Here is a 247,247-nt window from a genome sequence, read left to right on the forward strand (position 1 = left end):
CGAACTTTTCAAACTTCAATTGTATCAAAACTACAGATATAATGAATAATAGAGATAGGCCATTTTGTACATATTCCAAGGGGAAACTTGATGCAAAGCATTATTTTTTACTGTTCCATTGCATTTAATAGAAAAAGAGGACTTTGTGGCAAATAAATCAAGATTTTTATAGAAAATCCACAGCCTTTATCCTTGTACTCTCATATTTGGCAATTTGATGACTGATAGATATAGGATTATTGCATGCAGTGCTAGCATTGATTTCCTTAAAACAAGTTTATAAATGTAGTTATTGGTTAAGACAAGTATAAATATGGTCAAAATCAAGTACACCTTTTAGGGTGCGCTCGACTTTTGTGACTCAGCACGAGGTGTTTTGGAATTTACAGGTTACTTAGAACTTTTTGTAAAAAATAAACACTAGCACATCATAGAAAATCAAGTGAGTAATTTATGTTTCAAATTTTATAACAAAAATCTCTGTATTAAAGGCTGTGGATTTTCTATAAAAATCTTGATTTATTTGCCACAAAGTCCTCTTTTTCTATCAAATGCAATGAAACAGTAAAAAATAATGCTTTGCATCAAGTTTGCCCTTGGAACATGTACTAAATGGCCTATCTCTATTATTTATTATATCTTTAGTTTTGATACAATTAAGGTTTGAAAAATTCGTACAAAAATGGCTACAGAAGGGTACATAAACCTTAATGTAGTTCATCCAAGATATATTTACTATGTAAACCTTCATTCGTATTTGGTATAAAAACACATAGTTTTGATGCACATTTGGACAATGGATTACTTCTAATTACATTATGAGCATGAGGCGTTGATGGTACAGCAAACCGCACACATGTTTAATTATGCGGTCGCATGGTCGTATGATTTACAAATAACACCAATAAGGGCGTGTGTGATCTAATACTTAATTTACGTTAAATGAAACATCTCTTAAATATCGAAGAAATTAGAAGACGAAGACGAAAAACAACCAATATCAGACAGTGGGGAATATAATTTATAACGTTTACATATCCCTAGCAATACGTTTTTCTTGATAGTCTGTATGTCTGTATTTCTTTTGTAGCCGATATTTTTGAATTCTAAATGTGTGTACAATTTTTGTAATTCTTTATAGTAAGTCACTGTTCTCTATCTTTATTTTAAATTGTCTATTTTAAGATATTGTATTAAATAAAGGCAACAGTAGTATACCGCTGTTCAAAACTCATAAATCCGTGGACAAAAAACAAAATCGGGGTAACAAACTAAAACCGAGGGAAACGCATTAAATATAAGAGGAGAACAACGACATAACACTAAAATGTAACACACATAGACAAAATCCCACGAGAATAACAAATATAACATATATATATAACATCAAAACCAAATACATGAATTTGGGATAGACAAGTACCGTGACACGTCTTAACGCAATGTGAATTTAAACTCAAAAATAAGAGAAAACAAACGACACAACGTTATAATGTAATACACACAGAAACGAACTATAATATAACAATGGCCATATTCCTGACTTGGTACAGGGCATTTTTAAAGGAAAAATGGTGAATTGAACCTGGTTTTGTGGCATGCCAAACCTCGCACTTTTATGGCCATGTGAAATATAACATCAAAATGACAACACAGGACTTACGTCGTGTAGTAACGTCATCACAATACCTGCTACATAAAAAACACACCTTAAACATTAATATTCAAATATAAAACTAAACTTTCTCATTGTGTATTTGTGTACCTTGTTATTCGACAGGTTTAATACTATAATGCAGTCTTGGATTATTATGTTGTGTGTTATTTATCCAGTAAAGGTTTGTTTAGATATTATGATTTTAAACAGCATTCATTAAAATAAAAATTATTATAGAAATTAATGAATGCGGTTCTTAAATTTGATATATGCATTTTTGTGCTTCCTTGTAACATATGTTCTTTTGTTTTTAAATTAATTAAGATAATAACACAATGTTAAATTTGATCACAATTTTATGGCTTCATACCTTTAATCACTTAAAACATAAGTTGTATTTTTATGACCATTATTACTTCATCCTTTGAACGATTTTCGTCTGTGTGGATAAAAATATAAAGAATTTTGCGCTCTTTTATATTCTTACGAAAGTAGAAGAGACTAGTTTTGACATTTTTACCTATCATGTCTGTTTGATTTGTTCACGCATCGTTGTCATCATAATGGAATTTGATGCGACTGTCATACAAGTGAGAGGTTTCGCTAGCTATATGACCAGGTTCAATCCAACATTTTCTACATAACCAAATGCAAAAAAACAAGTCAGGAATATAATAGTTGTTATCCATTCGTTTGCTGTCTCTGAGTTTTTAATTTTGTCATTTGATTAAGGACTTTCCGTTTTGTATTTCCTTAGAGTACAGTATTCTTGTGGTTTTGCTTTTTTTTTTTTGCAGTCACCGATTTCAAAAGAAACAATAAAATAAAAATCGACTGCAATAGTACAGATAATTTTGAATTAATGTCCTCTGACCTTCCTGGTTATGTTGCAAAGGCTAGTGGAAACATTTATACATCAACACGTTCGTTTAGAGTTTAGATTGCAAATTAGTGTATATGTGATTATTTTAAGTTACATGCATTATTTTATACCATATTTATTTATAAAATTTACAGAGAAAACGTAATTACAATTATGGCATTGACATTTGTTTTATTAATTACGTAACATTGAAATAGAGAATGTTTATTTAGGTTGTTTATATAAGAACATTTTACTTCATTAAGTAATGTGGGGGAATCATAACTTTTTATGTGGAACTCTAGGGATTTTAAAAAGTGGGACAATGGATTATAAACTGTATATATATATGTATGTTTGGCTATATTTCACTGTACTTTTTAACAGATATTTGGGGTTTGTAATGGGTACGCTATATGAGAGTTTCGTCTACAAAACACTAGTAAGTGACGTTCGATTCAAAATGTCATAAAATAAAATAAATCTAGATGTTGAATGCGTTTAGATGAAAATGAAATGTCTATAAAATAAGCTGTATGATTGTAAATATCTTCAAAAAATATATCTGGTTACAAAAAAATGAAATGCAAACATAGTGTGGTGTCACTTAAAGGAACAAGTATACACAAAAGTGTCCTTAAAAAATCCGAGAACCTGTAGGTTTTTTTTAAATAAGCTGAAGAGAATGTTTGTTTCGATAAACAAAACTTAAATTCCTCTTTCAAGAGTTATACTTGTCTATACGAGTTTTAAGCTAGAGACATGTTCGACTTGATTTTGTCAAATGTGTATGATAATTTATTAAAACTTATAGTCGCAGAGTACCGTGACAAAGCCTGGTGTCTGTCATGCTTTCAAGAGTTGTAAAGACAATGAAGCATTGCCATCAACTTCATTTTGCACCGGATCTGGGAAAGATGAAGAATGTTTAGGCAAGTACAATAGCTCTTACTCAACCAAACCTGATATCAATGTGAAATAAATGTGATGTTGGGTAAATATCAATGAAATAGCAACTCTACAACACGTATAACCAAAACAAATCGAAAGAGCGCAACAAAACAAGTTTTCACAGAAAACACAAGAAAAATTGTATCAACCCATGAAATTAAAGGAAATGCGCAAAAAAACTAACCAAAGCAATAAGGTTTATATAACAGTTTCTTACCTCAATTTTAGTGCAATGCCTTCAACACGGAGCAAGCACTGCAAATTCACGATTGAAACACATTGTTTACATGATATCTAAAGTTAAACAGAATCAATCAGGTGTTAAAAATACCGAAACAAGTGTACCAAACTATCCTTAAAATTGATATACAAATTAATGTTAAGTTGTTGGCCTCAACTTATGAAAATTAATGTTCACATTTAAATGCTTGTTCATAAATACATGTGAGTCCCTCATCAAATTAACATTTTAAACATTGCACTTTTATTATGATAAACCTCTACAATTCTCTATTTACACTATAAAATCATCGTCTATACATAACCTCTTTCACAGGAAGTGAGAAATGTTGTCCTTCCGAATGTGGACGCTGGATTTGCAGAGAACCGATTCAGGTAAGTGGTTGTAAACGTTTATTTACATATTCCTAATTTCAGTTTTTGTAATCAACTCATTTGATTTTGTCATTTAAACATCTTCGATTTGCGCTAGAAAACCTACACACTCAAATGAAACTTTATATCAGATAGAACAGTTAAAAACAATGACTTACGCTTTTTACAAATGATATTCCCTATTCATTGTGTTTGCTAAGTTTTGAATGTCAGTAAAATCAAAAAAGATACTGCATTTGATGTGTAAATGTGTAATTGCTGTTGCTGTTGATTTTGATCTTTTCGTATTTATTTAGTTTTGTTTATGCGCCATTTAAAGGCTTTGAAACATGTGTCATGCGAACGAAAAGCTTTTTAATCACAATGAGTATTTGTATAATTTACTCAACGTTATTAGAGACATAGATTTAATGTGAGGGTACCCACATTGTACCTACTTTGGCAGTTTTGTCACCTTCGTTTATTCATGATCCAGACAAGAGTTTCTATTCTTTGTTTACTTTGTAGATGTATCATTATTCGTTATATGGTTCCACGAATTTAATTTTTAATTCAAATAAAATCATACAAAATCGGTTGGAAACGATCTGTTTATCTGTAATGCGGATTCCCTAAATTGATTCCATGCTTACATTCACAAACTTAAAAATCGACACAGAAAACTAAAGACTAAGCACCACGAACCCTACCAAAAACTGGGGATAATCTCAGGTGCTCCGGAAGGGTAAAAGACTGACCAATGTGCGGCATATTTTCAACATGTGTATGCCTTGAATAGTTTAAACTTAATATACTAAAATTCTATACTACCATTACCTCCATATTTGGACCTTCTCAGAAATAAAATTTAGGCGCTACCATGTTTTTCTATACTGGTTGAATTCCCAAGTGATGTCTCTATGAGATGAAATACAAACATCATAAATGTTAAACAGTACGTTCACCAATAAACATATCTATAAATATTATATATCTCCCCAATAGAGGCGTGGTTTGAGCTGTATTTACAAAGTATAAAATAAAGAGAGATCAAATAGCTAATAAAACAAATGTGATATAAACGTTTCAGGAACCAAGATCAGCTTGTCGTAAGCCACCCTCCTCAAACTGTTCTCACCACACCTCAGTGTGTAATTCTGATATGCAATGTGCTTATGGTAAGTAGCTAGTGTACTTTTACATGCAACACGTCAGAATAAAACATGTTTTGTTTGATTGGAGAAACTAGTCTGTTGTTACAGTAGTACTGTTATTCTCTATTCATTTCATGCTGTCTTACAATCGAGTGTCATATTAGTCTCTTCTACTTTCACAAGAATATAGAAGAGCGCAAAGTTCTTGATATTTTTATCCACACAGACGAAAATCGTTCAAAGGATGAAGTAATAATGGTCATAAAAATACAACTTATGTTTTAAGTGATTAAAGGTATGAAGCCATAAAATTGTGATCAAAATGCATAATAAAAAAACAATACCGAAGGGGGGAAAACATGAATAAAAATCTTCATATCACTTCACACTAAACACTTAGTTACCGATTATTTGTGTTAGGGGAAAATTTAGGGGAGCACGATAATTTGTCTTCTAATATCTTTTAAATATTCACAAAATACACAATACTTTGTCCTTTCCGTTTCTACAATTTCAGAAACTATTTTTACAGAGATTTTAAATGAAGCAATTTGTTTATGATAATAATCTCCACCTTTCCAAAAATTTAATTAAAAATTCCTGTTATCAAAAGTTGTTACTTCCTTAAAATTTCCAAGCTGAGAAACGACAATAAGTTATGACCTAACATGTCGTTGACTTCAAATTATTCATGTGTTTAAAACATTATTTACTTTCTTTTAGGTTTAATATGTTGTGATATTGCTTGCAGAGCAGACTGTAGTCTTCCAGTAAGTATTATCCTCTTATCTTCCAAACACATCACTTTTCCCTATATTTTAAATTGGACCATTGATACTTAATTATTTTCATAATTCGTGTTTTGTGAATAGTGTCCTTATTTAAGTTGTTCAAGTTATTGTATATCCTTATTTGATTTGCAATTTTGTTGCATGACGTTTAATTTAAGTTACGTTCGAATTTTATAATATACAAGTGGAACATACATGTAAATAACATAACACTCAGATATAATAGAATCCATGATTAACCAAAGAGGAAGTGACGATGAACTGAATTGAGGAAAGAGAAAAGAAATCTTAACTGGACTTTTTAAAGAACTTATCTAAGCAAAATACATGTACATCATTTTTGAGAATTCCAAGGATACACATCTTTCTATACGTTAATTGCGCTTAATTGATAAGGTATAGTAGTATAATATTTTATCAGTTTGAGTGATGCTGATTATTAGTTTAACATATGGGATTCGGTTTAACATATGGGATTTAGTTTTACATATGGGAGTTAGTTTTACATATTGGATTTAGTTTTACATATTGGATTTAGTTTTACATATGGGATTTAGTTTTACATATGGGAGTTAGTTTTACATATTGGATTTAGTTTTACATATTGGATTTAGTTTTACATATGGAAATTAGTTTTACATATGGGATTTAGTTTTACATATTGGATTTAGTTTTACATATTGGATTTAGCTTTACATATTGGATTTAGTTTTACATATAGGATTTAGTTTTACATATTGGATTTAGTTCTACATATGGGATTTAGTTTTACATATTGGATTTAGTTTTACATATTGGATTTAGTTTTACATATGGGATTTAGATTTACATGTGGGATCTAGTTTTACATATTGGATTTAGTTTTACATATTGGATTTATTTTACATATGGGATTTAGTTTTACATATTGGATTTAGTTTTACATATGGGAATTAGTTTTACATATTGGATTTAGTTTTACATATGGGATTTAGTTTTACATATTGGATTTAGTTTTACATATGGGATTTAGTTTTAGTTTTACATATCGGAATTAGTTTTACATATTGGATTAAGTTTTACATATGGGATTTAGTTTTACATATGGGATTTAGTTTTACATATGGGATTTAGTTTTACATATGAAATTTAGTTTTACATATGGGAATTAGTTTTACATATTGGATTTAGTTTTACATATGTGATTTAGTTTTACATATGGGATTTAGTTTTACATATGGGATTTAGTTTTACATATTGGATTTAGTTTTACATATTGGAATTAGTTTTACATATTGGATTTAGTTTTACATATGGGATTTAGTTTTACATATTGGATTTAGTTTTACATATTGGAATTAGTTTTACATATTGGATTTAGTTTTACATATGGGATTTAGTTTTACATATTGGATTTAGTTTTACATATTGGATTTAGTTTTACATATTGGATTTAGTTTTACATATGGGAATTAGTTTTACACATTGGATTTAGTTTTACATATGGGATTTAGTTTTACATATGGGATTTAGTTTTACATATTGGATTTAGTTTTACATATGGGAATTAGTTTTACATATTGGATTTAGTTTTACATATGGTATTTATTTTTACATATGGGATTTAGTTTTACATATGGGATTTAGTTTTAGTTTTACATATCGGAATTAGTTTTACATATTGGATTAAGTTTTACATATGGGATTTAGTTTTACATATGGGATTTAGTTTTACATATGGGATTTAGTTTTACATATGAAATTTAGTTTTACATATGGGAATTAGTTTTACATATTGGATTTAGTTTTACATATGTGATTTAGTTTTACATATGGGATTTAGTTTTACATATGGGATTTAGTTTTACATATTGGATTTAGTTTTACATATTGGAATTAGTTTTACATATTGGATTTAGTTTTACATATGGGATTTAGTTTTACATATTGGATTTAGTTTTACATATTGGAATTAGTTTTACATATTGGATTTAGTTTTACATATGGGATTTAGTTTTACATATGGGATTTAGTTTTACATATGGGATTTAGTTTTACATATTGGATTTAGTTTTACATATGGGAATTAGTTTTACACATTGGATTTAGTTTTACATATGGGATTTAGTTTTACATATGGGATTTAGTTTTACATATTGGATTTAGTTTTACATATGGGAATTAGTTTTACATATTGGATTTAGTTTTACATATGGTATTTATTTTTACATATGGGATTTATTTTTACATATTGGATTTAGTTTTATCATAAACATAAACCTTACACACAACGTTAATATGTGTTGTATAGGTTTCTTGTCTGAAAGTTACCGACTTATTTTTCATTTTGTCGTTTTTAAATCATACCATTGTATATCCTATTATATATTTTTGTTTTCTCAATTTTTCAGACATACCTAGACAGAATGGCCTCCAGATGGTCTGGAAGAGGGTAGTGTTTGATACGAATTATTGTCTGGTTCTATTCTAAATAATAAATTTGAACAAATAAACAAGCTGTTTGCTTTCAAATATATTTTTGTTCAAAACATAAACAAAAGAGTAAAAAGCAAATTCACAAAAATACTGAACTACGATAAAATTCAAACCGGAGAGTCGCCAATCAAATGACAAAATCAATGTCAAAAGCTCAAACACATTAAACGAACAGATAACAGCTGTCATATTCCTTACTCGGTAAAAAAAAGTATTTCATAGAAACGCAATTTGTTCTATAAATTCAAAATGAAAGTGAGCGTCAATGAATTAGCAGCACAACAATTTCATGCCATCTTTTCTCTCCATACATCATTCACATTGGTGAACTTTAGTTTTTGTACAGAATATCCGTACCATTATTTTCAGCATCAAAAGGCAACAACCAATCAATCAATCGAGAGGTTTAAACAATATAAGGTGTCAGTTAAAGCGCTTAATCTCCTGAAGTGTAATGCACATTTTAAACCGGAAGCACGATGAAAACCCTATTAAAAATGAAATTATGCATGTTATGTCAATATTGCATTGAAGGATTTTAAGCGTAATACTATGCTAAATAAAGGCAAAAGTAGTATACTTCTGACCGAAATTCGCTATTCGGTTGAGAGAAAAAACAAATCCGGGTTACAAAATTTAACCGAGGGAACCACACTAAATACAAGAGGAAAACAACGAAACAACAGAAACACTGGAGTGCAACATAGAACAAACGAAAATGCAACACACACAGAGACGAACTGCTGTGGTTTCGTCTATTTTCGTGGTTACCAATTTTCGTGGATAAAGGCAAACTTTTATGTTCGTGGATGTTTAATTTGTGGTTTTGACATGGTATGCATACAAGTCTTTATAAAATTGGTCATTCGGTGAACATTTAATTTCGGTTTATCCACTAAATCCAGGAAAATGAGTCTCAAACGAATAATGGTGAATCCATAGTATAAGATGACAACTGACATTATCTTGACTAGGATCAGGACATATTAAGACAAAAGCAGTTTAATTCAATGTTATACATACATGTAGTACACAAGTAAAGTGATAATTGACGCAATCATAAATCAAGGTCCGGATAGTGATGTCATCATTTACTAGTTACTCTGGTGTATCTATTAATTAGCCTGGTATCTTTGATAATTATTCTTTTTATCTAATGTTCTCTATCCTTTAATTTTTTGTCCAGTCATACTGTTTATTTTTTAACCCATACGAATCCCTATTAACTATATAAGTATACGTGTCCCTACTTTTTATTATAACATTATTATTGATGATGGTGAACGTGTTACTCTACATGTAAATTTTAAGACGTATAAAATATTTATATGTCATTGATTTTAATGCATTAAAAGCTTATAGTACAAAATATTGTAAACATGGGTTTACTTAGTGACATTTCTTACAGTAGAGTTAACTTTGTACTAATAATTACACACTGTAACCTTTTTCTTGCGTTTGATTTATTTCTCAGATGAAATATTGTTATTCATGTTTATCAAAACAATATAAATTAATTAATTATAAATTTATAATTATAGAACACATAACAACAAGAATAAGTGCCTGTGTTACTATCATAGTATAATGTTAATACTCTTTTTGTTTATTACTGAATTGTTTATAAAATTTTATCAGCCTTTATACCGCACAATTCACATCACATGCATTAAGTAGATTATTTGGAATACAGCATGTATTTTGTTGTAAATGAAATACCAAGGAATGATAATTTCATGTTAAAACATGTTTATTTTCCTGCTACATCTTTCAAACATTAGTGTAACAGTACAATATCGAGTGATGAAGTATTGCTTTGTTATCTTTTTACGCCTCGTTCTCAAACCAGCCACCTGAAATGTGATTTGATTTAATATATATTTATTATAAAGCACGTTATTATTTCTTGAAGATCTCAACAGCTAGATTTCTACTTGGATCCCGTTACCCCCTACATCGACCGCCCATATAGATCATTCAACTATGTTTCCTTATGACAGACGACGCGTGTCATACATATTAGATTGGTACTTTGGTTTTTGCTAAAGCAATACAATGATACATCTCAAACAATGGTGCAACTCAAACAGCCCATGTTGTATATCGTTGACCCTCGGAATAATAAAGGGTATTCCCGGAATAGGTGTAAGTTTCATGTAAGTGTAGCTTTTTATGATAAATATTTTGTTGTTGACTTTTGCTTATCTTTTTCCGTTTCTCTGATTGGTCAAAGTGTTTTTGTTTGTTTTCAAATTTATTTAATGAATGGCTATTATTTATTTTGAATTTATTGACCCATAAAATTAATTTTTGACTTTTCACATTGAATAATCCGCGAATAAATTATTGCAATTCATTATAAATAAATTTCTATCAAAAATAAAGCTCAAAGAAATTTTTTTATTCTTTATATTAACAATAACAACGTACACACATGTTGGCGTATGAATACACAACGTCAGAGTGGGCGTGTCGCCACAAAAATTGACAACATTGAAAATAAAACTAGTGCTTTTAACCAATCAGAAGACAGTAAATACACCAAATTTATTTATTCTGTGATTGTCCATTTTATATCTTTTACCACTTTTGCAACGATTTCGACGAAATTCAAGTTTCATAACAATCCACGAAGGTTCATAAAATGATCATGTAAAAAAAATAATCCCGTTCTGTATTTTTAAAATGTTAATGTTATTCTATCATCACTGCATTGGATACATAAACTACATAAATGTCGTTACAAACAACGGTATATTGCTAGGTCTTCCAAGTGAAGCACAAAACATTTTTCCGCAACAGCTCGAAACTACAATCCCGCCCCATTTTCCGAATGTGACTACCAAATAGACCTATTTTAGACTTGTTTTAGATTGTATTAACATAAGAAACACGACGGATACCACAAGTGGATAAGGATTTGCTTGCTCTTCCGGAGCACCTGCTTAACCACCCACTACCACAGCTGTTGGAGAGGTTCGTGTTGCTCCATCTTTAGCTTTCTATGTTGGGATTTGTGTACTTTTGTTTGTCTTCGGTATCTTTCGCGTCTCATTGATTGCAAACCATTTGAGATTATACATATAGGTAGATGTGGTACGAGTGCCAATGAGACAACATCTTCATTAATTTTTAAAGTAAACCATTATGGGTCAAGATACGGTCTTCAACACGGAGTCTAATTGGCTCACATTGAAAACCAAGCTATAAAGGGCTCCAAAAAATACTAGTGTAAAACCATTCAAATACGAAAACCAACGGTCTAATCTATATTAATAAAAAAAAACACTAAGAAACGAGAAACACTTATGAAACACATCAACAAACAACAACTACTGAACATCAGATTCCTGACTTATGACAGGTGAAAAAATTATTTAAACTTTTTAATGATACAAAACTTTCACCCTTATCTGAAACAATATTGTGATATCACAACATAGAAAGACACACTATAAAATATCAATTCAAATGGCTTAACTCAATCAAAAGATGTAGTAACACAAATGAACGTACACTGAACGAATAAATTTGACCTATGATTCAATGTAAATAAAAAGTAAAATCTACATTTATAAGTAAAATACCAAAAGTAAGAAAAAATTATACTTTCGAAACATTGATAAAGAATTTATATTTTAATCATGAAAAATGTTAACGTATTATTCCATGGAGGTTTGACACAGTCTTTGTTTACTGAAAAATGTTAACGTATTATTCCATGGAGGTTTGACACAGTCTTTGTTTACTGAAAAATGTTAACGTATTATTCCATGGAGGTTTGATACAGTCTTTGTTTACTGTAAAATGTTAACGTATTATTCCATGGAGGTTTGATACAGTCTTTGTTTACTGAAAACTTAACCTTGGACTATCGCAGGGTTTACTGAAAACTTAACCTTGGACTATCGCAGGGTTTACTGAAAACTTAACCTTGGACTATCGCAGGGTTTACTGAAAACTTAACCTTGGACTATCGCAGGGTTTACTGAAAACTTAACCTTGGACTATCGCAGGGTTTACTGAAAACTTAACCTTGGACTATCGCAGGGTTTACTGAAAACTTAACCTTGGACTATCGCAGGGTTTACTGAAAACTTAACCTTGGACTATCGCAGGGTTTACTGAAAACTTAACCTTGGACTATCACAGGGTTTACTGAAAACTTAACCTTGGACTATCGCAGGGTTTACTGAAAACTTAACCTTGGACTATCGCAGGGTTTACTGCAAAACAAATATTACGCACATTTATCAGTAAAATAGTATTTTTTTTAAGAACACAGTATCGTGTACCTTACAAAATATTCTCAAAGAAGAAATTTCAAATATTCGAATTTGCCACTGAGCGAATTGGCACTTCTTTTCAGCGTTGGATTCATTTGCATACACCTGTCGTATAAATGTTTGCACCAGTCTATTGATTAACATGTATGCATGTAGTTTTACATGAACACCTGTTAACATTATGCAACATCAACATTTATTAATGAATATTGAACACAATACTTGTTTAATCAGTTCGATAACTTGTGAATATAAATACTGAGTACCAGTCATATGTTCTCTAACCTGGTTTTATTACAATGCGGTCAGTTTTGGTAGTGGTCTTCTGTGTTATTGGTAGTGTACAAGTAAGTAACCTTGTTTTATAACAATGTGGTCAGTGTTGGTTATGGTCTTTTGTGTTATTGGTAGTGTACAAGTAAGTCATTGATTCATTGCATTTGGGTTTAATATTGTTTTTTGTAGTTTGTTTTACATGTTTTAGTAAATATTTTATTCTTACAAGTTTCATCCCTTTCCTAACCTGTTGATTTTTGTTAATCAACGTGTGATTTTCTTTATCAGTTCTCAATAAGTCAAAATTCGAATATGACGTCAAATTTATGTTTTTCTCAAAATTTCATATTGTGACGTCATTTAAAAAGGCGACCATATCTCATGACGTCATATAGAAAGAACACAAAAATGATAATCATATGTTTAAGTTAAATAAAAACTGTAATTTGTAAATATAAAAGGCAGGGCAGAATTTACAAGAAGGCTTCTGAAACATTAGATAATAGGGAGGTTGCCATTGTGCTCCAGGGATATGGTAAATAATATTTTTTCGGACTTTTACTTTTGTACTTTGTGTACACTAATGACCTTTTAAATGAATTGGAATTAGTTGGAACCGCAAATATTTCAAATATTCGTACAAGTAATCCATCATTTGCTGACGATGTAGTTTGCATTGGTACTTCGCCACAAAGACTCCAAAATATGTTGAATTGTGTGTACGATTATTCACTTAAGTGGAGATTTGAGTTTAATCCTCGGAAATCTGTTATCTTAGGCTACAGAACTGAACTAGATTTTGTATTCAATCTAGGTGATAAAAGTGTTAACATTTCAACTGAAACCAAGCATCTTGGAATATTAAGGACGGTTGACTTATCACCGAGCACAGATATTCAGGATTCATGTAGGAAGGGTCGCAATGCTTATTTTGCTATAGCCGGTACTGGATCTTGTTTGTTAAATCCGTTAACTGTATGTGGCCTCTACAACAAAATTGTTATACCTGCGGTACTTTACGGATGTGAGCTATGGAACGGGATAAAACCAAAAGACATAAGGTGTCTTGAAACTTTCCAACATTTCATTGTTAAACATATCCAAGGCTTTCCGAAACGAACACGGTCAGATATGTGTGAATCTATGACCAACCTCGAGAGACTACCTATACTAGAGAAAAACGGAAATTGATGTTCCTGCATAAACTTTGTGAAATGAAGGCCCAATCACTTACCAAACAAATTTTCATTTATAGATTTTTTCAGTATTTCGGAGATACCAGTAGGAAACAACATGGATTCATCACAGATGTGACTAACATTTTATCAAAATATTCACTTTTGAATTTTTTGAATAGCTATATGTTTACTGGCTGTTTCCCAACCAAATTACAGTGGAAAAACATTGTCAATAGTGCGATTAACCAGGATGAGAAACATCGAAAGGAAGAGCGAATGCGTAGTGACAACGATTTTACACGATTTCTAAGATTGTCTGAGAACAATGGCTATGATTTTATATGGCAATATGCAAAATATACTGGCAGACTTCGAACAGCTAAACATGTAGCTTAACTTTGGTCTACTCCCCCGACTAGCGGAAACTGTAACTTGTGTGGACACTTTGTTCAAGATACACTTTACCATCAAATTAAAATGTGCACAGAACTTCAAACACAAAGACACTTGCTATATAAAAGATTATCAGAAATGACTAGTGACAATTTCTTATACACACTGCTTTCAAAATCAGACGAGTACGTGTCCTGTTTTCTGCTTGGCAATCACGAAGCTCTATTGGACTTTTTAACACCGGAGCATTGTTTAGACGTCCTTAACGAAGGATTTTCCTATCTTAAATACTGTAGACTGTAAATACTTTTGAATTCAAAATATTTAGTGACATTAATTCTATTATCTAATTTCAAAACTTTGTAATTGTACATAATTTATATGCATTTTGTCAATCTCCTTTAGGAGGAAATAAAGTATGATGATGTATCTATTTTGCACTATTACCGAACAAACTGCAATTAATATGTTCGGATAAAAATGATGATAACTTGAAAATCAAGAAAACATGTTTTTACATGTTACTATAAGCTGTCCTTGTTTTATGAATAAAATCTTGTTATAATCAAATGAGTAAATCAAAAGCCCAAATACATAAAACAAATCGATAACAACTTTAATATTCCTGACAAATGCTGTCCACTTAGAGATTGCCTTATGACTAATGTTGACGTGTGTGTGTGTTGCCTTTATGTATTTTTTTTAATGAATTACTGACTCATAAATGTATCCACTGATCTCCTCCTATTCGGACAACTTCGATTAAAAAGAGACGAAGAAAAAATCAAAAGTTGATGGATATCTTATTTATTATTTCATTCGTATTAACTGTTGTGTATAAATCTAGCTATATATGGAATATTATATCATATATATATTGAAATCTGTATGTATGATTTTATGTGTTGTAGTCGACCATTTTGAGTGATTGTCGTTTACCAAAACAGCGTGGAGGATGTAAAGCAAGTTTTCTTAGATATTATTTCGATGTTTTTTCGAAACAATGCAAAACATTTAGGTATGGTGGTTGTGGCGGCAATGGGAATAATTTCAGGACTTTGAAAGAATGTCAAGAGAAATGTATGGCTAAACCAAGTAAGTATTATCGTTTGTCTATCACCTTTAAAATTACAGCACGTGAAATATAGGTATGCTCCCTCCAATTATGACACATCATGATAGATCCCTTAATTAAATGTTGGAAAAATGGAATACGAAATTAGTACAAATAAACGAACGTCAATTGAACATCAAACCAACGACTATGAAAACTCGTAAAACAGTAGACTTCTTTAGTTAAAAAAAAATCGTATAAAGATCAATTATTTGCTGTAAAATTTTACCATTGTTGATCAACACAAATTGAGAATGGAAATAAGGTATGCGCAAATAAACTCATCATAAACTGGATTGAAATTTGGATTTGCACCAGACGCGCGTTTCGTCTACAACAGACGCTCGAACAGAAATAAGTTGAAAATGCCAAATAAAGAACGAAGTTGAAGAGCATTGCGGACCAAAATTCCTAAACGTTTTGCCAAATACAGCTTCTGTAAAAGAGGGACGAAAGATACCAGAGGGACAGTCAAACTCATAAATCGACAATAAACTGACAACGCCATGGCTAAAAATGAAAAGGACAAACAGACAAACAATAGTACACATAACACAACATAGAAAACTAAAGAATAAACAACACGAACCCCACCAAAAAATAGGGGTGATCTCAGATGCTCCAGAAGGGTAAGCAGATCCTGCTCCACATTCTGTAATCTATTCCTGAGGAAGAAAAGCCTTACTATTCCTAAAATTGAAAATTGAACAGTTAATTTATAATTACGACCATCTCAATAAAAATTCATTGCAATACAGAAGTGTTTCACGTCTCTCATTTTTCATATATACTAGATCGTTGTTTTTATTTTTGGAGCCCCTTATATAGCTTGCTGCACGGTGTGAGCTTGGAAGGATCCGCGTTGATGCCTGCACTTTGATCTATAATTGTTGACATTTGACAAATTGTTACATGGATGAAGAGTTGTCTAATTGGAACTCAAACCATATTTTTTGTCTATTATACATCAGTTAATTTGTAACACATACATTAAAGGGATTTTTACTTTCTAGAGTTCTGTCTTCATTGTTGTGGACCTCCACCATGTTGTAATACCTGTGATCGTAAGTAGAGATGTACTCAGCTTCATAGTTTGTATATAATGTGTGCGATAAGTCAATAATAAGTTTCGTTTATGAGTACCTCGTATTCGTCAAAACCAGTTATAATAACATGGCGCTGTTTAAATAAACTCATCATAGATACCAGGATTGAAATTTTGCATTTTTGACATACACGCGTTTCGTCTATAAAAAAAATCATCAGTGACGCTCGAATAGAAAATTTGAAAAGGTCAAATAAAGAAGGAAGTAAAAGAGTTTAAAACGCATTGATGGTACCAGGGTTATTTTTGTTTAAATATTTTTATATAATATTTTTTTGTATTTCCGCACGATCGTTATAGTTATATACATTGTATACGCAATAGTGGTAGTAAAAAATTTGTCAGGTAAGGCAACATACAAAATTCAAAGACATATAGTACCTAAAAGGAAAAACAGAAACAAATAATCGCAATTTGAGGGTTTATAAAACTAGCTGGTAACTTGGGAAAGCCTATTTGGTCTGTTACGATAATTTGTTTCCTTTTACTACCAAAATGCATTTTTCAAATTATTTCGTTTGATTAAAGTATACTTTCACTACTTCCTAACAACTAGGATACACGTACTTTTACTCTGTTTCAGAAATCTCGAATCCTGGGTTTTGTCCACTTGTACCACCGGGTACTATCGGTACTTGTGTTGTAGAATGCAGTAGTGACGAGGGTTGTCCAAGTGATAAAAAATGTTGCTCAAACGGTTGTGGACGTGTCTGTACCGTTCCAATAAATCCTAGTAAATAATGAGTGTATGTATTCTATTTTTTTAATCAATATATGCAATGGGTAATCAAATGAAATCAATATGAACATGGAAAAGAAATAAAATAAAATATGGTATTAACAAAAATGCACAATTGGTAAGGATCGGTTCAAAATATACAAAAAAAATAACCAAATCCTTATTTCGTTTGGTAAACTAAACCGTTTTCTAAGTAGCACAAAAAAAATGTTTGACAGCTGCGTACAAACTTGCTGTTTAGATTTCTGTTATTTTTATTTATACTCTACTACAATATATACATTTTAGCTGCTTAAATACAATTTTATTATATAATGTTATGCAATAAACATATATTCACCCTGCTATTAGTTTTTCAAATTATTAAATATGTAAATGTAAAAGAACGGCGACAGATACCAGAAGGACAGTAAAACTCATAGATCGAAATAAAATGACAACGCCATGGCTAAAAAAATAAAAAGACAAACAGACAAATAATAGTATAAAAAGACACAACATGGAAAACTAAAGACTAAGCAACACGAACCCCACCAAAACCTGGGTGTGATCTGAGGTGCTCTAAAATGGTAAGCAGATCTTGTTCCACATGTGGCACCCGTTGCTTTTGCTCATGTTATCACAAACCCGGTTAGCAGTCTCATTCGGATGGATAAGCACATCCTGCTGCACATATGGCATATAATCTCATGTATATACTTCATGGGGAAGACACGGGAATAGTCAAACTTTTCTAGGATATTTTTGTACGCTTCGACTTATAACAATACTGAATTTGTTCTATTTGATTCGATATATTCCTCCATTTCACGCTCGCTAATGCTCATTCTGAAATATCCACAAATAAAATGCCTAACCATGTTAGCATAGAGTATGGCATGAATGAACTATTTCTTTATTCAATTTTTTTAATAAAGCATGTTTAATTTTGTAGCAACCTGTCACATCGGAAAACACCCGCTTTGCATTTTTTTTGGAGCGTGGTCCTAAATAATGTCCTAAGGATTATTACTGATGGATTGCTGTTTGCTGTCGATGAAGTATTATTTCTAAAATAAATTGATTTTGATAAAACAAATGTTGTTTCTTAATCAGTAACAGGAAAGATTGAAGGAGTCTATCAACAGCAAACTTGACATAAAAAATGCACAAAGCACAAGTGACGAGTTTATATTAAACAGGTTCTATATTAAACTATCAGCTTTCCCATGGAAAACAACTGTGCCCCTCTTCTTGTCGGCCTGATCCATTACTCTTATGAGGCTGACTTCATACAAAACAAATCTGAGAAAGAAAGAGAAGAATGTAATAAATGTTATGAACCTCATCGATGTTGGAAAAACTGTTAAAATAAGGAGTCTTATATTTTGGACATAATGTACGCGATGAGTTCATTGTCAATTTTTGTCAATAAGTATGTCGTTTTCGTCAAAACCAGTTTATATCACATTCGCTTGATACAACAACTCATTGATGGTACCAGGCTTGTTTTTGTCTAAATATCTTTTATTTATAACGAATATATTACTTTTAGTCATGGCGTCGTCATTTTATTTTCGATTAATGAGTTTGAATGTCCCTCCGGTAATATGGTATCTTAATCTTCTCCAAAACACTGCACTACAGTGCATTTTGTTATTTTCTTACCATAGTTAATGCAATCGGAATATTTTATAGCCTTCAAGTATTAAAAGAGATGTAAATACTTGTGATAATATTTAGAATAAAGGTTATCTTGAACAATGGTTGATCATCCACATTTGCATCAATGCAGCAATTTTCTTATTTTGTCTGTTATCTAAAGTGACCCTAATCTAGACTCGTCATAGAAGGAACACAATTTGAACAATCTTCTATACAATCACTTGGTTTAACACTCTAAATCATTTGTATGCTGGTGGTTTAACTGTTCGTCTTTCTGTACTTACGAATTTAGATTAAGTCATGGTAGTAGCATTGCGTTGGGCTGGATTGCAATGCAGCAACACGGTCGTCTGTTGTAAACCATTGTACAATATTGAGACATTTTTGACAGACTTTGTATTCGTAGATGGAGACGAAAACCAAAAAGTAAAATCACAAATATACTGATCTCCGAGGAAAATTCAAAACGGAAAGTTCCTAATCAAATGGCAAAATCAAAAGCTCAAATACATCAAACCAATGGATAAAAATGTCATATTCCCGACTTATATAGACAATTTCTTATGTAGGAAATGGTGGATTAAATCTAGTTTTATAGTCAACATTAAATTTCATGATCCGATGAGAGTTTAAGCGATTTCATATAGCTTGTCATACATATTCACTGATCATAATGGTCTCCGGAGAGGTAAACGACAAGCGATCAATTACTGTGCAAAAAGTAAAATCACAAAAATACTGAACTCAGAGGAAAATCTAATCGGAAAGTCTATAATCACATGGCAAAATCAAATGACAAAACACATCAAAAACGAATTGACAAGAAATGTCATATTCCTCACTTGGTTTTAAAGCGCTAAGCCTCTCAATTAGATGACAGTCTCATCAAATTCTGTTATATTTACAATGATGCGTGAACTAAACAGACATAAGAAATAAAATAGTCAAAATATGGATTCGCTGTTAAATTAATTAAAGTCGTTTAAAGTCATTTATTTTCAACATATCAGAAAAATAAATTAGTCAGTTTTGTCAATTTTCAGACTATACCACAGCGGTTAGTTCTATTTGATTTTGACATTTTCTTGCAGTTAACTAACTTCAGCTCATTACTTTTCATACATTCAGGTTGAAGTGATCAGGCAAAATAACAACTCCTCAACAGTGTTACATAGACAGAACAGATCACATCTGACTGCAAGCGAAGTATCTAAACTGAATTTATTGATCTAAAAATTGACTGAAAGACTGAAAATAAGGGACTTTCCGATATGACGTTTCCTTGGAGTTCGGTATTTTTGTTATTTTACTTTACAAGAGCTATTCAGATCAACATTTGTTTACTACATGTTGTTGAACTTAAAATAGTATATTAGCCCTCACGTAATTCAAAAATACATGTGGTTACCCTTTTAATTTATGGTGGTGATGTTATTTGTCTAATTCATGTTTTATATGAAATGTCATCAATCATGGCGTAAACAAACACGGATCTTAAAACAAATGTAGAAAACATCTTTCATGAATATTTAACACAAAGGCGTTAACATTATTTTACCTGTCAATATAAAGATAAGACGATCTCCCGATTTTTTTTGTCTTACCATACGCATAATAATGTGGCCAATTTGGATATTAATCGTTTGTGTTGTTGGTAGCGTCAACTGTAATGGTAAGTCTTATGGGTCATGTTTCAGAATAATTCAATTTAAAACTACTCTAAATATCAGCTCCACAATGTTAAATCTTTGCCGGGATTCAAACTTGTGCTTTTGGTAGGCAACACCACATGTACAGTGTCCATCTCTCTAGAACTCTAGGCAACCTAGATTGAACTTAAAAATTCAGATTTCAGTGGACTTGTGTAACCTTTCCTCATCTGTAGAATCTAGACAACATGATATATTACGCATGCAATGTAATTGATTACAGATTAGCCAAATATCGATAGTGAAGGATCTAAGATTAAGTTAAAGATATATATAATGTTGGCGCCCTTTTAAGCTTGCTGTTAGGTGCGAGCTAAGGCTCTGTTTTTAAGACCGTACTTTGATCTATAATGATTTACTTTTATAAATTGTGACTTAGATGGAGGGTTGTCTCATTGGATTCACCACATCTTATATCTATTTATAAAGACACTTTATCTTATTTTGATTACGTTCTTCATTAGAAGTTCTGCATTGTTATCCGAGTTACTTTTGCTTGTTAAAGAAACAGAAGCAAATTGGAATCTGAATTGATAAAACTTTCAACTGAAATGGTGTCATTCTCATTAAATGAAATATATTATTGAAATCAAATATCTTAATGGAGTCAGGTAAATATAAATAACTTGTTTATTCTTCCAACAGTCTGTCAAAAAGGAAGACCAAAAGGTCATTGTGGACTAGAACCGGGTGGTGCATCATGCCAATGGGGATATTATTGTAGGGACTCAGTATGCTGCCCGATTCGTAAGTAGTCAAAAGGAAGTTACTCGATACCAAAACATTGTTTAGGGGATAGACTTTCGGTAGGATGGATAACTCCTATGTTTTAGGTCACATGCGTATGTTTGACCCTCTCTATTTTGATATTGATTAATAATCTCTGTTACATATTGTTTGCATTTAATAAGTACATACATATAATTGAACCAGCATCAGTGAGAATTGGACAGCTTACCCTCAGATATTATGAAGAGAAGAAAGGGTGCTTTATAGGAAACGTCAAAAATACAAGGCTAAGGTTTAATTACGTCAGAAAGGTATTTACAAATACATCACCGATGAAGCACATATATAAACAGTTAGAATTTGTATATTAATGCGAATTGCAGACTAAAACCCGAAATTTCACAAGAGGTTGTGTACACTCAGGTCTAGGCCCTCTATATTATGAAGTGTATGGATTTCAAATCCAAGTATGCACTATTCTAACGACGCATATGATCTAAGTATATTGTTATTTATGTTTTTACTAACATTTCACCGGGTACTTTAAAACAAATAAAGCAATATATCTTGGACAATTATCAAATAAAAGCAATGAACAAAAATTAGGTATAGGTAATTGCGCAATGGCAATACAATATGTTCATAAACCATGTATGGTATCATTTTGTTTCAATCGCAGGGTGAGGTTTATATTCAACATGTCTATTATATGGGAATATTTTTAAATACTGTTTGCATGTACCATCATATACAAACCACTATGAAATGAAATGTTGTCAAATAAGAATTGTGAAACAAAAAATGTCATATACATATACATATATTTGTAAACTACTATAAATAAATGCGCATTTCTCTTGCAGTATATACACACATGAAAAAGACGAAATGTAAAACGTATTAAAAAATGTATCTATCCATTTACAAGGTATAAAATGTTTCCGCTTTATCTGTTGTTGTTGCTTTTAATGATTGACTAATTTTGTATTTGATAGCTTGTAAATATGGCGATCCGCACCCGTCTCGTACCTGTGGAATGATTGTCGGATCAAATAATTGTCCGTATGGATATAATTGTATTGGAGGGCCTGCTGATGAATACTTTGCCTGCTGTCCAAATGGGAAAAGAGGTAGTTCATTATTTTAGTCAACATTAAAGATCAGGGCATACACATGTAGAAAATATCCGTCTCATTCCTATTTTTTTTTACCTTTGCGAAAAAGAAATGCATGTGAACGTCCCACTCAAGGATATTATTGTGTTCGAAACATCAATTATTAGGATGTAAAAAGGTAAATCACAAAAATACTGAACTCCGGGGGAAATTCAAAACGAAAAGTCTCTAATCAAATGATAAAACACATCAAATAAACGAACAACAACTGACTTGGTATAGGCATTCTCAAATTTAGAAAATGTTGGATATATAGTTTTACGCTTATATTTCGATATATTCGTGTTTACATGTTTTAGATATGTTTAATAATATGCTAAACATCAAATTGTACTTTTAACATTATTTTGAATAAATAAATATAAACCTATAACAGTTGACGTAATTTTATTTCACAGCTGGCTAATCCAACTCAATAATCGGCTACATTGGTATTTCAAAAGTGCATCATGATGTCAGGAGAAAAGAACAAGAATGCATGGTTGTTATTATAGATGTGAATAGCTTGTTAACTGACTGTTTTATCGACAAAATATATTATGTCAACCATTTCATCAATACACTATATTTTCAATTATGTATCTATCTGATAGCACTTGGTCATATTTCCGTATACATTTATTTAATGAAATTTATGGGGATTCATCTTCAAGAAGATCACTTTTACTCTTTAAGAAAAATGCTAGTGTTTAAATATTATGATGCATGGGTTCGATAGATAGACTTGTCAACATGTATGTGTTATCTAACGCATATCATCAGCCCAGTAGTTAGCACTTCGGTGGACATGAATATCAATTATATGGTTATTTTTATAAATTTACTGTTTGCAAAAGTGTGCATTATTCAAAATACTGAGGATTTTCTTGTCCCAGGCATAAATTAACTTAGCCGTATTTGGCATAACGTTTTGGAATTTTTGGTTCCCAATGCTCTTCAACTTTGTACTTGTTGGCTTTCTAACTATTTTGATTTTGAGTCTTATGCTGGCGTCACACATTGGCTTATAGACCGACGTGCACTAGACCTACAGGGAAAATTGACAAAATCTGTATACGTTAGGTGCACGCAAGAGGAACGCTAAGCAATCGTTAAACGCGCGTTGCATAAGTTTGAGGTACGTCGAAATGCATAGGTATTCGCTTGGTGAACTTTGAAACTCCCTGAACCTTTTTACAGCATACAAATTTTCATCTAGCTCAAGAGTTTGTGAAGCGTATACCTGTTCGCTACACGCATGTAATACATACACTACAAGCGCGCTGAAAAGGCTACAGATAAGTTTGAGACACGTTTAGGACACGTTGTATACGCTTCAAGATCGTTTGACTGTTACTTTAACGTATGCGGGGCGTGTTTTTAACAAACACCCTATAACTACACTTCCAAGAAACGCCATTAGCACGGATAAACATCCCAGATACGACCGTGACACGTCTCAAATATGTTTACGGGACGTTTTCCTTCGTAGCGTGATTTTTTTATCTACATTAGAAAAACGCTAGACATACTTCATTTGAACGCACGATATTCTTATGTACGCCTCTCGTACACCATAAACACGTTTAAAGCTCGTTGTACACACAATACTGATATGATTGGCAAGTTGAATGCGTCCAAAAGTACTACCGTATTGGCAGCTTACATGTTTTTTTATCACGCCCGGCGTACTTTGGCGCTATACCCTGATGTGTGACACATGTATTATGTAGACGAAACGCATGTATGGCGTATTAAAATATAAGCTTGATTCTTTTGATAACTACTAACGTCATTACTCACAAATTGTTTTATGAAATGTTAGATATTTATTGTAAAGTTTGATTGATGATCAATTTGTGATAGAAAAGAGGTAATACAATTGAGAATGGAATTGGGGAATGTGTCAATGAATTACCTACCCGACAATAGAACTGACAACAGCAGGTCACCAATAGGTCTTCAATGCAGCGAGAGACTCCTGCACCCGGAGTCGTTCTGCATCTGGCCCCTAAACAAATATATATACTAGTTCAGTGATAATGGACGTCATACTAAACTCCAAATTATACACAAGAAACTAAAATAAAAAATCCTAAAAGACTAACAAAGGCCAGAGGCTCCTGACTTCGGACAGGCGCAAAAATGCGGCGGGGTTAAACATGTTTTTTTTTAGATACATTTAGCCAATGTAGAAAGTACACGCATAACAATACGCACAGTAAAATTCAGTTGAAGAGAAGTCCGAGTCCGATGCCAGAAGAGGTAACAAAAGAATATAAACAAAATGACATTAAACAGACTACTAACAGTTACTGACAGACCTCAATTAAACTGATTGAAAGGTTATGTCTTCATCATATGAATATCAGACACAATCCCTCCCGTTAGGGGTTAAGTATTATACCATCATTATATGTATGAGAAGAACATAACCCGTGTCATGCCAATGCATTTTCTTTTATGTGCGGCCGTCCCGTTCAAAATATAAAACTTTGAAAATTAAATACATGTACCAATTAAAAGTTTGATTCAGATAAAGTTGTGTATTGAAAATAAAAATGGGATATTTTTTAGGGGGCGCGGTGTCTTAGGTCCACATAACATATATAATATGTATATTTCAAATATACATGTATATGTATCAACACTTCCTAAATAACGAGTTTGTAAATATTAGCCTGCGTGACGTAAAAACTACGAATAAAAAAAAGAATTAAATGAGGTTGAATCATTGATTTGTATATCAATAAATACATCAGGGATAGTTGAACTTATTTTGACAAAACAGAAAAAAACTTATTGCTAATAGCACCATTCTATTTCAAAACTCTTCTTATATGAACATTTCGTCCTTGAACATAATTACTTATTTATATATTGTCTACATGGCAGAAAATTCCTCTCTTACTTACCTCAACTTACCTCAAATATCTGTAAAAAAAAACTCAGAGGAAAGTCAAAACAGAAAGTCCCTAGGCTAATCACATGGCAAAATCAAATGAAAAAACTCATCAAATACGAATGGACACCAACTGTCATATTCCTGACTTGGTACAGGCATTTTCAAATGTAGAAATTGGTGGATTAAACCTGGTTTTATAGCGCTAAACCTCTCACTTTGTACGACAGACTGATCAAATTCCGTTATATTTACAATGATGCGTGAACTAAACAGACCTAATAAATAAATGGTCAAAATATGGGTACAGCAGTCATCATCGTGTTACAATTGCAAAAGAAACAATTTCGCGTGTCTGACGTTTTTTCAATACATCTCGTGAGGGTTTTTGTCAGATATTAACGCATGTTAAAATTAATATGTAACATGCAGGTTAAAATGTGTATATAATTCATTTTACAAATTGTGTTGAGGGAGATAATTGCAGTCATATCAAATATATAGAATAATATCCTTTTTTGTTTGTTTTTGAGACTGACTTTATCAGCAATAATATCAACGAGCTCGGTAGGGCGAGCTGACAATTGAGTTGATGAAGTCGGAATCAAAAAATAAAATGCCATTATTCTTTTTGTCGGCAATTTATCTTAACTTTTTTGGTTGAAAATATGAAGTAAAATGAAATATATTTTTAAAAACTATTTAAGGGGGTTCGCGGGTCTAAATCATTTATATAGGATTTTTCTATATTTTTCTATAAATGAACTTTGTCTTATAGTTAATAGAAAAATAAAATTAAAAAGTAGGGTGACCGTTCATTTGCGCTCACAATCTGCCTTTGAAAGAAGCATACATTTTTGTAAAGGTGTTTTTTTTCTGTTGAAGTAAGAGGAGAAATAAAGGTAATATCGAAATAAAAAAAAAAATTTATTACAGAAATCGCTAAAATTTTACAATAATTTAGTTTAAGTACAGCTTATATGGAAATTATATTAAAAATGATAGGTCACCGATGAGTTGAAAAAGATATTTCAATTTTAGAGCCAAAAAATGGCATTTTTCCACCAAAGGGAGATAATTTAGAACTTTTTCAATGATGTATACATTTTGAAAGTCATCTGGGGCCAACACGAATTGATTGTTTTGAATGATTTTTGTACCACATGATAAAGTAACAACTACAAAATGAAATAAATAAAATTTGTAATGAAAAACAAATGTTTGATTTTTTTTGAAATTTTTATACCCTCGAGCCTCCTTAACGCGGACAAAACAAAATGTGAGTCTTCTGTACTGAAACATGACGCATATTTCGAGTTTCAAATCCTGTCAATTATCTTAGACATATAAAATGGTAAGATCCAATGGGAAAATGTTCAAAGCGCCGATGAATTATATAATTTTCTAATTTTTTTTATAAATTCCTTGTAATGAAGGATATGGACAAAACGTTGCACACTAATAAGAAACGACAATAACTTAAACGTGGGCATGTCACTTTCGTTGTTGATGTATAATGTAATGTAATCCTGTATGAAATATGATAGCCCATAAAAGTTGTGGTTTCATAGAGGATATCCTGCAAGAATATAAATGTGTTGTCCATGAAGGTATAAACCATAATAAATAATTTAAAATTTGTTATCATTGTAGCAGTACTTTTCAATGCTCTTCATCTTCGTACTTTATTTGGCCTTTTTGTTATTCGAGTGTCACTGATGATTCTTTTAGAAATAAATACACAATTTCAATCTTGGTATCTATGATAAGTTTTTATATATAAAATTCGCATGAAAAACTAAAGAGACAGTGCAATACATGCAGAATACAAACCCAGCAATCTATATCCTACAAACAACAAACCCGCGTGTCATCTACAAAATAATCATCAGTTTCGCTCGAATAAAAATATTAAAATTCAAAATAAGTCTACTTTATTCAAGATTGTGGGGAACTTAACCGTGGGTTCAGGGAAGACATCGGGACCCACCAGGACAAATGGGACAGGCCCATGATGCCGTATGGGGGTACGAGAGATTACAGGTATGAAGAGGAAACACCTCGATCCCGATATAACAATGCCGGGGATACAGCCACCATCAAGGGAAAATGTCGAAAATTGACTCCATCATGAAAGGGCCCCGGGGTGGTGGTGGAAAGTCTCACGCCATACCTTTACCGGGTCAAAATGAAAACAGCAATGGTAGTGGCATATCATGACCGGATTACGTTGTGTAAGGATAGGGAAGTCCCCAATTGGTGTAAAAAAACTAACAGCCCAAGTAATAAGTAAAAATAGGATGGAAATAGAGGAGTTGGGATCCAAGGAAAAAAAGGTAGGAACATGTATTGCTCATGTCGGGGACCAGATGATGGGGGTCTAATGATCAGTTATGACGAGTGCAGGGAATGGTTTCATGGGCGATGTGTGAACATTACTCCCGGGGAGACTGACGGAATGGACGCCTATCAGTGTCCTGGAGGTTCGCTCTCCACAGGAGTGCACGTGTCCAGGATCTCCCTGCACTCAAGGTTTAAAAAAATCAGATGGGCAATAAGCAGGAAGACCAGAAACAGATCCCAGGGAATGGCAGCCCGCCATCCTCACCAGTGCAGCCCAGAAGTGGTGGAGGAGCTGGTGGTTATGGTATCGGAGAAGGAGCTGCGGGAGCTGGACCCTGAGGTACATGGAAGCTCTGGGTCCTTGTTAGAGGTAGGATTGGGGTCAGACGGGGGTCTGAGGGCGCCACTGAGGGAGAGGTACAGGGGAGTTGGAGAAGAGGGAGGTCAACAAGAGGACCAGAAGTCGGCAAGACCGCTGGAGGAGAGCTGCCAGAAGCAAGGCCATGGCAGGGTTCTCATCTCCCCTACAGACAGCCTCACCTCAGGGGGTCCGGGTGGATGCCCATGGTCATGAGGGGGGTGTCGGGCCCAGTCTGGCTTCCCCGCTCGGAGTGAGGTGTCAACATCTCACTTTGAAGGGCAGGGTGGATCAGTTGGGACTGAATTATCTTGTCCAGTTTCCGGCTGTGAAGCTCGGGGGCCAGGCCTGGAAGGACACATTCCACAGAACATGTGGCCGAGGTGTTCCGTGACCTGAGTGTTTCCGATCCAGGGTTAGTCCGATTGCGCCTCACTTCCCTGAGCACACTCTTTCGGGCCCAAGGAGTGCTGCGGTGGGGAACCCCATCCACTGGGTTATTAGCTAACTGGAGTCTGTGAGGCTGACTCCAAAGGACCTAAGTGCTGAGTGGGGAGCCATGGCCGCAGTGTGCAAATTGGCACAGTGGGAGGTACCGCCGACCTTCACGCTGTCTCCAATCAACTCCCCTGCAGTGCTCATGCACTGGAGGGCGCAGGTGGAGTTGATGGCTCTCTTACAGGGGCATCAGCGCCGAGTCTTTCTGAGGGAAGTCAACCTCAGCTCCAGAGAGCCGCCAAAGGGAAGCTCCCCCAGTGAGCAGGGGAGTCCATCAGCCAAAGCAGGAGTTTTCTGCAGGCTGGGGGCTCCAGTCGGCACACAGGGAGCTTCCAGGCCCATGGAGCAGGTTGGGGTGTTAAGTCCCAAGGGGCACCATCCAAGGCCCATACCTTCCCTCATGTCCCTCCCTACCCGGCCTGTACCCTCCCTCATGTCCCTCAAGGAGTAGGGGAGTGGAGCCCCAATTGTGCAGGGACCTTCCAGAGGCTTTTGACAGCCATATGCACCTATCTTTCCCTAAGCAAGATGGGGATGCCTTCCCAGACATCCTTGGGGGATTTTCTTCGGGTGCGGTTGACCCCTGCTCATGTGGACCCAGTCAAGCTGGTTGAAGGGGTTGCAGTCTTTTGTGATCCAAAGACTTGGCCCCGAGTGCCGTTGAAGCTGGAACCGGGATGGGTCGGGACGGTGGGAATCCATCCCAAGAGTACCGGGCAGTTTGAGGATGCTACTCAGCGCCGAGTTCATCAACTGGTGACTCATCCGAGTGTGTCTGTCCTGGGAGAGATGGGGGTGGATTTTACGATAGACGAGAAGCTGCATGTTCGTCAGATCTCCACTTTGAGATGGGCCCTCCAGTCGTATGGCTTCGACCAGCTTGTGGTCTTGCACATCAGGGGCGACCGACTGGACAGGGTTCACGGCCGTTCCCATCAAGACGTGTTGGAAGTTATGAGGGGCATTGCAGTTAACCCGGACCAGCTGATCCATCTTCACTGTTTCCAGGGGGGATGGCTCAGGTAAGAGAGTGGCAGCGCTCATACTGTAACGCCTACTTTGGGTTTGGAATGGGAGTTCATTCTTTTAGCTCTAAACAGAAGGACGCGTTGAGGTTGGTGCCTCCGTTTAGGATTCTCTTGGAAAGTGATGCCCCTTACTTTCCTCCGCCTAATGCACGACATGGCCACCCTCATTACCTGTATGAGGTGGCTAAGGCGGTGGGAAACGTGAGGGCAGACTCTCCGTGGGAGATTCTACGGGTGGCCCACCTCAATGGTGGCCGTCTGTATGGAGTTAACCCGTAGGCGGGCATCTCTCGCCTTGTAAATAGTTGTCATAAGAGCCCGTTGGCCATTTATAAATGAATTTAGAGCCCGTTGGCTCCCAATTATTTATGTTAAAGCCAGTTGGCTTCTAGTTAATAGATTAACGGCCCGTTGGCCAAGATGAAATAATTCATATATATATATATACATTTTGTCCCTGGCTTCACCTTTTTCATAAAGTTGGGGAAAGTGTAGTACCTCGGGGGTCGTCGGTGGTGCTCCACTGGCGGAGGAGACAGATCCGAAAGACGGAAGAGCCTCGTTCCGGATCTGGCAGTCGAAAACCTAGAATCAGAAGCAACACAAACGCTGAATCTATTCCATACAGTCTTTTCAGATAGTTATTAGTTTGTAGAAGCTTACAAGACTTTGACATATACAGCTAAGGATAATAATTCCTGGGGCAGAAAATGAAACAAATCGATTTTGATATATCCTTACCATGGAGAAATCAATTTCGGAAGTTGGGATTCCAAAACTATTATGGTGTTCTAGGTTTGTAAGAATGCTGGATGTTAGTATCAAATAATGGTACTGGCGGCTCGATCAATATATGCACTGTTACAATCTCATCTTTTCGTTGTCACTTTTTTTTAATTATATCATATGATATATATATATTTCTCTAACTCTTCGTCAATTTATCCCTTTCCGCGCCCATTGTATAACAAAATTTAATCAATGGTTCGTTTGATCTCAGTTCTTCATTGGTTAAAATCCGATTATGACGTCGCTTTTTCTTGCTTTCCTCTGAATTTTCTATTGTGACGGCATGAAAAAAGGCGACCATGCCTGATGACGTCACATTGAAAAAAAATTTTGCAGATCATTCGAAAAGAAGGAATACGCTTGCCTGCATATTGTTTGAAAATCATTATAGAAACAGATTCTACCACCAAATCTCGTGTAATACGATATTTATCCACTCTCGACAGTTAAATTTTAAATATCTAAAACGCTCGGCGAGCCTCGCGTTTTAAATTTCAAAATTTAACTGTCTCGAGCGGATAAATATCGTATAAATAAAGGCAACAGTAGTATACCGCTGTTCAAACTCATAAATCCATGGACAAAAAACAAAATCGGGGTAACAAACTAAAACTGACCGAAACGCATAAATATAAGAGGAGAACAACGACACAACACTACAATGTAACTAACACACACAGAAACGGACCAAGCATCAGACAAAATCCCACGAGAATAACAAATATAACATCAAAACCAAAAACATGAATTTGGGATAGACAAGTACCGTGACACGTCTTATCGCAATGTCAATTTACACTAAAAAATAAGAGAAAACAAACGACGCAATGTTAAATTGTAACACACACAGAAACGAACTATAATATAACAATGGCCATATTCCTGACTTGGTACAGGACATTTTTAAAGGAAAGAAAAAATGGTGGGTTGAACCTGGTTTTGTGGCATGCCAAACCTCGTACTTTAATGGCAATGTTAAATATAACATAGAAATGACAACATAATATTACAGGACTACAATACAAATAAATAGGAAAACGTATTAGACAAAGAAACACATGATTAATGAATAACAAAAAGCATCAGGTTTAAAATTTAATACGCCAAAAACACGCCTTGTCCACACAAGACTCACCAGTGACGCCCAGATATAAAAGATCGAAAGCGAAAAAAAGTACAAAGTTGTACAGCACTGAAGATCAAAAGTTGAAAAAGGTTGTGTCAAATACGGCTAAGTTGGCGATCCAAATATATAATATAAGAATGGAAACATATGAAAGATTAATTATGAAGAATACTTCAAAAATTGGAAAGATTTCTTAAATGAAGTATTTTATAGATACTATGTTAGAACGGTATAATAATACAAACAGGACAAAATTAAAACAGTAAGGTGAAGATCCACTAAACACACAATCGTTAAAATTTGATCTTCAAATTTTTAATCTCAAACATTTTCTCTCGTTGACTCAGTTATCTGTTTGTTCATGGGAAAGGTGTTTTGTAGTATTAGATTGAATGATACCAGAACAGTGGTATATTCTATAAGTTTATAGACATTATTGACATTCTGTATTTATAATACAAAGGATGGGTGATACATGTATGCCAGGAGACGTTGAACGGAATGGAATATCACACTCGATGCAGTGGTAGAATCTATATATATATTTCCGGGTTATATATATATAGGTTAATTTCAAATGCATTACTCGACTATGCTCAGATTGTTTTATCATGTTCACCAATTCAACCATGAACAACAGTATAAACATTCAAATTTTTAATCTCAAACATTTTCTCTCGTCGACTCAGTTATCTGTTTGTTTATGAGAGAGGGTGTTTTGTAGTATTAGATTGAATGATACCAGTACAGTGGTATATGCTGTAAGTTTATCCAATTCTTACAGTGACATTCTGTATTTATAATACAAAGGATGGGTGATACATGTATGCCAGAAGACGTTGACTACAGCTACAGTATTCTGTTCGATCTTTTTCGTTTTTGTTTTTATCGTGTTTTGGCTATTTTATTACTTATAGTTTCTGATGCATGCATCTTGGTATATGTTTGTTGTTGTTTTTGGGTTTTTTTTTCAGTTCAATTCTGTAGTTTTGATTCGACAAAGTGTTAATATCCTCTCGGTACCTTCTTCAACATATCGTTGACATCTGTTGTAAATCTGAAGTGTATAATGCGATGTACTGCGCACTGATAAAATGTCAAGGTCATATATACTGACCCAGAATGATAAAAAAAAATTAGATAAATCATGCTGGTTATTTTCCAACGACACTTTCGCTTCTTTCATTGCTCATCTAACTCTATTTACAATGTTTTTTTTTATATAATATGTCTGATGTTTTTTTATTACATCATTTATTAAAACCTACACAGTATAAAATCGAAAGCACCTTTCCTGGTAATTAAGCAATTAGTTATAAAGGTGGTCACATACTATTTTTTTACCTGTGTATATAAAGACGTTCTCCGCCGAATACCAGACACTTTACTGTTAACCTACAGATCATCATGTGGTCAATGTTGATAATGCTCAGTTGTTTTATTGGTTGTGTGCAGAGTCAAAGTATGTACAATATTCTCATAGAGGGGGGATTATGTATATTGGTAAAGACACTTCATTTTTCTTTAATTAATATCTTACCACTTTCTCTGTCAAAATATATAATTTGTAACCTTGATGAGAAAAGCAAAATCGTTACTTTAATCTTTAATCTTTGATGTTTTGTTTATTTAAATGTTTATATCGTTTACAATGTTTCATTTATGTTAATTGTAATAAAGCTTTTATGGTATGATACTAAAACATAAAGGGAGGGAATCGCTTTATTTTCATATGATGAAGACAAATCTTTCAACCAGTTAAATTGAGGTCTGTAGCTGGCATGTCAGTAACTGCTAGTACTCCTTTATTTCTTTATTTATAATTGACATTTTCATTCGTTTCAATCTGTTATCTATTCTTATCGAACTCGGACTTCTTCATAACTGAGTTTTACTATGTGTATTGCTGTGTGTTTGTTTATTCTACATTGGCTAGAGGTATAGGGGAAGGGTTAATATCGCACAAAACATGTTTAACCCGAACTATTTTTGCGCCTGTCCAAAGTCATAAGCCTCTGTTGACATATTCCCCATTTTCATACTCAATTTCATTTACAATGTTGATACATAAGTGTCTCTCAGTTGTTAATGTAATTATGCTGTATTTGTGTACAGTCGTAAATTAATTTTGGGTATTCGTTGTTATTCCGTGGTTAACATGTCGACACGTACTATTATATTGTTTATTTGTGTATTTCTCTGTCCTGAGTGTTCCTGCATTTATTTGTACTGTATTCCTGTCGTGTGATGTTGTTGTTTCAGCGGTATTTTTAACATTGAGATAAAACGCGAAGTTTGTCTAGCAACAAAACCTGGTTCAACCCACCATTTTTTTTCTTAAAATGTCCTGTATCATTACGAATATGGCAGCTGTTATCTTATAGTTTCCATGTATGTTGCCTTTTTTATCTTGTACTTCAGTGTTTCTGTTGTTTCGCTGTTCTCCTTGTATAATTGATGTGTTTCCATCGGTTATAGTTTGTAACCCGGGTTTGTTTTCTCTCAATTGATTTATGAATTTTGAACAGCGGTAAACTACTGTTGCCATTACTTGAATCTTTAACTACAATTATTTTCAAACGGAATTTTATACATTTTTGTACGTATATATTTATAGCAGTACCTACCTGCCCATTCGGAATACCACTACCTAACATCCATTGTGGTAGGGGACAAGGTAGTCAAAACTGCCCGCCTTTGTTTTACTGTAACGTTCACCCGTTGGATGCGTTTGCTGTGTGTTGCATGAAGGTCAGTATTATACACTTAACGCTGATAAAATAAGAAATTGATAAACCTTCGTGTTAGTTATTCCTGATTCCCGATAAAGCGTTTTGGACGCACAAAAACTGTAAAGTTATGATTCTATTCAGGATGTGTTTTTTATCGTTCAGTGGTAACTTTTTTAAATGATGTCTGTCATACTGTTTTGCTTTTGTTGAATGTTAAACCATGCTGTTTATTATGTTGATTTTGTCCGATTTCAGGGCCTTTAATACCTTACTGTAATGTAGCTGTGATGTCAGTATTCTTTTTTTGATATTGTTGTATTTACAATGATAGTACACCGCATTATTTTGTTATCAACATAAGTCTATGCCTTTCCTCGTGTTAGAATCAATTGTTTACAAATTGGTTAATTAGCATTTTTATAAATATCACTTGCTGATATTTAACATTATTTTGAATATCTTACTGAAACACATAACATTTATTTTCCAGCTACCTGGCTAACCTGGTATGTCAACGATGCATCGTGTTGTTTGTACAAAGTAATGATGTCATCATAGATGTATGGATCCTACTTGCTGACCATTTTGTTGACACATATAAATACATAAACTATTTAATAAACTTGACTTTGAGATAAAAATGATCGTCTATGTTTGTTAGAAAAATGGATTTTAGCATGCATGACATGAATAAAGTCTGACTAATTTTGTAATGTTCTACCGTGATAGTGGGAAGACAGTATTGAATGGTCATATGAGCACACATTCAAAATTATACTCTCAAACATTTTCTCTCGTCGACTCAGTTATCTGTTTGTTTATGAGAGAGGGTGTTTTGTAGTATTAGATTGAATGTTACCAGTACAGTGGTATATGCTGTAAGTTTATCCAATCCTTACAGTGACATTCTTTATTTATAATACAAAAGATGGGTGATGCATGTATGACAGGAGACGCTAACTACATCTACATTACTTATGTTCTCCTATTTTATTTTATTTTTGGTGTTCATGCGAGTTGCTTAGGTTGTATTATGTTTCTGTTTTCTCATGTATCATTTCTTCGTGATCAGTAGCTTGCAGTATTTCAGATCTATGACTGATTTCCCTTCTATAATCCGAACTGAACTGTGTGTGGATGGTTTCTTTTTTGGATAATCATAAGTCTTGCATGGCTTCAATGAACATTGCATTTAACATCAAATCAAACTACTTACCTTGTTTGTATTGAATACCTTAATGTCACAATATTCCATACAAACAATTGTACATTGCTGGCTCATCTGCATGTTCCACTAAAGAATTGTCCATTAGATTGACTGAAATTCTATCCGCATTGAAAGAGGGTCTTCAGAAATACTCTGAATCTGTTTACTCGCGTAGTGGTATTAACCATATGTAGATTCTTAAAAATTCTTAAGAACTTCTGCATAATTTTAAATTTCGGTCTTTTTTCTCAAATTAGTTCTATCTAAACTTGTTTTCAACCTTGTATGCCACCACTCTCCATGTGAAATTGAAAAATCGTCTAAAAGAAATAAACCACAATGCTTTTCAACATAAAAATGGTAGCATACGCTATAAATGTATTACTTTGGGATACCATTAGGAGTATTTTGTTAATAGTTAACACAAGGGTAAAAACTTGATACACAGATAAACAAGTGATCAGTATGCTGTAGTTTCTTTTTGACAACATTTTTGTTGAATTGGAGGTACACTTTTTCAACAAATTGTCAGCATTCCTATGCGAACAAACTGTGTGCCTCTCCTTATCGACCTCTTCATATTTTCATATGAATCGGAGTTCCTTCGGACATTTGTCAAAAGCAAGAAGATCAAAGAAGCCAGGTTATTTTATTCACTTTCATATAAATTGATGATTTTCTTTCCATTAACATTCAAAACTTTTCTCATTGGCTTCGCTAATATATCCCCCAGAATTAGAAATTAAAGAAAAAAACATACACGACTTCCTCTGACTCATTGTTATACTAATACCTCGAATTTGACATACACAGTCATCTAAGTACCAGAATCTATAACAAACGAGACGATTTTCATTTTGAAATTATCAAATTCCCTCATCTTTGTAGCAATATACCAACTTCACCTGCATATAGGATATACATTTCCCAATTTATTCGGTATTCAAGAGCCTGCAGCTCCTACTCAGACTCTCTAACACGTCACTAGTGTCTGAGCAAAATGTTGATGAACCAGGGGTATGTCAAAGAACGTCTCGTTTTTTATTAAATTCATCGGAAGGTACTTAGACCTTGTTGGTAAATATTCAGTTTCAACTTCACAAATGATATACGATGGTCTTGAAGTATAAATTCTGCGTATTGACGTTGTTTATTATCTTAATAACGTGTTATAATATTCTAGTATTATAGTATAATTAACTTCCGGTAATGGTGACACCCAGCGCTTTTCGTTGGTAAAGCAAAAAATGACTTGTTTTCTTCCTGTAAGCTAAATATACGCCATAAAAAAATATTTAATCAAGATATTCTCATGCACAATGTCAACAACAGACCTATCTACGTTTTCAAACTACCTTAATATCGGTGAAATATACACAAATTACCCAGCAGCATGCGTTCCTGATAAACTGAAAACGCCAGCGGCTGAAAAGGCAAAATTACTAAAGTTTGAAGAGATAGATGTAGATTATTATGAGCCAGATGCCAGAATGGTTGGCTTCCGGACAAATCAAGATAGAGTCCGTCATTGGATTAAGGCATTAAATGTATATGTTTTTGAGTATCTTGGTGACCACCCTGAAAATAAAGACAAATATCAAATTGACTGGACCCATGATCCTGTACAAGGGACACCTTCAAATCTTAAATCAATTGCCATTGATGTTCCCACCAAAGTAGACAAACATAATCCACTTATGTACAAATTGACACTGTTTCTTAAAACTGGAACATTACAAGTTAAGGGCACTATTATAAAACATTTGTCTCTCAGCATTTCTGAGTTTTAAGAGCTGTAGTTCACCACATAGTATCACAACAGTTACAAGATAATCATGATACTATGCAAAAACTCTCGACAGATATCTGTGCTTCTGACAATAATGATATTGATACAATTACCATAAATCATGACATTGATGATGAAACAGATCCCAAAACACTACTTGGGCACAATACTATAGATGTCAACTCTAACATAATTGATCTAAAACAGATAATACCTGAAGCTGAACTAGAAGCTATAGAAAATACAAATATGGTGGTTCAGTCAGCAATTAATACAAATGATATGAATGTGGCAAAACTTGACTCAAATTCTAAACCATCCTACCCACAGGGAAAAGATGTAAAAGAATCAAATGAATACTCTCGTGAAAGCTTTGAATCCATGTTGAAGACCGCAACTAATGATCTTCAAAATCAAATAACTATTGCAATAGAAAAATTATATGTACAGCTCACTCATTCTTTGAATGAACATTTAAAATCATTTAATGACACAATGAGAACTCAAAATGATACACGTGTACAGATTAAAGACCTTCTTTTGAAATCTGATGCCTCATCAGGTCAACAAAAATTTTCTAAAAGCCTGGATTTAAGTGGTAAATTAATTATAACAGAAAAAGAAAATGCAGAATTGAAATTCACGCTATAGCAACTGAGATATGAAAGTTTGACTGAAATTGAAAGTTTAAAATCTGTTATCAACGTTTTAAAAGGTAGCATGATTGATATAGAAAATTCAAGCTCTGTTGTAGTGGAAAGCTTACGTAACTCCAAAGCGAGTATGGTCAGTAGAATAAAAGCAAGAGATCAACAAAATCAACAACTCGAGGCTGATTTACGTAAACTCAAAACTGATATTGACAAGAAAGATGAACTCATATACTCATTCAAACAACACAACAATCATGAATTTCGCATCAACAAATATGAAAATTGGACACAAGTTCAACCTAAAAAGCCAGACTCCACTGAAACAAAGGCTTCTCTGAACAAACCTCAAGTCCTACTTATAGGCACGGTATGATACTAAACCCCTAACGGGAAGGATTGTGCCTGATGTTCATATGATGAAATCATAATCTTTCAGTCAGTTTAATTGAAATCTGGAGCTGGCATGTCAGTTAACTCCTAGTAGTCTGTTGTTATTTATGTATTATTGTCATTTTGTTTATTTTCGTTGGTTACATCTTCTGACATCAGACTCGGACTTCTCTTGGACTGAATTTTAATGTGCGTATTGTTATGCGTTTACTTTTCTACATTGGCTAGAGGTATAGGAGGAGGTTTGAGATCTCACAAACATGTTTAACCCCGCCGCATTTTTGCCCCTGTCCCAAGTCAGGAGCCTCTGGCCTTTGTTAGTCTTGTATTATTTTAATTTCAGTTTCTTGTGTAAAATTTGGAAATTAGTATGGCGTTCATTATCACTGAACTAGTATATATTTGTTTAGGGGCCAGCTGAAGGACGCCTCCGGGTGCGGGAATTTCTCGCTACATTGAAGACCTGTTGGTGACCTTCTGCTGTTGTTTTTTTTTTCTATGGTCGGGTTGTTGTCTCTTTGGCACATTCCCCATTTCCATTTTCAATTTTACTTCTAACACAAAAGGTATCCAGCCGGAAAAATTCTCCAGCTCTTACACTCTGCAAAAAAAAAAAAGAGGCTATGACATTGGCTGATACTGAAAAAGCAATAAGCCAGATTAAAGATCCATCAAATGTGGTGGTGCTGCATTCACTAACTAATGACTAAAGGAATATGCACCAGTATGTGTAGGCCATATGGAAAACTTAATTTTTCATATTCATGAGTCAATGCCCAGCTCTACAGTTGTAGTTTCATTAGCTACTCCAAGGGCAAATAACAAAAAATATCAGACTAATGTCGAACTTGTCAATACAATGCTAAAATGTGAATATATGGAGGATGATACTGTTACCCTCTGTGATAATGGTAACTTGTCACGTTTAGGAAAACCAGTTCCCAAGTTTTTTAGCCAGGGATCACTATCACTTATTTAAAGATGACATTGTTGTCCTGGCCAGTAATCTTAGATGGACCATTGATTCGTTATTGGACATTAAGCAATCAAGGTGTAGTAGTTTTTATAACCTGATAATGGAAGAGAACAAGGCAATTCCAACCATAGTGACCGTCCACCCTACAGACGACCAAGAAAATACACATATTTACTGAATAACAATTATTGACATATTGTCATTTTGTAAATTCTTGTAGTTATTCACTTGACTTTATTTTATTTGATTTGGGTTTTTTTTGTTTTGTTTTTTCTAAATATTAGTATAAAAAATAATAGTAACATTTATATATGTTCCAATGACTAAAGTACATAATAAAAGTACTAACCTTAGTAAAGGTATTACAAATAGAACATTTATATCTAACATAACAATTTGCACATGGAACATCGGTGGCCTCATCTCCGCAAATCTGAATAAATTAACAGATTCTATTTTTTTTAAATAATATAACAGCTTATGATATAGTACTGTTAACTGAGACACATATTGGCAAAGATGACACAATTTTGACAGACATATATAAACTATTTAATAAACTGTACTTTTCTTAAATAATTTGAAAAACGTGTTCTTCTTGGCGTCGCCGAACCGTGTCATGCAACTGAATCAATTTTCAAATACGACATACCATGCATTAAATGCCATGAGCAATAGGGTACTTCTTGTTTCATATGTTTTACAAACTGTCATTTTCGGTTGATTTCCTTATATTGTTTCTATTTTATTTTGATGATTAAGTGTTTGGTGTTTCTTTACCTTACTGTTGTTGTGGGTTTTTTTTATCTTGTTAGTATTATTTAACCGTTTTACATATTATTTATAAAAGACTTTATTTGGTTCTAAATTTTGGAGAAGTCTTCATTATTAATCATTCATATGATTCCATTCTAAATTTAATTTTTGAGCTGTGCATACATTCGGTGGAATTTTCGTCCCCGAGTAGTAAGTGCTTTGGTACTGGAATGAATTATAAAATACGTTACATATTTTCCTTTTAATAATAAAATTAATATTTAAAACATTGCAGTGACGTCATTCTATTGTTGTACCCATTCTGCATTGCAGTGATTGGACAAACAAGGGTTTGGATAACAAAAATAATTCGTGATACAAATTAATTGCGTAAACGTTAGAGTTAAGAACGGAGATTGAACAGGCTGATAGTATAAAAACCGTACCGTGTCAGGGCTGTATAGCCAGTCAGGATCGTTAAACACTTTCATTGTTGTAAAGTGGATTTATGCACAGGTATAAACTAGTACTTTGCACCAAATTTCACATTTATTGAAATACAAATCGTTTTTCTTGTTTGTTAAATCTTATCTGCTCTTTTTTAAAGCTATATTCATAGCTGCAAACGCTGTGTTATGTAAACCAGTTCTCAAAGATTCTGATAAATAAATGGAAAGATATGCATATATTTTCATGGACAGAAAAACACTGCAAGATTTAGGACACAAGCGTCCAGTTCCGTCTTCATATACTAGTACTGTATATTCCAAAAATATTGCGATGTTTTTATAATTGCGAAAAATGCGACATGGTTATAATCACTATAATTTAAACTCGCATTCAAAAAAAATTATATGAATTAAACTGGATTTTCCTCAATATCTCAAAATTTAAAATCCGCAATACTAGTGCTTCGCAATATGCACGCAATAATTCCTGAATTTACAGTTCCCTGTACGAATCTACAGCAATAATATAAAATCAAACTGCGGCAAGGTCTGCATAAAGAAAAAACTAATGCTCAAAATTCATTCATGAACTTTTAGCATCAACATTCAATAAGCACATTTCCAATACATCTGCTTTCATTGAAAACCAAATTCTCAGCTGAACCCCTGTGGACAAATAAGAATGAGTTTCATACACAAGAAAATCTTGCACTAAACTAACTAACTCGCCGGTGTCAAAAACATTACATATATCCACTTCAGGATTACCAATGTACTTAACAAAATTATATCTAAATGTTAGCTATTAAGGAAACAGTTGGTACGAGCCAATTATTATCACCTGACAATTAAAACATGAAAGCTTCAATACCTTTAAGGATAAAAAAATATATATACCTTGGAAGTTTAGCTTTGCTAATGTTAGCAAATCTGTATTTGCATTTAAAGAGCTCACAATATTTTAGTAAATACAATAACATGTTTAAGAAAAATTTCATCCTGAACCGCTGAATTGTCAAAATGCAGATTTAAATATACTGTCCCGCTGTAGTATTACATGTTTTTGGTTTTCATTCAACACACCGAGTTTCTGTACAAAAACAAATGATCTCTGTAGTTAGATTGTGCAAATCATATGTTATACTACTAGTAAAAAGTAAAATCACAAAAATACTGAACTTAGAGGAAAATCAATTCGGAAAGTCTATAATCACATGGCAAAATCAAATAACAAAACGCATCAAATACGAATGGACAAGAACTGTCATATTCCTGACTTGGTACAGGCATTTTCAAATGTAGAAAATGGTGGATTAAACCTGGTTTTATAGCGCTAACCCTCTCACTTTGATGACAGTCTCATCAAATTCCGTTATATTTACATTGATGCGTTAACTAAACAGACACAATAAATAAAATAGTCAGAATATGGGTACATCGTATAACTTATATGTGAGCTACGTTTTGGTTGTCAGTGAATTGTTTAACAAATTCATTTTAAAATTACCTGGAATCATTTCAAAGTCAAAATTAATCACTGCCTTAAGTTATCTCTAGGTAAAACGTTTTATCTTTTCTTCATTTGTCCACATCTGATGAGCAATTTGGTCAGAACAAAAATGCATAATGGATCCATAGCCCTTAAATGAACGAACTTGCATCAGTATAAGCTAACCTGTCAGTGACGAATGCCAAAAGCTTTTTAAATGACATATGATCCAGCTTAATTCTAGAGTCCCGAGTGAATCGCTCGTGTACCTATAAAGTGAGAGGTTTAATGCTATAAAACCAGGTCAAATCACCCATTGTCTACATTACCCAGTCAGGAATATGACAGTTGTTGTCCATTCGTTTGATGTGTTTTGTCATTTGAATTGTTGCCATGTGATTAGGAACTTTCTGATTGAATTTTCCTCGGAGTTCAGTATTTTTGTGATTTTACTTTTTACAAAGTGATGTGAATGTCTTGTCAAGATTCTATATATTACATGATGCTGATAGATAATGCAATGATTTTACCAATTGCCGCTTTAACTTTCCTTGCAATCGTATTACAAGGATTTACAAGGGCTAAAGCAATAAAATCAAAATTATTCCACATTTCGGGTTTATCCCTTTGTATATCACATACAAACCGAAGCCAATCTAAACCGTTCTGTGGCTTCACACCCTTTTTCATATTTTGTTCTTCGAGAAACCAGCAGACCATTAATCTGACAATACTTCAGATCCGAATCCTTTATTCAGATATACTATAATTTTGAATCCTTCGTAAATATTTTACTGGAGTTGTACCATTTAGTGACAATATAACAACCTAATCCCAACCCTAAGGTTAAGCCGCAAAATCTTGTGAAAGGTTTTTCTTCTTCTAGAATAGTAGATGAATACGTCTGATCTGTTTCATGATTTCCGGATGGCGATGGTCCTAGATATCATAACTATTTTAATTCACTTTTTACAGATAAAAGATATGATTTTTGGAGCATAATTGTTTTAGAATTAAATGTTATAATATACGAGAGTAAGATTTCAGAAGTACAAAATAATTCATGTTGCTTGTATACTTTTTATCTCTTCATTTGTGGTCATTCATTACGTTTAATAGAATTGTATTTGAAATAAAATCAACTCGCACTCAATGTCCTTAACCTTCAAGTGATGTTTTTCCCTTTTTTTTTATTCACTCTAAACGAAATGATACCATTGTCTTCCTTATAAATATACTTTCATGGTTGTCGTTATCCCTTTTGAGACACCGAATGAATGTGAAGGTATTCACTGAAAAAACATAATGTAGTTTGCATTGTGTCCTCGTGTGCCTAAACATCGGTTTCACAAAAAAAAGACTTAAGACTAATATTGGTCTTAAGTCATGAATTTATTCAATCAGTATTCTTACGATCAATCTCAAACGTAAGTTTCTTAGTGAAATCGACTACAGGTCTTTTGAATTTGGAGTCCTTAGTTTATAAAAAGGACAAGGTATATTATCAGTTTGAAAGTTTGCTTGATATTGATAAATTTAAGAAACCGTTATAGTTGAGGTCACAACATCAACATATTTGTCCTGGTGTTATGCTAAGTAGGTAACATTGTCCAATTTAGCCATTATTCTTTATGCTCTGGACTCTTATCAAGTGTTTTTTTGTTCTTTTTCAACTTGATTGTGTACGTTCTTAATATATAGTCATACATCAATATCGGCACACTACTAGTACTTGTGTTGTTGGGTTTTTTTTTTTATTGAATTAAATGTCAACCGAAGTTCAGCTATATACTAGTAATTTAGTTTTCGTATACCAAAGGGAAAATTTAACAGAGTTACGTTGTCACTTTCTACAGTGTTATAGAAAGAAATATATATATAAAAGAGTTTTGCACGTTTTACGAGGGTTATCCGTACAGTTTGGGGACTATCTCAATAAAATATTATTTACCCGTCCGAAATAAATAAAACACGTATATAACTAATTTTATGATTAAGTGTACAAAATTTTATTTCAGTACCTGCTTGAATAATCGCATTTTCATCAATTTTGGAATCTTAAGAAACTTTCACCCGGAGCTCTCAAACAAATATTTCTGACGTTCCGACGTTCGACGACGTTAACACGTTTTAACTTTTCTCAAAGTAGTCCCCTGCCAAAGCAATTCATTTGAATCCAAGTAAATCAATTTCTTAATGAGTTTTTAGAGAAGTGAGGGCCGGTGCATTGTCTTGGTGACTGTTGTTTAGTTTCCGGATCGTAGTTATTAAACCAGCGTATGTCGAATGTAATTATTTTGTCTAGAAATCGTATGCCACCACAGGAAACTTTTTTAATAAATTGTTCCATTCTTTTTGTTAAATGCTCTGCTGTACAAAGTCGCGGTACCCATCTATCACATTTAAATCATTTACTAAAATGTAGTTTGCTGTATACATGTACTTAGAAATGTCACAATTTTGTCTGCAACTTCGCGAACTGTTTGTCGCTGGTCACTGTTGATAACGTCCAGAACTTCATCTTTAATCGCATCTGATACCCGGAAAGATGGCCTTCCTTCCCGCCCATTGTCTCCAGATCGTCTTGTCCGTCCCTAAACCTTTTGTGTCAGTTGAATACCAATGAATGTCTAACTTTGCTATGTTTCTCAGACTGTTTTAAGAATTTATGTGTTTCTTTTGGGGCGTTTCCTAAGTCTAAACAAAACTTTATAACCGCCAGCTTCTCCACCTTTTCCGTACATTTCTTTTTTTTTCAGTGATGCCGATTCTGGATTCAATGATTCAAATTGAGATTTCTCCGCCATTTCGAAATTTTGACCATTCAAATTTATTAGGTTTAACGTCAAGACTATTGTCGACATCACAATATAAGTTTCATGCATATTTTCGTTGGTTTTTAAACTTAAAATAACAAAAATATGAAAACACCAGCCTGCATGTTATGTGATATTTTCGCTATGCTCTGGGTCCCTATTGCCTATATTCATATGAAGTAAGCGTTATTATTTCGCATATAAAATTAGACAAATATTGATCTAACGTGACTAGAATATAGTTCAGAATTAAAGATATGCAAAAAGAATTTACCTGACATGCTATTTCTACGCAGACTACAGCTTGTCCATGAACTTTACGGACAACCCCGTACATTATATACTGCCTTTTTTTTCTTTATACACTGTTTAGCAAATTAATAAACTTACCACAAATTTATCATCGTTTTTATTTCGGTTACGTAATTCTCTCATAACTGTTGATTTAAGATGGTGTTACTACACTTTTTTATACTTTACATTTCATTTTTCATAACTGCTGACGTCCTGATTCATAAACAAATTATTAATCGCTGATGGCATTTCTTTGAAACGAATTAAAATTCATCACACCTATAACGCATATCCCGAAAAATATATAATATAGCAATGCTATCATTCATTAAACAAATGTTAAAAGTGGTTCTGACGTCAGCCATGACAATCTAGTAGCACCATCTGTTTGCCAAAAATTATACTAGATTGAATACAAAAGACTGAACCTCGTTTTAGTAACTCATGGTTGTTTGTATGACAAACATAATTGCCCGCATCATATATAGAGACCATATATATATGAACTTTATTTAAAAATAATACGTTGTATCATAAATCTGTAATTTGGGTATTTCAGGAAGGATTCTTTATTATCTTACCTCCTCTACATTTCCAGGAAAATGATTGGTTAAAAGCGTCCGCGTGAAGACCATGTATATTCCATATTAGGATTTTAGGTAGGCGGGTCTTATTTCAATATACGGTTAGTAATGGAGTTACGAATTAGGCACTATTTGATTATATAAATGTATTGAAAGTTCGATTTAATATTGTTATATCAAGGTTGTTGATAATAAATTGTTATTGTTGACATTAGTTTTTGTGTGCAGACCAATGGAAGTGGGTTCTTAAAATTGAACACTTGAACACTTTAATATAGAAATGAGAAGATATGTGGTATGATTGCAAATGCGACAACTCTAGTCTAGATTCAACAAATAAAGATAGTCGGTAAGAAAAATTCGTTACATAGTGTGCTAGTGACCTAATACGATACATATACAGAGTCAGTAAATTTCATTTGGGGTTCGAGCGTCGCTCTAACCCAATATGGAAAATACTGATCCCGTATATATCATATTATGTCACTTACACCCTGACCTTGTATCTAATAATACATGTGAAAGTGACTAATCAATAAACTTCATATTTTTACCAACATTAATTTCTTTCGAGAATTATCTATTTATGGCAGACTTTTTTTTAATTTGTCAATTTAGGTCAAATTTTGGTAAGTTTCTAAACTCATAGTCAATAAATTCTGAACTAGAGGCTACAAGGAGCCTCTGTCTCTTACCTGATATTTTTTTTACAATTGATAAAATTGAGAAAGGAAATGGTGAATATGTCAAAGCGACAACCACCCGACCATAGAGCAAACAACATGATGCATGAAATAATACAAACGCCATCTCTAACTGCCATGTTGGTTGGCTGTCAATGCCATCAGACACATTTTTAAAACTAGATATCATAATGCTGATAGCGGTTAAGTTGTCAAGTTTGGTTAAATTTGTCTCCAAACATTTATGAAAAATTGTTAAATTTGACTTTAAAGGACAATAACTCCTTATAGGGTCAATTGACCATTTTGGTCTTCCATCACTGTATTGGATACCTAAACCACATAAGAGTGCTTACAAACAACGTATATTGCTGGGTCTTCAAAGTGCTCCACGATACCTCTTTCTAAATTATTTACAACTATTTTATCAGCAATCAAAGCCGGGCTTCAAAGTTATTGTGAAACTGCCTATTCTATAGGTGGCATGAATCAGATGTGGATACTAAAAAATTCCAAAGATCTTTTAGAGTGCGCATACAATCTGAGACTCTCTCGTCTTGGAAAAGTATTCAATCATTTGACTTTTTTCTACACTTTACACAAGTATTCCCTTATTCCAAACTAAAAGACAAATTGAAAGAGTTGGTATTGCATTGTTTCATAAAAAAAGATTGGCGAACGTAGATACAAAAATCATGTCATTGGGAGGGATAAATCCTACTTAGTAAAGAATCACTTGGATTCAAACCAAAAATTCTCTGAAGCTGAAATTATCAAGATGTTTAATTTCTTGATTGACAACATATTGGTTACGTTTGGAGGACATGTTTTTAAACAGACTGTCGGAATTCCCATGGGAACCAAATGTGCACCTCTTTTTTCAGACTTGTTTCTTTGTTATTATGAGGCTGACTTCATGAACTTCTTAGGAAGAAAGAGAAGAAGTTAGCAATATTCTTTAAGTTTACGTTCCGTTATATAGATGACGTTCTCTCACTAAATAATACAAAATTTGGTGACTATGTTGAACTAATCTATCCCATCGAACTAGAGATAAAGGATACTACAGATGCAGGTAAGTCTGTCTCATATCTTGACTTACATCTAGAAATTGACAATGAGGGTCGATTGAAAACAAAACTTTACGATAAAATTCCCAAAAGTTATGCCAAATACGGCTAAGGTAATCTATTCCTGGGATAAGAAAATACTTATTTTTTCGAAAAATTCAAAGTTTTGTAACAGAAAATTAATAAAGCTTTATCTTTGAGGATTATATTAGCAACGATGTTCTAACTGCTGTCCTGAGTATCGGCGTAAAAGAAAATAGCAAATGAAAAAAATGAAATATTGTATCAAATTTAACCAACAACTTTGATTTAACAAGAGTGCACACGCTGAAATGTCTCGCCTTCTATACTAATCATTGATATTATGTTGATAGTCCTAAGTATAAAGTTAAGCTTTATAACAACTGTCACATAAACTTAACATTAACCAAGATAACTAAACAAAGACCAATGAACCTTGAAAACGACTGTATATCAAGAATAAATCACCAAATATGAATAAACATAATAAATTCCAGAGTTTACTTATTGCCTAAAATCATGTTCGGCAATAGGATGAATAGTCATCATCAAATTTCAGGAAATAAGCTTAATGCCTGAAAATTTCAGGCAATAACTTAATGCCTAGGCATTAGCTTTTTGCCTAGGATTTAAGCTTAATCCCTAATTTCACTAATTGCCGCTAACACATATAGTTCGTTGTTATGTTGTACTGTGGCACCACTGTCCAGTGTTAGGGGAAGGGTTAGTATCCCGCTAATAGAATAATAAAAATATGAAAACGTAGAACTGAAACTGATCCCATTTCAATTTTAAATATTAACAGATAGATTAAAACACTTATTTAAAAATAAAGTTATTAATTTTATTAAATACATGTATATACATTACATGATTCAAATCACAAGACAAAGTTATACTTACCACACCATATTTGGCTTCCATGATGGTGTCATTCGTGTTTGTTTAAAAAAGAAGATGTGATATGATTGCCAATGAGACAACTCTTCACAAGAGACGAAACGGACTCAGACATTAACAACTATAGGTCACCGTACGGCCTTCGAATACTAGCAAAGCTGTTAGAGTATAGTCAATTATGAAGGCCCCAATACTTTAAATGTAAAACAGCGCAAACAAGAAAACTAACGGTCTAATTCATGTACAAAAAAATGAACGACCAACAAATGTGTAAGTTAACACAGCAACAAATGACAACCATTGAATTAAACGGGAGCTTTACTTGGGACAGTGGTGTGCATTTGTAACAGTGCAACATTAGAACTAACTATAAATATCATTTGAAACGGCTTAAATCATCATATGGATACAAATAGAAATACAACTGCAGAGTGAACGCGGCCGGGTACTTGTACATCCCAACAACAAAAATCCATTAAGTATAGATCTGAGAGTATTCGCAGCTACTGACATCTATTTCAAAGCTAAAACTTAGAGAAGTGGCTGGACAGTAGGAATGCAAATAAAAACAAAAAAATAGCAGTGTCTAGATTGTAAATAAAGCCAACGGTAGTATACCGCTGTTTGAAATTACAATTATCTCTATCCAAAATGAACTTGACCCAGTAGTTACAGAGGAAAATATTTTGTAAAAATTAACAAAATTAACAAAATTAATGAAAATTGTTAAAATTAACTATAAAAGTGCAATTACTCTCTACAAGGGGTCAATTGACCATTTTTGTCATGTTGACTTATTTGAATGTCTTACTTTGCTGTACATTATTGCTGTTTACAGTGTATCTCTATCTATAATAATATTCAAGATAAGATCCAAAAACGGCAAAATTTCCTTAAAATAACAATTTAGGGACAGCAACCCAACAATGGGTGGTCTGATTCAACTGAAATTTAGGCATACAGATCTTAACCTGATAAACAATTTTACCTGTGTCAGATTTGCTCTAAATGCTTTGGTTTCAGAGATATAAGCCAAAATCTACATTTTAACACTCTGTTTTATTTTTAGCCATTGTAGCCATCTTGGTTGGTTGGCCGGGTCAACGGATACAACTTTAAAACGACATACCCCAATGATGATTGTGGCAAAGTTTGGTAAATTTGGCCCAGCATTTTCAGAGAAGATTTTTGTACAAGTTAGGCAACGAACGACAGACAACAGATGCCAAGTGATTAGAAAAGCTGACTTGGCCATTCTGGAAAATCTCCAGACTTAAAATCTTTTAAAAACATTCTCCCTAGAACAGTTTACATAATTTCAACCAAGCTCTAAATTTCGCGGGTGTGTTCTAGTAGTACTGAAAACCATACCAAAAATCAATAAACCATGAAAATGAGGTTGAGAGACGCATAAAAACTGCAAAACCGACATGTACCCCTAACAATCATTCCATACAAAACATAAAGTTGAACTAATGATTTCTGTATCAGAGAAACGGACCTTCACCTTGATCAATGACCCATAAAATGATGTTGAGGACAGGTTCACCCCATCTGGCAAACATGTAAACGTTGCAAGGAATTCATATACAAATTATAGTTATCCTATTACATAAATGTATTTGTAATATGTTGGAAATTAACTTTACATATTTTTTCAAGTAGTTAGTTGCTCAACCTTGAAAATGAGAACAAGGACAATGGACATGTAACATACCGGACCTTCATCACATGAAGTATAGTCTACCTTCTGAAATCTTTAAACAAATACAGGATTTTCTGCTTGTGAAGATGACCTTTGGCTGTTTTCTGCTGTTGTCTCGTTGACTGTTTCCATTCTCAATTTTATTACAAGCCAGGCAAAATAAAAATATTTGTGTGGTTTCAGTTACATTCTTTTCAAAACTAGAGGCTCTAAAGAGCCTGTGTCGCTCACCTTGGTCTATGTGAATATTAAACAATGGACACAGATGGATTAATGACAAAATTGTGTTTTGGTGATGGTGATGTGTTTGTAGATCTTACTTTACTAAACATTCTTGCTGCTTACAATTATCTCTATCTATAATAGTACTTTCTGTGGAAAATGTTATTGAAAATCTTCAAATTTTAAGAAAATTGTTAAAAATTGACTATGAAGGGCAATAACTCCTTAGGGGATCAATTGACTATTTTGGTCATACTGACTTATTTTTAGTTCTTACTTTGCTGTACATTATTGCTGTTTACAGTTTATCTCTATCTATAATAATATTCAAGATAATAACAAAAAAACAGCAAAATTTCCTCAAAATTACCAATTCAGGAGCAGCAACCTAACAACCGATTATCCAATTCATCTGAAAATTCCAGGGCAGATAGATCGTGACCTGATCAACAATTTTACTTCCTGTCAGATTTGCTCTTGATGCTTTGGTTTTTGAGCTATAAGCCAAAAACTGCATTTTACCCCCATGTTCTATTTTTAGCCATGGCGGCCATCTTGGTTTGTTGGCCGAGTTACCGGACACATTTTTTTAACTAGATACCCCAATGACGATTATGGCTAAGTTTGGTTAAATTTGGCCCAGTAGTTTCAGAGGAGAAGATTTTTCTAAAAGATTACTAAGATTTACGAAAAATGGTTAAAAATTGACTATAAAGGGCAATAACTCCTAAAGTGGTCAAATGATCATTTTGGTCATACTGACTTATTTGTAGATCTTACTTTGCTGAACATTATTGCTGTTTACAGTTTATCTCTATCTATAATAATATTCAAGATAATAACCAAAAACAGCAAAATTTCCTTAAAATTACCATTTCAGGGGCAGCAACCCAACAACGGAATGTCCGATTCATCTGAAAATTTCCAGGCAGATAGATCTTGACCTGATGAACAATTTTACCCAGTCAGATTTGCTCTAAATGCTTTAGTTTTTGAGTTATAAGCCAAAAACTGCATTTTACCCCTATGTTCTATTTTTAGCCATGGCGGCCATCTTGGTTAGTTGGCCGGGTCACCGGACACATTTTTTAAACTAGATACCCCAATGATGATTGTGGCCAAGTTTGGTTTAATTTGGCCCAGTAGTTTCAGAGGAGAAGATTTTTCTAAAAGATAACTAAGATTTACGAAAAATGGTTAAAAATTGACTATAAAGGGCAATAACTCCTAAAGGGGTCAACTGACCATTTGGGTCAGGTTGAATTATTTGTAAATCTTACTTTGCTGAACATTATTGCTGTTTACAGTTTATCTCTATCTATAATAATATTCAAGATAATAACTAAAAACAGTAAAATTTCCTTAAAATTACCAATTCAGGGGCAGCAACCCAACAACGGGTTGTCCGATTCATCTGAAAATTTCAGAGCAGATAGATCTTGACCTGATACTCAATGTCAGATTTGCTCTAAATGCTTTGGTTTTTGAGTTATAAGCCAAAAACTGCATTTTACCCCTATGTTCTATTTTTAGCCATGGCGGCCATCTTGGTTGGTTGACCGGGTCACCGGACACATTTTTTAAACTAGATACCCCAATGATGAATGTGGCCAAGTTTGGTTAAATTTGGCCCAGTAGTTTCAGAGGAGAAGATTTTTGTAAAAGTTAACGACGCCGGACGACGACGGACGACAGACGACAGACGACGGACGACGGACGCCGGACGCCAAGTGCTGAGAAAAGCTCACTTGGCCCTTTGGGCCAGGTGAGCTAAAAAGGGTCGGTAGGTCAGCACTTTTTTTTTTTTTTTTTTAAATTTTGGATTGTCAAAATCTGGAAAATAATCATTATCGACTCCTAGGAGTGGATATTAAGAATTGAACGATGGACAGTCAGTGCATGATTTTTTTCTTGCTACCTGATTGGAGGATATTACGAGACGTGAATAATCAAAGTTTATTGATTGGTTAGGACAATCCAAACCTAGTAAATGTCCTTCAATCCCGTAGAGTATCGAATTTGTCCTCTCTATTTTAGCAATTAGATTTTGCCTGGTCATTAATCATGCATATTCATGATATTGGTACAAAGGTCTCTTTTATCTATAAATAGTTGAATCTTCTGGAGTTTCGTAAACAACAATGTTAAACAATAAATACTACTTCATAACGTGTGACCTCACGCGTGTGGTAAAATTTGTTGATTGATGCATGTGGCTATTCTTGTAAATGAATTAATCTACAAAGCGAGAGCACTTTCCATTTTCATCAGGTAAGAGTCGACTAGCCCTTTTTGAAAGGCTAATGCTTGTGTGTCTACTACATTTGAAAATGCCTGTACCAAGTCAGGAATATGACTGTTGTTGACCATACGTTTTAGATGGGTCTAAGCTAGGGACGGTTGGGTAACTGGAACCACACATTTATTTTTATTTAGCCTTATACACATATTGCAAGACAAGCTTAACAGCACACTACAGCACTGAAGACTAAATAAAAGCAAAGTGAACTTTTTATCATTTATTTCAAATTGTACATCCATTATAAAGATTTAAGGTCACATCAATGGTTTTACATGATAAATCTATCAACATAACTCTATTTTTAGCAATTTTATCACAGTATATTTATATAGAATCACTTTCAATTACTATTTGTGCCTGTATCATTTCATACAAGAGTAATTCCCCCTCAGTACATTAAACATCCTACTCTATGATTTTCTAACCAATAAATTAGTTAATGACATCCAAGATATTTGTCCCCCCTCATTTTTTAACTATATTTAACTGTGTTATATTTTATTGTGTTCAGCTTAAAACAGGAGAAAAAAGTGTCCAACATTATTATCATGAGAATAGTTCTCAAAGCATAATTGTTTCTGGTGTAAATCAATGTCCGTATAAAATTGCCAGACTGACTTCACCAAGATAAACTTTAGGACAGAAACAAAATTCGTCAGTTATAACCATTATAATCTTTAAAACCTTCATCCTTTGTCCTGTCTCTTGAACCAACACCTGATGGGTACAAATGAATAAACACTGTACATGTGTTTATATGTAAAATTAATTACAAAGCTTACAAAATGAAAATAAGCAGCATTGATGTTTTTTTTTCCAATATACATGGTACCTTAGGAAGGCACTACAAAAACAGATTAAGCACAAATAGAAACAATCTTAGAAATTCATTGTACCAAAAAGTATTTGTCATCTACCAATAGAATAAATTTAACACCCTTTACCTATACAGTAACTGTTTCAGGAGAATGTCAATAACAAAGGTTCTTCAGCTGTCTGAACTAAGCTAAATCATAGCGATTCCCTATATAAACAAACCAGTAGTAACATAATTCAGTCATATAATATATACAATTACATCAAAACATGTTGATTGCCATTAATTATTACAATGACCTTTGACCTAGTGATGTGACCTTTTGCTGCCTACAACAAAATAAAGCTTAATATATGGAGAGCCAAAAATACAAAAAAAGTATGATGTGTTTGTTATTCATGTACAAATTCTAAATTCCTTAAAAAATTTAACCTACATTAGCTTAAACGAGTACTTGATAAACGGCTTTGAACATGGTTCCACTACCAATAGGTAAAAAGTGTCAAAATCTACAAAGTGTTTCTTTTTCTTGACAAGAACATCATCCATTTATAAAGCTGTTTAAGTCAGTCAGATCAAATTCATAAAGCAATATTATTGCAAAAAAAAGTCAGTGAATGAAATGATTTGGAAAAAATATTCAAATTTTGATACTCAAACCCTAATATCCAATTTAAATTCCTCTTTTAGAAAAAAAAACCCACATTAACCCTATATTTTTTGGCAAAGTTTTGCCACCTTCCATCAACAATTCTAATATTTTCTTGAAAGTGAAATAATTCTAGTTTTTATTTCCCAGAAAACAAGACTTTCTACCTGTACCTAAACCATATGACTTACAAAGACACTATAGCCAAGAATAAACATGATAGAACGGTGGAATTGGGACTCTCATTTTCATCTTTACAATATTTTTGTGGAAAAAAGGGCTGGAAAGTTCAAACTATTTAGAACTTTGTAAGAGTGACATTGTAAACTCATTTATTAATTTGTCCAATTTGTTACTTATTAAAGAGTCACGACAAAAGACTCAAGGAAGTAACAGATTTATAGCAGGGCTTCCAACAAAAGACTCATATCATATTATACATAACATTGCATACATAGTCATCGGACCATCTCAAAACCTAGCAGTTTTTTTCATAAATAAAAAAATCAACTTTCGTGTTTAAATGCTTTTCAAATAATTTTGAATCCATATGCTGTTATATAACAACAACGTTTCAGTGTTTTTTTCTTAACAACAATAAAGGAAAAAGTAATCATATTAATTTGCCATATAAACAGCTCAGTTTTGAGATGATCACACAATTTGCCATTTTATTTATTTATACATCATGATTAATTACAGCAGTAATAAGAACAAAAAAAAACAGAAGACAAGGTACCATTTCACAGTTTGTGTAATACTTAGTCATACAAGAATCATCTCCCTTCAATTGACTTTATCATGAACTTTCGTATCGGAGGATCACATTTAAGTTATAGATCTACAGGTTTATTTTGTGCTTTTATCGTTTCTTTAAGATATCTGAAATATTTTTTGTAATTTTTGTACCTGCACTACTAAAATTAAACCAGTCAAAAGATATGGAATAATTTGCCTACCTCCCTCCACTTATTTTTTTCGGCATGTAGTTGAACCAAGTATTATTCTTTTGAAACCAATAGAAAAACTGACCAACACTGTAGACATTTGACCACTTCAAATCATATCTTGAGACTACAACTAATTACCACAAACAATGAAACCATACATTTTGTACAATTCAAAAACACACGAACAAAAATTGTTCCATGCTTAGGTAAAATTCATTTTAAAATTTAACAAAAAACATCATGTATATAAGATATTGGTAAAACATAGATCTCAATATTTTAAAATGAGGATAAAATAATAAAATCAAACTGCATAATATAAGAACAATATAAGAACAAAAAAGGCAACAAAAATAAAATTCCTTCAACATGTATAGTAAATATAGTAAATATAATTGCTCAACTGGTTAACATCGTTTTTGTACATTTTCACTTGAGAATAAATTCTGTGCTAATTATGGCCAAATTAACCTAAAAATATAATCAGATGCTGAACGGGTGAGGGGATATAAATAATTCAACCAGACCCAGTTGACAACTTAAATTGAATATTTGTAGGAAGATGGAAAGTACTTCTAATAAAATATACTTGGTGATGGTAGTCATGTAAAAAAAAAAAACAGAAGTGGGAAACATAAAAAAAAAGTCTTCACAATAATTTCCTGCATTAGAATCAAAATTGTGAAAAACATGTTCAGAAATTAGAGAAAGTAGAATGCTTATCAATTTTAGGGGAGAACAGCTGATCCTACATTTGGGAAAGGGAGCAATATAAATAACAAGTTGGTAGTGGCATTTTCCTTCATAGCATTTTTGAAGAATTAAAGGTAAAAAAAATATTATGGGTGGTTTGTGTCTAAAGAAAGTGCTTTCCCAAGGATTTAATTCTTCAACAGTCGTTTCATGATTCTTGAGAGAAAAAAAAAAAAAAAAAAAAAAAAATATTTTCAAGCATTTTGGCCAATTATTAACATGCAGAATTTCAATCAAGAATATGATAAAAATATTCATAATGACTTCCTTAAAAATAATATCTACCTAAAAATAACTCTGCTCAATTATATATACATTTTATCAGAGCAGAACGCCAAACAAATTTCAACATTACAAATACAAGTTTTTGGCATGGTAAGCCATCTGTTTAACAATAAAATATAGTTTTTTGGTTTTTTTTAAATCTTATCAACAAATAATTCTTTTATAAAAATGTACTGACTTAAATTTAATTAAAAATGTATCAAGAATTTGTCAACAAGGCCTTATCACCTTTAAATTTGGAAGACAAAAAAGGCTCGCAATTGATTCTTTAAAAGAGTTTTCTTCTATTCTATCAGAGTAACAAACTCCGACGAATAATGCTGATATAGAACAGGTTCACCATTTCTTCATAGGAGGATATTGGTCTTCATTCATATGAATAGTGAAGCATCATGTAAAGAAATTATATAAGAATTATTTTTTCAGGTATTAAAGGTAAAAAGCATTTCCTATAATGAACTTTAAGTAAAAAAAATCAACTGTGAATATACTTTAATTTATCCAAGCTGCAGTATTGGTTCAAAGGTACTGTCTTACAATAAAATGGTTTCTGCTGACCCTATCTTCTTAAATATTGTCCCTAACCCTTAAGATTTGTCATTTTTAACTTGCACTGTTAATCTTCCTCCTCTTTCAACCAGACAAACAAAATTTAAAATAAAATTTAAATTTTTAAGTTTAAAATCGTAAAAAACATAATATTTTTTAAGCCTGATCCAGCTTGAAATTAAATCAAATTTATTCTTTATATTTCTAGGACGGGGGTTTATCAGTAACCATAAATTTAACCAAAAAATTGGAAAAAGTGTTTGGTGGCCCTTGTATCATAAAATGTTTTATTTGTAGTCTTGTGTCTTGATAAAAATGAAATATCCCTTAAAACATAAAAGTGTATTTGACCTTAGTATCAATTATCTTAACAAAACAACATTCATTTTGCATGTGTATAAAAATATAACAAACTTTTACATGATTTGTAACAATTCTCCATGCATCAGGGTGGTAACCATTGCCATGACTATGGGGGAAGAAGTGTGTGGAGACGGAAATGGTCGTGAATAACAGGTCTGACATCTTCATGCTGAAAATAATAAAGACTTCATTAAAACAAACAAAGGATCAATGAAATATGTTAAAGACAGTGGTCTATTGCTATATATATTTACAAGTCATGATTATACTAATATTTTGTTTGATTTTGATGATTCACACATTTGTTCCACATTTCCTTTTGTTAACAAAGTAGGTTGTTTTCCAAAGTCAATCATCTGTCAACTTCAACAAGTTTCCTGAGTTTATTATTTTGCTATAAAATTAAAGTTCCTCTTCTGTTGGTTAAGAGTTTTACTCTTTGTACCTATCTTCTCCCTTTAATAAATACAGCTCCATTAATGCTGTCTGTACCTCTTACAAAAGGTAACCTGTATTTTGTTTCTTAAAGCTTCCCTAGATTTTTAATCGAGTTTTGTTTTTTTAAATGTGCCCCCCCTCAATCAATTCAATTGGCACAGACCTTGAATTAAGTCAAATGACTTAACAGACCTTCAAGAAATTCAAATCTTTCAACAGTTTTTTATTACAGAAAACAATGACCCATAACAAAACTGGACTTCTGATATATTCAACATTCCCTCCCCCATCTTGTGTATTTTTTCCTTCAATAGCCCCTATGCCTTCTTAATTACACAATCATCCCCATTCAAATTAAGTTCCCTGTCGGAAATAATACTTCATACAAACCTTAAACACTAATTCTTCTAAAAATGGTAACAAATTCAATAGTTCCCTGTCAGATGGTTCAACAAACCAACTTTCTATTGGTATACCATTGTCTAGCTGAAAATAGTCAAAAAGATCACTAGTCAAAGGGAAGTAATTCTAGTCATAAAAATACTGACTTAACAAATAATAATTTAGGCAAAGCAAATCTGACACCTTTATTTTGTTATTACAACCTAATCAGGCATTACCTCTATTAAACAAACAACTGTCTTCATATAGGGCTGTTCAGTATTGTGGAGCAAATTAAGACTTTTGCTTTTTTACTGAAATCATACTTCCAGAGTTTTCTCATCTGCATTGTTATGTCGCTAAGTGAATTTGTCTTTGGTGGAGCTTTCTCAATAGCAATCATATATGTAATTTTTTTGTAGTAATTCAATTTGAAATACAGTCTACAGTGTTCTCCCCAGGCCGTTTTAGCGTCGCGGTACCACGACGCTATATTTGCGACGCTATAATTATTTTCAGGATGTTACTTTTCTCGTTTCTTGGCAAAGCCATGTCCTAAATTGTGAACTTTCATCTAATTACTGCTTATGATCATAAAAAAATATATCACTGTTAATTGTAATCCCTTCAAGTCGGACAATAGAGGCAATCTAAAGTGATTACATAGGTGTTAATTGCCCTTTGGGTGATAACTGGTTGGATACTAATACCCCAAGCTGTCACTTGTCAGGGGTTAAAAAAAATTGTTACAGCTAGCTAGCCCAGGACTTATAGGCAGCAGGATTTTACTAGCCCTGTTGGAAGAACTGCTAGTCCATCAAAACTGACCTGCTAGCCCTAGTATGCCTTAAAAAATTAAGAGTTTGCTGCATAATACAAAGTAGGTGCCCTTTGTTTTGAAGGAGACATTATACACTGTATTTAATATTTTTTGTTGATCTGTTATTATTCTTTTGGTGCCTAACCTAACTAAGTTGTTCCCACATTCAAAGCAGACATTTTATTGGCTAGCTTGGGGCAACTAACGGCAATATTCACAGAGCATTGTCTGTTTTTTTCATCAGCAACAGCCAAGGTAATCATTGTGTCCCAGTTCTGCCAATTTTTCGGGAAGAGAATGCGTTATTTGTTGGCCAAATTGTTAAGATCAAAGAGAAAAAACAATAGATCAAAGGAAAATGCCGCCAAATAAGCATGAACATATGGCAGATTCCATGTAAGAAATGGAAATGTCTGTCAAAACGAATAAATAGATAAAAATAATAATTACTGTTATTTGAAAGATAATCTGTGAATGTTTTGATGAAAAATGATGTTAGATGAAATTATAAAAATAATTTTTGGATATGATTGTTTCTGTTTAAAGTAGAAATGATGAAGTTGAAAAAATGCAAAAATTTTGACAGAATTAACTCCCATTTTTTTTACACAATGTTTATGTGTTGCAATGCTTTATGTTGACACTTGTATACTGGTATTTACTAGTGTAGTCAGGTTATTCAAACATCCCTGTTCCCAAATCTGTTACTTTTTTTAGTCAAAAACATCTGTGATATATATTTTTTTTCACTTTCAAATATCTTGCTTTATAGCTCGGTGTCTGTCAATAAATCTTACGTCAGGAACATCGCTGTAAAAACTTTCAAAATCATTGTTGGTTCCAATATATGCCAGTTAAACTGTAAATCATGCTGTGCATAAGAAAAAACCCATGTTGATTCATTTATTTAACTTTATTCAAGCAATAATTTAAACTTATATGTTTCCTACATAAGATCTGTCTAACTTGTTTTCTTATGTCTGAAACATTTGAATGTGCTAACAATTTAAGTAATTTGACCTGAGGTGAAATCTTGTTAGATGTTAGGCTGCAGTATTTTCCAGGAGTTTTAAAAATGACTTTCAACTAGGATTTGATTTCCAATGTCAGTCAAAAAAAACAAATATATATTGTCTGTCAAAATATCTTATGTATGAAAAATCTTATGTCAGAATCAAGTCTGTCAAAATCTTATGTCAGAAACTCAATTTGTCTGTCTAATCTTATGTCAGAAAAAATAAAGTCTGTCAAATCTTATGTATAAAAAAATAAAGTCTGTCAAATCTTATGTATGAAAAAAATAAAGTCTGTCAAATCTTATGTATGAAAAAATAAAGTCTGTCAAATCTTATGTCAGAAATAATAAAGTCTGTCAAATCTTATGTCAGAAACATAACATTTAAGGCTTGTTTATTTTAAAAGGATGATGCTCATAATTTTTTTTGGGGTCAAATTGTCTTTATCTTTATTAGTAAAGCATATATTCAAAAACAGAAGTTCATTGCGTATGATTTTTGCCTAACATGCTTATGGGAGTTGTTTCACTTTCTTATATGGAATCTGCCATATGTGAGTCTCGCGCTAAAGACTTGACAGCCCTGCTGTCCTGGACACTATTATTTTTTTCCGCGGTTTTTCCCTGTCGTATTTAGCATTTTGGGGGGACGAATTTTCAGCCTCGTTACTCCATTCATCTACCGTTTTTCGTTTAGAAACTGACAAAGTTCCTGGGGTTCCCGTAATTGCCCGAGGCGTAAATGATCTAGTCCCGGGCGTCGGGCTAGTGGATTTTTTAACCCCTGCTTGTGACATGATTATTACCACGTGGTATGCAATCGACAAGGAGAAAATGTAATCAGAAAATCATAAAATAAATCAAAATATATGTTTGCAAAATGAAAATTCAAAGAAACGAACATTTTTTTCTCTTTCAAAAAGAGATTGAGTCTGATCTTTTTATGACTTTCAAAATATTAGTATTACTTTCTTTCTCTTCCTATTACTAGTTGTAAATCGAGAGTGAAAATTTTGATTTTAAATTATATAAGTTTTGTACTTTCTTAAGAAAGTGATCATGATCGGCTTTAGTTTATGTTTCATCCATTTAATGCATTAAAAACGCCATATTTATTCCCAATCTCTTGTCAAACATTGTTTTATTTTCGTATTTTTCATTGCTTTCGGCGGCCATTTAATATTTTAGTGTAAACTACGGATCGGAATCGGACCAGATCTGACAAAAATCCACATTTTACAAAATAACTACATATCCACAAATGGCACAGTAGACAGAAAACAATACCTAAAGAGAAAACTAAGTATTAACAGACTATTTATTAGATAACTTTGTGAAAAATATATATATCATTTTGATAAAAAGAAACAACTGGGACCATGAACCAATATATTTGATAGACATGATAAAGAAAGTTTTTTTAATTTAAATTTTATTGCTATATGATACTTTCTCTTTCCTTTTTTTATTATAAGAACCAGTGTTTTTTACCTACACATTTATGTTTGCAAAATGAAAATTCAAAGAAACGAACATTTTTTTCTCTTTTAAAAAGAGATTGAGTCTGATCTTTTTATGACTATATAAATATTAGTATTACTTTCTTTCTCTTCCTATTACTAGTTGTAAATCGAGAGTGAAAATTTTGATTTTAAATTATATAAGTTTTGTACTTTCTTAAGAAAGTCAAAAAATTCTCTGAAACTGATGTTATCAAGATGCTTGATTTCTTGATTGACAACATATTTGTTACGTTCGGAGGACATGTTTTTCAACAGACTGTCGGCATTCCAATGGGAACAAACTGTGCCCCTCTACTTGCCGACTTGTTTCTTTATTATTATGAGGCTGACTTCAAACAGGAACTTCTTAGGAAGAAAGATAAGAAGTTAGCACTATCCTTTAACTCTACTTTTCGCTATATAGATGATGTTCTTTCCCTAAATAATTCAAAATTTGGTGACTATGTGGAACGCATCTATCCAATCGAGCTAGAGATAAAGGATACTACAGATACAGTTAAGTCAGCCTCATATCTTGACTTACATCTAGAAATTGACAATGAGGGTCGGTTGAAAACAAAACTTTACGACAAAAGAGATGATTTCAGCTTTCCAATTGTGAACTCTAAATTCTAAGTAGCAACATTCCAGCAGCACCTGCATACGAGGTATATATCTCCCAATTGATACGATATTCCCGTGCTTGCATTTCCTATCATGATTTCCTTGATAGAGGGTTGCTGCTCACAAGGAAGCTATTAAACCAAGAGTTCCAAATGTTGAAGTTGAAATCATCCCTTCGTAAATTTTACGGACGCCATCACGAGTTGGTTGACCGTTATGGAATAACCGTATCACAAATGATATTGGATATGTTCCTTACGTCGTAACTACAATCCCCTTCCCTTTCCTGAATGTGACCTACCGAATTAGACTATTTACCGGATTTGTTATCACATAAGCAACACGACGGGTGCCGCATGTGGAGCAGAATCTGCTTACCCTTCCGGAGCACCTGAGATCACCCCTAGTTTTTTGGTGGGGTTCGTGTTGTTTATTCTTTAGTTTTCTATGTTGTGTCGTGTGTGCTATTGTTTGTTTGTCTTTTTCATTTTTAGCCATGGCGTTGTCAGTTTGTTTTAGATTTATGAGTTTGACTGTCCCTTTGGTATCTTTCGTCCCTCTTTTAGTGCAATTGTATCTATACACATATATTTTTATTTGGCCCAAGAGGAAAAAAATAATACTGGAACTATAAATGAATATAGAAAACATACACTGAAAATACTGTTATCATGGTTTTAGTTTAATTGTATTCTCAGTTATGAATTTAACAATATAGATACAAAGAATAGGGTGGAATAGAATATTTTATTCACCAAAAAAGGGCCTATAGCATACAAACAATATAATACATTTTGTAATAAACAATAACATATATAACAAAGGAAATAGAGCATTACCACGACGCGACAAATTACATTGAAAAAAATAAAATTTATTTTTTACGCCAAATGTGATGCTATCCAAAATTTCTGGGGAGAACACTGTACAAATTGAAATACAGTTCCTAAACCCAAAAAGTCCCGTAGATAGTACTGACCTGATAACCAAAGGCCTGTGGTGAATTATCAATGATAATGGTCTTCCTCAAGTCTCGCCCTAGAATCGTCAGGTCTTTGATGTAGTTGTTACCATTTATACACACACAATGTTCTCTAAACAACCGATGTCTGAAATCATATTGAACAAATCTATCAAGTACAAATTTATTACAATAATTCAAATTGACACAATGTTCACAAGACGATGTCTTAAAACCACAATAAACGTCCACATCATACAAATAATACAAACCTACAAAATGCAATTTAAAGTGATACAAAATGACTTGTGAAATATATGTTCAATCTCAATCTGCATAATGATGAGATATGTCACTTTCTCATTGTAGGTATTGAATGTTTATATATAGATATTCTGGTCTCAGATCGATGTACTGTAAACCAACCTAATTGTGCGACTAGAAATATAAATCGAATATCAATTGTTGTGAATATGTTAAACTAAGATGTTCTCCTATATAAATACATCAATAAAATTAAAACATCGTGAATATGAGTAGCTGTGAAGTCGAAAAATGTAAAGGCTAAATGTGAAATAAAATATCTGCAAAAAAAAAAATAAGTTGGTTGACAGTATCTTTATGTTATGGTCTTATATTATTATAATAACATAAACTGTTATCACAGTGATATGTCTCACCAATTTGTAATTTTGATAATGCAAACCATTTTAAGTCAATAGACCATGACTGAGGGGGTGGAGCCAAATAATCTCCATGGCATTAGATGTGGCAACGCTAATACATCTGCATACCAAATATCATTGACGTACCACAAGTGGATCCCCATAAACTGACCTAATCACAAACTAATACATGTAAAGTAAGCAAACCATTCAAAGTAAAGAGACCATGACTGAGGGGCGGAGCCAAATAATCTCCATGGCATTAGATGTGGCAATTGTAATACATCTGCCTATCAATTATCATTGACCTATGTCTGGCTTTTTGACTCAGTCAAGGGGAGACAAAAATTGTCCTTTCTTGTTTACAAGAGATTTTAGAAACCATGTTTCTGCAAGACTGAAGATTTTGTAGTTCTGAATTGATCTTTATATCTACATTAAACACAAGCAAAGCTTATTAGTGTATAAAAACATTTGAAAAATAAATTCATAAACTTTAATAATGCATCTCTAATAATCTATAATGGTGATCAAAGATAATTTTAGTAATCACTATTTCCTTTGATCTTCTTGACTGATAGTTTCCTTTTTCAGCAGAGTATTGATATGAAAAATGATCGCTAGAAACTAAGAGAGCACATGCTGCTGTCAATGAAATAAGCAACTTGTCATTGGTAAAATAGCAATAAACAGATCATCATTGATCATCACTGTAACAACTCAAGCAAGAAAGCCAATTTGATTGAGATGAGCAATGATAATATATCAGAAAACTCTCATGGAAAATCCATGCATGTAATAAAAGTTTCAGATTTCTCTAAAAGAAATAATTACCATCTACATATTGCTGGCAAATGTTGTTTAGTAACTTACTTGATCAACTTTTTCTCTGGATCTAACAAATTAAGTAGTTTATCAGCATAGACTTTCTTTGATGCAGTGAATAAGATGACTTCAAACAATTGTGATACTCTCTCTAGGAATTGCCTGAAGTGAGGTCTTGTCCGTACGTATACCTACAATCAACATACGTACATTATACTCTCTACATACTATTTTGATAATGTAAATTGAATATTATTTTGATACTAACATTTTAAACTATAATGTAAATTCAAATATCTTTTGTTACAAACTTTTTATACTATTAAGTAAATACAAGATTATTTTGATACTAACATTTTAACCTAAAAATGTAAAATCAAGAATATTTTGATACTGATATTTTATATTATATTGTGAACTCAAAAATGTATTCATGGAGTTAGGTCCCTTGTCTGTTGAAAATATTGATTTCCTGAAATGCTGCCTATAAATATAATATTCAGACAAAATAATAAACACATGATTTCACAGTACATTAAATAGGTGCTGCCATACATTTACATACTAAAAGCACAAATAGTGTCTACTCTTTTAAAACAATTTTTTAGTCTTCTTGGACTTCAGAAATTGGAATATTGTTCATGCATTATAACTAGACTAATGCACCGTGTTGATTGAGCATCTCTGATCATTCCCTTTCACTGAAGCCAAGAAAAATTTGATGATAATTTTCCTTGAACAAGGAGTGTTGACCTTTTTTCCTTGTACAATGATTGTTGTAAAGTTTCAAACTATTAACATTAAGAAAATGACTTTACAGAACTATATATTTTTTTATATGATTTAGACAGGATTTTTCTCATTTATATTGCAAAAATCAAAATCTTATTTTAGTCTAAAATGACAAAATCGCAATAAATGCACACAATAATTTCTAAATTTACAGTAACATGAATAAATCTAATGAAGGCGTTCTTGGAAGTCCTGTTAAGGTTAAGGTTCTACTCTGCAAGTATAAAAGAGGGACGAAAGATACCAATGGGACAGTCAAACTCGTAAATCTAAAGCAAACTGACAACGCCATGGCTAAAAATAAAAAAGACAAACAGAAAAACAACAGCACACACGACACAACACAGAAAACCAAAGAATAAACAACACGAACCCCATATAAATTGACTTCAGGATGTACATATTCAAGTGAGGGTTAGGAATTTGTGTCCTATGTTCAGACTCCTTGGGTTTTTCCCTTCAGTACAGGGTGAAATATTTTTCCCAATAACATCTACTTTTCTTTTCATATATTACTTCAATACCTAACCAAAATTTAAGCCGATTTTTTATTTCTTTTCTTTTGATTTGAGACCCAATTAATACCAATACAAATAGAAGCTTAAAGTTAGATTCAGCCTTTTCCCGGCAAACATCTTGAAAAGGATCCCCATAACCTATTATGCTATAATTATTTCTACCTTATTTTGTTCCTTAAAAATGCTCTTCCAACTTATGGTTTCAATTTTATTTTTTTAAATTCACCTACATGTAAGTACATCATTAATATAACTCTGCCACTTTCTGACCATTGTCTTACCTGGTAAGTAATTTCTTGAAATAGTACGGGAAAACTAAATGCAGCATCGTCTAATTCTGTTAAACTACAATGGACTAATGTTTCATCCTATAAAAAAATAATAGGCAATATTTAAATGCAGCAAAATCTTACACATGCAGATATTGAATTGCTGATAAAAGTCTATGATAAAATTTTAATAAAAATCTGACTTTTTTGTGTGAGAGTGCTCAACTCTTTATCTACCACTGATGGATATATATGTGGAATTTAAAACCGTTTAGTTCATATTGACTGATAAATCTGCTTGCCAGGTCACCTGTGTATTCGCAGTGACTGATCTATCCACTGTAAACAACCACATGCGCAGTCGCGGTGACGGATATTCCCGTAAAATATACCACTGTTAAAACCCTTTAGATTGGACAATACTTAGGGGGAATCACGAAATGAACGAATCAAATTCGGTTTTACAAATGAATAAACTTTTACCTCGTTCATTCCTTTTCATTAAAAGGTTGGTTTTTTTTTAATACATGTTTTTGTTTGCGGATTGCGATTGAAACAATGGCGGATGAATGGGCTTCATTCTTCTAATTGAAGAGTTTGAAGGTTTTACGCAGTCTGATATTGACGAAAGTGAAGTTGGAAGTGTCGACAGTGATACCAGTTTATCGGAAATAGAAAGCGAGTAATCTGAGGATGAGGAAACTTAGTTAGATAACGACATTTGGACAAATAATTTGTTTAAAACCCCCAGTCACGGAGTTTTCACAACCGTTTGGGGCAGCTTTTAATCTTGAAATCTTTTAATATAAAAATTCAAATAATTGAGAGTAAAATACATTTTCTATTTTTAATTTCTATACAGTAATTGGTTAATAATTTCATATTTAATTAGAGTGCTGATTACACCGTTTCTTACACTGCAAATTATCTCTGGTAGTTAACCTACAAATCAGCTGCAGTAGCTAACTAATAGTGTGATCGCCTGTTAAAAGATTAAATATACAGAAGTAGGCTTGGTATAACTATCAAATCTTCCAAAACTATCACACAATTAATATTGCAACTATTTCGAATGGAAGTTAACATATTTTTTGAATTTCTTTTATAGTCAATGTTCTTTACACCCCTTTTTTATGTGCTTTGCTCCCTCAAGCAAAGCAGGATGTGATAATTAAGTTTAATATATATATATTTATTTTTTTCAAGATAAAGCAATATAATGAACTCATACCAAATCTAGCACTAATGAAAATTCAGGTGAACTTCTGGTTTTCAATGGTAAAGCAGGCACCCTGGCCCTCAATTCTTCTGTTAATGGTGGCAAGTTCTTTATGAATACATAGCTGAAAAAACATAAGCAAACATAGCTACAACTGCAATATATAGTTTTTTTATGTAAACTTTTGTCTCCTGAACAAATCATCCAAACGCACACTAACTTAAACCAGGTGCTCCGCAGGGCGCAGCTTTATACGACCCCAGTGGTCGAACCCTGAACTGTTGGGGCAAATTTGGTCACAATATTCAAGCTTGATACCGTCTGAATTTTGATTGTGATCAAATTTTTGACATAATATAGGTTTTTGCCACAAAATTAATGTGGTTCAAGATCTAACACATCTATTGCACAATACTGTGCAATTGAATATTTCTTATTGAAACTTTTCAAAATTTGAAATTTGAAAAATGCTGAAAAAAAAAATCCCTTAAAAAAATGGTAAACTGAGATCCCTCTCCCCCCCAATTTATTGAAACACCCCCCCCCCCCCCCCCTTGGATTAATAACCCTTTAACTCATGCTTTCCTTTGTAATATTGAACCTTGTAGTACAATTTCAGAGAGATCCATACACTTCAACACAAGTTATTGTCATGAATTTTTGAAACTAGAAACATGCTTCTTTTTGGCCCTTAATTCATACATATTTTGGGCAATTAACCCAAAACTTAATCCCAGCCTCCCCTTTGTTATATGGTACATTGTGGTACAATTTCAGAGAGATCCATGCAATTACACACAAGGTATTGTCTGGAAACTAGAAAAATGCTTGTTTTGCCCCCTTTTTGGCCTTAATTCCTAAACTTTGGCCCCATAACCCCTTAAATGAATCCAAGCCTTCTATTTGTGGTTTTAAACATAGCGGTATGATTTTAGAGCAATTGAAATACTGGTAAACAAGTTATTATCCTGAAACTAGAAACTAGAGGCTCTAAAGAGCCTGTGTTGCTCACCTTGGTCTATGTGAATATTAAACAAAGGACACAGATGGATTCAAGACAAACTTGTGGTTTGGTGATGTGTTTGTAGATCTTACTTTACTGAACATTCTTGCTGCTTACAATTATCTCTATCTATAATGAACTTGGCCCAGTAGTTACAGTGGAAAATGTTAGTAAAATTTTACAAATTTTGTGAAAATTGTTAAAAAGTGACTATATAAAGGGCAATAACTCCTTAGGGGGTCAATTGACCATTTTGATCATGTTGACTTCTTTTCAGGTCTTACTTTGCTGTACATTATTGCTGTTTACAGTTTATCTCTATCTATAATAATATTCAAGATAATATTAATAACCAAAAACAGCAAAATGTCCTTAAAATTACCAATTCAGGGGCAGCAACCCAACAAAGGGTTGTCCAATTGATCTGTAAATTTCAGGGCAGATAGATCTTGACCTGATTAACAATTTTACACCCGTCAGATTTGCTCTAAATGCTTTGGTTTTTGAGTTATAACCCAAAAACTGCATTTTACCCCTATGTTCTATTTTAGCCGTGGCGGCCATCTTGGTTGGTAGACCGAGTCATCGGACACATTTTTAAAACAAGATACCCCAAAGATGATTGTGGCCAAGTTTGGATTAATTTGGCCCAGTAGTTTCAGAGAAGAAGATTTTTGTAAAAGATTACTAAGATTTACGAAACATGATTAAAAATTGACTATAAAGGTCAATAACTTTTAAAGGGGTCAACTGACCATTTCTGTCATGTTGACTTATTTGTAAATCCTACTTTGCTGAACATTATTGCTGTTTACAGTTTATCTCTATCTATAATAATGTTCAAGATAATAACCAAAAACAGCAAAATTTCCTTAAAATTACCAATTCAGGGGCAGCAACCTAACAACGTGTTGTCCGATTCATCTGAAAATTTCAGGGCAGATAGATCTTGACCTGATAAACAATTTTACTCCGTGTCAGATTTGCTCTTAATGCTTTGGTTTTTGAGTTATAAGCCAAAAACTGCATTTTACCCCTATGTTCTATTTTTAGATGTGGCGGCCATCTTGGTTAGTTGGCCAGGTCACCGGATACATTTTTTAAACTAGATACCCCAATGATGATTGTGGCCAAGTTTGGTTTAATTTGGCCCAGTAGTTTCAGAGGAGAAGATTTTTGTAAAAGTTAACAACGCAGGACGACGACAGACGCAGGACGACAATTGACGCTGGAAGAAAGTGATGGGAAAAGCTCACTTGGCCCTTTGGGCCAGGTGAGCTAAAAAAGGGTAGGGCTCAAACTTCTTTCAATTTTAACTGCCTTTTTTTCTATTTTTTTATAAACCCTTATATCAAGGATTTGTATAGTAAGATTACTATACAAATCCTTGCTTACAATGTATATTAATTAGTCAATGTTATTATACATGTAATCAGATTATGTATAAAGATGTTAAATTTATGTAAAAGAAACCAATGGTCAGCGAGTAAAAACACCAATGTTCATGACGATAAATATTACATAATACCGAAAAATAGATAAATTAACAAAATAAATAAAAATAAGTATGCGAACCCAAGGTGTGTAACATTGCATTGGTTTTGTCCATTGACACGGGATCGTCGATTAGGTTTTATCCATCATGTACCAAAAGTGTCATTTTATATGATTTTGTATCGAGATTCAGATTGATAAATACTTTATAAAACACAGGGCAAGCAAGATAAAAAGAGTAATGAGTCGAGTAAAAAACCTAAAACACAAATGGAGGATAAGGAGTATTAAAACTAGAGGGTCCAAGGACCCTGTGTCGCTCACCTGATATTTTTATTTACAATTGATGCATGATAAATGCAACTGTTGTACTGTCGTTTAGTTTCAGAGATATAATACTAAAAAGTACGTTTGAAACCTATGTTTTATTTCAGCCATGTGGGCAGGCAGGGTCATCATACACAGTGGTCCCTGGATATCCTAGTGGTGATTTAAACCAAGTTTGTTTAAATTTGACAGTTGTTTCAGGGAAGAATTTTGTAAAATTTATCTAACGAGAAATGCAAAGTAATGAGAAAGTTGTGAAGTTGTTTTGTTGTTGCGCAACCCCCCCGCTCCCCCTTTGCCAAAAAAACCAAAAAGGTAATAAAAAATTATCATATAAGGGCAATCTATCCTATTAATGATTTCTGCAAAATTCAGTTGATTGTGCAAGGGTTGTATAGCCAGCTGAGGTCGTTAAAAACTCTCTTTTGTTGTTGTAGATAGAAATTGACCTGATAAACAATTTTACCACATGTCAGATTTGCTCTAAATGCTTTGGTTTTTGAGTGATAAGCCAAAAACTGCATTTTACCCCTATGTTCTATTGTTAGCTATGGCGGCCATCTTGGTTGGTTTGCCAGGTCACAGGACACAATTTTTAAACTAGATACCCGAATGATGATTGTGGCCAAGTTTGGTTTAATTTGGCCCATTAGTTTCAGAGGAGAAGATTTTTGTAAAAGATAACTAAGATTTACGAAAAATGGTTAAAAATTGACTATAAAGGGCAATAACTCCTAAACGGGTCAACAGGCCATTTTGGTCATGTTGACTTATTTGTAGATCTTACTTTGCTGAACATTTTTGCTGTTTACAGTTTATCTCTATCTATAATAATATTCAAGATAATAACCAAAAACAGCAAAATTTCCTTAAAATTACCAATTCAGGGGCAGCAACCTATCAACGGGTTGTCTGATTCATCTCAAAATTTCAGGGCAGATAGATCTTGACCTGATAAACAATTTTACCCCATATCAGATTTGCTCTAAATGCTTTGGTTTTTGAGTTATAAGCCAAAAACTGCATTTTACCCCTATGTTCTATTTTTAGCCATGGCGGCCATCTTGGTTGATTGGGCGGGTCACCGGACACAATTTTTTAACTAGATACCTGAATGAAGATTGTGGCCAAGTTTGGTTTAATTTGGTCCAGTAGTTTCAGAGGAGAAGATTTTTGTAATAGATAACTAAGATTTACGAAAAATGGTTAAAAATTGACTATAAAGGGCAATAACTCCTAAAGGGGTCAACAAACCATTTTGGTCATGTTGACTTATTTGTAGATCTTACTTTGCTGAACATTTTTGCTGTTTACAGTTTATCTCTATCTATAATAATATTCAAGATAATAACCAAAAACAGCAACATTTCCTTAAAATTACCAATTCAGGGGCAGCAACCTATCAACGGGTTGTCCGATTCATCTCAAAATTTCAGGGCAGATAGATCTTGACCTGATAAACAATTTTACCCCATGTCAGATTTGCTCTAAATGCTTTGGTTTTTGAGTTATAAGCCAAAAACTGCATTTTACCCCTATGTTCTATTTTTAGCCATGGCGGCCATCTTGGTTGGTTGGGCGGGTCACCGGACACAATTTTTAAACTAGATACCCTAATAATGATTTTGGCCATGTTTGGTTAAATTTGGCCCAGCAGTTTCAGAGGAGAAGATTTTTGTAAAAGTTAACGACGACGGACGCAGGACGACGACGGACGACGACGGACGCCAAGTGATGAGAAAAGCTCACTTGGCCCTTCGGGCCAGGTGAGCTAAAAATGCTTGTTTTGGCCCCTTTTGGGCCCCTAATTCCTAAACGGTTAGGACCATCATCCCCAAAAAAAATCCCAACCTTCCTTTTGTGGTATTGAACCTTCTGAAAAATTTCATTAAGATCTGTTCACTTAAACTAAAGTTATTATCCGGAAACCAAAGTGTCTTCGGACGATGACGCAGACGACGACATCATACCATTATACGAACCCAAATTTTTTTTGGGGTCGTATAAAAACTAATGCATGCATTCCTCAGGGGGGCTTCTTCAATACTTAATTGTTACCCTGCCCTTTCCACATAATTTAAGATTTTAATAATGTATAGATTTTCATAGATTGTGTAGGTAAAAATGTAATCTTTTCCCATAGTGTTTGGGGATTTATGTGGTGTATAATGGTCTGTAATGTAAGAGTGGGATTCCAAAGTGCCACAAGAGAAAATTTGGTTGATAAAAACACATATTCATGCTCCTGGTACTTACGGATCAAAGGGTTGATTATTCCCCCATCACCCGCCACACATATTCATGCTCCTGGTACTTACGGATCAAAGGGTTGATTATTCCCCCATCACCCGCCACACATATTCATGCTCCTGGTACTTACGGATCAAAGGGTTGATTATTTCCCCATCCCCCGCCACACATATTCATGCTCCTGGTACTTACGGATCAAAGGGTTGATTATTCCCCCATCCCCCGCCACACATATTCATGCTCCTGGTACTTACGGATCAAAGGGTTGATTATTCCCCCATCCCCCGCCACACATATTCATGCTCCTGGTACTTATGGATCAAAGGGTTGATTATTCCCCCATCCCCCGCCACACATATTCATGCTCCTGGTTCTTACGGATCAAAGGGTTGATTATTCCCCCATCACCCGCCACACATATTCATGCTCCTGGTACTTACGGATCAAAGGGTTGATTATTCCCCCATCTCCCGCCACACATATTCATACTCCTGGTACTTACGGATCAAAGGGTTGATTATCCCACTCGCCCTCCTCATAGGATTCATCTGACACCTCTTCCTCTTCTTCCATGTGATGGTACTCATACGGCACATCACATTTGTTGTACATGTGGTTGTTATTGTCCTCTGAACATTCTTCTTCTTCTTCCTCCTCTTCTACTCTTTCAAATGGAGGCTCCTGGTTTTCTTTAGCTGCAAAAATATCAAATATTGCTTTAAGGGGGTTCGCGGGTCTAAATCATTTATATAGGATTTGTCTATATTTTTCTATAAATAAACTTTATCTTATAGTTAATAGAAAAATAAAATAAAAAAGTGGGGTCACCGTTCATTTGCGCTCACAATCTGCCTTCGAAAGAAGCATACATTTTTGTAAAGGTGGGTTTTTTCTGTTGAAGTAATAGGAGAAATAAAGATAATATCGAAATAAAAAAGAAATTTATAACAGAAATCGCTCAAATTTTACAATAATTTAGTTTAAGTACAGCTTATATGGAAATTATATTAAAAAATATAGGTCACCAATGAGTTAAAAAAGATATTTCAATTTTAAAGCCAAAAAATGGCATTTTTCCACCAAAGGGAGATAATTTGGAACTTTTTCAAGGATCTACACATTTTAAAAGTCATCTGGGGCCAAAACGAAGTGGTTGTTTTGAATGATTTTTGTACCATATGATAAAGTAACAACTACAAAAGGTAACAAATTAAATTTGTAGTGAAAAGCAAATGTTTAATTTTTTTCTGAAATTTTTATACCCTCGAGCCTCCTTAAACACAAATAAATATGTTTTTAACTATATAATTAATGTATTCATGGACATTCTTTAAAAAGTAAATCCTTTGTCTTTATAAAGTGTTCATAAATATACTGCTTTTGAATTAGTGTCTTCCCATGGATAAGTACATTTGTTTTTATATTAAATAATCTTACATTTTTTTATTACTTGTAACTTAAAACTTTCTAAAGTATTCATTTTTTGTTGCATCTTAATTCAACACTTGTAAGTGTTGTAGAACGGTTAAGCATTTTCAACAATCACATGATTTTCACTCACAAAATTTTATAACAAAATGTAATTTCTTTTATGGAAAAGGGGGCTAGATTCTTGCTTTATTTAATATTATAAGCAAATTTTCTGAAAGGGCACTTCTATTTGATGATTAAAATAATCAACATTTTTCAAGCTATCTGATACCAGTCTATAATATCTAACAAGTTGTTTTGAAAAAAGGAGGTAAACATACAAAATTCAAGTTTTGTCAAAATATTTTTTTTTACATTTCAATTATTAGTTCAAATTTAAAGTATTTGCATTGTTAGTTACTTATTCTAATTTAAATTATTTAAAAAGAATCATCATTTCAAGTGCATACCAAAGTGCTCCTTAGTAAGGAGTATTATAAATATAAAAGGTGAAACAGGAGATGATGCACAAGGTATTAGCGGTTTACTTTTTTTTCTCCATAATCATATGTTAAGAATTAGCATTTGTCAAGTCCTCTAATGTGAGGATGATCAGAAACAGGAAGTGAAGCAATCTTGTTCTTTAAATTTCATTCTCTGACATGGGTTATTAAAATAATTTGTTTCCCCCAATTCAGTTAAAACTTTGAATGCCTTTAAAATCTTTGGACATCTAATTTTCATTTAGCGTAAAATTCTAAAACAGTCTTAAAGTGTGAAAAACAGGGATGACTTTTCAAAGAATAAAGTTCCATAACTCTGCAATATCAAATCAGAAATTTAAAAAAGATGAAAGGGAGCTTATTGCAAAAGATGTGAACAAAGTCACACTGGATGCTGTGAAATGCCAGAAATCCATGTCAAACAAGACAAAACAAGTCTGAATATTTTTCTCATTGAAACATAAAGTGATAACTTATCAGTACACTGGCTGTAGTGAACTGACTTATGTGTATGATGATGTATTAGTCGGGGGAAGTGTCGTATTATACAAACTAGATGAAGCCGAGTCTGAATCCTCTTCCTCGTTGGTAAATGATGATGGTATATCTGTACACTGGCTGAAGTCTAATGATTTATGTACATGTAGATGTTTGTGATGATCTTCATCTTCTTCTCCGTCTGCAATGTAAAGTTACATATAAAGACCAACAAAAAATATAATAGTTACTTCGTATCTTCTCCATCTGCAATGTAAAGTTACATATAAAGACCAACAAAAAATATAATAGTTACTTCGTATCTTCTCCATCTGCAATGTAAAGTTACATTGCACATGATGCACTATCATCTTAACTTTGGTAAACAAGGCATATATACCAGTTAACATAAACCTATGGCAAGCAGTTTAGCTATTTTTTCGAATTTCAAATTATCTCAAATTATCTCATAATATATATAAGATTCTTTTATAACATACAAGATTTTTATAAGATATCTCATTTAATATATGAGATACTGTATCTTATATAATTTAATTTTTTAAAGCTATCTTATATATTATATTAGATATCTTAAAAATTTAATAAGATATCTTATAAAGTTTAAAAACTTTATATAAAGGGGGGGGGGGGGGGGGGGGGGGTTGCTCATTTCATGAATGGTCTATCATCAATATTGTTTTCAACAAATGCTCAAACTTTTGAGGAAATAGAGCAAAATATAAAATAACTTCTTATACAAAACAAGTTTTAATCAAGTTACATGACCGGCTCTGCTGGGCGATCTGCTTTTATAAGATCGGCGCCCATTAAAATTTATTCATCAATGTATGTTATATCGAAATTTGAATTTGTTCTTTGCCGAGGTCTGCTTTGACACCAATTTTGACAAAAAGCATGTTTTTGATCAACCTGCTAAGCGATCTACTTTTTTTAATTCAAATACTCCCATAAAATTTTATTCAATTGAATCCGGCTGCTAAAATTGTTTACCTCACTTTGACATAATTAAATCATTGTTAATAAAATGTGATCGTAGTCAGCATTCTTATCCGGATTTTACTACGTTTTGACGACAAACTATGAAAAAATTATAGTTGCCGTAATCCGTGACTGAAACTTTTCCGGAAATACTGATTTTTATTTTATTTTCCTGAATTGGGAATTTATATTCACAAACATTTTTTGGGGCCGCTGGCAGATTTAAGGGCCGCTTGGGCGGCCCTAAACTATATAGTGGAATCATTCCTGTTACCTAATCAAAATGATTAAAAAAAGCCTGAACATCAACACACCTTATTGACATACATTCTTGAATGAACTGTTCCAAAAATATACCCATTTTTTTCAGTTTATATGTGTATTATGTGCACATACATGAGAACTAAAGGGAACTATATTTCAGTGTGAATACATAAATTTAGTAGCTAACCTGTTGTGTTGTTGGGGAGGCCAGTGCCTTAGGAAAGATTTAGAACAAGTTCCAATCTTTCCAAAAACTAGAAATTAATTTGGTGTGACCTTAATAAGTTTTCACAGTCTAAATACCTACCAACATATGAATAAACTGGTGAAAATAATGTTCCACTGGTCCTTGGGGGACTTCCTGGACAAGGGGGGTTCTGGTTTTCTTGTACAGGGTAAAGCACTTCTGGTTTCTTCTTTCCTGTAACACACATGTATCAATGATGATAACACATTTCTATTTCCAAGGGCAATAACAGAATAAAATGTGGGGAAGAACAGACGCCCTTTTTATTTTTTACTAACTTCCTTTTAAATGTTCATGCTATCTGTCTAAAATAATCAGCAAAATGGGGACATTTCTTCTAATCATATGAACTGTTCAACTAGTTATGCAAGACCAATGGATAAATTAGAAATATAATAAACTGTTATCACAGAGATATGTCTCGCTTTTTTGTAATTTCGATAATGCAAATGTTGAAGTAATAAATAGCAACATTATAACATGTAAGTTTAGCAAATATTCAAAGTCAATGAACTATGACTGAAGGTACATGGCAAAACAATCTCCATGGAAATGAGATGTGCCAATGCTAATACAACTGCACACCAAATACCGTTGAATTATCATGAGTAGTTCTCTTTAAACAAACCTAAACACAAACTAATACATGTAAACTAAGCAAAATTTCAAGTCAATAAAACCATAATTGAGGGGGAGGGTAAAACAAATTCCATGGTAATGAGATGTGCTAATGTTAATACAACTCCATACTAAATTAGTAAATATCATTGACCTACCACTTCTGGTTCCCCATAAACTGACCTAATCACTGTCACAAACTAACAAATGAAAACTAAGCAAAAGTTTCAAAGTCAATAGACCATAACTGAGGGGGCGAGGCCAAATAATCTCCATGGAAATGAGGTATACCAATGCTTAAACAACTGCATACCAATAATCATTAACCTATGACTAGTGGTTCCTCATAAACTGACCTAATCACAAACTAATGCATTACAACTAAGCAAAAATTTCAAAGTCAGTAGACCATGAATGAGGGGGAGGGGCCAAATAATCTCCATGGAAATGAGATATGCTGATGCTTATACAACTGCATACCAATTATCATTACTTTACCACTAGTGGATCCCCATAAACTGACCTAATCACAAACTAATACATGAAAACTAAGCGAATGTTTCAAAGTCAATAGACCATAACTGAGGGGACAGGGTCAAATAATCTCCATGGTAATGAGATATGTCAATACTTATACAACTGCATACCAAATATATTTGACTTACCACTAGTGGTTCACCATAAACTAGACCTAATCACAAACTAATACATTGTTGACGTCGGAAACAGAATACCTGTGTCTCGCTTTTTGACTCCGTCAAGCGAGACAATAAAATTTAAGCTTCTCCCCGAAGTCAGCAGATAGGTTTAAAACAATCCTCACCTTTGACCCTCAAACAAGGTGTAGAGGAGATCATATCAGGCTCGCCTCCTTCTGCTCTACTCTCAAAAGACATCTTGTATTTCTTTTCTTCTGACACATCCTACCAATAGAAATTTGTAAAACTATGTAATAAATGTAGAGGTCAAGTTTTAAACTTATTCACATCAAATTCTAACATCACAAAAGAGCTTATGGCAGATTTTACAGTATTGTGTTCTGGTTGCTAATGTGACGGAGACAAAAATGAGTAACGTTAGAGACATTTGGACATGTCACATGAGCAACTACATCTTTAAAAGTTAAAATGTATGCACACAGTGATGTTTAATATATGCCTGGAGTAATAAAATTGTACAGTCTGGTTTAGAATTTCTAAATATACAGAATGTCATTTGCAGGTGTACTTTATATCAAATGAATACACAAGAAACCAATTCGTAATAGTAACATTAGCAACATCTACTATCATGACATTATGTTTTGTTGCGAACGTCTTTTTGATGGACGGAATACATTTAAGGTCCTCTTGTAACGATATTACATACAACTTACCTTCTTTGCTTCCCCATCATGTGAAGGAACTGACTCCGAATCTATTTCTGCAAAGGGCGATATCGTAACTCCTATACAGGAGAGTTACAGATATAAATATATGTTGCTCACGTGACACTGATTTGGACGGAAACCTCGAACAGTAACGTTCGCAAAAAATAAAACAGCCAATGATATTGATTCCTCAAGTCCTTTGACCCCCTTACGTCATCCAAATTTAATATGATTGCTATTTTCAATTATTTATAAAACCCGGGATAAAAATAACTACAATGGGCTGTCTGAGAACTAACAAGAAAATTGCGATCGTGACATACCACAATGGACGGAAAAGACGTGACGTTAGCAACAATATTATTAAATTACCTTTTTTAGCCTTTACCAATAAAAATCTGCCTTAAAGTTATGATTAAAACACAAAAGAAGACTTTTTATTAAAATATAAGTCCATGTTATTAGGCTCCACTTATAAATAATACTTCAAAATTCCACTCCAAATAAGCTGGATGTCAGTAAAGTAGGTCATGATGTCTATTCCATGTCCAATATTTTGAAATTGAAAACCCTCTAATTCTAACATAAAACACAAACACAGAGTAATTTTTATTTTTATTTACTCAGAAAGACACATTTTATTCAATAACATAATGCATTACTCCATTACACAGTCTGTTTCACAGTTTCAGCAATTGCTTTTTTGATGGATACAAAAAACAATAATTCCTTCTTATTGTAAAATCTGCCCTATTCAGTTCTTCCTCATTCCCTCAACACACATGTATACCCTTAAACTGTCTGCAGATAACATATTCCCTGCTGTATTTAACTTTTGGGTTTAATGCCCAAAAAAATATTGTGTTTATGGTTACCCGACCATCCCTATTTTTGGGTGCTATCCTATGTCATTTTATTCAAAATTGAAATCAAAAGTGAAAGTACAAAGTCGGAAACAGTTACACCTACTTTCAGTTTAAGACAAAAGTGAAAGAAGTTGCAAGATCATCTGTGCGCTTCAATTTTGAAATTGCATACTCTATAATAAAGCGTTTTTGCTATCTAGATCTCAATGGCAGCCTGCATGGCCAAAGGGTGCTATAAACAGTTTCGTATAAAAATCTAGGGGTTATTCCCCAACTTAAAATAGACATGGAGGGAAGTCCCTTTTTATCAACATAATTGGTGAAAAAGTATCATGTTTTTTGTATTTGGTTGTAAAAATATGTAAATTAACTTCAATTAAAACAGGTTGAATGATTAAAATAATTTTAAACCAGGTGCTCTGCAGGGCACAGCTTTATACGACCCCATTGGTTGAACCCTGAATAGTTGGGGCAAATTTGGTCACAATATATTCAAGCTTGATTCTGTCTGAATTTGGATTGTGATCAAATTTTTGACATAATATAGCAGGGGTTAAAAAATCCACTAGCCCGACTCCCGGGACTAGATCATTTACGCCTCGGGCAATTAAAATGTGTAATCCGATATGCCCGACGGACTAGTAACAAAAAAATCTTGACGTTTCCAAAATAGAAAGTGAAAAATCCCTTCATCACTATTCTATGTTAGCCATTTCGATCAATTAAGTCATCCAGGATTCCAAGAATTTGAACTGGTTTGTACAGATCCTGTTGTACATATTTTAAACATAGAACAAATAAGGCCGTGTTCCCATTGACCTAAACTCGGTGTTGTGTAAGTGTAACTCACACGTAAACTAAACAGAATTACGTTCCCATTGATAAAACTCAATGTTTACATGTAGTGTAAATCATGTTTTGTCTACATGCAGTCGATACTCGATGTAGGCCTTGTGTAGATTCAGTGTACATAAAACTAGGCATTTAAAACATTAGTTTCACCGTGCATATTCAAAGAAGAAACAACTTTTGAATAAAATTGATATTTATAGCAATTATTATAATAAAAGTTCTTTACAGAAATATTTGTCTAAACTTGATATATTTATTTGTTTTGTTTAGAAATAAAACTTAACGTACATGTAGCTTTAGCCCTTATCAAGACTCAAAGCAGCATCATTGCCGAACACATAATTCATTTGAAAATTAAGGTATTGTCCGAATAAACTTGACTTACACAGAAATATTTGCCACTGGTCTTTACTCAAACAACGATTCACTCATAAATCCTTACTTAAAAAGTGTGAGGTAAATGTACTGTTTGTGCAGTATCTCGGATCCGTGAAATTACACTTAAAAAGTAAAAAAAAAACATACTCCCCCACCCCCTTTGCCAAATACTTCTTGGAGAAGAGTACCATTTGAACAAACAGAAAAGATAGAAATCTAGTGATCCCTAATATATCAATCCTTCTTCTTCGTCTGTAAGCACGCTGTTGCAGCCTACGTTTTCTAATGCTTAATCGAGACATCTTTAGTATCCTTAAACTACTGCAAATCATCAAAATGGCTTTCATAAAGAAGCAACCATTTAACTTAAACAAAGGGGGGTATTTTTTTTATTTATCTGAGTCAGAATTATTTCCGCGCAAACGTTTTACGGGTTTGTTTGTTTGTTTTTTTTTTTATTTGATGCTGGTAATCAAATTTTTTTTTCTTCAACATTTAACACTATAATGTGTGAAGAAACTCTTGATTCAGAATATTTTTTTATCATCTATAGAACCAGAATTGTTTTCTTTATCCAATTGGGGTTTGGAATATTTCCATCCCCCCTATTCAGAGTCAAATGGTCGTTCCCTTACTGCTAGAAAAGTTGTCCGAAAACTTTTCATTCGATTCTACGTAATGGAACATTTAAATGACATAGAGTTTACAAGTGTGAACGAATCTTATGTACAGGTAATTAAACAAGGTGTATAGATGTGAACAAATTTAATGTGAAACCAATGGCCAGTACGTTAAACTAATTGTAAACAAGTTTACTGTACATGGAGTTTGGTGTGAACACGGCCTAACTCTGGCATGTCTGGGTGACCTCAGGTATCATGTGTTGATTCTCGTACTTTAAATATCGATTTCTCATACCATGGATTGAGGTATTGTACATTGCTTATCGTGCCGAGATTTTCAATTAACGTTATTTGGGGGTATGATGTATTGACATGTCTTGTTGCACAGCTCTTGAGCACGAAACTATGCAACAAAATATTTCTTAATATTTTGGTACGAGAACCCCAGGAACTTTGTCAGTTTCAAAACGAAAAACGGTAGATGAATGGAGTAACAAGGCTGCAAATTCATCACCCCCAAAATGCTAAATACGACAGTGAAAAACCGCGGAAAAAAAAATAATAATGTCCAGGACAGCAGGGCTGTCAAGTCTTTAGCGCGAGACTCACAAATGTCCATGCTTATTTGGCGGCATTTTCCTTTGATCTATTGTTTTTTTCTCTTTGATCTTAACAATTAGGCCAACAAATCACGCATTCACTTCCTGAAAAGTTGGCAGAACTGGGACACATTGATTACCCTGGCAAGGTTTGCTGTTGCTGATGAAAAAAACAGACAATGCTCTGTGAATATTGCCGTTAGTTGCGCCAAGCACGCCAATAAAAAGTCTGCTTTGAATGTGGGAACAACTAAGTTAGGTTAAGCACCAAAAGAATAAATAACAGATCAACAAAAAATATTAAATACAGTCTCCTTCAAAACAAAGGGCACCTACTTTGTATTATGCAGCAAACTCTTAATTTTTAAGGCATACTAGGGCTAGCAGGTCAGTTTTGATGGACTAGCATGACTAGCAGTTCTTCCAACAGGGCTAGTAAAATCCTACTGCCAATAAGTCCTGGGCTAGCTAGCTGTAACAAATTTTTTTAACCCCTGTATAGGTTTTTGTCACAAAATTAATGTGGTCAAAGATCTAACAAATCGATTGCACAATACTGTGCAATTGAAGATTTCTTCTTGAAACTTCTTTAAAAAAAAAGGAAGCCCTTCAAAAAATTTGTAAGGGTTCCGCGGAACCCAGTGTCTCGCCTATTTTTGCTGTAAATCACAGGCTCAACAACAATGAGGAAAAAAATCAATAAAAATATTCCTCTTGTTACTATTTTATGATTGTAAGAAAATCTAAGTCCATTTGAAAGTAAATTACAGAAAAAAACAGAGTAATCTTTTTACAAACTTTACTTCTGGATACAATCTTATGATCATAAATAAGGTTATTTCCAAGTTTGGTACAAACCCAGGATAGTTTAAGAAAGTTATTTAAATTTTAAAAACTTTAACCACAGAGTGAATGTAATGGTTCCCTGCAGAAAAAACTAAGTCCATTTATAAGTAAAATACGGAAAAAATTGAATTTTATTTTTACAAAATTTTCTTCTGGATACTATCTTATGATCATAAACAAGCTTCTGTCCAAGTTTGGTACAAACCCAGGATAGTTAAAGAAAGTTATTAAAATTCTAAAAACTTTAACCACAGAGTGAATGTAATGTTTCCCCGCAAAAAAAACTAAGTCCATTTATAAGTAAAATACGGAAAAAATGGAATTTTATTTTTACAAAATTTACTTCTGGATATTATCTTATGATCATAAACAAGCTTCTGTCCAAGTTTGGTACAAACCCAGGATAGTTTGAGAAAGTTATTAAAATTCTAAAAACTTTAACCACAGAGTGAATGTTTTGTTTCCCCGCAGAAAAAACTAAGTCCATTTATAGTAAAATACGGAAACTAGAGGCTCTAAAGAGCCTGTGTCGCTCACCTTGGTCTATGTGAATATTAAAGGAAGCAGATGGATTCATGACAAAATTGTGTTTTGGTGATGGTGATGTGTTTGTACATCTTACTTTACTGAACATTCTTGCTGCTTAAAATTATCTCTATCTATAATGAACTTGGCCCATTAGTTTCAGTGGAAAATGTTAGTAAAAATTTACAAATTTTATGAAAATTGTTAAAAATTGACTATAAAGAACAATAACTCCTAAGGGGGTCAATTGACCATTTCGGTCATGTTGACTTATTTGTAAATCTTACTTTGCTGAACATTATTGTTGTTTACAGTTTATCTCTATCAATAATAATATTCAAGATAATGACCAAAAACAGCAAAATTTCCTTAAAACTAACAATTCAGGGTCAGCAACCCAACAACGGGTTGTCCGATTCATCTAAAAATTTCAGAGCAGATAAATGTTGACCTGATAAACAATTTTACCCTATGTCAGATTTGCTCTAAATGCTTTGGGTTTTGAGTTATAAGCCAAAAACTGCATTTTACCCCATGTTCTATTTTTAGCCATGGCGGCCATCTTGGTTGGATGGCCGGGTCACCGGACACATTTTTCAAACTACTAACCCAAAAGATGATTGTGGCCAAGTTTGGATTAATTTGGCCAAGTAGTTTCAGAGGAGAAGATTTTTGTAAAAGATTACTAAGATTTACGAAAAATGGTTAAAAATTGACTATAAAGGGCAATAACTCCTAAAGGGGTCAACTGACCATTTCAGTCATGTTGACTTATTTGTAAATCTTACTTTGGTGAACATTATTGCTGTTTATAGTTTATCTCTATCTATAACCAGATGCTCCGCAGGGCGTAGCTTTATACGACCGCAGAGGTTGAACCCTGAACGGTTAGGGCAAGTATGGACACAACATTCAAGCTGGATTCAGCTCTAAATTTGGATTGTGATTAAATAGTTGACACAGCATAGGTTTCTGACACAGAATGAATGTGTTCTAATGAACTTAAAATTTTTGTTTCTCTTAGAGCAATTCACTATGCTGTTGAATATTAATCCTCTCAAAAAAATGTTTGAAGAAATTTTCTTTTTTATTTATGAAATTTCAAATGAGAAAAATTGAACCCAATTTTTTTAATCACATCCCCCTTTCCCTTATTCCAAAACTAATCTCAATTAAAATTTCTAATGGAGTTTGCAACAATAACTACTCATTTAAATACATCATAAAATATTAAGATGTAAAAAAACTGCTTGTTATCACTGAATGGTAAAGATTATTTTAATTTATCAGTTGGTAGTAAAAAGTGAATATACATTGTATATTGTATATAACAAAGATTTAAGTTGATTCTGGACAAAGAAAGATAACTCCAATTAAAAAAAAATCTTGCTATTGCACAATATTTTGCAATTAGATATTTCTTGCTTACTATTCTGGACAAAGAAAGATAACTCTAATTAAAACAAAATTTGATATTTCACAATATTGTGCAATTAGATATTTCTTGCCATTGCGCAATACTGTGCAATTGAAAAGACTTGCTATTACACAATACTTAATATAATAATTTTAGATCCTGATTTGGACCAACTTGAAAACTGGGCCCATAATAAAAAATCTAAGAACATTTTTGGATTCAGCATATCAAAGAACTTCAAGATTTCAATTTTTGTTAAAATCAGACTAAGTTTAATTTTGGACCCTTTGGACTTTAGTGTAGACCAATTTGAAAACAGGACCAAAAATGAAGAATCTACATACACAGTTAGATTTGGAATATCAAAGAACCCCATTTATTCAATTTTTGATGAAATCAAACAAAGTTTAATTTTGGACCCCGATTTGGACCAACTTGAAAACTGGGCCAATAATCAAGAATCTAAGTACATTTTTAGATTCAGCATATCAAAGAACCTAACTGATTAATTTTTTGTCAAAATCAAACTAAGTTTAATTTTGGACCCTTTGGACCTTAATGTAGACCAATTTGAAAACGGGACCAAAAGTTAAGAATCTACATACACAGTCATGACAGTTAGATTCAGCATATCAAAGAACCCCAATTATTCAATTTTGATGAAATCAAACAAAAGTTTAATTTTGGACCCTTTGGGCCCCTTATTATGTTGGGACCAAAACTCCCAAAATCAAACCCAACCTTTCTTTTATGGTCATAAACCTTGTGTTTAAATTTCATAGATTTCTATTTACTTATACTAACGTTATGGTGCGAAAACCAAGAAAAATGCTTATTTGGGTCCCTTTTTGGCCCCTAATTCCTAAACTGTTGGGAACTAAACTCCCAAAATCAATACCAACCTTCCTTTTGTAGTCATTAACATTGTGTTTAAATTTCATTGATTTCTATTTACTTAAACTAATGTTATTGTGCGAAAACCAAGAATAATGCTTATTTGGGCCCTTTTTTGGCCCCTAATTCCTAAACTGTTGAGACCAAAACTCCCAAAATCAATCCCAACCGTTCTTTTGTGGTCATAAACCTTGTGTCAAAATTTCATAGATTTCTATTTACTTAAACTAAAGTTATAGTGCGAAAACCAAGAAAATGCTTATTTGGGCCCTTTTTGGCCCCTAATTCCTAAAATGTTAGGACCAAAACTCCCAAAATCAATACCAACCTTCCTTTTGTGGTCATAAACCTTGTGTTAAAATTTCATAGATTTCCATTCACTTTTACTAAAGTTAGAGTGCGAAAACTAAAAGTATTCGGACGCCGGACGACGACGACGACGACGACGACGCAGACGCCAACGTGATAGCAATATACGACGAAAATTTTTTCAAAATTTGCGGTCGTATAATAATATTCAAGATAATAACCAAAAAGAGCAAAATTTCCTCAAAATTACCAATTCAGGGGCAGCAACCCAACAACCGATTGACCGATTCATCTGAAAATTTCAGGGCAGATAGATCTTGACCTGATAAACATTTTTACCCCTGTCAGATTTGCTCTAAATGCTTTGGTTTTTGAGTTATAAGCCAAAAACTGCATTTTACCCCTATGTTCTATTTTTAGCCGTGGCGGCCATCTTGTTTGGTTGACCGGGTCACGCCACACATTTTTTAAACTAGATACCCCAATGATGATTGTGGCCAAGTTTGGTTTGATTTGGCCCAGTAGTTTCAGAGGAGAAGATTTTTGTAAAAGTTAACGACGACGGACGACGACGGACGACGGACGCCAAGTGATGAGAAAAGCTCACTTGGCCCTTCGGGCCAGGTGAGCTAAAAATGGAATTTTATTTTTACAAAATTTACTTCTGGATACTATCTTATGATCATAAACAAGCTTCTGTCAAAGTTTGGTAGAAATCCAGTATAGTTTAAGAAAGTTATTAAAATTTCAAAAACTTTAACCACAGAGTGAATATTTGTTGACGCCGCCAACGACGCCGACGACGACGGAATGTAGGATCGCTTAGTCTCTCTTTTTCGACTAAAGTCGAAGGCTCGACAAAAATGGTTAACAAAAAATTCCCCCAACTTTTTGAACCCCACTTGGAGCAATAACCCTTAAACTCAATCCCATGCTTTCCATTGCAGTATTGAACCTTGTAGTACAATTTCAGAGAGATACATACACTTAAACACAAGTTATTGTCATGATTGTTTGGAAACTAGAACCATGTTTCTTTTTGGCCCCTAATTCCTACATATTTTGGGCAATTAACCCAAAACTTAATCCCAGCTTCCCCTTTGTTATATGGTACAAAATGTACATTGTGGTACAATTTCAGAGAGATCCATACAATTACACATAAGTTATTGTCTTGAAACTAGAAAAAAGCTTGTTTTGATCCCTTTTTTGCCCTTAATTCCTAAACTTTGGCTCCACAACCCCTGAAATGAATCCGAGCCTTCTATTTGTGGTTTTAAACATAGCGGTATGATTTTAGAGCAATTGAAATACTTCTACACAAGTTATTATCCTGAAACTAGAAAAAAGCTTGTTTTGGGCCCCTAATTCCTAATCGGTTGGTACCATCATCCCCAAAAATCAATCCCAACCTTCCTTTTGTGGTATTGAACCTTCTGAAAAAATTTCATGAAGATCTATTCACTTAAACTAGTTATTATCCGGAAACCAATGTGGTTTCGGACGACGAAATCATACCAATATACGATCCCAAAATTTTTTTGGGGTCGTATAAAAATTAGATTAAATTTACATGTTTTGAAGGGAGACAACACTGTAAACAGTCTGGTTTTTTGGCAGTGAAAATTGAAAACTTATTTGCAGCACCTGTAGCTCTTTTCGGAGCAGGCGAACGTACCCTGAAGCATGAATTTTTTGAAAGACCAGATAAAAATCTATGAAATTCATACAATTTTTATTATGAAAAATGTGCAGGTATCATGTCTTCATGGGTGTGCACATGACCTGATTTCAGGTTTTTTAAGCTTGAAGTAGGCAATGTTTTTCCCAGTTTCTCTGGATAAAACTTTTTTATACTATTAAAAGTACACTTTTTTATTCCATTATAAACTAGATATCACTGGAATCAGAATGTTCTCCAGTTTATGTATAATGGAATAAAAAAGTGTACTTTTAATAGTATATAAAATCCATGATCATATTTGAAAGCCAACCCTTTAAGTTTTACATACCTTGCCAAAATAATACTATTTGAGTTGAATTATGTCAGAATGAAAATAAATAATAAAGACTTTTAATCCTTTGCTTACTTTAATACTAAAATTGACCAAAATAAAGAGTCAAGTTCAAACTAGGAACTTGAAAATGGTCCATGCAATAATTACATGATGTAAATTGCTCTAGCGGCAGCCCTAGGACTAGAAAAATAACATGCTATTTTTTCATATGTCAAACCCATTCCTTAAAAATATACTTGTAACATAATTGTAAAACTTAGTTCTGTTGGAGTTTTTTGTTATAAGGCCAAAAAAAAATATGTCTGTTTACAGTTACCCAACCCACCCATTATATGAGCGCAGACCCTAAGACATTTCATTTCCGTCATAAAGTAAAATTTAATAGAACTTGTGTCAAAAGAACATGACAGCTGTTTTAAGGAAACTTGGTAAACTCGGCCCATGGACAACACATACCATGGCAAGACGGACTACACAACTCCAAATAATGGCACAAAAAATATAAATAAAATGGAAATACCGACCTACCTACCCTATTTATTTTGATGATGTAACCTTATACAGACATATATTTTTTTTGGCCTAATATTATAACTTTCATTCTTGCCACAAACCTGGTCTTCTGTTTGCACTGCTGTTCTTTTCTGTCGACCATTTTTCTTCTTCACTCCCCCTTTCTTTGTACGCAATCTTGTCATTGTACCAGACTTCTGTCTTAGCTGCATATTAAAATTGGTTTCACTAGACCCTACATTACTGAAATCTGAGAATAAAAAGGATATCATTTCAAGTCTAAAAATACTATAAATATTGGGCATTTAAACCTGTCAGTCTTGTGCTAATTTTAAGGACTGAATTATCCAGACTTTTTTTAAAGGGTCATCGTTTGCATACAGCAGAGATTTACTAGTGTTTATTTGAATTAGATGTAATATCTGAAAATAATCATGCAATAGACATGAAATGTCACTTCCGGTGATAATAAATATCAAACTTGTTAAATTTTATGGTCCCTATTTTCTGGAACGTTCGATTTACATTCTCCGGAAATTTCGGGTCCATAAATTTTACAAAGTTTAATATTCTATCCTTTTCAGAAGTGAGGTATTTTGGAAGTATTTGGAAACAATTTTGAAAACGAAATATTGAATCGTATCTTAATTTTTTCATCATTTCTTCTGGATATTTCTGGAAATGTTTTGCATCAATAGCATAAAAAAGGTAGGACATTGAAACTACATGTACATATATATGTAAAATTAATAAGCTGGCAATGTAGACTAAATGCCAAAAATTTTGTCTTAAAGTTTCCCCAAAAATTCTCTCATGGTCCAGATGTATAAAATGACTTCAGCGTTAGGACGTTGAACTCGTAGGAAGGCATAGCAAAAAGAGCCTTGCCAGACTTCATAATTATTTGAACTTCACATTACCATGAATGTTGATGCTTAAAGGTCCTGGGGAGAACACTGACTGTTACCTGCACCAACTGTTGTTTTTGTTATGAAGATTATGTCATTGTTTCTTGTACTGGGAGTGTGCAATAACTATGGTTATTTCTGTTTTCCCTTATTACCAATTACATAATCTATGCCTTTACAACAGAATATCTTGAAACTTACCAAACATTTTAACACTTAACCTGTGAACATTAAATTTGGACATACTAAGTCACATACACTATAGAAGGGTGTGTTGGCATGACAAAAATTGATTGGCTGATAAGATTTGACCCGAACCAAACAAACTGTTAAATTCTCAGTACAATATAGATCCTTATCTTTCGATGCATAGACACTTTTTTTCATCTTTATGATTTACCAAATATTAATTCATGGGCACTTTGATCATTGGAATTAACAAAAGAACAATTTTTAAATGAGTTGTACATTGTAAGTGTACACTGCAGTGATGTCACTAAGTTTTGAAGAAGCAGGCTGAATTTCTAAAATAGGCGGCAAGTACATGCGGACGGCGAAGCGGTTCGCATCGACGAGCTTGCTCGTCGCTACTACGGCGGGGGGTCTGGGGCCTGCTCAAGGGCCCCAGGATTTTTTTTTAAAATGGTGCAAAATCCTGCATTCTGGGGGTGTCCTAGACCCTTATTCAGACCTCTGAAAACATCATTTTTTACTGAAGATAATGTAAATGATTAACTAAAATTAGCAACATGATGGGAAAATTTTCTGTACATGTGATCACATCATTGATCATCTTGATGGACCAATATACATTTTTGTGCATTTTCCTGCAGGTTGACTGCTAGTAAATATTTTTGAACTGAAAGAATCCAAAAATCTTAGTTTGAATAGAAACATATTGTCTCTGGTTTGAATTGTCACTTGAATAATTTAGTTTTAAATGAAAATTGTAATTGTGACATTGAGAACATTGTTTTAATTTTATATTAAAAAAGTGTTGGTTTTGTTTTTACAAAATTAAAAAACAATATTCACTGACTAGTAGTCAGCTGGAGCTTCGATTTCAAAGTTAAAACTGTTACAGAGGTGCTATATTTTATAAAATCGTATGCTATCCCAAGGACGTATAACTAACATAATATACGTCCTTGGCTATCCCCAAAAAGATTTGAAAATTTAGACTAAAATTCCTGCATTCTGATCATACATTTTGTACCTGAGAGTGATTTAGATGCTTGGGAAAATGTTAATTTTGTCTTATTTTTGTTGTTGACTTCAATCACATTGATTTTTTTTTTAAATGAGAATCCGTAGTCCTGGCAAGGCTAATCTATATTATATTTTTTTCTGGGAAGGTGTCTTTTGTAAGACAACTAAGGAAGTCTGTTCTTGAATATATGTAAATAATACACAGGCAAGTGCCTGTGAAATAATAGATTATAATTTTATTTCAAAAATAATCGAATTTATTAAATATCTTGATCGATTTATTTGCGTACGTACTTAGTGACAAATGACCCCCTTTTTTCTCATATAAGACTTGTACACGTATTTCAAACATGTTGTCAAGCTATGATATATATGATATATTAATTTCCATAACATGCTATTGTCATCTTTGGCTTATTCCTTCTCTTGAAGCAAAAACCAAACAGGGTCATAATGTCCATCTCTCTTTTTATCCTTGCAAACATTACAATACTTACCGACTTTAAATAGACGACCAATCAGCGGACTGCATTTACGTGAACTATATTTAAAGGTAAACACTGATTTACATCCTTGTTTATCGCGACTTTAATCGTGGAAGCTGATGCATTGAACAATTATTTTTTAATATTAACCTGATTATCTTTTTTATCTTATTAATTTTTTTTACTCATGCAAAAATAGCCGGCGGGAAAAGGACAATAACCGGCGAAAATCGCCGGCTGCCAGCTTCTAACGACATCACTGCACTGTTGAGTAATTATAGAGGTGGCAATACCTCATGTTAACCTGTTTTAGCCTTTTTAAAGGTGCTGTTAACTGATATCCAAGATAACTTTAAACTGTTTTCAACCAAATGTGTTAACTGTAATCAGCATTTTTTTCTTTTGTTGTCGACTGTTTTTGCCAAAATCGAGGTGTTGTTATAATGTTAACATGTTAATGAACCCCCTATTGCCCCCATGTAAAATAGCCAATACTTTCTTAGGTCTTCAATCAGAGCTAAAACATTTGCATATTGACAATAATTCTTTACTGATGTAAAAACAGTTCCTCTACTCTAGCATCTAACAGGAAATATTGATAAACCTCATAAGACATTAAAATGTAGGTCAATTTTCATAATTGTATCTCAAGTCATAATTGGAAAACATTGTATACTGTTGTAAAATATTTCATGTTAAATGATAACACTGACCCAATTCTTAGAGCTCAGCTGACAAACTTTATTTGGGAAGAAAAATGTGAAAGATGTCTTGTTTACCCAAAACAAACCAAGTTGAACATAGCCCTGATCTAAGACAATATAAATATTATACACACATGGCATTGTCAGTTTATTTTGTATTTTTTAAATTCTTCAAAATTTTAACATCCGAAGTTGTAAACATTTCATCACAAGAGAACACAAAATGTCAACATTACAACACATGAGAGAAATTGGGTCAAACCAGATGACGTCATCTCGTGGACGATCAATACAAATTTTCAAAGCTGAGAAACTGCGGTTCCCCCGACATAATTTCTTCACCGACACTAACCTTTACATATAATCAGGCACATATGTACTGTGTATTAAATCATTCTCAAACACTTTAGTTGAAAATTAAAATCTACAAATGATTTAAAAGAACTCAAACATCAACTTTAATAATATTTCGGCCAAGGTCCCCAAACATGGCTTCTTGCCAAAAAGTGCAAAACTGATTCATATAATGAGATTGAAAGATGTCTGACAATTATATAATTTATAAAACGATAGTATTATTGTTATATAATGCAAATAATCATTGATCTAAGGCAGTCAATTATCTTACCATTTGATTTATTTTGTATTTTCCTTCGACATCATTTCGCGCGTAGGCCAAACGTCCCGGATGAGTAACCTGATTGCGCATGCGTTCTGTATCGTAAATATAAACAACAGCACGTGGTTTCGCTATTTAGACAGGTAATATTGAAAAGTGGGGCGCTGACTGACCTAAAAAAAAGGGGGGCCGCTCCAGTCATGCTTCAATGATTCCCTATATAATCAACCAAGGGGGGGGGGGGCGGGCCCCCAGGGCGACCCCTGGATCCGCCCATGAAGACGAAAGAGACATATTTATATTAATATTATCATCGACTCGATAATTCTAAGAACATGTTATTATATGATGCATATTTATGTAATAAAGAACTTCACAATAATAAAGTGAATACATGGTTTTCAAGTATAGACTATTTTAAAAAAGCTGGGCATACAAACATGTAATTTAAAAACCAGTATCTACTCTTTCACAAAATTTATCAAAGATAAGCTATATAAAAACTTACTATTTCCATTTCTGGAAGTAAAATAGAAATAAAGTTTTACAATCAGATCAAGGTAAACTTACTACCTATTTTTCCTTTAAAACTCTATTTTGTTTTGAAAAATATTTAGTTCTAAAAGATTTTAGATTAAGACAATCAATCTCTAAAATTAGAATAAGCGCTCATCCATTAAGCTGGGCCGGGTCACACATTCACGATTTTTACTGCCGTCCTTGACAGGACCATTCCCGATTAAAATTTGTCAAAAGTCTGATCAAGATCCTGTGAATCGTGGATGGAAATTCGATTTGTATCTTTCGCCAGGTAAAATTCGACCGAGTCTGTCACGACTGCGTCCCGATTCTACCGAATGTAATCCGACAGAGATCAGAAAGTGACAAGACAGTGAACCGACGCTGACGGAAGTTATCCGTTCGAAAACTGTCGGCATAATCGGGATGATCAGGTACTGTCGGAACGTAATCCTATCACGGTCCGCTCTATCGTATTGCAAACGGCTTTGTCTGGTCTCAGTCGTATTGTATTCTGTTATTGTCGGGACTTCTCCAGATCATTCCCGTTCCACAGGACACCGTCCCGAATACACTGAACATTGTTAGGAATTCGATCCGATACAGCAGAATCTGTCACGACATAGGCACGATTGTAATCCGACTAGACAAAATCGGCTGAGTTTCCCCGAATGTTACGGGACGCACCTAACTGTTGGGGTGCTTTGCCGAACTATTCGGACCCTTCCCGACCAGTAGGAATCTGTTACGAACTAAAACGACTGCGTTCAGACAATAATAGGACATTCCAGATAATTGAGGATACTAATCCGACTTTTTTACTTGTATCGCTGTCTGATCTCAAACGGGAGCAATAATCGACAATGTGTGAACCCCGCATTAAGGATTGAGACTGATAGATATGCCAAACTTTATGTGAATAGGACACTGAGAAAATGTTTATACTGTACTTTAAATAAAGTTGAAGATGAGATACACTTTGTAACTGAATGTCCACTATAAAATTGATAACAGAAATGAGTTTTTTACTGAAATTTCTCTAAATTGGAATAATTTTCAATCTTTAGACAATTTTTTCAAAGTTTTTATGGCTATTTACACAAGAAAATTTAAATGTGTATAAATGTTTAGGAAAGTATTTATCTAAAAATATAGAGATAAGGAGAAGTTCAAAAATAATAAATGCAAATGAGCCACAAATATACATATTTTGAGTGGTATATGATTTTAAATGGTATATTTTAAAGATGTAAATTGTATTATCTGGTTCTGTCCTAGCCTTTTATAGCATTTTTAATAGTATTAAACAATGTTGTTTTCTCATATTATATGTCTCTAATTTATGTCTAATCTTACGTACTTGAATGTAATGTCATGAAAGCTCTTTATAGGGACCTTTAATTGGAAATAAAATATTCTCATTCTTATTTTTATATGAGGGTCGTAATTCATGCAGAATCACGGTAAACATTCTTTCCAAATGACGTTAACGGTACTTTTTCAGTGGCGGATCCAAGGGGTTGGGGTGGGGTTGAAATCCCCCCCTTTTTTTGACGATCAATGCATTTGAATGGGGACATATACTTGGACTCCCCTTTTTTGTCCTCGGTTGGGACCCCCTTTTAAACTGGCTGGATCCGCCCGTTTTTAGTGCATGACGATAAAATGTACACTTTGAAAGTGTACATTTTATCGTCATGCACTAAAAACGCATTGAAGTTTCTTAAAGACGGGCGTAAAAAGATCAACTGATTTGAGGAATCACGTTAATTTGTTTCCAAATATAAAGTTAACGATGATTATTCAGGTCGGATCCAGCCATTTTGAAAAGGGGGGGTTCCAACTATATGTCCCCATTCAAATGCATTGATCGACCAAAAAAGGAAGGTTCCAACCCCGCCCCCCCCCCCTCCTTCTGGATCCGCCAATGATTATTTGAGACCTCTGATAAATCACAAGAAGGAGATTTTGACGAATGTCACGAATCACGATAAAATTTAAACCAATTTGACACTAACAGTAGCCGAACATGGCCGTTTAGCGTCTGACGGTATAAAGGGCATTACTACCCACATATAAACATGCATGTTTTTATCTGGTCATGATGGGAGAGATCCGTTTGCGCCAAAAATGCGTCCTTTTTCGTCACAACTTTTTTCTCTCCAATGCTACGTTTGCGCTACATGTTTTAAAATTACATGGTATCATTTCCGCCAAAAATAAAACATATGATTGTGCCAATTAGAAGAAAAATGACTTCCCTCCTCCTTTATTTGGGAATTGGAACCGGCTGTTTAAACCGGCAAATGTTTACTTTTCTGAAACATATCTTCTTCTTACTGCTGCTGCATGGGTATGTATCCTATTTAATTTATGTAGTAGCTTTATTGTAAATTCACTTTATTGTCCAAAAACACAAACATTGAAGGATGAAATGCATAAAACAGTTCGTAATAACTCCTAATAATATGAATGCCCATACGCGTCCATACGGAACAAAGCACTGTGTCATCAACATATGTTGCTAAAAGATCATTAGCTTGAAAAGCTTCTATTTTCTTCTCTATTGCCACATCTTTATCAAATATTCAGCAATGCAATAAATTTTATTCTCTTTCTGTACATTGACTGTCTACTGCATTTTAAGTCATTTCTCTACAGATGCTCATCTTCATAGTGAAATATCTCCGAACATATGATTCTTTTTAAGTCAAAAATAAGAATAAATATATATTAATCATTAATATTTATGATAGATATCTGTGCAGGTAAATTTTCGCAAATGAGTTTCGAATATTGGTGCAATTGATACATTTGAAAAACAAAATTTGGCGCAAATGATACCCTTGAAAAACAGTAATTGGCGCAAAAGGACTGCTGCCGTCATGATATATGTCTGAGTATTTTTTGCTGATTTTTAATTAAATAATATCGTTTAAAACGACTTTAATATCATCAATCTATGCATATGGTAATAATATTATAATAATTCAATTCAATATTTTATTATATAGGATATATGATAGTCTTTACAGATCATAACAAATTTTTGTTTTTTTTGTGTTTTTTTTTCACAACTGTAATCAACAAAATCAATGCTAATCATATGTATTTTATTTGTAATTGTAATTTGTATTAATTATGCTGCTCTTTATGGGCGTCTTGATTGACAAATAAAACTATTCTTATTCTTATTCTAATAAATAATGTATCATTGGTCTCGCATCTAAGACTGCCACATTATTTAAACTTTATAAATAGTACCTTGGTTTCAAATGATAGCTACAAGGTAGACAAAAACGGATGCCAAAGGAACATTCAAACTCAGAGTAGAAAATAAACTGACAACTGTCAACGTATTTTTGATCCACATAACAGAAGTTCAAATAGAAACTTTGTTATATAAAACAATGTCATAATATCTGTTCCTGTTGGGACAAATATTCTATGCCATTTATTCCGTTTGGAGCATTTTCTGTAATATTTATTCCAGTGGAAATAATATTCCAGAATATTGTTTCCATTTGGAACTTATATTATGAAGGAACTTCTATTCTGTGACACAACAACACAATAAAACGGAATCTGAATAAAAGGCAAATGCAAACCATAACATAGAAACTAAAGACTGAGCAACGCCGTGACACAACCCACCAAAAAACGCTAGGACGTTACGCACGTTATTGCGTCAATACTGTGTATTCAACAAGTCCACACTAATAAACAGCTTTTCTATAAAATCATAACAGTTAAGATATATAAAACTTATATCCATAGACTAGACAGGTAAATACTATTTCGAAAAAAAGTGCAAATTGTTTTATCATACTTTACTATGTTCTAAAATAAGGACAACATATTGACAAAACGTCAAAAATATGCGTGTCAGACGTAACAGACTATACGCATAATAACTTTAGCAGGGGTGTTTGTGTTCTTCAAAACAGTTTTATATCCACGAAAATTCAAATGAATGATATGCTTTATATATTAAGTATTACAATATTACTGAATATGCGTTCCTGTAACGATCAACGCTATTTTTTGGTAAAAACAAATAGTGGTCATTATGGTCAGATTTTGGAAAATGTTAAGTTATCAAAATTTATAGGTTTTAAAATATAAGATTATATGATATTTCGTTTGTGAAAATTATGCTAACAAATGTGCATACACAGACCATATCAGAATCGAATTTTTGCAGCACTCACACTTCATATAAAAATGCAACGGCTTCTGGCAAATGTCTTGCAAGATGTCCAATGTCGGATTTTGCCGCTTTTTACAAATAAATTGGCATTTGCGACGCTATTCATTGAAAAATTAGATTAGTTGCATGCTACATAGTGCTTTTCCGTAATTGTGCTTTAACTTTGCAAAACAGCTACATAGTTTTTAATAATTTGCGTAGTCAAAACGACTTCGTTTTCAAAGAAATGAAATGTCTTGCAAGTTTGTCCACTGGACGATTTTCATACGTTTTCAACGTTAATTGTCTATCCGGGGTACGCTATTTATGGTGGATCGCCGTCTGTATATTTCCTGAGACAGAATTTTCTTGATGGTCAGATACTATCAATAGGACCACAAAGTATTTAAAAAAAATCCGATGACTGGGGTTGTTCGTTTAGATGAGGTTCTGAAGTTGTGAAAAAGTTAGTATCACGAGAGGATAAAAAAAAATCCTCTTTTTCAAATTTTCAAATTTGGGAAGCGTAAAACTTCGATTTTTTAAAAATTTCTCTGCAATAAGATTTATATGTATAGAACTTGAAAGTAAAAATGAAATTGGGCCTAAAGCGAGCCATTGGCTATATACACCTCTCCACATCATACAAAGCTTGTAAATAATGTATATGAGATGAATTATAAATAACCTTTTATTTCTGACAATCGTTTCATTTTTTAATCTAATTGTACCGCTATTAGTAAATTAAATTTTATAAGCAAGACCCGTTAAACTTGTAATTCCCGACAAACTTTTTATAATAAAGCAAAATATAAACCCTTTTCGGATCTAAATGGGGAAACATTGCATTTTATTAAGTTTTATGTCAATTGGTCTCTGGTAGAGAGTTGTCTCATTGGCACTCATCATACCGTATATATCTTCCCATTTCATATAGATATATGCATTACCCAAATACGATATATTTTGTTGTTTGTTGCTTACGTTACTTTCAGTGGGAAATATTTCATGCATATTCAGTACAACTTATCATTAAGAAGTATCCATATTGATATGCAAAACAAAAATTACAAGCAAAATAAAAAAAACTTATCCCAAATAATTATTAATCGCCGTAAAACGTAAGAAATTGACGTTACCATTTGAGACGCAATATCGTGCTTAACGTCTAGGTGAGAAGGGTAGGCTTCAAATGTGATCAGAATCAAAGAGAGAATATACATACCAATCTGTCTGCAGCCAAAAAACACATAGTTGAATAAAAAATAGGCAATACCATATGTAACAAAAAAAAATAAACAATAGTCCATCACACATTACACAAAAAAGTAATGGTAGAGGAACATCCTACCAAAAATTAAGAAATATTTTATGTACTCTATTTATGTAAATTATTATGAACAAAACGCACTGATACTTTAATCAATATTTGCCATTGCAAAAGTTCTAACATGTTAGATTGCTACTATTAAATTCAGTCTTTACACAGAGGCGGATTTAGGGGGGACCAGCCCCCCCCCCCCTTTTTGGGAAAAAAATTGGTTGCTTATATAGGGAATCACTGAAGCGTGACTGGAGCGGGCCCCCTCTTAGGCAGTCAGTGGGCCCCACTTTTGAAAATTTCTGGATCCGCCACTGTTACATCAGAGACATATAATGTTTTTGTGGTAAAGTCTGTAAGAATTCTAGAGGTTTGAAGATCCATCACATGAAATGTGTGCAACCCCATTCTGGCAATCAACACACAGAGAGATCTGGTCAGACGGAGGAGGAGACCATCCAGGAAGCAAACCACAGTGATGATAGCCTCCCTGTGACCCAGGGTGAGGATGAGCACGAGGAACAGCCTACAGAGATAGAACAACTTGACGAGGCAGAAGAGATAGAGAGGATAGAACCAACAGTCCATAGAGAAGACGGGATAGAAACAACAGTCCGTAGAGAAGACAGGATAGAACCAACAACCCGTAGAGAAGAGAATGAGCAACGCAAAGAGAAGATCAAATGGCCAACGAATGCAGACAAAGCAGCTTGGAAAGCTCTTGACGAAGATTTGGAAAACATCTTAGAGGCAACATTAGCAGGCAGTGTAGACAGAAAGATAACAGCAATGACGTCCATTATTTACAGCGTAGGAAAGGACAGATTTGGAGTGGTACCACAAAGGAAACAACCAACAAAACAAGGCCATAGTAACCGGAGACAGAAGAAGATCAAGGAATTGAGAGGAGACTTGAGAAGGTTAAAGAAGAGGTTCAAAGTCGCCAATGAGAATGAAAGGTTACCATTACAGCAGTTAAGAAAGGAAACTAGGGAGAAACTTAAGACACTTACAAGAGCAGAAACTCATAGAAGAGATAGAAAGAAAAAGGCAAAGGAGAGAGCAACATTTACAGCAAACCATTTTTAGTATATGAAGCGATTATTTGGAGCGAGAGGATCTGGTAAACTGGAAAACTTGAGGGAAGAAGTGGAAGAACATCTCAGTAAGACCCACAGTGATGAGAGACGAGGAGAAGACCTGGAAGAATGTGAGAAATTGTTAACACCAGAGGAGCCAAAAGAACAGTTTGATGAGTCAGACCTGAAGTTCCCAGAAGGGCAGGACATAGTGAGAAGGGTCAGCACCAGGACCAAATGGTATTTCATATAGGGTATATAAGAACTGTCCCAGACTGATCAGAAGGTTGTGGAAGCTATTAAAAGTAATTTGGAGAAGGAGAAAGATGACAGAGTCATGGTACAAGGCAGAAGGATGTTTTATACCAAAAGAAGAGAAATCCAGGAAAGTTTTAGCAAGGAGAACGACGAGGTACCTGCTTGGCAACGAATATTTAGACATCGCAGTCCAGAAAGGAGGCATGCCTGAAGTATCTGGTTGCATCGAACACACCAGCGTTATTACACAGATTTTAAGAGAAGCAAAGGAGAAGAAACGCGACTTAGCAGTGTTTTGGCTAGATCTGGTTAATGCTTATGGGTCCATACCTCACAAACTAGTAGACCTGACATTGGAGAGGTATCATGTTCCACCAACTATCAGAACTATGCTGCGAGAGTATTTTGACAAGATTGAAATGAGGTTCACAGCTGGAGACTTCACCACAGCTTGGCAGAGACTTGAAGTTGGAATACTAACGGGGTGTACAGTATCAGTAGTCCTGTTTGTAGCAGCAATGAACTTAATTGTAAAATCAGTAGTGGGCCAGAATGAAGTTCAAACCAAGTAAATCTAGAAGTTTGATAGTGAGGAAAGGCAAAGTGCAAGATGAGACATTTGAGTTAGCAGGTGAAAAGATACCAACAGTTGGAGAGAAACCAGTGAAATGCCTAGGTAAAAAGTTTGATGCAACACTAGCAGATATGGTAAACATGGGTGAGGTTCAAGTGTAATTGGTAGAATGAAAGACGAAGATAGACAAAAGTGGGCTCCCAGGAAGATATAAGGCCTGGATATATCAACATGGGGTCTTACCAAGGATATTGTGGCCATTACTAGTTTACGAGTTCCCATTGTCCAAAGTGGAGGCCTTAGAGAGAAAGATCAGTGGATGCATAAGAAGATGGTTGGGTGTGCCAAGAAGTGTCAGCAGCATTGGATTGTACAGCACAGGAACAAAGCTACAATTACCAATGAAGGCATTGACAGAAGAGTATAAAGTTACAAAGACAAGACAGGTTATGACGTTGAGAGACAGCAAAGATGCTAAAGTGAGAGGAACCAAAGTAAAGATCAGGACAGGAAGAAAATGGAAAGCAGAGGAAGCAGTTAAGGAAGCTGAGACCAGACTAAAGCACAGTGTCATCGTTGGTGTAACAGCAGTTGGTAGACAGGGATTTGGTATGACAACAAAACCAAGGTGGGATACAGCAAATGAGAAGGGACGGAGGGAACTCGTGCAACAGGAAATACGACAGATGGAAGAAGAGAGTAGGAATGTTAAGGCAGTAGGAATGAAACAGCAGGGTAGTTGGTTGAATTGGCAAGGAGCTAGAAGCAGGGCTTTGACCTGGAGCGAGATTTTGAGTATGGAGGGATACAGATTGAGTTTTCTCCTAAGATCAGTGTATGATGTTTTACCAAGCCCCGTTAGGTTGATAGAAGACCCAACATGCACCTTATGCAAAGACAAACCAGCATATCTACAGCATGTGTTGAAAGCATGTCCAGTCGCACTGAAAGATGGAAGATATACATGGAGGCATGACAGTGTATTGAAAGCAATAGCAGCAAAGTTGGATACCACCAGGAGAAAGAAGAGAAAGATGCAGAAGAACATCACATTTGTAAATTTTGTGAGGGCTGGAGAAAAGAAAGACAACCAGGCAGAAGGTTTAGGGATACTTGGAACAGCATCAGACTGGCAGATGACAGCAGACATACATCAACGCATGAGTTTCCCAGCAGAAATAGCAGCAACATCGCTAAGACCAGATATAGTCATTTGGTCACAGGGAACTAGGCAGGCGGTCTTGCTGGAACTAACAGTCCCATGGGAAGACAGAATAGAGGAAGCTTATGAAAGAAAGATGGCAAAATACCAGCAGCTAGTAGATGATTGCAAACAGCGGGGATGGAGGACGTGGTGTATGGCAATAGAAGTCGGATGCAGGGGCTTTGCAGGACAGTCAATGTGGCGGGCACTTAGGACCTTGGGAGTGGTAGGAGCAGAGAGGAAGAAACTGATTACAGAAGTGTGTAGAGAAGCAGAAGTGGCATCACACTGGATTTGGAGGAAAAGAGACGAATTGTGGAAAAGTGCAAAGTGAAGTGATAGAACAATGAACAGTTATTGTGTAGATAATGGACAGATATAGATATACAGAACAGCATTCAGTTACAGAAGAACATCAATGACATCAGCTGAGACATCGGGGCCGTGTAGGCCATCCAGTTCCAGGTTCAGATTGATCACCCGATCCGGTGCACCTTTGGAGGTTGTTGTGGAATAGCGCCGAAACAGCCAAGGAAGGAGGACTCCACCTGATGATGGAATTGGATCAGCATTCCTTTCATGTTTACAAGGTAATGACACTGGGGTTTTATAATATTTTAGAACTTAACCACAAACCCGTCTAAGATATTGGACAGAAATTATTAAAAAAAAATCTTATCGGAAAATACAATGAGAAAGTATTAAAAAAAACTTGGCGAACACTAATGCAAAGAATGAAAAGGGTAGCCTTGTTACACTAAGAATACCAGCAAAGAATGAAAAAGGTAGCTTTGTTACACTAAGAATACCATCAAAGAATGAAAAAGATAGCTTTGTTACTCTAAGAATACCATCAAAGAATGAAAAAGGTAGCTTTGCTATACTAAGAATACCAACAAAGAATGAAAAAGGTAGCTTTTGTTACACTAAGAATACCATCAAAGAATGAAAAAGGTAGCTTTTGTTACACTAAGAATACCAGTTGTAAATAGGATATAGATCGATCTTTCCCTATTATTATTATACGGTTGATGATATAATTGGTAAAGATGCATGTTTGTACAAACCACATTCATTAGAAGACTTTGGCTTATAGAACTCTTATTATGATATGGGTGATATAGAAATTTGACACGCAAAATTGAAACTGCACATTGGAAATCATATAAGTTTCTGGTTCGGCTGTGGCAAAACTAGCAACCATGTAAAGGAACATTCATGAGGTCTATATATAGTATTACTTTCCATTGCTCAAGCTGGATAGGGAAATAAAGTATTTGTTATGCAAAGAGAGATAACCAAAGATTAACAATTGAAATGAAAATCGAGTTGCAATTTTTAATCATATCTTTCTCTCTTTTTCTCTCCATCTCTCTGCACAGTTTTTTTTTTTTTTTACCGTGAATCAGATCTACTGTATATACGTATTGGCTTGATAATTATTAGTACTATATCCACCCACTCAATGAGTCATGGGTTCAATAAACACTATTCCTCCAGTCATCCATCAAATATATAGATTACTGGGCCTCTAGTTTTAATTGATCATGTTAAAGTAGGGAAAACCGTAAAATGTCGCCCACTTGATAACCGACGGAGAGATTATTTTTTAAACACACGGGGTTGTATAGATCGATCAATGATTATGTATCAATTCCTAGTTAATTATAAAGTAATTCCAATAATCGAAGAAAAATGAGTCACTGCAACGCAATACAGCTACATAATCATCATGTTCACATAAGTACATCAAGCAAGGGACAAAAACGATGAAGTATCACTGTAAGCAAAGCGTGGCCACACGATGAAGTATCACTGTAAGCAAAGTGTGCCACATGATGAAGTATCATTGTAAGCAAAGTGTGCCACACGATGAAATATCATTGTAAGCAAAGCGTGGCGTCACGATGAAGTATCACTGTTAGCAAAGCGTAGCCACACGATGAAGTATCATTATAAGCAAAGTGTGCCACACGATGAAGTATCATTGTGAGCAAAGCGTGGCCACACGATGAAGTATCATTGTAGGCAAAGTGTGCTACAAACTGTATCATTGTAAGCAAAGCGTGGCCACACGATGAAGTATCATTGTAAGCAAAGTGTGCCACACGATGTAGTATCATTGTAAGCTAAAGTGTGGCCAAACAATGAAATATTGTAAGAAAAGCGTTGCCACATGATGTATTATCACTGTAAGCAAAGCTTGGACACACGATGAAGTATCATTGTAAGCAAAGTATGGCTACACGATGCAGTATCACTGTAAACAAAGTGTGGCCACACGAACTGTTTTTCAATCTGATTGATTGTAACTGTATTAACTTGTCAAATAATATATGCTGTAACGGTATGTATTCTGTTATTCAAAAGGCCACACATTAATCCTTGGAAGATCTCGCTTTCAGTCCGGGCAGTAACTGTCCATTAAAGCAATGATGCAACTGCCTTGATAACTTCCAAGTAAAAATTTATGAAGAAGAAATGTGAAATTACTATTTCACTATTATACTGTTAGTTATATATTCTAATATTCTATTCAACAGAAAGTTAACATTCCTATTAATAAATATACTCCTTTTGTCACCGACTTATTTTTTATTCGTATGATTTGAATTCATAATGAGGTTTTTTCGTTCGCCTACTAAACATGAAATCTGTAATGATAATCTACTTTTATCCAGTATGGAAATAGCGGGTGAAGTAGGGTAACCTTCTCCCATCCGGTCCATACCCATGCCGAGTATGGCGTCTCCATGGTATGGCATATATTTTGTCAAAAAGGGACATTTAAACCGATGACCCGCATGGTGGATGTTCTATGCTATTTGCATGTTTTTAAAGAACTTTTACGAAAACTCATTAAAGAGTGCAAAGGTGGTGTGGTTCGGGCAGTATTCCTACCACTAGCCGGCATATCCTCTTTTCAGTGGCTGATCACATTTTCCCAACCTATAGCTCAATATAAATGTTGTGATTGCAACGATACTTTTTTCAACAAGAAACCAATTAACAAGGTTATCAACCATACGGCCTCCAACAATGAGTACAACCCATTCGGTATAGCAAGCTATAGAAAAACAAAAACCAAAAGAAGATATTCAGCATCAAACGACAACCAACGAGTTACAGGATCAGGACTTGGGATAAGCAGAACCCGCGTGCTCGTCAGACTGAAATGAGCATGATGGAATCAGATATCTGTATGTTATTTAGATAGGGCTAAACAAGATTGAGGGCGTACCAACCCTCTCGTTTGCCTTGGACAATGATGTAACCGGACAACAGAATAGCATTCTATAAAACTCAGTTACAAAGGACTAAATTCAACAGATTGATATAAAGCAACAACAAACAAAAACGTAAAAAGACACAAAGTTGCGACCTGAGAGTACCCACAGTTACTGATAACCAGATCAAACGCTACTAATAAGAAAATCATGTATCTAAGATTCAAATATCAACCAGTACAAATCGAACTTCTAATGAATTTAATGTAAAGACGTCAGCAAAAAAATCTTGTGCAATGTCAAAATATAAGTAACTGCATGTAGGACCTTGAATTTATAGTTCACCATTTATTTTTAAAAGAACATATACCTACTACTTCTCTATTTATCATTGATTTGCTCTTGTACTGAATATGTATAACATATTTGCCACTTAAAGTTAAATGAAATGGGTTTTTTTATCTGTAAATTCTGAAAATTCTTCGGGCACGACAATTATGCTCAAAGCATGCCCTCTCAAACAGCGTATACGTCTTATAAACAAGGAGATGTGGTATGAGTGCCAAGGCTACAACTCTCCATCCAAGTCACAATGTATAACAAGTAAAACTGTTATAGGTCAAAGTGCGGTCTTCAACACGGAGCCAATGTTCTAACCGAACAGCAAGCTATAAAGTGTCCGAAACATGACTAGTGTAAAACCATTCGAACATGAAAACCAACGGTCTAATGTCTAATATTTAAAAAAACAAACGAGAACGAGGAACACCTTTGAACCACACCAACAAACCACAACCACTGGTATGGACAACAGTCTTCTGACTTAGGATAGGTGGATACAAATGAAGCGGGTTTAAACGTGTTTATTTTTAATTTATTTTCATAGGGATCATCCATACACTTATACACAAGTCTTGAAAGTTATTATCCTGAAACAAGAAAAATAATTGTTTTTTTTTCCCTTTCTCCTAAGCAGTTAGGACAATAACCCCGAAATCAATCCCAACCTTCCGTTTAAGGTATGGAACCTTGTGGTACAATTTCATATACATCCCAACACTTATTCTCGAGTTTTTGTGTGGAAACCAAAATGTCTTCGGAGGAAAATGTAAAAGCTAATGTCGTAAGCGGATGGTAAAGGGAGGATGTCTTAACACAGAAACACGTGAAACAAAAATCTCAAAAACGTTGCATGGAAAATAAAAATCTTGAAAAACGAATCAAGAAAAATAAAATCGTTAATATTATGTTATGGAGAAAAGTCCTAGAATTCTTAGAGATCATGCAGTCATTATTAACGAAGACCATACGTGCAGTCACCTTATAGCATCTGATTTGAAAAAAAATAATATCAACATAGTAATTAGATAGCAAGTAATATTTTGGGAGCACATAATTTAAATCAATCTCTGGACTGACTTTGAATTGAGTCCCGGTTTACATTTAAATCAAATCCAGGACAAGCACGAGAGTCCCGACATGAAGCAAGGAAAATAAATTGCACGCCGAAACTCAATACCCTCACCCCCCCAAAACAAATAAAAAATAAAAACAAAAACAAAAACAACAGCAGCAGCAACAAACTTAACTATGTGAATTACGTTTTTTGCTTTATCCTACATATTGGTCTTTTGATGTTGTCCTTAAAAAAAACTAAATGTTGTACAGTGAATCTTAATTAGTACTTCTCGCTCCGCTCCGCTCGCCTAATATAATTTGTCTCACTTTTAAAAGGTTAGTAGCGACCCTGGTTTAATTAAATAAGGCACTTGTGTATATATAATAGGGACATTCAAATGTCGAGAGGTGTTTTTTTTTTTTAAGTTATTATCATTGAACTAGTATACGTTTTTGAGGTTGTTGTCTCTTTGACACATTCCCCATTTCTATTCTCAATTTTATAAAATTAATTGGTGAACAGTTTTTGTCAGCTTTGAAATAATCCATCCACGAAAGAAAACAAATCAGTTCGAATAGTGAATATTTAATCACTTTATGTCACGTGATATGTCTTATAAGTTATCTCCTACATACTCAGTCGAAATGGATTGTTAGGCAAAATGGATTGTTAGGCCAAGTGCTGAAAATGACAGGAGTCTCCCAATCGTCCTTTGGGTAATGTATACGTCATTTTCATGCAATACTTGTCAGTCGAAATAAAATAATAGATGAGTTTCCCATTACATCAGGAAAAATATAGGGTAGGTAAGAAGGATTTTTTTATTTTACATTTTTTTTTACATTGGGACTATAAGAGAGAATTTCTGACATTAACAGTGCTTATTGAAAAATTACCCCAAAAAATTTAAGGCTATTAAATTAAATAACAGCACTGAAAATTATTATATAAGGGATAGCATTCGATTGATACATGAAATTTTACAGTATATAGAAGAGAACAATGTTTTTGGATTACTGCACTTTATTGATTTTGACAAAGCTTTGATTCTTTATGTTGGTCATTTTCCCCCACATTATGCATGTGAAATTGCGAAATATCTTAATATAAAAAGTAAATGCAGTATATGAAAGGATATTTTCTGTTATACATTTATTTGCTTGATAAGATTTGTGTGTTCATGCAATATTCTGTTTATTTAATACAGTTGGTTTTTTTTCTAGGCGGGGACTTTTGCAAAGGGGAGGTCAATTAGATTGAAAGATCTCCATAACGGAATTTTTCTAAAATCGAAATCATGCAAAAAATGTAAGTCAATGAGTTTACAAAGTAATGTGTGGTAAGAATTAAAGTTTATGTACATCTTTATCTATATAAATGTACAAACTTTTACATGTATTTGGTAACATTTATATAGAATTGGTTGATAGATACACCAGATACACATTTTCTGTTTTGCACTGCACATCATGCCTTGTCAGTGGTATTTTCACAAAACATGTTATCTCATTGGCAATCATACCACATCTTCTTTTTTTTTATATATAAGCATTTATTTTATAATCATTTTATTTGCTTTAATTTCAATTAGAGCCTTTTATTAGTTCTATAGTTTCATATGGGACTTTCAAAATAAAGGTATTTTGCGAATACAATCCAAACTATTAACATGACAAAGGATTGAAAGAATATATTTTTATACGATGCAAAAAAAAATTAATTTTAATGTTCTTGTAAAATATTCTAACAAAATTAAGAATATCGATATTTTTTTTTATAATGAAACAACATGTTTTGCAATTCAAAAGTAAATAAAGTATTTTAAATTATTAAAGCGCAAATTACACCAGTAAAAGGACCAAAGGCATGACAATTACATGTAATAACAACAATATAAGAGTTAAATTTACATCAAAAATAAAAATAAACCAAAACATTAAACACAACAAATGATGGTTTAAATTTTATTCAGTTCTTCGACTATGGATTACACCTTATCGTACAGAAACGAAAATACACGATATACTATGTCATAAGTTTTTAAAAGGAGGGATCTGTAGACAATTCCATGGTTTTTGTTATAGAAGGTCAGACAGAAGACACACCAGGACGCAGGCACATTTGCTTGTGATTCCTGCCAGAAAATTGACAAGAAAAGAAGACCTGCAAATTCATCATTCCAGAAACCATCAGGTAATACTATGTACCTCACATCACTCGATGACATACAGTTCAATATAGTAGCCAACAAAAACCCGTTACTTAAGGTAACACAGAATATGGCAATACTTTTCAACATTCCAAAATCGTATGTACAACTACTCCTGTATGAAATATTCCATATGGAATGTACACGGAATATAGTAGGAATATTGCTTTGAATTCCTACCAGAAAAGAGTGATATTCTAATCGGACAGTTGGAATCCACACGGAAAATAGCCGAAAAATTTAAATTAGCAGGAATTTCTTTGTAGGAATATTATATATTCCGACGGAATATGCAAATAAGCAGGAATAATTTGGTAGAAAAATAAAATTCCTACTAGAAAACCTGGTAGGAATTTTTCAAAATTCCACCCAGAAAAAATAAATTCTGGTAGGAATCTAAAAATATACAAAATGTAAGTGTATATTCACAAATACACAACTGGGTCAATGATCTTAGTTTGAATCTCAACAACAAAGAACAAAGGAAATTTATAGAATAAATTCATTTTAAAAATTTTTGAAATATATAGGGAAACAGCAATATATGCAAGCTAGAAGCTGTGTTATACATAAACATGCAGATAAACCCAAAATATGCCTAGATGAAATAAAGAGTTATGAACAAATAATGTATAAAATTATGCACTATTGTTGAATTAATTACTAAATTACTAAAAAAATTTGGCAGGCAGATAAAAAAATCATTTTGAATGTATAAGAATTACCTTCAGTCTTCATAAGCCATATGTTCTTAAATTTCTATATTGAAGTTGTGTGACCCTAGCTTGCTGCATTATGTTCCAACACAACTTTGCATTCTTTTCCCCTTCAACTTTTGAATTTGTGAACTGGAACTTGCTTGCATTTAACACTGCAAAATGTGTGTCATTAGCAAACAGAAATCCAGTTCATGTTAACTTTCCAGGTAGAAAGATTTTCTGGTAGGAATTTATAAATTAATTCTGGTAGGAATCTTGTACATATAGTAGGAACATTTATAATCAAATCAGATTTTCAAAACAGAAAAAAATCCATACAGACTTTTAAAATTCCACGGATGTAGGGTTTTGTAGTAGGAATATAAAACAAATCCAGTCAGAATTTTGTTCATTTCCCATGTACTCCTCCTTTCTATATGGAAACTTTGATTCTAGGTAGAATCCTACCTCATTCCTACTAGTGTCTAGGTTGCATCCTTCTACTTATTTCGTACGGGGACTGTACATATCGCATGTACAGGTTTTGTGATAACATTTGCAAATAGAAAAAATATGTATATATTTATTTTCTTAATCAAAATAGCTATAATTGGCATTCAAAGCATCTCTGAAGCGTGAATTTATAATTATACACGAGGAAACGCATGTACCAAGTCAGGGTCACGGTAAGAGGAAGTGAACTTGAACGAATATTTGACAATTGAAGTGCCCTTTGTCAAGGTTGCACATGCGTGACATTTCCCCAAAAGTACAGTGTTTAAAAAGTGACTACTGTTCAAACATGTGTTGAATTCATTTGCATAGAGATATTTTCTTAAAATTAACTGTTCTTAAAAACAGAAAAATGTGATTTAGAGGACTGAAATTTATTAGTAACACTGAGGTGTACGACCACACTTTACGACCTCACTGAAGAAACAAACGTTTGTAAGAGAGTAAAGCCTAACCACGACGTTAACCCCAACTCCTAAACTACTAAAGATAAAGACGTGCTTTAAAAAGTACCGAAAACCATAACCTGACCCCGACCCATCAGAAACTATGACTTTTAAAACGTTCGTGAAAATTCTTGATCGGAAAATACAATCGGTTACCCCCAAGACTACTTATCCTTATCCTTTCAGAGATAAAGTAAGGCTTTCAAAATACTGAATTTAACAAATTTTAGGTTTTGCGTTACTTTCTCAGTGTCTGATGTATACACCTAATATGTATGCTTTTAATCATAATCGATGTAACAAATAGCTGCAGGAAGCATAAGTTATCGTCCCGAGGATGCGGGTCAATAAGTTTTTCGGGACTACCATCTTACTCGGGATGAACATCTGTTTCGGGACTACAGTGGATTTAAATAGAGATTTTTTTTTAAAGTTAACTGTTCCAAAAAGATAAATATAAAAAAAAGAAGATTTGGTATGATTGCCAATTAGACAACTCTCCACCATAGACCAAAATGACACAGGAATTAACATCTATAGGTCACCGTACGACCTTCATCAATGAGTAAAGTCTATACCGCATGGTCAGCTATAAAAGACCCCAACATGTCAATTGTAAAACAATTCAAACGAGAAAACTAACGGCCTCATTTATGTACAAAAAATGAACGAAAAACAAATCTGTAACACATAAACAAACGACAACCACTGATTTACAGGCGAACTAGAGGATGGTAACTTATTGGTATGCATACCCGTCGAAAAGGAATGCACCTTACAGGTCATTTTGTTTTATTTCAATGCGATCGGAGAACGGGATCATGTTGAGATCATTAACCATAACTCCGAAACTACAACAGATAAAAACTTTCGGTCTTCAACATAGACTGAATCGTCGAAAATGACTACCCCTATTTTTCCACGTCAAGCAAAAAAAAAAACATAGATTCATGTCGAGATTTTGAAAAGTATCAGAAACCATAACCTGACCCCTCCCCCCCCCCCCTTCCCCCAACAACAACAAAAATAAAAATGCGGTCGTTTATTGGTATCACGTCGTCGTCGGCTGCGGCTTCGTGCGTTCGAAGACATTTGGTTTCCGGACAGTAACTTTAGTATAAGTTAATAAAAATCTTTGAAATTAAAACACAAGGTTTGAAACCACAAAAGGAAGGTTGGGATTGATTTTGGGTGTTATGGTCTAACAGTTTAGAAATTAAGGGGTCAAAATAAGCATTTTCTATATTCAAAACAATAAGTTTCCATACCACAAAGGAATAGTAAGGATTGGCTGGGGGGGGGGGGGGGGGTTATGGCTCAACCCGTTTAGGAGTTAGGGGGAAAAAAGAGGGGAAAACAAATGTTTCCTTGTAGCTGGAAAATTACTGAAGTTATAGTCTTTGGATCTTTCTAAAATAGATATTAAACCATTAAGCATTATATAAGGGATAGGATTCGTTTGATTTATGATAGTTTACAGTTTATAGAAGAGAACAATGTTTTTGGATTACTGCTCTTTATTGATGTTGAGAAAGCTTTGATTCTTTATGTTGGGGCTTTTTGCTATATATCTGCTAGTTCCCAGTACGAATTATTTTTTAATTGTTTCTAGAAACATCAAATACTGCGAAGGAAGTATATATATATAATATTATGATAATAGTGGAACAGAAACAAAATTCAACATCAGACTTAATAATCACCGGTCATTTTATACCACAAAAAGAAACTGCCCAATTACAGGACATACTTTTGAAAATATTACCTTTCAAATAATAGAGGTTAACCAAATTGGGACACCCGAAGTAGAAAACAGAGGGAGAGATTCTGGATGCATCGGCTACGGACCCCAGCTTGTCTGGCAAAACAACCGTTGGACGTCAGAGTAATCTCGGACTACTCTTGAATCTGATGGACTTTAAAATGAGAGAGATAAAACACAGTTTTATCCAAAACCAAAGGAATAAATCCTGAACTTCATACTATTCAATTAACACAGTTTCTTTTTGATTTAAGAATCGCAATGTACAATAAGCTACAACAATATATGAAAGACATGTTCATTTAGCTGCAAAAATTTCTTTACAACCTCCAATATTGTACCTGGGATGGCTGCACGAGCCTGATGAATCTAATTTGTTAAGCGAAATGTTGCGTGAATATATAAAATATAATAACTATTTTTATAACACTCTTTGATGTGTTAAAGTTACTTTTTTAGGCATTAATATAATCATAGTGTATATATCAAAGAGTTCAGTGGTAATAATTTTCCATATTCAGAATTTTTGTCGACTCTGCGCGCAGAAAGCTCGACATAGGGATAGTGATCCGGCGGCTGCGGCGTTAGCTAACGTCTTAAAAGCTTTATATTTTAGAATATGTATATGGATGCCTCGAAGTTTACGCCAGTCACATGTCCAATGTCCTTGACCTCATTTTCATTGGTCTGTGACTACTTAAAAAAAGAGATAAGATTTTTTGTAATGTTAAATTCTTCCTTATTATAAGTAACAGGATAACTATATTTGGTATGTGCGTACCTTGCAAGGTCCTGATGCCCGTCAGACAGTTTTCACTTGACATCGACCTCATTTCATGGATCAGAGAATAAGGTTAAGTTTTGATGGTCAAGTCCATATCTCAGATACTATAAGAAATAGGCCCAGTGTATTCGGTGTATGGAAGGACTGTAAGGTGTACATGCCAACTGGCAGGTGTCATCTGACCTTGACCCCATTTTCATGGTTCAGTGGTTATATTTAAGTTTTTTGAGTTTTGGTCTGTTTTACTTATACTGTATGCAATAGGTCTACTTTATTTGGTGTATGGAATGATTGTAAGGTGTACATGTCAAGCTGACAGTTGTCATCTGACCTTGACCTCATTTTCATGGTTCAGTGGTCAAAGTTAAGTTTTTTTAGTCTTTTTTTCTTTCTAGTACTATAATCATGCAATAGGTCAACTATATTTGGTGGATTGAAATATTTTATGATCTATATGTCAGTCACACAGATTTTATTTGACCTTGACCTCATTTTCACGGTTCATTGCTCAGTGTTAAGTTTTTGTGTTTTGGTCTGTTTTGCTTAAACTTTAAGCAATAGGTTAACTATAGCTTTTGTATGGAAGAGTTGTTATCTGTACAACCCTGCCTGGCATGGTTCATCTGACATTGGCCTCATTTTCATGGTTCATTAGTCAATGTTTAGTTTTCTTGGTTAATGTTAAGTTTATGCGAAAGCAAATTTACAGATCTAACACTGTTGGGTTGATGTTTAGACGAGTTGTATATACATTATGTACACAGCCATGTATCACCATCATTGATGGCGATCCGATGGATACATCTGTTGTAGAGTTGTCACTGACTCAGACGTACTTATAAATATAATTATTTTCTGTGACTGTATATTTGTAGGATCCTTTACTATAGATAATTTAGCTGATATGTAACAATAACATCTTCATGCCTTATATATCATGTACTGTAGTACGCCGCTAGATTATAACTGACGAGGAAAGGTAACACACATTATAAAAATTCAAGCTATTCTAACTCCTTAACATAGTTATAATACTCCAATAAGTAGTTTGAATGTATTTAATATACTGGAAAAGATATTTTGAAAATTTTACTTAGCCATGGTATTTTGACCCCCCTGCGGTATATTGAACCCCCTTCTATAGACCTTGAATTTCAAAAATTCAAGCTATTCTAACTCCTTAACATAGTTATAATACTCCAATAAGTAGTTTGAATGTATTTAATATACTGGAAAAGATATTTTTAAAATTTTACTAAGCCATGGTATTTTGACCCCCTGCGGTATATTGAACCCCCTACTATAGACCTTGAATTATAAAAATTCAAGCTATTCTAACTCCTTAACATAGTTATAATACTCCAATAAGTAGTTTGAATGTATTTAACCCTTTCCCTTTCATGCATTTTAGACCTTTACTTATCGAAAATACATTATCGAAGTTTAAATGAATACAGAATTCGCATCAATGGTCATACACATGCCATGTAGGGGTCAAATGAAAGATAATTGGTAAAATATTTCAAAAAAATTAAGTTTGACGATAATTCGTCATTTTTTGGTCACGTGGTATATTTCCAAAAGTCACGTGACTGTTGGAGAAAAAGTTAAAAAATACGAAATCCTTGAGCAAAAGTCGTGCAGAGACATATTGGTGGGCTAATAGGGTCAGGTTTTGATGGAAACACAATGCCTCGAGTCTGTTGAAGCCATATAAGTTATCATAGTGGTATAAATAGACGCATAACGTGCTATAGGTCTTGAAATATCGATGTCCGTAACATTCAAAATAATTGATTTTAGACGCTCTTTTTGTCCGATTTCAAACTTGGACCCTAGTTATTTGTCTAATTCGTTTTCAATCAATCAGCAGCCTTAACTTTGTTTTTACAAGGGAAAATTCATTGAATTACCAATGCTAGCTCGATCTGGGACACCCTTGACCGAGCCCGATGGAGCAAAGGGGGTAAAAAAAGGGGGGGGGGCAATTTTGCAAACACATTCTTTTAAAAAAAATATTCGTAGGTTTCCTTTTTGAAATTGAAAGTAAAGTTATGTTAAGTTACATTTAATATAGGAAATTGTTTTTCCAACTCCGGCAGTGAGATTCGAACTCTCAATCTTAGCGCCTTGAGATAGATCAGCGTACCCCTGCGCCACTGATCGACATTGTAGTGAATTTATCAAAAGTTAAGTATTTAAGTCTACCGCTACGAAAGAAATGAAAAAAAATAAAAAAATATAAAGATTCTCACCCAGTTTGTTTTCTTTTTGGAATTATGTGTTCAGATGATAATTTTTTGTTACCAAATGCATGATTTTTACGCAAATCTAGGAGGAATCCACTCTTTAAACTGTCATTTTTTCATTGAAATATACATGTTTCTTTATTCAAACAAAAGTGTTTTCAACTTAAGTATACCGCAACACTTACGAAACCATGTTTTGTTACATCTATTTCAACTTTGCAAAAAAAATTCAGAATATTTTAGCGGTTTTTGTCTCTTTTCTCATAATATCTTTAAGACATGACTTCAGATTTTTAGCGTAATTCAAGTTTGTGATTGCGCTGCTACACTAAAAATTACATTTGCAACTAGTGTACAAGTTAGAACTATTAGTTTAATACTATTCTTCAAAAACTCACTGCACAGTTATTGAAAAAAGACATAAATCCTCTTAAAAGAGCAGTTTTCTTTGCACTTCTATTTGAGAATATCCCTCAAAATTCGAAGAAAAATAAATGGTTTTTACAGAAAAATTACACATCAGTAAGGGGCGACTTGTTTATTAACTAATAATGATAGAGGTTTGATGCACATCAAATCACCTTGCTGGTTATCTGAGGATTAATTTGAGCCCTTAACCACATCTGTACGTCAGCAAATGGCGATTAAACATGTCTAAATGTCCCAAAAAATCTTGAAATTGGTTTCACCGGTAAGCTGTACCGGTGTGAAAGGGAGAGGGTTAATATACTGGAAAAGATATTTTGAAAATTTTACTTAGCCATGGTATTTTGACCCCCCCCCCCCCTTGCGGTATATTGAACCCACTTCTATAGACCTTGAATTTCAAAAATTCAAGCTATTCTACATGTAACTCCTTAACATAGTTATAATACTCCAATAAGTAGTTTGTATGTATTACATAAACTGGAAAAGATATTTTGAAAATTTTACTTAGCCATGGTATTTTGACCCCCTGCGGTATATTGAACCCCCTATTTAAAACCACAAATTAAAAAAAATGATAGCCAATAAATTGTAAATTAGATTATCTGCAATACTATTTATCAAATCAGGGGGTTTCAATATACCGCAGGGGGGGGGGTTCAAAATACCATATGTGAAAAATGACCCCGGGGTCAAAATACCCCGGGGTCACTTTTTAGGGGGTTCAAAATACCATATGACACCGGCGTGATATTTGTTCCGTTGAACAAATTTCATAGGTAATATGTTCCACCAGAATTTATATCACAGAAAATATGTTCCAGCACTGTAAAATTTGTTCCGGAACTAATTTCTTGATCAAATGGGAAATAAGTTCCGGAACAAAAAATCACAGCTCCATGAGTTTTGTTCCAATATTTAATGTTTTAAGAAAGTGAAATAAGTTCCTGTGATATTAAAAAAAAGAAGATGTGGTATGATTGCCAATGAAACAACTCTCCACAAAAGACTGAATGACACAGAAATTAACAACTATATGTCACCGTACGACCTTCATCAATGAGCAAAGCCCATACCGCATGGTCGGCTATAAAAGGTCCCTAAATGACAAATGTAAAACAATTTAAACGAGAAAAACTAACGGCCTTATTTATGTACAAAAAAATGAACGAGAAACAAATAAGTAGCACATCCACATACGACAATCACTGAATTACAGGCTCCTGACTTGGAATGCTTTGGGTCGGAGAGGGGGCAAGGTTGCAGCGCTGTATTTTTATTTTTTACCGATAACTTTAAGATCAAACAAAATGCACAAGGTGTGGCCGTCGATATGAAAAGAGAAGTGAAATTGACGCCTCCCCTAAAACATTAATCGCCTCCCCTTAAACATTAATCGAGTAGAGCTAAGATTTATATTGATTAAAGTAAAGTGAAGTCATTTTGCGTAACAAATTGTCGTTATCCGCACCCTTTAAGCAAGATTTAACTTCTAATCTTGGTATCGTATAATCGTATAATTGAACCTTTTAATCCGTCTATAATAATTTACCGACTGACCCATTTAATCCCTATTGATAATATATATTAGTTTTAACTTTTATGAAGTTTGCAATGTTGTTTTGAATATGACTGACATTTTGTGAATTACCTTACCTAAAAAGAGATATGGACTAAATGTACATTGGCACGTTAAAGATGTTATCAACTTGAACTGGTAAGGATAGCAATGGCCATGGTTTAGAACATTATAAAAAGAGTAAACATGAAAAAAATAATATTATCAAAGCAACGACAATACAGCTTATGTGAATGTTTATTAGGCTCCACTTATGGGCATTATGTTTTCTGTTCTGTCCGTCCGTTCGTCGTACCGTCTGTCCCGCTTCAGGTTAAAGTTTTTGGTCGAGGTAGTTTTTAAAGAAGTTAAAGTCAACATGAAACTTAATACACTTGTTTCCTATGATATGATCTTTCTAATTTTAATGCCAAATTAGAGATTATTTCCCATATTCACGGTTCATTTAACATTAAAAATGATAGTGCGGATGGGGCATCCGTGTACTATGGACACAGTCTTGTTATCATTCACACTCGTTCCTGGTAGAAGAGGGCTTAGAGGAGAGTTTATACGGTACTTGTTGGATCGGTTTTGCTCATTGTTGGAGTGCGTACAAAGACCCTTAGTTGTTAACTTTCACATTATTTAGTCTCATTGGCAATCATACCACACCTAGTTATTTTTTAATAATTAAGGACAAAACTTCTCTATGGTATCCCATGCACGCATCCTTTTAATTGGACACATTCATATCAAAAGCGTTGTACAGTCGTGTTTAACTACCCCTTGAAACACATGAGCGTTTATAAAAGGTTTATAACAGATTCGAGAATTATGGGTCAAGCTTAGAGAAGAAATGAGCTAAAAAAAATATAAAAATAAAGGGAAATTAAGGAAAAGATAGTGTTGGAGTGCTATTGATATATAAAGAATAGAAAATACTGGATAAAAACATAAGAAATAGAGAAAGAGGGAGAAAATACAGAAAGAATGCGCATCTGTAAGTAATAAATTTGTCCTGGTAAAACATGTCCTGGCGGACAAATATTACTGGTCTAAAAAGTCCAGGGTTACAGATTTACTAGTATTTTAAGTCCGATGTTAGTGATCTATGTCCTCAGACTAATTTTTCTAGGACCATGGACTTTATATACCAGTAATATTTGTCCATCAGGACAAAATTAAATTAGGATGACAACTTACTTGAACAAAGAAATACAAAATCGATATATAATAGTTTGGAAATGAATGTACAAAATGCGCTCGCTGATAGAAATGAAGTGTCAAGAGGATCTCGCTACTACAAAAAGCAAGTTAATGCACTCGTTACTAGTCTACACGAAGAGCTAGTCACTGATATTGAATGGATACTATCGATCAAGAAAAAATAATAAACCTGCAACTGCCCAAACACGTTTGACGAATCCTCTTCATAAAAGTCACGGGAATCGTTGGGTCGAAAGGTATGTAAAATCGACGAACACACTTTTTTTTCTAATTTTAGGTTATTACTATGGGTACTGTAATTTATATTTGGGATTCCTCTAAAAAGAAGTTTGGTCATGCTTCTATGGAGCTTAGCGATGGAACGTATATCAGCTGGTGGCCAAGACCAGAGGCACACAGTCTGTATACGGAAGTAAAATTAACCGACAAAGGACGACCTCCAGTAACAAAAACAGTTGTTGTGAACCCTTGCAAGAACATGCGCATGGATACACTTCCGGCAGTATGCGTAAGATTATGATTATGATGCTTTATTTAACACGCATTAAATGCATATGAAGGTCAAAGGCATACTTACAATTACAATTATAACTAATAACAGAATAATCATGACATTTACATCAAAAGAGAATAAGATAAAATATTGAATCCACAAAATAACAAATGACCTCAACTTGCCACCTGTTCTCTTGCCGGCTAGTTCAGTTGGATTTAGAATATATTTCATTTTATAATCAGAAAAATCTTTGTATTTGGTTAATAAATCATTCAAATATACGGGTCATTTTAAAAAAATGTCGAATTTTCAGTACACCATGCTAATTTTTTTTTTTATTTCTAATGGAAATTTCAGTTGTAATGGTTTAAATGAAAGCTTGTCGGATTTGTGATTCAGAACATTTATAATAAACACACCTTACATCTATTTTGATAAGATTAAACTGCATTTAAGTCCAATTTTGGGGGTATTTATGTGCGTACAGTTTCAGAAAAACACATTTCAAATGATTTTTTTTCCGATTTTCTGATCGCCTTGATATCTTTCTGCAAAAGGGACTTTTTAAGAACGTTAATTATTTCTCTAACGAAAAATCGTAGCTTCTTTATCATTGTATGTGACATATTATCTACAAACTAAATTGAATCAGCGTACGGGCATCTTCGCTAGCCAAGGGTTACGATCCACTCCCGTTCTCTTCACAGAACGGGAGTGGATCGCAACCCTTGGCTAGCGAAGATGGCGTACGGGAGGTTCGTGTCCATCCTGTACCGCTACTTAAATCAGCCGTTAAATTATCCTCCCTATGAATATTGAATCAGTCAGTGTTGATTTCAAAAGTACAAAGTAATCTACATTTTAAACGCCTCGTTTATTGAACGACAGTGTAGAGAAAAGAAATTTCAAGACTTTTAGTGAAAAAATAGTGTACTTTTTTTCATGTCTATGCTTTTACCAACCATTTTGATTAATTACACCAACAGTATACTTGTAAAAAGTGCAATAACGTGTTGGAAACCAAATTCACAATAGAAAACCATAATCACTTCACCAAAGGGAGTAGTTATTTCACAACAGCAATCAAAAACGAAGAAATTTGTCTATCCTGTTATGTCTATCCTATTACTATGGTTGCTATGGTTACATTAACAGGATAGATATTTGTAGACAAAAACGTCGTTAATTTTTTTATCTTAACAGGCGCGTAGCAACCCGTACGCAAAAACGCAGTTGCGTACACATCGAAAATTTGACAAAAATAAAAAAATGGTAAATCTAGTTAGAATAAAACTTAAAGTAAGTAATAGAATTAATTATAAAGTGTTATAAAAATATGTTAATAGTCACTTTGTAACTATATTCCGTTCCGGAAACTAGTTTTCTCTTTACATTTTCGGGACCAGCATCGTGATTGTGCTGCTGATGCAAACAATTAAAATAGCTTAGTCTTCGGGGTTTCAGAATACAATAAGTGCGTCTACTATGCCTCCTTACCCTGACATCTTTTCTGAAATTCAAAATGACTGATGAAATAAAACGTGATGTTCTATTAAGGGTAATATTTTTGCAACCTATTCGCCGTTTTTTTTTGACGATCAACGTGTTTTTTACTTTTTTATTTTATGTTCGGTCGTGCAAGATGGGTGCCTCGTTCATTTAATTATACGTGTCTCGAGATTAAAAGTGCTTATTCTCCATGTGCAAAATTTAAAGTGCTTGTTTTCCTTGCTTTGTAAAAATAAAAGACTCGTTTTTGGAAGTTGATAAAAAGAACTCTGAATTAATTTGAAGGTTTTCCTTGTAGATTTTGGGACTTCAAAAGTATTTATATACAAATGTATAGTTAAAGGTTTCCAAACTATGATGTTATAAACAAGGATTTATACCCGGGAATCTTTAAAATACTTAACATATATGCATGTATGTCGGTCTGGACGGCAACGATAGAACAATCTTTCAGTACCATGAGACGACTAAAGAAATACAATCGGAAAACCATTCGTTTATCTGGGCTTGTTCTATTGAACATATACCACGAACAACAAATTTCAACAGACACGGTTTTGGATAACTGGAAAGGAAATGGTCATAGACTTTCAGAACTAACTTTGAGAATTAAAAGCTAAGAAAGACTGCTTGTTCTCTTATAAAATAAAACATAGAGAAATGTGATTCGAGTTATTTATGTATTTTCTCAATAAAAAAAAACCCTTTAAGGCTTAGAAATTTAAATTTTCTCAGTGAATGTATAGTGGGTTGAGACTGATTAGGTAGCAATTAAAATATATGGTGGTGGCACTATATATTTTAATTGTTACCTAATATATAAATAAGCTCTACCCACCACACATTAGAAGGTTTTTTTCTCTAATTTTTTTTTTTTCAAATTTAATTATTTTCAAAAGTTGACTTGTTACTCATAAAAATAAGATTTCTGTGAGGTCATTTTCAGTCCCAGCAAATCGCGAGAATGCAGGATTTTGCACCATTTACTCTAGAGCTTCTGGGGGCCTTGAGCGGCCCCCAGACCCTCGCCGTATGACTTCTTTCCCCGGCATTGCGTACACATCATTTTGGCCTAGCTACGCCCCTGCTTAACATATAGGTGCAAAACGAATGAAATATTTCGTTGTTTGAACTCATCTTAAGGTTATAACGTCTTAATCTTCCGGCCAATTAAGAATTTGCACGTGCAATACTAATATCGGTAACAGGATAGACAAAAAGGTAACAGGATAGACTTTTATATAGTGACATATCAGAAACGTACGTTCCTGTTACCAATGAAATAAAGAGAAAAGTAAACTAACTTATGAGGGATTTACTTGATGTTGGGTTTATTTGAAAGGTTGAAAAAATGCCGAACAATATAAATTGCTATCTCAGACTTGCATTACTGGTGGTATTTTTTACAACCTTTGAAAACCAATTTTTAGAGGCATTATTCAGTACAACCTTGAAAATTGGCAAATATTCTATAATTTTACAGAATGAATATATATAAATTGGAAAACACTCTATTATTTTACAGAATGAATGTATATAGAAGTTTATTCTCTTGAAAACCATCTAATTGGCTACGTAAAATAAGCTTAACATTTTATCTAAACCTTTTCTTAATAACCCAAAATTTCTTTTGAAAATGGTAACAGGATAGACAAAATATTGTACCACCGATCAAAAAATGTTTCAAGATATTCTTGTATGACATTATTAAGATTGCATCTTTTAATATGTTGTTCTTAAAGAACTGTTTGTTTTGAGTTGCTTATGTAGAGGGTTGTTTGAATAAGTAACTTTTAATATTTTTTTCAATTTCAAAATTCGACATTTTTTGAAAATGACCCATACATGTATTAAATTTTTTTTTTTTTCACAATATCAATATTAGGGATTGTCAAATAAATGAATTAATGTTTGTATTCAGTTTTATAAAACCAAGGGATTTTACTCTGTTGATCAGGAGATGATAAAGGGTAACACATTAATTCAATGGATTTTATTAAAAGAAAATCATATTCAACCCATTCGCGATAAGTAAATCTAACCAGTGTATTAATTAAGAGAGTAACTTTCGCTTACAATCGGATGCTTTTTTGTATTTTTTTTATCCCTGTTTAGATTCTCCAACTATACAGATGCCTAGCGAGTCTATATACGTTTTTTAGGAAACGTAAAAGTTTCAAATACAATAAAAATGTCAGTTCTACAATGAGTCTGTAGTATTATAATCTGTCTTATGTAATTCATGATATTTAAAAATGTGGACCATTTTATTATGCTCTGTACTGATGATTTGAAAATATATGCAAAAAGGAAAACCTGTATAACTTCGACGTACATTGCAATTTGGCATTTTGTTTGTCAATTTTTGTATATCCGTTGTTTCGTTTTATTCTGTTCGTTCATTTATGAATTTATTTCAGTTTATCAAAGTACGACCAATTCTTGCAGATTCATACATTGATGACGTTGAAAGAATGGGTGATAAAGCTGATCACGTGGTCATGTTGAGAAAGAACCTGCTCGACGAGGATCGGGTATATCATTTCTGGAAGAAAACCAAAGAAGTTCATCAGCCGTACATCCTTGGAACTAATAACTGCGCAGACATGATATTTAGAGCACTAAGGATAGGTGGAGCCACTGCCTATGTACCAGATCCAGGTTTCGCCTACATTTGGACGCCACGTCGACTTTATAACTACGTCGAAAGATTCTCATTTTTAGCCATGGTTTTAAATTCTAATTCAAGACTAGGAGAATATTTCGAAATGAACGATATGCCTCGTCATAAAAGAAAACCCATCAAACAGGCTTACGAATCGTCATAGAGGGACGCCATTTAAATCGGGCATAGCGATAAAACGTGACAGATGGTCATGAAGATTGGAAAGGAAAACTTACAACTGTGATAGCAATGTGAAAGTTATCACGTCGTAAATCAGTATAGACACTACATTTTGTTTGTACACTCTCATAAAGTTTTACCTTAGTTCCTTGTAACCTTACAACCATGAACGTCATTCACGGCAAACATCCTTTTCGAGGGATTATTGATTGATAAAACAAAATATCTGGTGGAATTTTAATCTGATATGTACGTAATTATATTTGTTCCTGAGCAACACGAACCCAACTAAAACAACGGAGGTGATTTCAGGTAGACAGTTGATATCCGCCCTCCTAATTTTTAGTTAAAAAAAAATAGAAAATGTGTTATGATAGCCTATGATATAACTCTCCACCCGAGACTAAAATGACGTACACGTTAATAACTGTTACAGTAGTTCATCGCGGCCTTCAGCAATGCGCAAAACCTATATATACCGAATACATGGAATAGTAAGCTATAAAAGATTATAATCTATATGAAGCTGTGGTCACATCAGATTGAAACTTAGTACGTTTATTTGGATTGATGAAACGTTTATATCGTTGATGAAAAATTAAATAAGATAGCGCGATTGGAGCATGGTGTCCTTTGGGCACATGCTAGTACTCTTTTTATTTTTAATTTGTTGATAATGTTACATATATTGTTAGGGATTATTTTTAATGGATCTTACAAATGTATTGTATATTTTTGTATTTCTTTCATGAAGGTGTAAATAATACTCGGTAGTACTGTATTTTATGGTTTCTCTGCATACCAACGATCATGATTTAATTTACAATGCTTATCTCTTATACAAGCTTGACTACATAAAATTAACCAGATTTTGCACAACTAAACTCATATCGAAAGAGGGAGAATGATATGTTTATTTGTACCACGTGACCTATTTCGTATTTCATCTTTTTTAATAAATTTTGGTAAAACTGTTAAACGTAGTTTATTAAACAGAGTGTTACAAACAGTTTTTAATCTAATCAGCGTCCCCTATAATTGTATCCTGAACCATAGGTTGAACCACTGTTTGACGATCCACTAGGTTTTCTTCCTGAATACCCTACACCATAATTTACTTTTGGTACTCCCACATACTTGGTTCGCGGGTATGCTCTGCCTGAACTTCCACGCGACCATGCTCCACTTCCGGCTCCACTACTCACACGGGAAGCGGATCCTCCTCCTAAACCAACATAACTGACTCCGGAATGAGATGACGAACTTGAATGTGAGTGGTGGACTGAATGATGAGATGATGTATGACTTTGGCTTGAATGTGACACACCAGAGACGTGACGTGACGATGCGCTAGCGTGTGACGATGCGCTTGCGTGATGTGAAGATGTACTGGCGTGAGATGCCGATGTGCTATGAACTCCGGAAACAGAGCTACCTCCAATGTGGAAATTAGAATTAGATACGCCGGCTTTTTGTAAAGCCCCGAGAATAGCGGAGTTCAATCCCGAGTTGCTGAATGAACTGAGAGTCTGAAATAGAACATAACAGTTATTGAGTGATTTACTGCATATTTAGATTTTTGTATTTCCACGATAGAATTGAGACAGACAATGAAGCACTTTAACATTGTCACCAGTACCCACCCACCTTATAGATTCAGCATTCTATTTTCTCTTTTCCTACATTTGTTTTTAAAGAATTGACCTTTAGAAAGACAAATGAGTAAAGCATGATAAGCTTTAATTTGTATTTAATAGTTTAATATAAATCTTAGATTAATTGCTAAAAACTGGACTGGAAATGTATGATGTACCAAGTCAGGTATAAGACATTTGTTGGCATTTCGTTTGATGTGTTTTAGCTTTTGATTTTGGACATTTGATAAAGGACTTTTCTATTTTATTTTCCCTTGGAGTTAAGTATTTTTGATATTTCACTCTTCTTTTACATTATCTTCCGATTAATATTATTGACGCCACAGAACAAATGTCTTCACGTCACAATGTTATCTGTCGTTCAGTACCCCTTTCCAAATGACATCATGCCGGCTGGACTGTTCCTTTTTTTTTGTTTCGTTCATTGTGAAATGGCAGATTAATTTCGCATTCGTTCGTTCACATATCCCCTTTTTTTAAACCCACATTGACTAAACTTTGTCAGCTATCGTATAAAATTGAGATGGATCGACTTGTGAAAAATTACTAGGAAGACGGCATTCTTATTCCTTTCCTTTTACTTAATTTAAGATTTTTTTTTATCTCAAAAAATTTGCACACATTTTCAAGTGTCAGGGACTTGGGATTACTCGATCGGGTCCTACCTTATAGATCATCTATTCTAATTAACGGATCTTAGAGACTCAAGACGAAATATTATATCCTCCAATTTCTCAGCATTAATACGAGCGATACAACATTTATTATAGCAAAATGCAGATATGTGTGTCGATATTTTCCGGAATTAATTTCGCATACTTACTGAAGAAGCAGCAGCAGCTCCTGCATGTGTAATACCATCACGTGTATAACCTAGGGAGGTAAACAAAACAGCAGATCAATACGCGATACCAATTTGGTAAATGGCGCGCATCATCATCGTAATTAAAAGAAAATTTAAATAGTTTATAGACTGATCAAAAGATATCTAATTCTAATGCAACATCGTTTGAAACGTTCATTTTGGTTGGATAACGTCACCAATTTACATGGCATCAATTCAATTTTCACTAATGATGCTATGAAAAATACGCGCAAGCGCAGACAACTTATGACAGATTTGAAATGTATGATTTAAAGTTGTTTTCTGTCAGTTTCAATAGAAAATTGAAAACATAAACAAGAAGTGAAAGATAGGTACCAAAGGTTGAAACGTTCGATAGTTTTCAGAAATCAAACCGTTACTTGAATAGAACTTTTGAAGACGTTCTGAAAACGTACATTGCGTCAACATTAAAAAAACAATGATGCATTTTAGAACCAATTAGTACAGAAATATCGACAGCAGGTAGATGTTACCCACTTCATGGTAAGACATATTCCTTGATATCTAAGCTTAAAAAGGGAGTTCTTGTATTTGTTTTATAACTCAGTCATTTTAACATGAGAACAAACAATTAAAAAAATATAATATAAACTCAGCATAAATTTCGATGAACTTGATAGAAATAGATGTTCATAAACGAAACCAATCACGGTCAATCAAGTATCATCTAAAATACCATTAAAGTTAACTTTCCTTTTCGTTCTCATTGATAAGATTCAACTACTCTAATAATTAATTATCAAATTACGTGATATGTTGTATCCAATATGACATAATCGAACCGCGTTTTAAAGGAACCAAGTTGAACAATGACGCAAATTTAAATTTGACTTCTAAATTTCTGTCTTGACAGAAGCAGGATATAATGAGACTACATACGTATCGGTTCGTAGTATCTGTCCCGCAGTATTTATAAGTAGAAAAAGCGATTTCAAAGTGACTAGCTAAACGTACATCCACGAGTGCTAGATGTTCTATTGATCAGTGATGCTTCCTTCAACGGTTATTCTAAATGCGGTGTAATTACATTGCAAACATTTTACTGACATACGGAAATTACGTACCTACGTTCTTGAGGTTGTCAAATACTATGTGAATAGTACCTACAAATAAATAGTGTAAACAGATATGATAAACTAATATAATGTCATGTTACCATGGTGTCAATGTTAATGGACTATTTTAATATTCACCTCGAATGTGTAACACAACTGACGAGTTCGAACAAAATCTACATCTATTATCAAACTTCTAAAGCACAAGTTTGAGCTTTCTAAAAAGCTATGGATTGCTTCGCTCTTTCTGTTTTCAAGGTAGTATGTGTGCATGCATGTGATTGTTGAATTGGTATTGGAAATGTGGTATTACTGTAAGAGTGTGCGTTATGGCTTGAGCCAAAGCTATTGGTCAAACCTTACCTCTTTAAATCAAACTTTGAATTTAGAAAATTAATTACAAAACTTAGAATCAGTGACCATTTATTATTAATTGAAAAAGGAAGGCGTTTTAAAATTCCTCGCGAAGAGAGACTTTGCAAAAAATGCAAAGTACAAGATGATGAGAAACATATTTTAATTCCATTAACAGAGGAAGTAGTTCGTTTGCTAATCTCACTGATTATGACAAAGTTATATATAACCCATCAACACCAACACAAGTGAATAAACTAGGATCCTTTATAAAAAAAAAGTCAATGGATCTGAGGACAGGGGACCCTTTAATATTTACCTGAATTTGCATATATATATATATTCAGTTACTTAGTTATTGTCTTTATTTGTTTTTGTTGTTGTTATATGTCACAAACTGTAAAGTTTATATGGCAATAAAACTTTGAATTGAATTGAAAATTGAATTGAATTGAATTGAATTGAATTGTTAATGCCTCGGTCACACCTTACCGGATAGCTCGAATGTCCGTTGAACGTCTGTTAGGCGTCCGTTTTGTACGGTACTCGTCCGTTTCGTTTCTGTTTTGTATCCGTTACGAGTCCGTTACGTGTCCGTTATACATCCGTTGGAGGTCTGGAAGATAAATTCACCAACGTACTTCTACCGGACGTTTAACGGATAAAACGGATGTTAAACGAATGAAAAACGGACTTCTACCGGACGTATAACGGATAAAACGGATGATGAACGGATCTGAAACGGATAAATGCCAACTGAAAATTTCGCGTCACAAATGCTTATTATTGGTATGTCAGATTTCTTAAGGTTCGTGAATTCTTATTATTCATAATCGACCTTAGAGTAAGGGGGATTCTTCACGATCAAGCAGCTCTTATTCAGGTCAGACACTGACCTTTTGCGGTATTTTGAAGAATAAACCAAAACAGTTACAACTAAACATTTTGAATATTTATGCGATGTACATATATTATTATTGTCGCCTTTAATTTTTCCGTATATATTTTTCATCCGTTTTATCCGGTACGCTTCCGTTAGGTGTCCGTTTTATGCGGTACCCGTCCGTTGGATGTACGTTCTACATCCGTATTGTCCGGTACGTTTTCGTTTCTCGTACGTTGCATATCCGGTATGTGTGCGTTAGGCATCCGTTACACGTCCGTTTTATTCGGTCAGTACATCAACGAACTCCCAACGGATAACAATTTTGTCAACGGACAACTTTTATTTTCCTCCGTTAGTCGTCCGTTCGTGCTATCCGGTAAGGTGTGACCGAGGCTTATGCACACATGTTTTAAAATTTTTTTAATTACTTTTAAAATTTAATTTTATTATAAAAAGACACGAATCTTCAAGCCTATTGCCATAGGTGTGCCTTGAGGTGTACCTAGATTGTCTTAAGTTATAAAATACAGATAATGCATTTTTGTAAACATTGTATAGGAACATTGTTTAGAATAGCAAATCGTGCAAATTGCAAAGAAACGCAAACAATATTGAATGTATCTGTGAAATATATATTGCATAATAAAACGAACATGAACTAATGAAAGTTGATCGGAACTGAAATACGCATGGTTTATTGTCTGACATTAGATGTTTTATCCTGAGACGTGAAAAGTTTGTAGTTCTTTTTCTCATTTAAAATCAAAACCAATCATGTGATAAGTAATTAATTCAACTTGAAGATAGCAAAACACACTGGTGTCAAAGAATATACGTTGATGCAGTCTGAAAACAAATATCAACGAAAAGTTTCGAAGTAACCAACGTAATGACAAAAGAATAATAACAAAAAGTTCCGAAGTTGCATATCTAGTGGCAAACAAACACGACTTATATGTCAGGATATGTATTTCCCCTGTTTAATCAGCATGAATCTCTTGTTGAGCATTGTGCAGAAACTTTATTTGACATTTATAATCGTCCGAATATGTTGCAAAAGGGACAGAAAAAAACCCAATTAAACATAAAACGAGAAGGGTATTGCAGCGTACAAGTACCAGTGGTTTACTAAGATTAGGACAACTTTATTTGTTTACATACTTCAAACTGCTGGATCATCTGACGGAAAGGAGTGTATGCTTTGCTTTTAAGTAGCGTTCTTGTTCCTCGATCTTTAGTTTTCTCTTTTAGTGTTTTGTATATTGTTGCTGGTTTGTTTTGACTATTTTAGTTTACCACTGTGTTGCATTTCTTTCTTCAGCTTATGGACTTTGATTCCTTTTGTATTTTCTTAAATCTTATTTCTTCATCAAGACCGTTACATTTGACAATACAATAAAACATATGTGTACAATCAAACATGATACCGGTATAAAAATCATAACACGAACTGTAACTCTTATAAGACAGGAGATAACCTTACAAGACGGGAGATAACCTTATAAGGAAGAAGGGAGATAACCTTATAAGAAAGGGGGATAACCGTATACGAAGGAATATAACCTTTTTAGAAGGGAGGTAACCTACCGCTCCTTCCATCTGGTCCTTTGTCGCCACATGGACCTTTTTTGCCTGTTTTACCATCTCGACCATCCTTTCCATCTTTTCCGTTCCGTCCATTGTCTCCTCCCTCACCTTTGTCCCCTTTGTCTCCCTTTGGACCTTTGGATCCCCATGGACCTAAATACATTTACGTATCAAACAATTAATACATACGGGAGCAGTTTAATTTACGAATATAATTGTTTGTTTGCATTATTTTCTAGTGTTGTTTAATTTTCTGTATTTCTGTGTTGGTTGTATTGGATCTTTAGTCCCAAGATATGTGAAGTAGTATTGTCAATATATAGATAAGGGTCTGGTTCGGGATCCTCCATTTCTGTATTCTTTAAATTGTTTTAACATTTTTCTGTATTCTTTTTTTTTTTGTTTTTGTTTGCACTTTATTCTGCTGTTTCTGTTCATTCATCTTTTTTCTATGGTTATAGTGTATCAGATGTCACGACAATGACCTTTTTGAACTGTAGTGCACGTTCGGGTTTGTTCGAAGGTGACCGAGCAAGAAGTTTGATTTTTTTTTGTAAGAATGATAACTCGCTATATGAACTTGTCGTTTATCACACCATTCCTGTGATACGTTGTAAATGTAAGACGCCATTAAGGAGGTTTGCTAGTTCATTATTCTGGCATTTTGTCAGATTTTCGGAATCCTCTGTTTTTATCCATCATATTTTTTTTGTCCATTAACCCGCTTTTTTTCTCTTCGTATTTTCATTCCATATATTTTAATAAGCCATTTTTGAAAATCTTAAGGAATTTATTTGAATTATTCATTGTTTTTTTCAAATAGTTTCTCGATTTAGGTTCCACCAATTTATAACCATTATTTGAAATCCTTGTTATTTTGAAACTGAGTAGCGAACCTCCTTAAGGGACAACAACCCTGTGGCATATAAACCTTGTGACATGTTAACTCTGTGACATGTCGTAAATGTAAGAGGCCATTAAGTTAAAGCACGAACCCCGTGACATGTTAACCTTGTAACATGTCGTAAATGTAAGACGCCATTAAGTTAAAGCACGAACCCCGTGACATGTTAACTCAGTGACATTTCGTAAATATAAGACGCCATTAAGTTAAAGCACCAACCCTGTGACATATCGTAAATGTAAGACGCCATTAAGTTAAAGCACCAACCCTGTGACACGTCGTAAATGTAAGACGCCATTAAGTTAAAGCACGAACCCCGTTACATGTTAACTCAGTGACATTTCGTAAATATAAGACGCCATTAAGTTAAAGCACCAACCCTGTGACATATCGTAAATGTAAGACGCCATTAAGTTAAAGCACCAATCCTGTGACATATCGTAAATGTAAGACGCCATTAAGTTAAAGCACCAACCCTGTGACATGTTCACCCTGTGACATATCGTAAATGCAAGACGCTATTAACACTGTCGGCATTCCAATGGGAACAAACTGTGCCCCTCTACTCGCCGACTTGTTTCTTTATTATTATGAGGCTGACTTCATGCAGGAACTTCTTAGGAAGAAAGATAAGAAGTTAGCAATATCCTTTAACTCTACTTTCCGCTATATAGATGATGTTCTTTCACTAAACAATTCAAAATTTGGTGACTATGTGGAACGCATCTATCCAATCGAACTAGAGATAAAGGATACTACAGATACAGTTAAGTCGGCTTCATATCTTGACTTACATCTAGAAATTGACAATGAGGGTCGGTTGAAAACAAAACTTTACGACAAAAGAGATGATTTCAGCTTTCCAATTGTGAACTTTCCATTTCTAAGTAGCAACATTCCAGCAGCACCTGCATACGGGGTATATATCTCCCAATTGATACGATATTCCCGTGCTTGCATTTCCTATCATGATTTTCTTGATAGAGGTTTGCTGCTCACAAGGAAGCTATTAAACCAAGAGTTCCAATGGTGAAGTTGAAATCATCCCTTCGTAAATTTTACGGACGCCATCACGAGTTGGTTGACCGTTATGGAATAACCGTTTCACAAATGATATCGGATATGTTCCTTACGTCGTAACTACAATCCCCTTCCCTTTCATGAATATGACCTACCGAATTAGACTATTTACCGGATTTGTAATCACTTAGGCAACACGACGGGTGCCACATGTGGAGCAGGATCTGCTTACCCTTCCGGAACACCTGAGATCACCCCTAGTTTTTGGTGGGGTTCGTGTTGTTTATTCTTTAGTTTTCTATGTTGTGTCGTGTGTACTATTGTTTTTCTGTTTGTCTTTTTTATTTTTAGCCATGGCGTTGTCAGTTTGTTTTAGATTTATGAGTTTGACTGTCCCTTTGGTATCTTTCGTCCCTCTTTTAAGTTAAAGCACCAACCCTGTGACATGTTAACCCTGCGACACGTCGTAAATGTAAGACGCCATTAAGTTAAAGCACCAACCCTGTGACATATCGTAAATGTAAGACGCCATTAATGTTAAAGCACCAACCCTGTGACATGTCGTAAATGTGAGACGCCATCAAGTTAAAGCACCAACCCTGTGACATATCGTAAATGTAAGACGTCATTAAATTAAAGCAGTGTTTTGTGACATGTAAAGGTTAGTTAAAGTACTTACCTTGTGGTCCTTTGTCTCCCACGGGACCTTTGTAACCGGGTGTACCGTTTTTACCATCTATACCATCTTTGCCATTTACCCCTGGAATACCTGGTGCTCCCATTTCCCCGTTTTTTCCTGGTAAACCATTTGGACCACGGAAGCCAGGTTCGCCTGTATTGGATATTACAATTGAAAGTCTTTTTGTATCTTTTAAAATGTTCATACTATTTTTTTTTAAATATTATGTACTTTTTAGCTCACCTGGCCCAAAGGGCCAAGTGAGCTTTTCTCATCACTTGGCGTCCGTCGTCCGTCGTCGTCGTCGTCCGTCGTTAGCTTTTAGAAAGACCTCCTCCTCTGAAACTACTGGGCCAAATTAAACCAAACTTGGCCACAATCATCATTGGGGTATCTAGTTTAAAAAAATGTGTCCGGTGACCCCGCCAACCAACCAAGATGGCCGCCATGGCTAAAAATAGAACATAGGGGTAAAATGCAGTTTTTGGCTTATAACTCAAAAACCAAAGCATTTACAGAAAATCTGACATGGGGGGTAAAATTGTTTATCAGGTCCAGATTTATCTGCCCTGAAATTTTTAGATGAATCGGACAACCCGTTGTTGGGTTGCTGCCCCTGAATTAGTAATTTTAAGGAAATTTTTATGTTTTTGGTGATTATCTTGAATATTATTATAGATAGAGATAAACTGTAAACAGCAATAATGTTCAGCAAAGTAAGATTTACAAATAAGTCAACATGACCGAAATGGTCAATTGACCCCCTAAGGAGTTATTGTCCTTTATAGTCAATTTTTAACAATTTTCATAAAATTTGTAAATCTTTACTAACATTTTCCACTGAAACTACTGGGTCAAGTTCATTATGAATAGAGATAATTGTAAATTGCAAGAATGTTCAGTAAAGTAAGATGTAAAAACACATCACCATCACCAAAACACAATTTTGTCATGAATCCATCTGCTTCCTTTCTTAAATACTTAATATACTTAGGTGAGCGACACAGGCTCTTTAGAGCCTCTAGTTTTATATTTTAGCACCGATGCCTTTTTTCTTTCTTATTTTGCATTTCATATCACCCGCTCAATTGCGTTCTTCGTTTTAATAAAAAAAAAACAAAAAAAAAACAAAAAAAAAACCTATCAATTATTGATGAATTTACTGTAACGGTTATTAACTATAATATGTTCGTGTTTTTTTATGTTTGGTATACATGTATAACAGCTAACAATAGTACATAGTTTGAGCACGTGTGTCCATTTGGGCATTCTAATATAGACCGTGTCGACCAGTGCGATCTGATATACTATAGTACACGAGTTCCTTACCATCCACGATGTGTAACAATAACCGCATTGCACGATTCAAGCAAATGTGCTGTATGCCAGCCAAAAACACTTATTCGGCGAGACTTTACTGTATTGAAATCCTGTCTAAACAACACCGCTTTTCTATGTCATATCTAGAAGCATACTTTACAATACAGTAGTACATAAATAGTGTAAACTTCAGAACATTTTTGATGCATTGGTGTATGAGGAATACTTTAGACTGGGAGAAATAAACATTTTTAAAAACTAGGAATTTGATGTATTAGCAATTCATGAAAAGAAATGGATGATGGCTTGGACGATGCAGGTTTTGTCCGAAACGCTAAGGCGTTCGTAACAGAATTTCAAACTTTGATTTATTGTACATATACTGGTTATGTGTCCTGGCTGGAAGCCCCATATCCTTTCTTTTCTATAAACAGTGTTAACAGGGTCAACATGATGGCCCCAATAATATACAAGTGTGAGAAATACCAAGCTCTTAATCATCCATCACCCTGAATCTAGAAAGTTCCGAATGGATTTAACAGTAAAAATCAAAGATCAGCCAACAAAACTAAACTATAAAATGATAAAAGCCTAAACATATAACTTAGTACGACCACTGCCATGGTTTCTAGTACGTTGACATTTTAAAGAGGAGAGAAGGTTACAAGGAGGCGATATAAAATCATAAGTCTAATTGACTAAACCAACTTTACACAGAACCCAGACCACCTCTTAAAGACTAAACCATGGTCAACTTTACACAGAAAAACTAAACCATGGTCAACTTTACACAGAAAAACTAAACCATGGCCAACTTTACACAGAAAAATTAAACCATGGCCAACTGTACACAGAAAAACTAAACTATGGCCAACTTTACACAGAAAAACTAAACCATGGCCAACTTTACACAGAAAAACTAAACTATGGCCAACTTTACACAGAAAAACTAAACCATGGCCAACTGTACACAGAAAAACTAAACTATGGCCAACTTTACACAGAAAAACTAAACCATGGCCAACTTTACACAGAAAAACTAAACTATGGCCAACTTTACACAGAAAAACTAAACCATGGCCAACTTTACACAGAAAAACTCAACCATGGTCAACTTTACACAGAAAAACAATTTACAACTCGAACCAAGACCATCTCTTAAAGACCGTTGTTTGCTCGTATAAGAACAAATCAGGTATAATACTATAATCAAATTGTTCGGCATAGCTTAGTCTTGGCGACTGTCCGATTTTGTTATTAGTACTTTAATTTCTATTGTTATGCTTAAAGCGAACATTTGGTATGCTATGAAATCGTTGTATAATACTTACCTCTACTTCCAGGAACTCCGTCTTTACCTTTCTTACCAGGCCAACCATTCATTCCAGGCATACCATCTGGACCCTTCCCACCATCTTCACCTTTATTCCCTGGCTCGCCACGCATACCTCGGTTTCCCGGTTTCCCATCATCTCCGTTGTTACCGGGCATGCCTGGATCACCAGGCAAACCTTTTTCGCCGTTGTTACCTCTTGGACCTTGTAGTCCCATGTCACCCATTGGACCTTTATCGCCCAGTTCACCTTTTGCACCAGGCATTCCATCGGCGCCAGGATTTCCGGGTGTTCCATCTTTACCCGAAGAGCCTTTTTGTCCTTTTCTTCCTCTAGGACCTTCAGGCCCAGTCATACCCGGGTCTCCCATTGGTCCTTTTATACCCATATCGCCTTGTGGACCTTTCAAGAAGAATTAAAACACTCTGAAGTATTTCTTATTCAGTTCGGTGGCATTACACATGCAATTTTCACTTACATCAATTTCAACAAGCTTATATGTGAAACTCGCATGAAATCAGTTTATGTGAGATTCACGTGAATCGCATGTGAAACTTACGTGAATTTCACCTGCAAATCATATAAATTTTGCTCACGTGAATTTCACATGAATTTTTAAAATAAAGTAATTCAAATAACATCTAAATTTTCAAATTCAATTAAAATCATTAAAAACAAGTGAAACTGCGAGCTACTGCTCACTGATGATACCCCCGCCGCAAGTGGATAATATTAATAGTGTAAAAATATGCAAGTGTTCGGTAAACAGGAAGTTGTCGAGTGATGAATTTGAAAACGCATCACACGGTATAGCTGACTTATATAAATCCTGAAACCAAATTTCAGAAATCCTTGTATTGTAGTTCCTGAGAAAAATGTGACGAAAATTTTCAACTTGGCTATCATATGTAAAATCATACAAGTGTTCGGTAAACAGGAAGTTGTCGAGTGATCAATCTGAAAACGCATCACACGGTATAGCTGTATTGTAGTTCCTGAGAAAAATGCGACGAAAAAAAATATTCATGGGACGGACGGACTGACTGACGGACTGACGGACTGACGGAAGGACAGACAGAGGTAAAACAGTATACCCCCCTTTTTTAAAGCGGGGGTATACTTAATACAATTCACGTGAGTTTCATGTATAAGCTCGTTTGAGGTGAATCTCACGTGAAATGTTTCATGTGAACTTCATGCGAGATTCGTGTGAAATTCATGTGAGCAAATATTGCCTGTGTAGATAAATATAAAAATAAGAAAATATGATAGCCAACAGACCTCAATAGTTCGAGAGGCGCAGATTTTGAAATAGCGATAAAGGTCTATGGCACAACTACCATTAAAACACCAATGAACGAGGGTGTAGACAACTTTATGGGCAATTTTTCGGGCTTCATAAATTAGCAAATCCCCCTATCGTCTAGTCATAAAGGGCCTCGGTATGACAAAATATGAAACAATTCGCCTCTATACCTAATTGATAGGGATGCCGCTGGTGTTGTGTTATCCGATCTATTTCATATCATCTCCATTCTAAAAATGCATAGCCTTTTCATATGTTGCGTAGGTTAAAATGTAACTATTTCCTATATTGGTTGGACGAGAATTACATTCAGGCATATTCGTGAAAACCTCATATTTGCTTAGATCTCAGATCCCTTATGAAATGTTTACTGATTTACTTACATCTACAGCAAGTCTTTCGATTATAAAACATACAGGGATTTCATAATACAGCTAGAAAATGTGTCATATTTAAGCGACAAGTCCTATCACATTGTATATAAGAAGTGATCCCCCTTCAATTATCATATCAAATAAGGAACTTGTATCATCTGTATACCGAAGAAAAAAAACCAACATTCAAATTACAAAAATCATGAATAATAAAAGTAAATGGGGATTTTGTATCGTTTGTACTCAGAAGATACATTCAAAAGTCAATTCTAAACTAAAATACGCATATTCATGAACTGTGGAAAAAGAACACGTCGAGTTAACTTAATTGTAAAATGAGGAGGATACATAATTACAAACTAAAATGAAGGTTAATATTTATCCTTTATGCAATTACCTTTCTTGCCGTCAGTTCCTGGCATGCCATTAGGTCCTGGGTTACCCGCTGGTCCTATCAAACCGTTAGGACCCTGAAGTCCTGGAGCGCCATCAGTTCCCTTATCTCCTGGTCCTCCTTTATTACCTCTCCTTCCTTTCTGTCCTGGCATACCATGGTCACCGGGAACTCCCTTTTCTCCTGGTTCCCCTCGATTTCCAGGCATACCATTTTTCCCGTCTTTACCATTCATTCCCGGTGTTCCCATAGGTCCCTGGCCTCCCATCTCTCCTTTGTCACCTGATTCCCCTTTCATACCTCTATATCCTTTAGGTCCTCTTCCTCCGTCTTTTCCAGGTTTGCCTGGCATTCCACCCATTCCGTTAGGTCCTGGCATTCCTGGATCTCCCGATGAACCTTTGTCACCCGTTTCTCCTTTCATACCCCGATCACCTGGTCCTCCGTTCATTCCATTGTCACCTGGTTCTCCCTTTGTGCCCTGTTCGCCAGGGTTTCCTCTTCTACCGTTCTTCCCTGGTTGACCCATCGTTCCTGGATCCCCACTAGGTCCTTTGTCACCCATTTCTCCTTTATCGCCAGGTTCACCTTTTGAACCCGGTTGACCATTCATTCCTACTGGACCTCTTGGACCTCTGGCTCCCATTGGACCTGTTGAAAGGCATTGCATTATGCGTCAAGAAATAGAGAAAAATAAAAAAATCTAGATATAAAAAACTTTAAAAAAAGAACTTTGTTTTGAAAAACCATTGAAGGAATATTTATTCAATCAAAGTTTTTTGCAAAGGTGGCAATGAATACCAACTTAATCACATAAAGCACATACAAACCTAATTAACTGATGTGTGAACTATGTTGGGTCTGTCATTTGTTTTTGTTTTGCATTTGGGTGGTTGTCGCAAACCCACTTATCTTTATAGCACGAATATTCTCACTGTGACTATAATTAAAATTACTAATAATTAAGTTTAGCATCAGCAGATTTTTACCTTGACTGCCCGGTTGACCTGCTGACCCTGTGCTTCCTGTAGCTCCCCTCTGGCCTGGTTGACCAACAGCACCAGATATGTCAATAATCTGAATCGTTGTGTCAATCATTTGTTCTGAAATTATAAACAATGTACAAATATGTCAATTACCTGTATCGTTGTGTCAATCATTTGTTCTGAAATAATGAACAATGTACAGATATGTCAATTAACTGTACCGTTGTGTCAATCATTTGTTCTGAAATAATAAACAATGTACAGATATGTCAATTACCTGTATCGTTGTGTCAATCATTTGTTCTGAAATAATGAACAATGTACAGATATGTCAATTACCTGTATCGTTGTGTCAATCATTTGTTCTGAAATAATGAACAATGTACAGATATGTCAATTACCTGTATCGTTGTGTCAATCATTTGTTCTGAAATAATGAACAATGTACAGATATGTCAATTACCTGTATCGTTGTGTCAATCATTTGTTCTGAAATAATAAACAATGTACAGATATGTCAATTACCTGTATCGTTGTGTCAATCATTTGTTCTGAAATAATGAACAATGTACAGATACGTCAATTACCTGTATCGTTGTGTCAATCATTTGTTCTGAAATAATAAACAATGTACAGATATGTCAATTACTTGTATCGTTGTGTCAATCATTCGTTCTGAAATAATAAACAATGTACAGATATGTCAATTACCTGTATCGTTGTGTCAATCATTTGTTCTGAAATAATGAACAATGTACAGATATGTCAATTACCTGTATCGTTGTGTCAATCATTTGTTCTGAAATAATGAACAATGTACAGATATGTCAATTACCTGTATCGTTGTGTCAATCATTTGTTCTGAAATAATGAACAATGTACAGATACGTCAATTACCTGTATCGTTGTGTCAATCATTTGTTCTGAAATAATAAACAATGTACAGATATGTCAATTACCTGTATCGTTGTGTCAATCATTTGTTCTGAAATAATGAACAATGTACAGATACGTCAATTACCTGTATCGTTGTGTCAATCATTTGTTCTGAAATAATGAACAATGTACAGATACGTCAATTACCTGTATCGTTGTGTCAATCATTTGTTCTGAAATAATAAACAATGTACAGATATGTCAGTTACAGACTTTACCTGTATCATTGTGCCAATCATTTGTTCTGAAATCATAAACAGACATGACCCTCAACTTTAAATTTAACGTACTACTTCTACATTTACTTTGACTAAGCTGTTCTTACCCTTGTAAGTTTAGACCTAGTTCTCCTAATTGAATGACTAACACGCATTAAGAACAGCATTATATAAATAAACATAAATGAAAGAGTGATAGAGCAGATTTTTATCCCGAGAAAACGTCAACTGAGACGAAGCCGAGGTTGACAATGCTCTTTCGAGGGTTTCCAATCTGATCTAACATCCTCTCTGCGATGTGTTATCTAATTTATTATACTGAATGTTCAATCATTATTGTCAAGTATAATTGTTAAATTTAAATGGAAACTACTGTACTGTAACATCATGTAAATAAAAACGTTACAATTATTAGAAAAATTACAGAATAGAAGCAAATTTATTTTATAATGACATGTTATGAGGTCAAAACATAGAAATTCATCAATGTAAATTCGATTCATTGTCCTTTAAATTATCGATTTTTTTATGGTCTGTACGAGAGTGCCATTTAAAAAATTTACCCGCTCAGAAATGGGGTAGAGTAATTTTTTTCCTCATATTATCCAATCAAAATCTTTCATTTTAACGTGAAGTATACTAACAACAAAAGAATAACAGCGGACTTGAAAATCTGTTATTTACCGGTGCATACCTTATGTCAATGCTCAAAGTTCTTTAATCAGGAATGGAATCAAAGAAATTTACCTTGACTGTATCAAGCGATTACAATCTTATTCGGACGTTACCAATTGCTTTCTTTTTTTTGTGATCTTTCGGATTTTCGGATTTTAGTTTAGATGCTTCATTTTGCGTACTGAATAAATAAAGGCAACGGTAGTAAACCATTGTTCAAAAGTCATAAATCGATTGAGACAAAACAAATCCGAGTGATAAACTAAAGCGGACTTTGTCGATACCGAAGTAATGACATGTTTTCAATATTACCTAAACATGCGGTAGCCACGATGGCCTCTCGTATCGTAAACAGTGATGATACTGATGCAACATGGAAGACCAAACTTGGCGCTGACGCTATATTAACAAGCTGTGTTATGTCAACATCGGAGCCGACGCCTATGACCATTATGGTAACACCTTGAGCTTTCAATATATTAGCCTGTTGCACCGGATCTGGTTGACGATTATTTCTACCATCAGTAAGAACGATAACTAGCTCTCTGACACCATGTCTTTGTCCGCCATTTATCACCAGAAAACTGTTCAGCCGAACAAACTGAAATGTATAGGTGTTTATTATTTTTGTGAATACTAATTTTATCTTAGTATTGTGATTTCAATAAATAACAAAAACATTATTTTAAATTTGACGTTTCAGTTAAGATTTGATTCATATTTTGTTCAGTGGTGTGTCCGGAAACGTGATAGGTTAAAACCGCACAAACCATTCAACAATCAAGTCATGATGTTGTTTTCCTTTTGGGTTACAATCAATACAAATATCAACATTTTCTTCAGATTCTGAAAGGATTCTCTCTGAGTAAGGATCGACTCGTATGGTTGTACTTTTCAAAATTCAATGTTACAATTCGATCATTGAATTGCGAATGGTTTAATCTCACCATGATAACCGGAGGTTTAGTAAACAAACTATAATACAGTATCTTTAATCAATCACGTGATTTTTTTAAGTGTTGGATATAATAAAAATGATGGTGCTTTTTCGATGTATGCCTGGTTCTTGAGTCAACCTTTAGGATTCGGGACGAAGGTTTTTGTTTAACTGAAGCATGAACAGAATTTTTATCAAGATTAGTTTGAAAATGATCAATTGACCATTTAACTTCAAAAGAAGGGGGGGGGGGGGTATTTTTTTCTTCTAAAAAATTATTTTGATATATATCCAATTCAATGAATAAAAATATAGAGGTCAAGCAGAGAAAAAAACATTTTGAATCCACTATTCCCCATACAGTGTTAAATTAAAAAAAAAATGATTGAAAAAAGCGTCGAAAAAAATGAAGTGACCCGAACAAAGCCAAACACATGTACAAGACCCCAATATGCGGACATATCGTTAATTCGACTTAGGAGTTGGCAGATTTGCAATTTTGTTTAAGGTGCTTGGATAATCATATATTGTTGAAATTGCTGTCGTCACGATAAAGCAATATGACCATTATGCAAATTAGCAAAGTACCCCAAATGTTGCCATTCAGTTAGTACCCCAAATGTTGCCCTTCAGTTAGTACTCCAAATGTTGCCATTCAGTTAGTACCCCAAATGTTGCCATTCAGTTAGTACCCCAAATGTTGCCATTCAGTTAGTACCCCAAATGTTGCCATTCAGTTAGTACCCCAAATGTTGCCATTCAGTTAGTATCCCAAATGTTGCCATTCAGTTAGTACCCCAAATGTTGCCATTCAGTTAGTACCCCAAATGTTGCCATTCAGTTAGTAGTCCTCTGTTTGTCTACGGAGAAGCGTTGCAAGGTGAAGATTGTAAGTTCTGTGGTATATTTTTTTTTCGATAATGCGACCTTTCATAGAAACGATTGAATGATCAGATTGATGAAAATGCTGGTAAAGAATGTACCCCAAATTTTGAAAAAAATCAAAAACTATAATAAATGTTTTATATTTTCTAAAGTTATTTTGCATATTCCTACCTGTAATCCTAAGCCAATTGCTGTGGCGGCTCCATTTGATGGTACGATCCGATCTATAGCACTCACAACACCAGCTCGAGATGAGTAATCTTTGAGGTAAAAGTGATTTGTCACTTTGCTTGCAAAACACACAGAGGAAAATTGGGTTCCTGCATTAAAAAACAACAACAATTGACTAATATCTCTATTGGTTCATATTGTCTGGTGTAATTATTTGTAATATCGGAGTTTTTATTGAGCGGTCTTTAGAACAGATGATCAGACCCATGTCAAAAAAGCTTAATTAAGCGGTCTTTAGAACAGAGGGGTCAGACAAGCTTATGATTGTTTTTTTCCATGAACTTTATAATTGAACTCTTAAAATATGCTCTATTGTATTGTCTTGTATTGTTTTGCATTTTATTATATTTATTTGTATCATTATGTGTGTGCATTGCTGGACCTTTATGGTTGTAATTTTGTAATAAAGATTATTAAAAAATATTATCACAAATGGCATTAAATGGTTCGTAAATATACACAAACTTTAACTTTGTACCTTATTAAAAAAAAAATCGATTTGAGCATCACTCATGAATCTTAAGTTGGTACCCAACACCTTCGCTAAAATTTATTTAGCTGTTTAATTTTCATGAAATTTTAACAAATGATTATCTTTGACCCTATGACAAAAATATAAAAATTTCCAAAAATTTGAACAAACCATTTTATCAAAACAATTACACTGGTTACAGTTTGACAAACACTAATTTTGATCATTGAGAAGCTTAATTTCCCCTTAACAACACAACGTAATAAAAACGTTTAGCTGATTTTACAGAGTTATCTCCCTGTAGTGTTAGGTACCACCTTAAATGAAAACGATACACACGTCTGGAGTACAAAGTTCTACTCCCGGTATGTATAATGAGTGTATTGGGTCGATGCCACTGCTAGTCGAGGTGTGCTCCTCGAGGGTATCAGCCCTGTAAATCCGAAATTATGTGTTGACATGAATTATCATTGATATGGTCATAACTATAAATTAACTGTCAACAAAACTATGAATTTCTCACAATATTAAGAATCTTCTATCAAAATCTAACCTAAGGTGTATTAAGCAGATCCTTTCGGTATTTTGGGTCCATCATACACTCCAATTTGGTACTTCATTTTTATTTTTATTAATATTTTTTTTTAACTTTTTTTGATTCAAGCGTTAGTGGGGAGTCTTTTATACACGACACATGTGCCGATTAATTTATTCTGGTTTCTATGACGAGATTGCCTAGAAAAGTCTGGTGATTGTAAGTCTGGTATCTATGACGAGATTGCTTCGAGAAACTAGTGATTTTAATTCTATGAGAAACAAACAAGAATAATGTTTACCTCGACGTCCAATTTCTGTGAAAGAACCAACTATGTCCTTCATAAATTCTTTCATTATGTTAAAATTTTGTGGATTGTTATGGAAAATACTGTATGAATCATCGAACATGAATACGATGTCTTCTTGTCTTGCACAAGTAGGGGTGACTGGCCTTCTGCTGGTCTCTGTAAATAAACAAAATAGTACAGAGGATGGCTATCACGTTTTAATTTGTAATTGTGCAAAGGAATAGTTTTTTTCCCCTGTTTCCTGTTGTAAGAAGTTAATTGTAATACAAACATATTTATAGAGAATGGATACCACTTCTTCTTTACTGCCACACAAATAATGGATCTTCGTGTGTTCTTTAAATTCATGTAATACGTATAAAAGAATCACTGGAAGAATGTTGTTTATGTCTTGTATCTGTCTTAGACATTTTATCCTGATGTAATTTGTGTATCCATGCTGTCTTGTCATGCTTTAACTTTAAAAAAATGATTCATAAAAAATTCTAATATGTATAAGGCGTAAAACAAGATTAAGTCGTGAATCTGTCCAATACTTTGACATGTGATCTTATTAATTAATTGACAAATCAACACGGGTCATAAGCTCTCGTCTTATTATGCCTTTTCTGTACACTTCGTCAAATAATGATTGCCAGGGTGAGATAAGTTAGCATTAAAACAAGATTGAAGCTACCCCTTAACTTGACACGTGACCTGCACTATTCCTGAGCTAATGGCGGGCAAAGCGTTAAACGAGTAAACATGGAAGACAAGATCAGGTCTTGATGCTACAACTTACCTTGACACGTGACCTGTACTATTCTTGAGCTAATGGCGGGCAATGCGTAAAACGAGTCAACATGGAACACCAGATCAGGTCTTGATGCTACACCTTACCTTGACACGTGACCTGCACTATTCCTGAGCTAAGCGGGCAAAGCGTTAAACGAGTCAACATGGAAGACAAGATCAGGTCTTGACGCTACCCCTTACCTTGACACGTGACCTGTACTATTCCTGAGTTAATGGCGGGCAAAGCGTTAAACGAGTCAACATGGAAGACAAGATCAGGTCTTTACGCTACACTTTACCTTGACACGTAACCTGCACTATTCCTGAGCTAATGGCGGGCAAAGCGTTAAACGAGTCAACATGGAACACCAGATCAGGTCTTGATGCTACAACTTACCTTGACACGTGACCTGCACTATTCCTGAGCTAATGGCGGGCGAAGCGTTAAACGAGTCAACATGGAAGATAAGATCAGGTCTTGACGCTACACCTTACCTTGACACGTGACCTGTACTATTCCTGAGCTAATGGCGGGCAAAGCGTTAAACGAGTCAACATGGAAGACAAGATCAGGTCTTGAAGCTATGCGATTAAGTTGGTTGACATCAGTCTTTGACCCAACACCGACTGCCACGATTATGACTCCATAATTTTTTAGAAGTTGTGCTTGTGAGATTGGTGGTGGCGGTACATTGTTTTCGCCGTCAGTCAGCACGACAACTATCTCTCTTACTCCTGCTCTCCCACCACCGTTCACTGTATTAAAACTGTTCTTGTAAACATACTGAAAATACACAAATTTCAAGAGAATTTCACATGCAGTCATTTAAAATGTATTATTTTGTTTTAAATCTAATTACTAGTAGGTTACATTTAGATAGCGGTACTCGGTTTCCCATTGTGGACATTAATGACAACATAAACCAAAGAATAGTCAAAATAGCCGTACCCATTGCCAATGTCTTTACCTAACCTTAGCATCTGAGTTAGAACTTCTGATGTTCTATTTCGTTTGTGTACGAGTTACTTACATACAGTACTGGTGGAATTACTGCAAACACCGCCAATGTCCTCAGCCGAGGCCATCCATCATCATGTGTTTCGACCCCTAGCTCGGTACACTCTCAGGATGGGGGGTCCACAGTGGTGATCAATCACTGCGCATTGGTGGTGGGTTTCCAGCTACTACTATCTCTCTTCATCCATATCCAGCAAGATGCTTTCTCTGCTGCTTGGCCTAGTTTCTTGATTGCTGCTCTTCTATTCTGGCCAGTCACTCCAACTGCAGAAAACATTCTCCACACCGACTGTGCAGGGAAGCCTCTGCAGCCAACCTCAACAGGAAAGTTCCATGTCTGCCATCCTCTATCTCTGCACTCTGCCAACAGTCCATCATATTTTGCCCTCTTTCTTTCATTTGCTTCGCCACATCTCTCCTCCCAGGGAACTGTCAACTCTATGATTACTACTTTTTTACTGCTTGTAGACCAAAGTACCATGTCTGGTCTTAGGTTAGTTGGTACAATATCAGGAAATTGCATCTTCTTTCCTAGATCAACTTCTAACTGCCAATCCTTTGCCTGATTAAGCATTCCTGATATGTTCTTTTTACTTTTCTGGCCTACTTCACCCTCCTTCACAAACTGGATCTTGATAGGTTTGTCTCTAATGTGTTTCGCATCTTTCCTCTGTTTCTCTATAACTTCAGCAAGTTCCCGGAGTACTTGGTTGTGTCGCCATGTAAATCTCCCCTGTGTAAGAGCGATATTGCACCCTGAAAGAACATGTTGTAGAGTTCCTCTGTTTCCGCACAAGGGACAGTCTGGTGTTTCTGATAGTTTCCACCTGTGCAGATTTGAAGGTGTCGGTAACACATCATACACTGATCTCAGAAGGAACTGCAGTTGGTATTGCGGATATCGCCATATATCTGACCATGTAAGGGATCGTTGTTCCAAATCCCATCTCGACCAAGCACCTTGGCTCCCTAATTCTACTGTCTTTGCTTGTCTGTTTTCTTCTTCTCTAGATTTTATCTCTCTTTGGACAAGACTTCGTCTTTCTTGTGTGTTAGCGTTCTTCCAGTAGCAACTTTTTGATGTACCAAGGCCCTGTCGTCCTACTGCCACTGTTCCAACAATATCTTTATGCCTCAATCTACTCTCTGCCTCTGAAACTGCTTTTGATGCTGACCATTTCCGTCCTGTTCTTACTTGGACACCTGCTGTTCTTACTTTGTGATCTCTAGATTCTTTCAGTGTCATCACAAGGCGACTTTTGCTAACTTTAAATTCTTCCACTAGAGATGTAAATGGTAGCTGCAACTTTGCGGTTCTGCTGTATAGTCCTACAGTTGTAAAACTTGGAGGGACACCTAACCATTTCCTTAGATGTCTGTTGATGGTTCTTTCAAGCTTCTCAACTGTTGTTAACGTTATTTCGTACAGCATAAGTGGCCATGATATTCTTGGCAGGAGTCCATGTTGGTATATCCATGCCTTCAATTTTCCTGGTAGACCTGTCTTGTCGATGTTCCTCATTCCCTCTGAAACCTGTTGTTCAATTCTCTTGATATTGTTTTTGTCACTAAGAGAGTCATCATACCATTTTCCTAAGCACTTGATTGGATTGTCTATTATTGATGGAATGACTTCTCCTTGCACCTTCAGTTCGACTTGGTGTGTTCTCTTCCCTTTCCTTATAATTAGAGCTCTAGACTTCTTTGGCTTGAAAGACATCCTTGCCCATGTTACTGTCTCTTCCAAGGCCTTTAATACCCATCTAGCTTGTATATGGGTATCTGTAGTGATGGTTAAGTCGTCCATGAACCCTCTATTTGGTGGTTGCCTGATGTCAGTTGATGTTTTCGGGCCTCTAGTTTCTCTCTCACCAGATTTAATAATCATATTCATTCCCATGACAAACAATATAACTGAGATGGTACATCCAGTAACTATTCCTTTTTGTAGTTTCTGCCATGTTGTTGTAAAAGTGCTTGTTGTAAATCGCAGCTCAATCCCACTGAGATAACTTCTTATCACTTTCTTAAAGTGGTCGGGAATATGGTAATGATCTAGTGATTGTTGTATCAGCATGTGAGGAACAGTACCATAGGCATTGGCCAAATCTAGCCATACTACTGTCAGATCTTTCTTGTTCACTTTGGCCTCTTGAATAAGTTGTGAAATGATGCTTGTATGTTCAATACATCCTGAGAATCCTGGTATTCCGCCCTTCTGTACTGAAGTGTCTACATAGTTGTTATCTGTCATATATGATGTCATCCTTCTAGCCATAATAGAGAAGAAGATCTTTCCTTCTACATTTAGGAGGGAAATTGTCCGGAATTGTGTGATGTCCTCCGATTTTTCTTCTTTTGGAATAAAACACCCCTCTGCTTTCTGCCAACATGATGGTATCTTCCCTTTCCTCCAAACTACTTTCAGTAGCCTCCACAGGTGTTTCAAAATTTTTGGGCACTTCTTATATACCTTGTATGGGATGCCATTTGGTCCTGGTGATGATGCTGACCTGGCTTTCTTCACTACATCTGACACTTCTTTCCATGATGGTTCCTTAGTGTTCATTGGTATTTCTGGTTCTGGTACATTTTCTATCCTATCGCAGTTACCTAGATGTTCCCACTGCCTTTCATCGCTGTGTGTCTCTGATAGATGTTTTTCCACTTCCTCTTTTGTGCTTTTTACTGAACCCGCCTTTGTTCCGTCCAGTGTGGCTTTGGTAAACTTGTAGGGGTTGGCAACAAACATTGCTCTCTTCTTCCCTCTTTCTCTCCTTGCTTTTCTGATTCTTTCTGCTCTTTGTAGATTGTTTCTTCTTTCCCTCAGTATTGATCTTAACTCATTCAATCCTTCTTTTTCCTCCTCATTTGCTCTTTTATACTGCTTTGTTACATCATTTATTTCGGTTCTGAGTGTTTGTATTTCTTGTTGACGTCTGTTATGTTTCATGTTACCCTGAGTGCCTTCTCTGGTTTTGGTGTTACTAACTCCGAATCTATCTTGTCCTACTGCATATACAATAGTTGACAATGCTGATATCTTTCTTTGAACGTCTCCAGTAAGTGTGTTATCCAAGATCTTGTCTAGGTCTTCATCAAAGATCTCCCATCTCCTATCATCTGTTGGTGGCCATTGTATCTTTTCTTTCCTGCTGTCTGCTGAAGGTGTCGATGTTCTCTGCTGGTTTTGATTCCCTTGCTCCTCCTCAATGTTGATCTGAGTAGCTTCATTAGGTAAGAGGTCCTCAGCACTATGGTGTGCTTCCTGGCTGTGGTCCTCCGTCGTCTCATCAGTGTTAACTGTGCGTTCCCTTTGCTGCTTCCCAGATCCACACTTAGTTCTTGCCTGGTGTATCTTCAAACCTTTTAAGTTCTTGCAAACCTTCCCACAATGACACTTGGTTTCTGCCGTTGTTCCAGTCAAAGTCCGTTGGATTAGCCGAGTTGTTACCGTTTTGTCCTGCTCAATGGGTCTCTCATCCTCCCCCCCTCTCGGAAGACCCTGGGGGTATTGCTCTTTATTCTGTTCTGTAGCTTGGTATGGTGTTCCTTCACAGGAACAGTGTGTTGGGATGCCAACCCTTCACACCCTGATTTCAGTCTTCCCTGAATGCCATCTGTCTCTCCAGACGTCACCATTCTATTCTTGGTTGTCAGCTAGTCTTTCCCAGCAGTCACTGGTAGGTCCAGATTACAAGTTACTTACATACAGTACTGGTGGAATTACTGCAAACACCGCCAATGTCCTCAGCCGAGGCCATCCATCATCATGTGTTTCGACCCCTAGCTCGGTACACTCTCAGGATGGGGGGTCCACAGTGGTGATCAATCACTGCGCATTGGTGGTGGGTTTCCAGCTACTACTATCTCTCTTCATCCATATCCAGCAAGATGCTTTCTCTGCTGCTTGGCCTAGTTTCTTGATTGCTGCTCTTCTATTCTGGCCAGTCACTCCAACTGCAGAAAACATTCTCCACACCGACTGTGCAGGGAAGCCTCTGCAGCCAACCTCAACAGGAAAGTTCCATGTCTGCCATCCTCTATCTCTGCACTCTGCCAACAGTCCATCATATTTTGCCCTCTTTCTTTCATTTGCTTCGCCACATCTCTCCTCCCAGGGAACTGTCAACTCTATGATTACTACTTTTTTACTGCTTGTAGACCAAAGTACCATGTCTGGTCTTAGGTTAGTTGGTACAATATCAGGAAATTGCATCTTCTTTCCTAGATCAACTTCTAACTGCCAATCCTTTGCCTGATTAAGCATTCCTGATATGTTCTTTTTACTTTTCTGGCCTACTTCACCCTCCTTCACAAACTGGATCTTGATAGGTTTGTCTCTAATGTGTTTCGCATCTTTCCTCTGTTTCTCTATAACTTCAGCAAGTTCCCGGAGTACTTGGTTGTGTCGCCATGTAAATCTCCCCTGTGTAAGAGCGATATTGCACCCTGAAAGAACATGTTGTAGAGTTCCTCTGTTTCCGCACAAGGGACAGTCTGGTGTTTCTGATAGTTTCCACCTGTGCAGATTTGAAGGTGTCGGTAACACATCATACACTGATCTCAGAAGGAACTGCAGTTGGTATTGCGGATATCGCCATATATCTGACCATGTAAGGGATCGTTGTTCCAAATCCCATCTCGACCAAGCACCTTGGCTCCCTAATTCTACTGTCTTTGCTTGTCTGTTTTCTTCTTCTCTAGATTTTATCTCTCTTTGGACAAGACTTCGTCTTTCTTGTGTGTTAGCGTTCTTCCAGTAGCAACTTTTTGATGTACCAAGGCCCTGTCGTCCTACTGCCACTGTTCCAACAATATCTTTATGCCTCAATCTACTCTCTGCCTCTGAAACTGCTTTTGATGCTGACCATTTCCGTCCTGTTCTTACTTGGACACCTGCTGTTCTTACTTTGTGATCTCTAGATTCTTTCAGTGTCATCACAAGGCGACTTTTGCTAACTTTAAATTCTTCCACTAGAGATGTAAATGGTAGCTGCAACTTTGCGGTTCTGCTGTATAGTCCTACAGTTGTAAAACTTGGAGGGACACCTAACCATTTCCTTAGATGTCTGTTGATGGTTCTTTCAAGCTTCTCAACTGTTGTTAACGTTATTTCGTACAGCATAAGTGGCCATGATATTCTTGGCAGGAGTCCATGTTGGTATATCCATGCCTTCAATTTTCCTGGTAGACCTGTCTTGTCGATGTTCCTCATTCCCTCTGAAACCTGTTGTTCAATTCTCTTGATATTGTTTTTGTCACTAAGAGAGTCATCATACCATTTTCCTAAGCACTTGATTGGATTGTCTATTATTGATGGAATGACTTCTCCTTGCACCTTCAGTTTGTTGCCAGCAGAGTTTTTCATTTCCATTTCTTTTTTGTGTTTACTTTTTTATGTTTGAATTTGGTGTCTTGGTATTAGAAACGTAACTTGTGACTAATGACTTATAGTTTCTGTTGAGGACAGAGAAAGTTAGTCACATTTTACATGTATAATACAAAGACACTTATCAAGACCATCTAATTCGTCTAAACATCAGCCAAACAATGTAAGATCTGTAAATTAGCGTACGCAAATTTTTTGTTCTTCCCTCGCAGGGATTCAAACTTATGCCACTTATCGTGGTTCAATTCACCCTGCACTGTATCCGACACGCTATACCACTCGACCACCCAAAGTAGTCACTTTTTCAGACGTACTTATATAAATATATATGTTTAGACGATTTATTTATACATAATGTATTGCCAGCCTTGTATCACCATCACTGCTGGTTATCCGATGAATAAAATTTGTTGTAGAGTCGTCACTGGTTCAGATGTACTCATATATTATAATTATTTCTGTGACTACATTAATTTGTAATATCCTTTACAATAAATAATTCAGCTTATCTGTAACAATTCCATCTTCATGCCTTATATATCATGTACTGTATTACGACGCTAGATTAAAACTGACGAGGAAAAGGTGACACTGGACACCGAAAGCTTTATCATTTTGTAGAGCCAAGGTCGTCGAGTTGTCTAGCGCGTAAAGTGCAAGGTTTTTTGGTGCCACGATATCTCAGAAGCATGAGTTCGAATCCCGGCGAGGGAAGAACATAAAAATTTACGAAATCAAATTTACAGATCATACATTTTTGGGCTGATGTTTAGACGAATTATATATACAGAATGTATTGTCAACCTTGTATCACCATCACTGCTGGTGATCCGATGGATAAAATCGGTGTTAATTTCTGTGTCATTTTGGTCTCTTGCGGAGAGTTGTCTCATTGCCAATCATACCACATCTTCTTTTTTTATATGAAGAGTCATCTCTGTTTGAGACGTACTTATAATAAAATTATTTCTGTAACTGCATCTAGCATTAATTTGAAGGATCCTTTACAATAGACAATTCCATCTGCATGCCTTATATATATCATGTACTGTATTACAACGCTAGATTACAACTGACAGGGAAAGGTAACACCCGACCACCGAAAGCTTTATTATTTTGTAGACTTAGGTTGTTGAGTGGTCTAGCGCGTCGGGTAAGGTGCAATCAATTTAGCTCCAAGATATTTCAGAAGCATGAGTTCGAATCCCGGCTAGGGAAGAACAAAACAATTGCGAAAACAAATTTACAGATCTAACATTTTTGGGCTGATGTTTTGATAAACCACAACATGAGGTGCTAAATATTGTTACACCATATCCGGATTTCGACAATTTATGTCTATTCAGTGATGTTAGAAATCGAAAAGTATTTAGAAGGCCATTTAATTTACCTCAATTTAGGATAGACTCTTGAATTTTAAAGAGTCAAAATAGGATAAACGGATTATATAAACCGGAGGGGAAATATAATACAAGCCAAAGCGAAATAAATATAAACAAGTTTAAATTGAAACAAACGTTCAAACCTATAATGGTGTTGGATACAAACCGCAATTTTTATACATGTGCATGTAACACATTTCGTTGTAGAGGGGTATAAATACAGCACAAACAACATTTTCCAAAAGACCAAAAGAGTGAAAATATATATATATATATATATATACAACTCGTCTAAACATCAACCCAACAATGTTAGATCTGTAAATTTGCTTTCGCAAAGTTTTGGCTCTTCCCTCGCCGGGATTCGAACCCATGCTACTGTGATATCGTGACACCAAATCGCCTGCACTGCAGCCGTCCCGCTAGACCACACGACCACCTGGGCTCTCAAAAAAAGAGCTTTCACTGGCCATGTGTTACCTTTCCACGTCAGTTTTAATCTAGTGGCGTACTACAGTACATGATATATAAGGCATGAAGATGTAATTGTTACAGATCAGCTAAATTATCTATAGTAAAGGATCCTACAAATTAATGTAAGATACAGTCACAGAAAATAATTATATTCATAAGTACGTCTGAGTCAGTGACAACCCTACAACAGATGTATCCATCGGATCGCCATCAATGATGGTGATACATGGCTGTGTACATAATGTATATACAACTCGTCTAAACATCAACCCAACAATGTTAGATCTGTAAATTTGCTTTCGCAAATTTTTGGTTCTTCCCTCGCCGGGATTCGAACCCATGCTACTGTGATATCGTGACACCAAATCGCCTGCACTGCAGCCGTCCCGCTAGACCACACGACCACCTGGGCTCTCAAAAAAAGAGCTTTCGCTGGCCATGTGTTACCTTTCCACGTCAGTTTTAATCTAGTGGCGTACTACAGTACATGATATATAAGGCATGAAGATGTAATTGTTACAGATCAGCTAAATTATCTATAGTAAAGGATCCTACAAATTAATGTAAGATACAGTCACAGAAAATAATTATATTCATAAGTACGTCTGAGTCAGTGACAACCCTACAACAGATGTATCCATCGGATCGCCATCAATGATGGTGATACATGGCTGTGTACATAATGTATATACAACTCGTCTAAACATCAACCCAACAATGTTAGATCTGTAAATTTGCTTTCGCAAATTTTTGGTTCTTCCCTCGCCGGGATTCGAACCCATGCTACTGTGATATCGTGACACCAAATCGCCTGCACTGCAGCCGTCCCGCTAGACCACACGACCACCTGGGCTCTCAAAAAAAAAGAGCTTTCGCTGGCCATGTGTTACCTTTCCACGTCAGTTTTAATCTAGTGGCGTACTACAGTACATGATATATAAGGCATGAAGATGTAATTGTTACAGATCAGCTAAATTATCTATAGTAAAGGATCCTACAAATTAATGTAAGATACAGTCACAGAAAATAATTATATTCATAAGTACGTCTGAGTCAGTGACAACCCTACAACAGATGTATCCATCGGATCGCCATCAATGATGGTGATACATGGCTGTGTACATAATGTATATACAACTCGTCTAAACATCAACCCAACAATGTTAGATCTGTAAATTTGCTCTCGCAAATTTTTGGTTCTTCCCTCGCCGGGATTCGAACCCATGCTACTGTGATATCGTGACACCAAATCGCCTGCACTGCAGCCGTCCCGCTAGACCACACGACCACCTGGGCTCTCAAAAAAAGAGCTTTCGCTGGCCATGTGTTACCTTTCCACGTCAGTTTTAATCTAGTGGCGTACTACAGTACATGATATATAAGGCATGAAGATGTAATTGTTACAGATCAGCTAAATTATCTATAGTAAAGGATCCTACAAATTAATGTAAGATACAGTCACAGAAAATAATTATATTCATAAGTACGTCTGAGTCAGTGACAACCCTACAACAGATGTATCCATCGGATCGCCATCAATGATGGTGATACATGGCTGTGTACATAATGTATATACAACTCGTCTAAACATCAACCCAACAATGTTAGATCTGTAAATTTGCTTTCGCAAATTTTTGGTTCTTCCCTCGCCGGGATTCGAACCCATGCTACTGTGATATCGTGACACCAAATCGCGTGCACTGCAGCCATCCCGCTAGACCACACGACCACCTGGGCTCTCAAAAAAAGAGCTTTCGCTGGCCATGTGTTACCTTTCCACGTCAGTTTTAATCTAGTGGCGTACTACAGTACATGATATATAAAGCATGAAGATGTAATTGTTACAGATCAGCTAAATTATCTATAGTAAAGGATCCTACAAATTAATGTAAGATACAGTCACAGAAAATAATTATATTCATAAGTACGTCTGAGTCAGTGACAACCCTACAACAGATGTATCCATCGGATCGCCATCAATGATGGTGATACATGGCTGTGTACATAATGTATATACAACTCGTCTAAACATCAACCCAACAATGTTAGATCTGTAAATTTGCTTTCGCAAATTTTTGGTTCTTCCCTCGCCGGGATTCGAACCGATGCTACTGTGATATCGTGACACCAAATCGCCTGCACTGCAGCCGTTCTGCTAGACCACACGACCACCTGGGCTCTCAAAAAAAGAGCTTTCGCTGGCCATGTGTTACCTTTCCACGTCAGTTTTAATCTAGTGGCGTACTACAGTACATGATATATATATATATATACTTAATATACTACCCAATGCTTACTTTGTTGCATTTAACCCCCGACATGTATTACATTGAAGTCAACATAGGTTTATTGTCAGTTGACGAATAGAAGGAAGTTATTGCAGATGACTGATGGTCGATGTCATGTCTGCTATCCAGTTGTCAGTAAGTGTAGCCACATTGGCTTTTCTGATTTTACAGCATTAGAAATTACATTTTACAACCATTTTTTCACAAACTGGTTTAGACTGACGTTGGTGTTCGCCAAGCTTTAGCTTTTTTTCGTAGCGAGAACACATACATGTTATGATTTCCTACAATGAACAAACTGATGTTTTCGTCCACAATTTTTAATTTACGCTTGGAAAATTGTACCTTTATTTAACCGACGTTACTTTTCAATAAAAGCGATAATATTTTAACGAGGACCGCAAAGTAAACTGCAACACAAATAATGATTTAAGGGGGTTCGCGGGTCTAAATCATTTATATAGGATTTCTCTATATTTTTCTATAAATGAACTTTATCTTATAGTTAATAGAAAAATAAAATAAAAAAATTGGGTCACCGTTCATTTGTGCTCACAATCTGCCTTCGAAAGAAGCATACATCTTTGTAAAAGTGTTTTCTTTTTCTTTTGTTGAACTAATAAGAGAAATAAATGTAATATCGAAATAAAAAAAGAAATTTATTACAGAAATCGCTCAAATTTTACAATAATTTAGTTTAAGTTCAGCATATATCGAAATTATATTAAAAAATATAGGTCACCGATGAGTTAAAAGAGATATTTCAATTTTAAAGCCAAAAAATGGCATTTTTCCACCAAAGGGAGATAATTTGGAACTTTTTCAATGATGTTTACATTTCAAAAGTCATCTGAAGCCAACACGAATTAATTGCTTTGAATGTTTTTTGTACCATATGATAAAGTAACAACTACAAAAGGTAATATTTTTTTTCTGAAATTTTTATACCCTCGATCCTCCTTAAATGTATTCGTTCGCTTCCAATAAAAGCAAGATTCATGATATTTATGCGAATACTATTTTGTATCTAAATAGTAAAATGGTCGACTACAGGATACAAGTTCTGCTTCAGACGACAAATCACGGTTAGGTTTTGATTAATTAAGTCATTGAATACTGGTTTATCTAAAAGTTTTTAATCAATATTTGTAATTCATCTTCCAGAGCGTTCATTTTTAGTTTGTATAAACGAATGTAAATTAACGTAATAATGCAACTACGTTTCTTACGTCTATACTTTCGTGGACCGTCGGACTTAAGTGTATGGAAGCATTTCACTTTAGCATTTACCATCGCACTTTAGCGTGACCATCGCACTTTAGCATCCCCATTGCACTTAAGAGTCCTACACATATATAAGTAAGCAGTGAATGTGGTTGTTAAATTTGATAGATGTTTTTGTGCGTCTTTATTAAATATTTGTGTTTTTTTTTTTGGTTCTAATTGAGATTGTGACACAGTGATGACTGTTGAACCCCTATTTTGACAATTTTTCTTCTATGTCTGTTTTGTTCACACATTATTGTAAATATAATGGAATTTGATGCGACTGTCATACAAGTGAGAGCAATAAAACCAGGTTCAATCCACAATTTTCTACATTCGAAAATGCCTGTACCAAGTCAGGAATATGACAGTTGCTGTCCGGTCGTTTGAAGTGTATTATCATTTGATTTTGCCATTTGATTAGAGACTCCGTTTTGAATTCCTCGGAGTTTTTCTTTTTTCTTTTCGATTCTACTTTTTAGATGAATTAGTATATATATAAAACTACATTGCTGCAAAAGTGTAAACTTTGATGCAGGAATGCAGATAACTAATGTGAATTATCATTTAAAAGAACAAATTTATAGGATAATAACTTAAAAAATATTAATATGTTTACAAGTGTAGATTATTTTTGCTTAATTTTTTGTATGTTTTTGGATTTTAAGGTGAGTGCATTTTGTGAAGGAATCTACATGGAATTTTCCTATTTTGTATTTTATCCGGGAAAAACGTACGGTGACCCTATCTTTTCTCTCTTGATATCCTCAAAACCATCTTCTCGTATTTTTTTTTACCATTCTATCATTTAGTTTAGATTCTAATCACATAATGATGATTTTTCCTGTATAATCCATACAAAATGTGTCATTTGTCATAACCTGTAGCTTGAGAAAATGCGCGGTACGTATAATTTTCATTATATTTTTGATAAAATTGAGAATGGAAATGGGGAACGTGTCAAAGAGACAACAACCCGACCATAGAGCAGATATATCAATATATACTGCGTTTTGGCAAAGTATGAACGCATTCTATCATTTTCAATTTGGACGTCCATAACAAACCTATACGACAATGGAACTTATGTTTCCCGCCAGGTAAAATTTAAATGTTTGAATGTTAAAACCAAACTCATGGACATATTTTTCTGGCACAGTATTGCCTATTGGGCAGATATATTTTCATTAATTTCCTAAAAGCCACCTTCCTGTAAGCCACATGTTTATTACCTGTAATCCAAGTCCTATCCCGGTGTATTTGCCATGTGCTGACTGCAAAGAGTTTATTGCAGATATTACACCAGCTTTACTTCCATGATCTTTCAAGGAAAAACTGTTAGTGACTTGTCCGCAAAACCCTACTGCTGAGAACTGTGCACCTAAAATAATCAAAGGTTCGAAGATCTCAGAAAATGCAAATAAGTTTGACCTTCTTTATTTGTTTCATTTCAATTATATTTTTAAACGTAGATAATTTACTTTCTTCACCAGTATTTTGCGGTATTATATCGTCAGATCATAGATTTAAATGACCGTGTTTAAATGATTACCAGAAAGTTTAAGTTCGTCTGACATACGATATACGATGCGCCGAATGGGACTCTTGTGGTTTTGTACAAAATTCAATTATGTCATAACAAAATCATTTTTGTCTTACAAAACTATGTGATGCAGACTTGTTTTATGAGAACTTCAATTTTGTGATACAAAATTGACCTTTGTTACCTGATATGGAAATTAAAACACAAAAGTCAATTGTGTGAGACAAGATTCAATTTTGTAAGACAAAATTCAATTTTGTGAGAATTTTGTCTCACAAAAGTCAATTTTGTCTCACAAAAGTCAATTTTGTCTCACAAAAGTCAATTTTGTCTCACAAAAGTCGATTTTGTATGCAAATTAGTTCAAAGAATCCAAACTAAACTAATTTGCATACAAAGTTGACTTTTGTCGCCCAATTTCCAAATTAGGTAACAAAAGTCAAGTCTGTGATACAAAAAATGAATTTTGTCATGACAAAAGTAACTTTTGTCCACTGAAAGATAATTTTGTATGACAACATTTTAAATTTTTAGTATCATACAAATTTTGTTAAACTGAACTCATTTTTGCTGAACAAAACTCACTTTTGTCCCTACAAAATTGAATTTCGAGTACAAAACCACAAGAGTCCCATTCGGCGCCCCGTACGATAAGGAGTTTATTTCTTGAAATTAACTCGCAAACTGCTTAAATTCTTTTTTTATATTTTATCAAATGATATATATGAAAATATTGTAGCTGGAACTATGATGCTCTAGTGGATTCCAATGTTTGAGAAGGATACACGATATCAGTTAAACATACCTGATGATCCAATGTTTGAGAAGGACATCACGATATCTTTCATAAATTCCTTTATTCGTTCAAAGTTTGAAGGATGGTTTATCACTATACTGGCTGAATTATCATAGAGAAACACGAAGTCTACTTTCTTGCTACAACGACGTGAACCTAGAATGAAAAGCAAACAATACACATCGGAATAGATATCGCTTAACAAAAACATTCCAGAAAATGAAATTGTAAATTGATATTTGTCATTTCTCCCTAGTGTTTCATAAAGTGATTTTTGCGTCTTTATATTTTTTTATTTTTTTAGTCAAAAATACAAGGTAAAATCTAGTGAACAGAAAGACTGGAAGAGAAGAAACGGATCAACTTTCTTGAATCTCTCTGTGGCTTTCAATTGAGTTTGGATTGGCTTGGTCTTTCTTTCTTGTGTGGTTATCAGGTTTTTGTTAACTGTTGTTTGTACTTCCGGTGTTTTGCTTTTGTCTTTTTTGGCGATTTACTTTGCTCGCCAACTTAAGGTTCCTAATTGCATGAAAGCGGGTTTTTTTTTATTTTTTTCTCGAAAAATGCGGTTTGTTTTTCAGATGGATTGGTGTTATTATTGTACATGGGATTTTATCGTGATACGGAGACGAACACATTATTTTCAAAAGTATTCGAAATGAGGTCAGCTTGCACATATTCGTAGCTCTAAAATGCAGTAAAATTGGACACATCTGTACTGAACTCAATCATAAAATGTAAATAAATTAGTATTCAAATGGTAATAGTTGTACTTTATTTCGTATATTTAGGGGGAAACATGAATTTCAGTGTTCCAAAACTCATAACTGTTTTGTAAGCGAGTTTTATAAAAACCACAAAATCAATTAACCTAGACAGTCGTGAGTACAAATCCTGAACTAACCTGTTAACCCTGATGACACATGCCCACTAGTACGTGTAGACAGTATTGGTGCATATTTACCTCCGTATCCAGACACGGCTGCGGCATGGCCTTTATTCTTTGCATACAACCTTGTTGAGGCTTGTGCATTACTTTGGGCCCATTTCTGTTGTGAATTGTAGGATGGTTGCTGAGGATTTCGTTGACGATGAAAATAGCCTCCTATTACGAAATGATAAGGTGAGCAATTTAGAATCAATTTATTACTATTATATATTTTATCAATCTAGATCCAAACAATAAAAAAAATAGCTTAATATACAACTATATATATTTTTGTATATTTTTCGTAGTCAAATCATCAATCATTAATTTTATTGACAAAAATGATAGGTTAATTTAGTTTGATCTTCTCACATTTGGACAATTAATGTCTTTTTAGTGATGATCTAAGACGGAATATTTGAAAAATCAAAACCTTATACAAAGGTGAACCCTTTTGAAACCTTTCCAAAAAGTGAAAAACATCATTGCATGCGTCCAATTAAAGCGCTTTTCTGCAATTACCTTTATCAGAAACAATCAAGAAATTAACGTGAAACAAATGTGTTAGTCATCTTAAAATTCATGACGTGTGTTTTCGCCATTTAACGAAATTTACCTTTGATCTTACTGACTGATAATTTCCTTTGATCTTACTGACTGATAATTTCCTTTGATCTTACTGACTGATAATTTCCTTTGATCTTACTGACTGATAATTTCCTTTGATTTTACTGACTGATAATTTCCTTTGATCTTACTGACTGATAATTTCCTTTGATTTTACTGACTGATAATTTCCTTTCTCAGCACAGATTATCATTGACCAACGATAATCGATAAGTACATGTCTATAAAACTTGACGCCACTTTTGAAATCGTTATGCATACTACGATGAAAAACGACCAATATATGACTAAGTTATGTGGTTTTAAGAAAAAATATAAAGAATATAATTTTTGTTCAACCCCCATATGCTGATATAAAGATTTTGTTTTCCATGATAGCTCATACAATAACAATCATGCAGATTATACCCTCAAATTGTGAGATACCTTTTGTTACGGTGACCGGTTGTAACCGGAACTACTTTTTGTTATTAAAACAGAGAAACCTTTCTGACAACAATCAAATAGTTTAAGTCTTTCTCGCTGTAAAATGCTGAAGAATTTGAGACAAATGAACCTTTTATTATATTGTTTCTCTGTGGAATAATGACATTTCTTTATTATTTCATTTTATTTTATCAATTACATGATTGTTCTTTTCTTATCGTCAATGAAATAAAAAAAACATACTCAGAGAATACTTTAGATTGGTTAGAAGCCAGTGCTCCAATGCCTCAATAAAACGGTCAAGTATCAGACTCTGCCGACCAGGGACACAAGATTCCGGTGAAATAATGTTTAGTGTCACCAAGAATTAAACTAGAAATCTACCGCATATATTCTCAGGACAAGTGAGAGGTAACCTGCCTTCAAAGATACCTTTGTTAAGCGCTCATCAATGCTTATCACCTTAATATGATCCATACTAAACATCATAAAAGAGAGACGAAAGATATTAAAAGGGACATTCAAACAGAGACGAAAGATATCAAACTCACAAGTCGAAAACAAACTTACAACGACATGGTTAAAACAGTAGTATACAAAACACAACATAAAAAACAAAAGAATAAGCAACACGAACCCCACAAAACTGAGGGTGATCTCGAAGTGTAAGTTGATCCTGCTCTAAATGTGGCACACGTCGTGTTGCTCAGGTAAGTATAAATACGGTAAAGTCCAATTCTATTGGGAAATATCCATGATCATCTGTGAAACGGATATTACATAACAGTTAACAAACTCTTGATAGCGTCCGTAAAAGTTACGAATGGATAATTTCAACTTTACCATTTGGAAGTCTTGGTTAGCAACAACCCTCTATCTCAGAAATCATGATATGAAATTCAAGCCCTGGAATTTTGTAACTCCGTATGCAGGCGGATACAATGTTTAAAACTCTGTATAAATAGTCATAACTACTTAGACGAATTTCATTTTTTTTAAATGTGTTATTGAATGACTTAGTGCCTTTAAAGTCATATGAAACGAGTGAGTGGTGAAAAATAATGTTTATCCAATTCTTGAACCAATGCACGTATATATCATAAACTTAGTCCTCTGTGCACGATTTTATCATTATTTTCGCAAATATATCATATAATCGTTAATTTTTTTTCTCTCTGTTATGATTTAACAAATATGGCTGCTCATTAAATGCCGTGTTTTGAAGCCGAGGTTTACCGATTGTCACCTTATAGTAAACAAATCACAAAAAGCATGGGTATTTAGCACGTGTTTAACATGTATAACCAGATATTTGTTTATTTCAATGACAGATCCATGCGTATTGCGATCACCGGATTTTTACGAGGAGGGTTACGCTCGGGTCACTATGCATACAGCAAATATGTCGGGGGATTGCTTCCTGGAAGCAAGCAATTAAAAATAAGTTAACTTCTTCTAAATGTGGACAAATTAAAGAATTTTCCTCAGAAAAAAGTATATGTACATAAGTTGTATAATGAAAACTATCCATTTAGTTATAAAACACATATGCATATTTTTTTTTAATTTGAGATTTCTTATGACTTTAAGTAAAAGATTATAACATTGATTATATAATAGTTAAATCAATTAAATCTCGGACCTTAAATAAAAGAAAATTTGCTTTTATAGAAGTCTTATATGAAAGTGAGTTAAATTGGTGTACATGCAGTTGACAGCTAGTGCCCATTTAAGTTTAGTTATCCGCGGTATTTTTTTCAGTTGTGTATCATGATTAAGCTTGATTATATTAGTATTGGTGACGCTACTGGGGCAGCATATTAGTGATGTTATTTGAGTGCAATAGCATATTGGTGACGCTATTTGAGTACTGTAGCATATTGGTGATGTCACTTGAGTTCTGTAGCATATTGGTGACGCTATTTGTGTACTATAGCACATTAGTGATGTCACTTGAGTACTGTAGCATATTGGTGACTTTACTTAAGTATCATATTGGGACATGATACATACTTATATATTCGACTGGTCAAAATCTTTGTATGCTGTCAATTTGGATCTGGTTGCTAATGAAGTTGTTGTTCACAAAATATGAATCATAAGCTAATTGATACTAGCAAAAAGCTGTTATAAATCCTATCACATTTGGGCATATAAGCTTCATCCGAGATTGAATTTAAAAGATTTTACTCGTTTAACCATGACCCTTCATTTTTATGGATCTTTTAACTTTTGTTTCTTTCAATTAGTTGAAGACTTAAAAACTACAAGCATCCTTGTATCTCACGTTACATTGTATTTATAGATTACCGTTGATTTTCTCGCTTGAGCTGGAACGGTGAAATTGAGAAAAGAAATCGAGTTAATTTCATTGACAACCGGCATGTGCTCCCTTATTTTTTAGCGATAATTTGTCATATCACTCGAATCCGCTGGGAAAGGAAAGTCCGCAAGATGAACGGAAAATTTCGTAAAATAGCGATAAACTAATTTATCTATCTAGACTGTGTCTACATGGTTTCAAATTAAATGGGTTCAACATAGAACATTGCATTAAGACAAGTTACGAAAATAATGTTTAAAGTAATGTTTGTGAACTAAAATATCGACAGACCATGTATGCATTTAGTTTGACTAAGACCATCTGCAATAGCTTGCTTCGTCAGTAAAAAACGGTGTAAGAAAACGTCTACATTTCACAGACTTTCATTTATTGTGAACACAATTAAATTTCCATTATAAATAAACTAAGCCTAAGTAGGAAATAATGTAAAACATTATATGGTTGATTTCTTATATGTTTCATACAAGTGAATTATAAACATTTAATAAGGTAAATCCTCTCACATATGTTTAACGTTATGTATATATGCATGAACATTACAAACAATGCACTGATTTTAACAAACACTTTTCTTTTGTCAAACTTTTTAAACAAATTTATAAACATATATCATATCAACACTTGTTTCATGGCATTATATAAAACAAAACTTTTATTTAGATAATGTGTAGATAACTTTTACAAAAGTGAAGGCAGATATCAGTTTTAAACAAAGACAAATTAATCTTCGAAAAGAAACAAGACAACAACATGACAACATGACACAAAGAAAAGGATAGTCAAGACTAACAAAAAAAACTAACAAGTTGCATAAGAAGGGTGTGCTGTTCAAAGCAAAGTAGATTATCATAGTACTCTTAAAATATTGTGATTTGAGGGCAAAAAATGAAGTCATATGATTCAAAATGTAATACGAAGAGACCAATAAGAAAAAAAAATACATGATGAATAGAAAAAAATATTTATCACTGTCCTAAAGGGAAGATTCCAAGATAACCCGTTGTTTATATTTCTTAAACAACTTAACATCCTACATGGACACTAAACATCCTACATGGACACTAAACATCCTACATGGACACTAAAGTATGCCTACCTGCACTTGCCAAACTAAATTGCAGCAGTAAACTTATTAGTAATAGATCCATGATGAGGTGCACAGAAATTATACAGAACATTTTCTTTTATACCAGAAGTCAAAAAGAGGCACTATTGGGATTTTGATACAACAAAATAATAATACCAACATGATAATCATACTTAAGTCCAAACAGATAAAATATCTCATTGGCTGCACATACACATACGGCTGTTATGTATTAATACTCGTTTGAGAGGTATTCAACCAATGTCTAATATACTTAGATACGTGCAGTTTTCCCGCCCAACAGTTTCTGCATGCAGACATATCCCTTTAGAGCCTTTATTTCCATATCATGCCTTATTTACTCTTTTAGTAACCAATTATTTCAAAACAATACACAGCATTATAGAACGCCCAGCTGACACATAAATGTAAATAATCAAATAAAAAGCTGCAACCAATATTTGCATCTATCATATAGTATTTTACATTATAGGTTAAGGTTTACTCACATTGTGTAAATAATCTGTATTTACAACGAACATATAAGCAGAATCTAATTAGTCGTGTTCAACATTTATGTTTGGGGATAATCTAAATGTAACTGCTAGAGGTAATGAAAGAATTTAACCTTCACAATCCTAAAGCTATATAATTTTGTTGCTTGTACTTATGTTTTGCATATAACATTCACGTACTTGAACGTGTATTGATTAAGCTGATATTATCATTGAACCGTTGGATACTTAATTGCATGTTGTAATTAAATATGTTACTTCCTCTTCATCAAATTACTTATAAAAATACCCCCTGAAAGTAAGCTGATTGTTTCTTGATCCTATTTTTGTATGCTGTACTATCTTATACTAGTATTGTACCATTTAATTATTTGCATCATCATTCATGTTCTCTATGGTGGATCTTCTCATTCTAATATCATGTTCGTTAAGTTGGAATTGTTCATTCTAATCCAGCGAAAACAAGGAGCAATACTGGTCTTCATGACATTTCTTTATGTTATTATTTCGCGATATATAGGACTGATGCTGTCCGCCATGATTATCCTTTCGTTTCTCGTATTCTTGATTCTGCTTTTTTATACGCTTTAGATATTTATTATCAGGGAGGTATTACTAGAGGGGAAAACATAACTATTTAAAAGTCATAGGATGCAGTTTTGATCCCATGGTGTTTTTTATGAACATTTTCAAATAAGCTATAAAATGTAAAATAACAAAAGTACCGAAGAATATTCAAAACAGAAAGTCCGTAGTCAAATAGCAAAATCAATTGCTCAAACACACCAAACGAATGGGTAACTACTGTCATATTCCTATCTTTCGTCTAGTCAATTCAAATATGTAATAAAATTAAACCCTAAATGTGATTTTTTTCTATATTTACACAAATATCGGTTACTTGCACATGTCTAGCGTTTGGATACCTAACTTTTTGTATAATCATATGGAATGTCTTTTTTTAAATACATATGTTTAAAACGCTGTTTTGGAAACGATTCATTTCTTTTCCTGATTTTAGAAAAAAAAGAAAAACGTCATTTTGCTATTTATAAATCGAATTTAAAAAAAACATCGATAATTTCTCGATCTTTTCCCATTATGTCACAGTTCAAATGACGTCACGAAAACGATATTTCTTGTTAGCAACGTCATAAGCTCTCCTGCAACTATAACGGCGCGTTAGTCTTAACCATTTTTATCAAATATTTCGAAGATTTTAGCTACATGCTATTTTACCTCAGCGTCAAATGAGTGTTGTAACTGTCAATTACATACAAATTAATGATTCGATCTTTACAAATATCTAATCATTTATATATCAAATAAGGTCTTCTTGAAAGTTATAATATAACTGAAATTTACTTTAAGTATATAATACATAATGTCATTGATACTAAAAACTAATGCGAAATAAATTGTGTTAGCCTTTTAAATATTGATAATGAATTTGCGCGAGATCAATTCATTCAACATATGATAGATTGAAAGCACATGCAAATAATGACATTATTTGTATATTTCATTATAATACGTTAATTTGATTGGCCAACATCAATATCGAGTCATTCTGAAATTAACATTCATTCCGAAATAAATAAATTTGGTGTATAAACTGTCTTCTGATTGGTTAAAATTATTAGTTTTATTTTCAATGTTGTCAATTTTGATGGCGACACGCCCACTTTGACGTTGTGTATTCATACGCCAACATGTGTGTACGTTGTTATTGTTAATATAAATAATATAAAAAGTTCTTTGAGCCTTATTTTTTATAGAAATTTCCCTCATGCAAAGCTTTGATTCCTTTCACGGATTTGGCTATACTTTTTGGACCTTTTGGATTATAGCTCTTCATCTTTTATATAAGCTTTGGATTTCAAATATTTTGGCCACGAGCATCACTGAAGAGACATGTATTGTCGAAATGCGTATCTGGTGCAAGAAAATTGGTACCGTTAATTTTATTACTACCACTGGGTCGATGCCTCTGCTGGTGGACTATTAGTCCCCGAGGGTATCACCACCCCAGTAGCCAGTACTTCGGTACTGGCATGAAATTACGGATTTTTTGTGTTATTAAAATTTGCTGTTACAAAATATTAGAAGTTATTTAAAATTAAGGCATGTATCTCCCTCATGCAAAGCTCTGATTCCTTTCACGGATTTGGCTATACTTTTTGGACCTTTTGGATTATAGCTCTTCATCTTTTATATAAGCTTTGGATTTCAAATATTTTGGCCACGAGCATCACTGAAGAGACATGTATTGTCGAAATGCACATCTGGTGCAAGAAAATTGGTACCGTTAATTTTATTATTTATAATGAATGGCAATAATTTATTTTGGTTTTATTGAACCATATAACTAATTTTTGACTCTTCACATTTTACATAATCCGCTTTGCTGATTATTCAATGTGAAGAGTCAAAAATTAGTCAATGTGAAGAGTCAAAAATTAGTTTTATGGTTCAATAAATTCAAAATAGATAATAGCCATTCATTAAATAAATTTTAACAATCATGATCACACGAGCTTCTACAATAAAGTGTACAGGTAAATAATCGAAAAATGTGATTGTAATCGTGTTTTTATGATCATAGCAAAAAAATGTAATTATAAGTATGAAATGCATCTTTTAGGGGTTGCTGCTCACAAGAAAGCTATTAAACCAAGAGTTCCAAATAGTGAAGTTGAAATCATCACTTCGTAAATTTTACGGACGCCTTCACGAGTTGGTTGACCGACATTGGTTGGTAGAATTGAAGAAGTTCAAAGTGCATATTTGGAGGTTATACGTGAATAGATTTGTTTCCTAATAGACATATTCAAATAGAGTTAAAACTAGTTATCACCTATAATTCACCAGCACATACCTTCTTTCTATGGAAAGCCAACGGGGTCAACATTCCTAATTTGTAACTTGTCAATTTGTAACTTGTAACTGTGTGATTTGTCAATTTGTATATTGATGTTTTGTAACTTCTCGATACGTTAAATGTCGATTTGTAAATTGTCTATTTGTTTATTGATGTTTTGTAACATGTCGATTCGAAAATTGTCAATTTGTATATTGATGTTTTGTAACTTGTCGATTCGTAAATTGTCAATTTGTATATTGATGTTTTGTTACTTGTCTATTCCTTAAATTTCAATGTGTGAAATGTCATCGTTGAATTATGCTAACGATCATTATGAAGACAGACGGCGCCCGGTTTCTTCTTAGGTGTATAAGCCTCCTGTAAGTATGTGCACCGCCATATGTAATATATACCAAAGTAATTTAAATCAATTATGTACACCACAGACATATATATAAAAAAAAAGAAAGGAAACAAATAGATAAATGCATTTGTTTGTTTTATATGGCATGTATACCAGGGACTCGGTTTTATATAGAGGTGACCTCGAATAAACATGGTTGTTTACTGTACTGGTCACCAAACCACTGATGGGGTGTGTCACTTCCTGTATTAAGGTATATATATAGATGTGTCGCTGGAACAGGCTTCCTTATCAACTTCTCAAATGTATTACTGTCACTTGGTAGGAAATTTCTACTTAATATTTAACCGGGTCAAAATGAAATTAAAAAAAAAGTAAAACTAAATACATGAAATATAAGACGGTGCTTGAAAATTAATACTAATATTGTCATGGGCCGCAAATTTTGGACTAAATGTATAATTATGGGAGAAATGGTTTGACACCCATTATTCCTTAATATTATAACCTCAATATGAAAATTTCAGAAAAGAATGTAATCATCTAATGATGTTTTAATACAAGAAGCAAATTATTTGGCTCCTGAGTAAAGAAGATAAAGAATGTTTTATTATATCAAATTTTACTTTGCAAAACAAATTATACTGAACGAAAAATTATTTTAAATGAGTCACTTAGTTAATGTTTACTATACATTAAAACTGTATTGAATATGCAATATTTTGTAATAAAATCTAAATGAACCAGAAAACTAAACTGGCGAGGCCCTAAAATGGACTACCAATATTTCCAACAGATACAGATACAGATCTAGAATGATCATGGTACTAGATCGAAATATACTAGGAGGTGTCCCCTCTGGATATTTTGTTAATGACCATGATCGTAAAACTATGAAACTGGTTTTTTTACTGCACGCGTCACCTACACAAAATTGAGAATTGAAATGGAGAATGTGTCAAAGAGACAACAACCCGACCATAGAGCAGACAACAGCCGAAGGCCACCAATGGGTCTTCAATGCAGCGAGAAACTCCCGCACTCTGAGGAGTCCTTCAGGTGGCCCCTTAACAAATATGTATACTAGTTCAGTGATAATGGACGTCAAACTAAACTTATACACGAGAAACTATAAATAAAAATCATACAAGACTAACAAAGGCCAGACTATCTCTTTGACTTGTCAGAGAAAAGATCTCGCCATCTCGCCATTTGCATGACAGAGGCAATTATCTCCAATATGCTTACACTAATTTTATTTCTCCATGAAAATATTTGCACATGATTTGGGGTTTGGCCCAGGGGTATGGTTTGTATTGGGTCATTATAAGAGTAAAATGCTAGCCTGGGATCCTGACTGACTGCTCGACAGAAGAGACAGGCGGAATACAACATGGTTTGTCAATTTGTTATTAGGATTATATTGTAACGAATTTATTGCAAATGATTTTTTAAAAATTTTATATGACATGCAAATTAAATTTTTTTTAGCTTTAATGATTAACATCATGAATCATTTTTGTTAGCTATATAGTTGTTCCAGACCATATGAGTATTTGGACCGTATACGTATACTCGTACGGTCCGACCATACGCGTACGTTTGGACCGTATGAGTATACGCGTATGGTCCAGTACGAGCTGACCATACATGTTTGTTTTAGTTTTTATGCCCCACCTACGATAGTAGAGGGGCATTATGTTTTCTGGTCTGTGGCTCCGTTCGTTCGTTCGTTCGCCCGTCCGTCCGTTCGAGAAATATCCATGTTATGCATATCATTCGAAAGGAAATAAACCACAGAAATCAATAACATAGATGATTTTGTGCTTTGTCTATTTTTTTAATGAAAAACTTTGCTCATTTCGATGCCTATAACGTCATTTCAAGGAAGTCCCGCTGTTACAATTTTGTTTTATGTGAGTCTTTAAAATCCCAGTGCGGATTCATTAGTAAGTAGAATGGTTAAAAATTTTGCAATAGTTTTGTATACATTTAACCTAAAAAGAAGTAACAGACGTTTTTGATTTTAAGAGAAGGAATGTCGTCAAAAGAGCTTAAATAAAAAAGTGAAAAAATGTTCCAATTAGCTGCTCAACCCGTAATTTTTTTTTCTGTCTTCACTTTCATAATATCTTATGGACGAAAATGGATTTTAATAATATCAGAAAAATTATACATGTCCCGAAGAAGCTATCTGAAGTCATCATTAAGTAACTGCGGTCTTATTTTAAAAACATCGTCATTTTCCCCGTGTCCAATAAAATGTCCCGATGGGCAAAATAACACAAAGAATAATTCAGAGGCTTTTTATCAAACGAAATTCTACTATATCTCAATTTTTTAACACCTGTTTACTGATATGAATGGAAAATACATTTAATTTCCTTTAAAATGATATGATATGTACTTTTGTTTGAGTTGCTGTTAGAAAATCCGAAACGATATAAGATGTCCAATGAAATGTCCCCTTAACCGTAATTTGACGTTCGCGTTATAATAACGTTAAACTGTATTCGAATTTTCTTGCATATTTGGCATAACATAATTTCATGATATTGTATGATCTATATAAAATAAAGTTCTCGTTTAATATGCATTAAAATATAGATCTGCATTGTTTCAAGGATATAAGATGTCGAAATATTTAACTCGGATACGTCATAAAGACAAGCCTTCGGAGCTATAACAAAGAGATAACTTACAAATGACCACACTCCCACTTTATAAAAGCAAGATACATTGAAAAAGAAAATGCGATCAAAAGTGAAATCTTCTTAATTATCCTCCTAAGCCAGATAGTATCTGTAATTCGAAGCTATACACATGAATGAAAATTCTCACAAAAATTGTATGAGAAAAAGTACACCTTAGTCGTGAACATTTCAGTAAAACGTGCAATCATTTTTTTTTTGTCGCATCGACTCATTTAACAAAACGTTTTATCAGAGAAATACTTGTATGTCATAAACATTTCAGTATAGCTAACGATAATTTTTTATCTACTGTGAGTAGAACAATTCCTAGTCATCTACCTAGCAATATGTGTTTGAAAAATAAGGTTATTACGCTTAGGAGTAGTGTGGCAGAATGAAGATTATTTTCTCGAATCTCCAACAGAATTGCCTGGTACATAGGCATATGATGAAACTAGTATATTGAAATTTGAAACTTTTCTTTTACCCTAATTTGAGAAAGAACGAAAGAGAGAGAGTGAGAGAGTAGTTGTCCGACATATATGATGAATGGCACACAAACATGTAGCAGCTAGCTCCAAGGTATTAATTTACAGACACTTCCAACTCATTCTAGAAAAAAAATCAACCAATCAATCTGCGGTGTAAAGTAGATCTTTTTCTTTTTTTTATCTTTGCAGAACGCCACAAAACATAGCTTGAATTTTAATTTTTACATCGCGATGACCGTGAGGATATTCCGATGTATTGTTGCCATAGAGATTTGACTTTCGTTTTTGACTGTCTACTCTAATCCAATCTATTGGAAAAATCGAATTGTTATAGAAGAGTGTCCACCATGCACTTGTACTGCAATTTTCCTCGGAGTTCAGTATTTTTGTATTTTTTATTAGAATCGTAGAATAGAACATTTGATATACAATTGGATGAAAATTATAAATACATGTAACTGCTATATACAATTATAAATATAATATATAACAACAAACTAGAGTATACGTATTTGTATCGCCACAATATAATAGATATTAAAGCAGTGAAGTTGAATTCCTTGTCATTTATTCATCATCCACGCACGAACTTGTCTCAGAAAAAATATATCTCTGTACATAAGCCTCCATTTTCCGGTATAGAAATGTGACTTTTTTCTGAGACAAGTGCTTGTGACCATCCACAAGAACTTGCGATATTCCGAGGTTCAGTACTTCAGTACTTTGATTATACTTTTAAAACAATGTAAAAACGAAACCAAAAAGATTGAAACCGAAAACATAAAAATAATCAGATGAATGTCAAAGAAGATTTTGTGTAAACCGATACTCAGTTATATGTTGAAAATGGAAGCGCGGAACCAAAAATATTGGTGAGTATAAAAAAATGCCTGAAATGCATTCCTGACGGTCCATAGTTGTTCGCTTGAGAAAACACTGAACTATGTAAACATGCACATATAGCAGTTACTTAAAAAAAATCACATCTAGTAAAAAAAAATAATTGTATTATTCAAAATCGGATTTCGACCTGCTGGTAATCTGTGATGTAGGTATTGGTCTGTGTAAAAGTTTTCCATACTTTGCCAAATTCTATAATTTCAAATATTAAAAAAAAAGTATTGATTGCCGACCCTTTTTTGAAGCTTGAGTTTGTGAAAAAATATCAGATGAAAGGATAGCTTGCTAAATATGTTTCTGAAAGCAAAAAAAACAACAATACAGAATCACGGTTCTCATTTTCACAATTTGGTAGAAGATGCGGCCGTGTAAGACCAATTAATAATTTCTACATCCAAACAACAATGAGCAAAACCCTTACCTGATAGTCAGCTATGAAAAGCCCCGAAATGAAAAATGTAAAACAATTCAAACGAGAAAACTAACGGCCTGATTTATGTGCAAAATGTGTAAATTCCTACATAACATGAATTTTCTTAATTATTTGCCTGGTAAAACAATCCTGATTTAAAAAAAATAATCATTGAAAACGTTTTCTTTAAAAAAAAAATAATCTAGACTAGACCCCGACCAACTTTAAATCATTGAAAGTTGGCAACGGCAACATAAGAGCACGTATTTCTTTTTCAAACATGATGCACATTTTGTAAAGTTTTTTTGTTAGAGATTTTTGAAATAATGATATAGTAAACATTTTCCATAAAATCGGGATTGATGTTAAGATTGTGGACTTACTTATACGTAAAAATAAATAATATGAATTGTAATGTAATTATAAGTCACTGTTTAAGAAAAATTAAATAAAACCAAATTCTTGGAATTTTATTTATACGTTAGTATGATAGTCTCAGGATTAAAGTGTTGATAAAATAAGATTATGAAAAGAAAAATAGCTTGCGATATACTACCTACATCTTTCACATAATCAAAGGCAAATCAAGAAGCATTTGAATATTTATTGAGGCAGCGAAATTACCAAATTACAACAAACATATGCAAACGTGTAATTGGGGAAAAGAGACAGAAACGAGAAACGAAATATTTACAATTTCACTAGCAAAGATAGGAGACGTCTTCTGGCAGAGAGAGCATTGCTTAATTTTAAGAAATAGAAGAAACTGATTGTTGAAGGCCGTACAGTGACCTATAGTTGTTAATTTCTGTGTCATTTTGATCTCTTGGGGAGAGTTGTCTCATTGGCAATCATATCACATCTTCTTTTTATATATTTAAATCATTTTACAAGACATCAAATTGTCATTTTGTGCTATTGTTGCAGACAATTCTTCGCAAAAATAAAAAAATGTTCATGTATCTAAAATTTTGTTTTAATTCAATGGAATTTTGCATTTGCACCGGCTTGAAAAAATAAACCATACAAAGAAGCAACTTCGGACATCTCTTTACTTTAAGCGGCATTTTCAAATGAGTAGAATATAAGGTCAACGTTTGAAACTTTACGTGGAACAACGTCAAAATCGTCGTTTTATTAGGAACGTCGTGTAACGCTGAGTGGCACCAATACCGTGCGTAACGTCATTATCATTTTCCATGTTCAATGGACCGTGAAATTGGGTAAAAAATCCAATTTGGCCTTAAAAGTAGAAAGATTAACCAATAGGGAACATGTGTACTAAGTTTCAAGTTGATTGGACGTTTAACTTCATCAAAAACTACCTTGACCAAAAACCTTAACCTGAAACTCACACTTTTAATTTATATGTTCAGTGGACCATGAAAATGGGGTCAAAAGTCTAATTTTGTTTTTAAATAAGAAAGATCATATCATAAGGAACATGTGTATTAAGTTTCAAGTTGATTGGACTTCAGCTTCATAAAAATCTACCTTGACCAAAAACTTTAACCTGAAACTCACACTTTTAATTTATATGTTCAGTGGACCATGAAAATGGGGTCAAAAGTCTAATTTTGTTTTAAAATAAGAACGATCATATCATAAGGAACATGTGTACTATGTTTCAAGTTGATTGGACTTCAGCTTCATCAAAAACTACCTTGACCAAAAACTTTAACCTGAAACTCACACTTTTAATTTATATGTTCAGTGGACCATGAAAATGGGGTCAAAAGTCTAATTTTGTTTTTAAATAAGAAAGATCATATCATAAGGAACATGTGTATTAAGTTTCAAGTTGATTGGACTTCAGCTTCATAAAAATCTACCTTGACCAAAAACTTTAACCTGAAGTGGGACGAACGGACGGACAGACGAACGGACAGACAGACAGACGAACGTACAGACAGACGAACGTACAGACGGAAGGACACACAGACCAGAAAACATAATGCCCCTCTACTATCGTAGGTGGGGCATAATTACTAAGGTATATATTTCATACGGAGGTCCTCCTACTGAGGTCTGAGGAGGCTTATACACAAAAGAAGAAACCGAGCGCCATCTGTCGTCATAATGATCGTTAGCATAATACAACGAAAACATTTCACACATCGACATTTCACACATTGACATTTAACGAATCATGGTACAAGTTACAAAACATCAATATACAAATTGACAATTTATGAATCGACAAGTTACAAAACATCAATATACAAATTGACAATTTACGAATCGACAAGTTACACAACATCAATATACAAATTGACAATTTACGATCGACATGTTATAAAGCATCAATATACAGGTTGACAATTAACAAATCGGCAAGTTACAAAACATCAATATACAAATTGACAATTTACAAATCGACATTTAACGAATCGACAAGTTACAGTTACAAAACATCAATATACAAATTGACCATTTACGAATCGACAAGTTACAAAACATCAATATACAAATTGACAATTAACACAGTTACAACTTATAAATTGACAAGTTACGAAGTAAGAATATTTACCCTGTTGGCTTTCCATATCTTTCAAGTTATCTCATTAAGTTAACCTCAATCTTATTAAAATATAGATCTGTGATTTCGTTAGTCTCATACAATAAATGAGCAAGCAAGTCGTGTTAGATTTGAATTTTTGTCCAATTGTTTTAACTCATTTTTTAACACTGTGTACGTTTTTTTCGTGAACTTATATATCACTTATTATTGTTGTGAGAACTTTGCATCACTAGAAACCCGAACGGAAATATGAAAATAAAGTGGGAAAATCTCCAAAAGTTGCTGTCAGATCAACAAGTGCACAATAAATATCTACAAACATAATTTGAGATTAGATGACATAAAACCAATTAAAAAACTTGATAAATAAAGGCAACAGTAATAACGCTGTTCAAAAGTCATAAATCGATTGAGAGAAAAACAAATCCTGGTTACAAACTAAACCCTGGTCAAGGTCATCTTCATATTACAATGTGTGTATATGTAATGTCCTTGACCTTCGATGTGAAACTGCACCATATGAATTTTTGACGATCGGGTAAAAAAGATAGTACAGGTGATGTGCTTTTGAGTGGTATATGATTTAGCCGTATGTTAGGTGACTGCATTAAAAATAAAATTGTATGGTTAATGTCACTCGTCTAGCTATTTGGGTGACGCTATTCTAGTACATGTGCTCGGCCATCGACCCCGGGCAAGATGAACAGACTTTCCAAGGACCAATGAATCTTTCACCAAGAAATTTAGTTCCAACGTCGGCGAGTTATGCACCATTGCATACGGGCTACTAATGTCTGTTCGTAGGCAAAGATCTTCTTAATGGTCTTCTCGCATGATGACCAGTAGCTTTGGGTGGATTTCGAACAGTTCTTTTTGACATTCTCCTGTATGGCAACGACTCTCTTTTACTGTACTGTTTGCAAAGTAATTTTCTTCTTAACAACCTTCCTAAAGCTAGGTCTTCCCTAGCTTATCTTGTAGGAGTTCACATCATTTGTTGCTTTATTCTTATTCACATTATAGTTGAATGGTGATGAACAATAATACGTACAATTTTTCGGAGTGACATACTTAAAGGATTGTGCCTGATGTTCATATGATGAAATCATAATCTTTCATTCAGTTTAATTGAAGTCTGGAGCTGGCATGTCAGTTAACTGCTAGTAGTCTGTTGTTATTTATGTATTATTGTCATTTTGTTTATTTTCTTTGGTTACATCTACTGACATCAGACTCGGACTTCTCTTGAACTGAATTTTAATGTGTGTATTGTTATGCGTTTACTTTTCTACATTGGTTAGAGGTATAGGGGGAGGGTTGAGATCTCACAAACATGTTTAACCCCGCCGCATTTTTGCGCCTGTCCCAAGTCAGTAGCCTCTGGCCTTTGTTAGTCTTGTATTATTTTAATTTTAGTTTCTTGTGTACAATTTGGAAATTAGTATGGCGTTCATTATCACTGGACTAGTATATATTTGTTTAGAGGCCAGCTGAAGGACGCCTCCGGGTGCGGAAATTTCTCGCTACATTGAAGACTTGTTGGTGACCCTCTGTTGTTGTTTTTTATTTGGTCGGGTTGTTGTCTCTTTGACACATTCCCCATTTCCATTCTCAATTTTATTCTCTCATACAAATAATATGCAATCTTGTTGCAGTTGAGAGTTGATGAGGACCCATTTTTTTATTGTGTCAATCACATAACTTTACAATCTGTGTTATATTAAAGTGTTGAAAACAATGAGGATACAAGCACGTGTTAAATTGTTCATAATGTTAACGGCTACATTAGCTGCACGAGCAAATTCGAACTTATCAACACTGTTTTTATTATACTCAGGTGAGATTACAAGTAATGTTTGATTAGTTCTATTTCAATAAATCATATCATAAAACAATATAGATAAAATTGAGAATGGAAATGGGGTAATGTCAAACAGGCTGTTATTGCATCCCAGTTCGGTGTTGCAATACGTTTTTCCATGTGTGTATACATGATAAACAGATTGCAAAATAAAAAAGCCGCCAACACTGTGCAGCTAGATAACAATGTAAAATCCCTTTGAACGATGGTTTAAACATTGAATTTTTGTCTCATTTGAATTGATCGAATACACCTTGTTTTAAAAGAATAGTATTTAAAAAAAATAGGTAAAATATCGAAAATTCAAGCAGTATGAATTAAGGAGTTTTTAGTATAAATTGAAAATAGTTTGCTATTCATGTTGTTACCGAATTAAACACAAATTAATTTGTATAAACACTTTGATTACATGATTATTGGGAAATTTAAGGCCCGTCGGCATTTATACTAATTGGATTATCATTTATTTGTAATAAATTTAACACGATATTGCATCCGTGAGAATTCACAATCATTTAAATACTGTTGTATATAAACCTTACAAATTATTTCAAGGAAGTTAATATGTTACATCTTAATATTTAGTACTTATTAAATCAGGGATTTTTTCTGCTATGTGAAATTGACTGAAATGATTCGATTATAGTATCCATAATGTGTAATCAGTTACAATACGACGCATATGGCGTTCTCCATGTTCACTTAAAATCATACATATAGTCATCATAAACGTTTGTTCACCTATCCTCCTCTTCAAAAACCTTTCAGAACTAAAAAGTTGTAGTTTGGCTCCTCCATTGAAAGGTTGATGACTTGGAATTATTTTGTTTTATCGAAAGAAATTTTGTGAAATGGATTACTGGGGATGATGACAATGAATGGCTGTGTCATATACAGTGGCAAATAAAACACATATCCAGAATAAGAACATGTTAGTGTAATATTGAAATGAACATTGCGTTGTAATAGACACCAACGCCGGACTTTACCATGCTTGTTCAAAACGCAACAGTTCTTAAGATTACATTTTACCTCATCCGTTCACACATTAGAGGCGAACAGATTTTACTCTTCTCCTTAACGCCGTATGCTCAAGTCATAGCTGATTCAAAACCTATATTTAGTGTCAATCTTAATAATATCAAAATGTATTTAATGATTTTGAATTTTTATTTTGTAATAATTGAATGATGTTATATAATGTAATTATTTTTTTGTAATATGCTTAAAAACGTCACACTTCATCGCATATGTAAGCAGTAATACAATGCTTCAAAAGATTACATTCGAAATAAGATGAATAAAATAGTGTTTTATCTTAATCACTATTTCGCAAAGTAGGATTAATACGTTTATTTCCATATACATGTGCTGTTCGATTCAATTCTTGTTAACTTCCTTGTTTACACATGTTTCAGTTTGAGAGTTCTTGATGAAAAAAAATTTTAAATAGTTCTTTGGACGCACTTCGAGTAATTGTCTTGTCTTGTGTCCTAGTTCACCTTTTTTTCCTTTTGTTTTAATCTATTTTACCTGTGTACATGTCCTTTAACATCTATTTGAAAATAAGGAAATGTGGTATGATTGCCAATGAAACACTTTCCATATAAGTTCAAATGAAGTGTATACTTGATTGACAACATATTTGTTAGTCAATCTTCAGCTTCCCAATTGTGAACTTTCCATTTCTATGTAGCAACATGGGCCTGCATACGGAGTATATATCTCCCTATTGATACGATTTTCCCGGGCTTGTATTTCCCATCATGATTTCCTTGATAGGATTGCTGCTCACAAGAAAGCTATTAAAAGCTATTAAACCAAGAGTTCCAAATGGTGAAGTTGGAGTCATTCCTTCGTAAAATTTATGTACGCTATCACGAGTGGGTTGATCGTTATGGAATAACCGTTTCACAGATGATATCGGATATGTTTCTTATGTCGTACCTACAATACCCTTCCCTTTTCACGAATGTGACCTATCGATTTATACTATTTACCGGATTTGTAATAATATAAGTAACACGACGGGTGCCACATGAGGGGAAGCAGGATCTGCTTACCCTTCCGGAGCACCTGAGAACACCCCCAGTTTTTGGTAGGGTTCGTGTTGCTTAGTTTTTAGTTTTCTATGTTGTGTATGCTGTTCTATTGTTTGTCTGTTTGTCTTCTTATTTTTTAGCCATGGCATTGTCAGTTTATTTTCAATCTATGAGTTTTACTGTCCCTCTGGTATCTTTCGACCCTCTACCAAATGAAGTGTATGAAAACAGTTATATGCAATCCTACGACCTTCAATAATGAGAGACATACTACAAAGTCGTTTATAAAAGGCCCCGACATACAAAATATGGAACAATTTGAAAGAGAAGACTTACGGCCAAATGTATAACAATACAATTTATGAAAATCAAATATGACCCGCTTGAACCAACGACAATATAGCGAGTTACACATGTGTGTGAGCGCACAACACTCCCTAACCTGGGACAGTGGTGCAAAAGCACAACATAAAAACCAAAATATAAAATCTGTTCAAAAAGGCCTTTCTCATGAGAATGGTAAAAAGCAGAAAAAAACATCAAACAAAAACAAAAACAGTCTGGACGTGACAGATATATCCATCATTCATCCCGAAACCAATTACAGATCTGAGAGCACTCGGATATTATTAGTTACATAATGTGCTAGTGACCTAATACGGTATCTATGGGGTCAGTAAATTCCATATGGGGTGAGAGCGTATTACGTCACTAGCACACTATGTAACGAATTTATCTTACCGACTATCTTAACGTGTAAAATTTAGACTTGTGATCCATCAAAATGAGCAAGCCAGTCTTCAATACTATTAGCGTTAAGACACTTCTTCCATTGATCCTACAAGAACAATAGCCAACGATAACAACTTGTTAGGTTTAAATGTGTTTAATGAATTTATTTCAATCTTAATCATCAATTTCTTCGTCTGTTGGAACCTGTAAGATATTTTTCTCAGTTCCGTTTTGTTTTTATAAAGGGACGTAATAACACTATTAACCGTGTATGAAATAAGCCCCGACTCCCTACAACCTAATATGGAATATAAAGGGACGTAACTCCACTACTTACCGTGTATGAAATAAGCCCCGCCTCCCTACTAACATAATATCAAATATACACGGTCTTCACGCGGACGCTTTTAACCAATCACATTCCTAGAAATATATAAGAAGTAAGATAAATATATATATGGATATATAATAAATAATCATTAATGACTGAAATTCATCTTCGCGCTAAGGTCAAGTTCACATCATTCTAGTCACATGAACATGTTAGTATAACAATCATTCTTGACATTCAGTATTGTTCAGGACTTCTGCATAGCCTCCCTACCATTTTTCAACAAGCAAAAGGAAATACCTGTGTGAACCACATGAACTTCAGACAAAACGTGACCCAATGGGATGATTATTTCATTTTAATTATTTCATGTATGCATCACCTAACTGGTGAATAAAGACTGATATACACATTTTTATGACGAGGAAAAGGACGCAATGAATGTTACTGATCAGATGACCTTTCTGTTGTCTTTAAAGATCTAGGACCGCATATACAATCTAGCCGTGGTGATACTGTCGTTTAAGTCAATCTTTTATTGCTTGATGGCGAAAGTAAAGCTTTCATTCGACATCAGTAGTTTTTACTCGCTCCAAAGATGAACAAAAACAAAAAGTATTAAACATACGCTCAACGGGTGATACAAAAACAATAAATAATAAACACACGCTCCATGGGCGAAACAAAAACAAAAGTAATAAACACACGCTCCATGGGTGATACAAAAGCGAAAAAGTAATAAACATAAAGTTCATTGCAGACATCAGAGGTCGTTCACATTCTTCTCGTTATATTGATTCCATAACGCCATCATGTTCTTATTTACTTTAGGGATTCTTGTACATATGGAAATTATGTATTAATATTTGTAAATCACTTAATATTTTAAATGCCTCAGTGATTTCAGTTTATTCATCATATTTTATAAAACGTATAGTACATGTCTGTGTTGTGTTACTGAGCTGTTTATTTTGCATAATATGATATTTTAGTCCATATTTGTTATTTGCATTAAAGCAAGACTTTCTTTCGTCAAAAGACGCGTATTTAGGATATATGAGAAAATATTCACTGGGGTGATACTAAAATATGACAATAGGTCTTAAGATTAAGATTAACAAAAATATTGAACTCCGAGGAAGATTCAAAACGGAAAATCCCTTAGTAAATGGCTAACTCAAAAGCTCATGAGGATGGGTTTATGACAAAACAATTTAGTTTTGTTAATGTAGAAAAAACTTAAGCTCACTTCACACGTAAAAATGTGGTGATTAGTATCTACTATAACAGCAGTGACATTTGGGGTTTGAAACGAAGAAGGTTGATCAAAGGAACAAGAGAGGCGACAGATACCAAAGGAACAGGAGAGGCGAACGAAGGAACAGGAGAAGCGAAAGATACCAAAGGAACAGGAGAGGCGAACAAAGGAACAGGAGAAGCGAAAGATACCAAAGGAACAGGAGAGGAGAACAAAGGAACAGGAGAAGCGAAAGATACCAAAGGAACAGGAGAGGCGAAAGATACCAAACTTATAAGTCGAAAAGAATACAAAACATAACATAGAAAACTAAAGTCTGAGAAATACGAACCCCACCAAAATCTTGGGGTAATCTCAGGTGCTTCCGAAGAGTAAGTAGATTGGTCAATATGCGTAATTAATTTCCCTTAAGCGGTAGTGGTAATGATTTCTACTGTAGGTCATTCCATATAATAAACTTGGATATGTATAATAAATCATTTCGAAGCTGAGACATTTTCACATATGTTTTCGGGGTACGAAGTCAAATTCGTTTTCCCATAAATGAACATACTCAAAAAATGATGGTACCTCGTGGTAAATATCCTTTTTTTCTCTAAATTAGTTCTTTGAAAATTTAATACTTTAAGTACATTTTATACACATTTAGTCCTCAACTTTCCAAATCAACACAAATGGTTAAGTTCAGTCACTTGCTAAAAAATTGAAACGTGTCAATTATCACTACACAGAGATTGTTTGTTTACTCACAACTTTTTTGAATTCCTCTATTTGACGCGCATTAGGCATATTAATCTAGATCCTGCTCCACATGTGGCACCCGTCGAGTTGCTCGTGTCCGTTCAAACCCGGTAATAAATTTAATTCGGTAGGTACAATTCTTGGAAAAGTGGACGAGATTAAAACATATCTGCTATCATCTGTGAAACGGATATTTTATAACGGTCAACCAACTCTAATATATACTCCGTATGCAGGCGCTGCTAGAAATTTGTTTCATAGAGGTGGAAGGTTCACAATTTGGAAGATGACAACATCTTGTTTGTCGTAAAGTTTGTTTTCAACCGACCCTCATCATTAACTTCTAGATGCAAGTCAAGATATAAGGCAGACTGAACTGGATCTCTTGTATCCATTATCTCAAGTTCGATAGGATAGATGCGTTAGTCATCACATTTTGAATTATTTAGTGAGAGAATGTCATCTGTGTAGCAGAAAGTGAAGTTAAAGAATTCCATGGGATCGTCGATTGTTGGTTGAAAACACGTTCTCCAAACCGAACAAATATGTTGTCAACCAAGTAATCAAGCATCAGTTTTGATAATATAAGTTAAAGAAAATTGTCAGAATCAAATTAATTTTTTCCAAAGTACGATTTAAGCCTCTATAGTACAAGATACTTCTTTTGTACGTTGGCTATTCTTTATGATGAATCAAAACAGGACAAACTTTTTCAATTTGTAGTTCAGTTTGGAATGAGAATACATAAAAAGTGAAGAAAGTCAAATGTTTTAATATTATATCTCGAATAAATAAGCTCATCTTAGATACCAGGATACATTCTTTTATATAAGCCAGACGCGCGTTTCGTCTACAAAAGACTCATCAGTGACGCTCGAATTCAAAAAAGTAAAAAAGCCAAACAAAGTACGAAGTTGAAGAGCATTGAGGACCAAAATTCCTAAAAGTTTTGCCAAATACAGCTAAGGTAATCTATTCCTGAGATAGAAAAGCCTTAGTATTTCAAAAAATAAAAATTTTGTAAACAGTTAATTTATAAATATAACCATATCAATGATAATTCATGTCAGCACAGACGTGGTGACTACTGGGTTGGTGATACCCTCGGGGAATTAAAACTCCAGCAGCAGTGGCATCGACCCAGTGGTTGTTTTAAAATAAACTCATCATAGATACCAGGATTAATTTTATATATACGCCAGACGCGCGTTTCGTCTCTGAGGGTCGGTTAAAAACAAAACTTTACAACAAAAGAGATGATTTGAGCTTCACAGTTGCGACCTTTTCATTTTTAAACCAAGAGTTTCAAATGGTGCAGTTGAAATCATCACTTCGTAAATTTTACGGACGCCATCACGAGTTGAATGACCGTTATGGAATATCCGTTTCACAGATGATATCGAATATATTCCGTATGTCGTAAATACAATCCCGTTACCTTTTTCACGAATGTGACTTACCGAATTATACTTTTTACCGGCTTTGTAATAACATTACCAACAAGACGAGTGCCACATGTAGAACATGATTTGCTTACCCTGCCGGTGCTCCTGAGATCACCCCAAAGTTTTTGATTGGGTTCGTGTTGCTTTTGTACCACTATTTGTGACATGTTTAGCTATTATGTCTGTTTGTTTTGTTCACATATCTTTGTCAATATAATGTAATTTGATGCACTTGTCATCCAAGTGAGAGGTTTAGCTAGATCTAAAACCAGGTTTAATACACCATTTTCTGCATAATAAAATGCCTGTTCCAAGTCGGGAATATGACAGTTGTCTTGATGTGTTTGAGCTTTTCATTTTGCCATTTTATTAGGAACTTCCGTTTTAAATTTTCCTCGGAGTTTGGTATTTTTATGATTTTACTTTTTATTACAAGATGAGAGAGCTATTACTTTTAATCTTATAGTTTTTGTGCTATAAACCCGATGTTCAGCCTTGGATATTTAAACCCCCTCGACATAGGACAATATCCTATGTACTTTATTCAATTTATATACTTAGTAATTCACACCACGTCACTTTGGCCCTTCTGATTAAATTACTTTCCTGATTTGTAGATTGAAAATATAAATTAAAAGTGTTCATGTTGTGTTTTTTCAAATTGTTTTATTTTTTGTTATTTTCCGCCTGACAGTATCTGAGCAAAGAGTTGATGAACAAAAGTTATGTGAATAAATAAACATAAAAAAACGTCTCGTCCTTTTTGTCGAGCCTTCCGCCTTTAGTCGTAAAAGCGAGACATAGCGATTCTACATTCCGTCGTCGTCGTCGTAGTCGTCGTCGGCGGCGGCGTCTACAAATATTCACTCTGTTGTTTAAGTTTTTAAAATGTTATAGCTTTCATAAAATATTCTGGATTTCTACCAAACGTGAACAGAACTTTGATTATCATCATAAGATAGTATCTAGAAATAAATTTTGTAAAAACAAAAATCCCGTTATTCCGTATTTTACTTATAAATGGACTTAGTTTTTGTGCCGGAAAAATTACATTCACTCTGTGGTAACAATTTTTAAAATTTTGATAACTTATTTAAACTATCCTGGATTTATACGAGGGTATCACCAGCCCAGAAGTCAGCACTTCGGTGTTGACATGAATATCAATTAAATGGTAATTTTTATACATTTCCTGTTACAAAACTTTTTGAATTTTTTGAAAAACTAAGGATTTTCTTATCCCAGGAATATATTACCTTAGCCGTAATTGGCACAACTTTTTGGAATTTTGTGTTATCAATGCTCTTTAACTTTGTACTTGTTTGACTTTACATCTGTTTTGATCTGAGCTATAGTATATCAGTGTGAATCAAGGTTCACTTTCGATTTTATGCTATCTGTTGTTGAAGCTATTTAGCAATTTTTACAATTCAGAAAAAGGTATTCCATCAGTAAAAAGAAATTCTCAATGGATCAGATTGAGGAATCGTAATGTTTGTATGAAGTGTATATTGGACCAGTATCAGTTAACGTTGAAGGTGATTCTGGCAAGGTACTATACCAATTCTCTTTTGCATTGTAGGAAAATTACTGTCAATAATTATAGTAAATCTATTTCTAAATAAATCTACAATGGGTGGTCTATACATCTGCAGGGAAGTTGGATGTGGTGAGGATGTAGTACAGAATCTTTTAAGATGTTCAAGACAGATATGGTGACAAATGATATAGACCATCATTGCTGGTTATTGCGAAGAGGAGATCTGGCATGATGAGAATAACTCATATTGGTTGGCATGTAACCTGCAATTAAACATGTATCCACTATAGGTTACTTTGTATAGATATGACAAAGTACATATTTGGCTGCACGGTATTCTTTAATATTTTGTTGATGCAATCAGCTGACATAGTGTCATAAAACCCCTGGTAGATAAAGTTTAAATATCACTTAAACTTTCAGAGGCTCTTTTTCGATTAATTGCCACTGTGTAGAGATAATCGGTAGTTACTATGGTGCATCAACAAAATATTAAAGAATACCCTTAGCCCAAGTAATGCCACACAGTAAAAGTGTATATTATTTCATGAAAATGTAAATAGATGTTGGTGTAATAAAATAAATTTTTAATTTGAATAATTGTTTTTTTTTTTTGTATAAGTGGTAAACAATAAGTATTTTAATCTTGGTATCAGTGAATTAAAATAACAACCAACAAAGAGAGACAACTCTAGAACAAGAAGAGAGAATTATTAGGCAAATCTACAGAAAAACGAGGAAAAAAAGGAAGAGAGCAACAACATAGAGAATAGAAAATAATAGGGTGCTATAAAAACAAAGAATAGATTCAAAGAAAGCAGAAGCCAATGACCTTTTAATATCACTAAAAAATAACAAAAAAGTTGAAAATAGTTTATATACTTCCCAGTTCAATCAGATATTTAAATAGTTTGTCTGACGAACTTGCCGAAAGTCCTTATTGAACCTTTCTTAGGACACGGCCGACACTCGGCTAACCGAGACATTGGTCGGTTAATATATATTGAGTATGCGGCTATTTGGGCGGTTGGTCTGTTAATTAGGTTGGTTATACGTCTGTTAAGAGTAAAACGCACAATCTAATGTCAAACTCTGTTAAATATACAGATTTTTGGCATATTATAAGAACAAAATCAAACAAAGAAAATTGTTTGACAAAATTATATCTATCATAGAACATTTTCCACATGTAAAACATTTCATAGTCTGCGCAGTTTTCAGCGAAACTAAAAGGCGTCGCGCAGGTATGTAGTATTTATGCTTATACGCATAGCAATTTTTTTAATAAAAGGCGAAACAAACAATTTTAGATATCATATAGGATGCACTTTGTAAATACAGCTGTTTCTCAAAACACGCCTCTTTTGGGGAGTAATTGAATATTCATAGAAAATTAATTTTGTTTACATACTGGTTCCCAGTTATGCTCTCTGTGTTCCATATCGCAGAGACAGAACTTGGGAATGTTACCAGTAAATAAACTCGTGCATATTGTTTACATTGAAATCTGTGGTAACCTTTCATTCGAGGTAGGGGTAGTTAAGAAAATTTGTGTAAGTTTAAACTCTGAGAAGTTCAGGGCATATAAACGTTGAAAATATGCCGCACAGCCCTATATTTTGACCTTTGAAAAAAATTGTGGTGCATATGAACTTTCAATTCTAGGATAAGATTTGTTTCAAAACTTCATAGTAAAAGTGGTACAGTTTTAGCCGTAAAAGGAGTTCCTATGGGAAATTGCATTGTCAATATTTACAGAAATGCAACCTTTAAAGTACTTTGGTTCTAAAAAAAATAATTGACATTAGTAAATATTTCATAATTGTAATATAACGTGAATAATGCCACGTTTTAGTGAAAATTATGGGAATAAAAAGTCTGTTAATGGGTTGGACAATTAAAATTGTGTCAGTTAAGAGTTATTTAGCCACGACAATAGTTTTGCTACCTTTATATTTTCCCATTGAAAAGGTTAAGAATGAGATGTTCTTGAGTAAAAAAAACGACAATACGGTGCAACAGTATCCCTCTAGTAAAAGCATTTTTATTTTGACATTCTTTGCATTTTATTTAAGGGTGTTTCCCTTCAATAAAGCGTGATATGGATTGGCCGCTGGAATGCATGTATTTATTATTAACGTTTTCAATCAGCCATAATTTTTTTGTCTGTTCAAACTAGCACGTTCTAAAATCCGACTGAAAGTGTCTTTCTAATACAACACAGGGTATCACTGAGCACCGAAATCCTTACTCAGGCGCTTCCGGTTGTCCTACTGGTACATATAACGGGTTGTCGTTCTCATATGCACGTGATATTTGTCACTGCCCGTTAAACCCTAATTCGTCAATATCATCCAATTGGTTCTTTTCTTTTATTACTTAATCATATGTTGTTTACAAACAATTCTAAAGAAGTAAATGGAAAGGAGCGAATGCAGCTACATTTGGTTATCTTAAGTTTTAATTCATTTTATTCCATTTAGTTCCTTTCTAAATAATTGCAGAGGAGAACTGCAGTTGTCCGCATGTAAACTTCTAGCATTTGTCACCAATATGAGTACATCGCAATCCGTTACTGTTTCAACACCCGGGGGTGTTTCATGTCTGTATTCTTAAACAATAATTATTTGTTCTCTCTTTTTGTAGCAATGCATCACTCTCTACTGTCCTTATCTATTATTCTATATTCTGCGTCTCCATCCAGATTCTTGTGTATATCATGAGGGTCCGGATTGGGGGTGTTGTTTATTTCTGTATTCTTTAAATCGTTATGCCACTTTTCTCTACATTTTATTTATCTTACTCATTATTCTTTCTTTATATTCTAGCATCCCAATATGTTTTACTTACTGATGTTTAGTTACATTACGACGTTAATCTCTGATTTATATACTGGTTACTAATGTAGATGACAAATTGGTGTCATTCATGACAATTAAACAGAATGCACATGATATATGCGACCATTCTTGAATGAAATTATTATCACTTTAATATTACACTTTTTGAACCCATTTTTATCAATTTTTAATTTCCATTGTCTAAATTGTTCAATGTTCATGTGTTGTTTCCGTATATTTTATGTTTCATTGTTCATGTGTTGTTTCCGTATATTTTAGCCGCTCGTCTTGAGCCTCCCCATTTGATCCGATAACACTCCATATAGCAATAAAATTATACTTTTATTGCCATTCATAACTCTTAAGAGCCAGTATGTGATAAAACCATGCAAAATGGTCCAAATCCAAAATATTCCAATCAGACTGATATTTTGTATTTTAGATACCTTATATGTAATAACTATTTGTGCAAAATATTTAGAAAAAATATTCAGCCATTATTTGTGTATGCCGAACATTCGATAATTGTCTATTTCTGTACTGACAAATAGCCATTTCAAGCCTATTTTAGGGTATTTTGACCTGATTTTTTTTTGTTTTATAGAAAAAATACAACTAAATGATAACAAATATCTTAACTAACAACTTAAACTGAAAGGAAATTATGATAATTCAAAAAGTTGTGAGATTTCTCAATACCCCTACTTACAGGTTGAAATTGCATGGTTTTGAAAAAGTGCCGATTCAGCAAAATTTGTATATTTTCAAAGGCTTGAATCTTGTAAGATCATGTTTTATTTTCAATAAAATGTAATATTTCATGAAGCTTATATATTTATCTACAAAATGCAAGAAAATGGTGCTCGGCAAATGATACCTTCTTACGAGAAAATAATAATTAAAGATAGGCGTGATGGCCATTTTGCCGATTTTTAAATTTTTTTATCTGTTTCATTAGAAACTTTTTAAAAGTATGTAATAGTCAAAATATAAGAAAAATAATGACTGAACTAATGTTTACTGGTTATATTAATTGAATAAACCAAGTTTAACTTAGTTTAAATTATAAAATATACTAAATGAGTAAACCCGGGAAAACCGCTTTTTTGCATTTTTTGCCCCTAAACTGAGCATTTTTACCATATGTTTGAAATCTTAACTTATTCAAAAGTAAATTACTTTAGTAACTTAAAATGGGCTGTTTTATTTACAATACTATGCACACTCATCAAGTAATATCATCATGAGTTCTTCATAATTTTAGCATTTTATAATAGTCTAGTTTTTAGACGCTTTTTTGTCTAATTTCAAAGTGGCCACAATTGAGTTCAGTCTTAAATTTTTAAAACATGTTGTATTTGATAATGATTCATAAAACTGTTTAACATATAATAGATAGAGACTCAACATAAATGCAACCCCTTGCAATTTAGACAAAAATACTATCATAAAAGTACTAAAAATTCTAAGCACGTCTCCTTCAGATGAAATCGGGGTATTTTCTTTTCTAAAATAGTATGAAAATGTAGACAAAATTGTACAAACTGCGCAGCCTTGTACATCCATGTTATCTATTTCCAGAAAAGAGGAAGATTTAATAGTTTTGTGAATTTCATAGAATTGTGCCTCTTACCTAGAAAAGTGCTATATTTTGTATATTGTGATAAAGCTTTATGTCAAATATAAAGAGACTACTCCTAGTAGTTCCTGATAAAACTGGAACTGAAATTTTGTGACGCTGACATGAACCAGTTAGTTATCCCTATGTCAATTCTGGGAGAACCGTGGACATAACAGTAATGTTAAGTTTCCTCCTAGAATGTAATCTCTAGCAATTTGAGGCTTGGGAATAAGACATGTAAAATACAGATGGCCTATTACTACCAGCTGAGACAAACACAAATATTTCAAATTGCAATAAAATTTATTTCATAACCACATGTAATAACCAGATACTCCACAGGGTGCAGCTTTATACGACCGCAGAGGTCGAACCCTGAACAGTTTGGGCAAGTATGGATACAACATTTAAGCTTGATATAGCTCTGAATTTGGATTGTGATTAAATAGTTGACACAACAGAATGAGTGTGGTCTAAGAACTTAAACTTAAAAACTTAAAAAAATTTAATTTGACATTTACCTATTATGGTCCAATATCTAAAATCTAAATACATGGTTAGATTCAGCATATCATAGAACCCCAAGAATTCAATTTTTTATTGCAATCAAATAATGTTCAATTTTAGACCCCATTAGACTTCAATGTGGACCAATTTGATAACCGGGCCCAAATATTAAAAATCTAAATACATGGTTAGATTCAGCATATTTAAAGAACCCCATTTATTCAATTTTGTTGAAATCAAACAAAGTTTAATTTTGGACCCCGATTTGGACCAACTTAAAAACTGGGCCCATAATCAAAAATCTTAGTACATTTTTAGATTTAGCTTATCAAAGAACCCCAAGAATTAAATTTTTGTTAAAATCAAATTAAGTTTAATTTTGGACCCTTTGGACCTTAATGTAAACCAATTTGAAAACAGGAACAAAAATTAAGAATCTAAATTTACTGTTAGATTTGGCAAATCAAAGAACCCCAATAATTCATTTTTTGATGAAATCAAACAGTTTAATTGTGGACCCTTTTTGGCCCCTAATTCCTAAACTGTTAGGACCAAAACTCCCAAAATCATTCCCAACCTTTCTTTTATGGTCATAAACCTTGTGTTTAAATTTCATAGATTTCTATTTACTTATACTGAAGTTATACTTATAGTGCGAAAACCAAATATCTTTGGATGACGACGACGATGACAACGGCAACGTCATACCAATATACGACCAAAATTTTTCATTTTTTGCGGTTGTATAAAAACAAATATACACAGATAAATGGTTAAACTGTTGAGCAGACATACAATTACCCGGCCACGTCCACTTGTATTTTTGTCCATCTGATGAGTTAAGACTTTTTCAACTGATTTTTATAATTCGTTCTTATGTTTTACTGTTATACCACTGTCCTAGGTTAGGGGGAGGGTTGGGATCCCCCGCTAACATGTTTAACCTCGCTACATTATTTATGTATGTGCCTGTCCCAAGTCAGGAGCCTGTAATTCAGTGGTAGTCGTTTGTTTATGTGTAACATATTTGTTTTTCATTCATTTTTAATATACATAAGGCCTTTAGTTTTCTCATTTGAATTGTTTTACATTGTCTTATCGGGGCCTTTTCTAGCTGACTATGCGGTATGAGCTTTGCTCATTGTTTAAGGTCGTACGGTGACCTTTAGTTGTTAATGTCTGTGTCATTTTGGTCTCTTGTGGACAGTTGTCTCATTGGCAATCATACCTTATCTTCTTTTTTATATTGTCATTAAAATGGTAAGATTTTACTGTTTATATACATGTAATATTATGGTGGTCTATCGTAAAGAAAAACGTGCAAAATGGTCTAAATACAAGTTTTTAGTCATGAATGAACATGATGAAGGTATTAGCAAAAAAAAGTAAAAGTTTGTTAGATCTGAAAAAATTTAACATAATAAAGTCATCAATATCTATTTTAACTAAATATTAAACAATTTTGCAGCATCAGAATTTTTTTGGATAAAAACAAGCATTCTGTGAGTAATACATGGCAATACATAGTCCCCAACCCGTTACAAATTCATTGTAATGGAACAAAATTTTAACTTGATCTATAATTTGTCATGGTGTAAACTACATAAAAATATCGAGACAAAATCTTCAAGCAAAACAAATAAAACTTGTTGAATTCTGACTATCTAAGTGAATTTCCTATGTCCAAATACCACAACTCTGCACACAAATATCAGACTGGAACAAAACTGAATCACTAAATACCAAAGAAAAGGAAAAACATTCAAAATGTCATTTTGTCTTAAAAAATGAGTTATTTCCGTTTGAACAGAAATTTTCTAATGAATAAGTATTTCATCAAAAATTTAATTCTAGAGAAAGGGCTTCAACTGAACAAAGAGAAAAGCTTAAAGCGTGAATAATGAATTTGACCTGTAACTTGTCATGATAAATCAATAAACCAAATATCAAATCAAAATCTACAAGCACTTGATTTGCCAAAATGACAGATAGACAGACTGACAGACAGACAAACCTAAGTCCACTTAGACGTTAGCCGTTAGGGAACTTAAAATCAAAATCTCAAAGTATCAACAAACAGGAAAGAGATGTTCTTGGAGAGGGAACATTCAAGATAATTTTGGAAAAGCTTTCGATTTTTGAAGAAGTAGGGTCACCTCAAATGTCTTTCTTTTATTTTGATTTAATCTGAGATATAAATCAAAAACTTTTATATGGCATATTATATATGCACATATAAACTTTTTTCGTAGATGAAAAAAAATGGCCACATTTTTTACATACGCTCTAATAGACACAGATTTCGAATCTAGACAATCAATGAGTGATTGCCCCTATAATTGGTTGCATTCCAATCAAAAGTTTCAAAGAGGAAGATTTTTTGAAGTACAAGTATGTTCACAACTCTGTTTCATATAACAAGCTTTTTAAAAGACTGTCATCAATTGAAAGTATGTGAAAATCAGGTGCTCCGTAGGGCGCAGCTTTATAAACCGCAGTGGTTGAACAGTTGGGGCAAATTAAAGTTGGTCACAATGTTCAAGCTTGATGCTGTCTGAATCTGGATTGTGATTGCATTTTTTACAAAATAAAGGTTTTTTTACAAAATAAATGTGGTCAAAGATCAACAAATCTATTGCACAATACTGTGCAATTGAAGATTTCTTCTTGAAAATTTTCAAAATTTGAAATTTGAAAAATTTTGAAAAAAAAAGAAATCCCTTAAAAAATTGTTTACAAATCCCCCCCCCCCCCCCATTTATTGAAACCTCCTTTAAGGAATAACCCTTAAACACAATCTCATCCTTTCCTTTTAAGTATAGAACCTTGTAGTACAATTACAGAGAGATCCATATACTTAAACCCAAGTTATTGTTTGGAAACTAGAAACATGCTTCTTTTTGGCCCTTTTTTGGCCCCTTATTCCTACATATTTTGGACAATTAATCCAAAACTAAATCCCAGCCTCCCCTTAGTTATATGGAGCGTTGTGGTACAATTTGAGAGAGATCCAGACAATTACACACAAGTTATTGTCTTGAAACTAGAAAAATGCTTGTTTTTGGCCCCTTTTTGGCCCCTTTTTTGGCCCTTAATTCCTAACTTTGAACCCATGACCCATTTAAATGAATCCAAACCTTCTACGTGTGGTTTTAAACATAGTGATACAATATCAGAGCAATTGAAATACTTATACACAAGTTATTATCCTTAAACTATAAAATGCTTGTTTTGGGCCCCTTTTGTGGCCCTTAATTCCTAAACGGTTGGGACCATCATCCCCAAAATCGATCCAAACCTTCCTTTTGTGGTATTGAACCTTCTGAAAAAAAAATCATTCTATACACTGAAACTAAAGTCATTGTCCGGAATATAAGTCTACTCTGATCAGTTTTAGTTAAAATATTAAAGGGCAAAAACTATAACAATTAGTGCATTTTATAGATATTTGGGAGCATTTTTTTACCAATTTCCCAATATTTGCCAGGCTAAATTTTTTTACTTGTCTTAGAACTGATATGCACCTTTAAAAAAATCCTAAAAGTTGAAAAAAATAAATATGATCTTGAGAGAAAACACCTACTGAGTACATGTACTACATGCAAGTTATCTAATACATCTGTTGCACGAACCTCTCTGGCAACCTGCCAAAAGGTAAAAAAAATGTCAAAATGCATTTTTTCTTTTTTTTTATAATGTTCTTTGCAAAATATAACAAAATAATGCTATATTTAAGAGATATATCAATTATCCAGACCTTTAAAAAGTACCTAAATATGGTGATTTTTTTGGCATTTTTTTTTTAATAATTCACAAATATGCAAATAAGGCTGTTAAATGAAAAATAGTGTGAATTTACAAAAAAAATTTTTTTATCTTAACTCCTAAATACCCAAAGATTTTGGAAATATATATAATGTTGCCCAGTTATAACTACCAATTTGGACGAAATTTGAGATTTTGCATGGTTTTATGGCAGACTGGCTCTTAACAGACCAATTAACAGACCGGGTTTTATACAACCGACCCATTAACAGACCAGGTTTTAAATACAAATTGATTAATGTCACCAAAATACAGATTTTCGAGTAGATTTTTCACACAATGATATCAATATGGTTAACAAACATAATGCTTGTCTTTTTTCAATGTTCAAAATATTGCATGCAAGTAATTTCAACCAACGTGTCATTTTGTGTACATTTTGTGTGTGTAAAATGTGAATAAACAGAGGCGGATTTAGGGGGAGGGGCCGCCCCCCCTTTTTGGGAAAAAATTTGGTTGCTTATATAGAGAATCACTGAAGCGTGACTGGAGCGGGCCCCCTCTTAGGTAATCAGTGGGCCCCCACCTATGAACATTTCTGGATCCGCCACTGATAAATCTATTGATGAGTAACCCGCCTTTTCATTTTATAGATCGTTTATCGGAGCTAGAAAACAAATAATTGCACCACTGGATTCAGTACATTAAATTGTTTTGTCAGACATGAATAATTTTTATGATAAAAATATTTAAAAAAAGTTATACAATGAAACATACTGAACTTGCAATTTTCCTCGATAACACCTGATTTTACAGACTTTAGCCAACCCGATTAACAGACCAACCGCCGATATAGCCGCATACTCAATATAGATTAACCGACCAATATCTAAGTTAGCCGAGTGCCGGCCGTGAAGGAAAACGTCATATTCAAAATTCAGTTTTGATTACTTTTAAGTTTTATATCAAAATACATATAATATTCAATGAATATTCACTTATCACAATTTCACATATTGACACATAGTCCCGAGGATAACAATGATAAGATTAATAATTTGAAAATTTTACATACATGTTCATATCCTACACAACAAATGTATCAACTGTTAGTACATAATCCTGTTAAAATCTACTTCCGCTATCATCTGTTTGCGCATTAGTACTGTTAATCAGATTTAAAGGTCGTGGTTATTGGTTTTAATGTAGTCTTGTTTCTTTAAACGAAATATCCTACAGCAGTTTAGCATCAAATCGTTTCAACACATCACGAATAAAAATACCATTGAAAGATCATTTTTGCTATCAACATTAAATATACTGTTTAGAATATAAAAAAAAAGAAGATGTGGTATGATTGCCAATGACACAACGCTTCACAAGAGACCAAAATTACACGGAAATTAACAGCTATAGGTCAACACGGCAAACAACATTTCCGTGAAAAGAGGATGTACTATCCCGTTTGAGATAAGTTTTCTGCAGGTACAACCAAACTTCAAAACCAGATCCTTATATCTATGGAAGAATTTAGTAAAGGTTTTAAGTAATTTGTGGTAACGAAATCCCTGGCTTAATTATATACCAGTAATACATAGATTACGTTCGTTAAAATCAAAAACATCACAACAGACTAGGACATAGCGAACGAGTTGTGAAATATAAACACCGTAAGATGGTGCCAAAGGAACATCACCATCCAAAAAGGGAAAATTAACAATAGGGAACGAAAAATCGTCCCTTTTGTCCTAAATTTTAGTGCCATTTGGTAAGATCATACGAGTTTCTATATCCGCAATTAAAGAAAAACAAAAGCAAATACCGTGCGATATTGCGCTTCATGAAACCTTTGTCAGACGATCAGTCAAAAGAAATCTAGTTAAGTACAATTGCAATACGTACTGACCAGTTATGTAATGCGCTTTCAATTGTATTTTCGTGCACTGTGTATTGTTGAATTGAATTATTCGTTAACGATAATAAATAGATGACTAGATTTAAGATTAGTGTAGATGTTTGTAAGCGGAAAGGACAAACTTCCTGTTTGAGGATTATCGTACAAAATGGATTTAGTATAAGGACTTTGTGACAAATAAAAAATACAACAACTTGATGGACTTGATAGTTAGTATATGGACACTTATTTTCATTAAATGTAAGTATAATCAATATAATTACAACGTATTCCCAATCATTTAAACAATACACAAATGAACAAAATTTAAAATTTGAAAACCTTTTGTTTTATCAATTAGATCTATTTGGATGTGAGGAATACAAAAATTTATTTTAACGACACAAAAACACATCTTAAATACGAAGATATGAATACATTTTTTTTAACTGAAAACAAACACAAAAACAAAACAAAAGAGTATTATAAAATTCCAGTATTATAAAATTCCCACGTTTGAGAAAAAAGCCTAAAAAACAAAAACAAAAATAAAACAAAAAACAAAATGCAAATAAGACATATATAGAAAATAAATTAAATACCAGAACGGCTCAGAACCATAAATGAAACATCTATAGAGAACGTTCATTTTTTAATCAAATTACTTGGAATTGATCCTGATGAAAATATTCTGACACGGCGAATTACCAAATATACATTTAACATTTCGTCAAAAAAGATAAAAGCTTGAGTTTTGCTTATACCTTTTACGAAAGGAAACGGCAAACTCCATATGTTTATAAATAATCTATTTATAGGTACAACAGCTACACTATATTATTCTGACACAGATAACAAAAGTTACTACCAAGCAGAGCAGTTTTGCAATAACGTTGGGGGAGTGCTCTTGAGGTACGGAGAAAGATTCAGTAAAGTTATTCGTACCTGCGGAAAAACCCGAAAGGATGTTTGGACCGGTAAACCATGGTATCTAAAATGGGAAAGTAGGTGTACTTAAAAAGGGACACAAGGTCTCAAAGTAAAGTTAAGATGAGAAACAAGACTAAAGTTAAGGGAACAGCCACCAATGGGTCTTCAACACACGAAGAAAAACACGAATCCCGAGCTGGCCCCTATACAAAAAAAAAATTGTTTTATCCACCATTTAAAGTTTGCAAAAAGAGACATTGAAAATTTAGTATCCGATTATCCATTTACCAAAAGTAAAACATGCCTTGTTTTCGATCCGCGATCTTCTTTTTATCTAAATTTAGAATTCAATTCAAAAACAAAACTTTTGTCTCTCAGACTGAGTTCTTGCATACTATCAGTGAACACTGATACACTAACATAGAAATAAGAACTTAACCATACTTACAACACTGATACACTAACATAGAAATAAGAACTTAACCATACTTACAACACTGATAAACTAACATAGAAATAAGAACTTAACCATACTTACAACATGTGTAAACACTGATACACTAACATAGAAATAAGAACTTAACCATACTTACAACACTGATAAACTAACATAGAAATAAGAACTTAACCATACTTACAACATGTGTAAACACTGATAAACTAACATAAAAATAAGAACTTAACCATACTTACAACATGTGTAAACACTGATACACTAACATAGAAATAAGAACCTAACCATACTTACAACATGTGTAAACACTGATACACTAACATAGAAATAAGAACTTAACCATACTTACAACACTGATACACTAACATAGAAATAAGAACTTAACCATACTTACAACACTGATAAACTAACATAGAAATAAGAACTTAACCATACTTACAACATGTGTAAACACTGATACACTAACATAGAAATAAGAACTTAACCATACTTACAACATGTGTAAACACTGATACACTAACATAGAAATAAGAACTTAACCATACTTACAACACTGATAAACTAACATAGAAATAAGAACTTAACCATACTTACAACACTGATAAACTAACATAGAAATAAGAACTTAACCATACTTACAACATGTGTAAACACTGATACACTAACATAGAAATAAGAACTTAACCATACTTACAACATGTGTAAACACTGATACACTAACATAGAAATAAGAACTTAACCATACTTACAACATGTGTAAAAGAGGGTCTCAAATCACAGGCACTTGTTTCTATCCATTGGCAGGTCGACTATCCATATCTATAATTTCGTTAGCCACCTTCTTCTATTTTTCTCTATTCTTTATAAATTTTGCCCATTATTCTCTATTCTTTATATTTTAGCTATCCATTATTCTTTATCCCTTATCTTTGTTCTCTTTATAACACATTTTCCCGTACTATTGAAATTGAGAATGAAAATGGGGAAGGTGTCAAAGAGACAACAACCCCACCATAAAACAGACAACAGCAGAAGGTCAGCAATAGATCTTCAATGTAGCGAAAAACTCCCGCACCCGGAGGCGTCCTTCAGCTGGCCCCTAAACAAATATTTATACTAGTTCAGTGACAATGGACGTCATACTAAACTCCGAATTATACACAAGAAACTAAATTTAAAAATCATACAAGACTAACAAAGGGACAGCCGCAAAAATACGGCGGGGTTAAACATGTTTTTTGAGATCCCAACCCTCTCCCTATACCTCTAGCTAATGTAGAAATATTACCTATTGAAACCACATACAGACTCTCATAAAAACAATTTGTTTCAAAATTTTACGTCACCAACATCCTTCATATACCCAGCATAATTGTATTTATAGTTAATTTTGAGGTAGCGACCATTTAGTGGGGTATAAAGTTTTTTTTGTTTTTTTTTATTTTGAAAAAATATTTTTCGTATCACGCAAGCATCAACATTTATATATTTTTTGGAGTGGGGACTTAACATTTTATTTATTGGCAAATATTCCCCCGTCTTCCCTTTCCTCTGAATAACATATATTTTCTTCGTCGGAATAGAATATTCTTTTAAGAACATAAGCCCTCCTACTTAAATGGTTGTCCCCTTCTGTGGTCTCATAAGTCAGGACATTTGAATTAGGTTAGTCAGTGGTATTCTATTGTTTTATTCAGATTGTTATTATGATGGTAATATTAACACACTAAGAACAGCAGTAGTAAACAGAACCTCAGATAAACACGTGGGAAAGTGTGCAGACTTTTGTGCCAATGAGAATTACACGCGCTTTGCTGTACAGGTAAATGTTAAATAACTCAATTCGGACAAATATACAACGAGTCTATGAATTCCATTGAATGTTTATGCGTTTTTTTCTCTCTTAATTTTTGCACTGAAGTGATGGTGACGAAAAATTATTGAAAACTCCTAAATGAATATGAGAGAAAAAAATATTGGTAATAACAAGTTATCGAATGACCTTAAATAATGTGCGAAACCCATACCATGCTATAAGCTATGACTTGAAAAAAACAGTATAACAACATTGTTAACGTTTTTTTATATACAACTCGACCTGCTTAATCTCTTAAATCTACACTAAATGAAAGGGACAGGTATTTTCCTTTAGCAACACAGTTTTAGAGCTGAAGAAAGTTGATTCTGCTTGAAAGTTCGGTGAGGGCCTTGATAATTCAATAAGTTTCGTGTTTCAAGAAAAAATTAATAAACTAGAATTTTGGCGTTTTAGGGCTTTACCGTACCTGCACCTTTGTTTTTTTATTAGGTCTTTCCACTTTTCCGCTTTTTAAAAGTTTTTACAAGATGTCCCTTAGATTTTTCGCATATGATATCGAACAGTAATTGGGCTTTTGAAACTGACCCTGTTTAACTGAACACTTTTTATTGTTAGAGTTATCTCCAAATTTATCAATTTTCTCGTTATATCATCAGGATCTTAAAAATGATTCTGACCGAAGCGGTCTAAAGACTCCATATGAAAGTTATTTCCCCTTTTGTATTCTTTAATAAGAAAAATGTAATTGTAACTGGTAAACCATAAGTGATAGACACCTAGGGTCTTTTGATTTTTATGTACTTGGACCAAAAAAAAAAGTAAGAAAATAAGGCCAAGGTTAAAAGGTCAAGGTCATGTTTTAAAGTTTATTTTGGCTTGTTTTCACTTCTTTTCAGAAACCGTATAAGATATCGAAAATAATTTTCAACTAAACTGATAGTTGCGACATGTCGTAACACAGACATTTTGGTTGAAATGGTGCGTAGACATTTCTTGGGAGTTTTAGCCCCTCTATTTTTATTAATATTAAATATTAAGAATTATACGTATAGTTATATAACTCATTAACCATATATAATAAAGACCTAGGGTTTTCTGATTTGATGTCCTTGATCTATGACCATTGTATTTTTTTACATTTGGTTATTTTACGTATAACTTTGAAAATGTTAACCATGATAAGTGACCTTTTTAAAACCGGAAGTAGCAATTTTAAGCCAAAAAAAATATAGAAACAATACTTTTTTAGAATCAGAGTAAAGTAAGCTATTATTTGACACCTGAAGTAACTTTAATTTAACCGGAAGTGGCTTATTATCTCCCTTAATTGATGAAAAAAGTTCCTCAACATTGTATTTCAAAATCATTATCTTAATTTGAGTGGAAAGACCTTAAATGTTCTCTGAGCAAGTGGTTTTTAATTTGTTATTTCCTTTTTTACAGACCAAGTCATGCTTCTGTTATAACAAAAGTGTTATATTTACCGCATCTTTCTGTTTTGGTCAAGAAATTCAATGTCCCGGAAACAGTAACGATGTATGCGGAACAGGAGAGTATGGAAGCTTTCCATATTATGTGGTCTATGAAAAAGGTAAACTTTATAGTTACAACACGATAATTGGCCTTCTCGTTGGGCTCTACGTTTACCCCCCATAGGTTTATAAAAAATTGCTAGTCATCTTTCTAGATGTTATTCCTTGTTAACCTGGTCAGGTCTTAAATCTATCTATCTGTTCCTGTAACAATTAACATAATTATTCCCCCCTCCCTCCCTGTTTATTAAGATAATTTGACGCCAAACTGAAACAAACAATGGTTTATCTTACATTTATTGGTGAATTATTGGCCGTTACGCCTGAAAGCATTGTGTCATTAGAAACAATATTGCTCTGTAGAAAGAGCATAAGTATGACCATCCTAGGATCATAATTTCGGAATGAGAAAAGTTTAAAAAAAATTATTAAACTTTTAATTACCTAGAATATGTTGTCAGTTTATCAAGATTTGAAAAGAATTGACCAACTGGATCACAAGTTATTGCACTACCAAAATCTCAATTCAAAATAGAATTTCAGCATGACGATTTTGTTCTATCATACGTGTATGACCTCCGAATTTATTTCACTATTATGGACAAGATAAATCTATTATAAGATTTTTTTGCAGATATTAAATTTTCTCGTTTGCTTCAAACCTTCTTCGTGCTTTGTAAGATTAGTATAAAGCGGAAACATGTCGTCATGCTAGTATGCATGTAATATTTGTCATTGGCCATTAACACATCTTTTATCTATAGGTCATATAAGTCTTTAACAATAGACAAGTGTATCGTCCTAAATATATAATTTAGGCAGGTCATGAAGAAAATAATAAGTTAGAACAATTGAAACAACATGTTAATCTCTTAGTCTATTTGTGAAATGAATGCATAAATCTAACTGAATGTGTCACAGATCTGCCATTAATAAACCACCTCACTTTAGGATATTGAAATTTTAATTATATCGTTAACACTTATCGTTTCTTCTTCTTTCTATTTATAGTGAATTCTCTCCAAAATAATATCTGCCGCACGAGGTTATACGCAGACACAACTACTTCTAGTAAAGAAATAAACTCGGACTGCAATTCAACAAACATGACCTATATTTGCAGCGGTATGTTATTTCAGATTAGGTTAACGACTCGCGCAGTAATGTTAGCGAACAGAATCTAAAGCATACTTAGAAATATTTCCAACATCATACACCATTGGATGAATGTGGCCAAAAAAGAAAGGAAACGCAAATGACGTTATTCTTATTTTGGCATACTATTATTGCCCTTTATGGGTTCTGTAATTTGGGAAATACAAAATATTCTAAGTACATTCATACTAATAATGAAGTTATATTACCCGTAGTCAGTTTAGATGCTAAAACGACAAATTGGGTTGGATTAACTTTGGTGAGTATATATATGTAGAAAAAAAATGTGAAAAATTGGTCGTCTTAAAATTTGCAAAATTATTAAAAAGATCTTCCGAAATTCCATTTATTTCTTGGAGCTTCAAGACATGATTTCTTGATTTTTTAAAGAAACATTCTTTCCGTTCTAGTCTCGTCTCATGATCAACATTTTAGGGTGCATATTTCACATATTTCATTTTGATTTCTTTTGGTGTTTATAAATTGAAAATTAATCAATCGGATTTATTAATTGTTGCGCACTTACTAATTTAATGGAAAGATTCAACAACAAGAGTGGTCCACCAACATGACCAATGGAAAGGAAGGGGTACAAAGCAAGTATCAAATGAATTCAATTTTTATTTCAGTTGGTAGTTCTGACGATATTGAATGTAATTTGAATGATTTACTACAATCAAAGAGTTCAGAAAACACTGGAGGAAAAGGTTTGTAACAAGATATAGTGAGCGTAAAGGGGACGGAAGCCAAACAGGTCCAAGACCACAATTGTCGTCCCTTGATTTTCAAATATAGTCCCTAGTGTTGACAGTGGGTCACTTGTCATTAATTTTTATACCCCTTCCAAATTTATTTCTCCATGTTTAATGCCTCAAATTGCAAGTAGGGGGGTGGGGGGGGGGCAACACTGTAAAAAAATTTGGGTCCAGAATTTTAAAGGAAAGTAGTGATTTGGTCCAGCTGAAAAAGGTTAAAAATTAGCACTTCGAAAGCTGTCAAAAGATTTCAAGACGCCCTAAACATAAAATTGTCCACATTTTGAGCTAGAGCCGATGAAGTTTTCTATAATTTTGATATAATTTGTCCCAAAAGTAGTACAACACACTGTAAAAGTTTCTTTGAGAAAGCGCAGGTGGGATTTTTTTTATTTTCATTTTATGTTCTAAAAGAAATGCACTACGAAATAATTGTGGTCTCGGACCAACAACTACACTTAAAATAAAACATGTATATTGACATATTAGGATTTCATTATACGGTAATTAGCCAATAGACACGTGGGAAAACTGTATACTGCAACTCTTATATAATTCCTAAAATAATACTAACATTTGAGTAAAGCAAAAAAACAACAGTCACTGAACACCCTCATAAAAGTTAAAGCAATATGATGCTCTATAATAACAATATTAATTATTATTAAATGATATCAGCAAAGCAGCCCTAGTATGAATAAATCAGTATCTAAATAATGGTGACTTTGTCCTGTTGATATCAATCCGGAGTAAATATTTGTTTTCGGACAGTTCCTTTCCGTATTGGCCCCCGTATAAGCCCATGGGCTAATGCTGGACGTTCACTTCCGGTTTCAATTTTCTTACGACTCAGCTTATAACTGTTAACTTTGAACGTATTGTTATGCATAAAATGCATTTTTATTTGTAAGTGATACATTTGTCCTGGCAAAATATGTCTGGGCGGACACATAAAACTAGTATAAAAAGTCAATGGTTACAGAATTTACTAGTATATTAAGTCCGATATTAGTAATCTATGTCCCCAGACTAATATTCCTAGGAAATCATGCCCTATAAAATCCTATAATAAATGGAAATTTAAATGTTATGTTTTACATATTCATATATTTGAACTTAATGTTTTGTAACGTCTTGAAACGGAAATATTTCTCAGCCTTTTCGAGTACGACCCTCCATTATTTTCACTGTTTCATTTCCGATGATCAATCATCAGAACGCAGACGATTCTAGAATATAACTGTTTGAAAATGTTCCTCCCCGCTACTTTATAATGAATTGTTATAGCATTTTCTTAGATTAAGTATTTGGACGAGAAATCAGAAATTACATCTGACAATGTTGACAAAAATTCCATCGTGAATGCGAAAAGACAAGTATGAATTTCTGTATCTTCTTCTACTTTAAGATAAGTTGCTTAGTTTAATTGAAGAATAACAATCATTCAATAAAAGTGTTATGAACTGGCTGTGTTGACCCTGTTATAAATCGTCGATTATAATTTGATAATAATATTTCTATTACAGGAATGGTTAGTGGTCTAGTAGTCGGCAATGTTATTATACTGATTTTGATCTTCGTTACCATGTACATAATTTACAGGAAATATAGGTAATATTTCATAAGTATGCTACTATATCAATTTAAGATTAAAATGTCGTTTGCTAAATCAGTTCATGTGGCAAATATTTCAATCCCAATGACACATTATTAACATGAAGTGTGCTAATAATGATAGAATAAAAGTTCAGTTAGAATTAGGAAATTTTTTAATAAAGAGAGAAGAGTAAAGCTATTACAGGAATGTTACTCAAGTCGAAAAACTAACAAAGCAACGACAAAAAACGAATAATGACAGTTAGACAAACAACAGTTTATAATACAGTTAGACAAACATCAGAAAAGCCAGTGTAAAACAAACCCCAATAAAAACCAAGGGTGATCTCAGGTGCTTCGGAAGGGAAAGCATATCCGACGGCACATGTGGCAACCATCGTGTTACTCATACAAGTAAAAACCTGGTGATCAGTCTAAATCGATATGTTACATTCAAAGTAAATGGACGTTATTACGGTCACGTCATCTGTAAAACAAGATACGAAAAAAATTAAGAACTCATACATGATTGATGATAAAATCAATATGTGTGCCATGCAATAAAATCAATATTCAAACATATATTAATAACAAATACCTATTAATTTCTTCATTCGAATTATGAATTGAAAGTAGTTTGTATGTTGACAACTATATGTAGATTTTGTTTTCTTGTCTTAATTTCTTGTTGTGACCTTTCATATGATACTTACTTTCACCAATATCACTCATCTAAAATTATTAGTAAGATTTATAATTTTATTATTCACTGTTATTTTTTTCAGAAAAAATGGCCAAACATCTAAATCAATTATGAGGACAGAAAATAGTGACCCGAAGAAAAATAATTTTTCATTATACGCATCCGTATCAGAAGAAACAATTACATCCGGGAATGTTCTATCGAATGATCAATCAAACTTAGTTCCTTCTGACTCAAACAATTCTCAGAAACATCATAAATTCAACTCGTTTCAAAATGCAAAAACTTCAAATACGAAAGAAGAAGATCATTATGAAATCAAACCCGATGGCGTTTACGACATTTCTTCCCGTAATGCACTTAACAAAACAGAGAAGGAAAATGACAATATTTACGATCGTCAATTAGAAGACACATACGACACAGGAAATCTTAAAGGTATCAACCAGACCGTAGATGTTTACGATCACACATAGCAATAATCATGTTTAATTACAATCCTTGGATATAAGACATACTACAGTCGAGTATTGAATGGAAGCTTGGTCATGTGCTAGCTTCACACCGGATGTCCCCATCCGAAATCCGAGGAATAATCCCAATCCCGCGGAGCAATTAAATAAAAGATTGTAACGGTGGGTAGGTATTTAATTCCCAAGGATCACAATTCCTCTATAGGAATCGGATCCAGATTTTACTTTTCTAACTTTTCATTAATCGCTCCACGAGACCCGCGGTTTCCGATCAGCATACCCGGTTTGAGCCTAATCTTTACTGTGTCTAAAATCAATCTAGATGTTCCTTTTTTATTGGGCAAGAAATAAATGATGATCTATTTTAAACTACAATGTATGTGAAGGGTTTTTTTCTTTCCAATACATGACGACCAAATTGCATACTTTCCTCTTCTACGATTAAATAATAATAAAACAATGCGTTTTGTTGTACTTCTAGCTTCGTTTGAAACATTGAGCAATTGCTCGATGCATAAACAAAGGCGACCAAAGAAGACATCTACAGGTGTTAATGGCACATCTTCTTATTGAATAGAACGATTTGATACATCGCTCGCTAAAAGAAACATGTTCATCATGGTGTACTTCGTTCACATTGTTTAGGCTGATGGTGCCACATGTGGAGCAGAATCTCCTTACCCTTCCAGAGCACCGAATATCCCACTAGTTTTGCTTTAAAGGGAACCAAGCTGCTCTTGCTTAAGTTTTAAATGACGTTCGTGCCTTGTAATTCTTTGATCTATCGCTAACAGTCTTGTTTAGCTCTTGTCATAGACAAACGTGTTTTAATTTGAAGGTCAAGTTTCAAGGTTAGAAAATGTATATGACCGATAGATTACGAATTGTATTATGTTATACAAACAGTTCATTCATCCGTCGAAAATAAACTTACTGTGCCAAGGAAAAAACTGATAAACGACGAAAAAACAATAACAGTCTACAAAACACTACGAAGAAAACTGAAAACTGAGCATCACGACCCCATCTTAATCGGGATGATCTTGCGTGTTATGAAGGATAATCAATTCTGTTCCAAAGAATATTATTTTTATAGGTTAGACAATACTTGGTCATGTTTTATGAAGATTTAATCCTAAGGCGAAGCACCTGAGATCACCCCTAGTTTTTGGTGGGGTTCGTGTTGTTTATTCTTTAGTTTTCTATGTTGTGTCGTGTGTACTATTGTTTTTCTGTTTGTCCTTTTCATTTTTAGCCATGGAATTGTCAGTTTGTTTTAGATTTATGAGTTTGACTGTCCCTTTGGTATCTTTCGTCCCTCTTTTAGAACATGTTCACACTTTCGAGTGACCTTACAAAACTATTCTTTCCTATTGTAATATCAAACCTAAATAAGAGTTCACTTTTTATAATGAACTAAATATAAAACATAGGTAATGATCATTTCAATGGATTAAATGAAATAGCACTGACATAGTTTGTGAAGGATAAATTGTTTTTCTTCTGCTTCATGTAAAATTTAATACTTATATGTCTTTCGATTTTTTTAATTTTAAATATAGATTCTACCACTGCATCGAGTGTGATACGATATTTATCCACTCGAGACAGTTAAATTTTCAAATTTAAAACGAGAGGCTCGCCGAGCGTTTTAAATATTTAAAATTTTACTGTCGAAAGTGGATAAAAATCTTATTACACGAGATTCGGTGGTAGAATCTGTTTCTCTAATGATTTTCAAACAATATGCAGGCAAACGTGTTCCTTCTTTTCGAATGATCTGCAAAAAAATGTGTTCTTTCTATGTGACGTCATCGGGCATGGTCGCCTTTTTTCATGACGTCACAGTAGCAAATTCAGAGGAAAGCAAGAAAATTCGACGTCATAATCGGATTTTAACCAATGAAGAACTGGGACCAAACGAACCACACGTTGATTACATTTTTTTTATACAATGGGTGCAGAAAGAGATATATTGACGAAGAATAAGAGAAAAAGCAATACAATGTTATATAAATCCCCTTTTTGAAATTTGATATTTTTTTATAAATATAAAACTCTCTGTATGAATATTTGAATTCAGACCATTCAACATTAAATGCTTACTTTTTATTGATAAATTTAAATGTATTGAAAAACAATCCTTGCTTTATATATCAGCAGTCTGACATTGTGTTTTTTTTTTCAAATGTAAGGTATGTAAATTAGATAAATATCATTTTATTTAATCTTTAAAAAAAATGTGTGTATTCTATATATGCATGACATTTTGCAAAATTCAAAAGGTTTTTATTTTAATCTTTGCTCTTTCATCTTTAATCAGTAGGCTATTTTCCCAAGGAAAATGCCTTAGGGGATTGTACACTTCGTTAGTGCAGCTATTAAGAGTTCATTTTAATAATTAATTGACAATGAAAAGTCATTCATGTATAGCATTTCATAGTGCATGGAAAACCATGTACTATGAAAATTGGAGGGCAAAAAGCTGACTTTTCATTGGACGAGAAGGAGTGAGTATGTTCTAATCACGGGTTGTTATTCTTAAAAAAATCAAAACATTAACGTTTTCAAAGAGCTGGGCTAAAGTTCGAGTAACAAACAAGATATGAGACATGTACAATCTATAATACTAAACTAACGAGGTAAAATTTGTCAGCCGTCTGGGGTAAAAATGACAAATCAAAGAATTTAACTTTATATATAGCTTATATAGGACAATGTTGTTGATTAAAAAAATATACCACCTCAGACCCTTTTGTTTTCCAAAAAATTGATATTGCTAATAATTAACAAGTTCCAGGTCGAATCCGATACAGATACCAATAGTACATTCACATGTTACCTATTACCTTATCTGTACGTTCCGCATCTGACAGGCGCACCACCAAACAGTGTATTTAGGATGTTGCTATATACTAAATTCAATCATTGTCAAATTGTTCCCTATTGTAGTATTTTAATATGTAAGACTTTCTAAGATGGCAATACGAATACTAAAAATCTGGACTTAAAATAAAGCGTATAGGTACAGTTTTCAATTTGTTAGCGGGCATGACGTAAAACAGCGAATCAACGAATTCGACTTTATTTAAAACTAATATAGGACAATGCTGTTGATTAAAAAAGAAACTCCATTCCAGGACCTTTTGTTCTCCCAATAATTAATATTACCAATAATTGATAAGTTCCAGGTCTACGGGTTCAAACAGAAAGATTTTGAAAGCAGAGAAAACTGCATCTTATAATCAGCATGACTTTATCAGATGACAAAACCAATACTAAAATAAGGCTTACGCATAGTTATATACTTTTATTCAGTCACGGACCCGCGATATCTCAGGTGTATTCTGGTTATAATATGAAAATATATTTTCACATTACACAATTCATGATCATAATAAAAAAAAATCACGTTTAACACATTTTTTTATCATATTAAAAGGAAAACAGTACAAATTTAAAGGTTTGTTTTAAATTTGCATCTACATTTTACCGACTATTTTCAATAAGCAGATGAATCCATTAATTCTTCAATAGTATTGAACAAGTTCCTTCTATCAAGTACAAGCATTATCTATTTACCACTGGAACTGAGGACAGGGGACACTTCAGTTCATTTGTTGTGATGTGTGTTTAATAGTTTGTTTTATTTTTATGTAAATATCATTATTATTATATATTATAATGTGGAGCAGGATCTGTTTACCCTTCCGGAGCACCTGATATCACCCCAAGTTTTTGTTGGGGTTCGCGTTGCTTAATCTTTAGTTTTCAATGTTGTGTCATGTGTACTATTGTTGTCTGTTTGTCTTTTTCATTTTTAGCCAAAGCGTTGTGAGTTTATTTTCGATTTATGAGTTTGGCTGTCCTATTTTTCGTCCCTCTTTTACTTAAGCGTAAACTTCAAATTCGTTCGATTTGATTCGTTTTCTCAAAATGACGGATACCGAGGAACTAATTGATATCACCACATTTGTTAGTTCACGTTGAAAGGTTTAGTAAAACGGATTGCTGCTGTTGTGGAAATAATGTTTTATTCCGGATTCTTGCCATATTCGTTGTTTTTCTTCATTTTTTGTATGCATTCATTAGCCAATCACTTCGTGATCCAAAACAAAACACTCACAATTACTAATTATAATCGAGGAATCATATCACCTGAAGCTTTTGCTTTTGAATGGTTCTTGTTACTTTTATTTTACGTTTGCATGTGGTTTTTTTTATCATAAGCAACGAATTATTTTAATAACGGATTTCCATAATGTAAGGACACTACAAACTTGTTGTCATTAGAAAGTTAATAATGGTAGCAGTGGATGCATTAAGGGTATGTATATCACATTTCTTGATTTGGATGTAGGAGACAACTTGTTTGGAAACATTGTCGAATTTATCAACATTTGTTACCATGCTTTTCATTTTGAGAGTGATTGACGCTATCCTATATTTTTTATGTTTGATTTTTCTAGATATTTAAACACCAAAACAAACGTAAATTCCTGAACAAGGTGTATGCATTTTTGTTCAAGATGCATACAGAGGCAAATCGGAATATTCTGAAAAAGTGGATTCTTTTATTTGTTTCTATTGACCGAATCTATTTTTTTTTGTCACGCAAATGTGGAAACAAGTATAATTCGATTATGGATTTACAACACATACTTTTGAACGTTCAACTATCAACGCTAATTCGTTCCCTCTAAATTCTGTGACACGCCATGACCATTCCTTCCAAAGATGATAAAAAGTAGTGTTAAGTAAAATTCGGTAACAAGGGTTTGGCTGCTATGCATATTAGAATTTTTTTGTAACAAAACCTGAACAGAAAAAAATGAATGTTTACTTTCTAACTGTCATTTCATATACCGAAACTAAACTTCATGTAACTTGTGAATGCCGTTTCGGACTATGCCAGACCATGGGTTACACGCGAGCCAGATGAACATAAACTGCACACTTTATATGAGTTGCAGCAGACAACCAGTAAATATTATGCGCACACCGGTTAAAATATATATCTATGAAGCCTGTGGGACGATGCGGTGTTTTAAACTGGATATTCGACGGAAAATAGATTATCTTCTTATGTATAAATAGAGACACAAAAAAAAGATTTTAGTTAAATGATACATGGTACCATTCGAGTCTACATATAAACACCTTAAGGGGAAACCTTGGTTTTGTGTACTTGTTTTATGTATCCTTTTTGTTGATTTAACTCAGGAAAATTACCTTTTTATTCTCATCGGAATATATGACTATTGTATCATGCAAAGAGGGACGAAAGATACCAGAGGGACAGTCAAACTCATAAATCGAAATTAAACTGATAACGCCATGGCTAAAAATGAAAAGGACAAACAGACAAACAATAGTACACATGACACAAATGACGTTTGCACGTTTTAGTTAGCGAATAATTTTTTATGTCTTTTTCTTTTAAGTAAAGATTGATCTTGTCAGCTATATCAAAGTTTTGACTTTCTCCGGAATGGAAAAACTTTATTTGGCTATATAATTAAAGGAACATAATACAGTTATTCAGACACGATACAACTAAACTCTGTATTCTCGATAAATGCAAAAATTTTGAAACTAACAATATAGAATATAATAATTTGAGGTACAACATTATATTCTTACTGAATTAGAAGCTAATAAAATACTATGCAATTACAAATACGTTTGCGTGTGCCTTTCTATTACTGAATTCACATGTATCTTACTTACAAGTTCCTTTCCTTTCTGAAGATAACTCACAATCATCAAAACTCCGTACCGTATCAAATTATTTTCGTACAAAAATAAAGACGATACCCTTTGTTCCATCTAAAACTTTTTGTCTTAGATAGTTTCTGTTTAATTTAGTTTATAAACTTTCAAAGACTCATATTTAATGCTTTCTATCTTGTACAAACTCCTGTTTATTTTTCATGACTGTGTGTTTGCCTCTAGATATCGTTTGGCTTAATGTGTCGTAACAGTTGCAGTCGTATATTGGATTACCACACATCTCGTTTGTTGAGGCATGTTGTTTACAGAATCGATATAAAGTATTTACATATACATTGACGATACACACTGTTTCTGTCATTATTTTAGAAAAGTCCATTACTACACGAAACTAGAGGCGCCTTTAAAGAGCTTGTGTCGCTCATCTTGGTCTATGTGCATATCAAACAAAGGACACAGATAGATTCATGACAAAATTGTGTTTTGGTGATGTTGATGTGTTTTTGTAGATCTTACTTTACTTACATTCTTGCTACTTACAATTTTCTATAACTACAATAAACATGGCCCTCAAGTTACAATTGATACGTAGCTAGCTCAAAGTACGTTGATTTTGTTGAACGAGGAATACTACTTTCTCAAAAGTTGCCAAGACAGGGCTATGGATCAATCAAATTAAGGTCATCACTCAAGAAATTTTACGGTAGCCATCATGAGCTGATTGGCTATTATGACAAAAGTGTGTCAGAAATCTTATCTGATATTCTTCCTCAGTCTTAATTACCTTCCATCATTACCGACTTGAACAAAGAAATAACACGACGGGTGCCGTATACGGTGCAGGAAATGCTTACCCTTCCGGAACACCTGATTTCACTCCCGGTTTTTAGTGGAGTTCGTGTTGTTTCTTAATTATTATTTATAACTGTTGATGTAAATGTCCTTTGGTTTTGTGAGTCTTTGTTTACTCCTTGGTTTTGATTGTTATTGTCTTACTTTGCTGAACATTATTGCTGTTAACAGTTTATCTCTACTTATAATTATGTTCAAGGTTATAACCAAAAACGGTAAAATTTCCTTAAAATTACCAATTCAGGGGTAGCAACCCAACAACCGGTTATTTGATTCATCTACAAATTTCAGGGCAGACAGATCTTGACCTGATTAACAATTTTACCCTTGTCAGATTTGCTCTAAATGCTTTGGTTTCAGAGTTATAAGCCAAAATCTACATTTTACCCCTATGTTCTATTTCTAGCCATGATGGCCATCTTGGTTAGTTAGCCAGGTCACCGGACACATTTTTTAAACTAGATACCCCAATAATGATTGTGTCCAAGTTTGGTTAAATTTGGCCCAGTAGTTTAAGAGGAAAAGATTTTTGTAAAAGTTAACGACGACGGACGAGAGGTGATGAGAAAAGCTCACTTGGCCCTATGGGCCAGGTGAGCTTAAAAGCATACGGATGATTTAACATCTATTCCATTTTAATATGACGTTCTTAAATTGCTTTCAGTACACACCCGTGGTAAAATATGAATATAGTTGTATGTCAGCTAGTTGGCATTGTCATGATGTGTTTGGACTGTTTTAATCATACTCTCACGTCGTACGCTTTTCGTGAATGCGTTACCCGAGGTCAGTCTGTGTTAATGACGTCATATATATAATTTTATAATATAAATAAAGGCATAAAGAGAAAATCAGGATAAAATATTTATGCCCAAATGAATCATTTCTTAAGCCCTATATAATAAAACTTGAGCATAAAGGAACAAGATATACATATAAAAATACACACATTAACTTGCATGTCACATTTATTAATAGGTTTGTGAAAACAAATAATTTATCATATACTTAGACTTAATGACATATGATTTTTACCGTATGCTAATAGCATTAAATTAACGTTTATTTCATATTTTTCGAATTAGTGCTTAGCGGGCTGATATGAAAAGTTTATCACATGCTTCGATTGTTATCACATGGCATTCAGGTGATACTCGGCAAATTCGGAAAATGCACCTCAATGCTACGTTTTCAGGGAAAAACTTTACAAAGTAGTGTATAAAACAATTATTTGAATACTGGAAAGAAAATTGTGTAAAATAATAATAATAAAAAAATCAAACAAATGACTAAATAAATGCATTTTAAAAGTTTTTCTGAAAGATAATTTAGAAAGTTACTTTAAAAAAGTTGACTTTTCCAAACAATGTTCATTATGTATATTATTGAATTATTTTTTTGTCGATTCGACGGTCCATATTAAAATGGTTTTTTTTCTGTGTTGAGGCATATGATAGAAAAATTTCATATTGAATATATCAAATTTTGGGTCCGACGTCCGTGGACATTTTACTCTTTGAACTTTTTTCGGGAACCACGTAAAAGGATCAATATCTGAATCTGTTATTTTTCTCTACTGTTGAAGCATATGATGAAAAGATCATAACATGTCATTTTTCATATGGCATGTTTTAGCAGCCCTCGGTCAAAATTAGCCCTCGAGCTATGCGGCTCCTGGGTTGATATTGCACCTAGGGCTGATACAATCTAAATTAAAAACCGATCTCTCATTGCTCCCGTCCCACGTGACATATCAGAAGACGAGAGCAATGAGAGATAAGTTTTTAATTAGATTGGGGCTGATAATACATGCGATATGAAAAATGCCATGTAATAATTTGATATTATTGCATAGCAATATAATATTTCCCACAGAACATAACCAAATGTTAGCGTGCAATACATTCAAATATTGCACTAGTGCATAAATCTTTAAAATTAATGACGTCATCAACGTCAAAATCTTAGTTTAAACCAATTTTTACTTTCAATATTATATTGCTATACAATAAAAGGGTTATTGCATGAATGCTGGGGAATATTGTCACTCGTAGAACATATATTGCACTCGCTAGCGCGTGCAATATAAAATTCTACTCGGGACAATATTCCCCAATATTCGTGCAATAACCCTATATTGGTATACTTATTGTTGGTAGTTTAAATAAAACTTTGAAGTTGTACATGTAGTAGTTGAATGATTTGTACGTTCGAAATGCTTATAGATATAAAATATATCAAAATAATGCCTTATCTAATTTTATTCAGTCTTTTGTTATTTTGATATAAGCTATGAAAGGAACGGTCAAATTTTTTTTTCATATGCCGGTATTGCATGCTTGCTGTTTCTTTACTGGTCCGGTACAATGGAGCCCGCCATGCTGAGGAGTTGGATTATTGCAGAACCTTTCACTTTCTCTGTATCCTTGGCAACCGGAAGGTATGATGCAAGACGACCATGATCCCCATTCACCGAAGACTCCATCGACAGCTGTCAAATGTATGAACTATCTATATATTAAACTGTATATTATTTCAAATATTTCCCCAACTTACACCAATACAAAATTTTATTTAACTTTTAGTGCCTTTCACCAGACCAAGTGTCAGAGTATGTCACCTTTTCGGAGACAAAATTCGATAATATGAAAAAAAATCCATTGGCATTTTTTACCCTACACCTAATTTTATTCAAATATATTTCATTAATCTTTTTTTTAATATCTAGCTATATGTTCTATGTTCAGCATTTGATAGCATGAACCTGTCATTGACATAAAGTTACTTATCCGATAAACAGGTAAAAACGAATAGATCGTTTTAAGGCTACTGCATGCTGGCTTTCATGATAAGATTGTAAGAGTTAACCATGTCCGTTTGTCTCTGGAAGGTATGCCTCATCAAACAGGGTTCGATAAAACATCAACCAAATAATTCAACTTGTTCAAAACGTGCTGTCTTCTGATACTAACATGAACTTTTAATAGTTTTTTTTTGTAAATGTTGTGTACAAGCAAGACAAAAACAATAATTCCCAACTAAATGTATTTAAAGAATATTAGCTTAAAAGGACAACTTCTCTACAATTTTGAAACAACCGATGTTAAAGACAGAATAACATGTAAGTTAATTTTAAAGGCAATGCAAAACTATTCAAAATTTTTAAATCATTACAAAACGAAAAAAATTAAAGTCATTACAATATTATAAACAAATTAAGAGTAATTACAATATCACAAAAAAAGTAACTTACCACATGGGTCGTCGTTACAGGTCAACGTGTTAAAATTATTTCCAGCACAGTCAGCTCCCCCATTTGCTGGAGACGGGGTATAACAAGTTCTGTATTGAGTTTTAGTTCCTCCTTAAATATTAAGTAGTAATCTTTTTTGAACTTCGTCAAATTCAGGCGGTGTACTTAAAATTGCTAGTCTTAAACTGTTCAATATTCATTCAACAACGTTGTCGTTGGTTGTTTGAAACTCTTTGTCGGTCTTGGACGGATCTTGTTTCTGTTTTGTACGTTTCTGTTTTAGATACACTGATGGTTTTTAATCATATCGTTTTTGATCACGTGCTTACGTATTTATATCCTATTTAGAAGACAAAAGCGTAATTTGAAAATATGTCTTCTTTTCCGAACTATTTCTTTAATAACCTCAACTCAATCGTGAAAAGTGAGGATAGCATTCTACACTGTGCAAAAAAGCTGCGAAAACTCCACAAAAAAGGAGGGTGATCTAAATTCCTCCGAAAGAGTAAGAAGATTCTGCTCCACATTTGTGCAAGTTAGCTTCAAGACAATGATTCATACTGATGATAATGTGATGTGAAAGCTGAAGAAGAAGAACACAATTTGGTCCCATCATTGAGAAAAGGAAACAAATGCCAATGTGAAGTCGAATAAACACTGATAACTAAACGAACCACAATAAAAATGAACTTAACAACAATTGATCATTGATAAGTGTTGTCAGTCTTTTAATCAATGTTTCAACATAACATTTCCATCTATTTCAGTATTAGATTAGTCTTGCATCAATATCCAATCATCTGTTTATATTCTTACTATAATACCTACCACCACAGGTGACGGAACATTCATCAAATGAAGACCAACTGGACCATCCGCCATTTATAACTTGTCTTGAAGTAAATGGAAGTTGTGATCCTGTAAACAAATGGAATTATGTGACTTAAATATTCAACAAATGACCTTATTCCAAAATGAAATGAAATTAAATCAGTTTAACACGAATTAATTTGCAGTAATCTCTAATATCATATGCAATACTGTAAAAGCAGAAATTGGAGGAATTAATTTCGTTTATATCGTGGAAAGAATATATCCACGAAATTAAAACTCCAACGAAATTTAACCTCCATATAATATCACTTACATTTAAGGAAACCACCAAAACAAATCCCCATGAAATCTTATAGAGAGACAAAACCACGAAATTTTAACCGTACGAAAATTAATGTTTCTGCAGTATTATTATTTGGTTCTGTGTAGTTTTAAAATAATGGGGACATTACACGTTATGAGGTTGTTGTAAGTTATAAACATGACATTTTAGGATTGTATCTGGAACAGCTGACCACAATTAGGAGTAGTTTCCAAAACTAATCTTCTTATTTTCAAACAGATATGTGTTCAATCAAATGTTATAAATTTATTTTACTCTTAAATGTAAGTAAATAGCATAGTGTATTAATATTATCGTAGAGAAAAGTTCGTCTGTGAAGTCCAGTTCCTTGTATATTTTCTATAGTGCGATTGTTATGTAAATAAACTCATCATAGATACCAGGACTAAATTTTATATATACGCCAGACGCGCGTTTTGTCTACAAAAGACTCATCAGTAACGCTCGAATCCAAAAAAAAGTTTAAAAAAAAAGGCCAAAAAAAGTACGAAGTTGAAGAGTATTGAGATCTAAAATATACAAACATTACCTGAGGTGGTCCCTGAGCGGTTGCAGCCAACGTCCTCATTTGGCCCTGAAAGTATTGCACGCAACATTAATTTATCCTTGAAGTTTGTTATCCAATGAATTATTGTGTAATTAATCACTAGTTTTCATAATTAGACGACTTGATGAGTTCATCTTTTGTCTATTTATAGACAGTATTCCCGTTTATGATATGTAGTTTGATCGGAAACCATATGTACAATATAAAATTGAGAATGGAAATGGGGAATGTGTCAAAGAGACAACAACCCGACCAAATAAAAAACAACAGCAGAGGGTCACCAACAGGTCTTCAATGTAGCGAGAAATTCCCGCACCCGGAGTCGTCAGAAGATGTAACCAAAGAAAATAAACAAAATGACAATAATACATAAATAACAACAGACTACTAGCAGTTAACTGACATGCCAGCTCCAGACTTCAATTAAACTGACTGAAAGATTATGATTTCATCATATGAACATCAGGCACAATCCTTCCCGTTAGGGGTTTAGTATCATACCATCATAACATATATGAGAAGAACATAACCCGTGTCGTGCCAACAACTGTTTTTAGAATAAATGTGTTTAGTTCCGATGCAAAGACCTTATCAGTGACTCAATATTAACGCCAAAATATGCAATCTTTAATGACTTGACAACAGTATCGTAATTATATCCCTTCTTAATAAGTCTATTCAAAGGTTTTGTAAGTTTCTGAGGTGAATACTGACACCTTTGTGCTTTATAAAGAATATTTCCATAAAAAATTGGATGTGAAATACCTGAACGTATTAGAAGTCTGCATGTTGAGCTATATTTACGAATAATGTCTTTATACCGATGATAAAATTTAGTAAATGTTTTGACTAGTTTGTGATATCGAAAACCCTGGTGTAATAATTTTTCAGTAATACATAAATTTCTCTCGTTAAAATCTAAAACATTGTTACATACACGAGCGAATCGTACAAGTTGAGATATATAAACACCGTAAGATGGTGACAAGGGAACGTCACCATCTAAAAACGGATAATTAACGATAGGAAATGAAAAATCATCCCTTTTATCATAAATTTTAGTATTCAGCTTTCCATTAGTGATATAGATATCAAGATCGAGAAAAGGGCAGTGGTCATTGTTAGTATTAGCTTTATTTAAAGTAAGTTCAACAGGATAAATTTCATTAATATACATACTGAAGTCGTCATTATTGAGAGCCAAAATATCATCCAAATATCTAAAAGTATTATTAAATTTGTTTATCAGATGTTGTTTCGATGGGTCTTTGCTTATTTTTGTCATAAATTGTAACTCATAACAATACAAAAACAGGTCCGCAATAAGTGGTGCACAGTTAGTCCCCATTGGAATTCCAGTAATCTGACGATATACGGAATCCCCAAAGCGAACAAAAATGTTATCTACTAAAAATTCAAGGGCATATATATTATCAAAGCATGTCCAATTAACATAGTTTTTTTGTTTATTGCTACTAAAAAATGACCTAAAAGAGTTTGAACATATATATTCACATTCTGATTTTTTGAATGCCCATTTAATTAGGTGTGTGAATTTTTTCTTAATGAGAATGTGAGGCAATGTTGTATACAGGGTAGAAAAATCAAAACTTTGAACAGATTCAAAATCACCAATATAAGCATGCAATTTATCAAGTACTTCCAACGAGTTCTTGACACTCCAAAAGTAATTTATTCCACTATTTTCGAAGGCCTTCTTTGAACAATTTATTATCAGGTTTTTAATTGTACCAAGTGTGCTGGTAAGAAGAATAGACAATTTAGTAGTTGAACAATGGCTTGAAGACGAAATAAATCTATATTTGTAAGGGGTTTTGTGTCGCTTCGGAAGCCAATACATAGTTGGGACTTTCATTTTATTTGGCTCTGCTTGTAAAGCGCTGGCTAAAAGTTTATGTTTGTTACAGATTTCGTTTTCTGAAAATGGAGTCAGTTGGAATGTTGGTGAATTGGTGATTTCCTTTTTCAGAACCTCAATATAAAATTTACGTCAAACAATAATAATATTATTAGCAGCTTAATATGTTTGGCAGTTTTCAAGAAACTGATGTATTACATGTTAACGATGAAAAATGCAGAGAAGAAAGTGATTAAATTTAATCCAAAATACGATGTATGAACAAAAGAATACTTTAGTGTGAGACAATGAATAATTCCAGGAAAGAAAGCAGAAGCATCTTAAACACATTAAAATTATTGATATTTACGCTGCTTGATTTTTTGTAAGTTCCAGGACTTGTGTAAGCAGAATCACGACAGTCACCGTTTGACCTATCACCAGACAGTATCTCAACCTTCAGCATGGGACAAGAACCATCACAGTTCTTCGTGGTAGTTGTGCGTTGATTATAGCTTATAAACTTCACGAATAACATTCTGAAAAGAAGAAAAAAACCATCATTGTACCATACATATAAATACTCGCTTTAATGCATATGATATGAATAAATAAGAAGATGTGGTATGCGTGCCAATGGGACAACTATCCATCCTAGTCACAATGTGTAAAAAGTAAACAAGTTTATTTACAGTGAATTTGTAAAATCACGGAATTTGTAATATATCGGAAATTTCATGGGTTTTGTAAATTCCCGATTTGACTGAAATAATTCAGATTTTATTTATAGATTTACTCACTTGATTCAGGGAATTAACAAAAAAAAACACAATCTTTACGTTTAAATGATTTCGTAAAAAAAGACAACAGTAGCACTGAACATGTCCTATTTAATAAATACAAGGTGAAAAAAAATGAGGAAATTTAGGAATATAATGGCAAAGACCAGTAAAAGAGACAAGCTCAGATTACAACCTTAATGTTTACAGGTTCGGTCCTTTTTTTATTCAAATATAAAGGAAATACATTGAATTTATAATCTTCTTAAGAGGAAAAATAAGAAGTTAGAAGTTGATTGGTGTAAGCCATCTCTTCAAGTGGCAAGTATCAGTGACATATCAGGGCGAGCATACTTCTTCTTCTTTTGGTTTCTAGCGATCCTTCAATTATTGAAGATTATTCGCCGGGCGTCGACTATAAAATTTATAATTAACACTTTAGCAACAAAAATCAAAAATAACAAAATCAAAAAATCAACATAACGTATTTACATTTGAAAAAAAAATGAATTGTGATAAAACTATATACATTTGATAACAGAATAGTTAGGGATAGAATATGGGGATGAGAGCAGATTCTGAGATCATACTCTTGAATCCCTGTACTGTACTGCATGATACTATTTGTTGTGGCAGATGATTCCAATTTATAACAGTTCGTGGATAAAATGAATATTTATAACTGTCTTTGGATGTTTGTATTTGCCTAAATGAGTGTGGATTGCTATGTCTGGTTCTATTGTCTAGTGGGATCAAAAGGTTATGTGTAGGGACTGCAACAATTTCATGTATAATTTTGTAAAAGAAAACAAGTCTGTATCGTAAACGCCTAATTTCGAGTGGGTACCAATTTAGGTATGTCATCATTTCAGTAAATCCAAGGGACTGGTTTGCTTTTGATGTCATGTTATCGATATGTTTGTCCCATTTTAAATTTGATTGAAGAGTTAGGCCTAAAATTTTGTAGAGTCAACTTTTTCTAGAGAGTGATTGTGTAATTTATAAGTGAAGTCTAAAGATTTCTGTTTTTGAGTTACACTGAGAAAGTTGCACTTATCAGGGTGAAAATGCATGAGCCAGTCCTGCTCCCACCTGCCAGCCGCTTCTAAGTCAGACTGTAATTTAAGTGTGTCATCTGGTTTTTTAATTTCCCTATAAATAATGCTATCATCTGCAAACAATCTTAATGTACTATTTTCAATATATTCTGCTAAATCATTAATAAAGATTAAAAATATTCAAATATAAAGAGTTTTGGTTTATTGAGTATATTAAGAAGGTAGTTATGAAGTTTTACAATGTAGTGATGTGAAAAATGGGTGGTCCGGATGAAAAGAAGAGAACTAATATAACAGCAGATGTCTTCTTACTTATTATTAAATTGTAGTCTTTACATCTGTACATATGTCTCTTATTCATAATCACTTTAAAATAGGGCAAACCATTAAAGTATATTCAACTTATCTAATATATATTTTAACAATTATTAGTCTCTCTATATATATGTAAAATACCTGTTCTGGTTTTAATTTTAAACTTGTAATTAGGAATTTTACAAAATCCCTAGCAACGTATGTGATAAAATTATTTTTAATTTCAGATATTTAAAAAAAAATCACTGAAACTGTTAGAGATTTAACAAATTCACCAAATCACTAATCATATACAAATTTTTACAAAATCCCTCATTTTAAAAGAGGGACAATCAAACTCATAAATTGAAAATAAACTGACAACGCCTGGCTAAAAATGAAAAAGACAAACAGACGCACATTAGAACAGCTGACACAACATAGAAAACTAAAGAAATAAAATTACACTGTATAAATACATTACACACCAAGGGTGACTAGGGAATAGAAATATGGTCACTTGGTCTTCTCCCGACCGGCAGTAGAACGCTTGCCGAAGTGGGCCGTCCGTTTGGCTTTGCGGGATGTATTAAGTTCGCAGTCACGTCCGGTCAGAATGGGGACGTTAAATCCGATGTCTTGTAAAGAGAGTGCCACGCTCTTTGCACGTTAAGAACCCTTGCAACAACTCTTTGAGGGTCCGTAGGTGGCATTTTGCAAGGCAAAATTTCTGTCCCTATTCAATATGACCTTATTTTCCAGTGGCAGTCCAAATTTTCCCGACCATCATCCCAAATGACCTCTATTATGACAAGACCTACCTATTGTATTTATTGTGAACTTGTTCTCGTCCTGAATATGCATGAAATATTTGCCACTGGACGTTAAGCAACCAACAATCAATCAATCATAATGCAGATCTTGAAATATTTGACACGAACGGTTAGAGATCAGTTGTTTGTATACAATCATGACAATTTTTAATCGACAAAAAAAAAAAGAGAATGTGTATTATAAATTTTGCCAGAAACTAATCAACATTCTCCTATTAATACAAAATTCCCCAAATGACTACTAGTAAATAGTTATTAAAGGTACCAGGATGATAATTTTGATACACCAGATACCTACATATGACATGTATGACTCATCAGTGACGCTCAGATCAAAATAGTTAAGTCATATATTACAAAAGGCAACTATACTGCCAATGTCTATGACGTAGACAGGTAGGTGAGTAAACCTACATACTCGAAATTTCCAAGAAAGAAAACTATATTATATCCTCATAATTGGTAAACATCTTTAATAAGAACACATCCCTAATTGAGATTAATGTATCCCTGACATTTACGTGTTTATCACAAAAATGGTATCTGCGTCATGTATGGGGAATACTTACCTATTTGAGCTATCCCAGAAATATCTGTCTCCAATGGTATCCGCGTCAATATCGGTTATTGAGGACACCTCTGTCCAATCACTTGTCTTTGGTCTCCAGAGTGGAGACCAGGAATAGAGATTGAAAGTGGCATCAGGCGGCATACACATACCAACTCGGACAAACTGATTCCTACAAAATATCATGAGAATGTTCAGCTAGTCTAGTATTCAAAGCAACACGACGGTTGACTCTGCTTTTACCATGGACGTGGTAGCACATACTTGACCTTGTCAAAAGACTAATCGTTGATCAAACTTTACTATGTAGGTTACTATATTTTTTCAAATATTTTGGCCTCTCTGAAAAGAATTTTATTGTAAAAAGGCTCATCTTAAGCAGTAAAATTGATAATATAACAACGGTTCTCTGTCAACAACAGGGTAATGCCAATGATAGTAGTTTCTTTTTCTTTTATTAATTTGATTTTTTCTTTATCAATCAACTTGTATTTAAGTGTTGTCTCAAGGTCAACAGCACTCGTATATATATGTGTAGAATATCCAACATAACTTTCTTATTATGACACATCTGATCTAATTTTATTCTGTTCTGATTTCAACTTACAATTCAACCCCGTCAGTATAAATCCAGAATATGTTGGGAATGTTATTACTCCAGTGCAGTGTGTAACTGTATGTACCGCCCAGTATTGCCATAAAGTGAGCTGTTTGGTCATCAGTAAGTGTTTCAGGGTAATTAGGCTCGTCGTCTCTGACCATGATGGCGTTAGTTTGTCCACGGTCAGGCGAACCATTGTCTATGTTAACATCCAGCTAATAACAGAGAATGTATAATATTTTAACGTATCAATAAATCTCTGCTACAAAACATTTTTTATGTACTAGTATTGCATTTCTTAATCAAAATAGCATTTATAACATTTTGATGATCAGCACCAGTTTGATACGTCGCCATGCATTGTAAAGGTCGAACGCGATAAGCGTCCGAAAATATTTGATATTGAATCTACACGAGAACGAATAACTAAATTCTGTATATTCGAATGTATCTTCAATCGGCTAATGATTGAAAGTAAGTGTTAAATAGTTTGTTTAGCAATAATATGAAGAGTCGGTCGTTAATTATATGAGGTACTTTTGATGGTTTATCCAAACTACCCGTGCTGAAATTTGAATTTTACCATCAAATTAGCAGCATCGGCTACACGCAATGGCGAATGTCAGACACAAATTCCTTTAAGATAAGGTAAATACAAAATGTGTATGCATTTATAACTTAAGTGTACTTGTTTTGCAATGTATGTGTTAATAATGAATATCTCTGAATGATTTAATGAGTTTTACCTTTGCGTATTTGTGCGGGTACATGGTCGTTTCCCTGGTACTACGATATTGACACGAGGCGGTTGTGTAAAAACGTCCTGGCTTTACAATCTGTTGAATTGGGGTTAAGTTTGTAACAGAACCATCTTGATCTCTACATGTTGCACTTTTATCGCCGTCCAAATTGTTAAAGCCATGCACAGTTTCATCGCCATCATAAACACGATTTCCGCCTGTTGGCTTAAAAATAAATAAAAAGAAGAACTCAACTATCGCTTCTCTCTTAAAAACAGCTTATTACTAAATGTCTGTGTTCATTCTCTTCTTCACATCCACACATGACTACAAATTAAGTTGAACATCTGTATGTAGTAACATGAAATTTTCTTGTAGCTCTCTGAAAAAAACAAACCAAACAATCCCATATAAAACAACAAAAAGGTCCCTACCACACATACTATTATGTATAATAGTAAAAGAATAGGGCAATCAAGGATGTTTCAAAATAACAAGATTTTTATAAGACAGTTATAAATTGATAGCATATATATAACGGAACTAAACAAAGCAAAAAAAATTATAGGTTCGTGTCTTTGTTTTTGAGATATAATCCATTGAAAATTCGGTGGGAAATAATTCTCTCTGGGTTTGTTTTTATACAAATAAACTTTTTAAGAAAAATGTTATAAAATTATGCGAGATAAGTAGGGACAAGCCGGCAGAATTTGTTAATGGCAAAACAAGGATAAAACCATAGGATTCGGAATACCTAACAAAAAGACAAAAACAAGATCTATCCTTAAAGACAAATGTGGCGACTTTATGTTGTGCGAGGTATTGACTGCGACAGTCAACCGTGGAAAATACGGCACACGTCATCCAATAAAAAGTAACATTACATATATTGCCTTAGAATGTCCTTTCGTCGTATAAATCAGAGTAAGTAAACAGATTGATCGCACCTATTTCATTTAAATTGAAAAGTACGAAACCAATAATACAACCATGTCCGGTACATATTTCAATTCACGTCTTTTAAATATACACTCCGCCATAAGTTAAGCACCACCCATATTTTTATCAATAAGAAATTTTCAAATCCAAAAATTCAATATTTTTGAATAAGAGTTAATCGTGTTGACATTGGTTAAATAAAATGTAAATATTGTGCAGTATAAAAAAAAATAAAAGTTAGGGTTTTTTTATGCTTTCTGCTGTGTGAAGGGAACTTTCAATTTTACGTTAAAAACAACAAGTTAAAATCCCTATAAAATGTTTTAATTTATTGATCATTTTCATTAATTTCAAATAATGATACAGTTTTGAACTTTTGGGAAAACAATCAAGTATACATTTACTGTCAATTAATGTTCATAAAGTCAATATCGTGTATAGCTTCCGCGCTTCCGGTAGAGATTCAATACACGTCTCCTCATTCCTTGCACAAGTCGTCGTAGCCTATACTGTGGAAATCTCTGCCATTCGTGTACCAAAGCGACCCTCAATTCTGGTATTGTTGCACATTTTGGTAGTCTCTGGTTAAGTTTACGGCCGATAAAGTCCCATACATGTTCAATTGGGTTCATGTCAGGTGACATGGCCGGCCAAGGTAAAGTGTCTATTGATTCCGACGTCAGGTATGCGTTGACAATTCGTGCGCGATGAGGTCTCGCATTGTCATCTTGAAAGACCGGTCTATCAGCTAACGCGTGATTGTCAAATTGAGGCGATACAATGGTGTTCAGGATGTCATCCCGGTACCTTTGTCCATTCAGGGTACCGTGAAGAACATGCATATCAAGCTTACAGTCATGGGAAAAACATCCCCATACTGTTACACCGCCGCCACCGAAAGCTGTTGTACCAAGAATGTTATTGTCCCGATATGCGGTGTTTCTTTCCCTCCAAACACGTGTTCTGTCGTCGTCGGGCTTCAGCAAGAAACGACTTTCATCGGACCAGTGAATTCTTCTCCAGCTGCGTAAAGTCCATCGGCGATGGTTCCTAGCCCACTGTTGTCTTGCTCTACGGTGTCTTAAAGTTAATTCCGGGCGCTTTATTGGCCTCCGAGCCCTTAGACGGAAACTATGCAACCTACGTATCACAGTCCGCACACTTACTCTACCCCCAATAGGCCAAAGGCTACGAAGCTGATCAGCAGACGAGAAAGGTTTCAATCTTGCTTGCCGGGAAAGATTTTTGTCTTCTCTGGGAGTAGTTTTACGTGGTCTGCCTGCTCTAGGGCGGTCTTCAACTGACCCTGTCTGTCGGTATCTCTGCACGAGCCTGATAATCACAGTGTGGTTAACACCAAAATGGACCGCTATTCTACGGCAACTTAGACCTGTATTTGCCATACCTACAACTTGCCAGCGTTCCGCAATACTCAGTTTTCGTCTTGCCATCTTAAAAGTTTGATATCAATGGCTAATTCAAGTGCGAAATGCACGTGCTAAAATCATTTGTGTTTAGGCAAAAACAGTAACGCGAAAAACACACAAGACAGGTCGTTAACACTGGTTTTGAACAATCAAAATGTAATCGGTTGACATTTTACCTGTATCCAAAAGTTACCTATTGTTTACAGGTTTAATATATAGTATTTCTTTTATAAAAAAAATAATTAAGAAAATAATTATTTCGAAATTAAATTGAGTGGTGCTCAACTTATGGCGGAGTGTATAATTCAAAATTTGGTGACTATGTTGAACGCATCTATCACATCGAACTAGAGACAAAGGATACAACAGAAACAGTTAAGTTGGCCTCATGTCTTGACTTATATCTAAAAATTGACAATGAGGGTCTGTTGAAAAAAAACTTTACGACAAAAGAGATTATTTCAGCATTCCAATTGTGACGTTTCCATTTTGAAGTAGCAACATTCCAGGAGCACCTGCTTACGAGATATATATCTCCCAATTGATATTATATTCCCGTGCTTGCATTTCCTTTCATGATTGTCTTCGTAGAGGGTTGCTGCTCACAAGGAGGCTATTAAACTAAGAGTTCTAAATGGTAAAATTGAAATCATCCCTTCGTAAATTTTACGGACGCCATCACGAGTTGGTTGACCGTTATGGAATAACCGTTTCACAAATGATATCGAATATGTTCCTTATGTCGTAACTACAATCCCCCTCCCTTTCATGAATGTGACCTACCGAATTAGACTATTTACCGGATTTGTTATAACATGAGCAACACGACGGGTGCCATATGTGGAGCAGGATCTGTTTACCCTTCCGCAGCACATGAGAGCACCCTTAGTTTTTGGTAGGGTTCGTGTTGCTTATTCTTTGGTTTTCTATGTTGTGACATGTGTACTTATATTTGTCTGTTTGTCTTTTTCATTTTCAGCCATGGAGTTGTCAGTTTATTTTCGATTTATGAGTTCGACTGTCCCTCTGGTATCTTTCGGGTCCTATCTTTCGTCCCTCTTTTTCAGTTAACGGTGACGGTCAGTTGACATCTATACTCTACCGATAACAAAAATTGACTTCCAATTCTCCCATTCGTTTTTTTCATTGTGATAAAGCAACATTCCTGCAGCATATGTCAATACAATACATATCCTCAGAATCGAAATGAAATAATCAAGTGATAATAGAGATCATTTTAGTGCTGACAGAGACCTGTGATAGTATAAAATCTCAGTATTATAAAACACAAAAAAAACAAAATCATTGTTAAATTTGTAATTTGTCAAAAACTTACATCAACAAATCCATACTTTATATCCATCACATGACTAACGGAGGAGCTTGAACACCGATTGTTTCTGAATAATGATAAAGCTCCGCTGGTGTAGTTCGTCGTAGGAGTAAACTTATCAAACCAGATGCTCTCAGCATATACTGGTCCGTCATAGAATATAAACCCTTGGATAGGATACTTACTGAAATAGAAATAGAAATACTTATTCAATTTAATTTGTTAATTGTTTGTGATATCTTAAAAGCGAATATATAATTTTAGCCATTGTTATAATTCATTTTTATAATGTAGCCAAACTCCTGTCCTACTACTTGTTGTGAGGAACTGCGTATCTTTCTGGAACAACGTACATGTCTAAGTACAAACGTTTAAGTAGGGTGTTATTTTCATGATAAGTTTTGTTTGTCTCTTTTTCTTTGGTTTTGTATGATGGAATCTCAATGCTCTTCAAATTTGTTTTTTATTTCACCTTTTTGAACAAAATTTGTTCAACCTTCACTGGTGAGTCTTTTATAGGTATCTCGCGTAAAATGTTTATCGCTATTATCTTTATAGCTATATAGGAAATTGTGATGTCAGTCTTTCTCTGACGTTTTGGGTTTTCATTGCCTCGTCTTATTGGTTTACTTTTTGGAATCAAAAAAAAGAATAAAGCTTGTGCAGGTGACATTAAGTAACAACACAAAACGTTATGTTAAAATACATTTAGGTCAATGTATTCTTATATCAAAAAGGTTGCTTTAACTTTAAATAGTTAAATTTATGTTTCTTGACTATTTACTCAGTCAGGAATATACTAGTAAGTTTACGAAAATGTAATGTGTTTCACTAGTATAAATATCTAATTTGTGAATACCAAGTGAGTATGGTACAATGAACGCTAAGTTGCCTTGAATCTTGACTACTTGTTTACTCTGAGAATGAGTACAAACATTGGATTTACCAATAATTTGTTTCAAATTTACATGTAATCCATATGAATCTTACTTTGACATCATAGAGGGTAATGTTATAAATACACAGTGTGCTTGTGATCTAATACAAAATATATAGGGTCAGTAGATTCCATATAGGACGAGAGCGACAAAGCTTATATTCCTAGTTAATAAGAGGTAAGATAAGATACTTATTGTTTTACGTCGTCCTTTTGTTAACTACTGTTGCATATTATTCCGTTTCTTATTGATGATTTAATTTATTTGTCTGACTTCCTTATGGTGAACTGTACCGTCTTTATTAGGATCGTGACTGACTATACCTTGAAGTTGTATAATATCTGCTACACGTCCTTATATTTTAAACGACTTTTATTTAAATTAGTATGTTGAACAATGAGATTTGTCACGATCTTTGAACAATGAGATTTGTCACGATTTAGATACTTACTCATCCCAGGGTATAACCAGAGATCTAGGATATCCCAACAATCGGCTCAATGTTCTACTCCACACTTCCGTTGGTTCACCTATATTATCAGTTTCTCCCATGAACACACTCTTCTCAATAAACTGCTCCTGATCGGACGATCTAGAAAATACGCAGCCAGATATAACGCAAACAATATATTTTAAATTCCAATTTCAAATATATGTTGCGTGTCTAGATTTCCAACAGAGGTTAACAATGACATATTGTTGTGCAGCAGATCTGATTATTTGTGTGTTTCTTTCGTTTTGTTTTCATGAAAGTATACGGTTTATTCCAACTAGACGTTTTGGTTTATTGGGGGAAAATGATAACACTGACAAGGAAAATACAATCGTTAATACTGATTTGCATACTTCTTATCAACCCAATAACACACTTGAACCATAGTTAAATTTTTCATTGAATATTAATAAGAAACAATATCCAAGTTATATGTAAAAAAAGTTATCAACTAAAGATCAAAGTTCGGCCTTCACCACGGAGCCTTGGCTCACACCGAACAAAAATCAATAAACAGTCAAAAAAAGAATGAAGCATTGTTTTGTTAATAACATATGTTGCTATTTAAGTACGGCATACTTAACCGAGTTTGTCGACGACGATATTTTACGCAATTTCATATATCTGCAAATTGAGAGCAATTCCATCAGCTAAATTGTGTTTTAAGACAGGGATATGAATCAACCAAATTAAGGTCATCACTCAAGAAATTTTACGATCGCCATCATGTGCTGATTGTCCATTATGGCAAAAGTGTGTCAGAAATCTTATCTGATATTCTTCCTCAGTCATAATAACCTTCCATCATTACCAAACTGAACAAAGAAATAACACGACTGGTGTCGTATACGGTGCAGAAAATGCTTACCATTGCGGACCACCTGATTTCACTCCCGGTTTTTAGTGGACTTCGTGTTGCTTCTTATTTATTATTTGTTTAACTGTTGATGTAAATGTCTTTTGGTTCTATGAGTCTTTTTTTACTCCTTGGTTTTGATTGTTATTGTCTTTCATTAGCAGCATAGTTCAATTGCTCTTTATATTTTTACTGTGGTTGTTATACGCATTGCAATAAAAAAAAATAACACTGTCAGAAAAGAAAAAAATTTAGAAAAAAAAAATAAACAGAAAGAATGTTTTGAATGGATATCAATACCAAAATTACCTTGCAAATGTCAGACCTTTTCCACTGTCCGCCGATCTACAAAATTTATTTTATTAGCATTACAAGTCCAAATTTAATTTAAGCAGATGTGCATTTTATTAAATGAACATGTAATGTATTAATTTACGTTTTTTAATTGAGTTAGGCCTGCCAATTGATATTTTATCGTGTGTTTTTCTATGTTGTGATGTTATGCTATTGTTTCAGAAAAAGGGAGAAGGTGTGGATCCATTAAAACGTTTAATCACGCTGCAAATGTTTGCACCTGTCCTAAGTCAGGAATCTGATGTACAGTAGTTGTCGTTAGTTTATGTAATTTATACGTGTTTCTCGTTTCTCGTTTTTTATATAGATTAGACCGTTGGTTTTCCAGTTTGAATGGTTTTACGCTAGTAATTTTGGGGCCCTTTATAGCTTGTTGTTAGGTGTGAGCTAAGGCTCCGTGTTGAAGGCCGTACATTGACCTATAATGGTTTACTTTTTTAAAATTGTTATTTGGATGGAGAGTTGTCTCATTGGCACTCACACCACATCTTCCTATATCTAAATAATTTATGTGGCTAGTCGTTCACATGATTTCACAATAGTATGTTTATTAGTCCATCTCAAGTCAAAATATTTTCCCATAAGACATCTGTTGGATATATTTGTTTTGTTTGCCGTCTTATTAACACTTTAATACATGTCTCCTTCTTTATAATGTAAACTGTCTATTTGGTTAATGTTTGTTTGTTTGTATATTTGTTTGCTTTTATAGTGAATAAACTATTCATAGATCCCAGGATTGAAATTTTATATTAACACCTCTACGAAAGACTCATCACTGACGCTCGAATCAAAGAATGTTAAAAAGGCCAAATAAAGTTCGAAGTTGAAGAGCATTGAGGACCAAAAATTCCTAGAAGTTTTGCCAAATACAGCTAAGGTAATCTATTCCCGAAGTAGAAAAGCCTTAGTATCTAAAAAAAATCCAAATTTTCTTAACAGTTAATTTATAATTATGAACACATCAATGATAACTCAAGGCAGCACAGAAGTGCTGACTACTGGACTGGTGATACACTCGGGGAAATAAGTCTTCACCAGCAGTGGCATCGACGATTAAGATAATATCACAATGTTGACTTTGTACCCTTATATTTGACATTTTTACCTATAATGGCAGGTGTTTTTGTTCACACATCGTTGTCCATATAAAGGAATTCTATGCGACTCAGTGAGAGGTTTAGCTAGCTATAAAACAAAGTTTAATCCACCATTTTTCACCTTACAAAATGCCTGTACCATGACATGAATATGACAGTTGTTGTCCATTCGTTTCATGTATTCGAGTTTTTGGTTTTGCCATTTGATAAGGGACTTTCCGTTTTGAATTTTCTGCTCAGTTCAGTATTTTTGTTATTTTACTATTTTTTCACAAAAAGGCCAATGGTTAATAGTTGTTCCATATTATTGTAAATAACTTACGAATACCATCGGACAAAGATCAGCCCTCCTCTTATCCAAGCGTTTTCCCGGTTTTTCCAACCTTTAAAAAAATTAACACTATTGACATAAGTGTTCAAGCAAGTAATATACAGGTCATTAAAGAACATTTTTATCTGATATCATCAAAGATATACATTTAGATTACTTGTGTATATACATGTATGTTTGTTTGTCGGAAATGTATGTTTATACACGTTTGGCTGCTGGATCCAAATTATTGTCATATTAACCAGTTATGTCCGTTAGGGTTGCTCATCAACTTTAGTCATTATAACGGAACTATTCTCAACTGTCATTCAAAGGGAGGTTTACCTATTTAGAAAACCAGGTTAAACCAGTAGTATCTTTCAGAATGCCATCTTTTCTGTCAAAAACGAATGTTAGAAGCCAGGAAAATGAATCAATCCATAATAAGCAGTAGTGAAAAACATAAAAGCGAAACCCAAATACTCAACATTCAATAAAAATCTAAAAAAAAAAACGTTTAGCTTGCACATAAACCCAATTGTTATTTGGAAAATTATCAAAACATGTATCTTATAGGTCATATAAACTAAAGAGATGTTTGGAATACTTTGATGAGAGCACAACTTAATGACCAAGAACACAACAGAAAAAAAAACAATTTCTAGAGACACATTCAGTCTCCAATAATATGCTTACGTCTGCACAACATGTAAAGAAAAATTCGACCTAGGTCCTGTAAATATGAGAATGCATCTAAAACTGACTAACAAAGATTGATTTAGTGACAAAACAACATTAAGGGGTTTTAAACTATACATACAAGGACAGCTTATTACTTGGTTGAATGCACACTCATATTTTACACACATGTATGGTTTTGGACTTTACCAAGAAAAAGATACCAATACTTTACTTGTCTACAACCCTTTTCTGTTTTGGCCTTTTTAAACATATGATCATGTAATACTGGTACTTGTTTAAAACTGAAATGAATCAGGTATTGATCCCGATTCAATCTTTTACTTACAGGTTTGATAGTCAATGTATACTGGATCATCCTCAGCTAAAGGATTTTTTGGATCGAGTGGCATGGTCCTTGGATAATATCCATTCGTTCCCTCTACTTTCAGTTCATTGCCAATTTTCTTGATTCGATTATCGATAAATAAGCCCTAAAATGAAGAATACATACAAGGAGTAGATACTTAATTCGAGCAGTCTCATGGTAATATCTAACGACATTCTGATTAAAAAACTAGGTTTTTTCAGTTACATTTAATCTGCCAAAATCAGACCTGTCTCAAGATCTTGTCAGGTGCCGATATTCTAAGGTCCAGTCAAAGAAGACCAGTTCACAGGTCTGATCTGGTTTGGAGCATACCTGACCACATGTCTACCTGACCACATGTCTACCAGACCACATGTCTACCAGACTACATGTCTACCAGACCACATGTATGGTCCTTGGTAGACGCGACAAAAAAGTATGTAGCAGTCTTTAAAATCACCATCGATTTATCATCAACATGTTACACATGTTTGAAAGCATGACATTTTTTAACTTATAAATTAAAAGACCAGACTTGTGGTCAGGTATTCTCCAGACAAAAATACCATAATTTGTTCTAGAATATTTACTTATTCACATGAAAATAAAAATGTATGAGGTTAAGTGTCAAATAGTTTAAGTGTCAAATAGTTACTTGCTGATAGGCTATTGAGGACTACTTCTAGCAAAAAATCATAAAAGAATTATTGTTGAGTGTTCTTATTATTTGGTATTCTTTTATGAAAAGAAAAAGAAAACAATTTTCATACCAATTTTGCTCTACACACATATTCTTCAAAAAATGGAATACTTACATGATTATTAGAATGAGCAGCATTGTTAATCAAATCGGTAATCTTTGTGTGTCTAGCCTCGTCAAACGCCATAAATCCAAGACTTTCCGAGGGGCCAGTTGGTTTGTAAGGAAAAATTATCCAAAAACCCATTCCCTATACATTGTATAACAAAAATACATTTTAAAGTGGGATGTGTGACATGCAGTGTATAACAGAGCTGTGTAAAGCTAAAATGCATGGTTTGTTTTAAATGTTTAAGTTGATAGTGTCAAATGGTTCAGATTAAATCTTCAATGGTAACCATGTGCAAAACAAAACAATACTGTAGGCTTAAAACTGGTAGAGGTTCCTGTTCCTTATTTTTATGGTCTGTAGTAGAAATATTTTTTTTAAATGTTTTTCTTTTTGTTCTTCGTTTTTGTCTGGTATCAGAACCTTGCAATCATAATTTCAAAATAGTTACAACAATTCTGCAATAAAGACTGGAATTTATTGAAGCCATTATATGAGCACCTTTTCAATTATTGTTGGTATAATTTTACCTCTGAACCAGCAGCAACATTATTACGAACGATTGTTTGGGGATTCGTTATCCAATACGAGGCTGGGTTTCTACAAGCATAACATTTAAATCATTTGGAAAAAAATAAAATGATACAATTTAAATTATTATCACTTCGTTCTTGTATATGTATTTACAAACTGGAGACGTTATTTTTAATAGCAACCACATTTGCTGCTTTCAAATCTATCACTTCACTTCATTACCATATATCAACTTTTATTTGCAGAGCACAACTGATAAACACAGTTTACATGTATGAATATATATATATATATTTTATTTAGAAAACTACCCCTTTACATCGGGGGCACCATTCATCAGGGTAGAAGTGATGGTGCGTCTCTACTATATTATTTACAATTATATACATTTTAGTTAATGGTTTCATTATAGAATGTCTTTGAAACAATAACATACATGGCACATTAATAAGACAAAAATAGAGATTTCTAAAATACATAATCATAATAAAAAAAAAAAACCAATTTATAGAATGTTAAAATATACATGTAATTAAAACACTCATAGACAAATATGACCATGCAGCATGTATAAAGCATAAAAACTAAGATCAATCAATATATAATAGCACATACGAGTAAGTTAACTCAAAGGTTTATTTTGGTTCAACCATAGTTTGACGTAATCTAAATAATTCTAAGAGATACATTCTTCCATAAACATCATAAAATGAACCAATTTCATCGTTAAAAGCATAACCAATATCGCCAACTAAAAATAATACTTGTGCACGTGGCGACAGTTCCAGAAAACTTACATTTCTATCATTAAAAGAGGCAAATAAGGTGAAAAATTTAGACCTGGTTTGTACAAGAGATGTACACCCGAGCAGAAAATGTTCTAAATCCTCTGACTCCCCTGAATCACAAATGGGACATAGGTTGTCCTCGGACATATGCATTCTAAAAAGAAACTGCTTTAATGGCAAATAATTTGTTCTTGCGAGCAGTTTAAGACGGGATGAATTAAAATCGCTTATGTCCTCTAAGTATAGCTGGCTACCTGTCTTAATATAGCAGTGCTGATACAAATCAAGGCTACTTTTAGTAGTAACATCAATAATTAAACTTTCCCTACCATATTGACAGTTAAATTTATTAGACCCAATACTTTCCGTGTAGGTGTTCATCTCTTGAACATATTTCCAGACACTTTCGTTTAATTGAACCATTTCACTAAAGACTCGCTTGCACAGTCTATCGTCTGGTAGGTTATTAATCCTTTTAAAGTACGCAACTTTTTGGCGGGTGATAAATGCAGATACGGGTTCCCATCCAAGCTCGAGAAGGAGAGCGGAACGGGGAATATTCATTTTAGTGTTCATAATGATCTTAGCTGCGCGGTATTGCCAACTGTCGATGATCGATATATTTGTAGCTGAAAGTGGCATCCAGACGGCGCATGCGTGTGTTAAAGAAGGCCGGAGCACCGAGTTCCAAAGGGGGTCTCCAAATTTAACACGGTTAAAATTTCCATGCTCACCGAGGACACGTAACAAATAGTTCAGCATATTATCCATCTTATCTTTCAAATAGTTATTTATATGGAAATTTGACTTTAGTGATCTATTTATGTAGTAACCGAGGTATTTATATTCGTTCACTTCCTCGATATTTACATCACCAAGAGACCAGACTCGTTCCGGACTTAACCGCTTCCCAACCACTAGAACTTTAGATTTCTTATGATTAAATTTCAAGTTCCATTTAGTTGCGAAATCGTGTGAAATCCGAAGTAACGTCTGTAAGTCTTCTGGCGATTTGGCAACAAGTACAACGTCATCTGCAAATAGGAGACAATTTATAAGTTGTTGCGAAAGATCAAAACCTACACCGCTTTCATTAAGCATATCAACCAAGTCATTCATGAGCACAGAGAATAAAGTGGGTGATAATACACAGCCTTGTTTGACACCATATTCCTGTTCAAACCAGGTAGATTCAATGTCACCAAATAGTACCTTATTTTCTACATGACTATAAATATTCTTAACTAGACGCCATACCTTCCCTTGTATCCCACTTTGCCATAATTTAACAAAAAGCCCATCGCGCCATACCCTATCAAACGCCTTTGATAAATCCAAAAAGGCTAAGTAAAGGGGTCTTTTAGAAGAGCGTGACAAAGCACAAATACCTTGTAAAGCAAATATTTGATCTTCAATGCGTCGATCCTTTCGAAAAGCGCCCTGGTTTTCCCCAAGTACTTTGTGTTGTTCGAGGAAGTTCACGATATATATTTCCAAAGTCTTCGAAAAAAGTTTAAATACATTTGATGACAAAGTGATACCTCTGTAATTATCTAAGTCGTAAACAGAACCGGATTTATGGAGAGGTTTTATAATCCCCCTCTGCCATTCCACCGGTATCTGTTCGTGATCAGATATGAAGGTAAACAGATCACACAAAGTCTTAACCATCGTATCACCACCATATTTCAAAAACTCGTTCGGAATATCATCGAAGCCGGGTGCTTTTCCTAGTTGAATCCAACGCAGTACATCTGAAATAGAGTCACTCGAAAAAGTTACTGAAAGCAAATTTTCGCCACGGCCACGGTTGCTCTCAATTTCAGATAACAGGTTTGTGACATGGTTTTTTAAATCGGGTTTAGTAGTTGTGTCTTTTCCGATTTTGCTAAAATGAGTTTTTAGACACTCACTTATGTCCGCATCGTCCTCGATAAAATCGTCCTTATTGTTGGGATCGAAAATTCGACTGGGGTTAACACTTTCTTTCGGACCTCTGAGCAGTTTCCAGAAAAATTTACTATTTTTATTAGTAGCTATGCCCTTAACCGTGAGACACTTAACCTTTCTGTCGAACTCCTTACGCTTAATGGCTTCATGAAGTGCTAATTTCCGTTTTTTATAAACGCCAGAAATATGAGTTCCGAGTTGGCTATCATGATTTCTCGTTCTATTATGTAAACGTTGCAATCTATTTGCATCACGTCTGGACTTAAGCATTCGATCTAGGGGTTTGTCCCAAAAGTTTCTATAATTTTTTACAAACGGAACTTTTTTCATAACCATATCAGCCGCGTAGTTAACTTTGGCTTTCCAAATATCCCAAAGAACATTTATATCATTTGATGCTTCGTGCCAATGTTCATCGAATACATTGTCTATGTTAACTTTGAATTTGTCCCAGTCAACATTTTCAGTTTTCCACATAAGCCGTGTCGGATTTCGCCGTTTATTAACGTCGTCTCGTTGTTTACGCAACCGAATCCGAACAATTACATGGTCGCTATGGAGATGTAAACTCCCGAGTTCGTCGATGAATATCGATTTGACATGGTTACAAAGCGCTTCCGATAATAAAATATAGTCAATTGCAGACTTCTGGTTATTAAGAACCCTGGTGTAAAAACCTTCACAGCAGTTCATAGAGTTGGCAATTTCTAGGTTTACGGTTTCTGAAAATTGAATAGAAATAAAAGTTCTGTTTCTTTCAGTGAATGTACCTAAGTCTAATGTGGTGGAAATAATATAATACACTGGTTTTAATCTGTGAAAAACTGGAATTTGATGATTTGATACATGTTTTAACGATAAGAATTTTACTTGAAAATTTGTTAAATATTCGTTGTCTGGAATTATATCAATTAAATTTATTCCTGTGCCATCATGGTTCTATAAGCTTTCCATTGTTGGTATATTTTGATTCAGACTACAGTTTAACTTTACAAATCGCGGATCGTATGAACGGATACATGTTCAATAACAATGTGTAACTCATGATCATATATAATGTAAAAAGAAAACAACTTACCCATCGGAATGGATAAGTTTACATTTGAAACTTTTGATTCAGACTACAGTTTAACTTTACAAATCGCGGATCGTATGGACGGATACATGTTCAATAAAAATTTTTAACTCATGATCATATAATGTTAAAAGAAAACAACTTACCCATCGGAATGGATAAGTTTACATTTCCGTGTTACAGCAACGAGATTCCCGTCTATAACTGTTCTTTTCTCCCCACCATCTTCTAAGAAAATTCCATGGCAAAGATGGTCATAGCAAACATTATCTTGAACCTGTGTATATTGGAAAAAAATGCAGACCATACAATAATGCTGATTTATATATGTAGCTATATACATGTACTTTAGTAGTTGTCGTGTGTTGCTGCATATTTCTTTTGCGTGTACTGCGTTGTACATAGATAAGTCTATAATTTTTTTTTTCGTTTGAAGTGGTTAACATTTGGCTATTTAAACATATATTTATTTATTTATAGTAGATTGGAAAACATTAAGGGCTGCGTATAGCTCATTATGCGGTATATGAGTTTTTTCCATTGCTGAAAACTGTATGGTGACCTATAGATGCTAACATTTTCATCATTTGATTCCACAAACAAAGATGAACGGATACTAAACATTCCACAAACAAGGTTTGACGGAAAGTTAACGATTACACAAACAATGATGAACGGATAACTAAAAAGTAAATGCATACTCAAGACGCAATTGTAAGTTGTCCGATTATGAATTTTGAAATTATTATGAAACTAAGGTTTCAACTCCCTCAAGCAAAGTTGGCTTAAGTTGAATTTGGCTATTTATTTTAGGTATTTTTAACATATAGCTCTTCAACGATTTTCGGTACTTATACATCTTCGGATTTCAAATGTTTGGCTTTGAGCGTTCCAGATGAAGGTAAATCCAGAAAAGCGCTTCGGACGCAATAAATTATTAAACGTGTTGTTTTGTATTTTTAAGTCCATATTTAAATATAGATGTAAATACAGTAGATAATAAGGGAAGCATCCTCTCGCATATCATGAAATTACTTAAGTTTAGTCTTTGGTTACTTAATCACGTGGTAAACTACGTACCGTCACACCATGAGATCCGTGCACTGTAACACATCTAGCAAAGGAATGATGAATGGAGTTTCTCCTGACATATGGTGGATGTGGATAGTTCTCGTCATCAGTGTCATGACACATGTGAAAATGAAGAGGATAGTTTCCTGTAAAACAAACCTGTACTTGAATCCCATGAAATACATATGACTTATAAATAAACTCATCATAGATACCAGGACTAAATTTTGTATATACGCCAGACGCGCGTTTCGTCTACAAAAGACTCATCAATGACGCTCGAATTCAAAAAAGTTAAAAAGGCCAAATAAAGTACGAATTAAAGAGCATAACCACTATTATAATAATACTTCCATGCGCCTAAACATAATAGCTTTTTAAAAAGGATATGTTCGACTCAATTTATCTTTTCAAATATCGTTAAACTGTTCGAAGGATAAAATAAGGCTCTATAAGCATCCTCCGTCAAATGCAAGCTTCAACTACTTGATGTTCGACTGTAATTTGTTCACATAGATACAAGAAGATGCGGTATGAGCAATGATGAGTGCCAGTGAGACATCTCTCCATCAAAGTCACAATTTGCAAAAGTAAACCATTATAGGTCAAATTATAGTCTTCAACACCTTGGCTCACACCGAACCGCAAGCTATAAAGGGCCCCAAAATTTACTAGTGTAAAACCATTTAAACGGGAAAACCAACGGTCTAATCTATATATTTCTATAATGACGTAAGCGGCAAGATGGCTGCGCCAAGTAAAATTGAGTAAACACACGATGAAAAATGTGGTCTGACATGATGAAAAAAGACAATAAAACAAAAATAAGATACATATCATCTCGAAGGTATTGATATTTACTACCACGAACAAAATGTTTAAACAAAACAACCAAGGAAAACATATAAATGGCGTCAAATTCAACATCCGTCTGTCAAAAATAATGGCGGGCTCCCCGAGTAAAACATGAAGTAGGAGCCAATCAGGCCACTTTCTCCCGCAATGAAGAGACAGTCCTGATATGGAGACTGGCTCTACTTATCAAATATTTCCAAGAATTAGGAAACAATGACAATACCAACGTAAAATAGGGTGATTTCAACAGCAAAAGTAGCTCGATCACCATCAACGATGAATCCAAAAAAATTCAGTGGAGAGTCCCTGATAAAAAAAAAACTAAACAAAACAGCCATCCATATCCATATGAATAAAAAGAAAAAGATTGTGTTGACATTATTTTATGCTTATCCAAGGTCAAATGATAGATACATGGCTACAAACTGACTTTAAACAAATTGCCATGGCAGCAAATGATATTCTACATTTACGCAGAAAGGGGGACAACCTAGCAAACTCAAAGAAATTCAACTTTGACGAGTTTAGCCCGATAGTATATGAAACACCAAAAGTAAACACTGACAACTGTGAAAACAAATCGGATAATCCAAAAAACTTACAAGATGATACAAGTAAATTACATGTAGATGTACAACCCCCAGATGAAAGCCCTGTCAAAGAAAAGAATAAAAACAATAATTAATACACACCAATCAGAGGAAGAAAATATTTGTGGAACTAATTCGGTGACAAAAAACCTCGAACAACAAAAAACTGACATAAATAGATTAAAATCCACCCTTCATACACTAGAAAGTGACTTTGTAACAAAAGATGAAATCATGAAAAGTATACTGTCTTTATGTACATTAATGCTTGAAAAAGTGTCAACTGTAGAAACAAAGGTTAATGAAATGCAACTGAAAATGGCTAATGATCTGAAGCTAGTACATCAAAGTATTGAAAATGAAAACTCCAAGGAAACAAGCAAAAACAACCCTATGCTAGAAAAAAATAACAGGAGTGGAAACAAAAATAAGTGAGATTCAATTGAAAATGAACAATGACCTCAAACAAGTGCATCGAAGTGAAAGTGAAAAAGAAAACTTCAAGGAAACACGCAACAACAAAACTGGAGGAAGCCTAAATCACAATGATAATGAAACAAGCAAGAACAGAAACTCACAAGATGAAATGAAATATCATGTTCACATAATAGGCTCATCGATAGTAAAAGAACTTGTACCAAACAGAATTTATAGAAATACAAGAGTAACGACATTAAATGACAAAACTATTGAAGGAGCTTTAGACTTTGCCAACAGTGGGAAACTCCAAGGAAAACATATTGTTTACCAAATTGGCTCAAACGAATCAGATGAGAAAAAATCTGATGAAGTACTAGAAGAAATTGAAGCCTTGATAGATGCCACTAACAATGTGCTTAAAAATCCAAGCATTACAATTGGAGAGGTACTTCCTCGCTTCTATCATAATAGTGAAAAATCAAAATGTTTTAAGGAAAAAATGCAAATGTATAATATACTATTGAAAGACTATTGTAAAGAAAAGGGTATTGATGTCATTAGATATAATATGCATTTTTCAAATATGTATGATGGGATTCATTTGAATAAATCAGGTATAAACCAATTTGTACGGTGCATGAATGAAGTTATGAACCCAATTTTAGGTATAGTGTATGCAGATAAAACAGATACAAACATTAGAAAAAATACCCCAGTGTACTCAAAAAATGTTGGTCAACAACAATTTGGTTATAACGATAGTAAAGACCAACAAAGGTCAGGGTATAAAGAAAATAGAGGTCAATATAATGAAAATAGAGGTCAATATAATGAAAATAGAGGTCAATATAACACAGGGTACAATAATAATAATAATAATAATAATAGAGGTCAGTAAAGGTTAGGTTATAACAACAATACAGGATATTATGAAAATAGAAATATGCAAAACTATGGATATAATGGCAATAAGCAGTATCAATCACCAGAGCTTAATAAAAACTCAAACATGTATAATGGTCAAGGTAATCCATATAGTCAAGGTATGAATGAAAGAGATTTTATATATATGATGGAAACAATGCTCCAAAATGTAAGAGGAAGGTTCTGAATTTATATTGTATGAAAATACAACTCATTATGTTCACTTTGTTAGACTCAAAATTTGTTACTCTTTAAAATGTCTGAAATAGAAATGTACTTTGATCTTTAAACAAGGATTGTTTATACTTAAATGAAAACAAATTATTATCTCTTTACTAAAACAATTAGTTTATGTATAAAATAAGACATATATTATTAATCCACATAACTTGTACTCACATGTGTTTTTACTAATAAGCTAATATTATCTACTGGCACTCAGAAGATTTATAGTTGAATATTTTGATAATATAGAACAACCCATTATTTCGTATTCTTATAAAAAAACGAGCAGAAATTTGATTTTCAATTATACGTCAATTACAACAGACGTCAATATAGAAAATAATGTTCCTTCCACTTGAGATTGCGAAACATCTAGTTTTAAATATGTTCCCTATGGTCATGTTATCACTGGAGACCTCAACATCGTCGATGACCGTGAAGTCATAACTTTTCTAAAGAAAGGACCGAAATACCGTCCTCCATCTACAATAGATTGGAAACAGTGTCGTCAGGTCATTAAAGACGCTCTGTCTGCCTCTTGTAAAAATTGGTGCAAACGTGAAAAATCCGATAAAAAATCTTTAGACAGTTATTTGAATAAAATTATGAATACGGTTGATATTCGAATATCTCATTTAGAAAACAATTCTGAAATTAATAATAGGAACCATGATATACCCATTTCTAGAATAAAAAACAAACTCAAGGTACTCGCAGAGCGGTTTGTGTTCGTACCGGCAGACAAGGCAGCAAATAATGTAGTGGTGGTGTGACGCATATACTACACGAAAGTTCTTCAAAACGAAATTATCAATTCCTCTACATTCAGGTCAGTGCGCACCACAGAGAGTCAAATCGTTAACAAGCATACCACTACCACTGCCCAGCTTAAAGCATCTTCCGAACATTTGAAAGTCCCTACCATGTACTGGTTACCGAAATTACACAAAAAACCATTTAAATTCCGTTTCATCTCCGCTTCCAGTAAGTGTTCTACTACTAATCTATCAGTACTTCTAACCACCTCCCTTACTACTATCAAAGAACTGGTTATTAACTTTTGTAATAAAGCTTATGAAAATGATGGTATTAATTATTTTTGGAGTGTTAAAAATTCTTTAGAGGTTTTAGATAAAATACATGCTTTCAATGGTCCTTACAATTCTGTTGACAGTTATGATTTTTCTACTCTGTACACTACACTTCCACACAATCTTATAAAGAAAAAGTTTTTGTATTTGATAAAATGGTCTTTCGAAAAATCTCATTGTAATTTTATTTGCTGTAACTCGTTTAAGGCCTTTTTCTGTAACGAAAAAGGAAAGTATGCTAGATACACTTACTGGAAATGTGAGGATATGATTGAAGCTTTAAACTTTCTGCTTGATAACATTTATGTACGTTTCGGCGATAAAGTGTATCGTCAGGTAGTAGGTATTCCTATGGGCACCAACTGTGCCCCTTTAATAGCAGATTTATTTCTATATTGCTATGAATCTCAGTTTATGACCAAACTCAGTAAAGACCCATCATTGTTACATTTGGTTGATACATTCAAAAATATCTACCGTTATCTGGATGATATTTTTTCGTTGAATAATCCAGAGTTCTCTAAATATACTTCAGAAATTTACCCAAACGAACTTACTTTAACTAAATCTAACATAAACAGCAGCAGTTGTCCTTTTCTAGATTTAGACATTTCAATTTCAAACGGGAAACTTCACACTAAAATTTACGACAAAAGAGACGATTTTTCATTTCCTATTGTTAATTTTCCTTTTTTAGACGGCGATGTGCCTTTGGCTCCATCATACGGTGTTTATATATCGCAACTCGTTCGGTTTGCCCGTGTGTGTTCTGATGTCATAGATTTTAACGAACGTAATCAATGCATCACTGGTAAATTGTTGTGTCAGGGATTTCGATACCATAAATTACTTAAAACTTTTACTAAATTCTTTCATAGATACAAAGATTTGATTAGTAAATTTGGCTATACCTGTAGAAAGCTTATTAAAAATGGTATTTTACCTCCTAAATTTTATGGTAATATTGTACTTAAAGCGAGGAAATCACTATGTGATCCTTGTAAACTCATCGAACCTTTAAACAAACTTATAAGTAAGGGTTATCGTACCAATATTGTAATAAGATCTCTGAACATAGTTCACATTGGCACTAATATTGATATTGTCATTAGCAAATTAAAACATAACTAAATTTCATTATCTTTTGAGGCGAGATGTATAGAGACAAAGACACGTTAACTTTTATTTCTATAGAAGTCGCTCTTCACTATACTACTACCTGTCGATACATTTATTTTTGGCATTGCACAAGTCATGTCTTCTTTGACTATTAATGACGTTAAAATACTAAATCCCTGTGATGTGTTTTAGTCGATTTTAGTCTCCGATGCATGATTTTTTATTATTAATTGGTTTTGGTTTTTAACTAGCTGTCAGTAACTGCGAGTACTCTCAAATCGTATTTTCTTGTTAATTCGACCTGTTGATACTGTTTATAATGCTTTTTTGTTATTTTTTATTTATATGGATCTTGTCTGTACACCAGCTTTGATTATTTGTAATATCTTCAATTTTTCACTTATTCTTACAACATTTGTATTAACTTCAAGATTATAAAAAAAAACGGTTTTTTTCTAAAGTTAACATTGATTGGTTAAATATTTCTCAGTCATGTCCTGCGTTTGAATTTGTTTTTTAGCTTTTTGGTCATGAATGTTTGTCTCTAATATTTAATTAACTGTGCATTTGTATTCAGATATCGCAGATCAAATTTATTCGTTCATTGTTTAATCATACGTTTTTTGATTGAGTTAAGTCTGCCAATTGATATTTTATCGTATGTTTTTCTTTGTTGTGATGTTATGCTATTGTTTCAGAAAAAGGGAGAAGGTTTGGATCCATTAAAACGTTTAATCCCGCTGCAAATGTTTGCACCTGTCCTAAGTCAGGAATCTGATGTACAGTAGTTGTCGTTTGTTTATGTAATATATACGTGTTTCTCGTTTCTCGTTTTGTTTATATAGATTAGACCGTTGGTTTTCCCGTTTGAATGGTTTTACACTAGTAATTTTGGGGCCCTTTATAGCTTGTTGTTCGGTGTGAGCCAAGGCTCCGTGTTGAAGGCCGTACTTTAACCTATAATGGTTTACTTTTTAAATTGTTATTTGTATGGAGAGTTGTCTCATTGGCACTCACACCACATTTTCCTATATCTATTTTAATACTGCAGGGTTTGTTACTCGTGCTGTGTGGATGCAGTAGAATGTGTCCCCTTGCTTGTAGTGTATGCCCTTATATATTTCAGTTATTGGTTGTTTGCCTGTGAGAGAGCTTTCACATGTTTATATCTTTATTGTTTACGATGTTGGGATGTATTAATACTCATCCACGCCTGCTATTTTTTATAATTGCCCCCTGCTATGGTTTTTATTCGATTTCTTACAACCACTGTTTTTGCACTGTGTTTGTTATACATGTCAGTTTTGTTATATTTAAGTCCATATGTCGGGCCTTTTATTACAGTTTTTGTAAGAGTTCTTTACTGCACTCCTAATTACTCCCTATTCCGTAACTGTGATCCTCATTCAATGTTACAACCTCCGGTCTTTTGTATTGATCCTATACCCCTATTAAATAATCATGATTTTACGGAATGGAAAAAATATTATCAACAACACAACTTCTAGGTTATCTACGTGCATAAATAAACGTATTGGTAATGCCACTACAGCCAGATTATTTAACAAAAATGCACGTGGATATCCACAAATTTTCCCGTGCAATGCCAAAAAATGACTAACCTGTTTTAGATTAACTTCTCAAAATACTATAAGGTCAACAGTGAACGGGAGAACCTTTTCGCTCTCCTTTTCCTGTGATATTACCTGAAAAACTCAAAACCTAATATATGTGGTAACTTGAACCCAACCTAAGTGTGGTATTCAATATGTGGGACAGACGGGACGAGAGTATTTCAGAAGAAATCAAGAACATCTCTACCGCTTTCGTAGACCCAAAAAATTCAAAAGTTTAGTATATCAGCATTTAGATAAGCATAATCATAATCTGAAATATATAAAATTCCAACCGCTCGAAACCGTTCAAAAACAACCAGGAGAATCGCACAAGCAATTTGAAAAATCACGCGAAGTTCGCGAATTGTTTTGGATAAAAAGACTTCAAACAGCTTATCCTCTCGGTCTAAATGATAAAATATTAGGGCAGGGGAACATATCTAAAACTCATATCGATGTCATTAATATTGTTGATAAACGACTTAGAAATAATAGGTCTCATGGTAAACGCAAGAACCGTAATCAACGTATTAAACATCGTATAAATTATACACTTGCTGATCTGTTATCTATAATAAAGAATAATGGCAGACATCAAGTATTATGCAAACTGGGTCAGATACCTATAAGTAAATTATATGCTATTTTTCTGGAGTGCGATAAAATTTCTTTTTTTAGCCCATTTTATGAATACACCCGTATTATTACAGCCTTTTGTCATCACAGGCTTTTTCCTATTATTGATAAACCTGAAAATCTTAAACGACATTTTCTCAAATTAAAATATATAAATAGAGGTATTGATTTTATTAATTTGTCTAGCATATTCAATGACTCTTCTGTCTATAGCTTAATACCTCCATATTTTGACAATATAGAACAACCCATTATTTCGTATTCTTATAAAAAACCGAGCAGAAATTTGATTTTCAATTATACGTCAATTACAACAGACGTCAATATAGAAAATAATGTTCCTTCCACTTGAGATTGCGAAACATCTAGTTTTAAATATGTTCCCTATGGTCATGTTATCACTGGAGACCTCAACATCGTCGATGACCGTGAAGTCATAACTTTTCTAAAGAAAGGACCGAAATACCGTCCTCCATCTACAATAGATTGGAAACAGTGTCGTCAGGTCATTAAAGACGCTCTGTCTGCCTATTGTAAAAATTGGTGCAAACGTGAAAAATCCGATAAAAAATCTTTAGACAGTTATTTGAATAAAATTATGAATACGGTTGATATTCGAATATCTCATTTAGAAAACAATTCTGAAATTAATAATAGGAACCATGATATACCCATTTCTAGAATAAAAAACAAACTCAAGGTACTCGCAGAGCGGTTTGTGTTCGTACCGGCAGACAAGGCAGCAAATAATGTAGTGGTGGTGTGACGCATATACTACACGAAAGTTCTTCAAAACGAAATTATCAATTCCTCTACATTCAGGTCAGTGCGCACCACAGAGAGTCAAATCGTTAACAAGCATACCACTACCACTGCCCAGCTTAAAGCATCTTCCGAACATTTGAAAGTCCCTACCATGTACTGGTTACCGAAATTACACAAAAAACCATTTAAATTCCGTTTCATCTCCGCTTCCAGTAAGTGTTCTACTACTAATCTATCAGTACTTCTAACCACCTCCCTTACTACTATCAAAGAACTGGTTATTAACTTTTGTAATAAAGCTTATGAAAATAATGGTATTAATTATTTTTGGAGTGTTAAAAATTCTTTAGAGGTTTTAGATAAAATACATGCTTTCAATGGTCCTTACAATTCTGTTGACAGTTATGATTTTTCTACTCTGTACACTACACTTCCACACAATCTTATAAAGAAAAAGTTTTTGTATTTGATAAAATGGTCTTTCGAAAAATCTCATTGTAATTTTATTTGCTGTAACTCGTTTAAGGCCTTTTTCTGTAACGAAAAAGGAAAGTATGCTAGATACACTTACTGGAAATGTGAGGATATGATTGAAGCTTTAAACTTTCTGCTTGATAACATTTATGTACGTTTCGGCGATAAAGTGTATCGTCAGGTAGTAGTTATTCCTATGGGCACCAACTGTGCCCCTTTAATAGCAGATTTATTTCTATATTGCTATGAATCTCAGTTTATGACCAAACTCAGTAAAGACCCATCATTGTTACATTTGGTTGATACATTCAAAAATACCTACCGTTATCTGGATGATATTTTTTCGTTGAATAATCCAGAGTTCTCTAAATATACTTCAGAAATTTACCCAAACGAACTTACTTTAACTAAATCTAACATAAACAGCAGCAGTTGTCCTTTTCTAGATTTATTAGACATTTCAATTTCAAACGGGAAACTTCACACTAAAATTTACGACAAAAGAGACGATTTTTCATTTCCTATTGTTAATTTTCCTTTTTTAGACGGCGATGTGCCTTTGGCTCCATCATACGGTGTTTATATATCGCAACTCGTTCGGTTTGCCCGTGTGTGTTCTGATGTCATAGATTTTAACGAACGTAATCAATGCATCACTGGTAAATTGTTGTGTCAGGGATTTCGATACCATAAATTACTTAAAACTTTTACTAAATTCTTTCATAGATACAAAGATTTGATTAGTAAATTTGGCTATACCTGTAGAAAGCTTATTAAAAATGGTATTTCACATCCTAAATTTTATGGTAATATTGTACTTAAAGCGAGGAAATCACTATGTGATCCTTGTAAACTCATCGAACCTTTAAACAAACTTATAAGTAAGGGTTATCGTACCAATATTGTAATAAGATCTCTGAATATAGTTCACATTGGCACTAATATTGATATTGTCATTAGCAAATTAAAACATAACTAAATTTCATTATCTTTTGAGGCGAGATGTATAGAGATACAGACACGTTAACTTTTATTTCTATAGAAGTCGCTCTTCACTATACTACTACCTGTCGATACATTTATTTTTGGCATTGCACAAGTCATGTCTTCTTTGACTATTAATGACGTTAAAATACTAAATCCCTGTGATGTGTTTTAGTCGATTTTAGTCTCTGATGCATGATTTTTTATTATTAATTGGTTTTGGCTTTTAACTAGCTGTCAGTAACTGCGAGTACTCTCAAATCGTATTTTCTTGTTAATTCGACCTGTTGATACTGTTTATAATGCTTTTTTGTTATTTTTTATTTATATGGATCTTGTCTGTACACCAGCTTTGATTATTTGTAATATCTTCAATTTTTCACTTATTCTTACAACATTTGTATAAACTTCAAGATTATAAAAAAACCGTTTTTTTTCTAAAGTTAACATTGATTGGTTAAATATTTCTCAGTCATGTCCTGCGTTTGAATTTGTTTGTTAGCTTTTTGGTCATGAATGTTTGTCTCTAATATTTAATTAACTGTGCATTTGTATTCAGATATCGCAGATCAAATTTATTCGTTCATTGTTTAATCATACGTTTTTTGATTGAGTTAAGTCTGCCAATTGATATTTTATCGTATGTTTTTCTTTGTTGTGATGTTATGCTATTGTTTCAGA

At 33.8% G+C, this 247,247-nt stretch overlaps 8 protein-coding genes and 1 long non-coding RNA gene across 18 annotated transcripts; 6 read left to right on the top strand and 3 right to left on the bottom strand.

Moving 5' to 3' along the window:
• Positions 1-1,695: 1,695 nt before the first annotated feature.
• LOC139495146 (whey acidic protein-like) lies at positions 1,696-8,504 on the top strand. Of its 2 annotated transcripts, none has more exons than XM_071283324.1 (6): positions 1,696-1,838; positions 3,334-3,455; positions 4,031-4,085; positions 5,155-5,242; positions 5,942-5,988; positions 8,400-8,504. In XM_071283324.1, exons 1-6 carry the CDS (start codon positions 1,794-1,796, stop codon positions 8,442-8,444), a joined length of 402 nt encoding a protein of 133 aa, XP_071139425.1. In that variant the 5' UTR covers positions 1,696-1,793; the 3' UTR covers positions 8,445-8,504. The 2 variants fall into 2 exon arrangements, with proteins under 2 accessions (XP_071139425.1, XP_071139424.1); XM_071283323.1 differs by lacking the exon at positions 1,696-1,838 and adding an exon at positions 2,815-2,961.
• Positions 8,505-12,969: 4,465 nt separating this feature from the next.
• LOC139495147 (chelonianin-like) lies at positions 12,970-18,653 on the top strand. Of its 2 annotated transcripts, none has more exons than XM_071283325.1 (5): positions 12,970-13,117; positions 15,529-15,712; positions 16,745-16,795; positions 17,420-17,582; positions 18,510-18,653. In XM_071283325.1, the coding sequence occupies exons 1-4, from the start codon at positions 13,070-13,072 to the stop codon at positions 17,575-17,577; spliced, it is 441 nt and encodes a 146-aa protein (XP_071139426.1). In that variant the 5' UTR covers positions 12,970-13,069; the 3' UTR covers positions 17,578-17,582; positions 18,510-18,653. The 2 variants fall into 2 exon arrangements, with proteins under 2 accessions (XP_071139426.1, XP_071139428.1); XM_071283327.1 differs by lacking the exon at positions 12,970-13,117 and adding an exon at positions 13,158-13,188.
• A 34,442-nt stretch (positions 18,654-53,095) lies between these two features.
• Positions 53,096-92,130, bottom strand: LOC139495148 (CTD small phosphatase-like protein 3). Its single transcript, XM_071283328.1, has 12 exons — positions 92,027-92,130; positions 88,194-88,342; positions 77,707-77,806; positions 76,326-76,439; positions 74,829-74,954; positions 72,865-73,057; positions 67,301-67,412; positions 66,082-66,168; positions 64,539-64,681; positions 63,019-63,148; positions 58,088-58,183; positions 53,096-57,428 (listed from the first exon to the last, which is right to left on the bottom strand). Exons 2-12 carry the CDS (start codon positions 88,302-88,304, stop codon positions 57,366-57,368), a joined length of 1,275 nt encoding a protein of 424 aa, XP_071139429.1. The 5' UTR covers positions 88,305-88,342; positions 92,027-92,130; the 3' UTR covers positions 53,096-57,365.
• Positions 92,131-99,451: 7,321 nt separating this feature from the next.
• On the top strand, positions 99,452-101,495 carry LOC139493981 (uncharacterized). Its single transcript, XM_071282150.1, has 2 exons — positions 99,452-99,951; positions 100,205-101,495. The coding sequence occupies exons 1-2, from the start codon at positions 99,452-99,454 to the stop codon at positions 101,493-101,495; spliced, it is 1,791 nt and encodes a 596-aa protein (XP_071138251.1).
• A 4,935-nt stretch (positions 101,496-106,430) lies between these two features.
• LOC139493927 (uncharacterized) lies at positions 106,431-122,722 on the top strand. Of its 2 annotated transcripts, XM_071282098.1 has the most exons (4): positions 106,431-106,503; positions 107,872-107,980; positions 117,940-118,170; positions 122,088-122,722. In XM_071282098.1, the coding sequence occupies exons 1-4, from the start codon at positions 106,475-106,477 to the stop codon at positions 122,493-122,495; spliced, it is 777 nt and encodes a 258-aa protein (XP_071138199.1). In that variant the 5' UTR covers positions 106,431-106,474; the 3' UTR covers positions 122,496-122,722. The 2 variants fall into 2 exon arrangements, with proteins under 2 accessions (XP_071138199.1, XP_071138200.1); XM_071282099.1 differs by lacking the exons at positions 106,431-106,503; positions 107,872-107,980 and adding an exon at positions 116,494-116,591.
• A 756-nt stretch (positions 122,723-123,478) lies between these two features.
• LOC139493922 (collagen alpha chain-like) lies at positions 123,479-162,992 on the bottom strand. 7 transcript variants are annotated; one of them, XM_071282082.1, is made up of 16 exons: positions 162,806-162,992; positions 158,349-158,489; positions 157,394-157,540; positions 156,278-156,426; positions 143,721-144,009; positions 142,443-142,607; positions 141,075-141,223; positions 139,394-139,682; positions 137,256-137,369; positions 136,270-136,917; positions 134,190-134,594; positions 131,539-131,691; positions 128,936-129,088; positions 126,118-126,156; positions 124,991-125,040; positions 123,479-124,041 (listed from the first exon to the last, which is right to left on the bottom strand). In XM_071282082.1, the coding sequence occupies exons 1-16, from the start codon at positions 162,885-162,887 to the stop codon at positions 123,535-123,537; spliced, it is 3,480 nt and encodes a 1,159-aa protein (XP_071138183.1). In that variant the 5' UTR covers positions 162,888-162,992; the 3' UTR covers positions 123,479-123,534. The 7 variants fall into 7 exon arrangements, with proteins under 7 accessions (XP_071138183.1, XP_071138184.1, XP_071138190.1 ...); XM_071282083.1 differs by having other exon boundaries at positions 158,349-158,486; positions 162,806-162,910; XM_071282089.1 differs by lacking the exons at positions 143,721-144,009; positions 156,278-156,426; positions 157,394-157,540; positions 158,349-158,489; positions 162,806-162,992 and adding exons at positions 143,427-143,439; positions 143,538-143,608.
• Positions 162,993-194,276: 31,284 nt separating this feature from the next.
• Positions 194,277-203,922, top strand: LOC139493925 (uncharacterized). Its single transcript, XM_071282094.1, has 8 exons — positions 194,277-194,393; positions 194,951-195,136; positions 197,214-197,338; positions 198,779-198,926; positions 199,879-199,992; positions 200,652-200,729; positions 202,304-202,388; positions 203,159-203,922. Exons 1-8 carry the CDS (start codon positions 194,351-194,353, stop codon positions 203,550-203,552), a joined length of 1,173 nt encoding a protein of 390 aa, XP_071138195.1. The 5' UTR covers positions 194,277-194,350; the 3' UTR covers positions 203,553-203,922.
• An 8,337-nt stretch (positions 203,923-212,259) lies between these two features.
• LOC139493930 (uncharacterized) lies at positions 212,260-214,308 on the bottom strand. The gene is made up of 3 exons (XR_011657102.1): positions 214,216-214,308; positions 213,388-213,498; positions 212,260-212,625 (listed from the first exon to the last, which is right to left on the bottom strand). It is a non-coding gene; the product is annotated as an uncharacterized lncRNA (long non-coding RNA).
• A 24,452-nt stretch (positions 214,309-238,760) lies between these two features.
• On the top strand, positions 238,761-239,630 carry LOC139493982 (GATA zinc finger domain-containing protein 15-like). Its single transcript, XM_071282151.1, has one exon. It carries the CDS (start codon positions 238,761-238,763, stop codon positions 239,628-239,630), a length of 870 nt encoding a protein of 289 aa, XP_071138252.1.
• The last annotated feature ends 7,617 nt before the right edge of the window (positions 239,631-247,247 follow it).

The sequence above is a fragment of the Mytilus edulis genome, chromosome 11 (assembly GCF_963676685.1).
Source record: "Mytilus edulis chromosome 11, xbMytEdul2.2, whole genome shotgun sequence".
Lineage (NCBI taxonomy): Eukaryota > Metazoa > Mollusca > Bivalvia > Mytilida > Mytilidae > Mytilus > Mytilus edulis.

What these genes read in the sequence shown, in the direction of transcription:
- LOC139495146 (XM_071283323.1), top strand. Translation starts at nt 2,845, where the DNA reads ATGGATTATAAACTGTATATATATATGTATGTTTGGCTATATTTCACT. An exon ending in GATGAAGAATGTTTAGGCAA is followed by an intron (nt 3,456 to 4,030) that starts GTACAATAGCTC and finishes TTTCACAGGAAG; the next exon opens with TGAGAAATGTTGTCCTTCCG. An exon ending in TTTGCAGAGAACCGATTCAG is followed by an intron (nt 4,086 to 5,154) that starts GTAAGTGGTTGT and finishes TAAACGTTTCAG; the next exon opens with GAACCAAGATCAGCTTGTCG.
- LOC139495147 (XM_071283325.1), top strand. Translation starts at nt 13,070, where the DNA reads ATGCGGTCAGTTTTGGTAGTGGTCTTCTGTGTTATTGGTAGTGTACAA. An exon ending in GTGTTATTGGTAGTGTACAA is followed by an intron (nt 13,118 to 15,528) that starts GTAAGTAACCTT and finishes TATGTGTTGTAG; the next exon opens with TCGACCATTTTGAGTGATTG. An exon ending in GAAATGTATGGCTAAACCAA is followed by an intron (nt 15,713 to 16,744) that starts GTAAGTATTATC and finishes TTTACTTTCTAG; the next exon opens with AGTTCTGTCTTCATTGTTGT.
- LOC139495148 (XM_071283328.1), bottom strand. Translation starts at nt 88,304, where the DNA reads ATGCAGCTAAGACAGAAGTCTGGTACAATGACAAGATTGCGTACAAAG. An exon ending in CAGTGCAAACAGAAGACCAG is followed by an intron (nt 77,807 to 88,193) that starts GTTTGTGGCAAG and finishes TTCTATTGGTAG; the next exon opens with GATGTGTCAGAAGAAAAGAA. An exon ending in CACAGGCCTTTGGTTATCAG is followed by an intron (nt 58,184 to 63,018) that starts GTCAGTACTATC and finishes GACTATTTTCAG; the next exon opens with CTAGACAATGGTATACCAAT.
- LOC139493981 (XM_071282150.1), top strand. Translation starts at nt 99,452, where the DNA reads ATGACAGAGTCATGGTACAAGGCAGAAGGATGTTTTATACCAAAAGAA. An exon ending in CAGAATGAAGTTCAAACCAA is followed by an intron (nt 99,952 to 100,204) that starts GTAAATCTAGAA and finishes GGTCTTACCAAG; the next exon opens with GATATTGTGGCCATTACTAG.
- LOC139493927 (XM_071282098.1), top strand. Translation starts at nt 106,475, where the DNA reads ATGACAGGAGTCTCCCAATCGTCCTTTGG. An exon ending in ATCATTCCAGAAACCATCAG is followed by an intron (nt 107,981 to 117,939) that starts GTAATACTATGT and finishes TTCTAATTTTAG; the next exon opens with GTTATTACTATGGGTACTGT. An exon ending in ATACACTTCCGGCAGTATGC is followed by an intron (nt 118,171 to 122,087) that starts GTAAGATTATGA and finishes AATTTATTTCAG; the next exon opens with TTTATCAAAGTACGACCAAT.
- LOC139493922 (XM_071282082.1), bottom strand. Translation starts at nt 162,887, where the DNA reads ATGTTCTGTATAATTTCTGTGCACCTCATCATGGATCTATTACTAATA. An exon ending in ATTTAGTTTGGCAAGTGCAG is followed by an intron (nt 158,490 to 162,805) that starts GTAGGCATACTT and finishes ATTTCGTAATAG; the next exon opens with GAGGCTATTTTCATCGTCAA. An exon ending in GAGCTGCTGCTGCTTCTTCA is followed by an intron (nt 124,042 to 124,990) that starts GTAAGTATGCGA and finishes GTTCTATTTCAG; the next exon opens with ACTCTCAGTTCATTCAGCAA.
- LOC139493925 (XM_071282094.1), top strand. Translation starts at nt 194,351, where the DNA reads ATGGACTTGATAGTTAGTATATGGACACTTATTTTCATTAAAT. An exon ending in ATGGTATCTAAAATGGGAAA is followed by an intron (nt 195,137 to 197,213) that starts GTAGGTGTACTT and finishes TGTTTTATTCAG; the next exon opens with ATTGTTATTATGATGGTAAT. An exon ending in ATAATTTACAGGAAATATAG is followed by an intron (nt 202,389 to 203,158) that starts GTAATATTTCAT and finishes TATTTTTTTCAG; the next exon opens with AAAAAATGGCCAAACATCTA.
- LOC139493982 (XM_071282151.1), top strand. Translation starts at nt 238,761, where the DNA reads ATGAACAATGACCTCAAACAAGTGCATCGAAGTGAAAGTGAAAAAGAA.